Here is a 287739-nt window from a genome sequence, read left to right on the forward strand (position 1 = left end):
CAAATGCTGCCTTAGAACAAGTTGTTGGTGACCAGCCCAGCCATACCCTACCAGTTACAGTGTCCCTTTCCCCTCACTTCTTCCTGTGAAAGTTGTTCTTGGTGCCAGGAGCCTTAATGTTGTCCAAGAGCTGCCTGGCTTCCTGGCTGTATTCCTTCTCCTGTGCTGTGCAGTGGTCTCTGAACAACTTTTTCCTTCATCTCAGTCCCTTTTCCCACCATGTGGTTCAGTCTGGCGGTCAAACTGGATTCACACAAATGTACAAAGCTACTACAAGTCTGCTCCTCCAGCTTTGGCTGGCTGGTTTTAGTTTGTGGGAGGAGTTACTGAGCACTCCAGTGTGTATCTGATTACACACTGGAACATTGATAAGGAATAATAGGCTTTGAAAGGAGAGACCCATCCCCTCGTTGCTTCTTGGAGAGCATGCAGGTTGACCCCTTGAAGTATAGTCTGGTCAGTTTGGCATCTGTAGCGGGTAAAAACAGCAATGGGGAAGTAGAAAGTCCAACAGTAAATGAAAAACTTACAACACAGTAGAAATTTTGATTTGACTTTCTAATCAAATTAAGGTAATTGTGCTTTGTCAGTTCTCTGTAATGTATTTGGACTCAATGCTCACCTACAATGCCTGAATATTGAGTCCTGGAATAGATAGAGATGTTGTTCTTCTCAGTGGGTTATGGTAGCTTGGGATGAGGTGCTTGAGAAAGCCTCTGGGACCACTGTATCAGGCCAGTATCAGGCTGCCGGTGAGAAGGTGAACACAACCACCAGTTTGTATAAGGAAACAGCAGGAGAGAGGGATTCTTGCTCCTTGATTTATGAACATACGTGGTACAGCCATCTATCCTCTATGTGCAGCTCCCAGCATACAAAAGGGATGCTCTGAGATGGTTGGTCAGTGACACAGCTCATGAAATGAAGCCCAGAAATGGGTTTTACTATCCCTGTTCAGGTAGAAAAGTGTGTGGGGGGAAATTGTGAATAACAGAGGAGTATTTCCAGGTTTGGAGAAACTTCCTTGTAGGGACAAACTTGAGGTGCACAACCTGCCATCTACAGAGAGGTGACTTGATATTGATATGAATGTTTTATCAATGTGTTAGCGGAGGGCTGCTCGCTAGTAAGAGAAAGGAGAACAACATCCAGTGGTGGATGCAAAAACTCCAATCCATAAGGTGGACGTTTTATGAATCAGCATAATTAATCTCCCCAATCCATACCCAGGGAAGGCCTTAACCTGAGGCTGGGCTTCCCCGGGAACCTCAATATCTGTGGGTGCTGTGGGCTCGGCTTGGTTTCTCCTTTTGGGGGGCGAGCAGGGCTCTATCCCCCACCCGAGCGGGGCACTTTACGGGGTCCCCCTCCCCACCTGCGCGAACTAAACCAACACCGTTCCCGGGGCTGCTGCTTCCCAACCCCACCGGGCGTGCGGGGAAGGGGCCGGTCGGGAATTGGGGGCGCATCCCCCGGCGGCGGGGGGCTCTCCCCGGTCCCCCTCCACCCCCCCGGGCGCTGCCGCGGTGCGGGCGGCGGAGGCGGGCGGCGGGCGGGGCGCGCATGCGGGCGGCCCCCGGCAGCGCGGCGGGCGGCGGAGCCTTTCGCCCCCGCAGCGGCAGCGCCAGCACCGCTCCGCCACGGACAGCGCCCGCCCGGCGCCCAGGTAACGCGCAGCGCCCCGCAGCCCGGCCTCCCGGCCTTCCTCTTTCTTCTCCTCCTCCTCCTCCTCCTCATCATCCTCCCTCCCCTCCACCTCCACCTCCTCCTCCTCCTCCTCCCGCTGCTTGCTTGCTTGCAGCTCCCAGGCTGTGACGGCGCCGTCGTCCCCACCGCGGAGCAGGCTCCGGGCTGCGGGGTGAGGAAGGGAGAGCGGCCACCGGAGACTGCCCCCCATCCCCGGGACGCTTCGCAGCAGGGCTCCGAGATGGAAGGCAAAGGTGGGTGCCGGGGAAGGGGAGGGCGGTGGGGAGAGGAGAGCACCGCAGGGGCCGGGCTCCGGGCGCGGAGCGGGGCTGGGAGCTGCCGGGAGCCGTGCCGAGCCGTGCCACTGCAGCAGCGCTGGGCAAGGGGGCCCGGGGAAGGCGCCGTGTCACCCCCCCGAGGGGTGTCGGTGCCTGCCGAGGTGGGGCGGCACGTTGAAGGGCGCCTTTTGCTCTCGGTTTCTTTGCGCGGAGGGCGAGCCAGCTGGTAGTTGGCGATTTGTTTTCTTAATGCCGGGGATTTGCATAATAAACAGGAGGTCTGTCCCGTGTTTCGTGCTCGGGCAGCGGCGGGGATGTTTTTAAGAGATGAAGAGCGTTTCGTAATTAGGATGGTTTTCAAAAATACCCCAGGTTTTTTCTTTTTTTTTTTTTTTTTTTTTTTTTGGAGATGGGAAGAGTGGGGCTATAGAGCTCTGCCCTCATTACGCTGCATATTTAACACATCAGAACATCCTGATAGATCGGAAGAAATGCACCGAGTCCTGTGCTATTGAACTGTCCACCTTAGGAAGAGGGAATCGTTAAATATCGCCTGCCGAGCTTTGTGTTTGCGTGCAGAGACATGGATCCAACCCAGGCGTATATGCCCCACATGAAAGGATGTATATTTTCTGCACGTAGCTATGTAGTCCTGCACGTTTATTTACCTACCTACCTCTACAATTGCATCAGACATCACATGTTCAACTGGTATGTGAACTCAAAATCTGTAAATGTTAATTGCCGATGAAATATTGATGGTAAGTCAGTCCACGCAGTGACAAGGCCAGCTGCCATTCCCACCTAACCCTAGCTGCCCGCCCTCCTCTATAACTCAACTCCGGTAGCTGCTTAATTGATAGATATCAAGGCAGCGGGGGAATATGGGCTATATTAATTCAAGGAAAATGATGGTAGACTTGTATAACACAATAGTACATACCTTCCAGGGAGCTGAGCAAGCTATATTTAAACCTCAGGTTTATTTTTGTAACTATCTTGTCAATCAGGGCTATAGTTCTCCTGTGTGGGAATATCTGATTATATGCTGATTAAGGAAAGCTATTTCAATCATATGGAGGCAGCATGTCCTACAAAGTACAGTTTCTTGTGGGCAGTAATCAATGGAATTAGTAGGGCTTAAGGACAGGTAAGTTTTTTTTTATTTTAAATGAACCAGCAAAGACTTGATTTAGATCAAAAGCTCATAGCAGCCTAGTCTTGATTTCTTTTTTGGCTGCCGACACTCTTTTCACAGTTAACCTGAGATGGGACACCTTTAGCTTTTTGCGTGTCCTGCTGGTACATGCCTTGATGCGAAGCGAGTTGACTGTGACTTCAAAATAGCACGTTATGTGCCCTGTCATGCATGCACATGCAGGGAAAAAGCTCTCTGGAACTTCTGATAGAGCTCACACAACCAGGGGAGTTGTGCAGGGGACAGAAAGGTAACATCTGCAATGAAATCCAAGGAAAAGGATCCAGCTAGCTGGTGGCGAAAGCAGCACCTGGTAGAGAGCCACCAGATTCCCATCTTGTGCAAACAGATCTGTTATGATGCAGTTGTTGCCTGAGCTGGGAACAAGCAGCTGGGCAAGGCAGCCTTTCAGGCTGCTGGTACTGGTGTTGATTGGTTCCAAAACAGGCTCCATGGTGCTCTGCTCCTGGGCTTTTGGCTTTGGTGGAAGGGCTGCTGGTGGGAGACTATGCCAAGAGTCATCCTGTTATGGTTTTTAAAACATCTCAGCAGTTTGCACTTACTAGAGGTTTTCTGTGTTGGGGTAGAGGTGGGCAACATCCTCTGTGGGTTTGATTTATCTAGGCAGAGAAAAGGGCTCTTCAGAGCAACCCCGGCAGAAATCATGCCACCAGAATGGGACAGGTCCAAAGCAGAGATGGCTTTAAAGGAAGTATGCCAGCAACTTTGGCATCTCAATAGAAAAATGAGAAGGCAGATAGCTTGGTTGTGATAGGGGTCCAGTTGTACTGACACCGAAGTAATTCTTGAAACTCCCTTCATGGCAGAGCAGCACAGGAAGGCCTGTGGTGCGCAGATCTAAGGGGCTGAAGTTGTGTTCTTGCGTAGTGAGGCTCAATGCAGGTTGCCTCCCCGGAGGGAAGGTACAAGCCAGCCCAGCCCCTTCACATCCTGAGCTTTTGTGACTGACCTGCAACTGTATTGCCTTACTAGGGACTTGTTTAAGTTTCATGTACATTATTAAGCAAGCCTCTGCATTGCAAGTCTTGTTAGGACACTGCTGCTTGTGTACTCTCTGATATGGCCTTTCTCTGGAGTCATCTCATGCTTTTAAATGTTTTCTCCTGCGGCCCTCTCCTACCCCATCAGCCCTCCCCACTGCAAGTCTTAGAACATCCAAATTCAGTTTTGTGCAGGTACTGGCGAAGAGCATGTTCTACATTAAGCAATAGGAAGCCTGTTAAAACCAACACCTCCCTTCTGGGCCCTGAATTCAGCTGTGCCGAGTGATTTTTGTAGATGTTCCCACCTGGGATTTGCGATCCCAGGACAACTTGGCTGCCTGGATGTGGCTGGTGCTTTGTAAAAAAAAAAAAAAAAAAAAAAAAAAAGACCTCAGTAAAAAGGGGGCTGGAGGCTCATCTCTGGAGCTGCTCAGAGTTGCTGGAGCTGATTGTAGTGGTTGGGAATGAGGGGAGATGGATGCACCCTGGGGTTTGTGCAGTGGGGGCAGGACTAAGGACTTTGCAGTCTCTTGGGCTGTTGCAGTAAGAGTGCAAGCAAGGGGGTCCTGCTGTGGGCTGTAGAGGGAGGTGTTGGAGCAGCCTGTGCCTCTGTCTAATAGTTAAACCCAGGGACAAACATTTTGACCTCCCCCAGTGTCCAGAAAGATAAATAATTGTTGCCCTCTATGAATCTGCAATGCTACCAACACATCCGAGTGGCCTGGAAGTAACGCTTGGCCTCGTCTAACTTAGAGCTTCTGTTAACGTGCTCAGTTCTGCTCATTGAGTCCCCAAACCTTGTCCAGCAGAGAGGAGCTTAAAGGAGTTGTAGCTGCTCCTGAAGCTCCGTAGCTGATGGGGGAGGGAGGACGCTGTGGGTGAGCGCTGTGTTTGTGCATCTGCTACCTGATCCCTGTTCCCTGAATCTCGCCGCTACAGCAGTTCCTGCGGGCTGCAGCAGTAAGCGATACCGCTCGCGGCATCCCGGGAGCTGGGCTTTGCCAAAGCTAACAATAGTTAATGTGGAGGTTAAAGAATACTTGGTCCCTTGCCAGGTTCTTCAGTCAGTCAGAAAGATGCATAGCAGGGAGGGGAATGTCATACAGAGCTGCTTGGACTCAGAGGCTGGGGAAGAAATCAGCCAAACAAGAGTTGAGCTGCACAGCCCTGGGCTTCGGGACGGAGCGGGGAGGGACTGCAGGAGCCTTGCTGCAGGGAGCGCTCCCTTCATCCAAAGCTGCTTCATCTGAAGCTCCTCTACCCTTTTCTCTAGTGCTGAAGATATAAGGAAATCCCTTTCCTGCAGCAAGGGAGAGAAGTCAACCCTTGGACCTTGTCTGAGGTGGGGATGGGGACTCTTGTGTGCCACACAGGGAGCAGGGGCACACTGCCCTCCTTCTGCCAGGGCCCAGCCAGCTTTTGGTGCTCTCCTGTCCTGTGGAGAGGAGTTGTGCAGGGCAGGCTGCTGGCAGCACTGGATGTGTGCTGGTGGCTGGGAAGTGTAGAAAGACTCATTCTTGTCAGCTGTGTGGCTGGTCTGCAGGGACAGCAAAGACTGCTGACTCCCCCCGGCATCTGGGAGTGCTCCTGTCAGTCTTCTGAGATGTGGTCCCGCCCTGTTGGTTGTAGTGTCAGGTTGGAGATGTATCCCTGGTGCAATAGGTCTTCTTTCCCTCAGGAAGAGCAGCCTCCTGCCCAGAAGGTTGGGTGGTAGGAGACAGGATCTGGCCTTACAGCTCTCTTCTGCTGGAGAGTCCCAGAGCAGCAGGGCTTTGAGGTTTCTGCAGAGGACATCTCTGCAGAGTGACTGTCCCAGGCAGGTGCTGTCTAAGTCATGTTTTCTTTCTAGCTACAAAGACTAGGAAAAAGCTTTTTGCTTTTGCAGGGAAGCCACAATGTTGCTGCTCATAGATATGTAATGTTTAGGCTTTTAAATGAGGTTTGTAAAACACTAGTAAGGTCTGGTTTACCCAAGGGCATGGAATTGCCCTTTCTGGGACTGGCAAAGAGTTGAGGTCTCTGCATCCTGCTCTTCTGCAGATACGTGAATGGGCAGGGTGGTTTGATCGATCTACACCCCCTGAAGCCTCCTTAGCCAGCATCGTGGGCCAGCTTTCTCTGCGCAGCTATCTGCATCCTGTGCCCCCAAAAGGACAGCGTTGTCACCTTGAAGAATTTGTGATCAAAACTTAACAGAGCCGGTGAGCGTCAGGATTGCAGACAGGCTTTGTGGACAAGGGGAGAGAGAGGGCAGCGAGTGAGAACAGGCGGTTCTGGAGATTGCTGTGTGCTCTTCCCACCTTCGTGGCTTTCTTTTGGTGATCAAAGAAAAGATCTTGGTGAGCCCAGCAGTAGCTTGTGGCCTGGAGCTGTTCGGGGTGCTGACGTCAAATGTACTTTATCATGGAAAATGTACTACATCATCTGGAGGTGTCCTGGTTATCGTGGGCCTGCAGCACGTACTTCAACACAAATGTTTGTAAATAGGTTGTAAGGTGGGTGGCTTTGGTGGAGACTGGGGTCATATCTGTTGTCTTGGTTTATTCTGTGCAACAGAATAAACCAAGCAGTGGTGCAGTTGCTTTTGTTATGAAACTGTTCCTTTCTTAGGGAACACCTGAACCTCCATCAGGCTGGTCAGAAGCTTCCCCACGTGGCTCCCTTTCCATTAGGAAAGGCGCTGTGTACACACTCTGCCTTTCACAGTGACGTGCTGTGTGGTGCAGGATGTGTTACTGATGCCAACGCTTTTCAAACCACCTGCTTGAAGTTTGACACGGGGAAGCATGTTAAGGGATGGGGATAAATGGCCTGATGTATTTTATCCACCCCCCTGTCCCAGGCTGTGCTTTTGCACAGGGGAACCAGCTTTGTGTGTAGCAGGGGAGCACTTTGGTTGCCTGATCTTAACACCCACATTTGGAGAGAGAGGTACTTGTGTCTCTGAGGCTGGGTTTCCACCTCAGCTGGAGTGGGGTGTCGTGACGGTTTTGTTCCTCTGCCTCACTCTGTACCCGCTGGAAGATGCTGCAGGAGCGTAAGGTGCTAAGCCACAACTGCATGTGTGCTGTTTTCTAATGGATTTTAGAGAGCAAGTGAAATAAATGTCTGTTCCTTTCACAGGCATTAGAAATCACATTAAATGCAATGCAAATATGGCCATGTCCTGGGAGAGCTCCGTGATGGCAAGAGCTCGGGTTGCTCTGTGGGACTGGCAAATGTTTTAGTGAGCAAACCTTGCCTATGTGCTGCCACCTAGAAGAGCTGATAACTGGGTCTGTAGTGCCTTTATTAACCATCCACAGGGAGCTGCTGAAACCCTTTGGGAAGGCCTGGGCAGCTTCTGGATGAGAGGATGGTCTGAGCCCAGCTGATGCTGGGGGCAGTGGGGATGGTACCCCAGAAAGCAGCCATGCTCCAACGCACCTGATAGTGAGGAAGAAGTGGCTGTGCTCCTATTCCTTCATATCTGCAGCCTGCCGTGTTACCAAAACAAAGTGGAAAGAGGACCCTAGAAATAGGCTTAAATATTATAAAATTGGGAGGAGGACTTAGTCATCTGGCTATTATTAAAATACCTAAGAAGCAGACAGATTCCTCCACCCCACTTCCCTGAGTTACGTGGGAGCTGTGGAAGTTGCATTTAGCTTGAATGAAATGCTGGAGTACTTTAATTTTTATTTGTTTTTAATGCGTGAAGTTGTTCTGATACCATTTACATGTGCAGTGGCTGGAAGCCTAATCTGTGGATACTTTGAGTATTGACCTGCATGCAACTGTTTCATTCTTAGTTCATTTAGAGTCCTGAAAAAAAAAAAAAAGAAAAAAAAACTTTTTAAAAGCCTTTTTTCAAAAGGCTTAGCTTACTGCAAGATTTTTCTTATCTGCTCTTATCTTTCCCTCTCTATCTACTCAGCTGTTCAAATCCTGTTTGAATTGCATTCATTTCTAATACGCCATAAAACTTGATATGCAAAATCTAGTTATTTAGGAGAATTGCAGAAACTATTTTAGTCTGTGTCTTTTGACCTGTAAATGAGATAACATGATTAATTTTTACATGCAAAGTTTGGTGTTTATTAGCATGGTAAAAGGCAAACTGACAATGAAAAATATTCCTGATGGGTGTAATAATTAATGCTTTCACTCAAAGTATAAAGATTTTAATAATGCTGTTATGCTAAGATGACTGAAGAAAGCATTTACTATTTTTCTGTCAGTGATAAACAGATGTTTCCTTTTTTTATTAGCTCCTATATCCCTCCTTGCTTTTTCTAAGTGTTCTTTGTACTCAATAAGAGTAGAAATCATTGAGCTAATTCATTGAGTTTCTGCTCCTGGGTACCAGGTTTGGATGAACCTTATGATTTGATATTTATGCGGTATACACACTGAAAGCTCCAGCTTTTTCTTGAGATTAAATTAAACTCTTTACAGTGTCGTCATGTTTCAGAAGAGATCTTGTGGCTTGAGATGATGGCTGTTTGCTCAATAGCGTGGAGGCCTGGGAGCAATATTGCAGTGTCTTGTGCATGTATCAGGATGTGTACTTCCAGAAGTAAGGCATTTTGTTCATTATTTTTAATAGCATGTGCAAAACAGATCAGGAAAGTATGGAATAGTATTTCTAACCTGGAAATCTGTTTCTCTTAAGCCAGGCAGCTTTTTTCATCCCTTTGTTGAAACGTGATACAGATGGACTTTATTTGCCATCAGTCTTGAATAGGTAAGGTTAGTTCGCTGAGAATGGTTGCTTGGGAGATTTATGAAGAAAAGTCAGAAGTGCTGAATGATTTATTGGCATAATGAGGGAAAGTCCTTGCTTCTCAGTCACTAAGAATATATTATTAATGCAAAAACACTTTCAATTAATTTAACAGTATCTGTAAAGAGGCTGACAAGCAAGAATGCTTCATCAGGAAGAATGAAGCATTTCTGGTTATTAAGTTTCTTACGCCATGCATGCTCCAGTGTGAAGTACCATTGCTGATTTTCTTTTTCTCCAAGTTCAGCAAGTCAAGGGTTATTGGTAGGATGGGTGTGCTCAAGACCCATGATAATCATTCCTCAGGCATACATTAAACTAGAGACCTTCTTGAGGTCTCTTCCAGCTGATGCTGATTTCTGACATGATCCTTCTGAGGAGTTTGAACCTCAACTCTGGTTCTGAATTCATCGTCCACTCAGCTACTTATCCATATCCTCGTTTCATAGCCGAGTGTTTATCACTGCCTGGACATTGAAGATCTGGCTCCAGGCATTGCAGCTGCAACTTGGCTGTGATCTATACACTGGGGGGAAAATTACAGGTGGATATGTCAAATCTTACATGAAATTCAGCAGGAGAATAATCTTCTGCCTTGAAGGACAGCCCTCAGAACTTCCTTCTTTACTGATGGGCAGTCCTGAATGTGTATTTTGGGAGAGGAGAGAGCTTCAGCGGGTGTGAAACTTGCCTGACCTTCAGTTAGGAACATGTCACAGCTGTGGCTTTAGAATGCCAAGAAACAAACACAAAACATCAAATATTGCAAATGGCCAGAATTACTCAGTTTCATCTCAGGTAATCTTTGAGGCTCAGTTTGGTTTTCTGAAACTTTGCCTAGAAAAAGCCGTGTGGTATGAACTTATTCTTGAGAACCCTTTCTATAATGCGGAAGTGTGCACTTTGTTGCTGCTTTAGAGTAGTCTTGTGTTCAGTTTCCTAAACTTTAGTGGTTCCAATACACCGTAAACTAGAGAAAAGTAGCAAACATATCAATAAAACCACGAAAAAAAGGGCAGAATCCAGCACCTTCTAGTGTATGGAGGGGGGGGGGGAAACTTATGTAAAAGTTATGTAAAAGAAAACTTGATTTCCTAATTTGATACTAACAAGCCATGCAGCTTAACTGGGTTGACAGCAGAATAAGCTTCCTCAGCAAGACCTGCTTTCTGTAACACTTTGAGCATATTTGATCTCTTTTGAAGGCTGAAGCTGAGCTTTTCAGATATCTTCTGGCCTTCAATTCGTATTTCCTTTTATTATCAACCAGTGAGCCTGGTGTTCTGACATTGTCTATTAACCAACGCCATACATTCCCAAATAATTGCACTGACAAAGTCAGCTGTTAATTTTTAAACTTTTTCTTCCCATCAGTGTCTCCCGGTGGAGAAATTGCATACTGTAAATCGTAGCCATTTTGTTGCCATATGAGAAGTGAGGGAGAAATCAGTGGAGAAGTTTTAAAAATTACTGTCCTGAGTCTTTTCCAGTCAAGCTTTTAAATAAAGTCCATGTGGAGCTACCCGGAGCTTGCGCTTGGAGAAGTGAATGAGCAATTTGGTCAGTAGGCAAGGGCCAGGTCTCTGCTGCCTTACCTAACTGAGAAGACAATGGAGCTAATTGCATGATTATGGGCTGGAAGACATAGTTAAATGACTTGAGCCCTTAATTATTAACTAATTAGGTAGGTTTGGAGGAAACTTTTTTTCATAGTGTTTCAAGGGAATGTTAAAATACAAAGCAGCTGATTTACTTCTGATTTCCTTCCTGCTGCTTTGAGGGCAAATAGTTTGCCTTATTGGTTGAAATTATATTGCTTTGAGGATTTTGTTAGCAACTGCTATTAAAATCACTATGTGCTGTCTTCAGAAGTCAGAATATTCACCCCATCTTAGAAATGACTATGAAGTACACCTATAACAAGTGGCTATGTACTGAGACACCTCTTTCCCATGCTTCTGAACATAGCACCAGGTATCCAGATCTACCTGCCAATTTCACTTACACGATTCATCTCTCAGTAACATGAGTTTGAGGCTTTCCTACCTAAACTGTATTTATGGTGTGTTTTCCCAAAAATAAAATAAAATGCAGCATCCAGTAATAGCAAGACTTGTACCAAAAACAGCTAAGATTAAACTTTCCACCCCCTTTGATTAAAAGGTTCCCAGAAATAGTGAGGACAGGTCTGACATACTGCAGCAATGCAAGAATGCAGCCGTGGGAAGTATGCAAGGACAGAACAGACTGTTTAAAAACCTAATTGTTATTTATAGTAAGAAAATACTGATTTTGGTGAAGTTGCCCCTTCTGTGCACACTCTGAGGACGGTGACAGCAGAATGAAGTGCAGAATTTAGCCTCGTGTTGTACTGCCTGTGAAATGGGGAGCAGGGAACTGGGGCTGAAGCTGAGCTTTGCATGCCCAAGGGTCTTCTAGTGCAAGTAATGCTTTGAGCTGTGCAAGTCAAACGGTGGCAATTTTTAGATTGATGGGCTGTTACAGCTGTACTTCTATACATATACAACCATACAGGGTTCCTCTTTTATTTAAAGGTTTTCAGGAATAATCTGGAAGGGTCTTGCTGAATCCCAGCACTGTTAAAGCTGGCATCACCACCACTGAAACAAGTTTATGCTCACCTGGACATTGGGTTTATACTCCAGTAACCTCAAATACAAGGCTGGTGTTGGGCTGTTTTACTGCTCTTCCTGAAGTCATTGTTATTACCCAGAAGCTGCACAGCTGTTTAGTCATCCAGGGCAAATAGAGCACGTTCTTAGTGCAGCTTTCCATCTGAACCTGGAAGTGGTTGTGGTGGGCTGTAGGCTTGGAGAAGGTCGAAAGGAACTGCCCCCCCCCCCCCCCCCCCCCAAAAAAAAAAATCAGATTTTCCAGCCTGCAGAAAACCCTCTGCTATTACTGATGGATCCTGCCTTGGACCCTATCGGTGTGTGCCAGTGCCTGAGGTGGTACGAACAAAACAACTGGTTTTCAGCCAGACACTTTCACTGGTAAGGAGGTACCATGGTAACTCTTGCTGATCTCGTGCAGGCACTGTGGATTTCATGCATTGCTTTTAAGGCCTTTCCAGGTAGAGGTACATATGGATTGTAAAGCACTATAATTAGTTTCAGTTATTTCCATAATCAGCCTTGTAGCTCTTCTATCCATTGAAGTACAGGTGTTAAGTTGTTGGGAGAAACAGTTGCTTCCAGCTATCCATTTAAGCTACCTTTTGTAAAAGTAAACAGCGGTGTTTGGGAAAGTAGGGTCATGCAGGAAATCCTGTATTTTCGTTTTCAAGTGTCTTTCAGTCCCAAATACTATGCTTTAGTTTGAATGTGTTTTGAAATTGCTTTATTAAGAAAAGGACAAGGCCCACTTAAAACAGAACAAACAAATGTTTCACTTAAAATTTAAATAATTTTTCCCTGTACAATTCCCCAGGACAGTTCAAAAGAAGTGGTTATGAGATTTTAAGTATTATAATTGACTATATCAGGTATTTCCATGCATACCTCAGCTACAAATGTTCTGCCAGCACTCTGTCAGTGGTTACTGGCTCAAACGCTTATCGAGGCCCCGTGAAACCGGTTAGCTCCATGAAGATGGCTGCTCTGGCCTTACCTGGATGGATTATTTTGTAGCTTTATGAAGAAGTATCACTCAAAACAGATCACTGTCTTGATCTGCGAGCCACATGCCTTTTGCCCCCATGTCCTGGAATAGCCCCAGTTGGCACCAGTAGCTATGAGCTCTGTGTATGTGTAGTGGTGTTGCGGGGTCCCAGAACCAGTGACCATGGTGGCTATCAGCCAGTGGCTGCTGAACGTCACGAGTCTAAGGAATTGCAGCTTGTGCATCTCCTAGAGGAAAAATGCAATCAAATTGTCTCTAATTATGCCCCCAGATGATGACAGAGCAATACAGAAATAGAAGAGTATGGACAGTGAACTCGGTTCTTGCTGTAAGACAAACCTGGATGGGTCTGGTGTCGGACAGTTCATTTTGCTGAAAGACACGTTGGGCTGCCCGCTCTGTTCCTGGAGGGGCTGGTTGCAACTGCACAAGGCAATAAATCAGTTGCTGCTCCTCCAGGAAAGAAACCCCTTGGCTCTCAGCTCAGCCCCTGCTGGCAAAAAAGTGTGGAGATTGGGAGCCAGGCTTCCACCCAGCTGTGCCAAGTCCTGGACACCAGCTTGTAAATCACCTGGGTTCAGCCCCTGATGTCAGTGCTCTGCAGGAGGGAGAAAGGCCACTAAACCACTGGTTTACAGAAGTTTTTGTGTGTGGGGACAGAATGCATGGTGTGTCAGTCTGGGTTTGTAATAAATGGGATGTCGGTGCCTGGGCAGTACTGTTTGGGCATGCTTTAGGGCATGTCTTCAGTACCTATGCAGAACTTTATATTAGGAAGCTAGTGTGGTTTTTAGCACTTTACCCTGCTGATCTGAGACCTCACTTGGGTGGGATGTGCCATTGGGCACTGGTTGGATCCAGATCCTGATGTGGTGGTGTTGGCCAGAGGGCTTGGGGACTTTGGAAAGGGGATTTGGGGCTGGTATGGGAGTAGAAGGTATGAAGCAGTAGGACTCCAGGCTTGAATCCTCCCTCTGAATTTTCATGTTGCATTGACATCACTTTTAAACCCTGTCTGGTTTGCTGCTGAGAAATCACTGGGGTAACAGCATGGTCTGGGAGTATGAATGGCTGTATCCACACTGGGCTGGTCCTCAGGAGAGTGGAAGTTCATTAGATTCAGGGGTCAGCTGATGCTTGCACCTGAGAATGAGAGTGATGAGATGTCCAAAAGCAAATTGCCTGATGTGGTGAAGGCAGGAAAGTGGCGGGGGTGGATGTACGCAAGTGGAGCTGTTTGGGAGTATGAGCAGACTGCTGGAAGCTGGGACTGAGATCTTGTTTTCTGCTGGTTGTCCTAAAGGTTTGGAGGTGTTTCACCACTAGAACATGCTTTTGCCTGGGCTGCTGGTGCTGTCAGCTCCTCCCTCTTGTTCTGACTTCATGGCTCAGCAATGCCCTGAGACAGCCGAGGTTACAGGATGCATCCCACACCAGCTGCTCTCATGGCTAGCAGTTAGTGTGGCAGTTCTCTGTTCTGTGGATATGGGTCTGTTTTTCAGCAGTTCAGCAACGAATAGAGGAGTGGTGTTTAATAACAGAAGGTAAAAGCATAGTGTCAGGCCCAGCGATATACAGGACATACACACTTGTGCTGCAGCATCCTAAATGGTGGTCAAAGATTGTAGAAGGATCAGAGCCCCCCTGACCTGCTTGGTAGGACAGGCAAGGATGACAGGAAACCTCTGTTCTGTTATCTATTCAAGGTGATTGTTGTAACATGTTCTGTTCTCATTTTTTCCTCTGAGTTGTTGTCATGCCTGTACCTTGAAGGCAGGCAGGTTGTGGTAATGTCTCTCCTGTGCCTCAGACAAAGCACCGATCTTGCCCTTAGTAAAGATGGTGTTGCAGAAGGCACTGTAAAAAAAAATTCAGGTCTAGAACTGCTTCTTTAACAGTGGGCTGTAACCCAAAGACAGACATCCTTATGGAAATAAAGATGAACAGACCTAAGTAGTGGTCCAAGTAATTCTCATGTTTTTGTTATAATTGCTAATCAGCTGGCACGTCATAACATCTTTCTCCTCCTATGCTGTCAACTCCAATAACTGCTTTACAATCTTATATTTATTGTGGTGGCAGAAGTTGGGGATTCCATAACTATGGCTGATTTGCCACAAGACCTGGTTGGATGGATGTTACCTTGAACAGTAAATGAAGTTGTATGTGTGATCTAATGCCAGTGTGCATCACTGCCCGCTTCATGTCTTACACTGAATGGTGTGATATTTCTATGAGCTCTAATTGCAAGACTGTTCCACTTGCGTTTGCATCATTTTGCAGGATACAACAGACTTCTGTCTGAAAGATAATCCCGGTTTTCCTTCTGATAAGGCCTGCTTCATATGCACTTTCTGGTGGAAACTAAATCCTTCAGTATAAGAGAGATTTTGCTTCTGTAATACACTTCATATTTTAAAATACAAGAGCATATTTATAGAGCTACAAAAATGTTATTAATCTTGCATATAATCTGCTGTTTAATTTTAAAATGTACAAATGTTGTATAGAATTATTACAGTAACCTTGTTTTATGAAGTTTAAAAGTGTAGTTAGCTTGAAGTAATAATCTGTAAAGTTTCCATGCACAGTAAATCTCACTCTTCATGCAGGAAAAGATCTTCAAAGACAAATATTTGCAGTAATGGAAAAGGCAACAAGGAGGAATAGTGTCAAAGAACATTGTTCTTTATATAATTGTTTCTATTCTTTTCCTTACGGATCTTCACTCAAGGTGAATGCCCAGGGATGTGTGTGAATGCGTGCTTCAGCTGTCTGGTCCCGATCACCTTTTTATGATGGAAGGGATTGGGAACTTTGAATGACAGAATTTAGAAGAGTTTGAGATCTCAGGTAGTAGCTTGCTTGGTTTTGTTGGTGCCAGATGCATTTGGGACTGCTCCAGGGAGATCAGCAAGTCTGTCTCATTGGACCCTGCCAGGGGCACGCCACTTGGGTCTTGGTTTCATCCTGTGCAGAAGGAGTGAGAACTACTGCTGAACCAGAGCGTGACAAGTTTTGCTTCTCAAAGATGTGTTCTGTGTGTCCCATAGGCAAAAAGGGGACTCAGTGGCTCTAGTCCCAGTCTTTTTTCTTTGTCTGGAAGCAGGAGATGCTTTTGTAATATCTGACCTTGATCCAACCTTTCTCAGCAGCTGCTGCTGAACTCAGGGTGAAGGTACCTATATGCTGCTGGCTTCTGGGTAGCTGTGCATGTGGGAGGGTGTTGTGACAGCGTGGGACTGGTGGCATTTCAATCCCTAGTTAGAGATACTCATGGAAAAGCTTGCATCCACCACTGAAGAAGCCCAAGTCAATAAGCATCTGTATCAGTGAGTGCTTATTTGGTCCCTGTCACTATTTCTTTCCCTATTTGTACATTTGTATTTACATCGCTGGTACTTAAACGCACCCATAGTGCTGTAAAGTTGCTATTGCCTGTTCAAATAATGCAGCCATTTCACTTTCTCTGAAATTGTTCCATGTTGTTCTTTTGCAATGCCCAGCCAGGAGCCATCAGTGGCAGCTCCTTGTGGTGACAGAAAGCTTTTGGAGTAACGAGGCTCATCTTGTGTACAGCAAGGGACCCAGCAGCCAGTTAGAAACATTAGGCTACTTAAAGCCAAGGCCTTTCAAACCTGGTTTGGACTTGAGTGACGTTCAGAATATCCATCTTCCGGGAAGTTTGTGTTCCAACATCTTTTTTGCTGAGACAAAAAAAGAACGTGGAAAATTCATGGGACATAAAAGAATCAGTTCAGCAGCATTGAATTATTTTGTTTTGATGTGTCTGTTCAAAATGAGCTCAACATCTAAAGCATGTTCAGGTGATGTATGATAATATGAAAGTTATTTTTTGCCAAAAGAACCGAAATGCTTCACTTTCATCGACATCAGTATTTTCTCATAGTGACGTATGGTTTCAGGAGCTGAGTCTGGCAGCTGGGCTCCCCTCTTTCCTCCCATCAAGCTGGTCCAGCAGATGAAAAACTCCAGCACTTCATAACCTGCAGCACTAGGTTGGGTATCGGTGCCACAAACCAGAAGCCCTGAGCATTGCTGGTGTTACAGAGGGAAATGAGGCGCTGGGCAGGAGCAGCTTGCTAAAGGTCACCCGCCAAAGTGAAAGGATGAGTTCTAACAACTTGCAATGAAACACCTTCTCAGGTGTTACATGAGGAAATTCATATGCTTAATGAAAGGCAGACTGCATTGCTTTGTGGAATTTGTAATTCTCCAGGGATTTTCACTCAGAGCAGAGGCATGAGACACATTTTTTCCTTGAAGCAGTGTGCTAGTAGGGGAAGGCAGCTGGATTTATTGAAGATCTTTTTCAAATATTTTGGGTCAGTTCAACATGGCAGAGTGCTCTTAGTGGCCCCATGTCAGATACCTCACTGCAGTTACCCTGGTGAGACTGTCTCAGTGTTGAAAATGCAGATTTTTAGAATTTTTCCCCATTATGCAGAGAAAAAAAAAAAAACACAAAACAATTCTCAATGGTGGTAATGAAGGAAGCCTGGGGGTTTGAGGAAGCATCTGTGGACCTGGTTCACAAGGAGATGATTTCTCTCAGAGTACTATGTTGTTGCCCTCCTTTGGCATAGAGAAACAGTGGGAAGGTCAGCTTAGAGCAGCAGTAAGTGACGCAGTATTTATGCCCACTTCCAGTGCTTATTACTCCTGGGGTTTGAGGAGCTTTGAGGAAATTAAATGCTTTTCGCTATTGACCCAGGTATGTAAATATCCTAGTGTATGTATAGACAGATATTAGAGGTATCAGTTCTCATCTTACATGAAGATTTTTTGCAGAGTTAAGAGAAAGCTGGGTCTCGCAGGTGTACGCTTCCTTCCTCCACCTGCCAGCATCCTATTTGTCCTCAGAGAATACTATGGTCCTAATAAATAGGTACTGTGGTCCTAATAAATAGGAGCTGAATGCCTTGCTGCAGGGCTGTTGGCTGCCTCGTGCCATCAGCCTGCCCAAAGGAGTACCACTGACACAGAAGAGGAGTGTGCTGAGGACAGTGCTGCCCTTGTTTGGGGTGGCGAGGGACGGGAGTTGTGTTCTGAGGCATAACCAAACCTTCAAAGCCAGCCTTTGAATTCCAACTTCAAAAAAAGTTACCGGCAGGAAAACCAGGGAGTCCAGAGGAACAGTTGCATAACTCACTCAAATGTGTATTTTTCCTAGAGGTGGTTGTGAGCTGTGCAGTGGTTTAGAGGTGTGTGCGTGTTCTTGTGGATGGGTTTTTCATGTTATAGGAGCTGGGGTACCAAGCAGTTACTGGAAATGGAAGTGTGCAGAAGTATTTCAGTGTAAGTGACATCACTACATCACTGTTTGTAATAGGGAAAGATATATAAGTACCTAGTGGTTATCTCTGGCCTTACCTGTATAGCGATACACTTTGTAAAAAGAAAAGAAGCTGGGGGATCAGGAAAGCAGTATTATGAAGCAGAGTAACTTAATACTTCTTGAGAAAGCCATTCTGAAAATAAGATACATCTGGGCAGTGTTGGGTTTTGTTTTTATTCTAAACTCAGAATGCTTGCTCTCAGTGTTTCAATGTCTCATGGTTGATTGCTCTGTATGGAAGGTGGATATTTTTCAAAGATGTCTGCTTAGTGTTCACTGTATCAGGGAAGGTCTAATCACTGCTTGGATAATACTGAAAAGCAGCAAATGAGAAAACACTTCTCAACAGTTGGAGGAAAAGAATCAAGATAAAGACCTCTATAGTGCATCCTTCTCCAAGAAGCAGTGTGTTGCAGAAGAAATTCACTAAGTTTGCGAAAATCTGTCCCTCTGGCTGATTTTCTTGAAGCAATGCACCCAGCTGACAGGCTGTTTCTTACTTAAGTCCAAAAATTTGGGAAGGCTACATTATATGTGGAAACTAGTCAGAAATCAAAGGTGGGCATGAGAACACTAGTACATTTTTTTCCTTGTATGAACCACAGCTTGGTAGGTCAGCAGGTATTAATTTAAGCTCTGTATGATTGCCCTTGTGGTGGTATCTTAAAACCAAAGGGCAGCACTCCACTTTGAGCGTGGATGGCGGCCCCTTCTCCAGAGGAATGGATGGAAACAACCCCAAGATAAACATGCTTCAGGCTGAACTACATGAGGCAGGATGATCCTGGTGCTGCAGAGCTCACTGTGCTAGCCACCCCCAGCAGGGGTGGGAGCACTGGGTTGTCTCCGAGGTGCTGGAACAGCTCCAGCTGCTGCCTCTCCAGCAGAAGTGAGTTGTGGTGCAGATGGAGGCTGAGATGCTGGATGGCTTTTAGAGTCACACCAGTGTTACAGCTTAGCTTGCTTTTGCACTTCATTCTCATGCTTGGTCTTGCATATGAAACATTACATGTAGCTATTCATATGTTCGCCAGGCCTTCTCTGAAGCTCAGCCAACAAGATATTAATGGATATTTGTCATTGATAAATCCCTTCCTCTGGTTACTTGGGTTTATTGATTTATTTTGAACCACTGCATATTAGCGTATTACATGGCAGAATTCTATTGAGAGGTTTCTGATAGATGTGAAGGTTCCCTCTGTTCGATTCATTGTCACTGGAGGTGTCACTTGGTTATCCCTATCTCTGTGTAGTCTACAGAGGTTTCTTCCCAACTCTGGCTTTATCAAGCTGTGGGAACAGCCTGGCTTGCTTTGGGACAGTCACCCCTTTGGATGTTCCAAGCAGACCTGAAAGTTCCTGACCCAAACCAAACTGAGTTGAGGTTTATGACCAGTGGAAGGGACACTTTCTTTCCTCTCAGGGCAGCAGTGCTCATAAGGTTTTTATGCATGTAGCCTTTTCTCTAAGAAAAGTAAACCCTATCTGAATGTCCTGTGGATTTTTTGGGGTGTTTCTGTTAAAAAGTGCTTGGGTTTGACTGCAGAGGGGGCATCAATGCTTGGTTGCAAGGGACAGAAGTGACTGCAGAGATCAGAGTGTGGCAAGGTCAGGCAGACCAGGCTTAATGGCACACAAGTTGTTGCAGCTAACAGAAGGCTGGACAAACCACAAGATGTGAATGTGGTGCTGTGCAGCTCAGCAGCTGCCCTCGAATGGGTTTGGTCAGCAGTGTTTTAGCAATGATTTTCTGGACATTCTTAAGGTAACTGGGGAAAGAGCAAGGTCAAAACCTTGCTTTGGGTCTACATTATCTGTAAGTCTTGTATGCACTCATCTTGAATCCTTAGATTCTTTAGGGAACCCAGATGAATACCTTAAGGAGAGTGGGGCTAATCATTTAGGAGGAGCCCTAGCTAAGGCAAACATGTATTTTAAGGAGTGCATAAAATGTCTGCTGCAGCAAGGAGCTTGCCCAAGACACCCCGATGGGTGCTGAGTTCCAGTAATTTTCACATGGATCTGATGAGATTGCTTGGGTTAGCTGCAGGATGCAGTAGGATGCAATCAAAGAAATTACCAAATCATTGTCCTACAGAATATGAATCTATGAAAGCCTGTTCTCCAACTAAGCACTTTGGAGAAGTTTTAATGTGGATCTGAACACCGTCTTGGCACTGTGTGCATGTTTATGCTTTTGCACCCCACGGATTCTCATTTGCCAAATAAATTAGTCTCCCACAGATGACTCTTTGGAAAATGCAGTCATCCATGAGCGGTCAGAACCAGCCAAAGATGCCCTGAAATAGGAGAAATCTGTCCTCGTTGTTCTTGGACTCCTCTGAGCTTCTCCTCAAACTTTGTCCTGTGCTGGGGAGTCCCAAGGACTGGGGTGTAGCATTATTGGTGGTGAAAGGTTGGCATCAAAGGTAATAATCTTTTAATTGAGTTATTAATTGCAGATCAGGCTCAGACACTATGGAAGAGTAATTGGCTTACCTTGATCTGATCCCATAGCAGTCTGTGTTCCTGCATTCGTTACTGCTGGTGCCCAACCAGACAGTGGGTTGGGTAATGAAGGGAGCTGGGATGGGTGAGCAGCACCCAGGGGCAGTGCCTACTGACTTCAGTCTTGGGTGCTGCTGCTCAGCCAGGCTTTGCCAGCACAGGATTAATGTGTTTAGAGGCGTTGGATTGCCAGGTGTAGCTGTTGGTGAGCCTGTGCAGCTCTGGTTTAGCCAATGGATGTCAGGACAGGCAGTCCCCGTGTAGCTGCAGGGAGGGATATAGGAGGAGGCTAGGGAAATGTGATCAGCCAGTGTGCAAGCTGCTGATTCCCTGGTCTGAGCTCCCAAAATAAGCCTGAAGTCTATTTTTTCTGCTCTGAAAGAATAAATTTCCCTGGAAATTAACATGGTTCTGCTGCTATTCCAGCACCTCAAGTGGGATGGAGGCTGTGATGTTCCATGCCCTGGAGAGCCGTTACTTCAGCAATGTGCTGGGACCCTGCAGTTACGCTTTTCCCCTTTGTATCAGCAGCCTCTGCCTCAGCCGTGTTTCAGTTCGAAGCAGTGAGGCTTTGATGGCAAACAGCTCTGCTTTCAGGGCAGTGTGAGAGAAGGGAACTGCATTGTGCTTTGGCTGGAGGAGGGGAGGGCAGGACTGGGGCTCTGTGTGTCTGTATTTTCACAGCACCGAGCCCAAATGTAACTTAATGGGACAGATTTGCAAATTCACACCTGCAAATCCTGCCTTCCTGGGGTTTTCATGCGCAAGCATTTTATCCGGGCCCCAGAGAGCAGCCTGCACCTGTTCCATCTCGTGGTGAGACGGGCAGCTCAGATCCCTTGGCAGCTTGATCTCAGTGGCAAGGAACACCTTACCCTGCAGCACCGGCCTCTTTTAGGGGTGGGGAGGCTCGCCCAGGTGAGCAGGGGCCAAAGCACAGCCATGCCCCTCTGTGCTCACTGCTAATGCTGTCACAGCACAAGAGCAATAGAATATGTATGTAGCACCGCTGTAGCCTAAGCCCACAGATCTCCAGGCAGTCAAGAAAAGCCTTTTTTGCTGGTGCCTTCATGAAAAATGTTGAGGAGCTGTGCTGCTCGCTGCCCACGAATCTGGCCTTGTTTCTGCTCTTTCCTACCCGCAGTTCGTGCGTTGCATTTTTCCTGAGACAAGAAGCTCAGGCTCCCATAACCATGGAAACCTGGTTTGTCTTCCCTAATAGCTTCAGATGTACTTAACATCTGTCCACTCGGGAAAAGGAAGGCTGCAAGCTACAGGTTAGTTGTCTGCACCTTTGGGGATGCTGAAGGCAAAACCCCTGAGCCCCCTGAGCATGCTCCTGGCCCACCAGAATTGAAGCAGCAGTGCGGAGGTGATGCCTGTGGGGCTTATGAAGTTCTGTCAGACAGGAGGGGAAAGTGGGGAGCGAAGGAAGGCTCTCTGGAGAAGCAGGAAGGTGCTATGAACTGAGTAAGGAAATGGTGCATTTTGGTTGTCTTGTTCTGTGTGTGTTGGCTTGGCATGCTGGGCACGCGGAGCTTTGTTGTGATTTTTAGTTAATGCTTTAAAATAAAACAGCTATTTTCCATTTTGGGTTAGCAACCCTTTAAATAGCTTGTAGTAGGGGAAGAAATCTGGATAGAAGCCTGTGAGCATCAAATAAGCTTTGGGATGGGCCTCTCTTGCTTTGACAACTGCGTGTGTCTCCGTACAGCTCCGTGCTTAGTACTGAAAGAGCGATTGCTGATAACTGTGTCCCAGGGCTGGAACCTGGTGTCAGACCTGTTAATGGGGGGGGAAATGTCTTAGGCTTTAAAAACTGATTCAGGAGGGCTCTTTCTGCTGTGTTTTGGTGTAGATGTGCACACATCTCCTCTATGGGCTGACTTAAACTTTCCTCTTTGCTGTTCAAAGCTAGGTACGTCAAACAGAAGCTGAGCACAGTCACACCACTGAGCTCCATGCTTGCAGGAGAAGCCCTTGGGCATCACAGGGGCTGCTCAAGGCTTTATCCCCTTCCTGAGTCAGGTGTGGTGCAAGCTTTGGGCAATGCGTGGGGAAGCAGTGCCTTCCCTCACCAGGGCAGAGTTTGGTGCAGTGGCCTGTGCCAAGGTGTTTGCGAACTGGGGCAGAAGCAGAACCAGAAGCAGCCTTGGCCGCGGGCAAATCCCAGCCTCTGTTTGTGAAACGGAAGTGCCAATGTTTCCCTGTGGATGCTGTAAAGCTTACTGTTCATGAAATGTTCTGGACTTTGGGCTGGTACCTGCTGTATATGGCGCTTATAAAAGTCCCAAAATGCCTTCATTGGCACAGCAGGTGCGTGGAAGCACCAGCATCTTCACAATGTGAGGTATGCAGAGATGCTGGAAATGCTCACAAGTAAAAATCAGAATGTTTCTAAACCAAGCCTCTAATACTCATCCAACATCTATCATGTGGAGGTGTTCTGAGTATGAAGAGAAGGAAAATGATAGCAGGTAAAACCCAGGGTTAAGGTTAGTGCCTGGAGAAGAAAAGCCGTTTTGGAAACGCTCCTTACTTCTGCTTAATATAGCTGTTGACATTCTGCCTCTGAGCAGAGAGCCACCCGTCTGTGTGATGGGTCCAATTTTTTGTGGACATGACAAGCATAAATCTCTGCTTTCTCCATAGCAGCCTGGAAGGAAGGGTTTTCGTGCCAGTTGCTGCAGTGTTAGAAGAAGATTGGACTAAAGCAGGGAACCATACTCCAAACTCGCCCTCTCAGTAGGAATCCTGGCCAGCACAGCCATGCAAGATGTAGCCTTACAGTAACAATATGCTTCACAGAAACAGTTCTTAGTTTTCTAGCTTCTTGAGTGGTTGGTGAGCAGAGAAACAAATGCTTGGTTCTTTGCTGTGCAAAATCCAAGTAAGGATCTGAGGAATTCGTCCTGCCTGTGTGCATCCACGTACACAGCAACTGCAGTAGGTTATTTTACTAGCAGTTAAAATCAATGTGTTTTTTTTTCTCCCCACAATTTTCTGGTATTAGATGTTTTTCTGTTCCTTCTTTACACAGACTGAAATCATCTTTGGATAGCTGGGACACAGGTATCCTGATCAGAGTCCCAGTCTCTATTTCCAACTGGGACCTGAGGAACACGTTTCTCATGTAAATTTAATCAAGGTTGCTCCTTCTAACTCAATCACAATTGAAAGGCATTTCATAACAACAACAAAATTAATACAAAAATAGTAATACAAAGGAGCCAGCTGGGAGGACTCTTTCCCATAGGGGCTTCTGGGAGCCAGCAGTTCCAGCTGTTGGCTGTGCCGGGGTGTCAGCGCACTGGGCTGTTTCAGTGCTTGACCCCGTGGTTAGAAGGCACCTTGAATGGCTCCAGGTTTGCAGCTTTGTCCTTTTTGCATCAGGGATTGCTCAGGTATTACCAAATGGCAGCTGTATTTGCCCAGTGACTATGGACTTAATTATATGTACTGTTTTATTTCTACATACCCCCCCCACACACAATGCCCATTTTTATTAATTTTGCTGCCACAGCAGCCATTTACCACACTCTGCAGCCAGTGGGGTACGCTGATGGCAAATGGTACCTGAACTATCTTTAGTAGCAAATCAGCATAATTGCAATGGTAATGCAAGTGGTGCCTCTTAGTTACCTCTGGTATTTACATTGCTACACTGCTAAGCTCATGGCTAATCGCTGCATCAATACCTAAGAGTTGAGACTGCAGCTCTGACAATATTTGCTTGATCTGGCATAAACCTTTGTGCATGTACGAGAGACACTTCTGCCCGGACGTGTACGCAGAGATGGACCTCCTCTGAGCTGTTCTGGGAGGTTTCTGTTCTTCTGAGATTCTGCTTGCACACATGGAGATAAGTGGAAGTGCTTTTGTGATGGCCAAGTCAGGATCAGGAATTGGGCAGGCCATGCTTGCAGATCCATTGATTTGGAGTTGCCAGGGTCACTTTGGTTTGCTGGGGCTGGTGATAGGTGCTGGTGCTGTTCGCTGAATTGCACTTTCCTGGTGACCTGCTTCTTGCCAACCCGGTCTATTTATGGATCAAATGGCGAATGAGTGACTGCTGTTTGGGCTGTGTGTGTGGAGCTGAAGAGCCTAAGTGAATGTGAATGCAGAAGTGACAAATCATCCCCTAGCTGCTGCTGAGGAGAATATCTGATGATGACTGCAGTTGTGGTGCAGATCCCACGTACTATTAATGTTTTTGCATCTGCAATGAAGCTATAGCTAAGGGTCAAGATAGGTGGCCTGGTGACTGGTCAGGGAAGGAGAAGAACAAGCTGCTGGTGTGGTTTCCAGACACTTGGGTAATAACATGGCCTCTCCGTGGGCTTGCTCCGAGACCTTGGTCAATCCTCATCCCTCTCTGTTTTTGATGTGCAGCCTGCTTTTTTTGATTTACCTGTTGAGGTTAAATGCTTGGTGACAGGCCTTATCTCTTGTTGTGTCTGTATACGACGCTTGGTGCTTTTGGTCCTGATTCCAGTCATTCCTTTGAAGTATTACTGAGCTGAAAATAATCTAGTAGTGGTTATAAAGCATAAAGGAGCTGAATGTGAACATTTAGGCAAGCTATTCCCCACTTCCCCCACCCTATCCTTCAGGGGACGTGTCTTTTGAGAATCTGTTAATGGTTTACACATCTCTAACATCTAGTAACAAGTTCCCTATAGCTGTGTGAAACCTAGAAGCAGTGGGTTGATCTTATTAAGGCACAACGGAAAAGGAAGAATGGAAAACAACAAGGAACTGGGCAAAACTGGACATTTTTGGCTATTTGTCTTCCAGACTGGATTATAATCTAGTCTCAATTGCAAAAGATCCAGTGACAGTTCAGCTTGTACAACATGCAAGGAAGGGAGAAAAATGTGAATACTTTATTTAGTTTTGCTCTTGGCTTTCGTTTTCCCCTCCTGGAGGTGAGATGCCCATGCCAGGCTGTTCACAGCAGTCAGGGTGGTGGCTCCTGGCTCTGACAGCGTGGCCAGCCCGAGTGTGCCAGGGGCCTGTGCTGAGCAGGAGCAGAAAGCTGCTCCTCTGAGCAGAGGAGCTCAGGAAGGGAGCTGAAGGCATCCGAGCTGTAATCCCAGCTGTTCTGAGACTTGAATATTGGGTTGGGTCCCAAATGTGGAGGTCCTTTTTTAAGGAAGCAAGTCCTAACTACCCTGTTCTCAAAGCTGCTGTGCGTGTCTCCATAGGGCAACTTCTGTCATTGCTGTGCTGTGATGCCTGGGTGTGAAAATGTATAGTAAAAAGGTGGTGGGGTGTGGGCAGGGATCTCCTAGTGGTCTGGGACTGTGGTGCCTCTTAGAGATGAGTTGGAGATGTATTGAAAGGTAACAGACTTGATAAATTGTTGCACATTATCTTAAATGCAATTAAAAGCCATCTGAAGAGTCTCAGTTTAGGGCATCCTCAATCACCAGTCACTTCTGGAAAACAAGCAATGCTTCATGTTGTTCGCAGTGCATACAGATGGAGCAAGAGCTGTATGACAGTCTGGAGAGGGACATGGCACCAATTTCCATATTGTTCCCTCCCTACAGAGAAAGAAAAACACAAGAAAGTGTCTCTAAAACATTCCTCAGCTGGCCAGTTGCTTGCGTTTTCTTTGGAACAGATTCTTGCCATCCCTTCCCCTGCCAGCTCTCACTTCGTGCTGTCAGTGCCTCCCTTACTTTCCTCTCTCCGAGATGCCTGTGCTTGATGTTGGAGAACCCAAACTCCAGTTCCTACTTGAAAAGCTTCGCGTATCAGCTACAGTTAGTAAAAGTGAAGGGGAGAAGCTAAACCCAAAGATCTTCCACAGCTGGATAGAAGTCCGGGGTTGATGATTTATGGAGTATATTTTGTGCATGTGGTTTGGGCTCCTGGTAGGTGTATACACAAAGCAAGGCAGACCCTGAAAGCCCTGGGTTTACATGGCCGTGTGTAGGTTTCTGCTCAGAGCATCATCGTGTGGAGGTGGCAAACAGTAGGGGATGCTTCATGCTGTGTCCAGCCCTATGGTGTGTGCTAAATGGTGCTGCAGGCCTGGTAGATCTGAATGAGGTAGGCACTGGACTGCAGCTCTGCTGACTGAGAGCATCACATATTTAGTCATTTCTTCAGGTTGGGCTAGGAGGTGGTGGTTACCTCAAAACACATGGAAAAGCTCAGTTTTCCTCTTCCACAAAGAGCTGAGGGCTGTGCCTCTTCAGGTGACTACCAGGCTCCCATGGACTGACTGCAGGAGCTGAAGCCCATGTCGGCGTCTGCTGAGGATGCTCTGGTTCTGTTTTGAGTCACTTCTGTGTACTCGTGCTTGCAAAATGTCTTCGTGGGTATCAGCTGCTGTGGAGCCATATCAAGGAGACAGCTTTTACAGCTTTTTTTGCTTAAGCCTAAAAATTCAAGGGTTCTAGGGACTGAAGTCAGCCTCTGAGGGAAATGCAGTTTTTCTTACTTAAAATAACTTTATAATGTCCTTTTCTCTCCAAGGTCTCTTTCAAGGCTCTGCCTGGGTTGCGTTTGGACTTGTGCAGAGCAAGTCTGCCTGAGGAAGGAGGGCCGGGAAATTTGGGGAGGGCAGTTTGGGGTGAGGAGGGAAGGGGAAATGCTGATAAGGGTGACAAACGCTTTCACCTTCAGGAGTGGCGAGCTGTGGGAGAGCTGGCTGCAATGAGGGCCTGGCACAGCTTCAGCTTGCGCACGTGGGGATGGATCAGCTGAGAGAAATGACTGCATTTATTCAATGAATTTACATGAGGTGCCTGCGCTGCCAGAAGGGGCTGGGCTCCCTCTTTCCCTCCCTGACATCAGTGGCTCCATGCAGGAGTGGCAGGACCTGGCCAGGGGTGTCAGCAAAGCTTTCGGAGCACAAGGTGAGAGAACTGGGGCTGGAAGCTGGAGCCCCAAGGCACCTCCTGCATCCTCTGGGCTCCCCCAGAGTATCCCACATGCCCCAAAACAATCTCTGCTTGCTTCTGCTCTTATTCCTGGCTCTGAGCAGATGTCCTGCCAGAGACCTGGGGCACAGCAATCTCAGCTCTTTATTAAGAGGTTAAATTACTCATTTCTGAACTCTGTGGTGTTATTTCCCCAGGTGACTGTTAAATATGCTGCCCAGGCCTGCGATTAGGGAGTGTTTATCCTGAAGCCCCCCCAGGGGCTGTGACTAACCCCTGCACAACCTCCTGAGCCAGAAATAAGTGGCTCAAGGGGGGAACTTGAGGGTTCTGCAGCTGGTGCTCTGCTCCCTCAGCTTCCTGAGCTGAAAAACATTTGAAGGAAAGTCACCTCCCCCATCCTTCTAAAAAATTAATACACAATATTTAAGCCAAAAATGGGGTTTCTTAAAATAAGGACTTTTGTTCCTGGTTATAGGACTGAAGGATCTGCAGCATCAGACCTGAGCTGAAGCTCCATGGGGTTGGGGCTCCAGGTGAATCCCCATGTCCTACCCCAGCAGTCATGTTTTGTGGGAGAAGCTAAGGGGTGAGGTGTTGACTTAAACACCAGCTTCAGGAGGAATGCTGGCCAGCCCATGAGATAGCAGCGATGCTTCAGGCTTAAACTTTTGACTCCTGAGAGCTGCCAGAGTGACAGCCTGTCCCCAGTGGCACATCGCAGTCCCACCTCGGTGCACCGCTCCTGCTGCAGGGGCCTCGTGGGACGCACAGAGCTGCTCATGCAAAGCCTGTGCTGTGAAAATCCCCTGGCAGCCCTGGATGATTCCCTGCTTTAGCTAGAAAGCTGCATCTGAGGAATGAAAAAAATATACCCTGATTTTAATATGTGGTGCAGGATCCACGACAGCCCTCACTGCTATGGATTCAGCCTGGTGGGTATTGGTACTGATAACACTATCAACATCATGGCGAGCTGATGAGCCAGCTGTCATAAACACGCATTGCTTTGGGCATGTTTGTCCAGTTCTGTGCTGCCTCTTGTTAGACTGGATTTGCTAAAGGACAGAGCTCTTTGATCACGCTTCTGTTCTTACGTCGGTACTTGCAAACTGTGATCAGATCGTCCTGTTAACCTTCCCCTTCGTTCAAGGGAACAGATGGTGCTTCTGGAGCCTTTCTCCAAGCTGAGCTTTTGGTTCTTTAATCATTCTCTTGGTAGCTCTTTGCTCTGGATCCAGTTTTTGTTCAGTATCTTTCCCAAATTGCAAACGTTGAAACTTATTGTAATGTTGATTGTACAGATGTCAAACACCACATTAATTTTTCATTTGACATCACCCATCCAAAGTCTCTGAGCTCTCTTGACCTCAGGACTGTTCCAGCACAGTTTGCTCGGCTGTTGTTGTTCAATGTTGTTATTCAATGTTGACCAGCAAATTCCTGCCAAAATCAGTGGCTTTACAGGATGCTGCTGCCATCATTTACATTGCTGCATGTGGCAGAGCAAAGTCTGTACTATATTCTTTGGTGCTGCTTATTTAGCAAGGCAGATTTGTTGGTTATGTCTCAGTTGTCAACTGTTTGTCATATTCAGACTTAATTAGTAATGATTTTAGGTCCTTCCACTCGTTAACATGTGTTAACACAGGCTCAAAGACCAGCCTCTGTCAAGTCCTCAGTAGGAACATACATGTGTACCTGCAGCTACTTAGACATCACTATGTGAAATGCTTTTTTGTACACCGATACATGTCAGATTAATTTTTTATCTTAATCAAATCATGTAGTGTGAGCATAAATTCTGCATGGAAAATCAGCAGTGTCACTTTATCGACAAAGTTAAGAGTAAAAGCAAGGTAAGCAAGGGTATAAAAGAACAAAGTTAATGTTAGGTACTGCTGATTCTGAAGAAATTCCATTTTATACAGTTTAATTTTATCACTTTTAGTTTGCTGGGGATCATTCTTAGAATTTTCTATTTGCCTTTTAGAATACTCAACACATCAGCTGGTTTTGTTCCAGCCACCCCAAATTCCACGTGACCAAGACATTTAAAACTGGTAGCAATAATAGAGGGTTTCAGGATGTTCTTTTAAAACTGGTGCAAGCCATCCAATCTTGCTGAATTCACGTTCTGCTTAATTAGCTGTAGTCCAAGGTTCTGCTTAGTCGGTAGTAGAGAAAGGAGCACAGAGGTGGTGATGTAACACACATGCACCGCCTAACTACTGTCCTCGTGCAAGGAAAAGCGTTAATCTGAGGTTTTTTGTGTGCTCCCTCCTCACCACCAAGTGGAAGTGAACAAAATAGCACTGAAATAATCATTAATATCTTAAAAACCCAATCTATATGGCTCTTAATTTTACTAGCTAGCTTCACCTCTGCACCCTTCTTTATTTATAAATGTACAGCTCCTTGCTTTTGGCTCCTTGCCATCACCTTCCCCTTTCTCCAGGGTGATGTGTTTAATCCTGGGCTTCGAAGTGGCTCAGTGTTGGACACAGCACTTTCGAGTTCTTACATTGTCATCCGGACGGTGGTGTTAACGTCTGGAGGGCGTTTGGTAACAGCCGTGTGGCTCTAGTTTTTCCTTGCTGAAATCCACTGCAGCAGCACAGTTTTTATTCTCACCATTCCTGATGATACTTGAGGAATAAGGGTAAAATCTCTGTTTTATCCTTTCCCTGAAAAAAAGGGAAAGGAAGTTCTCCTTTTGAGAGTTTGCTCCATTTTTTTCCCCTTCCGTACTTATTGTTCCTAAATAGGACTAGTACTGACTTCCCCATATTCCTGGTGTGGGACTGTCTGCCCAGATTCAGTGTTGCTGAGTAGTAGCAGAGCTCTCAGAAATGAGCAGTGCTGGCTCCTCTCTGCTAGTCCTGCCTCAGCTGTGCAGACAGATAAAGCAAATTAACCTAATAGGAGCCACGCGGAGCAGAAACAAATCCTGAGGTTCATTTGCTTCAGTTTTTTCCTCAAGCATCCGTGTTTCACTGCTGACTTCTCGCTTGTCAAACCCAGAAGAGTGTCTTTCTTTAAGACACCTCCTTCTAGCGCTTGGAAGAGCACTGTAGCATGTCAGCTTCCTCTGTGCCCCACGGGGTTGCTTGGTTGGGCACTTCTGAGCTGAGAGAGCTGCTATGGAGGAGCAGCGAGGGGTTCTCTTCCCATTAATTCCTCAAATGTGTCTGTATGCTGTTAGTCCCTTGGGATATTTGCCAGCCAACTTCAGAAGCCCTGAAACACGCATCTTGTCTTGGATCTGGGAGGACAGCAGGCCATACTGCTCTTCTCTTGCCTCCCTGAAGAGCACATCCTCTTTCTATTCAAGGTTCGAAAGGTAGAAGGCTTGTGGGATGAGAATCCACCAAAACCCATCCTAATGAAAGGACCATTCAAAGTAGCCAAAATGGATTATTTTTTTTTTAGTGCTTTCTCAGGGACAGTGGTGCATTCACCCCACAACTCATGGCTTGAGCTGGCCTGTGTGCGTAAGCTATTGCATGGTACCAAGAATAAATCATAACATCTACCAAGTACACAGCCTTTGGGTGCAGAAGAGCAAACCCAGCCCAACACAGGCAAACTCAGCTTTCCTTTACTGAGAGCCAAGCTGATTCAAGTTATCTCTCGTTGGGTTTGAGCTCAGGGTTTCCTCAGCAGTGTGTAAAAAGGGTTTCTTGATCATCTTGCTGCCTTGTTTGTCTCAGTCTTATTCTTTGAGAAGAGGGAGAATTCTTTGATGGTTTGCGTGGCACTCAATTAATGGGATTTTTATAATAATCAGCTGATTTAAAAAAAAAAAAAGGCAAATAGAAAAATATTTTTAAAAGGCTTCCTTTGAAAAAGTAGTGTCTGAGTGTTATGAATGACCTTGATATCAAAACAACAAACACATCACACAGCTTATAAGTTAGCCTTTCTGAAATCTCATCCTAGTCTGCATTTGAAGTAGTTCTTTTAAGGATTATCTCCTCTACCCTCAGCCTCTCCCCATCATAATTGAAAGTTTATCCAGCAGTTGTGATTTCGATGCGGGGAGCCAGCAAATGTGATATCTTAAATTTCCTGTTACTGCTGCAATGTGGTGGGAACGAAGATGTGTTGGTACACCAGGTAGTAGCTGTGCAAAGGTGGAAGCTGTGCAAAATGTGAAATGGGTTAGCTGTAAGCCCACGTGGCCCAGGCTAGGAAGTTTGAGCACTTGCCTGTGGCAACTGGCAGGTCTCTGTGGGCTGGTTTCTGTACTATTGGTATGCGTGCTTTTGACCTGTGCTCTGCTTTAAGGTAGCTTTTAATCAGTAAATATATATGGAATTAAATATGGCCCTTGTCAAGGCTGCTGGTTAGGTGCACTCTTAAGTCACAACCCTTGAGAGTAGCTGCAGGTGCTGTGAGGCACGCGCTGTTCCTGTGAAAGGGAGGATGTCCTTTGGAGAAGTCTCAGGTTATGGGTAGTTAGATTAATTTAAAGCATCAGTTCCTAACACAGGTGGGAGTCACAAAGCACATTTTTCTTTCCTTTTACGTTTTTATACTGTTTTTTTTTGTTGTTGTTGTTGTTTTGTTTTGTTTTTTGCTTCACCTACACATGCTCTAAACATTTAAATTGGTAATGGAGGGTGTAGCTACAGCTGTGCTGTCTCCTAGCCACAGACCCGAGGCACCCAGTCCTTATTAATTAGAGTAGCGTGGCGGGACTTCTGCCTCTCCCTGAGCAGCAGCGTGCACAGTAGTATGCAGTTGGATTCCTTTCTTCTACCAAAGAAATAGCTGCAAGCTTTAAACTTAATGGAGCAAACCCAGGGCTTTAAAGATGCCTGAGAGCTCTCCTTTGTTTTTGAAGTTGATGACCAGTGCATGATGACTTTTGAGAGATGAGTAGTCTGTGAGAGATGAATAGTCTGCTTTGGAGAAATGACCCTGTGCCCATCAGCAAGTCTGTCTGTTAGCAGTGGGCTGGGAACTTGTGGGCTAAGTGGTATTTGAGTCATCTCAGAAACAACTTCAGCTAAATGGTCTTGACACCAGATTGCCTTCAAGAGCTGTATTTTTGGCAGGCATAATGGCATGTTTGGGATCAGATTTTTAGGATGCGGCCAGGGAACTTTACTCCTGCATTCCCTGTCCCACAGTGCTACTAAATCATCAGTACTATGGGAGCTGAGGTCCTGGTCTGGGATTGCTCTGGGGAATGGCTCAGGAAAGAAATCCAGGTGCAGCCCTGAGGTCCTCATGGAGGGGTTTGGGTTCAACCCCAGGAGCTGATGTGTCAGCTGTGCTTGGCAAGGAATTGCAGGTGGGGTTAATGAACATCTAGGTCCCTGAATTCCTGGGGGGCAGTTAAACAGAAACCCTGAGAAATAGCAAATGATCACTGAATAGGAGAACACTGTGGCAAGTAGTTAATATTCATGGTGTGTACCTAGATGCTTTTGCTGGGACTGTCTGCAAATGCTCTGGAGGAGGTGGGGTACTGGGCTGTGCAGTCCATCTTTCTGTTGAGGGTGGAGAAATCTAAACAAATACGAGTTATTTGTGACAATTCATGCTTCAACTTCATGTTGCTTGTGTGGTAATCATCACATTGAATGCAATGATGCTCTGTGTTTAAGTATCCTAGTACCTCAGTTCCTTCTTAGTGCCTCTCCCCATTTATTCAAGACAGTTCTTGGCATAAAAGATTGAATGTATTTGCTCTTGTTAGCGAACACCCAGGTACGTTCAGTGGCAGGACGATGAATGAGTGCAGCAGCACACCGAGTGCTGAGGCCCCTTCTCAGATACACGGTGCTGCAGCCCACTGAAGGCCACATACAAATGCCTCAGGGGGGAGGGGGGCGGGTGTTATTGTTTTCTGCTGTCCAGCTCAGTGAAAATTAATTACAGAAGATGGTAAAAGGAACTTTTTTTTTTTTTTGCAAGCTACACATGCTGTGAGCAGAGATGAATGGAAAAAGGATTTTTGAAAATACCTGTGTCATCATTATGGAAAAGGTGGAAAAATGATGTTGGTTAATTCATCCCTGGTGAGATTCTGCTGTTAGAGATGATCACAAGACAGATTTGTCCTTACAGGATGGTGTTTCTGTAACAAACTTGCTTGTTTGCTGGACAGAAAGGGGTTTACAGAGGTGAGAACCAACCTGACTATTCTGAGAGACATACTAATGTGATTTCAGTCTGAAATGGTCCCAGGCATTGACCATGTTCCTTGAAAATACTTTAACACTTTGAAACAGTGATGATCAATTTCTGTTTTTATGATTTGGGAGGAGAAAGTGCTGTTCTTTTACCTAAGGCTCCCCTTTCTTTCCTTTATTCACTTTACTTGAATTAGGCTGTAGAAGAAGTTAAACTTTTTCTTTAATTGTCAGAGGCAAATATCTATTTTTCCATTTCGTAATGGACTTCTTGTTACTTGGAGTAATTGCATACATTTATTTTTGTGTCTAGGCTAAGAGCATTCTCCTGCCATGACTTCTGTAGGTGAACCTAGGTCCTGGAGTCTGCTCCTTCCCCAGGGACAGAGTTTATCCTCAACAGGGCTTTCTTTCACTGTGTGACTTTTGCCCAAACACATGGCAGTGGCATCCAGCCCACCCCCCTTGTAAGCGGGACCTTTGCTCTTCCCAGAGAAGGATCTAGAGAATTGCTTATAGCAGGGAAATGAATTCAGCACGGGGTTTCACATCTGATTTTCTCTTCAACTGTGCAAATTGTTATCCTAGGAAAATTGAAGTGAATATAATCTGTCCTTAAAAACAATTACTTTAATTATTTTTTGCTATGCTGCACTCTGGCGTATGTGGCCGGTGGGACTTACTTTAAATATGTATGCCCTTAATATCAGCGCAAAAAGAAAGATAGCTCGGCTGGAAAAAAATAGTGTGATGGAGAAAAGTAGATTTTTTCCAACTGACTTTGCTTCTGTTTAGTTAGCTCTGCTGAATTTGATGTTGAAATTTACAAATTAATAATTGTAGCTGCTTGAGTAAAGTCGAGGCAGGGAACAATTATCAACAGCAAACAAATCTCTGCTGTGCCTTGCCCTCAGTCGAAGTGCAGTGTCTGCAGCACGGCAGTACTCGTACACACAGTGGCTCACGTTCCTAATAACTAATGCAAACTAATTACGTTCTATGGGCTGCTCCCTGCTGAAGGAGGGTTTGCCAGTGTGTGGCGTGGCTGCGGTGCGCAGAGTGCATTTACACGGCACCATTGTGATGTCAGGGCCTCTTTATTTTCTCAGAGTCGCCTCTGCTGGCAGCAGCAGTCTGGCCCAAGCAGTGCAGCGGGCAGGTTGGGGCTTTGCAGGCTGTGCTGTGTTTGAGCCTGCCCTGGCTGTCCTGCTCTCCATCCTGGAGCTCGTTGCCCTAAAGGTAGCGTGTCTCACTGTGCCATGCCGTCAGTGCCATGCGTGTTCCTGCTGTGGCCGTGCTGAGTGACACCAGCCCTGCGCCATCCTCAGAGGTGAGTGCCATCCTCATCGGCTTCTCGACTCACCTACAGCAGGCTAAGTTTGGCAAGTACTTCAGTATCTTCTGGATTCAGGAATATCGTCTGTAAAAATGATCTGGTTTGTAGGAGTAAGTCATTGAGCTCTTAGAGCTGCTAGCAGGCTGTGGCTGAGCTTTGCCCTGGGTACCGTGTAGCTCATGTCTAGGGCTGAAGCCCAGAGCTATCGCAGTTACTGCGGCTGCACACGAGGCCATGAAGGTGAAGCTGTACGGCTCGCACAGCTGACTGCACGTGGCTGTAGCTGTGACTTCCTGAGGGTGCTGCTGCAGGCAGACCTTGCGGAGCGCAGCCAGCTTGCAGAGAACGCGCTGTTCTTGGAAACTCAACCTGAAATTGGCGTTGCCGTCAGGATTGTGGTAGAACATCCTGTTACAGCTTAGCTACCTGAGTTTTGGACTTGGAAGAGCTCTTAATCATCTTACAAATCTAATCAGTGCTGTAATTTTCTGAGAAGCTGGGACTCAGTTTGGAGCTGAATCCAAGTGTTCTTGGAAAAGCTCTGAATCTGTTGGGGAAGGCAGACCCTGGAGCTACAAGGGTGATGTGGAGGAGAGCTGTCCTCACTGGCACTGACAGGCACTGGAGGGCTGTACCCCATGCCAAGCTGCTGTCACTTTGCATCTGTGGGGTTTGAGGGTGCTTTGAACCCTGGGCACCAGATGAAAAGCATGATTGAGAAATTAGATGTTTAGTTATTGCATCTTTAGATGTACAGACCTGCTGTACAGAGCCTCCCTTCCCTGCCCTCAAAGCCATTTCTAAAGCTCAAACCTTTAAATACCAGGGTACTCTGTCTGCTTAGGGCCAAAAATGAAAGACCAGCTGATCAGCCCCTGCATAACTTCCAGCGAGCTTCTTGGTTGTTGAGGCTAGTGGAGTTTGAGAGCTGCCTTAGTGCTCTGGCCAAGTAAGAGTAAAACCTCCCTCCAATGAAGGGAGTGATGGGGTTGTGAAGACATAGTTACAAATACAGTGGTGAGTGAGCACTGATGAAATGTGCTTTGCTTGGGAGTGCCCCAGCTAGTTACCAAACACATTGCCTTCTAAAAGACAAGCTAATGTCATCATAAAAGGGACTTGGTGAGTCTCAACTGGTGCTGTGTTACGTGCTGGAAGGATTTCTATTTTACAATCCAGCGATAAATCCAGCTAACCACCCCACCAGTTGAGTAGAAGGGAGTTAAAGCAGTAAATTTGAGATAAATTAAAATTTTTGCCTGCTCCGTTGTTCCAGGATCTGGATATTGCCATATGCCCGGTAGTTCTGCTGGTTCCTGTTCGTGCCAGCACATGGTGGATTTTACGTGTGGTTTTGCATCACATCATGTCCTATTATATATAACGTGACCTTCCCTCTACTCAGTCCTATCACTGACTTCATCACTTATTTTTCATGTGCGTGTGAATAACTCAGTGTGGAGGAAGTCTGGGAGACTGGGACAAAACCTCGGTGGAGGAAAGCCCCTTCTCCCCAGCTGCTGCCAGCCAAGCCGTTGGAGGAGCTGTGAGCACTTTTATTTGCAGCAGTGATGCCCAGCATTTCCCACTACAATGCCAGCCCTCACCCTCTAAGTCATTTTGTAGCTGAGGTTTTGCTGGGCTTGTATCCACACTTCTAACCGTCTTGAGTCCCTCTTTTTGGAAACAGCTGCCTTTGGGTAAGGGAGAAGGACATGCAATTTTCACAGGGTTCGAGTTTGTGCTTTCTGCTTGTGCTGTGGCCATCTTCGAGTGCAGTAAATTTTCTGTAGCCTGGTTTGTATATCTGTCCTAATCCATACGCATCCCTGTAGAGGCAAACTGCAGTTTTAAACCTCTGGGCTTGGGGTTGGTGCCCAACTTCTTTGTTCGGGCCTTGCCTGTGCTGCCTCAGTGCCCTGATCCCTGTGCAGTGCGTGCAGCCCCCCCCCCCCCCCCCCCCCCCCCCCCCCGCCTGCGCTTTGCCTGGTGCTGGTGGCTGTGCAGAGTTTGGGGGCTGTGCAAGTGACCCAGCTGTGATGCTGGAGGTGGGTACGGGTGCTGGCATGTTGCTTGTGGGAGAATATGAAAGGGTGATGTCAGCCCTGAGCATCATGGGGCTGTGCTCCCTTGGAGGATTGCTCGTAGTCCTGCACTGCCCACCTTGCTCATCCAAAATGGGCCTGGGCATGGGCAGCAGGAGCTCATGGCTGGGTCCATGCAAGGGTGGACAGAAGCGAGCTTGGGCAGGCAATTTGGGTGGAAGTCCCAGAAGTGCTCACAGGGCAGTGTATGTAACTATCTTCACCCTTCCTCCAGGAAACACGAAAAAATACTCGGTATTCGCTTTGACCTATTCAAAGGGTGTTTCTTGTCAAAGAGACAGATGTGTGAAAAACATCACTGCTCTGGTCAGAGGTCCTGTATCACATGCCATCAGGAGATAACGCTGCCGATGGGGATCAGATCCCATCTCTGCCGGGAGCTGCTCTGTCCTCAGGTCTCCACCATACCCCCCTGTGTCTGTAGCTTCCACAATGCCAGCAGAAGCAGGACCTGCAGGATGCAGATGCTTGTGTTGGCAGCCTGGTAAAACACTTGAGTAAACACTTGTTCCTTCGCATGGTCCAGGAGAATCTCTAATTTAAATGCTGGTGGCTGCAGAAAAGATGCTAATGAAGCGAGCCTAGCAGCCTCATTTACCCATATGAAATCATTACCAGGAGATAATTCATTCTCCTGGAAAATACAATAATAGTAATGTAACACGCAGAACACAATACTACCCTCTAATAAGTCTGACAGGCAGATTGCAGTGTCTATTTAGGCTGTATTAGCCAGCCAGCAATTTCAGATGCTTTTATGTGCAGACCCTTGTTCCTCAACTCTGCTCTTTGCTGGTTAAGCTAAACTAATTAAAGAAAAATGTATTGCAGCTAGGAAGTCCAAGAGAAAGCTAAAAACATGCCTTCTGAACAAAACAACCCTTCCTTTCAGTTGTTCTTGCAGGAACTGAAGTCGCTTTGTTTTTTGGAGGAGTGGATGGGGCAGTTACACTGGGCTTAATTTTGCTCCGTGTCTTGGGTTCCTAAACACTGTCATTGCAAGCACGGAACAAGACTTGCATAACTGGGCTCTCCTGCTCCTTAGAGCAGGAGGTGACAGCTCTGGTGAGACAAACGCTGCTGGCCATTTAGCGCATGATATATGGCCTGTAGCCTCTCATCACCTGCTGATGTGCTTAAGGCTCATTCTGGCTGAGGCTTGCAGTGCCTGGGGCTGCCTCGACACACTCCCGGGGGCAGGTAGTGTGCAGAGGACTCGCCTGCTGCTCCTGCCACGTGCTGCCAAATGCTGCCCCTCTGCTCAGCCTGATGTTCCTCGCCAGGCAGAGGACAGCCACATCCCCCGGCAGGAGCAGGAACACGTCCTGCTTCAGGAGCTGGCGTGCTGCTCAGGGGCTGCTTTGCTCCAGGCTGGCAGAAATGTAAGGGTTTTGTGGGGAGTGTGATGCTTGTAAAAGCTAACAGCAGTTTGTTGGAGAGCTGTGCTTATGGACTGCCCATCAGCTGAAGCTCTTATGACTATGTGAGGTTATTAATCTTGATTATGGTTGAGTAAGGCAGCTGAGTACATACTTTGCCTGTAAAGAAGTGTGTGGTTTTTTTCTCTCAGCATTTCTGAGGCAGAGTTTTGTCTTCCTGATGCTTGTCCCCATCTGGTTCCTATCCTGACTGAGGAAGAGGGATGGAGATCTTTCACCCTCCCCGCTAGTGGGGGTAATAGGACAGGGAACAGGACTGGAGAGGAGGGAGCAGAAGTAGAGAATTCCCTTCTGGAGCCCCTACCCTGGCATAGGGGTGGAGACGTGCAGCCCCTGTGGATGTCCCCTCCTCACCTGCACAACTTGCCCAGATGTGAGCATGGGTTGGGCTGGGGGCTGTGCCCCAAGCTGCACAGCAGAAGCAGCATCCTGATTATCAGCCAGTCTGGGACAGGGCTGGTCTCACTGGGGCACCAGCACCCTCAGAGGAGTCCTTTCTGCACCCTGTCCCGGCCCATAGGTCAGCAGAGAAGCCAAAAATCCTCATCTCATCTATTTTTCACATGAAGGGTAGAGTTTCTATTCTAGCTCTCTTGCTCTGAAGTGCAGTTTCTCTTTCTGGAGCAGTGAACTTGTGCCTTTGCCTCTCAGACTGCAGACGCTGCACATCACCAGGACTGTCCTGACGTGCTCGCTGCTCCTCTGAGTTCAGCCTCACAGAGCCTCGGGCAGGCTCAGCCCTTCCCTCGCTCTCTTCTCATCTGACTCGAGTGATCCGTTCTGATCGTGGTGAAAATTCATCCAGAGCAGAAAACTTATCCCTCTGTCACCGCAGACTGCTGCTGGCTATCTTGAGCAGCGGTCAGAGCTGAATTTCAGAGGGCGCAGCATGCGGCGGGTTTGCTCTGCAGCCCGTGCCGGAGAGGTGCGCACCACTCGGGCGTTCGAAGAAAAATTGGCACCGTGTGCTGTTGAATGCCGGCCCACTTCAATTACTGACTGAAAGATAAAACACGTTTTGCTCTTGGCTGGCTTCCTTGCTTGCTGATGCTAATAACGTCAGGAGCTCAGCATTTCAGGGGTCATCTTGAAAGAAGCAGAAACCTGACCTCCCGCTCCTGCCTCCCTGCTGCCGTTACTGGGCTGGCGACCAGTGTTTGGCTCTCCCTTTGCCAAAGCACAGATGACTGCAAGGCATGCTCCAAGGCAGGATGGTTTGGTTCTTTCCCTTTCCCCTGGCGCAGGCTTCTCCGTGTACATCTTTTATTTTGTGCCTGTGTGAAGGTCGGCCTGAGAACCTGCAGAGCTGCAGCTTTGACAGCCCCGCTGCACACCTTTATAGGGCGCAGGGCTGAGGGCCACCTGGTTGTGTGCGTGCATCTTTCTCACCCTCTAGAAAGTTTTGTAGTCTTTTTTTTTTTTTTTTTTTTTTTTTTTAAACACTCCAGGGTGCTTCTCGGTCTCTGCCAATTAATTTACTGCAGTTATTTTAATTGTGTTCACAACCTGCTTGAGAGAAGTTCTTTAAAGCGAGGTTTTTCACATGGAGGAAGGAAAAACCTGAAGCCAGGCTGGATCACCAGTAACAACAGGAGACATAACGCTCAGCCACAAAGAACTGCAGGCATGCCTATAAGCTGATGCATGGAAAACTTGACTGCTTCCTCAGCTGCCTGCCACTGCAAATGATAAAGATGATAGAAATGAACTTAACTTGTTCATTAGTGTGAAAATCAAACAACTGCAAGGCCAGCTCTTGCTATTCCTATACCACGAGCAGTTCTGCTACAACTATTTAATGCCATTTTTTTCTCCAAGAGTCCTTGTCTTGTGTGAAAAGGCAAGAACTTTTTTTCTCCCATGTGTTAGTGGGAACTTGTGCTGTTAGCTCTGATGAAGTGTTAGGTTTTGCTCAGGAATTTAATGTGGGTGTTGCTTCCAGCTGCTGTTGACCCAGCTGCGGGAGCCCACAGGTCCTGGGAAGCCTGGGCCAAGAGCTGCTGTGCGGCCAGCAGGGCCCAGGTACTCGGTGAGGCTGTTCCATCCCTCCTACTGTCAGGAAGGCTTTGACTCATGGATCTTAATTAACCTAAAATTGTTTTTTTGGCCTCCTATATGGAATTTCTTTCTCAGCACTTAAGCTGCTGTGTGGAGTTGGTCTGTTTATTCTGCATCCCCAAGAGCAGTGAGCTTTAATTCTGTAAGCACCAAATATCTCTTTTTTTTTTTTCTCCCCTCCATACAGCCTTTCATTATTGTGCTGCTGTAGGTCAGTAATTAGTTATGCAAATGATGTTTGCAATGATATTTTCTGCCTGGGGAGGGTACAGTAGGCACAGGATGGTGGTGATTCAGGCAGTCCATATACAAACATACATCGGCAGCCCTGCTCTGTCTCTTGGCAGCTTCCTTTAAGGGTGCTGCGTAATCGCTCTGCTGGAAACATTTCCATTACTAGAGGAATTGAACTTTCTGATCTGCTATTAACTAGATTTTCTTCTTTTGGGTTGACACTTACTGTGGTGGTTCATGAGGCTCTTTGGATGCACACATGTAACTGTGCACACGAGTTGGTCGTGTCAGTCGAGGTTGTGACTCCCAGCGCCCTCGGTGAACTTCTTCAGCTGACCTGAGGCAATCAGACCCTGAAAATCCAATATTTATAAAAATAAAAATAAAAAATCACCTTGTATGCTTGATTTTGAATGTCTTTTTTTTTTTTTTTTTTTTAAAAAAAAAAAAAAAAAAAGCTGCTCTGGGAAAAGGTGGGTGTCCTGTGCCTCAGTTTCCTCTAGCAATGACAGCCCAGCCCATGAAATAAGTTGGGTCCTCTTGGGGTTTTGATGCTTCTAGCTTGTCCTAGCAGGTGGTAATTGTACATTTCCAAGGGTTTACTTGCATACAAAGATCTCCTAGGTGGTCTCCCACCAAGAAAAGTCAGCTCAATAACGCCTTCCCTTGCAGATGTGAGGAGCAGTGCAGGTGACCTGTGTGTACAAGGGACCTTGTGTCCCATCCAGCATCGGTAGGGGACTCTCCATGTGCCATCACAGCTGCTTAGCTCGTGCTCCTGAGGGTGCTGCTGTTTCTAACTGAAGACTGGCATTTACTTTTACCAGAAAAGGGGTTTTGTTTAAAAGTTTTTCAAATGTACACAGACTTATTTTCCTTCTCCTGGTTATGAATTAAGGTAGTGCTTTCAAGACTTTAATTTTGGCTGCAACAAGCCACGAGGTAGCTGGCAGTGATGAATAAAGGGTTTGGCTGGAGCATATGTTAATGCACAGAAAACAATGACACTTAAAATAAATGCCCCTAAAGTGCTGGATCTGGCAGCGGCTTCGGGAGACGTGTACTAAATGATGCAGTGCTGCTGCTGTGCTTACGAGGGACAACAGCAGCCGCTGGCTAGTGCAAGGGTTTAATTCTGCTGAGCTCCCCCAGCAGCCGTGTGGGCAGCGACCTGCAATGGGTGCCTCGAAGCCAGGGTTTTAAAAGCAGCCCTGATTTGAGCTGTGTATGAGAGGTTTGGTGCCAGCTGCAACTCTCCCTGCTGAAGGCTGGGAGTGAGGCAGCTCTAGCATCAGCTGCACAGTATGTGGGGGCTCCGTACCTCCATGGGATTGAAACCTGGGCTGGAATTTGAGCATTTCTTAGAAAAGGCTTCTGGGCTGAGCACAGTGAAGGGACTGCGCATCTACAGCTGGAATACAGCTCCCCTCTCTGCCTGTTGCAGGGAACCACCTACCAAACAGTGTCCCCATGTATCCATTTGCACGTGTTGCACAGCTTTAATCAGTAGGTAGAGGAGCGAAGTGCTGCTTGCACTCAGGTGCAGCTGTTTCAGGAGGCCGGTGCTTGTACCACAAGCAGTTACTTAAGCACAGCAAATGACTCTTGCAAGATTGCTCTCTTTCCTCTTTTCCTCTTTTTCTTTAAGTCATGGCTAAAACAACCAAAAGACATTCATGTCCTGCAAGGGTTTTGGAAGCAGCAGGATGGTGGCCCTGGAAAGGCAAATGTAATGAAAAGCTTTGGGGGGGACTAGAGGGGGAATGCATGTTTTTTGATTAGTTAAAGACTTATTTCTTGCCTGTGGGCACAAAAGCTTTGTTGCATATCAACAGGCAACACTCATTAACCAGCTTAAAGCCAACAAAGTTTGCTAGCAAGCATGGTGGTGCTCTGAAATAAAATGGGAGGTAGGGGGCAAGGATGACTGATTTGTCATGCAGCAGCAGCCTGGAAACCTCACCAGGAGTTCTGTACCTCCCAGTGCTGCATCCTTTTTGGGGAATGAGGGGGGGAAAAAAAGTGTAGGTCAAGTTGCTATCTCACTTTTCCAAGGAAGGGATCAATGGAGGGGATGGGGCAGCTGAAGGTACCGTGGGGCTGGTTCAGGTGTTGAGGAGGGGTCACCTCCTGCTCCGAGGGGCAGCAGGCTCACAGCATGTGGGCTCCAGTGCTGCGGGGCTGGAAGCTGAGCAGGATGAGGGGCTGTGCCACGTGTCCCCAGGGGTCTGTTGTGTAACTGTCTGCATGCACAGCGTTGCTGAGGCGCGTGTGAGGCTGGACACAGCTCTGCCCTGGTGCTGGAGCTACTCCAGCACGCCCATGGGCAGTGGCATATGGGGCAGCATGTTGGTGGATGCTGTGCCACACAGGGAGCTGCGGCTGGGCTGGGGTCCCATCCCCGCAGGAGAACAAACATTGCAAAGCACGTGCTGTGCCTCAAACCACCCTGCGCTTGCTGCCATGTTCCTGCTCTAAGCAGGCTGGGCAGGGGCATGTGTGGTGGTGCTGAGAGCCAGCCCCTTGTAGCAACAGCAAAATGTGTGGCAGTATTTTTTTTGTTCTCTGACAAAGCAGGGTGGTCACAGGTAAGACAAGATCAGTGTCAAAACAGCTTGCAGCACCCCCCTTGCCACAGCTAGAAGTGGGCTGGGGAAAGATGCACATCTGTGCTGAGGAAGGAGCCCTCTTACAGGTGTTGAGTGATTTTTATTTTTATTTTTTTACCTGAAATGACAGCATGTGTAAACTTACTCAGGTGCAGAAAATGTTTGTCATTACCCTAGAGAACTGCTGTGCTGCTGTAGGTACTGTGGCAATTCAGGATACTGAATAATAGAAAAAATAAATTCTGGCTAGTAGATGGATTTCTATCTCCAAACACTGGTTGGGTATCTTTGCAGGGTATCTTTGCACCATGTTTTTTGTAGATCCCTAATCTGGGCAGATTTACTAAGCCAGCACAGTGCTGCAGATCTACCAAATCAGATCTTCCTGGCCTTGTTAACTCAGGCCAAAAGTCATGGTGGAGGTGACAAATCCTGCCTGACCTGCACTGGCCTCAGGATCAATCTGAGGTGCTGTTGCCTTTTACTTGGGATCCTGCCCATGGCAGCGGCTGGGTGTCTCCAGCACAGCTCTACAGACACCAAGGAGCTAGAAGAGAGGCTGCTGCTTAAGGTATAGAAAAAGATGCTTTCCTCCCCCTTTTCTGAAAATAGATGTTCCCTAAACCAGCTCTCAGTGCTTTAGAGCATCTGACAACCCGCCTGGCTATTGCAGCACACCGGGATTTAATGCTGAGTAAAGGCTTGGTTTGCTTTCTGTAGCTGTTCCTTTAATAGGAACAACTTTAATAGGGGTTGTGCTAGGGAAATGCATCATCAGTTCAACAGGGAGGAAAATTAAACTGTTAATCCTGTGGGATTTTTTTTCCATTTTTTACCCCCAAATTCTTGCTTTATTAGTGAAATAAAAAAGAGGTGATTTCCGATTTTTTTTTTTTTTTTTTTTTTTTTTTACAGAAACACTGATGAAATGAGCTTGTAACAGCTTTTGTTTTGAATGAAGGACTGATACGAATTAACCAAAATATGTTTTGTTGTCTTGATACCTGTTACCTGTCTCAAGACCAGAAACCTGAGCAGGAAAACCACCTCTAGGACAAAACTAATTTGTTCCCTGAGATGCAGCTTCTGACCCAGTGAGACAAGAGCAGAAGCACAAGTAGATGTGTAGTTGCCCACCCCGTTGCCTCTCACCTGCTCCCAGGCCAGTTGCAGTGAGCTAAGATCTCTGCTTTTCCACGTGCTGCTTCTAGCACGTAGCTCTAAGCAGGTGTCGCTCACAACATTAAAAGTTCTTGCTGTAAATTATCATTCATTGTGTTAATTGGCAAAATTCCTTGGTTCTTGCTAGTATTTCATTGAGCTTAGGCTGCGTGAGAAGGCAATAAATATCACTGGCTGGTGTAGGACAGCGGGACTTTGTGAGTTTGCAGTTGAACTGAGACCTCCCTTGGGACTGGCTTACAGGCAGAAAAAGTCCTACAGACTGCATATTAAACTTCCTATTTTTAACTCTGTCAGCTTGAGAGAGCATAGCAAGACAACCCGATTTTCCCCTGAGGATTGAGTAGAAATATCAGGCTGTCATTTCAGTTCACTACTTGGGGATAATTAATTACTGCTGAGGACAATTAATCATTTTAAAGAATTTTTGTTTCTTGCAGGGGGTAGGGACAAATACAAGATAAAAGCCTCCAGCTGACCAAATAAGAGGCCAGGCCCTGTACTATACTGACTATAGCAGTTATTTGCTGCTCAGGGCTTTGGTAGTGTTCAGGCTCTGTGGCCATGTCCTCATTGGTGATCCCATATCCCAGCTAGGACGGATGAATCCTGAGCAGTTTGTTCGATAACAGTTCATGGTTTGAGGTGGCCTCATTCCCCTGGCTCTATTCTGCACCCAGGCCAGCGCTGTGAGTCTGTCTGGGAGGTGTGAAATCAGCCGTGTCTGGGCTCAAAGTGTCACTGGCTCTGCTTAGACCCGATACCAACTGCTGCTGTCCTACCAGTTATCCCATCCCATACCGACCAGTAGGCACTTGGCGTGTTGTGGAGCCAGCCTTCTGGTGACATGCTAAAATTGGAGCTTGATGTGAGCTGCTTTTCCCAAAGTTCAGCCGTGTTCTCTCTGTGGGCTTGGCAGGCTTCATGGGATGGATGTTTCATCTCCAGCTTTATGAAAACAAAAGAGATGAGTGACTTTTCCCAGGGGGTCTCAGCCATGCTGTAGGTTTTCTTCTGGGATGGAGATGTTGCATTGTGGGAAACCACACAAGTTTTTCTGAGCACTGCCAATATCCCACACCTGTTTTGTAAGTGAATAGAAAACAGTGCTGTTAGCAAGTACAACTTAGTAGTTGCCTTAAAACACCTTGCCTAGCACCAAGGGCTGGGGCTGTGCAAGGAGTTGTAAAGGAACCTGAGGCTTGGCAGCTTTAGAGGTAACATCCTTGACAACAAATGATCTGAGAAAGAAAGCAGGAATAAAGAGAGGACCTGGAATGTGTTAGAAGCTTGCTGTGAGGTGTGCTGAGGGTCCCACAGTGAGGATCTGGTGTTCGGGATGTCTGTGGACAACCTGGAAAAGGTAGGGAACAAGATTTAGGCCTGCTAGACTGAAGCATCATCACAGTTGGTCACTGGTCTCATCCAGTATCTGCATCTACAGCATTTCAGTGCCTGGCCCAGCCCATTGCTCTCAGGCAGCTGTGTTGTGAGCTCATCCTAGCTCTTCTAGTAAAAATAAATTAATAAATCATCTCTAAGTTGGAGAAACTGGGGGCTGGTGCTACTTAACCCCTGTCTCTGTCACACCCATGGTAGCTTCTCTTTCCCCCTGCAGACTGTGCTGCAGGTGTCAAGGTAAAATCATGAAGCTGAGCGTGATAACAGGATTTCCGGAGGTGTGTGCAGGGCAATTATTAAATGTATCGATTTCCAATAAAAAGATGCTTAAGAGCTAAGTGGAACATATTTTGGAAGCATGCCGGATCAAGTATGCTTTATAAATAAACCATAGCTGTGATGTGTGGCACGAGGCTGTCTTATGAATAAATTAAACTGTCTGGGGTCAAGCACACTTTTCTTAGGTCATCAGAAACGTGACAGAAAATAAGTCAGTTCTGTCCATACTGCAACTTGCCCAGGAAAACAGGGAAGGCTCCACGGTGAGAAAGAGCACAAGCAAGTTGCTACCAGGAAGGGAAATAGATAATGTCCTGATGTTTTTCGGAGAAATTTCTCTGTGGACTGAACAGGCAATACTGCAGTTTCTCAGCAAGTCCCCCAGGCTATGTCAGTGGGCACATAAACTTAATTCTCTGTTCGCTCTGTCCCCAGTTAACCTGGCTTTGTCCTGCTCTGGCTTCTCTTAGGAAAATCAGGACGGAGCTGTCTGATTTAAGTGCTCTCCACAGGCGCAGTCAGTTGTGCAGTGATATTGATTGCAGTGGATATTTGGGAATTTGGGATCCAGGTGTTTGGAATTGTTTCTTGAGGAAACAACAGAGAAGAAACGTAGCGTGCAAGCATGTCTCCAAGCAGAAGATCTTTCATCTCACATCACTTAAGTAGAAAATCTGACTGCCTGTGTGCTCAGACGCCTGTCACACCGTGCAGCTGGTACCTTGTCTCTCCTGGGGAGTCCCTGGTAGACCAAAGCAGTGCTTTAGCATCTGACCTGAGTTAGGGGTGAAGTGCTCTATGGACAAGGACGGTGCTGTGGCTGGGATTTGTTTCATTCATGCAGCAGAAGGGTGGTGCAGCCCTTCTTACTGCAGATGGCTTCCTTAGCCGTGGCTGTTCTGCTGCTGGCTGTCTGAGCCTGTGCATGCTGCTAGCTGATGCAGAGGCAGGTTTTTTCACTGCACAGGGTTGAAGACAGCTGAGCTTTTACGTAAGTAAAGTTTACTCCTACATGCATGCACGCAAGCCCCAGTGCTGGCTCTTATTTGAAGCTGGCAGGTTTTGTCCCTAGCCTTGCGGTGATCAAATCACTGAGTTCCTCGTTTGTTCTTCCTCCTGACAAACCTCTGCTGAGCTGAGCAGGCATTTAGCAAGAGTAAAGTCTGTAAGAAATGCTAATAGAGAGCAGCTGTTATCTCATGAGAGAAACATTAGTGTGAATTTTCCCTCTTGGTCTTTGTGTTTCAAAGCTGAAAGACAATGTTTAGGCATCAGCTGGCCTGCAGGTGGAAACTGAAACATGTTTGGAGAGGTGGGACTGACCAAAATCCCCTTCCAACATAACCTGCTGCTGTACTGGATAAGGAGGGGCAGAGACCTGGGCCACTTGGCCTGCTTTCCTCCCCCATTGCTGAACGTGTATGTTGCATTCGTGAACTTCAAGTGCCCTCTTAAAAACACTGTTCCTGCTGGGAAACTGTTTCAGAGCCTCCCTGCGCCCATCAAACCCTTCCGATTTCTAGGTTACGTGTATTCCTGGCCATATTTATCTGTACTGGCTCCAGTACGGAGGTTGTCCTATAAATACCTCCGGGATGATCATATTCCCTCTTGTGTTTGGTTTTGCTAGGCTTAAATGGGCCAAGCTGTTTTAGTCTTTGTCACATGCGGCTCTGTTCGGCGGCCGATCCTACTGACCCTGCTCTGCTCCAGATGGACTTCATCTCACTCGGGTGCTGTAACGCAAGCGAGCCATTTTCCTGAAATATAAAAAGTCTTTCAGGTTGACAAGCTTAAAGATCAACATCTTGTCTGGCATAAGGCTGGAGTCTGCAAATTCAGCATTTGGACTTAAATAGTTTTTCATTTTTCACACATTTTTTAAAATTGCAGTATACACACTAAACAGATGATGCTCAGCAGGGCACTGCATAAGCTGCTTTCAGTTGTGTGCTGCTCTCAGTGACGGATGAAATTAGGCTTCAAGAGTTACTGGCAACCTTTTTTCTGGATGTTGTGTATCCAGATCTGTGTCAGGAGACGTTTTTTGGTGATTTCACTTTCAACTTTTTTGCCAGCACTTAGCTCTGCCAGCCTCCAGAGAGGCTGGGGAATGTAGATGCATTTGGATCCAAATAGTTTGGAGGGTTTAGGACGTTGAGATCCAGCTATGAGTCTGACAACTGCCAACTAATGGAAATTATCACAGTCGCTGAGATTTATGGTTGGTTTTGCCCATTGTTATTTCCCTGACAGCATCCAGGGGCCAGTGCTTTTCAGAGACCTCTCGCAGAGCAGCAGCAGATCGATGCTTCTGTAGGAAAAGCCTCTTCCAACATCCACATTTTGGCTTGTTCCCTAAAGCAGGAATAAAATGTGTCATCTAGTGAAATATAAAAATAGATGATCCTTTTCAGATTTGTGCCAGCCTCTTCCAAAATAAGATACCGTTACTGTGAGTTTCAAAGGTGGTTGCAGCTGAATTGCGAGAGGCCAAAATATGGGGAATGTTGCAAGTGCTGGGATCCAGCTACAAGTCAGGTTTCTTTGCGCTTCTGAGTTGCGCAGAAAACAGCTGTTCAGCACAGTGAGGACTGAGATTTGATAAGTTTTTCCCTTGTTCTCCTAATAGAAGGTAAGAATTACATGAATTTATTAAGGATGCTATTAACGTCCTTAGTTCCACTTTGTTGCTGGGCCTTAAATTAAGCTCAAGTAATAGAATAAAATATTGCCTGTAACATGGGATTTAAATGATTTCTGACGCATCCTTTTGGAAAAAGTGTGGATGTGAATGGAGCGGCAGTTGTGAGGCGACTGGTTCCTGAAGCTGGTGTAAGCGTGCTGTTAATTAACATTTTTGCAGCACTTTGAAAATGTAAATTGCTCAAGGAATGTTAAGTATTATTATTACGGCAGTCTTGAAAAGTAATAACTTAATCTATGAAGTTAGGAGTCTGTTCAGAATTACAAGTGGGACCCTGTGGCGGCTGCCAGTGTAGCAAACTGCACTGTAGCTCTGGATTCAGGGCTTGGGGTTTTTTAGTGGGGTCTGTCAGTGGCTGGCTCATGGATGTTGAGTACTTGATAAGTGACCTCAAAAAGGGGTAGAGATGAGGACAGATCATTCAGAGTTGTCGAGCTGGTGAACTGGAAGCAAGTCACATGTAAAGTGTTGCTTGTAAGAGCAGGCATTTGGGCACAGAGGGCTTCAGGGGTGAGCTGTTTCCAAAAAGCAGCCAGTCTGAAAAGGTGCAGGGCCACTGCTGAGTTGGCTGAACCAGAGCAGCAGGACACAACCTGAGCTCTCCCCGTCCCCATCTGCCCTGGCTGTGCTTACGGGTGCTGCAGGGGTGCAATTGCTTCCCTGGAAGGTGAGATTTGCACGGGGTGCCCCTGGCTGGTAACTGGGCACAGGCAAATGCCCTCTGTGGCTGGGCACCTGCTGAAATTCGGAGCAGCAGGAAGGTAATTCAGTTTTCTCTGTAACTGGCACTGGTGCGATCTCATGTAAAATACCCGAGGCTGTTTCTCATACCTGTAACCAAAAAAAGGACACCAGGGGGAAAAATACCAGAATTATGACCTATAATGAGAGGCTAGAGGAATGTGATTAACTCAATTTATCAAAGTGTGATTTGATCTGTCTGTATCTAGATGGGGAACAGCTCTTTAATGTACAGCAAGATCCAGTGGCTAGAAATAAAAGGTAGGCACATTCTGACCAGGAATAAATTGAAGTTTAACTGTGAAGGTAATTAGGGACAGGAGCAGTGTAACTGATACTGAGGATTACGGTGAACTCTCCATTGCTAGAAATGCTGAAATCGAGACTGAATGGTTTTCTGCTCCAGCTTTCACGGGAATTGATTCAGGACTATCTCTTGGCCTGTTATGCATAATACCTGTACCAATGGCATTTATTAATTCACCGTGTGGCTTTGGGCAGGTTTAATGAGGACAGCCCGATTTTAAGTACTGTCAGTGAAGTCCTGGCTCCAGTGGAGTTCAAAGGCAATTTTACAAGTGAATTTGTCAAGGCCAACATTTCTCCTGTGCTGACTTTGAAGAGCGTTGAACACTCTGAATCCTTTACATTTCAATTGGAGTTTACTCAGCAGCTGTGGAAAATACAGCAGTCAGCTGTGAAAATCAGCATTTCCAGAGGTACATCTCCAATTTGCGCCTTATTATTGTGGTGGAGATGAGGTGAGCTTCCTGTGAAACAGGAGTTAATGCTGCCGACGAGTTCCAAGGGCATTATGTGACCTAGGGAGCGTTTGCAGCTCGCGTTGCGGAGAGGTGCACACAGACCTGTCCCCCAGCGCTGCCAGGAGGCTGACACTCCCCGGGCTGCCTGACGCAGTGGCGAGCTGACCTGCTGTCTGGCCATGAAACACGAGGTCTGTCTTGGAGAAAAAAAAAAAAAAAAAAGTGTGGATTTGGTGTATCTTGCCTGTATCTGGAACTTTTCAGTCTCTTGTGTAAAACCCCAAGGAGAGGGTGTGCAAGCACTGCTCCAGGCTGGGTGGTGCAGGACGATGAATGGGCAATGCTGCAGAAGGGAGCTTGTGCATCAGCACCTCTCCCTGCTTTGCTGTTGTTGATTCTTTTTTTTTTTTTTTTTTTTTTTTTTTTTTTTGTATTTGTATATATATTTAACTGTAAGCTTCATTTCTAACAGTAATTCCATTGAAACAGTTCAGTTGGATGAGCTGGTATTCTCCAACAGTGGCTTTTTAACCTGTGAGATGCTAAGCAGCACTTGATAACAGCAGAAGGGTCCTTGGCCAAGGAAGACCCTCTGATGTGTGCTGCATCGTCACACGGCAAGGGATGGCTTGGGGCAGGTCAGTGGGGTGGTTGTTCCTTACATTAGTGTGTGTATTCCCCAGTTTAGTTTGCCTGAACTCATCTGTCATCAGGATACGTGCTAAGTGAGGGACATTGGCATTACAGCTCACTGCTGGGGTACAGCAGGCAGAGCTAGCTGTCACCAGAAGATGCCACTTTTAAAGCAAAATGTTTATATTTGCATGCTAACTGCCTAACCTGGTATTAATGGATGCATCTTGTTCTCATATATGGGCAGCGTAAGCGTGGTCAGTCACTCCAAATGAGCAGGCATCAAAATTTGACCTATCCAAAGTCACACGTTGAAGCCGAAAGCAAAAGCCAGGAATAGATTCAGGGTCCTGAACTTCCCCAACCTCTCGAATGGGAGCCAAATTTCATCTCTCATTTGTAATTATGGTCAAAGCCTGGGCTGGAAATAAGCAGCACTGATTTCTTTTTCTGCTCTGCAGTAGATTTTCTGTGTGACCTTGGAGGAAAAGATGTGTCCTTCTGTGTCTCAGTTTACCTCCCCACTAATGGAGATAATTGTACTAGTACACAGCAAGCTTTAATGGACTCTGTTCCTGCACCTACTGAATTATTGGCTCTCTTTGCAGTGGGAAGGAGACCAGCTGCACTATTTGTAGAGCATCTGGATAAAAGGATGTTGCAGAAGTGACAGATATTATTTGTTTTAACATATGGCCCAGATAATACTCACATAAGATTGAATCGATCCCTTACACGGGTAGTAAGGGATACCACTGCAGTCCTGAGAGCAGCAGCTGCCTTGACCCTCCTCCTGCTACCACTGTGTGTGCGTGGTCTCACCTGGTGCTGCTGGAGCTCAAAATGGTTCTGGGGGGGGATTTGTAGGAAATTTTGGACCCTAATCTGGCTGTAATTCACGGAGCCAGGTGAGTGCTACAAGTAGATGCTAGTGGGTGACTATGGTGAATAAAAGCAGTGTGGAGAGTTCCCAGCTGAGCAAGGCTCTGCCTTGTGCATCACCTTCCTCATCACAAAAATCAGCCCATGCATTCCTCCAAGCATGGGGGCTGCAGCTCTGCTAGTCTGCTAAGCTGTCCCATTTCTGGGACAACTGCATGGGAAAATGAAGCAGCCTGTGACTCACTGTGGCTCATAGTGCTGAGCTAGAGAAGTTAGCAGCCCCAGCACTGTGGAAATGAGCGCAGCATCACTTGTCGCTCCGCGTTCCTTCCTGAGCATTGCAGTGGTCTCGGTGGCTCTTCCAAAGAACTAAGCTAATGTTGCAAAGCAGATGTGATTTGCTTCCTGGTAACTGGTGTCACCGAGTGGAATATTCCTGGCAAGTGTTTTTTTCTCTCTGCTATTCCGTTAGATGAGGTGCAAGCGTTACTGTTAGTTTATACCTTTTGTGCTGATTCCTCATTTCCTAGGCCAAGGGGAAATAAATCATTGTGCGATCTGCTGACCATCCAAAAGTCTGTTCAAGTAAATTATCCCACAAAGACACTTTCTGAGCATTTTACTTTGGAGATTTTCAGAACCCGAATAAGAAGTCCCTCTTTTGAAGTATCTAGATGGGTAAGGTTTGTGTGTTACTGCGTCCCGGGTACTAGCAATGGGGATCCCCAGAGCAAACACATTCATATTGACGGACGCTTGGTTTCCTCACTCAGTTGTGAGACTGTGGCTGACTGATGGAGGCATGTGGCTACCTCCAGACCTGTCTCATTGCTCTCGTTTGGCAGCTGCTGCAGTAGGTTTCCTTGAGATTTGACTGGGTGAAGAAATGCACACTAAAAGACTGCCCTCATTGCAAAAACTAATAATTTGGAGAAGATGAAGGGAGCTTTAAATCCCCAGAGTTTGTGTCAGTTTGCACAGGAAGGCTCTTCATCCTTCCTATCCAGGGAGGAAGGTCAGGGTTTTTATTTGCTTGCCATTATGAAGCTTTATGCATACACCCTCCCCTCACCACCTCTTTATTTGAATCTAAAAAGATTTTCTCATAAAATTGCCCTTGATCTCCAACCTGAGATTCTGATGCATATTTATAACCCTTTCTTTGTACTTTTTTTGTCACTTGACTCGTCACCAAACCCCAGTCCTTGTCTGAGTGGATGACAATACAAAGCACAAGCTGCAGCCCAAGTGGGGATGAAGCTGGAAGGACTTTCTTGCCCTGTCTTTGCCCTACTTCAAGCTCCAGATGAGTGAAGGGGGCATCATTTCACTGCCTGCTGCTGAAGACATCCAGTGGGATGTGATCCCGTGTTTAGCCAAATCTCCCCAGCCCTTGGAGTCCCGGCTGGCTCAGTGCACAGGTAGCTGAAGTCCTCCGTGGGCAAATGAGAAGTGGTAAAATCGCCAAGAGTCCTCCTGCCCCCAGATGGTTTCCAGAGGCACATCCCCACAGCACTGCGAATGCAGAGCCAGCTCTTAGCTGGTGCTGGTTGTCACAGCTCCCTCACCTGACTCAGTTTTAACTCACAAATGACTCAGGCCCTACTGCTCAGCAGCAGCCAAGAGAAAATGGGATTTCTCAGAGCTTCCAGTGTCTGGAGCCACGCTGGAGAAGTGGGGCATCAGGCACCTTCCACCTGAGGTCGTGTGAAGCCACATCACAGCCACGGCATCTCTGCAGCTCAGCCGTGAGGCTGCTGGCAGCCTGCAGCCGCCTTGCTCTGAGCAGCTCCCTCTCCTCCCGAGAAGCAGAGCACGAAGCAGGACGGCATTGCATCGCCGAGCCCTGGCGGTTGTAAGTCAGCAATTCAGCTCACCCTGCGCCGTAACCCCGGGGCCTATTAAAACGGGGCAGCAAGCTGGGAGAGGCTGTTGGGAAGAGCTGTAAAATGGCAGCAGATTTTACACTGTCCTTGGCTGTGAGTCATGGAGATCTCCGTCTGCTGAGGGTAATGAGCATTTGTATTCAGATGGCTTCTCAAGCTGCATGTTGTTGAATCCTGGGGAAGAAAAAGTGTTTACTGTTGTTTTACCAGGCAGGGACAAAGTGCAAGGTGCTTTATCGAGCTGCTTTCTGAAAGCTGTTCTCAGAGATGGGTTTGGGCTCTTTGCTTGCTCTCTCCTTGTGCAGAGACAGCGGGGGCTTTGGGTGCCTCCTTTCACCCCCTGTTGGTGTTAGACAAAATAGGAGTCTGCACAGATCTCAGCAAATGACCTGGTTGTGGTTGGGCAGGAGGGTTCCTACCTGCTGGCCTTCATTGCCTGGGTGCTGCTGGTGTCCATTAGCTATGACTAACACCACCTGCCTGCAAGAGTTTGGTGGTGGTGGTGGTTTGGTGTCTTTTATTTTTTAACAGGAAAATAGAGATTTCCTGTAACTTGGAGAAGATGCCTTGCCCAAAGCTAACTGGCCCATCAGTGCCAGGGCCTAGCCGTCCCATCTTCTGGGGACAAAAGGAAATGGGCTCCATGAATAGCACTGCACAGCTGTCAGCAAGAGTCTCTGCACAGGTGTCCTCTCCTCCATTTAACGTTGCACTGTGATGGTGGCCCGGCAGAGCTCTCCTCCAGCTAAGCCTTCTCAGGAGGTGCTGGCAGAGCGGGGAAGTCTCTGAAGACCCTTTGGTGTTGCAGGCCTTGTCCATTGCCGCAGCACCTTCCGATGCAGTGACAAACCAGGTCTGGTGCTGACTGGGGCCCTGCAGTTGGTGCCGTGGATCAGCTGTTGAGCACTGCCTGCGAGCACAAAAAGGCCACCCCACCAAACTCACCAGCTGCCAGTGAAGTAACCACGTTTTTCATCAGAAGCCGCTGCTCTCTGAGAGCCACAGAAGACACCATCTCCCCTGGGAAGACTATTTTTGAGCTGCTCCTGCAGAGCAGGTGTGAATGTGTAAGAAGTGGGGTCATCTTCAGTTAAGTGCCCTCGCCATCAATCAGCTCCCAATATTTCAGCTCCCTTCCCTGGTGTCTTTGGAGGCATCCGACATCCATCAAATAAAGCAGCCTCCAGATGGCCCCAACATATGGTCCATGTCTCGGAATAGCTGAAATCTAAATGCTCGCCTCCTTGGGAAGCTGCAGCCCCTTGCTGAGTCTCGGCATCCAAGGGAGATGCCTGCTGCTTTAATCAATGTGTGTTCTGTTTTTTTCTGCTTTGTCATAGTCATAATATTAAGCAAGTCTCGCTTTGGCATCCCTAGCTGCAAGAACCTCTCTGTGCTTGAAATACTAAGTGCCTGTTAGTCCCTTCCTTCCCTCTTGTCTTTTCCTTGTCACTAGGGCCCTACTGATCTTCCTGCTCCTGACAGCACTAATTACCCTTTTCTTCCCTCCCACTATTTGTGCCTTTCCTTCTTTCTTTTAATCTCTTGTTTGTGTGAATTACCAAGGGTGAAGGGAGAGTAAATATCAATAAACCCATTCGAGCTCCAGGTGATGTTTTTGCCCGAGCTCCTACCTGGGGAGCAGCAATTAGCGATGGCACTTATTGGTCTGCCCCACTTTGGGCCAGAGTTTATCTCCCTCTGACATCTCCTTGGTCTTTTGTCCTCAACCTGCTTAGCATGGTTAAATGGCAAAGCAATCCTGGGGTTATTCCTCAAACCTTGTGCTTGCTTGAGTCCTCTGCCTGCTGCTGGTGCCACGCTCCTACAGTGCCCAGGAGTGCTGGGAGCTGGGCAGAGCCCAAGGAGAAGTCTCCCAGCTTGGGGTCACCATTTCCTTCTGTATAGGAGATAGTCCCTGAGCAAAAACTTCAGATGGAAACTAACGCTTCTGTATGTAAATTTATAATACAAAAATATTAAATTGCCTTTAAAAATGGGGGATGAGACTGAGACTGTGTTGCTACATTTAGGATATGTGAGTAGTTATGATTCCTACCGCTTTTGTGTGCTTATGACTTCGGACCCAGACCTTGCCTGTATCAAAATTTCAATTAAATTTCCCATTGATGGAAAAGCCTGGCTCTGCAAATACAAAGACGCTGAAAAGGAGTTGTTACTGCAGTGGTAAATCTGTCATTCACGTACAGCTCACAAAGTTTGCCCTGTGAGCGAAGTAACTGTGCTGCAGGTGTCAGAGGCTGAGCGATTTGCCCAGCTCCAGCATCCAGGTCCATAGCAGCTGTGCCCCACTGAACTCTGCCCAGGAGCATCACTGCAGGGCTGCATTCAGACACCTTCCGGACTGAGATTGTCATTCAAACGGTGCAATCCACTGCCACGAGATCTCGCCTTGTGTACTCATCTGTGTAATACGCAGCTCAATCAGTTTAGCCTGTGGCAGCCACTCGCAGGGACCATCACGCTTTATCTAGCTTGGCGGTAGCTCTCTGCGTTATTTGAAAATCATGGCAGATGCTCCCCAGACTGTAGCTTTTATTTTAAGTTCTTGAAACCGGAGCTGGGGATGAGGTTCTGCGATAAGGGAAGGACAGCACAGTATTTTCTCTTTCACTGGTAAATTTGGTGGAATACAGAAGTAGAGGGTTTGGGGTTTTTTAAACACTGAAAATGTGTTGTGCTGTGGAATAAAGTATTTTGGCTTCGTAGCTACCTTGGGGTGTTCACCTGGTTTTGGAAATACTTGATGTGAAAAATGCCAGAGTCTTTTGGTTTTAAAGGACTGAGCATCTTCATTTAAAGACATGCCATAAAATAAGATGGGCCGTAAATCCTTCCTTTCTTCCCCTTTAAAAGGGAGCAAGGGGGAATTGACCCTAAATTTCATCTTTGACCTTTCTATTACTGTGATGGGCTGACCCCCACAGGGCTGTGAACCTTCACACGTTGTCGAGCCCAAAATACAAAGAACAGTCTGACATTCTCCAGCCTAAGCCATTCTTGGCTACGAGGAGGTGTGGATTGACAGTCATTGTTGGTGTCCCGGTGCTGCTGCACAGACTGACAGCAGGTGATGTCCTGTGCCCGGGCCATCTCTTGGGATGAGACCTTTTGTTGTTCTTCTGTTTGCTGGTGCCTGGTCTCTGCTGTGCCTGCCAGCAGGGATTCCTGTTAGCACCCACTGCAGATAGCTTGATTAAATCCGAGCTATCAAATTTATGTTGGTTTAAGTCACCAAAGAGCCATCGCGTAGCAACAGCTTCCCAGTGACCTTACAGCTGCCCCTTCCTCGTCCTCCCCTTCCCCAGGGATGGCAACGTGCACACATGTACTGCAGAGCAGCTCCTTTGTGTGCAGATGGCAGCACATTCCTGTCTCTTGTAAACGATTTACAAATCTTGATGTTTATGTGCAGGATGTGTAGGGCCCTGTATTGTGCCACTACTGGAATTACATCCATAAACTTAGGCTGGAAGTTGGAAGGAAGATTTATGACTAGCAAAGGGACAAATTTCTCAAGCAGCCTCCTGTAGGAGTAACAACCTGTTTGGATCTTTTCTTAATGTTTTCTTTTAAGCTTTTATGGTGAATGTTTAAAGTGTTGAACCACGCTAGTTACGGATGGATGGATGGGGCAGGGCAGTTGATGTTTTGGAGCAACAGCAGTCATCCGTGGGCCTCAAGATAGCACTTGCAGTGGCTTCCCTTGTTTTTTTCCTGAAATGAGACATTGTGGGAGTGTCCCCATGCTGCCTTCGTGCTGTGGACACCTGGGCAAGTTTGGCTTATGGTGACCCCCAGGGCAGCAGGGCTGCTGCTGAAGCAGGTCAGGAAGGTGCCTGTGTGCTGGCTGGGGTCTGGGGTGCTGCTGTACTATGCCCCTGCCCAAACCCCTATTTCCCATTCTCTTTCCCCTGCTGCTGTTGCTGACCTAAAGTATCTTTGGAAACACTGATGAGGGCAGTTCCTAAATACCCCATCGCTTCCCTTTCCTGCTTCTACAGCTCAGCAACTTCCCTGCCCTGTGCCATGCTGCCGGCAGCAGTTCCGTAAGTAGCTCTGAAAGGTGTCGGTGCCTTCTCGTCAGTGAACCCGTGGGAGCTGCCGTAAGCACAGGCAGCCTGGAGCCTTCCTTACACCTTATCGTGCCGGTTTCAGTTCTGTCACTGCAGGCAGATGCCTTTTATAATTGGTGCTGATAATGGTCATAAGACGTCGCTTATGGAGTGCGAGGTGGTAGGTAGCTGAGGGAGAGAAAAATCTTTCTAACCAGATGGTTGGATCAGCAACAGCGTGGTGCCAGGGTTGGCTCGTGGTTGAATTGGGATCCCACTTTGCATGCTTACGTCTGCTAGAGGGAAAAAAAGTTTGAGCTGGGGCTGTAAAATTAACACTTCTTGTCATGGTGTCATTGCTTCATTGTCTCCTTGTACACGCAGGGCGTACAGCGTTAGCAACATACAGCATAAAGACATTTCTAGGTATGGTGTTCTGGTGTTGTGGTTCTGTGCTGAGATGAGTCAATTCATTCTGTGTCTGCTGAGAGGTGGAAAGAAAATCTCCGTGGCTGTTGTGCTCCATCAGCTTTCCTAATCACTTCAAACACCTTCTTCTGAAGGTGGTTGTTCCCTCAAAGGCCCGATAACTTGTACCATGTTTAAGAGCACTGATGGTGTGCAGATAGGTGTGTGCTGTCTCTCTGGAAGGTTTCAAGGGTGGCAAGCTCCTTGTTTCTGGGGTTATTTGTGTATTTATAGGTAGGTGGATAGGAAGGAATAAAAGCCTGTGCTTTTTCATTGAGACTTTGTTGGGTGATGAGGATGACGCACTGAAAGCAAGCAGTTTTTGTTCTTCTGAATTCATCCTTGAATATGAAAACACAACAAAGCTCTTGCCCCTACAAGCTGATACTGGGAAAAACATTCAGTGTTCTGGGAAACCTCAAAGTAAAATGGGACCTCAGGGTGATGGGGAGGTGTGGAGAGACTTATTGATATAGGTTTGGGGTCTGGGAGTGACTTCCCTGTGAGTACTCTGCAACAAGGAGCTGCTTTTCCCTGGAAGCTCTGGGGTGTTGTGTTGTGTGGTGTGGTGTGCCATGGCAGGCGCAGTGTTCCTGGGTTAAACTCTGAAACTCATCCTTTAAGGGAGGCAGAGCCTTTTGCCCATAGATGTCAGGAGGTGCTTTAGTGTTTGGCACCATATCAAGCTGTCGGTACGGATGTAGCCAGGGTGTTTTGTCTGCAAATTGTAGATCTCTTTTTCTGCTCAACTTTCTCTTTAAAAGCTTCGGGTACAGAACTCCCTATCATAGCTTTTACTAGTTGCAAGGCTAGGTTGAAATCTTCTGGAAAAAGAAGAAACTGTGAACTCTGAGCACATCTGAGATGGGACGTGCTAGGGATACCGATCAATTTACGGCAAAAAGGTTTTAATGCCTTAGAAGAACCCTTTGGGTGCGATCCACCTCAGCCTGTGGCTTCTCCACTGCATCATGTTTTGAATGCAAGGAGGGCTACACTGAAAGCACACTCACACAGCCTGGATTCACTGCACACTAAACTCAATCCATAGGTAAAATTGCAAATCGGATTATTCTTCCCATGATGTTCTATATCTTCATTAAAAATACACGTATGCATAAGAGCCCTAAATGGCAAATACGTGAATCAGAAGCTTACAGATATCCTATTTTGAGGATATTCCATCTCTTATGAAGCAATTAATCTGAAATACTGTGAGAAAATCTGTATTATCTGCTTCCTGGGAATTTGCAAGTAGGGCTTTGAACCAAAATAGAGCTGTAGTGGAGGCAAGTAACAGTTCTTCAGGTAATCTGGCGATCCTTTCCTGTTACGCCACATGCTTTGCAAATGCTAGTTTCCCACACATTTTTCTTAGTGGAAGATGTGAACTTTTTCCCTAGTCAGCCCAACCACAATACTTCTTCAAAACTGGGGGGGGGGAAAGTCACAATGGTATTTTTTTCTTGAAAATGTCATTTAAAAAAAAAAACCTGGGGGAGAAACATTCAAGCTGCACTTGCGAACATGCATGGCGGAGCGCAGACCGAGTGTGTGAGATGGGCAATGTGTTTCTGAGGTGCTTAGGGCACTTGGAGATGGTCTTAAAGATGTTTGGGGCTGGGCTAAGGACTGATGCAGCAATTTACCGTTCAGCCCTGACACAAGGCTTTTAGCAGGAGCAGAAGCATTTGCTGACAATTCTGGCAAACCGCTCACGTTGCGCGTCATCTGACTTGAGGTGAAAACAGAATTGTCTGGAAAGTCTTTGTGGGTGAGCCCGTTTCTGAGTACGAGTGTCTAGCGCCACTTCAGCCTCCTCAGGAAGCCTGAGATACGGGCAGGAGCGTGGGCAGATGGACCCTGGGACCTTCAGGAGCTGCAGTCCTCTGGAGTGCATGGGCCTAGGCAGGACACCCTACAAATCCTTTAGCTGGGGAAACACAGCTCAGCTATTGAACAGATCAGGCAGAAATCTGTAAGCTGTGGTTAGATGAGAGCACCTTCTGGTGTGGAGCCCATCAGCAGCATCTGCACAGAAGCCAGAGGGACCAAACCTAGTGGAAAAGCAGGAGTGGTGGGAGGTGGTGGTCGTTCATCTGAGTTGGAGAGGCAGGAACAAAGGGGTAAAACCCCACTGAGCTGGGTAAACGCTGTGCTTTGTGCTTATTTACCAACCTCTTCCCCAAAAGCTCTGTCAGCCCTACACGGCATTACCCAGCCTTTTGACGTACTCCCAGGGTTACAGTACGCAGTCCCCAAAGCAGGGTGCAGAGCAGCTCTCTGCAGACACCAGCAATGAACTACAAATACCTGCAGGAGGGGAGGGCACTTGCCCAGCCTCAGCTCCCCGCTAATCTCTGCACCACAGCTCTAATTAGGAGATGAGAAGCCAGCCCTGTCTTTCCTGGGTAGTGCTCTGGAGCCAAATTTCTAATGAGCTGACGCTCATTGAAACCACATGTGCTCTGTTTTTTCCTTGAGCTATAATTGAGTCTGAGCTGCTGTTCTTGGCTTTTTTGTTAACCTGAGCCTGCAAGAACATGTGTCAGAGCTGAACCTAGAACTGCAGTGAGGTGTGGGCTCACAAACAAGGGTATTCACAGCTGGGGGGTGAGAGCTGGAGAGTTTTTGTTAGTACAGGGATGCAAGTACGCAAAGCCTGAAAGCTGTTGTCCTGCTGTGTCTTTTGTCTGTTTCCCTGGTAAGATAACTTCTGCTACAATGGGATTTCAGGAGTTTCACGGGAGAGGATTTGTGTCTTCCCAGAGAGCTCACAGTGCAAAGCTCTAGCCCTCGTACCTTGCCCACACCTGGTCCATGGGGGAAGAGCGGCTCCACCTCAGGTTTTAGCTCTGTGTCGCCTCTTCCAGGATGGGGTTTAATGGCAGGTGCAATATGATGTGCAGGCAACCATCACTTTCTGTAGACTAAGGCTTCTCCTAAACCCAATTATTACATACTTTTTGTTTAAAATCTTGCAGTCTGAGCCACCCATGTAGGCTCTATGTGAACGCATGCAGTCTCACCACCGTTAGTAAGCTTCTGCTTTTATTAGCCTCAGGTCCAGATTTTGTACAGTTCTCACATATTCTAAACCTGAAAACAAATGCCTTTGTCTTCCCACAGCATTTCTGTGCTTCTTCTCCCTATGTAAACTTGGCTTTAACTCCTCTTTTTCTGTTGATTTGATCATCTTCCCTCACGCTGCCCTGTCTGTGTCCACCTGCTATTGAAACACCACTTTGGCTACAGGACTAAAAAGTTTAGGGAAAAAGGCTCTTGGTGGATGCTCCTTGAGTGAGAAGCCAGAGCTGACAGTTTTTATCAGGACAACAACAACAACAGGCTCTTGGCTCTCTATGGAACAGAAGTGTTTTGCTGGGGAAGGCACCTGCTGGGCAGGAAAGACTTACTCATATGCAAGCACCTTGTGGCCTCCATCCCTGCCCTCGAGGCTTGACACGGTGTCCCGCAGAAGCCAGAAGTAGCACAACTGGGCTCTGGGCCTCCTGACCAGGTTTCTTGTTCCCTGGGCTAATCGCCTGTCAGGCTCCTTTCCATCCGCGCTGTAATTCCATGTGTGCGCAGACATGTCAGTGGGGGGAAGGTCGTTCCCTTAATTGCTTTCAGTCATTACATAAAGGCTGTCAGTGAGGAGCTGGAGCTACTCAGAAGTTTTAATTCTGGCCTGACATGGTGGCATTGTCCTGGCCCTCACACGTCTGTGGGTGTCCCTCTGCAGGAGGTGGCTTTTGTCGCTCCAGGCTGACTCCTCCTCCTAAGAAGTTGTTCTCCCCATCAAGGTGACATTGAGGAACGATGGTGAGACACGTCACTGAGGAGGAGAAGCACTCAGTGAGGAACTGTGACTCGGGTGTGCTGTTATCCCATAGCACCAGGGTCTTTTCCCAAAGGGGTATTAGTGACCCTCCAGATTTACCCATGGCCTCATCCCCTTAGTCCTGTGGGGAAGTCACTTTCTCTGAAGCAGCAGCAGCCAGAAAAATTGGTGATGTGCAGCTTTTGTTGCAGGCGTGGTACCAACCAACAGCTTCTAGAGCCCAGGGAGACTGAGCTGCATAGATGCAGGGCCAGACCCCAAAGAGGGTGGGCGAGGGGGCTGAGATAAGCACATGGAGCCTTGTGCTGTGGTTAGCAGGTCACCACGCTCTGTCCTTTCCCCCTCACCAAACAGAGGTCTTAATCGGATCTGCTGGAGATGCTGCGTAGTACCTGCACTTATCACATCTTGAACTCCCCAGTTTCTCAGGTGCTATAAATTGAGTCATTCTTCCCAGAAGTTGCATAGAGCTGCTCTCTGTATGCACACAATAGCTTCAATGGAGCTCTTCAGGGGGTTGGAAGTAGAGGGTTTAGATGCAGGTCGAACCCCTGAAGTTGTGACGTTGGCAGGACTATTACAGACCATGCAGTGGCAAGGCAGAAGCCAGAAGAGGACTTTGAGGGCTGCCCATCACCCTCTTTGCCAGTTTTTCAGCAGAGGAAGATTCTTCTTTGTGCTTTTTGCAAGAGAGTGGAGAGAGTTGTCTTGTGAAGGTGTGTACTTAATTTGGTGTAGCAAAAATTAATTGTAGCTTCCCACTGAAGGGGGCAGCTAGTGAGATTGTTAGAGTGCGACTGTCATGCGAATGCATAGCAATGAAATGCAGCCCTCCTATTAAAAAAGGCAGCCTGTTTTGCCAGGTACTTGCTCTGTTTTGGACGTTGGCAACAGCTTTCTTTTGTGTTGTGAAACACAAAGATTACTGGGGCAAAAATGATGGAAAGGAGGGGTTTGTATTTGGAAATGCACATACCACACAGTCTGAGGAAGGGGTTCAAGCTCACAATCTTGTCTTCTGGAGTGTGGCACTGGAGGTTGGGGGAACTTGATGGAGTCATTTCTAATAACATTTATATTAAACATCCAGACGTGTTGGGGGACAGTGGGGACCATCTTGAACTGAGACGCCCGTGCCCTGACTATTCTAGCAGGGATGCTCAGTGCTTCCAAAATATCTCATCCTCCTGAGGTGTGCTAACCTCAGCTACAAGAATGTGAAGACACCCTTAAATATTGGATACTTTCTTTAAAAAGACATCTAAATGGACCTTGCCCAGAACGTGTTCTTGTGCTGAGTGTGTTCTGCTTCACATTTGTCATTCATGCAGAAGATGTAATGGAGGAGTGAGCTGCTGGACTGGATTTAGATGATGCTAGAAATTTTTCATGAATCTACAAGAAGATAGTGCTTCTGAGGTCTTTAGCTTTGATAGTGCCTTTTCAGGGAGCTCGTGAGTAAATGCCTCATCTCAGCTATTGATGGGGCAAGGCTGGCAGTTAAGTTCTCTACAAGGGCAGTTGTTTTACCCAAAAATTGGAGGTCAGTGATAGCCTTTCCTTTACCTCCCATTGCCTTCTGACATTGTGACAAAGCACTGATCATTAGATCTGGCAAAGCACCTCGGCAGAACAAGGATGATGCTTCAGTCTGGGGTATAATTTGCATAAAATAGGTTTAATGACTTCCATCTCTCTAATATGCACTGAAAGCAGCTGCACTGGACAGATATAACCCGACAATCAGTACAACATGTCAGCTGCACTACAGCATTAGCCTGCTTGGTGAGACATACCTGTATTTAACAAATAGGATGGCCAAAGGAAGGCTAATTTGTGTATTATTTTTTTTTAGCAATGAGCAGATATGAAAGAACTTCTGATTGAGAGGCTTGATGGAGTCTTTGAGCTTAGGTCTAAGCGAACGGAAATTTTCAACTCGGCAAATGCAGCTGGATGAATAATTTGTAGTGAATAATCTACCCGATGGCTCTCACCGCATTTAGGATTGACAGCAAACACATCACAATTTTAATTATTGGGAATGATTTGCTGAAATATTCAGGAGCTATTTTTGGTTCCTGCAGACTGTGCATGGAAAAGTTAGCTATTTAAAAGCCAGACTCCTTTTTTGCCGAGCTCCTGGCTGGTCTCCTGGTTCCATGCAGAGCGTCTGCAAACAGGACAGCGGGATTGCTTGCATCCCGACTTGAATCATCCTGGTGACAATTTCACACGTGGCAGCCTTAAAAATAATAATAAAAACATCGTGCAAGACTTCCTACCCAAACACTCAGCAGAAAAGGTGCGAGAAGATCTGGGGCAGTGCTGATTTGTTGGCTCCGGGGGCACTCATCTTGCTGAGGGGTTTCCATGCAACCAGGACAGGAATCTGCAAGGTAGAGAATGGAGGCTTTTGGAGAGGTGGGGAAGGCTTTACAAAAATGAACATTCCTCTCTCTCCTGTACTTTTCCCAGCTTTGAGAAGGTCAGAACCACGGGACTGGCCATCAGCACGTCAGGCAGGGCGTTTGATGTTTGAGTTATGCATGAGTGAGGCCATGCAGTAATCCCGTGGCTCCTGCTATAGGGACTTTACCAACAGGGCTGGTTCACCCAACCTGCTGGACACGGCTTTTTGCCCTCTGGACCCTCGTCCCCGCTCTCTCCTCCCCATGGTGTGGTACCACCGCTACACAGCCCCTCTGTCCCGCTAGGAGGCTGTGCGCTGCCCATGGCTGCAGGGGAGAGTTGGCCTGGGGGCCATGCAGGCACCGCGGGGAAAATCAGGGAGAGGCAAGCCTCTTCCCGAGGGGCAGGGTGAGAGTAACACGAAATATGAGTTTCCCTTCTCACCTGCAAAGAAATCGAGGTGGAATCTCTGAGAAAGGAATGGACAGGGGTGAGTAAAAATGTGGCTTTCCTGAAACAGCGAGAGGAAGGTAAGGAGAGCTGCAGGTGCAGATCAGGCTGCTCTGTCTGGGCTCCGGTTAGCTGCTCTCTAAAATGTTTTGCTACCCTCTGGTGGCTTTCCGAGGACTTGTGTGGTACAGTTTTCATTCCTTGTTCAGTCCCCTGCCAACTTTTTATAGGAAATGCATTGAGAAACCCAGATCTGACGGGGGAGGTTATTTTTGCTGATTCCAAAGCACTGGTACAAAAATAATGGGAAGGCAGCTTTGGTTTGTTCTTCTTTTTCCTTTTGTTTATATCCAGTCTCTTTTAGCCTAGCATTACAGTTGCAAAGACGGCTTGGCCAGGGAGCTAAAATGAAAGAAGAGCTTCGTGCCTAGGCTGGCTGTGCGGTGGGACCGTTCAGTGTTTGGGACCGACACTGGCTTTGTGACCCTGAAGAAAGCAAACCTGTGTCCTTTGCAGCTGAGCAAAGGACACAAACTGAGTACTGGTGATGTCAGTAACAGCAAAACTCCCGTGATCCGTGAGCCCAGAATAGGTCCTATTCAGCCTGGTGCAGGGCAGTGCTCACAGCTCCATCTTCCTGTCGCCGTGCCTTGGTCTTTGTTGTTCAGTGACTTCTTGTTTATTTTCCCTTTTCCATCTTCCCCGCTCTCTAATTGATTCTGTGTCACAGCCTCGTGGCAGAGGAGTCATAGGTAGGGATTTAAAGGGCAGTGGTTTGGCAGATTTTACAAGAAGCTTCTCCCAGGCACTAATTCCTGGGTTATGGGGTCAGAGAGGCTCTTGTGATCTTCTCAGGCTGAGCTCCTGCAGAGAGCAAGCGGCAGGACTGCCCTCGATTGACTCCTGCTTGAAGTGCAGCATCAAACAGAGAAAACATCGCATCTCGATTTAAAATTGTCCAGCGGTGGAAGATTCACCTTGTTGAATTGTTCCAGTGCTTTATCACCTTCACTCTTCTTGTTTCTTAGCTCCTAGAGCTGCTAGCCTTGGGTTTTCTTGTTTCTTTGTGAGCTTCAAAAGCCACCTGTTGCCAAAACTCTGCCCTGTGTAGGGAGGACTCATGGGTTCGGTCATGTTGTCAGCCAAGCAGAGCTCTGAAAGGCACCTTGGTTGTAAGAAGCAAAAAGTTGTTAACTAAAAAGGTCCAGGGTGTGAGGCTGGCGTGTGATGGCACAAACTCATTGCACAGAAGGCACAAAAAATAAAAATAAAGGCACTGCTGGGAAGTACGTGCGCTTTTCCCTAATGCATATCTGCACTGGGTGTTTCTATAGTTCCCGTATTTGAAACATGCAGGGAGGATTTATAAGGGCTTTCTGAGGAGATCTAACTGCAAGAGCATTGCAGAGACTGGGTTTGACAAGAAATGCCGTGAAATATAAGAGCATTTGTTGTTTTGAGTGTTTTTTGTAAATCAGCTGTGCTGAGGTCCTTTGGGATGCAGGCTGCCACGTTGAGCAGCAGGATTGTTGGTAGCTTCTTGCACTGCTGCAAATCACCGTACGTTTAAAACCTGCTCCATCCATCTCCCAGCCTGGCAGAGCTTCGGGGTGGAGAGCAGCCAGCGCCTGTTGTGCTAGTAGCAGGATTTAGCCTACAAAAACCCTGAGGCAGAGGAAGACCAGAAGCCTGATGGGGCAGTAAACACAGCGAGAAGGCCACCTTAAAGGGAAAAAAGTGGTGGTGTTTTTTTTTTCAGTCCTGCCGCAATACCTCTGCTCGAGAAGAGGGGACAGAAGTGCCAACCTCAGCGTCTCTGTACAAGATTTGTTGGCCTTGTACGCAGCTGCCGTGGGAACAGCTCTGCTGCTGGTGTTCAACATCCCCAATACATCCCCAATCTATCTTCTGGTGTTGATGCTTTCCAAAACCGATGACACATCCTGAGTTAATGCCAGTAGTCATAGGTACGTCTTACACCATTTTTGCAGCAAGATGCAAGCTTGTTTGGGCTGTGTTTTGGGCTGGTTGGACTCAGTCTGGTTCAAGACTGCAGGCTGTGTAATTGCTCGGGTGTCGGAGTTGCTCCAGTCTCCCAGCAGCCCTAAACTAAGTGCAGCGCTCTGCTGATATGGCTGCGAGGAATTTCTGGTAGGAAACATTTCACATCCATCCCACTCAGGGAAACTTCTTCCTTGGATTTTTTTTTGTCTGGATTTTTCTGCAGTTGGATCAGCAGGAAAATGCTTTTTCAGCTGTGGTCACAGAGGTTCCTGGAAGATTCTTTTTGTGCAAACCTCTTCCCTAGCTTCTTGTATAAGAGGACATTAGAAATGGAGATCTGAAAAAAAACACACACACAAAACAACAGAGAAAGTGTTGCATCACCTATCAAAAGGAAAAGAAATCAGATGATGAAAAGGAAAAGAGGTCTCTGTCCTTAACAGTCTTTCCATCGCATTTGGAAACAAAGCTGGCAATGGTTAGGAAAGAACAACCCCATCCAAAAGCTTCATCAGCTGGGTTTGGATCCTGAGAACTGGGAGGGAAAACACACCCCCGAAGCTCCGCTCCTCCCTGTTTTCCAGGGCACTGCACCCTCGGCTGACTTTCCCAAAAGGCACTTTGGGGATGTAGCCTACATCTCTGGAAGGAACAGAATGGGGAACATGTCTCTGCTAATGAAGGCTGCAGCCAGAAATAAGAGTTCTGGAAGAGGAAAAGTAGGTTAAAAGCAGCCAGCAACGGAAAGCAGCTGAAGCTGGAGTGGGCTAAAGAGCTCTTGAGCATCAGACAGCGAATGGCTTTGCCTCCCTCTGAGTTCCCAGGTAGTGCAGCCCTGGCAGACTGACAGGGCTTCTGGGGTGACTTGTCACAAGATGTTCAGCTTGTTGTTTTTTCTCCCCTTAGCTTTTTATTTTTAGTTGAGTTCTCCCACTTACCACACGCTGCAGTGACCCCTACTGCTGCCAGCAGCGAAGGGCCCATCTCCATGCAATTATTACGCTCAGGGAAAGTACTCCGTGTAGGTTTATAAACAGCATCCCTTCTACTGGACAAGCCAGTGTGTACTCATCTTCATCGATTCTAAGTCAATGTGAGCACCCCTGAGGGAAATGCAAACTGGCCTCGGCAAGAATCCCACATCAAACATCCCTTGGTAAGAACAATATTAAGGAAGAAATCGCAGGGTACCACAGGCGTGAGCCAAGAGTTTCTACAAGGTGAGGACCTATGTGAGGAAGCAAGATGGCAGGACTAGAAGGAAGAAATTTTAAAATGAGATTATCCAAGCACGGCTGTCTCCATCCCCGACAGCCCAGTGCTTTCCCAGTGACTTGTTGCCAGGAATGGGCCTGTTCTAGTTTTGGCTGCTCAGGGGCTGTCCCGCAGGCTGGAGCAGACGTCAGCTCAGAGGTTGCTCTTGATTATTAATTTACTCTGCCTTAATGGAGGCCCATTACCAGGTGCCTCCCTGATGGTGTGCAAGTAAAGCTGGCATCTCTGCTGAGAAATGTCCCCTCTTCTTTTGGTTCAGGTGAGAGGGCAAAGAGGCAGCTCTGGAGCCCTCCTGTCTGAGCCTGGAGATGTTTCTCCAGGAGGCAGGGTGCAGCTTGCCAGAGGCTCAGACCCCTTTTAGCAGCTTCTTCAATAGGTCCTTTGGGCAGTCTGTCCCACGAGAGCTTCATCCTGAGAAGGATCCTTCTCCTTTCACCCTCTTTGCCCTGCACAGAGCGCTGTTGGCACTAACCTTGGACACTCGTGGTCCTGCCTGACCGCTCTCGCTGAGACCGGGAGAGTGGCTGAGGGAGCAGGGAGAGGAGCACAGCTCTTCTCCACCGTGCCTCGCTCCTGCTCGCTGCAGAAGTAGTGAAGCAAATAAAATGGGGAGCCTGATCTCTCGGTATCAGTCTCTTCCCTTCCCTGCAGCACTGCGTGCTGTGCCATTCAGCCGTGCAGGGCTGGACCAGAGCACTTCTGTGCGATGCTGAGCGATGCTGAGTTGCTTATGGCTTCGTTACGGCTTGATGCTGAGCGCAAGGGAATGAAAAGCAGCTGCTGTGGCTGTGACCCCTGCTGTAACTCAGCAGGGGGAAGGAAAGAAAGCCTCCTGGGAGTTGCCCTTTCCATTCCTCACACCCTCAAATGCCATGTGCTGCCTGGCACTGCGCTGAGCTCCTGGCTCTGCCGTCCTGAGCAATGAAGAGCGAAGCTCTTTTACAACGAGCTGCTCCAGCGGGCCTTGAGCCAGGATGAGCTGGGACAGAGGGAAGCTGTGGCTTGGGTGGGACGTCTCCTGCTGCATGCTTGTTTTCCTCACAAACCTCCCATTGCTGCTCTCCCTGGCACAGGAGCCCCACTCAGCCCCCTGAGGACCTCCTGGGGACATGCAGTGATTGCTCCACAGCCGGGAGCGCTGAGCTGGCACCCTGCTAGATTTGGTGGTGGTCCACAGGTTTATATGTGATGTGAGAGCAAGTTCAGAACATTTTTGCTTTCACTGGACGTTTTCCCCCATTTATGCTACTGAACATGTAGGACACAGCTGCGGGAACAGGGAGCGGTGGCTGTGGTGCCCCTTGCTCCTGGAAAGAAGTAGTGCATGGAGCTGGGCAGCACTGGGGAGGGCTGAGGTCTGCACTTCTGGTTTTTGATCCTGCAGGGGCTTCCTTATCTCAGGGTTGCAAGGCACTGGACAGGATTCCTAAAATGTAGTACTGCCATCGCGTGGCACTTGTTTGGACAATATCTATGGCTCTTCTGGTGTGGGCAGGCACAAGGCTAACGCAGGGCTGGCTGGAGGTCAGGTAGCTCCAGCTGCTGAGGAAAGAAGGATTTTTACCTTCCCATAGGGGAGCAGGGCTTCCCAGGGGCTGATAATCAGTCTGAGCAGCGGCAGAGCAAGGCCATTACCGAGCATGTCACAAGGCAGCAGTGGCTCCTGGCCCTGGGAGCTGGCGATGTTACCTGTCACTGGCATGATTACTGCAAAGCAGCGTTGCGAACTTTCAGCAGATTTGGGGCCTTTCTTAAATCCCCAAGCCGTTACGTAAGAATCACAACCTGACATAATTATTTTCTGGTTCGAACGGCTGCACAGAAACGCTAACAACAGCAACCTTAAAAGACCTGAGGCAAAGGCAGGGAAGAACCCCAAAGATGTTACCTGGCTTTGTTTCTATCACCACAGCAGAGGATGGAGGAGGTGGCTCTGCCTCGTGGCTGGCAGTGTCCGGGGTGGCTAACATCGACGGTTTGTCCTGAAACCACGAGCAGCCCAACCTCTCCTCGTTCCTGCACGCTTGTGAAATGTTGTGTGAGAAACTTGCAGGAACGTTTTGCTTTGATAAGGTCAAAGTCTCTCACCGAGACTTTTTCATCATGTTGTCAACCGAAGTATTTCGGCAAAGTTGAAATAATTTAGAAAATGTCACTTTAAGGAAAAGCGAGTGTTGATTTTTGGACCTTTTCAGAGCATCTGCCCCAAACAAAAGCAGTGGCGGTCCCTGAGAGAGGAGGTTCTGAGGATCTTTCTCTCTTGCACTCTGGTGAGAATGGCACTACATGAGAGATGTTTTCCAAAAGGAATTTTCCCAGCCACAAAATCCTCTAAACTAAGCTCATGGAAAAAACATGCAATGGGAAGCCAAGATTTTCAAGGTTGGCTTTTCTAAAGGTCTCGTAAATCCAGTCTTCAATTCTCTCGATACATGAACTTTCCAGTACATGTATAGGTGCATTATAACTACTCTGTAATATTATTATTTAATGCCCAGCTTCTGTCATTTCTTTGCCATGAGGACAAGCAGGGACAACCTGCATGTGGGTCTGGCGAAGCCCCCACAGCCGTAGCGATGCTGCACTGCAGGAGCTGGGAGCTGTGGGCTCCAGAGGAGGGGTCTTGCCAGTGCAATCGAGGTTTTAAATGTGTCTTTAGCTGCAGTGACCAGCTAATGAGCAAGGGTCTGAGCTGTTGTGCCCTGGTAGCAACTTCACTGAGGTCTAAAGAGCTGTGAACTGGAGCAGAAAGCGTTTCTTGTACCGTTGCTCCCAAGGCGGGGAGTTGGGCAAGTACTTGTCCAGATGAGACTGTGCTACACGTACACGTGTCCTGTCGGTGTGCCTGAATAAACAGCACCAGAGCTCGGAGTGTCACTGGAATCAGGCAGATGGGCAGGCTCGTAATGCCTGACCCCAGGGGCACGCCAACATCACAGGGGGGTTGCTGCCGGGCAGGGGGAGCTGGCTCCTCACAGAGGTGGTCTGCCACACTCACCCTGAGAAAATCTCCTTTATGAAGCCTGACAGCCTTTCCCTGTGAGAGGGATGGATTAGCTGTGTGCTCTTAAATGAGGAAAGGGGCCTGCCAGTTGCTCACATGTCACGCAGCAGGTCGGGGATGAACCAAGAGCGTGTCCTGGTTGAACTTAGAAGATGCACCAACGCTGAAGTAGAAGTTCCAGCATTGGCTTCGTATCAGCAGTCACCTGCTCAAGGTGTCCCAAGCCCCGCCAGCTGGGGAGTTGCCTGCCTCGGGGCCCCTTGGCACAGCGGCGAGCTGTTGCCCTCTAAGCATGGGTCATGTCTCAGGCAAAGCTGTCGCTGCCTGTTATGGATTAATAACCTTAATTACCGGGGTGCCGTGGGTCAGAACTTCCCAGCGCTTGCTGTATTATGGCTCTTTAATCTGCTTTTCTCTCTCATGATCTCCGAGCCCGGAGGGATCAGCAGACGGGGAGATCTCCTGCCTTCCTGCTCGCTTTTCCCTCGTGAGAGGCTGCAGAGACTGGTCGGATGGGAAGCAGAGCTGGCAGAAATCACACCCAGCAAGGAGGGCACCTCTGGAAGCTGCTTCTGCAACTGTCGGGTGTGAAGCACAATGGGGCAATGCCTGGGGATTGTGCTGGAATTCAGCCACCTGCAGGAAATCAGAGCCCCTCGCCCCATGGGGGGCTGGCAGTCAGGTGCGATCGGCTAGGGAAGGGCCGGGGGGATCCTGCCTTCTGAGTTCTCTCATCTGGGTAAAGGTGACCCAGCTGAAGTCATGAACTTGGATTTTGAAGATGTTCCCCCCACTGAGGGGATCCTTCAAAGAAAACGGGTCAGATCTGATGAGTGGGGAAACTACCAGAGGAGGGAGAGATGTCTGCGGTCCAGCATGGTCCTAACTGCTCTTAAAGAGCAAGGGGATGGAGAGGAGGCAGATTGCCAAGCAGAACAAAATCACTTGGAGGAAGGAAAGCAGAATTGAGCAGGAAAGAGTTGTAGAAGGATCTCCTGATACTGAATGTCTGGTGAGCTAACAGCAGCATAAAGTCAGGGGTGCAGGGTAAAGCACCCAAGGGTGAAACAAATCTATTCATGGTCATTAATGGTAGGGGTTGCTACTGGGGTTGTTTCATCTTTGGTAGAAGACCTCAGAGAAGCTGTGGATCTGTCTGAAAGTGTTAGCTCAGCAGAAGCAAGCAGGAATTACCGGGAAAGGTACAGAGCAAATGGGAGCTCTCATTGCACTACACCAGACATCCCTGGTGTGCTCGCACCTCGAATACTGCGTACAGCTCTAGTTCTCCTCCTCAAACAAACAACAAATGAAAGGGAACAGAACCAGGAAAGATGCAGGGAACAGTGACAAGGTCAGCAGAGCATATGGAAGAGCTGCTGCCCGGGGAGAGATGAAACAGATTAGGCATTTTCAGCATCTTCAGAAATGAAACAATTGAGAAGGGAAATACGGCAGAGGCGTCTAAAGCCATGACTGTCACGGAGAACATGAAATTACCATTTCACAGTGTAACTACTAAGGTGAGCATTAAATGGAGCTTCTGAGAAGCGGTTTTAAACTAATGAAAGCTTCTCCCGGTGCATGATTAACCTGTAGAGCTTCTTGCCAAAAGACAGGGAGGAGACCAACAGTATTACTGGCTTCAAAAACCAATTATAAAAATTTGTTGCGGAGAAATCGATCAAGGGTTTTTAAATGCATTGTGAGACATCCCATGGATGAGGAAATCACAGAGCTGCAGGGCACTGGCAGTGGGAGGACAGAACAATGTATGGCTGCCCCTTTCTTGCTCTGTTTTCCAGAGCATCTGTTCGAAGCCAGTGGCATTACTACCAAAGTATGCCTGGAGAAGTCTTAGAAGTTCCAGCTTCTGAAGTGTCACTGTGCTGAAAAATATCCTGAACAACCACTTTTCACTAACTCTGATTCAAGTTATTTGATACATACAACACTAGATTTCTTTCTAATGTCTGGAAATGTAACTACTACCTTGAGCTTTTTGTATATCTGAGGATAAACCTATTGAATGATGGAGCGTATGGGACATCTTTATTTATCTGAATTTGCTTTGGTGAGCTGAGAGGGGGCTGAGGTTTCACCAGGCGAGTTTCCCCACCAGCAGCTGGAGTAATTGGGTTGTTCCCATGCATTCATGTGAGCTTTGTTGCTTTCTGAGCATGGAAAGGCAACTAAGAAATTGGTCTTTCTCATCTGATGTACGAAATCGAGCTGTCTTTTTTTTTTCTCCTCATTTTCCATTTGCTGTCAGAAGGTGTGTGTGTGATATACTTTTTCCCTGGTAGTTTCCAGCAGAAAATAGCTTCAATCTTTGCCTTATAATGGGCACAATTTTTTACTGGTCAGGAAGAGGCTAATCCTCTCCCTGAATCACCAGACCGAGCAATGACAGGAGATTCCTTACTTACACAAATCGTTGTCGTGTGGCCTTTGGCACCCCCTTGAACTCTTGCCGCAGTTCCCCACCGGCTCCACACCTCGCTGGAGCTGGGTGAGAAGAAGCTGCGTGTGGTTAGCACGGCTCTACAGCAAGCACTGCTCTTCTGCTACTGCCCTGCCTCACAAAGGGGGGACAAAGGAAGGCACGGATACTCAGAGCATTATGATGACAGCAGGATAAGCTCTTGCACTGTAAAGGGGTGTAATTTTTTAGCCTGTTCCTGAGCAGGCTTTGCTCAAATGGCTCCTGCAAAGAAAGATGCTGGGAAGAAGTGGTTATGGCTTTGCTGAGGAACATACCCTCAATGATCACAGATGGATCCATGGGGTGAAGGTCGGGAAATGAGCCCCGGGTGCTCCCAGGGAGATGTGTAGGTTTACGAAGGGGGGCAAGGTCTGAGGGCAGTACTGGTGCCAGCCTGAACAAAGCTGCCGGGGCTCATGGACCATTTCCAACCACATCCACCTGCACTTGGCCAGGAAATGTAATGAGGGCAAAGACTCGCAAAAATGACCTACTTGTGCAGGCTGTTTATCTGCGAACCAGGCACGGTGTTCAAAGGCCTGCAGGTGGTCAATGTAGGTGAAAACAGAAACAGAAGGGACCCAGCACCTTGAAAGATCAGCACCAGCCTTTCTGTGAATACAAGGGGATTGCATTTCCTGCCTGGTCTCTTCTGAGCTTTTGTTGACTTTCTTTTTGGGGCTTTGCTAACTGATAACTCCTGCACATTATGCTATTTTAATACCTAGCAAAGAGCCTTGTCTGCTAAATCACCTTATTTTTCTCTGATCGGAGCACAGTGTATTCCTCTTTTTAGTAGAAGGTATTAATTTAAATTCCATAATCCCAAACATATTTTTGTTTCTGTTCTGTGCTTCAGAAGGCCAATGGCATTTTAATTTAATAAGGGAGAAACACACATGACACTGTGTTCCCTGCAACTGTCTTCTGACCTCAATGAGTCTTTCCCAGCTTTCTTTATGTTCCAGCAAATGCAATCCCTGCTTTTATTGAAGAAGTATTGTTCCTAATACCCAGCTTCTACCTGGCAAAACTTAAATATCTGTAACGTTTTCACAGTAACTTTTTAGACGTTATTTGCATTACTATCTAGTAATACAAGTTTATCGGTGGAGCCTTAGAGAGATTTATGTCCCACTAAAAAATCATCTGAACATATGCTGGCCTTTTGCAGAGAAATAAATTTTATTTTGGTTTGCTTTGGTTTTGGATTAAAATGAGTTAACTTATCTAGCACTATCTTGATTTATGTCAGCTCCCTTTGTCTTTCCAAGTTCCATAAGATTTGTTTACTGGGAGAACACTTACCTAATTGGGTACATGGTATTACTGAGTGTTTGTGGCATGTACACACTTGAGTCATGCATCACGGTTCCTAAAGAATCATCCTTTGCCATTTTTATGCTTCCATTTTGCTGTTGAAGCTTACTTAAACCTACTCAGTTTTGAAAGAACGTGTGCTTGTTGCAGTCCTCGTGCCCCTCCTTTAGAAATGCCAAGGAACACTCACTCGCTCTTCTCACCGGTTTGATTCTGCTCCTCTTTGCTCTTGTAAGGCAGGATCTGACCCTTTTGGAGCCAGCCTCACGCACAAGTGCTGGCAGATCACAACCTATCAAGCCTGGCTCATCGTTCTGGCTCGATGATGATGGAAACCCCTCAAGGAAATAGGGGTTATTTTATTGGTAGTTTTGTGGATTTTTTTCTGAGTAGTTTTTCCGAGAAGTGTTATTTTAATGAACAGAGGTCTCAAACTTCAGCTGCCTGTTGCATTCTAATTTGTTCTTCTTACAGACTTCTGTAGCTTGTCTAATGCACATCTTTGCATGTCCGAGCGGTAGCACCTACCTCTTCCTACACTGCCTTAACACAGATAACACCTCAGTGCACCTCTGTCCTGGTACCTGGTGCTGCACTTCAGCGTTGGCATCTCTAAATCAGAGCCCCCTCATTTACGGCTCCACACTGGCTGCTAAGCAAGGAGGGCACCTTGACTTCAGATCTCGCTGTGCTGTCCTTGATCTGCCAGATCCAGAATTGTTCTCATCTCAAACACGCTGCTGGGGCACTTGCAGAGACAGGGCTGTTGCTTTTTGTGCCATTACAGAAGTACCCCAGAACCACCGGTTGTGATTTAGGGCTTCACTGAGCAAACTACTTCTGGCCTTGTTTCAGAGGGGCTACAATTTTCCTCACCGATCAGGTACAGCAGAGAAACGAAAGCCATGGGTGGTGGGGAGAGGTAACAGCTGCAATCCCAGTTTGGTGTCAGCCCTGCTAGGGCCTGGTAGTGCTCCCCAAATGCTGTAAAGCACGGATTGCTGAGGGCTTCGGCTGGAGCAAAGGTCCTGGATAAGTGGGGACGTGCAGAGAGAAGGGCGGTTCTCTTTGGCTTTGTTCTGTGACTTGGTGAGTTTGCCAGGTCCTGTGTAATATTGTTTATTAATAACTAATCCCTGGCATCTATGCTACTTTGCATCCTTTTAATGGTGCTGAGCTCTATGCTACTGGCTCTGCTTCTAGCTAAGTGCTGTTTTCGGTGTACTAAGTAGGACGGACTGGAAAATAAGAGCTTCCATTTCATGAAACATTTAGCATTTTCATTTTTTGTTTTGTTTTCTTCGTGTTTGAGAGGAAAACTGAAACTGTGGGGGTGTTTACTAAGGGCATGAAAGACTGTGGTGCTCTCACAAACACTGGTTTTGCCACAAATCCTCAATAGCCTCTCACAGAACAACGTTTTTGTTGCTATCCCTGGTTGATGTGCCTTGGTGCTCCGATCTCCAAGTGTTTATAGCTTTTACTTTTCCATCTTAGTGGGGTTCCCAGTGCTGCAGCCCAGGTGCTGCCTGTGCCTCACTTTTTTTTGAGCTGAGGGGCATCCTGCCACGAGTTAACAATGCAGCCTCTGTCCCCATGTGCACACAGAGCGTGATGTGCTAACTGCAGCCCCCAGAAAAAACTTCAGTTTTTCTTTTGAATTGTGCTGTATTCGGGTGGAAGAGTTCATGGGAGAGGTTGTTGTTGTGTACTAATACTATTTCCCCTTTCCATGGAGGAAGCTTCCCCTGCAGGCTGTGTGGGGTGGGTTTTGTGCTGAGTAGTTCCATAATTCAGCTCTGGGGAGAGCATCTTTCCCCAGGTGCCTGGTTGTGCCCGGGTCTTGGGCTGTGCAGCTCAAACATTGAGCTTGGAGTAAACCTGGCTGTGATGGGTTAAAAGCAGGAAAAAGAGACCAAAGGCTGAGATTGGGCAGAGAGCCCTCAGCCCCGCGCTGTCGCTGTAGCATCTGCGGGTGGAAGCAAGATGCGTAAGTGGGAAAAAAAGCTCCAGAAGTGGAAACAAGGACCCGTAAGCGACAGGAGGCAGGCCCTGCCTGCAGGCACGGCTCCTAGTGGTGCCCGAAGCCGAGAGGTGTGTCCTGGGCCACCGTGCGGGTCCCGTGCCCGGCGCCGAGCGGGGAGCCCCTGCCCGGCGCTGCCCGAGCCCAGCCCGGGGGCTCCCGGCGCGTCCCCGCTGCCGGCGGGGCCGGGGGGCGCCCCCCGTTCCCGGGGGAGATCCCGAGGGACTTCGGCAGGGAGGAAGAGGAGGGGAAGGGGGGGGGTCCCGGCGGGGGCCGTGCCGGCAGGGGGCAGGGCTGGGAGCCGGCCGCTCGCGTTTCTAGGGCTTGACGTCCTTCCAGCTAGCCCGACCCCCTTCCCGGCGCAGCCTGCCCTTCCCCGGCGGAGAAGTCCCGAGAAGTGGCGGCGGGCCCCCAACCCCCCTTCTCCCCCTTCTTCATCCCCCTCTTCATCCTCCCCCGGTCCCCGGCCGCGGCGATGGGCCGGGAAGTTTGGGGCCGAGGGGGGCTCCCGGCGCCTCGCCGCTGAGTGCCGGCCGCTCCGGGGCCGGTCCCTTTTCCGAGCAGCGGGAGGGCGCCACAAAGTGAAATCCATGAGGATTCTCGGGCTTCTCCTGGAGAAAGGCTCGCATATGCTGCAGTGTCTCTGTGGAAGGCGCCTGAGATCCAGCAACAGCCCAGGTGGGGAGCGCGCGTCCTTGTCCCCGCCGCCCTCGGCTCCCAGCCCGGGCGCCGCTCGGCCTGGGCTGGCCCCGTTTCCTCGCCCTCCTCATCCCCTTCCTCCTCCTCCCTTTCCTCCTCCTCCTCCTCCTCCTCCTCCTTCTCCCACAGGTGCCCGGGCTCTGTCCGTGGTGCTGACCCCAAAGCTTCGGCCCGGTGCCTTCCCCACCTTCCCCTCCTGACCTGAGTCTCCCATCCCACCGGCAGCCCCCTCTCGGGTCTCGTTCCTCCCCACAGAGCCCTCTCCTCATGAGCAGTCCCTCATGTGTGTGTCCCCCACCCCATCTGGGACCCCCACCCTAAGCGTTAACCCCTGGTCAGCTTAGGGCTGAGCTTCCCCAGGGTGCTCCCAGCCCCACAAGACTCAGGTGTGGGGCTGGGCGCGCTGTGAGAGCTCCCCATCCCCTTTGTTTGCAGTACCAGTGTTTGCTTGGAGGGTGTTGAACATCTTCTAGAGTGGGGATGCCCTGAGGAGCAAAGGGAACCCCCTGGCTGCTTCCGATGGGGGGTGGGAGGCTCCCAGCCTGCTGGGGAAGGAGCATGGCTGGAGGCTGTATGAGGATGTGGCGCTCAGTGGGGTGAAGGGCTGGAAGATGTGCTTGATCCCGAGTTGTAGTAAAGTGGCGTTTGAAGAGGGGATGAAGTATATGAGCGCCTTGGGTTGGTATGGTACCGCTCCTGAGTTTTAGGGTGATCTTACAGAAGTCCTATAAGTGGTGTCTCTGCAGCTTCCTTTGTGCTGTGCATGTTTCAAGAGTCTGCCTTTCCCTTTCTACAACACTGGGTAAACAGTAATGGAAAGAAACTCCGTGTTGTTGTTATTATTCAAGATTTGTAGAAGTTATAAAGCTCAGCCTGCTGCTTTGAGCTTGACTGGGTTTCAGTGCCTAGTTGGCTTTCTGCTGGATCTGCCTATTGAACCCTGACCATTGCAATCTTTGGGCACCGGATGCTTGCAAGGATGTCTTTATAGTATCATTTTGTAATGCTGATGTTGTTTCCTTGTGAGAGATGTCAGCCTCGTGAGAGAGAATTTTCCACACCTCCCGCGTAAGCACTCGCTGTTACTCAGGGAAGAGACGGGCAGTGTTTGGGGAGCTGCTGCTGAGGCGGCCTGGCTTCCTTCAGGCCTTGCTAAGGAGCATCTGTGGCAGCCTCTGACTTCAGTGCACCAGGAGCTGGTTGTAGTGCCCTGGTAGTTACCCTCTTGCGCTGGTTTGGCTTTTCTGATGGATGCCGTGCTAAGTCATGATCGATGGATATGTAGTGACCGAATCTTTCCTCATTTCTTCTGCAAAGAGTGATACTGGACAGCGTATAGTCTGTGTTTCATGATGCTGTGCTACAAAGAGGCCTATAAAACCCCACGGGAACGCTCTCCTGTCATTATGTCCAGCTGGCCCTGTTCTCCAGGTACTGGGCCCGAACCACCACAAGGCCACCAAGAAACCACTCCAGCTGTGGCGCATTGCTTTGAATCAGGCTGCTCAAATATGTTTCATCTTCATGGCTGCATTTGTTGCCTTTCCATTGGGGTTGGACTTGAATTTTTTAAAAATATGAAAATTTGGGGGGAAAAAAAAAAAAGAAAGCTGCTGCCTATGAGGAGGTCACTGTCTGGGCCTGCTGGAGGAGAGAGCTCCTTGCTACTGCTTCGAAAAGTCAGCATGCCTCAGGAAATAGGTACATGCGCCTGCAACAGCCCTTGAACATGTGGCATTGTGCCTAGTGGGACTACGCCCGTCAGAGATGTAAACCACCATAAGAATGATAAATTACAGGAGAGGAAGGACCACAGAATCACAGACTACAACAGCAACGGTGTGAAGCGCTGTGAGCTACTTCCATGCCCTTGATCATCTTGTCTGGGGAGTTGTACTGATAGTTTGGCACAACCACCTGGCTATTCGGCCTTTTGTGTACTCAGGTTACCCAAGAGATTGATCAAGACCTTCAGCCTCCTCCTACCTTCATTTTCTTTCATGAAAACAAGTCATAAGGATATAAACGCGTGCTTAAAGTCAGATTCATACTTGTGTGTGGTGCTGACTCAGAGCCCTCGACCACTCCTGAGTGACAGCAACTAAGGCATAATACTTCAAAGAAAAACAGCGAAACACTGAAGGTGGTTGTAGAGTGCTGTGCAGCTCTGTTGTGATGCTAGCAAAAATTTTAGCAAGATTTTTGTTAGCACTCTGCTGAGACACCCCACCTCCACTCGTAGCTGTCTCTAGCCTGCTGTTTTCTTATGCTTCACTTCTGAGGTCTGCTGCCACCCGTCTCAGCCTGTGCAGGGGCAGACTTCTCTGGTTGTTGGAGCAGCACCTTGCAAAATGTGGCTTAATGGGTCCCTAAGGTACCACAGCAGTGCAAGTAATTCATAGCAGTACGGAACAAGAGATTTATTTCTAATCCCTTGTGGATTTCTTTGCAAGTATTTTGGCACAGTGATGTCCTGTCTCATCTTCCATGCACATCACTTGTTATCTCACTTTCACAACTCGTGAGCTGACTGATTGTATTGCACGTGCAGAGTTATTTCCCTTCTGGATGATATCATAATTAATTTTGTTAAATCTTTATTTCTTGGCTAATTTATTTTCTCTGCTAATAAATTTCCCCATTTGCTTGGGATGTGCAGTTTGCCAGAATCACTTTTGCTTTTAGCTTCTAAGTCAACATAATGAAATAGATTGCTACAATGCTAGGCTTGAGATAAACATCCGATAGCCACTAAGTCAGAGATATAACTGTGACTGTAGTTACGAAAAAACATTGCAGATGACCAGTACCTGGTTTGCAGGGACTTGATGTAAAAAAAAAAAAAAAAAAAGTACTAATTACACTAGTAGGAGCATGAAAACTTCTCCTGGTGAGTATTTCAGCCCTCGTCTGTAAGACCTAGTGTTTAGCTGTTCAAGGGGTTCTGTCTTTTGCCTGTTCTGCCCTAGGCTCCTCTACAGACTCCCCTCTGGGTGCATTATTGCTAAAACCACAGATATTTCTCATGTTGTCTCATCAACTGGAATGAAAGCACCTAGCAGCAACATTTTCAGCTTTGTTTTCAGCACTAGAGGCCTGGCTGTGTTCAGAGACCGATCTATTTTCAAACCTCTGGGTAAAAAGTACCTCTCGGTTTAAATCCCCATTCTGCAAATCGATGCCTCCAGTAGAAATTAAGATCATATTGAAAGTAACCCCTGAACTTGGCCTCACTGGGACTCTAACACTGGTAAAATTTGGAGATGCTCCTGGAAATATGCTGATTGATGCTGGCTTTATGGCAGATTAAAATGCTATCTGGCACAGAGCGTCTTTATATTTCTCCATGCATCACAACACTAAGCCTGATATTTGGGGCAGTAGCAATGAGCATTCTGTCTAGGTAGGCAAGGTCAGCTTGTGGCTCTGCTATTAGCCTGTCTGTTACTCCCCATACACATCTCTGCATTTGTCCTGAGACTATCTGGGGCACTGCCATAATGTGCCTGCACTTGCAGATGCAAAAGGACTCACACACGTAGGATGTAAAATTGCATGTTCAGGATTAACGTTGGGTTTACAAGCAAAACTGACGGGCCTTGTTTTGCTTGGCGTTCCTTGTTGGGCTTGTGAAGTGATCTGTGTGTGTGTGTGTAGGCTTTACTTATGTACACCAGTTCTGGAAAGTGATGCTGTTGCACTGGGGATCATCGGCATCTTTCCATTCCTGCCACAGCTCCCTTACCTGCCGCTGTTCAAAGTGTGTCAGTGTCCCTGTGTGCATTCTGCTCAGGCTCCCCCATCCCGTTGTGTGTCTTTGTAAAGTTAAATGCTTACTGACCGGTGGAAATGAAGTGCATGTGCTGTTGCAGGGTAATTCCTATTGTTGACACTCATGTGCTAGCTGGAATAATACCTTTGTCTGATTTAGTTTAATTCATCCGGGAGATGAATTAAGCAAAACTATGAAAATTCTTTTTTATTTTGTAATAGGAGCACTCCTCTAGGGTATTATTCAAGAATAGCTATAGCATTTTAAATCCCCGCTTTCCTTTATTCTGAAGTAACCTTCCCATGTAGACATATGCTGAGTATCTCTCCTGGAAGCTGTGGTGCTGGGGTACCTCTGGCCTGTCTGAGCTACAAACGATGGCTTTGGTAGAGTTCTTACTTGGTGAAATTGCTTGGCATACAGAAGTTCAGAGATACAGTTTGCAATGATTTTAAAGATTATACGTCTAACTTTTTCTAAGCGTTCATAGCCAGGTAAGTGTAGCTATGTGAAGGAAAGTCTTTAGTTTCACGCGGGGCTTTACATTTCACTTTGCGATAACATTTTTCAGAAATCTTCAAAGGCAAAGGTGGGGCTGGAGGCTTCCTGGGTGTGAGGTGTGTGGCTGGCGGCCAGGTGGCTGGACTCCAGAGCTGGGAGTCAAGAGCCTTCAGCGACTCTTCTGGGTCTGAAACTTCTCTGGGTCCTACCAGAGCACCACTGACACTGAATATTTGTTAAATGCTTTCTTTTGGTGAACGAACAGCTTCAGGCAAAGTAAGCGTCATCTGAGTTTTCTTAGGAAGCTGGAATCAGGGTGAGAGGCAATTCTCTGAAGTGAAGGTAGGCTGCTTTGTGGCACTTGTCATTGAGAGTTTTACACGGTTTTGCAAAGGAGGGAAGTTTAACTCTTTTTCACCTCCCAAACTAAACTAAGGCAGAGGAAGAATTTGAGTTTAAACACTATGGGCAATTGTAACACACTACAAACTCTAAGTCTGTGTGGGAAATGCTAACCAAAAAGTTTGAGAAAGATTTTTTCTACTTTTCCACTGGTTTTCCTGAATAACTGTGTACACAAATTCTGTCTTGTGTTACTGTTTTTCCAATGTGAAAGTAACAAAATAATCCACGCTCATAAGCAGATGCTTAAAACAGCTGACTTTCAGAGCAAAAGCTTTCAACGTAAGAGCTGTGTGAAGATCCTTAGGTCACGTCCACTCCAAGACCAAGGAGTTTTTCCAGACCTGGGTCTCAGTTCAGCGAACTGTTTAAGTGCACTCTTAACTCTACGCATGCACCTACTCCCATTTTAAGATAATCTTGTGCTTAGCAGAGTCATTGCTTTAGGTGAGTGGCTTTCAACCTTTTCTAACAAGCATCATCCCCTAAATTTCTTCCTGTTTATCCAACTAATTTGATATCACTGATGGTAGGCTTGTCTTTCCTGTTTTCCTTTCCTTTCCTTTCCTTTCCTTTCCTTTCCTTTCCTTTCCTTTCCTTTCCTTTCCTTTCCTTTCCTTTCCTTTCCTTTCCTTTCCTTTCCTTTCCTTTCCTTTCCTTTCCTTTTTCCTTTCCTTTCCTTTCCTTTCCTTTCCTTTCCTTTCCTTTCCTTTCCTTTCCTTTCCTTTCCTTTCCTTTCCTTTCCTTTCCTTTCCTTTCCTTTCCTTTCCTTTCCTTTCCTTTCCTTTCCTTTCCTTTCCTTTCCTTTCCTTTCCTTTCCTTTCCTTTCCTTTCCCTGGAGGTATTCACAACTAGTTGCAAAGCACTGTTCACTAAAAAAACAAATCCCGTGGCTTTGTTTGTGAGAACGACCTGCTGCTCATTTACTTATTTTGTTCCCAAATCAGTTCACTTCTCACCCAGCCCCTGCTGTTGCTTACCAGAAGGAAACTATTCCTTTTTTACTGGCCAAACTGCTGCTTGTCGTATACGTTTACAGCCAGGTGGTAGAGATATCATCAACAGTTCAGCAGGCTTTGAGAGCGAAATGAGATTGCTTATGAGATGGTAGTACACAGGGCTTTCAATTGTATGAAGAGATGTTTGCCTAAAAGGCCTCTAAATAGATTCTGCCCCTCGGAGGAAAAAAGATGCGTAACATTTAATAATAAAAATAGCATTTCTTCCCTTAGCCTGAAACGGCATGGAAGGAGGTAATCATGTTTTGTACGGCGAAGCATTTTTCTAAATGGCACGGTTGTGCCTTTCGAGTATTGTGGCTGCGATTGGCTGCCGGGCCCATTTGCATGTGCTCAATTGCGGTCCTGGAGATCTGTGACAGCGAGGCAGCAAAGCCAGGCTCAGCTGGGAGCATGGAAGCTGCTGCTAATTTAGTGATGAGCCACCCACGGGCCCAGCGTGAGTCATTAGCATTGTTTTGTTTCCCAGCTTCGGCACTGAATGCTTCCAGGATCCAAGCTGGGGATTATCTCTGGAGTTGTATTTATTCCCTCAAAGCTTTGTTTGTTTCAGATAAGAGGGAAAAATTCCATTCTGCAACCCATGCAATAATTAATTGTTCCCTTATTAGAGTCCCCTTCCTGCTTTAATGTGCATTCACAACCCTTTGGTCACTTGAAAGCTCACTCATGCGTGGCACCGTGATTGCGCTGCTCCATCCTCGTACACCGAGGAGACGGCGGGCAGCAGCAAGCACGGTGAGGAGAAGTGGCTCAGCTCCATCAGAGCTGAGCTGGGCAGTTACTGCTCTCGGTTCTTTTTATGTGCCCCAGTACTTTCCCAGCAAGTCTCTTTAAGTCACAGCTGTGCATGGGAGCAGCTGGGGCATCCCGTTTGTTCCAGGTCAGTAGTCTGAGCTAAGGCCCTATCCCCAGGTGGCACGCCTGGTCCCCTCTTGCTGAGATTGCTCGTGCTCCTGGAGAAAGAACAAGAAAATCCCCTGCCCCATGCTGCTATCATGGCAAATCCAATCAGTTTGGTCCCAGATTTTAGCCCGTCTTCCACACTGCCTTCTCAAACAGGCTTCTGCGGTGTGCCAGGGACCAGGCAAGTGTGCCTGGGACAGTTGGGCAGGATACAGAGGAAGTGTCCAGGAGCAGGAAAATTGGCTCTTTGTGGGCATATTGTGCTGTCTTTGTGGGTAAGTGCCCAACTTTCTGCCTTAGTCTAGGGATTTTCAGGGTGAGTGAGTGTGCTGGGGAGACGCCAGGTGTGCAAGAAGGGAGGGACAGGCCTCATCAGCCTGCCCTATGGGGTGTGGGGTGGAGCTGGCCATGCTTAAACAGAGCTTTTGAACTGGAAAAGAAAAAGGACCAGAAGGGACTCTCTGGTCTCTCCCAGGGGCGTGCAGGCCACCGTCCTTTAGGAGCAACATCCAGTAGCAGCCGGAGCGTGGTTAAGTGCACCTGGCTCTCTGCAGAATTGCAGCGGTGAAATCCACGTGCAGACCCTGGGGTTTTGGAGGCACCCCCCATGTCCCAGCACACTGTGCTTCCTTACCTGCTTCCTGAGGTTATAGGCAGCTCCCCAGCATCGCAGTCGGTGTGGTGCTAGGGCTGGAGGCCCTCTTACACGCTGCTTTTGAAGGGCTGATTTCCCCTGGCATTTTTGTTCTGTGTAAGCAGGGTGTAATCTTTGTAAATATTTGGTTGGCTGATCAGACAAATTCGTATATAAATATTCAGGCATGGCTCGACTTCCTGCTGCTGGGCTCCGGCGTTCCTCTCGGATGACTGGGGTTTATCTTTTATGGATAAGACAAACTCGGTGTGCTTCTTCCTCTGTTTCAGAATTGCTGGCGTTTGTGTGATGAATCCTTTCTGTTCTTACCCTTAACCTCGAGAGGCAGTTCTGGGGACAGGATTCGTGTCTCTCAGCTGCTGGCAGGCTGCTCAGCAAGGGAAATTGCTCCTTCCCTTCCTCCACCTAGCCTGGTAAATGGCTGACACACATCCTGCAGCATCTTCGGGGAGATCTGTTACTGCCCTGCAGCTCATTCACAGCACCTCACCCAAGAGGTGACATGACTTGTTTATTTTTCAGGGTTGGCTTGTTGGTGGTTTCTTCTTTTTTTCTTTTTTTCTTTTTTTCTTTTTTTTTCTCTCCCCTTTGTTTGAGGTTAGGAAAGGTGAGTTAGAACAATCGGATTCCTTCAGATGACATGTCAAGCGTGACTAAAAAGTACGGTTAAGTGGGAGCATGTCCTTTTCTGGTGAAACGCTTCCGTGAATTAATTTCGTTCCTGTTGGGCATTCCTGGATGCTGAGAGCCTCCCTTCTGTGCACGCACAGCCATTGTCCTTTGGGCTGACGCTTCCCTGTCTAGCACACTGGCTGACAAGCCCCCAGGGAGGGATCCTCCAGCCTCCTGGAGAAGGCCAGGAAACATGGGTTTGATGATAGAAGTACAAAGAGAGAAATGCCAAGCTCGAAGCATGCTGGAAAGGCAGGCACTTGTCTGCCTCCCATCCAGAAGAGGGAAGGCTGCATACAACCCCCTTGCACCTGGAGGTGCCACCTCTGTTTCTCTCCTGCCCCCCTACTCACTCGGCTGAGCTCCACCTCTGGTGCCAATTTAAACTTGGTGCCAATTTCAGCCACCAGCCTTCGCTGCTTTGCTGCTCCCAGGCTGTGGAAGGGGAAACCAGCACAGAACTGGGAAGGAGAGCAAGGTAGTGTGCCTCTATTATTTATGGAAACGTTCACTTGGCTGGTAAAACATTGCTGGGTTTAAGCACTGCAAGGATGTGCTTGCTACCAAATAAGCACATTGCACTACTCGCTGCCAAGGGACGGTCTTCTGTTGTAGCACTTCTGTAATCTCTCTTTAAGCCTTGAGACTAGGAGCAAGCATGTCCTATTCCCTGTTTCGGCTTTGCTTTATCCACAGCACTGTTGTGTTATAGTACTGGATCGTCACTGGGTTTGATACAGGCTGGGAAGCATTATTTGGCAAAAAAAAGGAGGAGTCTCTTTGAAAAAAGCCAGCAAAAAAACTATATGGAGCCAGCATCAATTAACAGAAAAACATGAGAGCAATTAAAATGGGCCAGAATAAAGTGTCCATCTTCCCCAGTAGTGTTCTTTCTTCATCCACATTAAACAGAAAAAAAAAAGAAGTGAGAAAACAGCAACAGGGCACGTCCCCCAAATGTTCTCCCAGCTGCTATTTTCAGCTTAGGAAGTTTTCTGAGCCAGTCATGGTTCAGTGTACTTAGAGCTTGTCAGTGGATTTCTCTTCTGTGTGCTTGACCAGGCTCCCCTTGAGTTCACATACATTTTTAACATCCTAATGTCCTGTGGAAAGGGTTTCCCCAGCTCTGCTACCTGACGCACACAGACGGCCCTCCCTTCCCTCGTTTTGCACGTGGCTCCTCCTGGCTTGGTTCGACGCCTCCCTGAGACCAGGCACTGAGCGAGCTGGTGCAGAACTGGTCCTGTCCTCTCTCTTCTTGTGGCACTTGAGATTTCACGGAGCTGAGACACATCCCTCCTGAGCTGTCTGTCTTGCAGTCTGAGGAGTCCTTGCTGCCTTTCTTTGAACCGTTTCCAGTTCTAGTAAGTGTTCATTGCAATGGAAGGAGCACAACGGGGTGCACAAACCGTAGCTTGAGCAGTGTGGAGGTAAAGGGGGAAAAATGAACTGAAACCTCCTTCTGTGCTTCTTTCTGGCGAGCTGTGGTGAAGGTGGGCTGTCATGGCCCAGAGCAGCAGCTGATGGGAGAGGAGTAACAGGGAGCTGCTGCCTCTCCTGCCCTCCCCGGTGCAGATCTCTGCAGCCAACCTGGGCTTCCCCCACAGCCAGGGTGAGCAACCAGAGCATCTGGGCACAACCGAGCTCCTGTGGCCCACATCTCCTGCATGGTGAGACGAGCTGCAGCTTAGCTCCTGATGGTATCAGTGAGATCTCCGGGGAAGGCAGGGAGATGTGCTCAGCCTGACGTTTAGGCTGTGGGTGTCCGCGTGTAACCACCCCCGGTGGCAGCACACCTCCTTCTGTCTGTCCCGTCTGTGCAGCACAGACAGTAATGCCCTCTGCAAGGCGGCTGTGGGACCAGCTCACAACCTGTACGGGCCTCTGCAAAACTCCAGATTTCAAAGTGGTTTGATGGTACTCCGAGTCTGGACGTTGGAACTGGGGAAATGTCTTTGGATTTTAAGTATTTAGCAGAAAACGCAGTGTGAGAATTTTAGAGTACGGATGCGATTCCTCATTCATGCTTGGAAACTCATTTGAGACCCCAACCATTCACTAAGCTCCCATTAAAGGCCCATGCATTATAAATTGCTCGCAGACAAGTATTTAAGGCTCAGTAGGAATGCAGCTTACCAGGGAGAGCACATTGGCCGCCTGCTCAGAGGAACGGATGCAGCCAGTTGCTTTCCAGGGGTTAAGCGTGAGCATGGTGAGAAGGTGGCCAGCCCGTGGCTGGGGTCATGCAGCGATGGCTGTGTGGGTGTCTTGTCCTCTCCAAAAATGTCTTGCTCAGGGAAGGTGTCTGACACTGCATCCACAACAGCACTTGTTTTGAAGTCCTCAGTTATATTTTCTGCGTGAAGGCAGAGTCATTCCTGGCACTACATATTAACAGAAGTGTTTCAGGAGGTAGATTTCATAGAAAACAGGGCTTGGGTTGGGACTTGTTAATCCTTTCTGCATCACCTGCAGCAGTGTGCGAGTGCATGGGTGAAGCGGGCTGTGACCTCCATCAGCTGGTTCATTGTAAACCCGTGCTTAAGTCATTTGCCAGAACCGTGCTTATTCAGAGAAGGGAAGCTGGCTGTGTTTTCCTTGCTCCAGCTAGGTGAATTACAACATGATTTTAATGATAAAAGGGGAAATTACGTTTTTAAACAATACTTTAAATTTCCATAAAGAATATCAGTAGCAGTCAGGGTGTCAGATGGCAGATAGTTGTGTTTGTACGTGGGTAACAGCCCCTTCAAAGTTACTCGAGACATTCTTTTGTGCATTTACATTTTTCTCTCTGATTTTTTAAGACGAGAGGAGCTCATTAAACCCAAGTCATTTTACGGCTCGTGTCAATAGAAAACGTTCTGTGAGATGTTCCGAAGGAATTGGTTACAGAAGCGTGGGGAAGATGGGGAAGAGATTGTTTTCCTGGCGTGTTCCCGGTATTCTTCGTCCTCTTGCTTTTTGATGACTAAACTGTTCTGTATTTGAAATTAAGAACTGTTGATTGGAAACTCTTGCAAAAGTGAGACAAATGAGGCTTGATTTTGAAAAATGCATTCCTAATTGTTTGCCTAATCCGTGTGTGCAATTAGCATGATTGCCACTGGAAGTGGCCATCTGAGAGCAGTTTGGGAGATTTCTCTCTTTTTCTGCTGTTTTCTCTGTCTCCTCCTTAAGGTGCCAGCTTCTGTGATGTCTAGATATTACCCGTGGAAGTTTAACGTGGTAACACGTTTATTGATCTCCTTTCATCTCTTACCTCTCAACTTTCAGGCATTTGTTGAAAGCCTGGAGCTGATTATTCCCTTCTGCTTCCTTCTCAAGTCCATTCCATGCGACGTAAGACAGGTTCTTTCATCTAAGGGGGTGATCTTGCAGTTCAGAGACCCAGATCCCATTGGAGTCTATGGATTCTTAAATGGCAGGAGTAATAGTTAAGCACTCTTCAGGCACGCATAAAGGATTACGACACTCATCAGTCAAATCTCTTGCTCCCTCCTGAGGAGATCTGTGCATGCAGGGGACATTTACCGGTGTCAAGGTGGCATTTCTGTTTTGTTTTGTCTGAAATGTGATCAATTAAAAAAGAAAGATGAATCTCCTGAGCATTCTCTTCAGAGAGGCTGAGAAACCTGGTTCAGGTTAGGGATTTGTAGGATGTGTTCAGTCTTTGGACGGGCCTGGAGGCTGTTCTCATGGGAGCACGGTACTGTGCTCCCAACACCTGTGATGTATGGGTGTGTACTCTTGTTTCCTCCCTCTGCTAATGCTACTCTTGGGTGACAAGCTAGAGCAGGAAACTAACCTTTTCTCTTTATTTTTAATCATTTTTCTTAAGGTTAGTTTTCAGTCAAATCAGTTATTTTAGCTGAGTCAACATGGGGCTGCACAGGTGCACAGGTGCTGCTGCTGTGGGGAGGGAAGGGGCAGGAAAGGTGCAGAGGAGCCGGTCGTATGGCCCCCAGCAGCGGGATACGCACCCCTCCTGGGAACATTCACGTTGTGATCACTGCTCCTGACACGTTCTCCATCCAGAGACACAACGAAGTCCCAGCTGAAGGCTCGGTGCCTCTCCTCTTGTGGGATGTGACTCAGAGCGCGAGGTGCAGAGGTGGGAGAGCCACGGTCGGCAGCGCTGCGGGAGACAAACATCCCCTGGCTCATTAATCACGGGGTGGAGAACACGCTGCCTGATTGCTTATTGGCTGTGGCCTTTCATTAAGCGTAAACTTAATTTTCCCATATTGACAGCTGCCTGATGGAGGGGCCGTGCTGTGTGGCAGGCACTGAAGTGCTGAAGGCAAACCCCCAGATACAGCCTCATGGCAGGAGTTACACCAGCAGTGCCCTTCCTTCTTTCCTTCTCCTCCACGCTCTCTCTCCTTGCTGAGAAGAAACAATTGCTGTGGATGAGGTGTTAGACCTGCCAGTCGTGGCTGGTTAGGAACTGGGGATGTTAATGTGCTTCAAGTGGGACAGCTGCTTCTTGCTGCTCCTTGCTCATTCCTGGCCTAGGTTGGGACTGATTTAATTAGAGAAATGTGTTACCACTGCCAAAGAGTCCTCTGAGCCAAACAAAACCTTTGTTTTCTTCCTGCCCAGTCCTTCTGATCCATCCCAAAGCACCCACGTTTATTGCTATATGAGGAAAAACATTGGAAAGAATCGGGCAGAGCAGATTTGGAGGGGAGCATCCGTTCCTGCTGGCCCCAGCAGCGCTCTTCCCACGCCCCGGCCTCTCCATCAGCACAGCTCCCTCGAGCATCTCCCCTGCTCTTTCTGCGAGCTGCTCCAGCCCCTTCCAAACATATAATTATACACATGAAAAAATAAACTTGTTCTTATTCGGCACCTGATAAAATGGTGACTCAGGCATTTTCATTTCACATTGGAAATGCAAGTCCTCTGGCACTGAGTACTCACCAGCACGCAGCCTGAATCTTAAAAGGAGCTGTGTCTGCCCACTGGGAGGGCAGATACAGAGGGGACGAATGCAAAAGGCCACGCAGGAGCTTTCATAAGTAACTTCATTTGACCCCAGGACTAAGCAAACCGAGGCCACGTACCTGCCTCTGCACTTGCCCTTGCTATGTAGTTACCTCAGCAAGACCCTGACCTACACACAGCACTGGGCTGTGGAGATTGGTCTTCATTTATCCATTCCTGATAGGTAGGATAAATATCCTGCCCTTGATATCAGGCAGCCCACAAAGGGTTTTGGCAGCCAGGCCCTGCTGAGGGGTCTGTGTTCTGCCAGCTGTGCAGGAGAGCAAAGCACCAGGGGTCATGCAGGGGAGCGCAGCAAACGCTGCCACTCTCAGCCTTCGTTTCACCCACCGGGCAGCTCTTGTGCAGTGCCACAGCCTTGGCGGGAGGTGGCACAGCCCAAGGTATGGGAGAGCTGCTGAGCTTCCACAGTCCTGGGGCATCTCCCGAGCGGTGGGACTCCACTCAGTCCTGGCACCACAAGCTGGTGCAGCACGGAGAGATGCCACAGAAAGCAGAAGAGCAGCAGGGAGAGGTCTCGGAGCAGGCAGTTTCTGGAGTTCAAGGCACACAGTGGAGCAAGGACGCCTGGTTGGGTTTGGGATGGCCCTTGTGAACGTGGTGCTGACCTCCTGTTCCTATTACAGAGATATTTCTGTGCTGTGCCAGGAGATGGCTGCTGTGCAGGCTGGAAGCAAGGTGCTTGCTGAAAGGCATAAATCTTCCTAACCAGTTTCAATTGAGTTATTTTTAAGCTCAGGGCAGGCAGTGCTATGAATCCCATCCCATTAGGGCTGGAGGACAGGCAGCCAGCTAGACAGGCTCTCTGGAGCACAAGTCCCCCCCTTCCTCCCATCCTTGTGCCGAGCAAAGAAATTCTCTGGGCTGTGACTAGTGCCAGGGTGACGGGGGCTGCCACCAAAGCAGTGCTGCCCTGTCCCTGCCAGGCTTTGTGAGGGGGACTTAAAAGTCCTTCCAGGAAGCTGGGTACATACAGCATGTTGTGTGATTTTGGTTTAGAATTAAGAATTCAGAATTAATTTAGAATGACTTAGACACTGTTTTGTTGTACGTGCCTAGAGCTGTAGCAGTATTTATATGGAACAGGTGCTGCATTAAGAAAGGAGGCGACAGATGTACAGATCTATGGTTCTGCCCTTGCTTTTAGCTGTAGGCCCCTGAGAACTTTACCAAAATCAACTATTTGTTATATCTGCTCACATAATTCAGGAACCAGAGGCAGCAGGAGGCAAAACCAAAGTCTTCCTGCTTCTCCTCCTTGTGCCCACCCTGGCCCCAAGCCCAGCACCTCCTGGCAGCTCTTCCCAGGAACGCACCGAGGCAAACCCAGACCCGGGGCTCATCCCTCCAAGCATTTACCCTGACATCAAATGCTGATGGAGCTGAGTAAACAGGGACCCCTCAGGGGAAGGACTGTAACATCTCTGACTGTGAGCCAGAATCCTTTAATCATAAGGACATAATCCACTGGGTAATTTGAGGCCAGCGGTCTGCAGGGCGTGGGGGCTGCCTTCTGGCTTTGCTCCTAAGGAGTCAAAAAGTTCTCTGGAAACTGCTACCCTGGTGAAGGAAACAGAGGGGAAAGCTGCTAGAAAAAGACAATTGGATTTGGGCTTTTAGTTTTCCCCACAAGATCGTAACTTGCCCAGTAAAATAAAAATAAAAACCTTGGTTTGGTCTCTCTTTTAAGGCTATTAGGGAAAAAGTCATTCCACGTTGTAACGCCTCACGATGATGGTTTTGTCTGTGCTGTAATATTCATAGAGTGAAGCAAAATGAGGAACTGGGAAGAGCATTTTTATGTAATTTGTGATACCTGCTAAGGCACTTTGCATGCTTATCTCAATGAAGCACTTGTGCAGGGCTCCGTGCTGTTTCTGCTTCTCGTGGCACCATGCAAATAGCTGCGTAATGGTCGGAGCGAAATAAAGCAAATGAAATTTTGGGAGCAGAGATGCTGATGGGGGGTATCCACTGTGAATTCCCAAGGGTTGGGGAGCAGGAGCCCATCGAGCCTGCTTGGAAGAGCAGGACTGAACCCAAGCGTGTCCTGGTACGTTTCCGTAGGGGAGCAGGGTATTGTGCCACGAGGCCGCCTCATCGACCGCCTGTCCGCGGCTCGCCCCAGGCCCCTGCTGCTGCTGCTGCGCTCCTCCTGGCTGTGATTGGGGTGGGAGCAGCCAGGGCTTTGAAATGTTCAGTGCGGTATGTTATAGGGCTGCTTGTGCTCAGAGCTCCCCAGCCTTAACTGTGGGTGTGCTGCCACAAATGGAGCACGCATCCAAAGGATGCGAGACTTCTCTCTGCTTTCCAAAGCACTCACCGCTCTTCCTACCTCCTTAATTTTCCATCACCTGCACATTACTGGTGCTCTCTAAAGGCCAGGAAAAATAAGCCCACCTTCCAGTTGCTCTCTGCTGTGCCTGCTGGCACCGCACCGGCCTCCTGTGGGCATTGCTGTGAATGTCACCGCTGTGGCCACCCGGCAGCTGCTGGCAGGGGGAGCTGCTTGCTGTGGAAGCAGGGAAGCACCAGGGCTGCTCGGTGCCCAGATGCTCTCCAGGAGCTTACGTTTAACCAAGAGTGGGTATCCAGGCTCTTTTCAGGCAGGTGCTGGGTGTTTGGGCTTTCTGAGAGGTCTGCGAGTGCTGCTGGCTGTGTTTGTGCAGCTGCGCTTTAAACACCATGCATCAGGTCCTGTTAGTGTGCAGAGCTGCCAGCTTCATTAAGTTAATTATGCCCAGGGCCCTTCCTTCACCTGGTATAATGAGGAGTCACAGCATCCTCTGGATGCCTCCCCGTGGCTGCTGAGCTGGGGAGCTGCAGGGGATTGTCCTCTGCCCCCGCAGCCAGCAGGGCTGGGGAGGGGGCTGTTGCCCTCACCTGCAGAGCCAAATTCCAGGAAGGTGAAGTTGAGCTCATGAGAGCACGTTTTGGTGCTCAGACAAGTCGGGTTTTAAGCTGTAGGGACAGGAACTGCTCCTCGGCCTTCCCAAACCTTCCTCCCTCCGTCAGCAGCCAAATCCCCGGAGCAGCAGCAGCCCTGGCTGGGATAAAAGGGCCACATGCTCTGCAGCACGTTGGTGACACGGTGGCAGGGACAGATTAACCCTCAGCGGCACAACCAGGATAGTGATAGCAGCTGGTGGGCAGCTGAGAGCCCACTCCCTTGGGGCGACAGCCTGAAAATGGGCACGTGGCCCTGGGAGCTCCAAACAGCCCTGCTTAGAAGTCCCTTAACCCAGCGTCCACCAAGCCCAGCCTGCTTCACTTCTCTCCGCTCCTCTCTTTGGACCCAGCACAGGAAGGCCTTTTCCACGGGGATCGGAAAATGAAAGCGCTTCTGAGCCCGCTTTGTGATGCATGTGACATCTTCAGTGAAAATGAACATTTTTCCTGCAGCATTTGCAGACGTCTGGGTCCCAAGTGTAGTTAACAGGAGGTTTCAGCCCAGCAGCTCTCACTGAGGAGCTTGGGAAGCACCTGCAGAAATGCACCTCTGTGCCCCGCTCCCAGAGCCGTGCCCCCATGTCCAGCAGGTTTCCTCTTCATTCATTAACAACGTTCCAGGGTAATGATGATTAGTTATTCACGAGGAGTCATTTTGGCTTTTCGTGGGCTGCCAGAAGGTGCCTGTGGGACCACAAGGGGCAGCCAGGGAGGCAAGACCCGGGATCGCTCCATGCCAGCTCTGTGCTGGGTCGGAGCCTGAGCCAGGGCCCTGCTGGAGCACAAGGGGCTGCGCTGCCGTCTGGTCACACCACTGTTACAGGCATTAGTGAGCACCAGGAAAGCCAGAAGAACCCTATAAAATGCAACTGTCCCATAGAGCCCCTAACTACTTCCTCTGGCGTAAAAGCTAACGAGGTGCAGCGCTGTGCTCTCCGGCCATTTTATTCCCAATAAAGTTAATGCTGAAAACAAAATCTGCTGGAAAAATTGCCAGGAGGCAGGCACAGCACCGGCCCGCTGAGGCCTTGCAGCATCCTGCCCCTACTTGTTAATTGCTGTGATCAATGGCACTGCAAAGGCCACGTCCCAGGGTAGGAAACACCTAATTGTGCAAACAGGCTATGCTGGGATGGCAAATAGCACCCGGGAGAGAAAGTGGAGGTGCGTTAGAAATAATGGGCTCTGGGGGTGATTTTACTGGGCAAGGTAAACTCAAAGATTTATGTAAATAGGCCAGAGATGCGAGGGGCTGCTCCGTCATCCCTTTGTAATGTATGTGCTAGTCGGAGAGCAGCTGGCAGCGAAGTCCCAGCTTTTTCCAGCGTGAGTTCATTTCAGCTGTGGCTCTGCAGTACTTGTTCCGTGCGAGCTAAAGCGATGTCCAGCAGAGACTGTGGAGAGAAATGGGCGGTCAGGCAGGAATTTCTGCTTCTGTGTCTCTGTTCTGTTTGTTTTCTGCAAATTTTGAAGATCTCCTCAGGAATAAATATCAGGTAAACCTGTTTCCAGAGAAGAAATACAGAAGCTTTGCCCCCATGATCTGATCTCAGTTGTTGCTGCAGTCGGGATGTGGGACCAAGCCTGTGGAAATTTCCTTTTCCCGAGCGAGCTACTGGCTGGTGCAGCACAAACTGATTTTTATTCCATTAAAATGGAATATAGCGCTGGATATTAATGCTGTGGTGGAAAGCTGTACGCAGCCTTTTTCCTACGTTAATTTCCTATTTTACAGGACAAATTACAAACATCGGGCTTGCATGACTGGCAGAGCAAGGACTGCTGGAGGCAACATAAACAAATAGTGCTGAATAACAGCGAGCGGGGACTTGCACAGCTCGCAGACAAATGAACAAGCAATGCAGCAAAGGCCAAGCTAGTTAGCTAATGTTTTCCTTTGCAATCTGTGCGTCTACACTGCCCTGCGGGTTGTGATACCCAGCACCGATGGGGCAGCGCTGCCTGGTGTCCTCTGCTGCTGGCTGATGTGCCCAGGGGTGCTCGCCACGTTTCCCTGGGTGTGTATCCTGACAGCGGGGCTCTGAAGCTAAGCTTTGCTGTTCGGGTAGGATGACTACGGTAAAAATGGGTGGTGAAGGAGCAGAAACGGTGAGGAGTGCAGGGGATGCATGGGCAGCTTGAACTAGTGCTGCACAACAGGGCTGGGCTGTCATGCAGTGCCGAACAGGGCGGAGGGATAAAGTGCAAACTCTTGATCTGAAACTCCAACAGAAAGAAATGCTTTACTTCTGACTTGTTGAAAATACATTGAATAAAGTGCACTGAATAAAAGAACAGCCAGGCATTAGACTTATACAGAAAAACTCCTTTCCCCTAGGAAATGGCATCTGGGGGCTCATCTCACAGCCCTGGGGGAGCTCTTGAGGGGTGCAGCTGTGCTGCGTGCGTGCTGGCCAGCAGCAGGTGGCAGTGAGCTGCTGGCTGTCGCAGGGGATGTCGCAGGGGCAGCTGGTCTCTGGTCCCCCCTGCATCCTCACTGTGGGGACACAGGACAAAATATGGCCTGAGAAATGGCCTGTCTTTCCTGGGGAAGTCCCTGAGCCCTCTCCTCGGAAGGCGCGGATCATCTCTCTCTCCTGTCACTGATTTCAAGGGCAGGCATATTTTCTAAATTCGAGTTGAAATGGTTTGCTTGAAGTTTCTGTTCAACCGAAAACTTCCAGGTGTTTCAGGGTTTGGGTCAGGAAAGTTTATTTGGGGTGTGGTGAAGGTGCTGATTTGCTGCACACAGCCAACAGGGCTGCAATGGTTGCTGTTGGGAAGCAGGGTGGTGAGCTGTCCTGCTTTGCTCTGCTAGCCTGAGGGCTGGAGTTTACCCCTCATTTTCCTCACTGCTCTTGAGCCCAGGCATTGAGAGGAGGATTTCCTGGCTGCCAGCAGCCCCGTGTTCCTTTGGCTGACCCTACAGCAAGTCCTGGCCCATGGCAAAACCTCCTGCGATGCTCTGCCCTCGCTGCCAGTGTGACCTGAGCAGTGAGACTGCAGCTCCAGCAGGGGCTGGGAGGGAGGATCTCCATCCCGAGAAGCCAGAGGATGACTCCTGTTCAGGATGCTGCACCAGGTGCTGGGGTGGGGTGAGCCCAGGCAAGAAGGAGCAAGGCAAAAGCTGCCCAGCTCTGGGGACTGTCACAATCACCGAGTGGCTGAGGGTGGCAGGGACCTCTGGGGGTCACCTGGTCCAAGCCCCCGCTCAGGCAGGGCCTCCTGGAGCAGATCTCACAGGCAGCCTTTGGGTATCTCTGAGGATGGAGACTCCACAACCTCTCTGTGCAGCCTGCACAACCAGCCGGTGCTTCCCGATGCTCAGAGGGAACCTCCTGGGCCTCAGTTTGTGCCCACTGCCTTTCGTCCTGTCCCTGGGCACCCCAGGAACAAGCCTGGCTCTGTCCCCGCACCCAGGATACCAGGACCCTTTTGCAGCAAGGGCACCTTGCCGACCCACGCTCCCCGGCATCCACAGGGACCCCAAACTCCTTTTCTGCCCCCCTGCTCTCCACCTTCACCCCCCATCACGTGCTGATGCAAAGGGCTCTTGCAAATTTGGCTTCGGGGAGGGGTTTCTGCAAGGGTTTTTTTGCCTCGGAGTCGGGGGGCGGCGGCGCGGCTGTGCCAAGCAGCGAGCGGCCGCTGGGGGGCAGCGGCACTCCGCCGGCAAGCGGGGATGCTGCTCCCAAAAAGTGCCCGCAGGAGGGAGGGGTGAGCCTCCCGGTGAGCCTTGTTTGGAAATTATGGAGCAAATCCCCTCCGGAGCAGCCCCCCGAGCTCATTTTTGGGTGCTGGGAAGCCCCAAGGCTCGGCATCGCCCCGGCAGCTGGTGCCAGGTTTGTGCAAAAGGGCCCAAAACGCGCCCCAGCCCTCTGCCAACGGTGCCGCAAGAAGAACTGAAAGTGTAGAAAAACGTGCCAATATAAAAATAGTGCTTTTTGGTAATCGGTCTGTCTTCTAAAAGCATTTGCAGACGTTAATAGCGATGGTGCTAAAGGAAGAGAATGAGTTACCCTTCCAAAGGATGCAGTGTAACATAAATTGTTAGTGGAGCCCTTCCTGTGAGCACGGGGTGCGTGCACCTCCCCGGACTGATGTCAGTAGGTGCTGATTTTATCCTTGTTTTCTTAAATCCACGTGGGTGTGACTGGGGGCTGCCTACGCCTCTTACAGCATAAGGAGCTGTACAGGGGCCTCATTATGAAAGCCTTGCCCTTCCCGAGCAGCCACTAGGTGTGTGTCAAGGCCCCGCTTCCCAAGATGTGGCTGAGCATCACTTGCTGATAGGAAGCAAAGACCAATTGTTTTCTCCTTTTGCTTCTTCTATGTGGCCTTTGCTTTTTTTTTTTTTTTTTTTTTTTTTTTTTTTTTTTTTAAATTCTTTTTCCCTTTACTTAAACTGCTCCTTATCTTAAGCCACGAGCCTCTTTTCATCCTATTTTTCCCCCTGTTCTTTTGAGGCTGCTGTCCGTGTGCAGCCACCACAAGAGCGCAGGGTACGGGACTGGGCTGCTGCCAGAGACGCTGTAGCAGCAGGTTTGTGTCTCCTGGTCCACTGGAGGTCTGTGGTAGCTGGTCAGCCACAAGGGAAAGTTTTGTAGTTTGGGTAAAAGAAAGTCAGGGTTGTTTTTTTTTCCTCATTTGGTTGGCAAGTCTTGTATATCTGCTCGGTTTATGCAGCAAAGCTGGTGTGGGCAGTTCCCCTTGTGGCAGGCTCTCTCCCTTTCCAGACCCCGTATCTGGCTAGCGTCCTCCTCTGTTGCATATCACTCCATGGATCTTCCCACCCTGGGACTGTCCAACTTCATTACAAAAAGGATGAATTGGGCCACTTCCAATCCCCGTTCAATACCTTATCAGGACTATTCCTTGTGGAAAAAGCAAAAACTGTGTTTGTTATAAATTATAGACCACTAGAAACAAAACTGGGAAAGCTTTGGCTCAGATGTGCAGGGGTGACCAGGGTGCCCCTCAAAACCAAAAACAATGTTGGATTTAGAGGCAAAATGAGTTCTGATCACTGTTTTTGAAAAAATACCTGAATTTGTAATCTGAGGTGTCCTATGCTGTTCCAAACAATTCTGTAATTGTGCTTGGGAGACAAATCAAGTTCTGGGATACTTTGCAATCCCCCTCCCCCCAAAAATACAGTGGAAGTTTTAAAAATTTGGGTTTTTCACCAAATTAATCTTTTAAGGGTTAAATAACCTGGAAAAGAAACAAGATTAAGCAAAACAAAGCCTTGCTTGGCACCTCTATCATCCTCCCCGCTTTGGGGCTGCCGAGCTCTCGCATCTTTGTTCTGCTTGCAGAGGGACCGTGGTGCTAAACATTGAAGTCCTGGTGGAGCAAGGTGGCAACCTTGTCATTTCTAGCAGTGCCACCGACATCCTGCGAGCTGTAAATCTGCTGAAACAGGCAGCAAGGGGATGAGTGTGGCTGGGGGGGGGGGCGAGGCTGCTCTGCAGCAGCAGGGCCAGGCGCTCTCTTTACAGCCTCGCAGGGGGAGGTAAAATACGAGGGGGTCACAACTCGTGGAGCAGAGGAGCTGAGCTGGCAGGCAGAGACGTGTCAGCAGAGGGGTGTGCTGGTCCTTTACAATGGGGGGGCCCTTCCTGACACCTCCAGGAACGTTTCTTTGTGAGTTTTCCTGTGGTGAAGGCTCACAAAAGCATTATCATCACCCTCGGTTATGGATGGGAGGAACTGGAAGCGTGGGCAGGAGGAGCACCAGTGGTCACTGAGGGGCGGTGGTGGACCTGGGTGCAGCACCGAGCCTGCTGCCGTGGTGCTTTGCCCTTGGCATTGAGGATGGTCTGCAATGGTCGTGTCCCAAATGCTTCAGTGCCGTGCTAGTGAATCAGGCAGAAAGCCTGCTCTAAGATCAGCCAGTCTGGGTTTAGAGCTGGCGTAATCATAATTCCTGTGCCACCAGAAGCGGGGGGGAAGGGAGCAGATAAGAATCAGAAAATTAGAATTTATTACAATAAAAGCCAAAGTGCTAGAAGCCAAAACTGTCATTGTAATGCGAACTCCATTTTGATAGTGTCCTATTACACTGTGTAAGAGGTTGAACACGCGTACGAATATCTCGGCTGGTAATTATCTGATTTGTGATATGTAGCTAATGTGTATTTGTTGTTCTGCCCTACATTATGCAGCAGCAATTCATTTCTAAACAGCATTAGCTGGCGATGTAGCACTTGGGTGCAGAAATTACAGGCATAAGCATAAGTTTTCCTTAGGCTGAGTAGTGGGGAAGAGGGGAGACAGCGGCCCTGGCAGGTCACCAGGGCTCTTGCTGTGAGCTGTCCATGAACGCAGCTCACCTGCTCCTTTAGCCCATGCAGCCCTGCGTGTCACACAGATAAAGGGGACCACCTAATGCAGAAGGTGACACTGCCCGGCTTTGCAAGGGGCTGATGGAGCTGTTGTGGCTTTCAGAGGAACGAGGGACCCCGTGCAGACAGTCCCTGGAGCAGCGCTTGCAACTGAAGTGGTGGAGGAAAAATCACATTTGGGCTCTGGGCAGGCTGCTGCCTGAGGCTGGAGGCTCCACCAGCTCTCCGAGGGCACAGTTTATATCCCTGAGGCTATTTCTCTCCTTGAGCCACCCAGTCCAGCAGAACACCCCCTGCCCCAGCTGACACTGGATGCCCAGGGTGCCCAGCACGCAGAGCAGACATTCAGACAGGAGGGTCCTGCCTGGCATCCTCCCCATCCTGGGGTGAGCTGGTGGCAAGCGGCAGCCCTGCAGCCAGCGCCGATCGATAGCAAAGATCCGCAGGAGTGGCTTTCAAATTAGATAAGCTTTTGAGCCGCTGTCTGAATGATAGTAACGATATAAACACTTGACTGAGTACCCTCCTGTCACTGCATCCCTAACAACGCTTGCATAACATCGGTTGTGTTTTATGGGATCTTATTTTCCTGCGCTTTGTTTAATGACACCACTAAATAAAAACGCTCAATAATTGCCGTCGCTTATTTTAATTCATCAGTTAAATGAGAAAGACCATTAGGACAGATATATTTTAAGATGGAACAATTAGCAAAGGTTAAGGGGACAGTGCTCGTTTAAAAAACATATTGAGCATATATCAAATGGCTCCCTGCTCTTAGAGCCTTAAAAAGGGGCTTGGTAAAGACCAAAGCTATTGTTGCTGCAGATGAGAGGAAGGGTCTCCTGGCTTCTGGTATTGCAGGCTGTGCCTTGTCATCTTTCCACAAATGTGTGCAAAAACAAGGGGGCAGGATGAGAGTGGAGATGTGCCCACGAGTCCTCTTGGAAGTGCCTTATTCCTCTGATAGCTAGAAACCACGTCTAATTTCTAGTCTAAATTTATTCTTGGCCAGTTTCTGCCCGTTTGCTCTTGTGCCAGCATTGTCCTTCAGTTTATCTGTCCTCTGGCTGCTGTAATTTATGCCCTGTTTACATTTCCTTCTGCCTGGGCAATGAAGATCTATGAAACATGTCCATTCTACTTTAGTTTGTAGCCAGTTTCACTTTCTTAATTGCTCTGGTGCCAGGGCTTCAAGCAACACAAGGGAACATCCTTTGTTTTAAAAAGAAAAGCTTTCATTCAAGCTGTGTAACGTTACGGGCATGTTTTCTGTTTGATTGAAGGGTTATAAATGCTCAATTTTTTTCACAAAATTGAGAAGCTAGGCCAAATTTGAGCTGACAGAGTCCGTGCGAAATAGTTTAGATAAATAGCAACAGAAAGAAGACTTTTCAGACCCACTGTGGTGCCAGGGGTCAAGAAAGAAAAGCGAGAGGCGTGCATCAGTTGCTGGAGGTATAAAATAACAAGGCAGGGAGTAGCGTGTGTCTTTCTCTAGAATGATTGCCTGGTGCCCGCCTCCTCGTGCTGGCTGGTTTTTGAAGGGGAACATTGCAGCAGTCTGTCTGGCATGTCTAATTGGGGTGAGAGCTGGTGCCTGCAGCACTGGGGTGTCTCGCATGCCCCAAGTTCATGGAGCTTTGGTAGCACACAGGGCTGGGAGTAGATCCCTCAGCTCGCAGAGGGATCCCTGGAGCATCGTCAGGTCTGGAAGCCGTCTTCATGCTGTCAGTTTTGATCATCCCAGCCTGCGGTTTTTGGCTTGTGACAGTTGAGACTTGCTAGAGAATAAGCAAGGACCTGAAAGTTGTTGAAGGTAATGAAGTGTCTATGAAATATGCTCCGTCACAAGGACATGTTTGTGTTGCATATGTTCCTTTTGCTGCTCCCGTCTTTGAGCTTCTTTACCTGCATCGTTAATGAGGAGGCAGACACTGTCCTGGTAGCTCCAGATCTTCAGACTTAATTTCCTAAGTGCCTGAGGAAGTTGCTGCAGGGTTAGAGGTGTCTCTGTTGCTCAGTCACTTCACTGTCACATCTGCCTTTTTATACGAGGGCACCTTTTTTTGAACCCCACAGTTGGCAGCGTTTGAGGTGGGCTGGAGAGGTATCAGACGCGCCAGTTTCTGGAAGCACCTGCCGTAGCAGGGTGAAGAAACAATGTGCTTCTCCCAGCACTAAGAAGGGAGCACATATTTTGGACATTCTTTAAAAAACAGGAAAATCCCCAAAGCCAAGCAAATGGGAGACAAAGCCTGTGTGAGGCTTTAGAAAACAAGCCAGAGAGAGAGCAGCCTTGGAGCCAGTCTCACACCTGACTTGCTCATGCTGCTGATGGAGGCATAAGCCAACCATCCTCAAGGCTGGAATGAGCCAGCATGTTCTGCCTCAGCTCCCTTGGATGGGGAGGTTTTCCAGGGATTCAGGGCCCCTGGAGCTGCTGTAGACAGAGGCAGCAGCAGGATCCACACCTGCTGAGGAACAGGGGCCTCGGGAGTTAGGGAGCCTTATAAAAAACACGTTGTGCATCCCTGGTGGAGAGGATCTGAGTATGAAACTAGCAGTTCCCTTTCTCTGTTGCCCTGGCCCTCTTTCAACTCTGAAGGATGCTCTTTGGGCAGGAAATCCCTGCACATCTGTGTGGTTAATGGGTAGCTGGTCAGCCCTGCATGGGGTGCTGCTGATGTCAGCTGCCATATTGCCACCTGTACCCAGCCCAAAGCCATGTTCTCCTTAATTACTGAAAAAATGTCTCTTCAGAAGCCTCCCAATAATTACTCAAGCACCCACTTAAGTGGCTTTTAATTTAGACTCCCCACCCCCACACTCATACAATTTCCAATCACAAGCACAGCTAATCTTGTGGAGAAGCTTTTGCAGGAAGAAACACAAATAACTTGCCCCCTGGTTCATACCACCTTGCGTGAACTTTGGTGAGCCCACAGCATCCCAGAAGACGACATTTCCAACAGGCCAGAGCAGACGCCTTCAATCATAATGAAAGATGAAAGCTCTTGTTGTGAGTTTCCCTGAATCTGACAACACTTGGCAGCGCTACAGCACCTTTAGTTGGAGTGCTGCTGGCTGCCTTGCCAGCTCGTCACATCCCTAGAGGCTGCCCAGTGCCCTTGCTGCCCCTCCAGTGCCCACAGGCTCCTCCAAATGCCCTGGGGCCAGCCCCAAGGATGGGTCATGGTCACTGTGCTGGGTGCCATGAGGGGGGCAGCTGACAGTGCCTGGGGCGGTGGGGAAGGAGAATGGGGGAGGACGGCTGGGGAAAAGAGAGCTCCCAATTTTGCAACCCTCTTTGTGGTGTTAGAAAGGGAAACTCAGGGGTTCCTGTGCTCTCATCCCAGCTGTTTTCAAGAGGGAAAGCTTTAGGACAGGACTTTGGTGGGTAAGCAGGACCCATCGCCTGTTCGTCCATGCGTGGTAGAAGGGCATTGGTCTCTCCAGTTATTTCTGCTGTTTCATGGGGGTAGTCTCTGCACCCCAAATTCAATCAATGGCTTGTCTGTATGAGGGCTCTAACAGCCCTTTAACTGAATAATGTGTTTTGTGTTACTCAGTGGAATAAGACTAAAGAAACCCTAGCTCTTTCCCTGAAGTGAGAAAAGAAACGTACACACAGAGGGAAGACAGGCAAGCAAGAACAGATAGCCAAACAGAGAGGAGGAAAGAAATTGCACAGTATGGGAAATCCTTGCCCAAGGTGAGCTGTAGAGATGGTACAAATAAAGGAAGCAAGGGAACAGGGTCGCTTCTGCTCCAAGTACTTCTGGAGTTCAGCAGTCAGAGGGCAGAAAAGGCCAAGGATTCAATTCATGGGAGGGCGACACGTGTGAGTGCTATAGGTTGAGAGGCCGTGACGGATGGCTGTAGAAGGAGCAGCCAAACAACTGGTAATGGAGCTTTTTTTCCCTTCAAAAATGCCACTTTATCAAAACTGTGGGAGGGAGAAAGGAAATAGTAATTTAAAAAATAATAATAATCCATTGCACAGGGATTTAAAGACTTGGTTTCATGGCACTGCTCTGCCTTGTGCAGAAGCAGAGACGTGAGTCCTGGTCTTGAGGGTGGTGTGACCACCAGCTCCCCTGCAGCACTGTGCTTTCTCGTTCCTCTGGCATTTCACATTGAGCTCTGGAAGGTCTCATTTTCATTCCTTGTGGGGAACAGACATAGCTTTGAAACCTCAAGGTTTTCTGCAAAGTGGCTTTCTGTTCATATTAGTTCTGGCACTAGGCGAGTCCCAGAGGTCAGGCGGAAAGGACTATTTGTGGTTGCACAGCCTGGTCTCCTGCATTACTCGAGTCCAGACTGCACAGAGCAAGCCCAGGAAGTCCTCTGTGACAGGAATATCAATAGGGCAAGAAACTTCTAGAGAAGTGAGATCTGGATGAGAGGTTAGGAAGAGCCGTTCCTGGCTGAGGGTGGTGCAGAGCCACGTTCCCAAGGGAGCTGTGGGATTTCCACTGCTGCAGGTCCCTCAGCAGGGCTCAGACCAACCTTGTCAGCGGTGATGAAGGCGCTGCTGGCACGGTGCAGGGGTGACCTCTCCAGGGTCCTTTGTACCTTGTGTGCTATGATATCAGCTCATCTATTTTTGAAAGAGGTTGACTCTTAGGATAAAACGATAGAGAATCCATCACAACTCTTGCCATATCATTCTCTTGATGAATTACCTTTGCTATTAACAATAAATACGAGCCTTGCCTTGACTTATAGCCTCCGGATCTCATCCTGACTTTGCTGGATTGAAGAGTCCCTTGTTTTCAAAATGTTCTTACTGAGAGGTGAGAGATTTATCAGTCAGGGCCAAGTCCTCTTTGTCATTCTTTTGGATGCAGAGCGCCTCAAACATTTTCCTCCCATGGCCAGTCTTTCAGCAACAGCAAACTATCAGTGGCCACAGTATCACCAGACTGAGTACAGCAGATCAACAAGAACCAGCTGGCCACCAGACTTTGTGTCTTCTGCCTTAAGGGTGTTTGCAGAATTGGGTACAACTGGAACAGCATTTCTGCTTCTGCTCCACATTGCTCTGCTGGGGCACCCCAGGGTGGCTTGGGCTCTCTCAGCTGCAGTCCTGCAGAGAGAGCTCCTGCTCAGTCATATATCTCTCACGGCTCCCACTTCCAGAGCCACTGCCTTCTGGAAAAGTGTGCCCAGTTTTGAAGTAATACAGCCTGCACTCTTTGTCCCCAGTGGTTTGTTCTGTCTGCATTAAAATGAAACTTGTTTGAATGCACTCTGTTTCCCGGTCACTTCGGGTTCGTCCCTTCACCAGACCTGCTGCGATCATTAATTACAGCTGCATTAGTCTTTGCATCCTTGGCAAACTTAGATTTGCTTCCAGGCTATTGATATCTTTATTGTGTCTGGATTGCAATAACTGTTTGTGAGACTCAGGGGAGAGAAGATATGGGATTTCATTTTACTGGGGAGATGGAAAAGTTGATTTACTGCTGGGGAGGGAAATAAATGGCAAAACAAATAGCAAGAGGTGTGTTTTGAGGCAGGGAGGTATGTGGGGGAAGCGATGTGTTCACCTAGGTCGTCATTACGTGGCATTTTAGGACACCAGGGAATGTGGGAGTCTTCAAGCCTCGTCCTGTCTGTATGACAATTGTAATCTATTATTTACATGTAGTGCTGAGCATGCCCTTGCAGGATGTGGGAGAAATAAGCAGGTTTGGTTAAATAAGATGCAATCTGAATGCGTGTAACTTCAGAGGCATCCTGTGGGCAGGATTAATGGCCCAGCACTCCTGCTCTGCAGAGCTCGATGGCAGTGGGAGTACCAGGGTTTGTCTGAGCCGCTGCATCTCCCGTGAGCTCTCTGAGCTGCAAGGAGTCTTTGCTGAGTGTCAGAGCAGGCGGCTGCCCCTTTGAAGCACAGCTCTCCCAACGCAGCAGGATTAGAGATCCCACCTAGCTTAGGCTGTGAGACAAGCCAAGTTTGGGGTCAGGGAACTTTCCAAGGCTTCTTTCGATCTGTCAGAATCCATTACGTGCGGATAGAGAGATTTATGGGGCTGGAGAGAGTTTGTTAGTTCTCCTTGACAGCTTTGCTCCCTTCCTCCCCATCTTGGCCTATGCCAGTGCCACACACGCATTAACGAGGTTGATGCCACCAAGCCTTGACTTGCTGGGGAGCAGATGGTCCCACAGCACTGCTGGAGGAATGCAATGGGGGTTTTGTTCTCCCTCCCTTCTTTTTATCATTCTCAATCGCATCATCGGGCTGTTTTGCCTCAGCCAAGATCTAATCAGGGAGGCTCTGTTTGACTTTCAGCAAAGTCAGCTTCACAAAAACTTTGAATTGAAAGGCTTTTCCCCAACTGTTTTGAGAACAGTTTTGGTTGGAGGAGGTGTTTGGCTGCATGGTTACAAGGTGAGGAGGTTTCATGGTGTGAGCAGCTCTTCTTCCCCACAGGGAGGGGAGAAACGTGAGCAGCACCTTAGCCTTGGGCCTGAAACTGGGCCGCGGGGCCACGGTCCCCTCCCCAGCCACAGCACAGCACCTCAGGGAAGCGGGCACCTCTCACGGTGTGGAAAGTGTGGGTTGAAATGGGCTGCAGCCTGTAGGTTGTCCTCAATAGGATTCAAAGAGCACGATGGGGAAGGCTGGAGAAGTTTTCTATTCATGAAAGTGCCGCTGCCCTGCGGCCCAAGGCCTTGGCCTCTGTTCAGGCAGAGAAGAGGACTCTGTGCAATCTCAGGCTCACGACCAGGGTGGTTCTGTGGTGGTTCAGCATCTAAATCATATTCTGCATTAAGCACAAGGTGCGTGGTCTCTTCCTCTTTCTCTCGTGCTGTGAATACAGATGCAGGACCTGGGGTGAAACTTGAAGTCCCCACGCTCCTTCCCCCTGCAGCTCCTGGCAGTCTGCTGTGGCTTAGGGCTGTCAGCGGGTGGCTGCAGGTGAAAAAGTCCCCAAGGGGGCAGATGGAGGAGTTGCTGGGTGGTGCAGGGAGCCTGCTGAGGAAGAGGAGGCAGGGGGAGGAAGGAAGGGAGGCCGTGGTCTGTCCTGTCTTTCAAATGCAGCAGCTGTGGTACAGGCAAGGCAACGCTTGGGTCTTCTTCCCACAGCCTGAGGTGTGTGCCCCTAAGCCTAGAGCAGCTAGTTGCCTCTGTGTCCCTTGTGTGGGATGAGGGGCTCTGCCCTGCACAAGGTTATCTGCAAGTGCAGTTCCTATCCTTTCACTGCTCCTTGACTGCAGACCCTTCAGTGAGGCTCTCTCCCGATGTGGGAGCAGTTTCAGATGCCTCCCCTGCTGCTAATCCCTTTGAGTCCGTCTGGTGGAGACCGCCTTTGCAGCAGGATGCAGGCAGCAGAAGCACCCCTAGATGATCTCATTCCCTGCCACTTTCAGCAGGTGCTTCCAGAACCTGGGAGACAAAGAATATTCAGCTTCTTGAAGGAAAATGCACCAAGACATTTCCATTCCTAGACAGCCACAGTCGCCTTCAGTGAAGTAAACCTTTCTTGCATTCCCTGCCTCCACCTGGTGTAGGCAACAAGTCACTGAGGAGAAATAAAGCCTTCTTTGTTAAGCAGAAATCCTCTCTTAGAAAGCAAAACCATATATACGAACATATAAAACCCAAGCAGAACTATTTTCTTTCCTGGGCTCCACTTGGCTTTGCTGTGTCGCTGCTGCTTGTGGCCCAGTTTTTGCAGCAGTGGTCTCATTCTGCAATCTGCGTAACCGCTTACCTGCCACTGGCTCTAAGACACAGCCAAGCCCAACTTCTCCCCGGGCTGGAGTTGTTTCTAAAGGCACTGCGTGAGCTAATGAATACTCTCATGATGAGTTGCAAATTTGGTTTTAATTGAATCTTTGAAGCCAAAAAAAGGGGGTGAGGGGCCCATTAAATAAATTATTTTAATATAGCAGTCAGATGATGCAGGCTCTTCTGTGCTTATTAAAAGGCCTAGTCAGCTCACAACTCAGCTGTGCGAGAAAAGACCAGAAAGCCAGCCAGTTTCCCTGCTCTGCCGCTGTTTTAGGGCCAGATCTCTCTCCCAGAACAGCAGATTTTTAAGGGGCCGTGTGAATTCTTATTAGGCATCCAAACATAGATATAAAGCCATGCATTGTAAACGGAATTACCCTGAGCATAAAACAAGCAAAATACTGTAAGATCTTTTCTTTTCCTTATCAGGTTACCCAGGCATGTTTTTTCTTTTTTATAAAAAGTCCACCCACGCAGAGAGACTGGGGAATGCCAAAGCTGCATGAATTTTAATTATGCTAGACACGCAGCGAAGGGCTACCTTGTAAAGAATAAAGTTAATAAAACATGGATATGGGCTTAATTCCACTTAATAAGCAGACCTGACAAAGCACATATTTTAGATGTAATTTACCCAGTGTGGAAATTGGGTACAATTCTTAAAAGGTGGCTGCATGCAGACTTTCAAACCGAGCGGCGCTTTCCTATTGGAAGAGCTTTGTTGCTATGCTGCTCTGAAATGGTGAATTAGGCCATTCAGAATTACTGGCCAGGCATGGGTGTCATTCTTTTCCCCATTCAGCTACAGAAACGCACTTATACATTTTAAAGTAGCATTAAATTTAAATCTCTTCCTTAACTTTCGTGCATGCATTTTCAGTAGCTATGCAGAAAAAAAAAAGAGAGGGGAAAAAAAAAAAAAAAGCATACATTTCTATCTGTAGTTAGCTCCCTGTGTACAGAATTAGTAAAACAGAGATCTGTCTAATGACTGAATCTACAGAACGTAACCCATGGCTTTTGAAGGCTCTATGAAAAATAAACAGGATATTCTGTTAGCAGCCCTGCGGGAATTATTGCACTTCGCTGAGGAAAGATGCCAGTAACCTCCGTTTTGACCTAGATAGATCATTCTGTTTAGGAAGGTAAGGGAAGGCAATTCTAGATCTCTTCTCTGCTCAAGCCACCAAAGCCCTGACATTCATCTAGGTCTTCATTTTAAACCTCAGTACTGAGGAGAGAAGAGTTTATTTATCCAGTGAGCAAAACCTCAGAGATGACAGTGAAATGTTGAAATGTTTATGTTGGCCTCCTTCCACAGCCCATGCCTAATGCCTAGCCTCCTTTGAGCTCAGGGTGCAGAATTACTGGTGTTTAATAAGTGCTGGCGGTCTGCTTCTCCAGCAGCGTGGGCAGCCTGACCCTCTGCTTGCTCCTGTGTGCGGGATGGGGCCTTTCTCCACAAACTGTAGGAGTATTGGGGTCTCTCTCCACTGTGATCAAAACATGATCTTGCTTGTTCATTTTATGAATGGGCACTGTTCTCTCCTTCCCTCTTCAGAGCGCAGGCTGCGCGGCTTCCTGGGCTGGGACTGGAAGTGAGGAGGGAGCCCAGGGGAGAAGAGGCAGGGGAGAGGAACTGCCTTAATAATTACATAATACGGGATATTAATATTCTATTAGTGTTTTTATAGAGAGATAAAAGGATGTGGACAGAGAGATATATAAAAAACGATGTGCCTTAAGGAAAAATGCCCCATTGGCCCAGTTTGCTCAAACAATTCAAGCTCCACTGGCAGCAGGGAGGGACGCAGCCCCTGCCTTCGGCACTGGCTCGTGGAGCAGTGAGTGCTGCACCACCCTCAAAGCTGCTGCAGGTGGAGATGGATGGAGATGGTTGCAGCTCCGTTCACCCAACTGGAAGTTGGAGGAGAGAACTTCTGCTGGCAGGGTACAAGGCATGAGAGGCTTGTCTGTTTTGCTTGGCAGCCCACCCAAGATAACACATTTCACCTGCAAGAATGACAGTGCAGGGACATGATGAGATTGGCCTTCGGTTCTCTGGCTCGAGACCGCTCTGGGCTTGCTCCATCTTTGTGAAAGCATGGGCTGCTCAGCAAATGTTGTGAAGCTGGGGCGGGATCCAGAGTGGTGCAGAGCAGATGCGCATGCCAGTAATGTCACCAGGAGTTCATGGCGCCGTGCCTGCACTGAGAACCAAACCCTGTGGACTACTTGGCCATCTATAAATAAAGACAGACCTGTGTGTTAGCAAATGCAATACTATATTCAGTTTCACAAGCTGGACTTTAATTTAATTCCATCACTGCAGAGGCAGAGAGACCTGGGAGAAGCATTTCTTCTCAGGGTTGCAGCAGCTCTCTTTTCAGACCCACAAATCACCAGGAGAACCTGTGACCAGCTTTGTCGCTGATTAGGATCATTTTTAAGTGCAGAGCTGCTGCTTTTCGTTTGCAGCTACACGAGAAAACAAATGAGTCGCATGACAAAGTAAGTGAAACTTATCTAATACAGCAGGGGATAAAACGGCATTCTTTTACCAGAGATTTGAAGACTACAGGCAGAAAGTATCTTCGTATAGAGATGGAAAACCTCTTTCTTGGGAAGATATCAGATTTGCTCACATCCTTTGAAGATGAAGCTTTGGATAATTCACTGGCAGTTCAGGCAGTGATTCTCTGATTGCAAACAGCTTTCTTTAGGCCATGCCTGTACCTTGTACTGCAACACTCTTTGATGTCAAGTGAAATAATCCAGCAGAGAAAATTAAAATATGAAGCATTTTAGTTACAGGAAAGGGAAGAAAAATCTTTATTGATTGGGACAGTGAAATCTGCTCCAAAAAGTTGGCAGCGGTTAAAAGGAGATCAACAGCCAGACATTTATATCTCCCAAATGGTTTTGAATATCTTCCTCCCCTGTTCTCCCTGGGAGAACCCGATTCCACCTCGTGTTGGCATGCGCACGAATAAGAGTGAAAATCAGGAATTAATGCTAGAGTTTGGCTAATCTTTGTGGTCACAATGGGTGGAGGTTTCGCTTGCCTTTTTTCCCCATGTATTACAATAGTTTAGAGCTGACGTTCTTGTCGCCAAGTAGTGACACAGATTATTTTGCTGAAGTTGGTAATTCCCAGGGGGTGTCCTCAGTTGGTTTAAAGTGCCCTCTTCCACCAGATAAGTGCTTCACCCCACGGCTTCTGGTTTGGGTGTGCACCTGGGGCAGCTGAGATCCCCTCTCCGTGCTCCCCCAAGTGTCTTCCAGCTTCCAGGTGCCTTCTGCACGTAGCCGTGCTAGCTGATACTCGGACCTGAAATCTGGTGAGCCACCATCCTTGTGGCAGCCACAGCAGTCACTGGCGTGGATGACCAGGGGCTTCCGCACCTTCGGTTTAGTTCGGTGCAGCCTACAGGCTGCAGACAGGGGCTGGGGGTGCCCCGAGCAGCGCAGCTCCTGCTCCAAAGCTGCGCTCTGCCTTGGGACCCCTGGCGGCAGAGGCAGCCCCGGGGAGCCGGGGGCTGCTGCCGCTCTCCGCCTGCCCGGAGAAAGCGGGGAAAGCCGCGGAGCTGCTCGGGGCTGGGCTCTCGGGAGCCTTCGGCAGCGGCCGAGGAGATGCTGGGGGTGGCCGCACGCCGCTGGCTGCTCGGGGGAAGCCCGGCGGGGGCGGCCGGGGGGTGGGGGGCTCCCGGGGGCTGCCCGGCCGGAGGGGCAGAGGCAGCGCGGAGCTGCAGTCTGCTCGCTCTGCCTGCGAGCTTTTTTTTCTCATCCGAACCTCGATCACGTAGGATTGCGTAGAGGAGGAGGAGGAGGAGGAGGGCGAGCGGGAGCAGCTGCAATTCTCCCCCAGCCCCCGGTCGGTACCGATCCCCCCCCCCCACTCCACCTTCAGCCGCCGCGGGGCTGCGGAGCTCCCCGCCGCTTTGGCAGCGGCCCCGCTCGGCGTGGGCGTCCGGGGGGGGCTTCCCCGGCCCCTCCTTCCCCTCTCTCCTCTCCTCCCCCCGGCTCCCCCCTCCCCGTTATTCCTCGCTGCCGGACCGAAGGATGCGGGCGAGCGGCGAGCACGGCGCGGCTCCTCCTCGCCCCGCCGCCGTCGGGCGGCCCCGCGGAGCATCCTGAGCCCCGCGCGGAGCGGCAGCCGCACCCCCCGCCCTCCTTCTCCTCCTCCTCCTCTTCCTCCTCCTCCTCCTCATCGTCCTCGCATCGCTCCTCCTGCCGCTGCAGCCGGGCCCGGGGCCGCCCCGGTGCCGAGCGGCCGCAGCCCCCCGCCGGGCCGGACGATGCGGGGCGCTGGCGGCGGGGACAGCCCCGCTGCCCGGGCACAGGCGGCGAGCAGGGCCGGGGGAGCTACGCCAGCCATGGCGGTGTGAGCCCGGGCCGCCGAGCTGCGGCGATGTGAGCCCGCACCCGCCAACCGGGACGCTTTTTTTTTTTTTAAATTAATTTGATTGCATTGCCTTCTTTTTTTTTTTATTATTATATTATTATTTATTTCTACGCCGGCCTGGTGCTTCTTCTTTATTTTTATTTTTTTTTTAATTTTTCCTTTGGGGCTGCTTTTCCTTCCCCTCTCCGCCAGCGGAGTGGGGAGGGGGGAAAAAAAAAAAAAAAAAAAGAAGAGGAAGAGGAGGAGTGCGAGCAGAGATGCAGCGCGGCTCGCCCTGAGCCCGGGAGCGGAGCCGCGGCCATGTGCACGCCCGGGAGCCGCCGCGCTGGGGCCGGGGCCGGCCGCGGGCCGGGGGGGCTCTGACTTTTCCTCCCAACCCTTGGGATCCTCCGCGCCCCCCCCCCTCGCTCCCCCGATTCGGCCCCAGCTGCCTCCGACGGACCTTTGCAAGCGGGGCGGCCGCCTCCCGGATTTCCAAGGCGCGGGGGCGCTGCTTGCCCGCCCGCCTCACCCGGGGGGGCTTCGCCGCCGACCCTCCCGCAGCGGGCTTTGCGCTCTCCGGGGACAGCAACCCCATGGGCGGCGGGGTCCGGCGGCCGGCCATGGTTGTTAGCCCGGGCTCCCTGCTCCGCCTGGCCGGCTGAGCCCTCCCCGCTGCCGGGACTCGGCGCCGCAGCGCGTTAAGCGGGGCGCCCCCGGTCCCCTTTCCCCCTCCCCGGGGGCGAGGGGCGCAGCGCGCCCGGCCAGCCCCGGCGGCGCCCCCCCGGAGCGGAGCGGCTTTGGCGAGGCGCGGGGGGCCCATGAGCGGCGATGGCAGCGGCTATCGCCAGCTCGTTGATCCGGCAGAAGCGGCAGGCGAGGGAGTCCAACAGCGACCGGGTGTCCGCCTCCAAGCGCCGCTCCAGCCCCAGCAAGGACGGGCGCTCCCTCTGCGAGAGGCACGTCCTGGGGGTCTTCAGCAAAGTGCGCTTCTGCAGCGGCAGGAAAAGGCCGGTGAGGAGGAGACCGGGTGAGTACAGAGGGTCGGGGCCCTGGGGACCCGCTCCGAGGCGGGGGGCAGCCCCCGGAGCCGGCAGCTCCCGGGGTGGGGGCTCTCACCTCTCCGGCTGGGGACGGGCTCGCTCCGCGCCCAACTTTCGCCCGGGTCCTGGCGCATCTCCTCCCCGAGCCCCTGCGAGCACCCCTCCGAGCATCCCTCCGAGCATCCCTCCGCCTCTGCCCCGACTGCGAGCGCCGGGGGTCCTCCGGCAAGACAGAGCCGGTGGCTGGGTCGGGGTGGCCTCTCCCAGGACTGGATTTTTCCACCTCCCCGTAGGTGCGCTTTTTCAACAGCCTGCTCTTAATTTCTGCATAGTGACAAGGAAATCGATGAGCTGAGGATCAATTAGAATCGTGGCCATTTGATAACTAGATCCATCAAGTGCTACTTCTTGAGCGGAGTTGCATAGGGAATTTCATTAGCTCGGAAAGCTTTCCAGATGGCAGCTGCATGATTGTTGTACCTAATACTGAGCTTGTGAGGACCTAGAAATGCATTTTGGGGTCGTCTTTTCTTCCTTGCTTTCCTTTATCCTTCTGTGCGTGTGTGTGTGCGTGGTTGATCTCGGTTCCTTGTGGAGAACTTCAGCCCTGGTGTACGTGTTGCTCACATTTCCATGATGAAGTCCCACCACCACCCACAGTTTCGGTTCCGAGCGCTGCTCTGTGCTCTCAGGTGTCCTTGGTAGGCGTAAGAACTCAGTAGCTGGAAGGAGAAGGCCCTTCGTGGTTTCTCAGTGGGATTATTATTTACTTCTTCCTCTATTTTTCTGCTACTATAAACCACCGCTAAGGTAAAGAAACAAAACCAACACAGATTGGTTTGAGAAGCTGCTTCGAACAGGTACTTTTCTCAGGTGTTTGTTAGCATCGTGATTAAAAGGTGGTGATGCTTGTTTACTCATCTCTTACGGGCTGTGCCATCAGCTTGTGCAATCCTTCCATGCTTCCCCTATACATTAATATTTTGTTGATTAATCTGTTCATGAAGTCTCGTTTCCATATCTGAAGTCTTTCAGCCACGACTGCAGCAAGGTGTCAGAGCTAGCTGATGGCTGCTCTTCTGGTCTGTGGATTGAGGTATTTGACCTGCACGCAAGGGAGGAATAAAAACAGGGGGAAAGCCTCTCACCGTGGAAGGTCGCTTACTCTTGCTGTTGTCAGTAAAGAGGAAAGAAAATTATGGTGTTGCATTGCTGTCAGCATCCCTGGTGCACAGGCGGTGGGGCAGGGATTGCATTTAGCTAGCCAAATGCTTCAAGACTTGCAATGGGCTATGCTATGAAAATCAGACTCTTTTAGCAGTCTGTTTTAAAGCAATTACCAAAAGAGGCTGTAAAATATCTGAAATGTTGTGTGGCTTGACGTATTCAAAGGGAAAAAAACGCGTTGCCTTTTTTTTCCCTCATATTATGGTGAGTGGTGGCCTGCTGGGCCATCCTCTATATTAATTACCCTGTGAGTCCAGACCAAAAAATGGCTCTTGCCCAAAAAGTGGTGTCATTTTGTCTCAGGAATCACTCTTTATAGGATCAAGACTGGGACCTGGGAGTCTCGCTGATGAAATATTTTCTCGTTCCTCTCCATCTCCATTTGCTATTGAGTGATGTCTCTCAGGCCAAGGAGTGAGCAGATGGGAAGTCCAGACCTGCTTCCTAGATACCAAGGTGCTTTGTCACATTACAGTTTGAGTGACTTTTGCAGTAGGATGTGGGTGCTGAGTCTTTTTATGGGTCCTACCACAGTGCTCCCAGCTGCACGGGTCCAATTCTACTTCCCTTGGATCCACTGAATGCCTGCAAAGAATTGCTGAAATCTAAGAACTCCCTCGACTTGCATGGACTGTCTTGCTAAGGAAGGTGTTTAGTAAGTTACACACCAGAGTGTTTTAAAAAAGACTTTTTATTGACTCAGAAGAAGGATCAATGCTAGTCAGTGCTGTAAAAATAGAGCTGTTCGGTCTTCAGGCTGTCAGTCAATCACTTGTAACCAGCACTGTATTCATCTGATAAAATTTAAAATGAAGAGAAATTAATTTGCTTTAAAATGTCAACTGGCTTTTAATAAGCTATCGACAATTCCTACTTTAGTTCCCTCTATCAGCCTTTTAAGCTGAGGTTTGTTTCAGCGTTCCACCTTGCTCCTGCACTCAGGTGTGCTGCCCAGGAGGCAGCGTGCCGCCGGGTTTGCTGCTGCTCAGATTGTTTATTCAGGGAGTGTATTGTGCCGATTACTTATTCATTGCAGAGTCACTCTTGTGCATAGAAAATGACATGCAAATGAATAGGAACGGGTTTAAGGGATGTGCATACATTGTGCAGTGACCCACAACCCCAGTGATTATGTGTGCTTAATGATATGCTGGCTCAGTACTTCCGAAGAGTGAGAGGAACGTGAGAACCATGCGCGTTCACAAGGGCTAAAATCCCGTTTGGAAGTGGTACACTGCGAGGGGAGCTGTTGGTGCCTTTTGAAACGTGACCTTGCTTTACAGCTGGAGGGAGTAACCGACCAAATCCGTAGCTTTCACAAAGTGGTTTACATCTATAGTACCCAACGGGCTCTACCAAATGGAGAGCGTTCTCCCCATTTTACAGGTGGTGAAACCAAGGCACGGGGCAGTTCCCTGACACAGAGACCTAATTCCCGATGCTCCTTCCAGCACGCCACGCTTTGGGCAACCCACTGCTCATGAGATGGCGATGGAGTGGGCAGCAGCAACATGCACCACTGGAGAAATGGAATCTGGCGGGGCTCGTGTCCCCTCTGCTCTTTGCTTTTGTGGAAGTAGTGCTGGGAGCTTACATCGGTTAAATGTTTGTGATGTGCAGCTCGGTGCCCTAACCAAAACACTCCGTAAGGATGGGTGCGAGCAGAGCTGACACCCTGTGCTCCGCTTCACAGCGCGTGCAAAGAGAGGATGAAATTCTCCCGCTCCGGTACGGGAAGGGAGAGCTGGCATCTGGGAGAAGCTCAGGGTGGGCATGAGTAATCATGGGCTTTGGGAAGCTGTGGGGGAGCAGGTCCATGCAGGGACATCTTGTATAACCAAAGCTATCCACGCCTAGGGAAAACAGGCTGCAGAGGCACCTCGTTTGTCAGCCGTGCTGTAAAACCAGCACATGGATGATCTGCCTTTTTGATGGGCAAAGGCAGCTCTCTTGCGCATGATCTCCCTCTCTTTCTTATGTTCTTCCTCTCTTTTATGTGTTTGGCTCAAAGGTGCCAGGCCAAACAAGGACACTGAGTCTGATGGATGCGGCTGGAAATTTGGACACCTAGGCTTAATTCCACCATTGGGAATTAACACAGGCTGCTGGCAGCAGCGGTGCAGATGTCGAGCAAAATACGTGTGTGTTGAAGACCACTGGCACAATTATATGTATAAAGTACATCCAGAAAAGATTAAAGAATATATTTTGTTTTGACTGTGGTAACTTGATAGAGGTTCAAAGGAAATCAGTGTATGGCATGGCTTTTTGGTGCAGGCTCAAGAGATGGAGAGATTCTCTTAATCAGAGAGTGATAGATCTAAGAGCTGAATGCAGAAGACAACACAAAGGAGCCCTGTGCGGCTTCTCAGCCAACAAATGGTTGAACAAAGTAGTTGCATCCTCTTTAGGGCTGAATTAAAGCATCCGGACGTGCTTCCTCCTTGGCTCATTTGTAGTTCTGCTGCTGGAAGCCCTGGGCTGGTGGGTGCAGCCTGCTGACAAAAGCTGAGGCTGTTGCTTCATGGCTCATCTTCTGAGGGCACCCCGGGGAGCTGGGCTGGGCTTGTCCTCTCAGCACAGCCTGGCTGCAGAGCAGTTCATCGAGGAGTTTGGGAGCCTTGCAGGGGAGGGAAGCAGGCTGGGGCAGCGGGCACAGCGTCCGTGATGGGTGGCGGCAGGTCTGTCCGGGCAGAGCCCGGTGAAGGGCTGCCCTTCCTCGGGGAGGTGATGTCTGAATTCAGTCACCTTTGGGTCAGGCAGCAGCAGGCATTGCAGAGCATCGTCTCTGTCTCTTCGGGCATCGTTTCTGTAGGAGGGTTTCCAGCTCAGAATGCAGAGCTTAGAGTCAAACAGGTTTTTTCCCCCAGGAAGAAGAAGAACAGCAACAACAACCTGTTTTTTTGTTCCTTCTTTTTTTTTTTTTTCTGCTTGATATATATTTTGTGTTCCTTGAGGAGAAGGATGCTTTTCCTTAAAGAGATCTAAAGGTTTCTTCCAAACTGAAAGAAATGGCTCACGCATAGGAAAAAAAAAAAAGCAGTAACTTAAACCATGTTTTCCCTTTGCGGTATTTCTCAGTTTGAATAATACATGGCGATTTGGAATTTAAAGTATATATATGTAGATATTTTTGCAGCAGTATAAGTAAAATATGAGCAACTTTAGCTGAAGGACACAGAAGGACCTTGTTCATTCAGAGATTCATTTAAAACATTTGAGAAGTCTGTCATCTCTGTAAGCTGTTAAATTCCCCGAGTTAAATCCTGAAGCCCTTTCTGATTTCGTGTAGGGTGGAAATGATGATTGAAGCTTGTGGCAAAAGCACTTTTTTAGTTCTCCATCAAATTTGTCCTAGTCCTTGCCTGCTTTTGTAGCCGTGGATCTCAGAAGAGCTGCCATAGCTGGCAAACCTGTGGAATTTGTCCCCTCTGGTGTCCGAATTAACTCAGCAGGTAGCTGCTGCCCGCGGGATGGTTCAGGATCCCAGTGCTGCCCTACACAGTGTGTCTGAGTGTGCACCCAGCCGAGGGTGGCCCAGCACCTTCTTCTGCCTGGTGCTCTGCAGAATTTGGCATTGTCTGCCTCTGCTGTCCTGCATCCGAGGAGCTGGGGGCAATAGAAATGGCTGGAAATGCCGGCATCGCCTTGCTTGCAGAGCCCTCACCACACTAGCTGGACGAGTGTGTGTACAGCAAGTGGCCGGCCAAACGCCAGCCTGTGTTGGGGAAGGGGCACAGGCTGTGGGACACGCGTCCTCCTTGCTTGGGGCAGCCTCTCACCAGCAAGGTCCTCCTGTGCCCCATGGTGCTAATGAGTGCCAAAATAATCAGGAGTGGGGAAAAAAGGCTCCCTCCCGGTCGTGACAGCTCGGCAAATAGGCTTAATTTTCTCCGATCAAGCCCCGGGGGTGGCATCGCTCACATTCGTGACTCCCAAATGTGGGGACTGTCACGGCGTGCGTCTGCGCTCAGGTGCAGCAGGGAGGTCGGGGAGCACCCCCGGGCTCTGCGGCTCTGACATGGGGGAGGAAGAGGAGGCTGCGGGGTTATCCTGAGCACGGAGAGCTGAGCTTCCAGCCCGCCTCGCAGCACGGGCTGCAGGGCAGCGTGGCACTCAGCTACCTCTGGGCTGGGTGCTGCCGATGCCAAGGCAATCTGTGGAGGCTGTCCAAGCTGCTGGAGGGATGGGTATCTTTTCTCCCCAACGGCCTCGGGGGTAGCTGTGCTTGTGGGAGCGGTGAGAATGAGTTGCCAGCAGGGGAGGTTCCCCATTAGAGCAGTGCGAATGAATGATTCCTCCGTCGCCAGCCAAATGGAAAAGTCAGGGGGAAAAGAGGTCCACGAGCCATTATTTTTGCTCCCCACAGAACAAAAGATCCATATAAATCCTTTTATCATTGACAGATCTATCTGTTTTTTGGGGAAAAAAAAGGCTCAATTCCATTTGGAGAATTGTATACGTGCATTTTTCTTTAATTTTCAGGTATACTTTTAAACAAAATGCTGTTATGAAATTAAAAAAAAATGAAAGCTTGAGTTCCAAAAATATAAAACGAAGACAAGATTTTCTTCCTTCCTTCCTTCCTTCCTTGCTTTGCTGAATTCAGCATGAACTTAGAATAATTTCGGCAGACCAGATACTGCATATTTTAACAGATAAGAGATCTATTACAACAAAATTCAACAGCTTGACTCGGGCAGTGTGGAGCGCAGAGCTGCCCCGGGAGCTGAGCAGGCTGCAGGAATCTCACTCCTGTGAGAGACAAACGTGATAATGAGCCTCACTGTGGTGAGGAGCAAGTGCAAACCCACTTGGGCTTATCTGCTTTCCTTCTTTCCCCTTCCAAAACGTGCACACCAGGAGCTGGCAGATCGCACGGTGGCCAGGTAGGCATTTGTTCTGCCCCTCTGGCACTTGTGCTGTTAGACCTGTCCCTCCGACCGGCCAGGTGCGTATCATTGCTGGGACTTCTCTACTGCACAGTCGAAGCCAAGCTGTGATTTGTTATTATTAAAATCAAAGAAAGGGTTTTAACAAACACAACACGTGAGGGGTTGACATCCCTTTCATATTTGCAAGCTGCATGGCTTGGCAGGAGAAGGTGACCAAGAAGAGAGCAGCTCAGGGAAAGCAGCCCCTTAAATGCATGCACATCTCCGTGTTCTGCTGGCAGAAGGGCTGCACGTTTGCATTTCCTCCAGCTCCGGGTCAGCATCACTGCCGTGGCTGCGTTATCATTGTACCTTAGCCTTGGAAGTGTCCTGTGAGGAACCCTGCATCAAAATGCTTGCTCTGTACCTGGGCTGCACGCGTTGCAGTCCGTCGGGAAGCTATCTTTGTTCTCTCCTCTCCAGTTTAATAGGGGATTTGTCTCTCTTGCCTAGCTTACATGGAATTCTTTGCATTCATACATTATCCGTGAGCATGAGGCAAACTGCTGCATCCATTGTTTAACTTCTACTCTGCTCTGACACACAGCAGAATCCTGAAATAGCTGGGCCTTTCTGGAGGCTGGTTTTACTCTGCATCTGGGTTAAAAGCTGCTTTGTGCCCCGCACCCAGCGAACAACACTAGCAGGGACTCCAGGAATAAATTATTTTTAAAGGGGGATTTGTGGTTCGAGAGGAGCTGGGGTTTGGCGTGGCTTGGTGTCCCTGCAAGGAGATGCCTTAGGGCTCGTGCTGCTCCTGGGACCGCTCAGAGCTTGGAGGATGTGGAGCTGTGCCGCAGCCCCTGGCTGGGGTCAGGGTGGCAGGCAGGAATTGCAGCTCCCTTCCCAGCTGCATGTGCCTCTTTTGTACAGGGGAAAAAGGGGGGATTTTGTCCAGGTGATGCTGCCTTCAGAGCAGGCAGCAGTGTTTATGTTGGGAGAGCTTGGCTCCTTTGGTAGACCTCAGAAAAGGGGAGATGTGAGATGGCTGGATGCATCCAGGGGCTGGGTGTGAGGATGAAGATCCCAGGCTCAATACAGCCACCGTGGTGGGTGCAGCACAGAGCTGCTTCCCCATGCCCCAGCACCGTCCTGAGGCACTCCTTCCCCTCCTGCAGCATGCTCTGTGTAGAGGATGTGTGACCAGTGACCAGCTACCTGCTGTGAACGGGCAGAGCATGCACTGAGAGGCAACATAATTCTGTTACTTGCTCCTCTTTCCCAGCTGAAAGCTGATTGTGGTCAGGAAAAAAGATACATTTTTTAAAAATGTTCCTTTCTTGGGAAAAGAAAACTTGAAATATTTAAGCATTTTTGATGGAAAGGAGGGAAGAAAAGAGCCAAGCCTTGGGGTTAATCGAACGTGCTCACTTAATTGATATTTACCTAGAACGGTGCCGTTTGGTTTCCCCTCCCCTTGCTGGCTGCACAGATAGTTTCTTAGCAGTTGCCACCCATCTCGCCAGACCTGCCAAATGAATACATTCTCTTCATTCCCCAAAGCAAAACCGTTTGCAAAAGGTCAAGTTGTATGGGACTGCTGCAAGCGAAGCCAGGCTGCCAAAAGCCAGTCCACGTCTTCTGGAAAATTGAGAAACAGGGAGAAATTAGCAAGAAGGCACAGCAGTGTTGGATCCCCGGGGACCTGAGACCCTACAGGAGATGCAAGAGTTGCACACATCGGACCATCCACCCCGCCCTGGGCTGCTCCTTTCCCTGGCACGGCTCCTGTACCCAGCTCTGGGTCTGAATTGCTGGCTGCAGGCACCTCGCGTCTCAGTTATCGATCTCCAGCCGCTCGTGCATGCGTCCTCCGGGGACCAACATCATGCTCCAGTGGGGATTTCCCGTGACAGTGGCTAAAAGGGCTGGCAGAGCTCGCTGTACAGCTGCTGGTGCTCTGCTGGCTTCTCGTAGCTTGGTTGTCTGCTCTTCAGGACAGGATCTGCCTGCCGGCTGACACGCAGCATCGTCATTTACAACTCATAAACATTTATTTTGGCTTTTATTTCATTTCCTTCTGTGCCTTCTCCGCTTCCTTAAACATTTCATCTGTTAGTTTTATTTCTTCATTTTGACAAAAATACATCTCTGCTTCCCGTGAAATAAATCCTAGATTTTACAACTAGAGTCTGCTGGCAGCTCCTGAGCGATGAGGAACCCCCAGCCGAAGTTTGGGATGCTCGATCCAAGTTCCCATGTGGTGAGAGGCTCCTGGGCAGCTGGAGAAGCAGGAGCTGCAGCCAGAGACCTGTTGGACACGCAGGATTTCTTTTTTTGCTTTGTGTGTATTGTGTCATCCTCAGCACGTGCATCCCCAGGGAGCGAGCTCCGTGCTTACAGCTCTCTCCCGAGCCAGCAGCGGGGCGGGCAGTGAACTTGGCAGTCTCGCTGGGACCCTTGGGATTGCCCAACATGGGGAGCGAGGTGTCTGCAGCAAGGCACAAACCTCAGAGCACCACTCAGCAGCTCCCTATGTAAAACAGAGCTTTAGATGGAGAGAAGTGGGTGGTAGCTTTCCAAAACCACAAGCAGTTTTGGTAGGTAAATTAAATTTTTGTGCAGGTAAACAAAGCGTACTTTCACAAAGCAGAAGGAAGGAAAGAGGACTTGGCATTGCACGGCAGGCTTTGCATGGTTTTAGCATTATCTTGCTCTTTGAAGTGTAATCTTGTTTCAAGCCAGACTGTCGCAAGCAGCACATTTTCTGTATGCACATTTTGGTGTTGTGTAATATTTGCCGAAATTTAGTAACATCATAATTTTGGGTCAAAAAAAACCGCTTGCAAACTGCTACAGGAAGGCTTAATCTGCATTAGTGCGGTGGAGCAAAAAAAAAAAAAAATCTCAAAACACAGCCTGACTGGTTCTAGCTTTGATTTTTCTACATGCCAGGCTCATTACCTGTTAAATAAAGAAGTCTAACGCCTCTCATCCCTTTGGAGAAACGCTGAGGCAGCGCGGGAGGAACTGTGCATCGACAGGAGATGTTAAAGCCTGCTGGTACTGTGTGCCTGCACCGTGACTTCGGGACCCTGAGCTGCCACCCAGGGACCACCCAGGGCTCATCGAGGGATTTCTTTCTGCTCAGCCCTTGCTCAGAGCGCGTTCTGTCCATTTTCTCTTTTAATGAATTTACTTTCCTGCGCTGGTGGAGCCGAGGGGAGGAGCGACGTGGGCGTTTCCAGAGTGTGTTTTGGTTGCGTGAGGGGCTTCTTGGCATTTCTGCGGTATTTCAGGCCCGTCGGGTGGCTGGAGGAAGCGGAGAGCTTTGGCAGCTGAGAATAGCACAGATCACGGCGCCGTGGCAGGCGCGAACAGCAGGGATGGCTTCTGCTCGGCTCGGGCTAGGGCTGTTAGCGATGGGGGTCTCGTGGGGGGCACTTCATGGTGAGGGGAGCAGGGGACTGTAGCATGGAGCCCTCTGACAAACTTGGGGCGCAGAGGTGTGATAATGTCACCGGACAAAGGGACCCCAAGTTTGGCTAGTCCAGCTGTAGCCCTGCACTGATACCAGGCATGCATCCCCCAGGCAGGTGTTTCTTTATCCTGTTTTTTAACCCATGGAGCAGATTTTAGGTCCTACCCTGGTAGCATTGGTAGAAACATTTCCTGATACCAATGTAAATCTTTGTAGGAAACCAGGAAGAAGTCTGACAAATTCACAGCGAAGAAGTTTTGCGTTGCACATTGGCGTAAACACGCCAAAACACAGCCTTTCCAACACAAGCAGCAAAGCGCTGCCACAGAATTGCCCAGGATTTGTGACCTTAGGACGAGGTCTCACAGAGTCACACATGGCCCTGTAGGAGCCCCTTTCCCCCTCCATCCCCATTTGTAGGGTAAGAGGCGCTGCAAGCATGGAGCAGGCAGAGCTGCTCTTCTTTTCCTCCCTCCTTCAGCTCCAGGCAGCAAAGCCCAGCAGTGTGCAGACAGCAGCATCTCGGGCATCACCGTCTGAGCCTCCACACTTTAGGGACAACATAGCTGGGGTGACGCCTGTTTGCTAAATCTCATTTCAGCACAGGAGCATGGATTTTGCTCCTGCTGTTTCTTGGTGTGAGCTGCTCAGGAGCCAGCGCCGACGAACTCAGGCTGGGGAGAAGCTGCTGTGGAGGGGCTCACGTGTGGCTGCTTCCTGGGGTCACGTCTGTGCCCCAATGAAATGCACTCGCTGGCTGTGGGCTCACACGTAATGTTTATGCTATCCTGTTTCACTCTGGGTGAATATGCTGTAATTTTGGCTAATTACACAATATGTCAGGAGTAATTGCAGGGTTTTCCTCCAAATAAATAATATCTCTTGTGCTCTGCTGTCCATGCTTATGAGCTTGCCTTAGCCTTTAGTGGCCAAGGCATCAGCTGTGCTGGAAAATAACAGCTTAGGAGCTTTAGCTACAACTTCTTGTCCATTAAAATTCTCATTTTTTTTTTTTAATTCTTTACTTAAGAAAGCTCACCCTGCCTAACTCCTGGAACATCCCTACATCTCTTCATGCTTTCGGTTCCTATCAGGCGTTGGCTTTCTCCTCATCAGAGCTGGAGTCAATATAGGAGCAGATTGCACTTTAAAGGGAAAGGTTTTGAAAGTTTGACTGCTGTTGAAACGCACTGGATCAACAGCAACACAAACCATGTCCTGGGGGAGAGGAGAACAAACCCAGGAGTGCAGCTGTATGAAGAATTGATTTTTTAGCTCTGTAGTCAAATATAAGATGTTTGTGGGGAGGAGGGGATTCAGATCCAATGCAATATTTCATTCTTCTTAAAATGAAACTTTGGCTTTCATCTCCAACTCTTAAAATCTTTTTTTTTTTCATCGCATTTCCAAAGAAAACATTGTCTCAAAAGAAAAAAAAATCAAAACGTTTCCCCTTTTCAGATCTTTCTTTCCCCATTAATGAGATGGAGTTTGTGTATAGCTTCAGCTGCTCTTACTCAAAGTTTTTGAACAATTAAAATATTCAGCTGAATAATTTCACCCAGAGGCAGTCAGCAAATCTGTGCCAAAATAACTGGTGGCAGCGAGGCCGTCAGCCCTTTTTCTCTCGGCATCGCATTGCTTTCAGCTGTGGTGGCCTTTGGGGACGTTTTTCGGGCCTTTAGTGCTGGGGTGGCTGTGCCATCCCTAGCTTGTGGGCTGGGACTGCTCAGAGGGGTAGCTTGTGTGTCCTGTACACTAGTTTGGCTTTTGCCTTCTAGGAGAACTGATCCAAGACTTGGGACCTCTTTATCCTTGAGCCCTGGACCTGAGGTGGCTGTCACACGGGGTCAGGACCCAGGGTGTGAGTGAGCGGCGGGGTGGATGCCGCCTCCATCTGGTGCCCTTGGGCTCCTAGGAAGAGTTGGGCTGGGAGAGGTGTGCAGCAGCATCCCCGTGGCTGCACCCCTCGTTTCCAGTGCTTTCTGTGACTCCTTTTCTCTGCCCATTGCCTCGTGCTTGTGTTAATATCCCTGTAAAGCTGATTCCCGGGATATGGGAGGGCTTGCGTGGACACCAGTGTGGTGCAAACACAGCCTCTCCACCTCCTCTGTGAGGGAGCAGTAGCCTTCCCTCGAGGCTTGAGGATCTGTAGCAGCGAGCAGGCATCGTGCAGGGCTTTGTACGTGTCTGCTCCTTGGTAGAGGGGTGTGGGCAGGCAGCTGTGCTCAGTGCCAGAGGGCTAATTACTATTCCTCCTTGCAGACATCAGCACAGGAAAGGAAATCACTTCCCTGGATGCTCTTTTTGCTTACAAGGTGCCATTCTGCTCTAGTGACTCACTGACAGTGACAAGAGGTGATTGCTTTGATGGGTGCTGTCATCAACGCGAGCCCATCATCCTTCTGAGGTAGGGAAATGTCATTTTCGGAAGCTTGTCCTTCAGCTGCAGAGGCCATCCCTGCCAGCACAGCCTGTTATTTTATGTCATGCATCCTGGAAACACCAGTTGGCTCTCCGTAGTTATTAGCCCTGGGTGGAGATTTACACTTCAGATGAGTAAATACACACGTGCCGTGCAGCCCTATTGTCCCCGAGTCATTTTCTTCTCAAAACAAATTCCCTGTAATTGGAGTGTGGCTCTAACCCTGTAATCACGGTGGACTGGAGCTAGACACGGCCTTCGTTCTGCGTCACCAGGAAAGGATCAGCTGTCTGGTGCCCCCAGCATCACCGTCCACGGGAATAAATGTCTTAGCATCAGTCAGTCCCTGGTTACACCTCTCCATCCTCCTTGTGGGCTGGGTGAGGTGCCCTGTGTTAAGCCAAGTGGCTGTATCTAAACCAAAGTGGTTTGGGGCAGCTCTGCATGGCGAGGCTGGATGCCTTGCTTTGCTGTGGAGCCTCCCGGTGCTGGGGCAGCCCCCTTGTTCTGCACTACACATGCACTTTTTCCCCTGCCAGCCTGGAGCTCAAGGTGGTAGGGGCTGCACTGCCCAGTCCCTTCAGGACCTGCTGGTGGTCAAGTTCATTCCTCTGCTCAGAACGATTTTGCTGTGATATTTTGCTATGGGTGAACATTTTATAGGGCTGGGAAGCGCCCTTCTTGCCTCCTCCTGCTGCTTTTTCATTCTCGGTGACTCCCATGGGAGCCAAAAACGCTCAGCGCTTTGCAGCATCGTGCCCTATTTGCAGAGAAAGGGTTTCCTACGTCTGCACCTGAGTGACACGGCTGGAGTGTCCTCCAGGAGCCCCACGTATGGCTCAGGAGGCTCTGACCTGCCTGGTGCACGGCTTGCTGCAGGTGCAGGCCCAGACACCGGTGCGCAGCACCTGCTAAACGCTCCTGCTCCACCGTGGTCGCAGCTCGTGTCGCGAGGCACCCCTGCTCTGCAAGGGCAGCGGCTCCTGGCACAGCTGCCAGCACTTATCCCTCAGCTCCCCAATTTGGGTGGGTTCAGTGAATCATTGTAGCGAGCCGAGCCATTAAACTTCTGCCGACAGCGATGCGTTTAATTGGAGAAAACCACTTACTTCATCCTAGCTCCCAGCACCCCAGAGAACCCAGCAGCTCCTGGGTGGGAAAAAAAAAAAAAAAACAACACGTTTTTCTCCTGCAGCTTTTCATCTCCTTTTTCTCCCTGAGTTCTGTGCCGATGCCTGTCACCATAGTAATCTGCGTGGAGCTCGCTGATGCGTTTTCGTGCCGAGTTAGTACGAGCCTTCATTAACACCGTGCTTCTGAAGGGGGATTTCGGTGCCCTTCCGTGTCAGCGTGTGTTTGCAGCATTTGGCTTATTCGGTATTCTGGACGCCGTCCTTTTCAGGGGAGGGAAGCTGCAGTTCCCGTGGTGGCACTTGAAATGCGGAGTTAATCTAAGGAAATTAGAAGCAGTTTGCATCCCGACCCCAATGCTGGTTTCGGTGCGGGTTTGAGCGCAGGCAGTGAGTCATAAATCAGCCTCCCGTTATGACAGCCGCAGCCTGAACAGAGGAAAATGAGAATAATGGAATGTGTAAATTCCAGCCTATAACGCCTAATTGCAATAAACAAATGTTTAAATTACACTTAGGTGAAATACGCTCTGAGATGCATCCCAGGTCCCCTTTTTACAGTCCCATCCTCAGCAAAACTGTTGCAGGGGTACCAGGACAGTCAGTGGGACGCCCAGCCGAGGCTCAGGTGGGCACAGGAGGAGCTCTCCTTCGGCAGAGCGATGTCCTCTGCTGGGCAGCGGGTGCTGGCCAGCTTTGGGAGCCTGCAGCTGGAGCCTCAGCCAGCCTTGCTGTGCTGGGAGCAAGCGGGGCGTTGAGTCGGAGCCTGTCCTGCTGCAGAAAGAGAGCAAACAAATCGGTGAGTCTCGGAGTTACTCAGTAGGTGCCTTCCTTCTGCCTCGTTGTAGGTCTCTGGCTGTCAAATGGCTGCTTGGTGTGAGCTAGAGGGCAGTGACAGCCGGTTGTGTGGAGAACAGTAACCCCAGAGGTTCAGAGTGTAAGCCATACCAGCACAGAGGACTTCTGGCACTTGTGGGGTGAATTTAAAAGCAGTTCTGCACCAGCAGCCTCCAGCAGAGGCCTGCCTGCCAACCAGGGCATCGCTGCAAATTGCAGGAGTCCTCGGAGCCAGTGGCTCCAATCCCTGAGAGGTCACTAAGCCCTTCATCTTCTCAAGAGGTTATTAAACCCCTCGAAGATCCCTGCCATTAACTCCGAGCTGAGATTAAGGTGGCTCCTGTGAACGGGGTCTTGCTGAGTCCTGCCAGGTTTCCTAGCCCAAAGCCTCGGATATGCACAGCAGCAGTGAGAGGGGTCCTGGGAACTGCAAGAAACATGGTCGTGGCAGGCTGCCTCCCACAACGAAGTCTGGGCTGGAAATCAAAGCCGTGCCCTATTCCTTGGTCTTTCCAAGCTCAGGGACTACATTGGATTGAACCCCCCTGCAGCACATGATAGGGGAGATCTATCTTGTTTGTGTGTTTTCCGTTTTGCAGTTATGGGGGCGAGCTCTGTGTTCACCTTACATAGCAGAAATTAAAGAAGAGGTCATTAAAAAGAAGGTGATGGTTTTGATAAAAAGCTTTTCTCCCAGTGACTCTGCAGAGCTTGTACTCTCTTTCCTAGGGGACTCAGCAAATACCTTTGGCAGTGCCTGTGTTTGGGAGTGAGGGATGTGATTTGGATAGCTGATTTCAATCCCCTGGCCTTTTGCAAGGCACATGCCTGGAGAGCAAACAAGATCGGTGTGAGCACCCTGTGCTCCTCCTATCCCTTGGGAAGCCCCAGGGGATGCGAGTTGCCATACAATTCAGTGGCAGGAAGCACAGCAGCCCGTGCTGGATGGAGATGGCTTTAAGCCCCAGCAGCAGGACAGCTGAACTGCATAACGCCAGCCTCGCATTACCGTCTAAGTAGTGACAAGGAGATTAGCAATCAGATCATGACTTAGTTGCCCTCAGCTGTATCAAACGGGCCAGGAAGTTAAAAGCAAGGCATGCAGGGCTGGGGAGCTTGGCCTGGGGAAATAGGAACAAGAAAGATGCTGGTTAGGGGAGGTGCAATAAGTTGGTTAGTGGGGGGCTGGTTTAAGAAGGACCAGCAGCTGAGGGCTGTGTCTTTACCCAGCCTGACAGATGCCGCAGATCAGGAACAGAGCCATGGCTTAGCTCTTGCTCTCTGGTACTCTCCTTGGTCTGCTCTGCCCCCTGGGGATGTTTCTGGGGGGAAATCTCCCCCTGTGCCCTCAGGGAGTGCCACATTTGGGGGATCCGAGTGCGCTGCCTTGGTGTACAGAGTGGATCTGCTGTGTTTTCTCTGCTATGCCCCAGCCCTGAAGGGCTGTGTATGAATGGCCAGAACAGGGTCTTTAATGTGAGTGTTCTAAAGCTTAATGGTATGTCTTATAAAATAAGGACAAAAACATTCCTTTATCTATCCCCTGGAGATCCTAATAGCATGGGGCTGCGCTGGGAGTACGTGCTGCATGGAAGTCTCTTGTGCTCAGTCTGTGCTTTGAGATCAAGGCAGTCATAACTTTTTCCTTAAACCCATTCTGAAATACTTGGCTGCGTCTTCGGGGAGCCACTAAGTTGCAGCTGAAGTCTTGTCCATGTTAGTTTAGTTCCATTTCTGTAGGGAAAGCTACAGCAGAACAGACGAATGTACGGAGGAGCCTGAGTGGGAGGAATGGGTTTAAGCTCAAGTGTGTTATGCCATATTGCTCCTTTAAAAGCAAGATCTGAGTTCCCATTGCTACATGACGATGAGGTTAAAGAATAGATTAGAGTTTAATTCCTGGTGAATACAGTGGGTTATAGAATGGAAGTGGTCAAGGAGAGGTTCGTGCTTGGCTGTGCTGCATTTTTTTTCCTCCTTTTTATGGTTTGTTTCTGTTTCCTATTTATTACAGCCTGGGGCAGTATCACCAGGGGGATTTCAGACAGTCTCAGGGTTGTCTTCTCCCGCAGTGTTTATTGAAGGACTGCTCTCTTATGGCTTTTGTTGCTAAAGGTGGAAAGCTCTCAGCCTATTTTATTGTCTTTCTGCCTTCTGCTGTGACTTACCAGGCTGTGCCACCATCCTGAAGTGACCAGGAGACCTGCTGTTTGTGGTATAAAAAAAAAAAAGAAAAGGTAGTGTAGAAACCTCTATTGCTGTAGCATGAGGTGTAGCAATGCTGGAAGACTGATAAAATTGTCATTCTTTGCCGCTGGAAAGAAGTGATGCTAAAATATATGACAACAGTAGAGACACTCCTAAAAGCCACCTGCCGAATTTTGCCTCAGGGCTAGCAGGAAAAACCCTCCCTTGTGATTACGTGCCCCTCCGCGAGTAATAACTGCAGTGAGCTTTGGGAGGAAGATGGGTGCATCCTTGTTCCTAGTTGAATGCAAGCTTCACCTAAAATTTTGTCTGTAGGTCTCCCAGGCACGTTGCTTCCTGCACAAGTGACAAGTCCCAGTGCCCCACTTCATGCCCAGGCGTCAGGCAGGAGGTGCCCGGGGGTAAAGCAGCCCCTGGGCTGCCACCAGCACAGCTGCTCCTGCTTGCGTTGGTCCCTTTGCAATCAATGGGGAAATACGGGCTGCTTCAGCACCCTGTGGGGCTGGCATCCTGTGGGTTTGGGATGCAAAGGGACTCCTGCTCAGGTGTTGAGCCTGTGCTGTGGAGCAGCCTGTGCTAGGCAAGATGAATCCCTCATCGCCCAGACAGCTCCTTCGCCCTCCTGGGCTGTGCTCTGCCTAGAGGAGAGGGCTCGGTGCTGGCTGCACACAGCTCTGTGCTGCTTTTATCTGTTCAGGAGGGAACCCAAAGGTGCAGCTGCTCGCCAGTGCTTCTCCTCACCTGTAGAAAGAGACACAAGGAAACGCAGACACCAGAGGAGCTGAGACCTGTGTGTCTGACGAGTGCTTTCTGACCAGTTGGTGTCTGGAAAAGACTTTTGATTGCTGGTGCTGTAGGGCTTCAGGAACAGGGATGCTCCTGCAGAGAAGGCTCTGTGCAGCTCGGAGACGGGAACATTGCTGCTGTCAGACCGCAGTAGGGATGGGAGGAGCATGGTGGTTTTGTACATGGCATAGAGCTCCCTTCCACTCCCCTTGAGCTTATGGTGAGCTTGGGAGTGAGCCTCAAACTTCAGCAAAACCAGGGCAGGAAAAAAAGTGCATGTGAGATCAGATTTCTCTTCCAACCCATCCCTTGGCAGGCATTGACTGAGAAAAGCCCAGGATTATGAAGAAGGTGGTTGTTGAAGCTTGAGTCAGACCTTGGCTGAGTGTTTGTCAGATCCGTGATGAAAGAGGGATGCTGGGGCTTCACCCCATGTCTTCCTGTGGTGACACTCAGCCTTCTGGTATGGTGCTGCTTTCATCTACAGCACAGATGCAGGGGGGCCCTACGGGACCTCGGGTGCTGTTTTGATAAGCTCCAAGATGATAGGAAGCTACTAACAATGAGATCTGCTTTGTATTTTACTCAGTAGGCTACTTAGTGTCAGTGAGAGAGGTTTGTAACTTCTTCCAAAATGATTTGCATGATCAAAGTACAGCTTGGGCCATGAAAGAAAGAGGCCTTCTGTCCTGTATCTAAATTGTCTTCCCTACAAAGGAGGAAGGGTCAGGCCTGGTTTTTATCTCTGCTCTTATCCTTGAGGGGCTTCAAGACGAGGTCTTTCCCCTTCCCCAGTACACAGAGCTTCAGGCTGCAGGAGTGTCTTTAAATCCATCCTGCTGGGAGCTCTTCCATTTTGTGCAAAGTACTTGCACATTAAAATTTAACCAGCGAGTAAAAATGAGGCTGAGACTCATTCGGGGACTTAAACACAGGTCTCATACCAGAGAATGCCTGTTAGCACCCTTACTATTGTGGGGTTAGATAAAGGGGGAAGAGGCCAGGCTTGAGGAGGGCAGTGCAGTTGGCTGTGCCTGAGGATGCAGCTTTGCATTTCCTTCCACTTTGACATCTTTGTTAGAAAAGCATTTAAATCAAGTTCCTACATCCAACAAAACAGATCTTTCATTTTGGAAAGAACAAAGCAAAGCAGATTTGGCATATTTTGGCACGATTGACACCATCTCTTAGTAGATGGCCACTGTGTACTTATTGTCCTGGAGCTGGGATGTTTTCTGGGAAAAACCCTGTCTGCAGCCTACAACAGTTGGGCTGCGATGAAATCACTTGTTTAAGCCAGTAGAGAAACCAGCTGACACTGATTTATTTGGCGGCAAGCATATGCTTCTGTAGATGGGAAATAGGACCTGATTCTCCTCCCGGTGGAGGGGTTGCTGGAGCTGAAACCTTTTGCACTTTCGGCCTGTTCACATCCGCTGTCCCTGCCCGTGGTGGGGGATTTGGGCAGTGGAGAGGTGCGGGATGGGGGCTCCATCCTTGCACGGAGGTGGGACAGCTCACTGCAAAAGCTCTCGAGATGGGGGCTCCTAATGGGAGCACTTAGCTCACAGCATGAGCAGGGTTGCATAACGACCAGGGCTTATTGAACAGCCTCATGAGAGGCAGGAAGGACAGCAGGCTGACTTTTGGTAAGCTACACTGGATTTTTTTTCTCTCCATTGAGCCAGCAGTAAGGAGCTCCCATTTACTTGTGGTGGGTGGTCACAGAGCAGCAAACTCCCATCACAGGAGGAGAATCTCTGTCATCCAGCCAGCGTGGCTGCCCCTCCGCGTGTAGCTGGCTAGTTTGCCTCACGGAAGCAATGTCTTTGACAAATTGTAAGCCTCACATGGTAAAATTGAATTTATCCTGAATTTTTGGCCACTTAATTTGTGTGTTGATCAGTGGGACGGCAGGGAGACTGCAGAGCTCTGTCAGGTGAAGTTATCTCATAGCCAAATTGTTTCTGCTTTTCCCTCGTGTTTCCCTTTTCTTCCTCAGCATGGCTGTAAAATATTGCTGGGGTGGTAGGGGAGCTCCTACCCCATGGCTGCCTGCTGGTATATGGGGCTGGGAAAGGACCCTGCTGAAGACAAGGAGTGATTCTCACCCACCAGAGTGTATGGCACATGTTTTGGAAGGGAGGAACATACGGGATTTAAAACAGAGGCGTTTTCAGGTGCCTGTAAATGCTTCAGAGGTCGTTTTTGGAGGTGTCTTGCATCTGTTCCTTTTAGGAATTTTGCTCCCCGAATCCCACACAGTTGGACTCGCATAGCCTGATTCAGCGCTCAGTTGCTTTGGTTTTACACCACTGTAATACCAGCAGTTTAAATAGATCTTCATCGGCATAAGACTGGGACTAGATAATAGTGGATCAAATATAGAAACCAGGGTAGTTGGCTTTACAGGCAGGATAAGAAACGAGCAAATTCTTTGCAACATTGCTAGCAAATTTTCTTCCAAATGAGTGGCATATCCAGAATACATAAAGTGTCTAAAGACTTGAATTTGGCAGGTAACTTCCAGTGAAGCGGTGTTGCATAAATCTGGTACTTTATGCTGCACCAACTATGCGTTGCATTTTACCTCCTCATCTGATCTCCATTTTATTTGCCTGTATGTCTATATGAATATTTTACAACCACTCTTGAAAGGAATCACAGAAAGCTGTCTGATCTGCCAAGCACTTTTTTCTATTTACTCAGGGTTTAATGGGGACCATACAAATTGGGTCTCTTGCTCCTTGCTGCATGTTTGGTATATCTAATAGTAATTATTATTTTCTTTGCAGAACCCCAGCTGAAAGGAATTGTGACAAGGTTATTCAGCCAGCAGGAATACTTCCTGCAGATGCACCCAGATGGTACAATTGATGGGACCAAGGACGAAAACAGCGACTACAGTAAGAAAAATTAGCCTGTTTTGCAACCCAATTACAATCAAATGCATCACCTAGTGGGTCTTGCTTGTGAAGCTTCATTTTTGAAAAGATCAAATTAGGAAGGAGCCAGCTGTTTTCTGCACATTTTTTCCTATCTATACTTCCCCTTTAAATCTTGCCTGTATAATTTCATATGTTTCCTCTCCCATCTTGTTCCCTCCCGCCCCGATTCTGTAACTGCCATCTGGGTGGGGTGGAGAATAAAACCCATGATTTGAACTACTGCCAAAAGAGAAAGGAGATTATATTTATACACATGCCACGTGGGCAAAGGATACGGGGAATTCTCTTTCCAAGGAGAAGAAGAGATGATTGTTTTCACTATTTTATCCTGAAAAATTCAGCAAGCATCAGGAATTTCCAGGCTGGAGAAAACCAGCTGTTCACCCAAATTCTGTGCTTTCAGGCTACTTTTAAGGCTGAGGGTATTGAATGACCTTTCCAAATGAGGTCTTCTTCTAAAACCCTATTCAAAGGGATTAGATTCATGTTGTCCATCAAAGATTACCAAAGTGCAGCAGAGCCACATAGGTTTAAATGTGATGCTCATGTGCAGGAGCCATATTGTTTTAAATAAACACAAACGAATGTCCATTTGGAAAATACATAGCTTTCTCGATACCAAAACTCACTGAAAGGCTACAAAAAACAAAAAAGCAAGGTGTTTCCTACAGCATCTCTTCATTTTACAGGTGTCAGATTGCTGCTTTTAAAGGCACCAATACTCAGATCTTTGGTGCCACAAATTACATCAACAGATTAGGACTCAAGTCTTGATTTGGTTTATCCTATGTTGGTCTGAAGCTCTCTGTGCCACTGGTGAAGATACAGAACATCTTGCCTGCTCACCGTGGAGGGTGTCTTCCCAGTTGTTAGTAGGGATGAAGAAAAGTTGATGTATGTGGTAGAATTGATGGAGGCAAGCTTCATGTACTTTGTGGAAGGAAGAACCTACTTAATTTGGGAACAAATCATGCTGTTCTGTTTTATGGAAGCTCCTAGGTAGATTGAAGGCATTGCTCCTTCAGGAGGGCAGGCTCTGGGCTGCAGGTGAGGGCTGTCTGCAGTGATGCAGCCCATGTAGCGAGGTGTTGACATTGTCCTGTGAAGGTGCCCTGGAACAGGGGTGTAAGGTAGATGCAGCCCCATGTCTGTGGGGCTTGCCCCAGCCCCAAGGAGCTGGTGGGGTGCCATGGTGGGGACAATGCGTGGTTGCATGGTGAGGACAGTGGCTGCAGCCTGCTCAGGGCTGGGGACTACATGCAGAGGAGCTCTGAGAAAGCAGTGACTGAAACGGTGAGGGGCTGGCAAAGCCCTCGTGAAATGACCCAAAAGACTGCGTTCAGCAGGAACCTGGCCTGAAGCATACTGTGTCCAGTCTTAGTCCCACAGTTCACATGCTGGTGCTTAACAAACAAAAGGCCACAAATTGCAATCACAACTCTTAACTCCTGTTGGAGCAGGAGAACCTGCAGCCAGCTCCACGTTCCCCCTGCACGCACACCTCTGTGAAGGACTGAGCGGGCTTCTTCCTCCAAGAAGTCTGGCCTTGTGCTCTTGTCAGGCAGGCACCGACACGTGATGAGCTCAGTGGGCTTTAGCGGGTGAGTAATGACCCAGTGCTGGGTGGTATTAGCTGCTTTTTAAAAGGAAGAAGACATAGGATGTTCTCAATCTGCAGAAAATCCCATTGGAGGCCTATTTGTCAACGACATGCAAAGAGCTGCTGGAGATGACAGGGATTCATTACCCTCATCTATCAGTGAGGACCGAACAACAAAGTAATGGGCTTAAATGGAAGCAGAGATGAATTTAGGTAAACAGCAGAGGAAAATAAAACGTAAGGACAGTTCTGTAATATTTCAGGCTGGCAGGGGAGCCAAGGGAAGCTGCTTCTGGCTGCACCTCGGTGGGTGCAGGAGGAACCTCTGGAGTCTGAGATTGGCACCAAATCACCCAAACGGCTCTTATTTATGTCAAATGTCAGAGATCAGGTCGGCGAGGTGCTGAGAACTTGGGAGCTGCTTCCCCCCTGTCTCCTTAATTGGAAATAGATGGGCTGAAGGGCACTTCTAGAGCATAAATCCTCCTGGTGAGGTGGCAGCCCTGCCTTGGCAGCTTGGTGGGACAGGAGGCATCTAGCTGAAACGTGCCAAGCCAGTCACTCAAAGTCATGGGCTATGCTGGAGAGTTTGGTGCGTATACAGGGGACTGAAGTCTTTGAGAGAAGATAAAGGACAAATGTTTCCCCATCCCCTGACCTTAGGGAATATCAGAAGAGAAAAAAATCCAACCTGATTATATTTGGCTCCTGAAAATGAAATTAAGAATGTGTTTTATTTAACTTCTGATCGCTCACTCTCCTTTATAAATCTTCAGTTTAAGTCAATGTTTTATATTATATGAAGCTTCCTGTTACAGCTTCAAAACAAAATCACATTTTTCACTTTGGAAAGACCAAAAAGGCATGCCATTTTTTTCTTTCTTTCCATTCCTCTACACTTTCAATTTCTGACCAGAGAAAAAAAAAAAGTCAAAGCATACTCATCCAAGTAAACAGCTGCAGATTTCACTGATATTTTTTGTTTTAAAATATTTATCCAGAGGATCCCTGGCCAGCCATTCACAAGTCTGTGCAGTGTTTCTGTGGAAGGGCAAAACTCACCAAAAAGTGGGTATTTCCCTGTCCATGGAGAGGGGTGGGTTGATTTACATCCAGAGTCAGAAGGACACTCTTGATGTCTACAACAGGGTCCTTGCCACCCTGCATGGCTATCCATGTGTTCTTCCCTCAGGAGGGAACACAGGTATGTGCCCGGTGAGCACTGTTCCATGCATCAGCTCTGCATGCTGAATCCACCCCCTGACTATTCAAACTAGCATTATGAAAGGAATCAGTCTTCGTGGAATGCATTAGGTTGGTTTACTCTGGCAAAATAAACATTTAAAGTGAGACGTGACATGTCCCTTAGATACATCTGATGAAATTAAAAGTTCTAATAAAAACCCAATTATTGATATAAGAGGGACTGCTAATATTTAAGCAATTTCAAAATGAATTATCTTTCTGGTGCCCATTCTGTGTGTGTTCTTGAGAAGCTGATGACATTTATTTTCCACTTCTTCTCTCTTAAAGAAAAGAGGGGGGGGACAGGAGCCAAGTTCTAATGGCATTTGAATGGGCATCCAGCCAGCTTCCCGCGAAACAGCTCTTGGGACATCTGTTCCTTCTACCATGTGGCTCAAGGCACGCCATCTTAATATAAGCATGAAGACAGCTTCTCTTCCTACTAGCATTGGGATATATGAAGAATTTTCTTTTAATCCAAGCAGTTTCGGGGGAGTAAAAGGCCATTGTTGGGTATAAATTAGTTTAGCTCCTCTGACTGATTTATATCAGCTGAGCACATGGACCACATCTTCTGTATGGCAGTTCTTGCCCTAGTCTTCCAGTTCTGTAATAAGTTAGCTCGGATCCCTAGCCAAGTAAGCTTTCAGAGTTTAGAAATGTGATGCATCTGATAAATGGCCATAACATAACGATGAACAACATAATTCGTGGCTACAGGGTTTAGAAATGGAGTATGGTAAAAGTAGTATCATCAGTGAGCAGGAGGAGGTGTAAGTCTAGGAACGGGTGGAGATGGGAAAATGTAATGAAGGCAAATTGGCAGATATCAAACATCGTAATTCTTCTGTCTTCTACATGAGAAATGAAGGAGCACGTCTGCCTTGTGTGGTTATATATGGCATAGAAAATCTACTATTTGCAACAGAAAGATTTAAAAGCATTAGATAATTTTTATTTTTATTTTTTTTAACATCACACCCTGTGGACAGTCTTACCCTACCACAGCTAGTCCTCTTCCCCATCCCTAATTCTGGTATTTCAGGATTAGCAGAATTTTCAAAGCTTATAAGCTTTGAAATCTGCTCCAAAACAAGATGAAATATCCGTTTAAAAGCATGACAACAGAGGCTTTAACTTATTCAAAGATATTTCCCATTTGGAGTGCAGAAACAGTTCTGAGAGTTTGCAAAATTTTGATTGACCCCCAAATGCTTTTAATAGAAGAAAACATTTGCTTCCTAAAACGACTTTGGCTGCCAGTTACCTATGTCAGATGCGTGCCCTTCTGTTTGCCTGCCTACCCACTCGCTCCCCTGCTCTGCAGCATGTTGCAGAGATGCTCTGCCATGCCTAAAAGCCATGACTGGGGCTGCTGCTGCCATGGTCTGCAGGAGGCTCCAAGGGAGCTTGGGAACCAGCAGTGGTCCTGCTCCTGTAATGCAGAGCACAACAGGGTTGTTGCTGTGCTCCCTTGGCATGCAAAAAAGAGAGGTTTGGAGAGGTGGGTGCTTCCGAGTGGAACTTCTCACCCCCTAGTTCTGGGAATTATCACCCCGCTGCCTAATGAATGCGTTGAGGGGTCTGTCGCAAGTTTTCTGTGCAAGACAAATTGGCTGTAGAGAATGAATGATGATGCCCATTCTGTTTCATTATTTGCAGTAATATGCTCCATTTTTCAGTGGGGGGTGGGGGTGCAATGAGGGAAGGGGAATTACTTATAAATAGACTTGTTAATTACAGAGGGTTTCAGACCTTCATGGTAGTGAGAGCTGATAGAAATATAAGCCTGCCTTGTTTAGGGAGCTGCTCAACAGCAGAACTGTGCTGTAACACAGCTCTGTAAAGTCAGGTAGCTACGCTGGGGAGTGTTTATCTCCTCCTGGGACAGGGTCAGAGCGTTGCCATCCTTGACTCCAGCAGTTCACAGACCAGTACCCACACTGGACTTTGCCATATACTGCTGAAGTCCTCTCTCCTCCCATGAAATCACAGAAATGTAGGCACTGGGTTTTGTGAGACTTAAGCACACACTGATATTGCACTGAATGTGGTGCTTAAAGGCAAGGTGTCTGGGGGTAGGGCTGGTTTCACCAGACTTGGTGTGCCTCCCTTCCAGGGAGCTGCCTGAGGGGAGTCTTCTAGCCTTCCTCAAGGAAGGATAGAAAAGAAGGAGTGTTCAACTGAAACCAGAACTCATGAATCCCTTTTTGGAGATAACCCTAAAACCAGCTTAGCCAGAGCACCTGACAGATATTTCAAGCAACACTGCTTTCTGTTCCTTATGTGTTGTTTTTTTCAGGTTTTTCTTCTGAAAAGGTATCCGTCTGTAACCTGTAAGCAAATCCACTGTTCCATGGTAATCAGGTTCCCATTACACTACCCACACCCTTTGAGCTCTTTTTCCTTATAAATCGTGCAGTTCCTCAGACGTTGATGAAGCTCTTGTAGCCTGCACCACTGTCTGCAAGGAGCCAAGCACAATATCCCGAGCTCCTGGGACAGCATCCAGTTACCTCTCCACAAGCTGAAGCACCAAGGCTCCTGCCACATCTGGATTTTCTTGTCCTACAGTTCTCAGTGGAAACAAACTAATGTCTGAGTGTGTAGGCTATCGACGCTCTCAGTCCTTTCCCTGTGAAGCTCGTTGTGTTAGAAATGCACCAAAGCCTGACCGAACATTAATGTGTTTGCTCACGGGAAAGGTCTCTCACTGAGACACGGGGTCTGTTTGGAATCCAGCAATGAGCTAAATAATTGAGAGGAAGTGGTTGCAATGCTTTAATCAATAAGATTGCAGTAAAATTGAGTATTGAAAGGTCTTGTCTTCTTCTGTCCTGCCTAGTGCTGCTTCTGAATGAGGAGCAGAGCTCAGGACCAGGGCGGTATCTCTTCCTGAGAGCCTTTAGTCCTTTGATAGCAGGGATCGCAGGGGTAGGCACACAGATGAGTTACGGTGCCTCATTCTGGCCACGGTCCCTGCCTATATACTCTTTTATTTTATGGTAAATCCAAGAAAGTGTGGCTAGGCTTAAATCTGTGTCAGGATAAACTAAACTAAGTTGTGTTGATCATTTGCCACAGGCAAAGATGTGCACGCCTGCATTACCACAGCTCAGCTGGCCCACAGAAAGCTGTTAAGATACGCTAGCCTGAGCACGTGTACGAGCCCTTGGCATTGCAAAGGCAGTGATCAGACATCCTGATGGGTATATTTAGGCTTCTGGGAGGCAAGCAAGCTCAGTACTTTTTAAAATCTGCTTTCAACATTGACCCTGTGGCTGCAGGTCTTTCCTGTAGCTGGAAGCAAGCTGTTTGTTTCCAGTTCGATACGGTTTGTACGGGCTGGCCGTGGGGCAAGCAGCAGCGGCAGCCCCGCGGGGTGATGTCTGCCTAACCTTTGCTTTTCTTTTCCTTCCGCAGCCCTTTTCAATCTAATTCCTGTGGGTCTTCGTGTGGTGGCAATCCAAGGGGTGAAGGCAGGTCTGTACGTTGCCATGAACGCTGAGGGATATCTCTACAGCTCAGTGAGTACCTGGCACCTTTGGGCTCCTGGGATGGTTTGGTTTTGTAGGGGGAGGGAGGAGACCCCGCTGGGACTTGGAGACAGCTTTTGTGAAAATGGTCACGTATCGGAAAGCCTTTAAAAGCAGGAGTGGTGGGAGCTGCTGCAAAGCCATGCAATATTCACTTTCAAGTGTCTCCACGGAGTTTCGTGGTAATATTTCCTGACCTGTGAAGATATACTTTGTGCTCCTTTGAGGAGTTACCTAATGTAGGTCACGTTGTAGAGGAGGCTATACAGCTTGCTGGTTATATTCTGGTTTCCCATTTGTGAAATGGGATGGAGTGATTGCAATTGCTTCTGAATTGCACCCGGAAAACTGTTGGGGGTGGTGCCCCAATGGGTCATACTCTGCTTTTGACTGCAGTGTAAATGCACAGCAATACACTGACTTCATTAAAATGGTTCTGGACTATTCTGTTGGCAGAGTGCTTCAGCAGAGCAGAATTACCCTGTATTTGTGTGGTCTTTTTAATGCACATAAAAGATAAGTGAGGCATTTTTTACTGACTAATTCCCCTATAACTTTCTTAGATGGCATGAAAGGGCATGAGGTTATTCATAAGATTCTCATTTGAAGTAAGTAATTGATTTTCACAGTGAATAATTGATTCAGTGATTTATTAAATATGGCAGCCCTTTGCCAGAATTTTTATGCTTCAAATAACTTTGCTCTAGTTCTACATAGTAAGAAGTGATAGTTAATAATACTCTGCTCATTTCTGTGGTTATGATATCTTTAAAGCATATAGGCAAGATTTTAATCTCATCTCCATTTGTGTAAATTTACAGTACAATGATTCTGCTCTTGTCTCGGCATTTGCTGCGCTTTAAAAGCGTACGTGAGATCGGAGATAGGACCACCAAAAGGGTGACTGTGTAGCGTGGGGCAGAGGTGTCCATTTCCCTAACTTGTCTGCTGTGTGCCTTCCTATATACCTCTGGACCCAAGGAGATGCTGTACCATGTACTCAGCCAAAGCTGATGCTTGTGCTAGCTCCTACAGTAAGAGGAGGCTGCTGGCTCACAGTACAAGCAGTGTTGGGTTGTCTTTTGTCATTACAATTGCAGTAAGCGCAACATACTGTCACAGTTGCTGTTGTCACTGTCACATAAGATGTAGCTTGAAAAAGGCACACCACTTCATAGCTTGTAGAGTAGCAAAATGGTACCACCAAAACGTGTTACCACAGGATATGCATAAGCACACCAGGATAGATCCACTGCTCTAGCTTTGATTTATGTTTTATATGATTTATGTTTATATGTTATCTAGTTTTGATTTATGTTTATATGATTTATGATAGCTGTCAATTAATTTTGCTTTAGGTTTCCTTGTGGGTATTCTGTGCAGCAAGCTCTTGGTGGCTGTATTTTGGGGTACTTCTCCTGCAAGGTCACTGACAAGGGATCAAAATCTTTGCTACCATCATGATCCAAGTAGCTTGAGATAAAAAAGGCTGAGTTGCACCTGTGTTTCCTGACCCGTATCATTCATCTGCATTCCTGGTCAGTTTTAAACCTTTCACATGGCTGGGATTTCCCCCTTTCCCATGAGAGGTAACAAAGCTCGCTCTCCCCAGCAGCTCAGGGTAGAAAATGGCAAGTCAACGTGTTAGTATGCCTGGCGAGGTAGGTCTCAAAACTGGCTGCTTGTCAAAAAGAGACAGAGAGATCAATCTGGATCTCTGTGGATGCCAGACGCTTCCTGTTCTTTCATAGCCCAGTAAACATAAACGACTGCCTCTAAATAAATTACATTGGTTTACTAACAATGAAAATCTCCTTTTTTTGTAAAGCTATCAAGTGCTAAAGGTAGGTAGATCGAGGTAATACCAAGTGTGGTGTGGTGCTGCATTATCAGGCGGGCTTCCCACTAGACACAGTGTCACAGGGGTCAGGACTGAAGTTTTGCCCTGTACCTGTGCAGTGCTGGGAACAGAGGGGTCCTGGCCCAGAGCTGGGGCTCCTCGTGCCCCCAGTGCCCCTTACCTAGGAAAGCAGCGTGTGGCATTAGAGCCACAGCCAGCTGGGGTGGGTCTTTGTGGAGCATTTTCTGAACAAATATTGCAAAGGAGAGAAGAGTGTGGGGCTCAGGCAAAAGAAGAAATGGAGAGTTGGAAGCGTGATGTTTGACATCTGAGACAATGCGGAGGAAAAGCTAGCTAGCACACTGCTAGCAGGTAGTGAGGCAATGAAGAGGGTAGGAGGGACATACCAAGAGATTTTGTTAGCGGGAGGACCACATATCCAGGGAAGATATCTGCTATTTATATGAATTGTCCTAAAAGGCATCAAATCATACGTGTATTGAAATGAAGGTGGTTTAATGGAGCCTGCTTATTCCCAGCAAATGTGCCTGACTTAAATGGAAGAGATAATAAGGGATGTACCAAGATTGCTAGTGTGGTTACTGAAGTCGACCTCGTTGCATGCTATGGTTTGATGGCATTCAGCTCTGTCTGAACTAATAAGAGAGTAAAGCTGTTAATTTCATAAACATGATTTCAGGCTTCTGTTTGTAGTAGATGGATGCTACTGGCCCATCTCTGCTCCAGGGGGATGGAGCTTCCTGCGCTGGTTTTTCTTCTTGTTTTGACCGGTGGCTCTGTCTCTGTCTTACAACAGGAAATCGATAAATTCACTCTGCTTTGGAGCAGACCCCAAGGCAAGAAAGAAGAAAACTTGTGGATAAAGCCTGTTAGGTACAGGGAGCAAAGGTCAAATCCCTCATAGCACCAAAGATGAGATTAGACCAGGGTCCTATAAAACAACTGGATGTGTCTCAGAAGGTCTCAGCCTATCCAAGCAGTCTCTTTTGGATGCTGCAGCTTTCCTTGTGGAGCCGGAATCCCACTCCAAGCAAACATTTGGCCTGGCTGTGTCAGTCTCGAAGGCTGTGCCGGGGAATTGCTTTGGCAGGACTGGACAGCCTGCTCCTCTCTGGGGCAAGCAGGCCCCCAGCCATGCTGCCTGGACCCGACTGCTGCTCACCCCGAAGGAGAAGGGGAACATTGTCCCCATTCCCTTGCTTAGCAGACCCTGAACTACAGCTTTGCTCTGTCTCGGGCCATTTTCCTTTGCTGTTGTGCTTGTACCTGTTCTGTCCCCAGCCTCTTCTGAGGGATTTTTTGAAAAATGGGTCAATATTCCCCATAGCTACTGTTCACTCGCGCAGATCCACTGATAAATGAACTTTTTCTGCTGCTTGGCTGCCTCGCCTGCTGTCTGTCCCAGACTAGCCCAGCTAGGACTTGCTGTAACACCCTCAAGCCTGGGACTGCTTTCAGATAAAATGCAGCTGTCCAGGGAAATGGTTCTTTTTTTATTTTTTTTCCTCCTTTTGAGCCCAGATTGTCTGTGTCTGTAGCTGAACACACCATCGCTGTAGGGTTTGGGTTTTTTTGGTGGTGTTTAATCTGCGTGTGCCAGCTGAGACCTTGGCTGACATCCTCTGCCCTGGATCAAACCAGAAGCTATTATCAGCCTGGTCTTGGAGATGGTTTGTGCCAGCTCCTTCTGAGTTTGGGCCAATGTGCTCTTGAACGAATGCATTTAGAATAAGCAGCCCTTGGAAAAAGCCTTCCCAGTGCCAATCAGCACAAAAGCAGAGCTGAGTGGGGTCTTGAAAGCCAGACTCAGCGAAAAAGCTCATTGCAGAAACATGCAGTACCCTCCTAGCCCAATGTGCTTTGCCACATCGATACCTTTAACAGCAAGTTTCTTCATTTATTTTGTGCCGTTAGAAATGGGCAGGGACGGTGTGGGGTTGGTTTGTTGCCTGAAGCCAACCCTAGATCCCCAGGCAGCTTTACAGGCCGAAATGCATTAGATGCCAAAGTTTGTTTGCTTGGGAAGCAGCTGTTTATGACTTCTGTGGGTTGTTTACTTACACTCGAGACCTGAGGTTTTTTCCAGACTAGCTTGCTTCTGACTCTGAGGTCTGCTGGGGAATTAGGTGCTGAGTAGGCAAGAAAACCATGTCTGGGTCTGAGGCACCTGGCTTTGCAGACAGCGGGATGCAAAAACACCGTCCTCACTGCAAGCTTGCAGAGTCATTGGTGATTTCCCATGGAGGTTTGTTGTGGTATGGGGTGGCTGTAAATTCCCTGATGGTGCACAAAGGTTTTTATCAGTGCCTGCTTTCAGGAGCTAAGCAGCTCTCTTGAGGATCCCCTGTTAGCATTTGACACCAAAGCAGCAACATACAGAATGAATGAAGGGCAGGGCGTTACGTGTACTGCCTCAGCTCTTGGGAAGCCGAGACCAAAGGCTGGTTGTTGCAGAGGACAGGGAAACACAGAATAAAGAGGTACGTCCTGCTCCAGTGACTTTACAGTCTGATCGTAACAGGAGCCACAGAACATGCTCTCCTGTCTACCTGTCTGGAGTTAATATCTTCCCTACCAAATTAATTCCTGCTTTGGTGTAACCTTTCTCCGTGGAGTTGAAGCCGTCCCTTTGCTCCTGGCTCTCAGCTTTCCAGCTCGGCTCTCCATCACCCCTGTTGCATCTCACAGGAGTGTAGGGAAAGGATCTCATGAAAAATATTTTGTCTGAGGCACAAGCCTAGTTCTCTTGGAGCAGATGCACATCACGGGCTTGTAGAGCCTCCCCAGACCCACCCAATCACTCCAAGTACGCCCAAATTGCAGCTCTCTGTACAGTATGTATAATTCAGTGGCGCTGCAGCTGGGATGGGATTTGCCCCAAGTGCCTAACGCTTCTCTTCTAAAATGTATTGCTTGCACATATTCCTTGTTGTTTAACTCTGAGTTCTAATTATTTTTGAAACGGCAAATCGTGATACATAATTTATTGGAAAGGCTGAGAAAACCTTAGCAGAGATATGGAATACAGAGGGAAAAAAATGGGTCGCTTACAAGAGCTCAGTATGGTTTTACAGTATAAACCTGCGAGTTTGAAATGCTGAAATTAGAGCTTGAATCACTTCAAAGATTCCTGCTAATAAGGGAATGATTATGCACAATAAAAAAAAAATCTAAACAGCACTGAAAAAAAAACAAGTCATGTTAAGAGCTCAGTGTGTCTTTTCATTTTCCCTTTCTCTGCTTTTTTATTCTGCTCTATCATTTTGCATAATAAACATGTCTTGCATAATAATAAACAAGCATCTGGAGAAGTATGTATATTAACTGTATTTTTTAATCTGCTTGTGATGCTGTAACTATTTCACTACAACTCCTCTAGGGTTGCTGCACTCTTATTTACATCGTTTCAAGGTCAGGGCCTGGAATCAAAAACGCTGCATTCTCTCCCCTAATAGGCTTGGGTTGTTAAACTGCTTCTACCGATGCCATTTCTTTAATTCCTGGTTGACCTCCAGTCCTGCTTAGCTGATGGAGTCAGAAGTGCAGGTATGGCAGGCAGGTATCCTGCCTATCTCCTTTGTGCAGACTTTGCGAGCGAGCAGGCTTGCTGGGGGGATTCCCTGGTTTCCATGCCTCATTAGGGAGCCAGGTCAGCAGAGACAGAGAAACGTCTCCAAAGGCAAAGCACAGCGAGAGCCCAATTTAATGTACTTTTAATTTCCCTCCAGAGCATCCACTCTTCTTCACTGGTGGTTTAAGGGGGCTCGCTGAACGGAGGCATTAACTGGGAAAGCTCCTCCTGTCCCCAGGCTTCATTATAAGAATGGAGGGAGCGAAATGGAGTCATGGGGCAAGCTATTGTGCTGAGGAGAGCCAGCCCCTGGGAGCAGATTCCTGCCTTGCATTGACTGTTCCTAAAATACAGCTGATAAGTGCCCTGGCACACCACCCTGGTAGCTTGGAGACTTATAAACACAGCTATCAATAGCAAAGTGGTCACTTTTCCCCCTTTAGGTGCTTCCATCCTCATTGTCTGGCTGCCCTCCTCTCCCCGAAGCTCTCCTTGGGCCCTGGCAGTACGAGCTCCCTGCCCCCTGTGTGAGTGGTGGGCGCAGGGGTTGTTTAGGATGTTACAAGAGCAAGCATGGCAGAGTGATTGACATGTGCCAGAATCGGGCCTGACCTCACTTGGCAGGACCTCCTGGGCTGCTCGTCAGACCCAGAGGGCCAGCAGGAGAGCTGGGGTGCTGTGATGCTGGGGCTCTGTGGGCACGTTTCCCACTTGGTGCCTTCCTGAGGGACCTGCGACCCCAGGACATCCCTAGCACAGCACCACGGTGAGGCTCCCAGCGGGACGGTGCGGCTCTGCTCCTTGTCAGCATCACAGGTGGATTGGGTCAGCCCTTGTGTCTGTTCAAGCCCGAGACTGTTGGGAGACCAAAATGAGTAACAGCAGGACGTTATCCCTTGTTTTTTGCTAGCTTATGTAAGAACAGTGCAAATTATAAAGAATGAGCGTGCTCCAATAACAAGTGCCTTCCCTAAGCCTGGGTTGTGCAGGATATTTAGAAATGTGTTATGCTCCATGTAATGCCATCCAGAGGAGAGTGAATGGGGCATTGCCCCTTGTAAGCAGTGGTCTGTCAGTATTGGGACGCATTACGAGCTTTTGCTGAAATTTCATTTTGGAAGAAAATCGGGGAAAAACACTCCAGTGGTGCTGACTCATCTCATTTTGACACTTCCCCAAAGAAATGTTACAGATTCCCATTTTGAAAGAACTTCAGAGTGTTTTATATTGCTTTACCGTTCCTAATAAAATCAGAACAAAATGTTGAGATTTTGGTGGAGCATTTTGATCCCACATGACTTCCTGCAAGCGTGAAAGGGGGAGGAGGGTAAAGTGCTGGTGAAGGGGATTGCTCCAAACTGTAAGGGAGGCAAGATGAGGAATCTCAGAGAGAAATCACACTCATGGCTACCATCTTCTGCACAACCTTCTTGCTGCTGATTTCCTTGAGTCCAAGCTTTAAGCTTTGATCAGTAGGCAGGCAAGTCTTGGGAACAGGTCCCCAGCAGCGGTAGGATTGCACGCAGCCTGCCCATTTTTCTCCCGTGCATGGTGTGTGATCAATTAACCACTGCAGGGGAAACAACGAGGTTGAAGCAGAACAGAATGGTCGATGCAATCCAATCTTCAAGTCGGATTTTGGAAGGGAATTCTAGAAAACGTCTGAACGGAGAGTAGGGTGGCGTGCAGGGAAGCCCTAGTTAGCAGAGGGGACGTGAGCAGAGCAGACTGGAGCAGCTCCTCCAGCTGCAGTGTGCAGGGGATAATGCTGCCACGGATGGGGACCGCTGGTGGCGGGGACGTCCACATTGCTCTTGCAGATAACTGAGTCCTATAAAGATGAACCTGGGTAACTGGGGTTTTTGAGTTGTGTTTTGAGAAAGGATATTTCTCTCTGGATGGGCCAGGTAATGTTTTCCTCTGTAGGCAGACAGCATTTATTAGAAATCATGGGCCCAGGCTGCGGCTGGTGTTCCACCTCGCTGTGGAGTTGGTGTGACAGAACATCTCCAAGGATTGCTTGGGGTTACGCTGTATTTGCTTCTTGTGTTGTATTTTCAGTATCCACTCATGAGAGATGCTTTTATGTGCCTGTGGCACAGGCACTAGCCTACAAGAAACTAAGCTGAGAACTGCCAGACTCATTACATTCAGACCAACCCACCCTGTCAGGAGCGAGGGGTCCACAAAACCAACAGCTGTCTGCTTTACGATGCGTCAAAATGCAACGGTGTCAGGCCTGGTAAATGGAGCTGGCAGGTCACGGGAAGAGCTGCCTGGCTTTCTGTCTCCTCGTGGGCAGCCCTGAAGCTGCAGGGGCTGAGCTGGGCAGGTAAGTGCTCAGGCCCACTGTGGCTTCAATGGCAGGTCTGGGTTTTGTTGGTGCTGGCACATTTCTCCAGCCCCCATGGTCGCTCTGGAGAGGTGGTGGCAGCACAATTCCCTCTCCTTACCTTCACTTTGCATCCTGCTGGCTGGGCGATGCAGGAGCAGCCAGGATCTGAGCCCTTCTCCCTGGGCTATTAATTTGCTTTGCCTCAAACTCGCCAGCTTGCTCGGCTTTTTTAATGCCATTTATCCTGTGTCTGTTCTGCCCATAAATAGGGACATTGTCTCTTTTCCACAAGCGAAATCTCGACAAATCTCCAGCGTGTCAAAGGTGGCAGTGGGATTATTAACATTTTATTTTGTGGTGGAGGGAGGATAAATATTGTCCTTCCTGGCAGGTTTTGAGCGAGGACGTGTTTGGCTGAGGTCAGGCGTGTGTTAATGAACTGATTCGGATCTCCTTTCTGATAGCTCCAAAGTCAAATATAGAATGGATAAAACTAGTGAATGGCATGCCTCTGCCAAACAGTGACTAATGGCTCTGGAGGCGAAGGCAGGAGATACGACAGTCATAGGCAGGCTGAAAAACCCAAGAAGAAACCTTCCTGACTGTGTGCATGTAATTAGAACTGGGAGCCAAGCGACAGCAAACTTTTTAGGTGGAGAACATGGTTGGATTGTAATGTGATTTTCCAGGGGAAAGGAAGAGAAGTGCAAAATACTTGGGCTGGTTGGATCAGTGGGGAATGTAGCGTGCTGCAGCAGAAAGGGTGGGGTGGGAGCCTGGCTGTGCTGTGAAAACATACCGGCATGACTTGCAAGGCAGAAATAACGTTCCTGAAGTCGGTGGAAGTGTGGAAGCGGTGGAAGTGTGCCTGGGTGCTTGGCTGAAGCTGTGCTCCCGGTTCTCCCTTGCAGCAGGGATGTGGGCTCTGGGGATCGCCCTCTGCTTTCGGCTGCATCTTCTGGCACCTCTTGAAAGCGCCAGAAAGGAAAGCCCCCATCCACCCGCCTTCTCTCTAAGCCAATTCCTCCATGAAGCCAGGAGCGGGGTGGATCTGTGTGTGCTGTGTGGCACGGGGCGCCTTGCCCTCAGCACTGCCCAGGGGCATCCCAGCAGCAGGCAGGATGAGACCCGTTCCCGTCCCTCCTGAACCATGCCCGGTCCATGCATCTGGCCTCGGGGTGCATGGTGCACCAAAGAAACCCTGCAAGGGCTTTTCTGGACGTGCTGGTGATGGCTGAGCCCAGATCTGACCCTGTGGCAGTGCTCAGGAGAACAGCAGCAAGCACCAAAGGCAGAGCCCGTCCTCTCCCACCCGCTGGATATGCTGGCACAGGGTCTGACTGCTTCATAAATATTTCTGACCCTTGTGGAAGGCTCAAAATGTAAGCCCTGAGTGGAGGGGGTTTGTTTGTTTTGTTTTGCTTTTAGATTTGTTGGTTGTGTATTCCCGGAGTATTTAATTATATTATCCAACTTGTAAATTTTGAGGGGATGAATAATCTAAGTAGAATCTGGACTTAAAATAGCTTTTTAAAAATACTCTGCTGCAAAGCCTTTTCTTGTTATTTTTTTTTTCTCTGCAATGGTACAGGAGACTTGAGATCGGGGCAGACGGAATGTTGAGACATAGGATTAGGAGAAAATGAGAGATTTTGAAAATTCCAGTAGTAAAAGGCAAGCCATGGCCTATTTTGTGTCAAAAACAGGAGGAGAAAATCATGGCTTTGCTGAACACAGCCCAGACAAGATGGTTCAGAGCAGAGTTAGGAATCTGGAATCCTGGCTTGGTCCTTATGTTCCAAGCTAAAATGAAGTTTCTCTGCTGCACCAGCAGTCATCTGTAGACTTCCCAGGACTAGAAAACCAAGTAATCGCGGTTGGAATCATTCCCATTAGTCCCTGTATGGTGTATTATTCCCCTTTCTGCCTGCAATTAGGCTATGTGTTTGATCTTTTATTTTCGTGACTAATTTCACTTACCTACGGTTTTTCTGTTCTTTAGTTACATCATCCAAAGGCTTCTGCTGCTCACCTTGTTGCCTTCTTCTTTTTCCTCTTCCTTAACCACTTTTCACTAATCTTATACTGTGTGGTTTTGGACTACGTACTGAAAAGTTTCGTCTTGGTGGGTGGACACTTGTAAGCTTCCCCTACAGCTTTTGCAGGACTAAAAAGGGGATCTTTTTCCCCACTGACGCACTACTGATCCCATCCTGTGATGAATGGAGGGAGCTACACTCTGTGGAAAAACCCAACAAGCCTTAAAACTTTTAAATTAAATTAATTATCCCTCTCTGACATTGATAAATATCCCTCTACATGAATATTGGGTTAATTTGGTGTTTTGACACCTGAGCCGTCAAGAAGGCAGTCAAGAGACTATGAGAGTGTCCTGCCACCTCTGGCATACCGACGGTGTCTGAGGTGCAAGGAGTTGTGCCTGGGGAGCAATAATAGGGTTTCATGCTGCTCTTTTTTTTTGTAAATTATCTGAATCCCAGGAAGCTGGAAGTATGTTGGTATTCAGAGCAATGTACTCTCTAATCCCCCAAATACATACCTAGGCACCAGCCCCATGCTAAAAGCTTTCCAAAATATGAATGCCCTCTTGACATAAATAAGACGTGGCATGAAGATGGTGAGTCTTCGTATCTCCTCACCACTTTCCTCCTGGGAAGGCTGAAGGGTTGACTTGTCTTTATAAGAAGCTTCCTTGGTCGGCTGCACTGAAGGCTGCACATCGAATGCATTATTGATACCCGCGCGTGGGAGTTGCATGCACACATGCACACATTACAGCCTCCCAGATGCTGTCTGGAGCACTGCAGAGGAATTACTGCAGCTGGGCAGAGATTGTCTGCTTCTCTCTAAAGCCTTGAAGATAGAAATCAGCATGAATCTCCTGCATAGCCTTTTCTCTTTCCACCATTAAATCATTGTAAGTGTGAAATAGAAGAGGGAGGAAAATACAGCCTCGGGGATTTTGAACAAGTCTGCTAGGTGAGGAGGCACTGAGAGAAGTGATGTCCAACTTTCTAGACACGTGCAAAACGAGCTGAGCAGCTGGCTTCAGGGTAATTGTGCCATTCCCACAAGCACAGTCGCTGTGCTGGGCGATCTCTTTCCCCAGCAGGAATCTCTCCTAAGCAGGAGTTGAGAAGGGCAATTCTCTGCATCCCTGCCGCAGTGTTCAAGCCCCACGTACTCATGCCAGGCATCTTTAAAATGACTGTTTCCCCTTCCTGGTTGGTGGAGGAGCTGAACGGCAAGCTCTGATGGGCAGCCAGGTCAGAGGTGCAGTGCCACTTCAGTATGATGGGAGCACCACTCAGTGCTGTCAGCATAACGCAGGGCCCAGCCTGTGGCTCTCCCATACCAGTTAGAGTCCTTAAAATGCAGTTCTTTTGCCTAAAGAAAATCCCATGATTGGCCTTCAGGATAAGGCAGGTCTGAGGGTGTCTGGGTCATCTGGATCATGGGCAGTGGGAGGAATTAAGTCAGCTGGGGTTGCAGAGGCCCCAGAATGAATCTGTTATCATTTTCCTCGGCGTCGCTCCGGGGCTCTCCCACAATCTCAGATAATTCTCCACTTCATTGCATAGCTAAGGAAACCGAGCGAAGGGGAGTGGTGTGACATGCTCAAGGTCATGCGTGGAGGCTGGATTAGTCCTTTTCTTCTTCCTGATCCTAATTCTTTGCCTTGATCAGAAGCTCTCTTTTGTATCACTGTGGTTATTCAGGGAACTGGTGCAGCAGCAGCAGCACAACTTATGTAGTATCTTGAGTCTGAGCAAATCAGTCTGCTTTGAAGGCTGTGTAGGCAGGGCTCGCTTCTTCCTTTCTGTCTTCCCATTTTAATTCTTTTCTTGCTCCTCAGCGTTTATGTCCCTAGCAATCTTCATTGAGGATAATGGGAGCAGGCAAAAGAACCACAAGAGAGCCGTACTCTGCCAGCCATCTTCCCTTGCACATCTTAATACCATATGTCAAGTGCAGTTGCTCAGAGCTCCACAGATCTCTCTTTTTCAGCCGCCCAAGGAGCTGGGGCTGTTTACGGTGTCAGCTTCACAAGATGGCAGGCGGAGAACTGGAGCCAGCTCCTGAGGAGCTCCGGATTGCAGCCGTGCTCCAGAAAGAAGCACTTGTGCTGCGGTGGTGCCCCAGGAGCTGAGCAGCCAGGTCTCACAAGGAAACTTTGCAGTAACAAAATCAGTCTGTTTTTTTCCAGACGTTTTAAAGACCACGTATCAGAGGTGTTGGGCACCCAGTGAATAAGTGGTTATCTCATAGGAATAAACGGGTTTGCAAATTGGAAATTATGCCTTTTGTGAAGTCACAGCAAGACCTACTTTTCTACCAGAAACCTCAAACCAACTTCCACCAAAGGAGATTATCCAGTTTCTTAGAATAAGAAAACTGAAGTGTAGAACCTTTTCTACCTTTTCTCCTTGCAAGACGCCTGTTGGTCACACTTCTCTTTGGTTTGTAACTCTTTGGTTGCAAAGCAGGCACAGGATCCCAGAGGCCCAGGTTTTTTGCATGATCCTGGCTAATTCAAAGTGTTTTTTTTAATTTTCCTGCAGCCCTGTGAAAATGTTGGCCACTGGATACCAAGTGCAAGTGTCTCAAACGTCTTACTTTGCAACAATCTATTTTTGGAAAGAGCTCCAAGTCATAATTTCTTAGAGTATTTTAATTACAGTTTTTTATATCTCCAGGAGTTTCTTCCAAAGAACTTCTTTGTGAAGGTTTATTATTCAAATTTGGAAGGGCAGAAGGAAATCAATTTCCTCCTTCAAAACTACCTTTTTTCACCTACTCTACTTGCTTATCACTCTTTGCCTTGCCAGGATTATTCTAATCAGATTTCACATATGGAAAAAAAAAAGACAAAAAGAATTCCTCTCTTTCAAGTATTCAGTAGGCTTAAGTAAATTAAGACATTGCTCAGATTCTGCTCACTGCTGTAGTTGTGAATACAATGGAGGGTACCTAGTGTGGTTGGGGGAAGAATGGTGTCTGATGTGTGGTTTTTGTCCCAGGAGACAGACCAGAAGGCAGGACTGAAACCAGCCTCATCCTTGGAGGTATTTTGGTTAACCCTGTGTTTCTGGGCTGCAGACCTACCTGCCAGGCATGTAGACACAGCCCAAACCAGCAGGGGCGAATGGTAGCGAGCAGATGCTTGTGTTACTGCGGGTAGCACTGCAGGAAGATGTTCTGGAAGCCAGGCAACCAGGCCTGCCAGCCTGGTGCTTCACCACCACCTCTTTCACTGAGCTGATCCAAAGGGGAACCAAACGTCTGAACTGCTTGAGTGGTTTTGCAAATCTGTCCTCAGCCTAATGCACCAAATAACAGCTTGCAGCAAGGCCAGCACAGCTTCTCTGCATACAGCTTATTTCTGATTTGGCAGCTGTTTAAGAACTTTATTTGCTGTACATGTCAAGACTGATAGCACTCCTATGGGGGCTCTGACCTTGACCATCCTCCTGTTCTTCCTCAGTGAGCTCATTACAAGCTCCTAAATTGTTGAGAAGGTTTTGCCATGAGCTACAATGAAAGTGCCTTTCTGTAAATGCTGCTACAAGGAGGTAGGCTCACACTTCAGCGTGAGGTCTGGGCTTATGTACGTGGTAAAAGAGGGCTACTCTGATACTATTTCTGTTCCTTTGTATGACAACCTGAGTATTTCTATTGAGTTGGACAGAAATTAGATCCGTATTCTGTAGGGGGGTTTCTTCTTGAGTGTGACTGCAAAATGGTTGTGCTCATAGCCAGAAAAAGGACAGTGCACAGGCTACCAACAACCACAGGTTACTTTGGAGGTGCAGGGCACAGGAAACTTGTCTTTAGAAATAATACAGACCTGCAATCAAAATGTTAAAAAAAAAAAAAAAAGTGTCCCTGTTTTGCAGACGGAAGCAGTTCTTGTCCTTAGGGTGCTAGTGGGGCAGTTTGTAAGGTCCAGCTCCTTGCTCTGCCACAAACACCTTGCCTTCCTCAGGCCCAGTCACACAGGATTCAGTGGAGCTGCCTAAACCTAGATATTTATCTCCCTCCGCGATGAGCCAGCATATTCTGCCTGTCCCCAAGAAAACTGTGGTTCTCCCATAGGTCTCGTGTCCTACCTGCCAGCCCTGTGCATGTCTTGCATGCCCCAAGACATCTCAAATAATACTAGAAACTTACATTTAGGTAACCAAATCAAGCCCTTAATTTCTCTGCCTCAGCCGCTCATCTATACGGTGAAGATAAGATTTCTTTCCTACTCCCACAGAGACAGTGTGGAGATAAGTGTGCTAGAGATTGACAGGCACTCGGATGCTACGTTGAGGGCACTGTGTAAGAGCTTGAACAGATAAGAGAGCGACTACATGACAGCATGAGGGTGTTGGGTTTTTTTTTGCTTTGTTTTTTACCTCAAAAGATTTTCTCCTTCACATGTCCTTTTTCTATCAAGATGCTAGTGCTGTGAAACAGCAATGAGCTCACACGAGCCTCTCACACCTGAAGCCTTCCTGGTTGACATTGCTCCAGATTTAGCTGTGTTTCCATCTGAATTCAGCCATCGTGGCCCTGCTTGCCCCAAGTTAGTCAGCCACAGAAGTGTGCGTATGCCTCAGCAGCACTTGGAGGGAGCTTTCATTTGGGGTATCTCTATTATTCGTTAAAAATGAAAAAACGAAAAGAGGCTCTTGGTTTTTAGGTCTGCCAAGTTGGAATGGTGCAGTGAAGTAGGGGAAATCATTGTTTGACTTAAAAATGGAATAAATTGACCTGGCACCACCTAAGAGAATCAGCCGGGAACCCAGCTATCTTACTTTTCAGCTAAATCACTGCTCTGGCACCTAGTTACTTCATTGCCAGTGGTGCTGTAAATACTTGCTCCCTGTGGTTTCAGCGGGATTTCAAAGTAATCACCATCCCTGCAGTTCTTTCCCCTTTTATTTACAGACTTCAAAAGCTCAGTTTCATGCTCATCATATAGGACTCTGTTTCCTAACATCCATTTGGAGACTGTCCGAAAGAAATTTTATACAGCCCACAATCTTTTCAAATCTGCTTACCAGAAGTCTGCAGAACGTGAGACCTAAATAGCACAGCCACTTTGGAGAGTCACAGCTATAGACGTCACTGAAACCTAGGGCAGGGTGTTAGGTAATCTCCTTCCTCAGGTCTCCCCTGAAAATTTAAACCGTTATTATTTACAATAAAGTACTCCTGTGTGCAGTGGGAGAGGTGGAGAAGAACAGGAGTCTGGCAAGACGTCCATGCTTACCAGCTCAAGATTAGGCACACAACTGAGTAACAATGTACATTTTTTCTAAAGACTTTGAGAGAGAGACTACAGCACTCACTCTTTAGGTGATTATGTCCTTTTATTTATATTCTCTTTCACGGTGTCCCCTTTGTCCGTGCCAGCAGTCATCAATCATACGTTCAAATACTTGGGTATAATCTGTTCTCAGTAGTGTCAGTTCAACTTGTAAAATTCTTTATGGTTAGCAGTGTTTCCATTTCTGTGAACAGTCCATTGATATTATTATCAACAAATATTTCCCCTCCTGCAACTCTTGAATCTCTAGGCATTGAAACACCCTGAACCTGAGTACAAGCCAACAAGAGGCCATCTAAGTGCATTTATAAGTCACTGGCATTGCCTGGATTCTCCACTCACTTTATCTGTTGTGTTTTTTTACTGAGAACACTCTGAGAGAAGGCACTGCTGTAATTCCTCCCATACACTGCTAGCCGTTGGAATCAGGATCCCTTCACGTACACCCAACTCTTGTTGAGTATTTCTCTGGCCAGTTCAGTACCCTTATACAATGGCTAACTCATTGAGGACCTGAGCACATCCTCAATTTAACGGGAAAATTCTTGTGCCTCCAGTTACTCCTCTGCTCAAATACTTGGCCAAACTGAGGAACTATTTTCCTCTTGAAGATCCTAGGGGAAGTACTAGGTTGTGATCTAGACCTCAGGGCATCTCTTGTGCCCTGCAAAATTTGGTAACATCCATCTGGTGAAAATATTCCACTCTGCTTCTTTCTAACTCATCTCTCTGTAGGAGCCATCTGTCTGTCTAATCTTCCCAGGCACTAACGGATGGCTGTGCTGAAGAGTCTGACCATCCAAGTAGAGTCCTCTAGTGATGAAACCAATGGTGCAATGACTGCTAGTACATGGTGAGCACTGTGCCACCAATCCTACAGCCACCTGCTTGTTTTCTGTCACCACTCAAATACACTGCAGTGTATTTTTTAAAATGAACATCCCAGGTGTCCCTAATCTCTTGATAATAATGTGAATATTGACCGTATTTCCTCTGAAAAATTAATGGAGGAAAGATGGAGGAATGCCTCAGTGGACTACATTGTTAGATATACAAAGCTAAATCCACATGTACTAGGATAAAGATTAATTTACATACTCAGAATAGGTAGTTGCAAAGTGAAGAACACTGCACGCTAGATAGCTGAATTATAACATTCTGAGGCTGTTGTAATGCTAAAGTTGAGGGGAAAAACGAGATTTACATGTTTGAAAAAGTAGGCTTACTTATGCTTCCTGTTCGTTTAGATAAATCGGCTAATGTATTAGCTTAATACATAGCGGACTCAATAGTGTGACCCCTCAAATACACATATTCAGAGAAAAATAAAGATTGAGAAACAATTCTTCCAGTAAATAGGAGGATTATCCACAAATCCAATAAAGTACTGCAGTTTTTATTTCCCTGTTATGGTATTTTCTGGCTTGAAAACATTTAAAATGATGCTTTTTCCTGATTACGTGCCTCTTTAGAATTCCCTATTAACCGTTTTGCTTTTTTTATTTTCCGAGCCTTTTCTTTCTGATAGATAGTAAAATAAAAACTATTGAATAGCTCTTTAATGCGTGAGCGTGGAGTCAGCAGAAAATAACAGTCCAGACTGCAAAGAAGAGCTGATTTAACATGGTTTTTAGATTGTGTTGAATAAATGAAAAGGAGAAATGTGTTCCTGAATGTTTTCACTCTTCACCAATTCAGTAACTGTGCCCTTTTCAACCTTAACAGACTGAATTATGTGCATCTAAGGAAGTTCTGCCATTAAGTTGTTTTCATGTTTGGATATTTTATTTTTTAAAAGAAGATGTTCATTGCACACAACAATAGTAATTCTGTTAGGCCATCCTTTTTCTGCGTAGGACATCCATCACTTTTAGTGGTGGGATACCTGCAGATTTCTGAGAGGGGCTGAGAAAGTATTTGCAAGGTAAAAAGTGTGATTAAACTTGTCTTTCTATGGGAAGTAGGTTGTGAGGCCTCTCTCAAACTTGGTTGAATCATTTTTACCTGGAGCAATATTTTAATGAAGCAACAGGGCCAGGACTAGAGGGTTTTCATCTCTCCTTTAAGGAGAGTGAGTGACTGGCTGTGCTCTCACAGCAGTTTTGAAGGTGCCTGGAAAGCTTCATGTGATGTGACAGAGCAGAGCAAATAGTGGACTAATTAGATATATGCAGACACTGAGGCAAAGCAGGTCCTCTAGTCAGTAAAAATGTCATATATGTTTGTGAGCAGGAAGGAGAAGGAGATAGACTCAAGCCTGGAGGTGAGTCTTGGAAACGGACTCACTGAGGGTTTCAGAGGAGGGTGAGCCTCATTCTCTGAGCATCCCTGCCAGCGTTGGCCAGGAAGACATTAGCAAGTTTAAAGCAGAGTAGAAGCTTCTTCACATAATGTGTGAGGGCTGATAAAGACAAGGATACCACAGATTGCTGGAGACTGAGGCCTGTAGGTGATGTTTCTCCGCTCTTCACCAGTATATCCAGTGCCAGTCCCTGCCAGCAACAAACCACTCAGCTAGGTGGGCCCCTGGCCTAAGGGAGCCTGTCTCTGAGAGGGCCTAGGAGCTAAGGGGAAGACAAGCACGCACTGAAGGAATCTTCACTTTTCTGTAACCTCTAAGCAGCCCTCAAAACTAGCAAGGGATGTATCAGCGTGGCCATTTCTGACAAAAAGGCTGACTAGGCCCGTTTGATGAGAGGACAGCAGAGCTGTAGGACATTCATGCAAGTCTATCAATGGCACAGAAGACCTGGGTGTTTACTTAGAGTCATGACGAAAATTCATTAGTCTCTTGCCGTAACTCTTGGGCTTGTTTTCCTCCCTTTCACTCGTGATGTTTCATACAGTCTTCTCTCTCACAGCCTTGTGTGCTGAGTGCATTATCCTGCAAGCCTGGGAAGCTATGGGGTATGCTAAGGCAGAGCTGGATTTTTCAGCTGGCTCCAAGAGTGAGAAAGTAAATGTCTTTCATCTCCACACTCTCCCTCTTTAATGAGCACTGCTGGAGAATAAAAGAAATAATAAGGATTCAGTTCAGTGCTAAATGCTTCTATGATATCAAAAATTGGCGACTTCAAGGTTCTTTCTTTTTTCCCCTCACCACCTCACATGCCTTGTGATTATAATGATCTTTGCAAAGAATCATGACAAGTGTTTGGAACACAGAAGTTGTTGGGGAATAGCAAGGAGGTGTGACCTCAAAGAGCCGGGAAGTCTTTACAAGTAAAGCATTCGCACAAACCTAAAGGAGCAGTGAAGTCAGCAGAACTGGACGGTTTTGAGTACTAATAGCTGGATACTGTGAAATACCCGACCAGAATGTAGCTGAAGAAAGAAATCCTATTTCCTTCATCAACTATGCAAAATGAATTTGCAGTTTCAGTTTGGTCATCAGTGTTTTGAGAGTAGCCATTTAATTTCGGTTTGCATATTTGACTGAAAAAAGGAAAAAGAGATGGCCTACTTTTCTCAAGTAGCAGTTACCTCAAGTTGGTTTTTGCCTGGCAGCATGGAGGATTGCGGGCTGCAGAGCTCTTCATTCCATGGTGCTCATCAAAACGCCTGTTTCTTTTTCTTTTCAAAGAACAAAGTAAAAAACAAAAATCCAATTTACCCAAGAACCACATGGTATTGGTATTTACATGTATATGTACCACTTTGGTTTCTCTTGTTTATTCATTTTCTTCTTTAGCTAAGAATGTTTGGTTATACTCTGATGAGGTCTTCTATACATGAAAGTTACCAAATTTCCCTTTCTTTTCTTCTGACATTTACGGCTAGGTTTTCCACAGTATTTCCCATCAGTAAATTTGACCTCGGAGTCACAGAATAGAATAAAGCTAGGGAACATATTTAGATGACTTTAAAGTTCAAATGCAAATACATTGCCAAGATTAGACCCACAGAAACATGCAGCAGCAGAGTAACCTGCTGCAGTAAGCTCATACATAAATATCCCAGCAGAGGGGTTCAGAGCCATCTGCAGAGGCCACTAAAACTTACTCAGTAAGCCAGAAATCAAAGAGACAGGTAATAATCAGTCTTCAATGTCTCAGAAGCATACGGACCTTTTTCTGCATTATGCTACGTGAATGTCTTCTGTATTGCAGTATCAGCTTTTAGGTGATAAAAAAGAGGGGAGGCACAGCAGTGTTAATAGCTCAGATGTAGACTGAAGCTATTAACTTTCAGAAAGTCCCGGTTATTTTGAAGGAACAATCTGGTTACCATTAAAAATGCAACAATACAAAGGTCTCCCTCCAAAAAAGTTTGCATATTTGCATCCTTATTCATAGTTTTTTTTTTTTTTTTTTCTGCTCCATAAAATGTCTTTTTTTACAAGAGGTAAGAAAAAACAGTGACAGGAAAGACACTTTGAAAGGAAAGGTAGAGACTTGGGTGAGGGAAATTGGGTGGTGGAGGATATTTGTTACGTGATGTTATCATCTTCCATGTCCACATTCCTCTCTGTCCAACTCAATACCACCCTAATAAATCTCCACCTCTTGGCTAGTGTCTGCATCCAGGGCATATCACTGGTCACTGGTGACAATTACTGTGAGTTGTTATAACCAGGACAGAAAATCAGTCTGGATAGACTGGCTGGGACTGGGAAGAAATTAGTTTCTCAGTCTGGGCTTGATGATATGCTGTCTGGGGGCTGGTATGGCTGATCGTCGTCCAACTCTGCATTTCCATTCTTGGACAATAGCTTCTGTTCTTGCGTTAGCAAGTTTTAATGAGCAGTGCATTCATAAATGCATTGCTTCCCTTTCAGTGCACCATCCCTACTCCCAGGCACTCCAGAAACTCAGATGATCCTGCAATCATCAGTAATAAAAGTGTTGCCACTTAATTTGCACTCTCATTTCTGAACGAGAAGATAACGTTCCCCCTGATCTGCCTTTAAAGGGAGCTCATTTGTTGCTATTACTCCGAGAGAATCCAGGGAGATTATCTTGCTGGGTTTGGAAACTGCGGTGTTAATTAACAGGTCTCCAGAAACCATCTGTGAGTTTTTATTACAATTCGTGATTTGTTCCCACTGATTCCTAAAGGGGAGGGGGAGAGCAGGGGTTACATGCTGATGGTTTGTAATTGCTTCCACGTTTGTGTATTGATCACTGCAGGGACATTCACTGCAGAAGTTACTAAGGTCAGTAATGTTGTTGTCTCACCATTTTCTCTCTATGGCATTTTCCTCCGGTCACCCAAGTTTCTCTCTGTAAGGATGTTTCCTGCCATTACGTATTTGACATTTCGCTGATTGGGAGTTTATTCAGCAAAATTCCTCCAGACATGCTGTCGTGGATTGTTCAAAGCCACAATCCAACAGGACAGAAGGTGCCTGAGTTAACTTCAGCAGAAGGCATTATTAAAAGTGGATCTTTAGTCCAATAAATCCTCCTTTATGAGTCACAGATTGGAAGGAATTCAGAGAAGGGCGACAGAAACAGTTACGGGGCTGAGTGCTGAGTTAGAGGGGAAGTGGAAAGAGTGAAAATAGCAGCATTTGATAGGAGAGAAAATTGAGCAGATAATGTGCTCTATGGATAAAAATTGGGGTGTTTACAGGAAATGGGGAATGAATAGAAAATACTGCAAGAGTGAGTTAGGAAGTGGTGGTGGGAATGCACCAATTCATGGGTTTTAACTCAACAAAATGGAGGTTTCTGAGTGTGCAGCCAGTATAGGTGCAGGTATGTAATTTTCCTCTTTCCACGGTTAGGAATGTGTTCTTTGATGCAGCCCATAACCAAGGGTAGGCATCACTCCTAGCCTCCCTTTTGGTACCAGTATGCAAGGGACATTTTTGTTCTAACAGAAGAAAAATCCCTCTCATTTGCAAAAGATAACAAGTAATTTGGGAGCTGAAGAAAGCTTTTCTTTTCCAACGATTGTGTGTTAATTAACTGTCTGTCTCACAAATGAACTGTTAGTAGAAGGTGCTTAAGTAAAATGCCCTGAAGCTGCCACTTCTCTTCTTAACCATCATCTCCGGAAAAGACGTTGGGATCTGCTGGGAAGCCCGGTCACAGATCCGAGGAGAGCCTGCAGCAGTCCTCCTGCAAGACGGATGCTGGCAGCATTTCCATCTTAGCTTTTTTAGATCTCTTGGCAGCTTTTCCTTGCAGCGATGACAGCATCCTTTTAACCCACCTGTTATACCTGTTGGGTTTTCCTGGAAGCACCTCTCTGCTATGTGCTGCGTATGTTCTGGGGCTGCTGGATTTGGACTTGTTGTGCATGTGGATCTAGAACAGGTGCATCAGATGGCAAAGCTCTCTCAGAACATCTAGACTCCTGGCTCCGAGCTGATGCTGATCTGTTTTCCCACCTCATCAGGGAAGCTGTATGTGTCATCATCCTGACTTCTGACTTTTGAGCTCCAGTGTGTCAGGAAGGAGGGATCGTATCTGTTTTCCTTCTTTTTGTAGCTGGAGGTCGTCTGTGTTCCCTTACTTACCACCTGCTACTTACCTCCTGTGCTATTTCTTTTCCTGGTGGCTCTGAAAGTTGTGGTGACCCCACAGCTTGCCTTCCCATTGGGATACAGGGCTTCTCTGTTTGGAGTCTGAAAAAAGACAGTGGGGAGATGGGCAAGGATTTGTCCCAGTTTGTCAGCTCCAGTCAGAAGAGATGCAAGCAGTGTTTCAGCCCCGTGCCTCAGCACCTCCTTCCTTCATCTCTCTGGGAAGGCAGAAAGCACAACCCCAGATCTGTTTTCACCAGGGTAAAGTGAGAATTACAGCAACATGGCATGGGTCAGTCTGATTTAGGGCTCGTTATAACATCAGGACAGAAGTGACACCCGAACTGCTTTGCTTACAGCAGGGGGTGGCCTTGCCATGAAGACAGCATTGTGGCCTGGGGCTTCAGCAGTGGGACCAGGCAGGGGTCTGTCACACAGCAAGGGCTAGACACCTCTTTGTGCCCTCTGCTAGGGCACCATGGCTTGCACGACGTAATTATTTTATTTGGAGTTAACAGGAAAAGTACTTCCTTCTTTCAGAAAGGATGTAGAGTGTCAGAATGTTTTCATATGAGCTCTGTTGAAAGCATAGGTACAGAGATACGTAGTCACCCTGCTTTAATGAGATTTGGCTATAATTGTGTGATGAAATTATTTTAGGTTAAAGTAGTTCATAAAAACTCAGTTTCATTATATTAAGGCATGTTTGAGACTCAAAAATCTCATTCATATTATTGGTGAGATAAAAACTAACAGAAATCATGTTATTTTGAGAGATTTCCATTCACCAAATAGACGTTGGAGAATAAATGCTGCTCCTAATGCTGGGCCCGGATTTACCAGGATGTGATAATTCGAGGATTTCTTTTCCAAATAGTTATTGAACTAAGAAAAAGCAATGCAGATTTGCAAAACAGTGAGATTATTACAGAAGACTTAGACATAGAAAGCAACCTTCAGCTGAGAGATCATGAGCTATTTCAATTTAAATTAAATGGTAGGCTAAACATTCGGCTGTAACTAAGATTCATGATTTCATAAAAGTGAAGGAAACTAGTTACAGAGGGAAACTAGGCAGTGGAGCTCAGGGCTTGAATGCAAAAGTAGCTTTGAAATTTTTATTATTATTTTTTTCAGCCAGAGAGGAGAAACTTTAGAATGAATATCCCCGAAAACAGAGACCTGGTCTGGAAAGACACTTAGTCAAACAGATTAAAACAAAACAAAACAAAACAAAAACAAAAACAAAAATACTTGATGCGGACAAGAAGTCCACAAAAATGCAAAATGTAATTCAGCAATTGCTCTCCAGTCAGAAAGCGCAGAGGATAAATGAGAATTACAAATATGAGGAGGAGTTATACCATTAAAAAATATTAACAGTAAAATGCTGCTTGGCTTTTAAAATCAATGGAGGAAAGGAGAAGTGGGCCTGAGGTGCAGTGAGGAGGCAGCAGAGATTGAAGGTGATTTAAAGAGATGACCACATATGTGAACAGCAGGAATGGTGCTCCTCAGTGCTTGGCAGGGAGGTGTTGCCAGAATGGATGGGGAAAGAGAAGGTCTAGGAAGAAGCAGCAGCTGCATCTTAGGAGAAAATAAACATTAAAAACACATACAGGCTTATTATCCTTGTAACTTCAATATTATCCAGAAAAGGGAAGAATCATTCAAAAACATAAATGAGATAAAATGTAAGTTGAGTTTAATAAGGGTGAAGTGTCCAGATTACTCTGTTACCATTCTTTATAAAAACAGCGACTTTCTAGATAGGGCAACTGCAGTAAATGTGATTTATCTGGACTTCAGCAAAGCATTTGCTGTCCTTTCACACATGCCACTGGTCCAGCTGGGAGGGGCAGGGTTAGCAGAGGAGAAAACTGCAGAGGGAGCAAGGAGCCCTGCCGCAGAGATGCCAGCAGGGTGCAACTGGCTGGGCTGCGAAGCTGCTCAAGTTGGGGCTGGCAAAGTGCATGGCGAAGCTGGATGGATCTGGGAGCTGCTGGCACTGCAATAGGCAGCTGGAACACTGAGTCAGAAGAAAAGGTAGCTCTGGGAGACAAGTTACAGAAACATCCATCACACAAAAAGTTGTCATAGTAAGTGGACATTAGAGAATTTTGCCTAATAATAAGAATTCCTGAGCTGTTAAGTTTGCTGGAAACAACAGCTTAAACCTTGGCTGTTCTACATAGATCAGAGAGCTAAGAACCATTAGTGAGATGTAGCTCAGAAAATGCCAAGTGACAGGGCAGGGTGTCACAGGCACAGGTGACCTGCAGAGGGCTAAGGGCATGCTGAAATGCTGAAGAAGCCACTGAGACCCAGTGTAATTCTGCATGCATTTCTGATTAATTGTGTTGAAAAAAGATTGAGCAGAGCAAGTTCAGAGAAGGTCTCTTCATACGATCTGCATTCAACTGATTTGTTTACTCCCCAGCAAAATGGAAGATGGAAATGCATTATAATTACTGTATAAGTTAACACTGGGGGGTAAATACCAGCAATGTTTATGCTGAAGGCCAGAGCTGGCACAAGAACAAATGGTCACTGCCTGGCAGCGAGTACAACCCAATAACTCATTTAGAAGTGAAACTTGATGGACTTATGAAACAGATGATGAGATACTGCCAGGAATTGGACTGTGTAACCCAAGAGGGTACTTTCTAGTATTTTTCTCTGTCTTGAAACAGCTTATATATATATATATGCATATATATATATGGCTTAATAAAAGTCCAATGATGGTGAGTTTTTTTTTTTTTAAGTGGAAGTAATTTATAAATGACATCAAGGAGGAAATTACAAATGGCATACGTAAGCCCTGTAAGTATTGCCTCGGAAAATTGCAAAAAATGGTTGTAAATGCACCTTTGCAGGATGCTGCCAGTGAATTTGATCATATAAAAGGAAGAAAATTATAAAACATGAATCATGGTGCTACAAAGGATCCTGCACTATAAGCTGGTGGAAATGGCCTGAGCTGTTTTCTCATTGCTGAATGTCTGTGTCACTGCCTTTGCCAGGGCAATAGCCACCAGTCTCGGTCCTGGTCAATCTACCGGGTCTGCAAGGTAAAGGTGGGGGGTCCTGCGGCCTCCAGGGCTGCTCTCTGCAGCCTGAACTCAGTCTGTTTCTTAGGGATCCTCAGCAAGAAACCTGCAGGACCTCATGCGTGTGCCTGAGCCTTTGTTCATGTAGTGATGGGGGCTCAGAAGTGGAGATGCTTTAGGCTGGGACCTGCACTGGCAATTCCACCTGAACACTATTTTAGCAAACTTTTACTTTTCCCTGTAGCTAAATGAAGTTAATCACCTGCTCGTCTCTTTGCATTTTCATAGTTCCCTTGCTTTGTGCCGCGAGGTACAGGTGTTTATGATGTTTCCGTCTCACTTGTGGCTCAGTGATTAATATTCTGCACGTTGCGGAGCTCATGGAGACCCGCGATTTCCTGCTCTACTTAAGGTACTTAAGTCAGTCTGGTTTGGTTTTCTTCCTCTTGGTAATATCCACCTGGTGAGTTAATTGTGTAGGAAAACAGCCAGCAGAGGCAGAAAAAAAAAAAGCAGAGAATATGACATCAGGCTCAGCTAGGAGTATTGTGCAGTTCAGGCCTGTGCACAGTAGAGAAGGGAAACTGGCTGGCAAAGGCTGCCCTGTCCGAGGAAGCTGTTTCTGGTGATGGTCCCTTGGTACCATCCTGAACCACAGCAGGAGCTGTGGGCCCTGTCCTGCACCGTCCTGGCTTCCCTGCAGAAAAGAGCATGAATTTTGCTCTCCCCCGCCTTGCTACTCAGAGGTTTGTACAAGGATTGGGTGTGTAACTGAAGGTAAATAGAGAAAATATTAGTTTAATAAATTTGTCCCCCTCTTCTTCAACATCTGTTCTGCATTCCTCCTGGGGAAATTATCCAGTTCATAGAAAGCATTAATAACTGGACTGAGGGGCGGTGGTCTTCTAAGCTGGCACATAGGGTCCTTCCAATGAATGGGACCTGGGGCCCAACCCCTGTATAAGTGAAGGATCAGCTATTCGTATGAGGCAGGGTGTGAGCAGCTAGAGACCCGTTACTCTGCCCTGATGAACTGTGGTTTTTGTCTTTTTGAACACTTGACCTAGAAACATCGGTATTATTCCTAGTCTCAGTGTATCATTTATTTGTGTTGTTTTTTTTGAAGAGTTAAAAAAAAAAGTCATCATTTGGGGTCATGTTCACCCCAGAGACCACCAAGACTGTCTCCAGCACAGACAGATCCTCTGCCTGCCTCACCTCACTTGGCCCCGTGCTTTTCATTTCCAGCCCTGCTTCGTGTTCTGGTTTTCTTAATTCCTAGCAGTTCCTTTACCAACTCCTCTTTCAGCTTACACTCAGAACTTGATACTCCCAGTAGTGCCCTGTATTGATCCCTGCCCACTCGGTCCCAGCTCACCTCTTGCCTGCCTTGTTTCCCACATTTCCCTTTGCGTCTCTTTGTGGCTGCTGGTCCAGCTTTCTCTCATTTGTATTCAAATTGGCCAACGCCTCCATTTTGTCAGGATCCAGCAGAGAAGATAGATGAAAAGAAATCACTCTGCTGTCAATTCAGAGCAGTCCTGGCACAGCCTGTAACCATCCAGAGTTGAAATTGCCAGGAATTTGTTCACTGGAATGCATTCAGTTTGGACAGAATCAGTAGGAAATAACAGCTCTTGAACTATAGCACATCTCCCCTGTACTCATGTGTGAACTGCTCATTTTCACAGATCATCAGCTTAGCTAAAGCCTGGGTGAATATTCTTTACTCTGAAAGGTGAGGATGAAGGATGTTAAGAAAACTTCACGAGAATTAACACATTTCCCTTTTTTTTTTTTTTTTTTTTAACTGGAAATGTATGAGCTGTCATGGCTGAAAGTTTCCAGGTGAATTCATCTTGAAGTAGTTGAAGTTATCAGTCAAACTTAACACTTGACAAAGTTAAAAGCGTCTGAAAGCAGGGGGTTATCATGGGATTTGTCAGACAACCTTAATAATAGTTTTACCTACAACAGCAAAATTCAGTAATGCAACGTAATTCTGAGGCATCAGCACTGCACGGCTGAGCACCGTTAGATAAATGGGGCCTGGAAGTGCAGAACACCACTGCCCTGCCACTTACGGTGGTGCTTTTACCTTTCTATCTGTAAAGCTTGTGAGCATAACAATAAAGGGGAAAAGAGCTTCTTGTTCCTAAAATATGAGTGTAACAGGACCCCCGTGGGTAGTCCCATGCGCTGTCACACCTTGGCATCCCATCTAGTTCTCGGGTCCTGCCTTTCCCCATCGCCCGGCTCAGGTTTGAGAGAGATTTGTGGCAGTGCCAGGCTGACTGATAGCAATCCCATTTTCCGAAGTGCCCTCCCTGACAGCACGGAGTGTGCCAACAAAGCTGACTGAGAAAGTCCAGGAGAGCAACTCCAGGCCATTTATCAATCAAGCTTGAGGCTTGCAAGGTAGAATTTCTAACTTCTCCCCGTGTCAGTACCAGGAGTACAAGACATCCATCCCCAGCAGGTTTCCTCCTTGTGTACTGCTCTTCTCTGCTGCAGTGTAATGAACAGATTCATCCTGGAATCTGTGTGTCAGGTTAGCCCATCTTTGCTGAACAGAATGAAGAGAAAAAGTGTGGGACAAATGGCATATATAGCTTCTGGTTGTTCTCGCCCTTGCCTTTTGTTGCCCACAGTCAGTCCTGTTACAAATGCAATATTGACTTAAGGTGAGTTCAGTTTCTGTGTTCCAACAGGGTCCATCTAAAAATGTGAAAACTGAAATGTGAGAGTGACTTTAGTAAAGAAAAACGACTTTGTGAGTTTTTACTGGGGAAGCTGCCCGTGGCTGTAGGGAGGATATTTTCAACTCTTCTGCAGGTTTGTCAAGTCCAGGCCCTGCTTATGAGCAGAACTAAGAGGGACCTGCTCCATTCCATGTAAAAGATACGATGAAAGTGCCTTGAGCTTTAAGGTGTTCTCTAACTGCTAGAGAGCAGGATGAGACCAAAATAGGATAGGGTACTTCCCTTTCCAGTTACTGTCAGAGACCTTGGACCTGGACAGCTCTCGTATTTTGGACAATGTTGTGCAGGAAGAAGATTCCAAAGTCATCCTGGTCATGGTGGTTTGCTGAGCAGAGCCTGCACACAAGTGTTGGAAGTGCTTTGCTGTGACATTAGCTTAGGATTTTCATCCTGCCGCAGGGAGCCAGAGCTGCAATGGGGTAACGCCAGTGGGAGAGGCAGGGCTGCTTCCACTCGCTCTCCTCATTAAATGGGCTCAGTTGTGCTGCACCATTTGGAGGGTTCAGCCCAGGCTCTCCTTCAGCCGGTCTCCTCTTCAGAAACACTGCTGCCTAGACAACCAGACAGCTTCTGCATATGTCTGATAGCTGGGCAGGCAGGCAGTTGTCATGGTTATGGATGCTGCATAGGAACCAAAATAGATGTATAGAAAGACAGCGAGAGAAGCTGGCGCAGATCCTGTCTTTGCTGGGCTGGAGCTGACAGGAGGCAGCACCGAGGAACCACCTGTGTCCTGGCTCCCTCCCGGCTCTGCCACAGACAAGGACTTGCTTTTGTGCTTGGCCTTGAGCGCCGCAGACAGCAAAAGAAGCTGAGCTGTCTGACAAAGAAGTCATCTCGGTGAAAAATTCTGGGGAGAAAATAGACAGCTGAAGATGTTAATTTGTTAGGAAAAAAACAAAGCATTTCTTGAGTTTTGGATTGCGTCAGTGTCTGTGAGTGTCAGACTTCCTCTCTCCTTCAGTTACTTCTCATCTCCTTGCAGGAAAGTATTTAGGCATAACACTGCCTTTCCTCCTCTCAAACTGCTTGTAAAATACTATTTGTTTTTAGAAATTATTTTTTTACTGTTTCTCATAACCACAAACCACTTCCATGGGCTTTTCTGTACAAACACAACAAAACGGAAAGGCAGGGGGAGTACCACAAAAGACACCGTGAGCTCCTTCTCTCATGATGGCTACTTCAGGTGGGCAGGTGAGCGCAGGCTGGAAGCAGAGCAGCTCCTTGGCTCCTGCTGCACAGGTCCATTAAGCCCTGGAGAAACAAGCCCCTCCTGGGCAGCTACGCCACGCTGTGAGTGATGCATGAACCACTGCGTGCTGTGAACCTCAGTCACAAGCTCCTGAGAAGTGCAGGAGTGGGCAGAGTGGTTTGTCTGCACAGCAGGTTGTCGAGAGGCAGCTGAGAGGTTGCATGGGTCTGTCTTCTCCTCAGGGTTTGCAGTTGCTCCTGGAGAGCAAGAGAAGTTAGAAGACAAAAAGCTGAAGAGGTGGTGGAGGGCTTCAGACAAGAGTGATGCTTCATTTTGGACAGGGCCTTGGTTGGACTCTACCTCAAACCCTTGCAGGCTCCCAAAGAACACTAAGTCTAGTTGAATTCAGGCTACCGGCATCAGGTGCTCTTCCTCAGTCGTCCTTCTGCTGCAAATCCTAAAACATACCTAGACATTTCCTTGTAACAACACAAGATAAAGGGTTAGAGCAGAGTGGTTGTTCTGAATGCTTTTTAACCCGGTTCTCCCTCTTGAAAGCCTCTTATGGGAGGGTTTTAAATTGGTTTAGGGACAGAGCCTGCATGGGAAAGGATGTTAGTTAACACAATGGGATAATCAAGTCACTTTGATTTCTCCCCAGGCAAACTTCTCTGCAGTCTATTAAAATGAAATATGATGCCACAGCCATTTCCCTCAGCTGTAGTCAAGGCGATATTTGTTTTAATTCAGCACAAGATTGCCCCACAGGCTCCGATTTCTACTATCCGTATTGACGTTTGTAATTTATTGCCCTTTTACAATACACACTAAAAGGAAGTTGTATTTGCCAGGCTGCCTTTTGAGGACTTCATCTCCAAATCAGCCTGTGGAGGCTACATCAGAATTGTTCTCTGCCGTTAATGTACTGTGTCGCATGGTATTAACACAGGCTCCCTTCATTTTTCAGGCAGCCTTGGGTTTTGCAAAGGACACGAGCAGAATGTAGCACGGTCACAGAACAGAGTGGTATTATCCTGAGTATGATTGAAACAGAGGGGCCCTGTCCCAGCTTGTGTAAATGTTGGGCATGTTTCTGATTAGCTGGCACCTCACCTTCAAATATAAATGGCCTGGGAAGGGTACAGGGAACCAGACCACAGACGATGGTGTGTATTGCTGTCATGTTTCATTCAGCAGGGATGCGTTTCATTAAAAGGTGTATAATTTATGAGACATGTTGGGACAAAAGATGCTGCAGAAGTGCAAAACCTTGTTTTAAGCTCCCAGTTTTGCGAGCCCATGAGGACTGGAAGCGATCTGAAGGTTACAGGCACTGACGCCACGCAAAGCTGTGCTCGGCACAATCCACAGGTCAGAGTAGGTGATGCAGGCAGCTTCTAACAGTCCTCTGTCTAATGCATTTTGTAGTTGGCAAATCTGAGTTTCAAAAAACTACTTTTTCAAAGGGAGAATGACACCATTGACAAGATATTACAAATTTTCAATTAGATGAATTGAAACAAAAAATTCTGTTTGGCATTGTTATGTCATAACACTGATTTGATTGAAAATGTCCTTTCTGCTCTGAGTGATTCCACTCTCATTTCTCCCTTTCCTGTTTTTTTTTTTTTGTTGTTGTTTTTTTTTTTTTGGATGTTCAATACATCAATATCTTGTCCTGCCTTGAACTGAGAACATTCCAGACAATCCCAGAAAAAAATAACCTTTTCCTAGCAAGGGTGGTGGTTCACTTCTGCTGTCACATACGCAGTTGCTTGGCCTGTGACGTGCGGCCCTGCAGCCTTGCCCTGTGCTGTATTTTGGCTACACATCTCAGTATCTCACCAAGTTGTTTCTTTGAGAGAGCAGAACAGTGGCAAGATTTGGCCCCACTGCACTCTTGGAGCCAAAGTGGTATTGTGACTGAATCTCATGCAGCACTTTACATTTCTTAAGGCTAACGTGTAAAATGAAAGCAAAGTAAAAGCAAAATTACTGGCTGGAAAAGGCGTTGTTAAACCAATTCAGATCAGATTTCCTCTGGGCCATGGCTGAGGATTTAGAGCTAGATCTCATCCTTCTCAGTTTGTTTGAGGTGCACTGATGAAGCATGGGGGAGATGCATCAAATCCCTTCATCTTTTCTATGCATCTCCTCTTGTTCTTGCCAATCTCAAAGACTTGGCTTATTGGAAAAATACAATGAAAGACTAATTGCAAAGAATGGGGAATTTTAATGGCTTCATTTACATATAGAGAATTAGTCTAAAATCAATATTAGGCTGTCAAAGGAGAATTAGCTGGATGTTTTTGCTGGGTTCTCATGTCGAGGAAATGAGTTTCTAAGCAGTGCACTTTGGCATACTCCTTGGGATTACTTTCCTTAGCCGCTCAGCCTCATTCATTTCAAGACCTTTTTTCCAATGAAAGTTCAAGTACAAAGGAAACTTTCAATGTTTTTGTCTTTGTGCACATGGAAAAAAAGCTAGCCAGCTCTACTTGCAGATCAGTTTGTCAGATGGTGGCAGGAAGGGGTAGTGGTTGTGTATGGCCTGGAGACAGGGCTGAGAAGGGAACAGTGAAAAATACATCGGCTCCAGGAGGAACAAGGCATGTCCTGAAGACTGGCCTTTGTAACACTGTCATACCCATTATTTTTCATCACCATGTGAGCAGTACGTGGCTTAGGTTTCCAGACAAAGCACCAGTGGAGTGACCCAATGGTTTACAAAAGTTGCACATTATTTAAAACTCTATTTCTGTGTTTGTTGCAGAAGCTGTTTCAATAGACTTTTATCCCATCAGCGTGGGGCTCTGCCCCCATCTGGGGTAAATCCAAGAGGCAGAGTGAAGCACTGTCCCAGCTGGGCCCCCAGCTCGATGTGCCACACGTGGTGGGGTGGCTGTGCCTTTGGCATGCAGCGAGAGGAGCCCCTCTGGTCACTCAGTTCCTTCCCATCTGCTGGTAACTAAGAATCCCAGTTCTCCATTAAAGCTGCTTTTCCTATTTAAAATACAAGAATAAAAAGAAGTCATAAAAAGCTTAGAACTCCCACTCAGTCAGAGACAGTGGAAATAGGGGTTATTTTATGTAAAACATGAAAGTGAATGGGTGAAATGGAAGGGAAGAAAGCCTCAGTGACCTCGGCTGGGAAACAGAAGTCACTTTGGGTGATCAGTGGTTTGATTTTCTTTCTGAGGCTGATACAGCCCCTGGGTTCAGAGTCTCCTTGTTTGGGAAAACATTCAGAGAAGAGGCAGTGGATCAGACTGTTAGGGACTTTTGGCAGAATGGACAGGAGGAGCCTGTTTCAGTTCAGCTGGTGTATGGAAAAAATATTCCCAAGTACCCAAATGGACTTAATGAGGAGCCACACTCTGTCTTCCTGCTGCCTCTGTTCCATGCTGGAACCAATTCCATGTGTCACATACATTCACTGCCATGTGTCATATCCCATGCAGCATGATGGTGTGGGCACCTCCCCTAGGACTATGGTGAGTCTTTGGCATGGTGCTCCAGGTGGGAAGAGCCTTCCAGCTTCTGCCTACAACATGAGCTTCAGCTACACTTCTGAGAGGTGGGAACTCCCATTGCCAGGGCCACCCTTCCACACCTTCCAAATCTCAAGCAGCCATCCTTCATGCATCCCTCTGTGCTCTTGGATTTGTTTGCATTAGTGCAGAGACTTTTTCTTAAGGGAAAAAAAAAAAAAAAGAGAGAGAGAAAGGAGATTCACGGGAATGCAAAGGCAGTTTTAAAGAGTTGCTGTTTCATTATACTGATATGGATCTAGTCCAACCAGAGAGAGACGCTGTGGTTCTGCAGAGCTGGTGCTTTACTAAACTTGCAGAGCCTTCATCTGTAAACTGTGAACTTGGACCCAGGTGCTGAACCCCCACATTTTTGCAACACTTTGGCCCAACTGGGCAGTGCTTGTTTGTGCAGGTCCTTGTTGCAACCACGGGTGAAGTTCTGTCAATTTGAGACTGCCAGGGTTGATTTAGATTCATCTTGCATTTCAAAAATGTTTTCCAATACGCTCTGGTTTGGTTCTAATTTATCTAAGTTTAAAGACATAAAGAAAAGGAAAAAATGTCTTAAACCCAAAGATACATATTTAATTGTACATTCAGAAGTATAATCTTTCATCCTGCATTAGGATTTCTCCTGATATTTGGATAAGAAAGCTCAGCAAAACAGAACAGTATCTCTTTTCATCTGTGCTAAGGCTGATTCATCACTGACACTAACGTTGTTCCTCTCCTTGCCAAGGGAGGAGATGGCTCAGCTTTTGATCTTCAGAGCGACTGGGGATGGAAAAGCCCTCAGAAGTCCATAATCTTTTTTTCCCAGCCTTATCTGCATTGAGAGAAGGGTCCTTGCAGGCTCTTCTATATCAAACTGCCTGTTAAACTTGGTTGAAGGTTCTGATTTTTGTCCCATTCTTCTAGAGGTCTTCCTACACTGCGGTGAATTCACAGGTAGCTGAACGTGTGTGTTTGGGCTCCACATCAGGAAGAAAATTGGCACGAGTAAACTTTTCAGAAATGCAAACAGCAAGTCTAAGAAGAATCAGTCAATTTCTCTATTTGTCTGCCAACCTGGCCTACAGCTGCAATGGCTGATGGTGCCTGTGGATTGCCCACTAACCACCATAATGGTTTAGCCAGCTAGAAATGAATAACACACCTTGAACATCTAGGAACAGCAGTGTAGTTTATCTGAGTGTTGTGAATACAGGCATAAGGCATTTCAGTATCGCCTCTGATGAGGCATCAGAGTATCCTAGGAACAAACAGTGGGGCAGGATACATACCCTGCTCCTCACGTCTCTTCTTCTACAACTACAGGTATCTATGTCATCTTTTATTAGGTACAGATTCACAGAATATCCACCCCGAGTCCCACAAAATGCTTCTCTAAAAAGATCAAACTTAAAGGGCATAATAGAAAATGCTGAAGACCACAGTAACAGTGTTAATTTTACAACCACAGAGGATAGAAAAGAGGCACAAACTTTTCATAAAGAAACCATACTTTTATATAAACACAAAGCAAAGCTCAGAACATTTTGACCGAATATTATTTAGTGGCTCTTGTTCTCTCCCAAACAGTATGTTCCGATCACAGAAAGATCCTTTATCTAGCAGAATATACCCATCAGAGAATCCACTTGCTTGCCTCTTCTGTGCATAAACTATATAACACCTCAGTCATCATTCACACGTACTATTTCCTTGGCTGTAGGGGGATGAAAATGGTTCCATTCGAGCAAACTTGAGAGGAGGAATCAAGGATATGCATGTGTGGGGGAGCAGAACTGAGTTCACAGAGTGAGCCATAAACCAAGCCAATACCCCGAATTTTCTAGCAATACAGCTGAACTGTGTATAGTGGACCAAGATGATGCAAATGGTTTAGTTAATTAAACCATCGCCAGCCTCCTGTTGTTATAATACCTCTTAATCCCTAATATGAACATAGCTGAATATACCTAGACACTGCAAACAGCTTTATGAATTGTGAATTCATTAATACTCCACTTGCCCTATATAGCTACAGATAAATTCTCACTTTATTCTGTATAACTGGGGTTCTGAGTCCTGGGCCTCTCCATGGTCAGTGGTCAGCACAGCATTCAGTGCCGACAGGTTGATGAATACAGCATGAAAGCATAGGTAAAAGGGGTATGGTTTGTTCTGGGAAAGCCTCTGCTGTTATTTCCAGCATTGGTTTGTGAGATGGGGAAAAAATAATAAAGGAGCAGTGACTAAAAATATCTTCTTAACTGTGAGTCTGTGTTGAACAGGAGCTGAGTGGTGCATGGGGACAGTGCTTGTCATTGACTGATGTCCAGTTTTGAGTCTCGTGGTCAGGGCTGTTGTTTCTGCTTTTCTTGCTTCATCTTCCAGTCAACAGGTCAGGTTAAGTCTTTGCCTAGAGCACCTCCGCTATCCCAAACCTCCTCCTTGTGTAGCCTCTTCAAGCCACTTTCCAGGCCTCAATAAGCAGAGCGATGAGGGGCAGCTGGAAATGGCTCTGTTCCAGGGAGCACACTGTGCCCTGCAAAGATGAGAGCTGGGGAGCAGGGAGAGGATGAGGTGGGGGTGCTGCTCTCCGCTGGAGCACCCAAACCCACACCTCCCTTGCGCAAGGCACTGATATTTTTATTCTGGTGAAGCACTTCTCAATGGATGAAGTTTCTCTTAAGCTTTTGGGGTTGATAGCCAGTGCTATGCGTTGCTAATTTTTCATTCATTAGCTCTGCTGAACAGCCTGAGAATCGCATCCCAGACGTACTTTGGGAATCCCGTAGCCAGTCACACAAACCCATCTGGGGCAGGTAGTGCTGTGGCTGTGCCAGGGATGGGGATGGGGACGGGAGGCTGGCAACACAGGCATGGGTTTGCCCTGTGCAGCCTCCCTCCTTGCTGCCCGTGCTGTCTGCAAGCTGGACAGTTCGCCTGGGGAGCTGCCCCATGGCCAGTCCTCAGCTGCGGGTGGAAAGACTGAGAAGGGAGGGAGCATCCTCCTCACAAAGCCCCAGTGCAACTCCAGGGAGAGGGTTGAAGGCACGAGAAGGAGGGAGGTGCCCTGCCAGCACCCATGGGTGCTCCCCTGGGAGCACTTCGGAAGGTTTCCCATAGGTAAGAAGCAGCCAGCTGTGCGGGCTGCGGCTCTCGAACCTTTCTCATCAGCCCTCAGCCGGGAGAGATCGCAGCCAGTTCGTTTGATGTGTGATCCAAATGAAGCTACGATTAATAAAGCAAATCCAGGGAGCGTCGCAGGCCCCCTTCTGCTGCTGCTGCTGCCTGTGGGTTTGTTGTCAAGGTTGTTTAACAACCTTGACAAATGTTCTTAATAAGTGACAGGCTGCCTTGGCAGGGTTTCCGTGCACATCAAACGTGCTTCTGGAGGTTAATCCAGCCGTCCCGCTCCCGCTCAGCAGAGATGGGAGAGAGTCCTCAGACAGAGCCTCGTGTCTTGTGGGACCAGGTCCACCCTCTGCTGGGGATGTCCACATGGAGCCACCATAGTCACGGCCCCACAGACACAAAAATCAGGGTCTGATGGAGTGGTAACGTTTCTTTGCTTATTTTTTGCATTTTTTTTTTATCCTTGCAGCTGCAATGTGTCTGGGCAGACCTGCCTGTGTCATTTTCCGTCCTTGGTCAGTGTGTGACATTTTTTATGATAGCCCTTTATAGGCCACATTACCTTCCCTCCTATTACTTAAAAATCTATTACCTTTTTATGCATCAGTTCAATCTTCTCTTCTGCAATGAGCTGCGTTGGGGTAGGACGTGGAGGTTCAGGGATGCTGCGGCTGTGGATTTGGCTTCCCCAGGAGCTGAGGAATTGATGCAGTGACTTTTCATTTAAGCCAACCTTTAAGTTTTAAGGGTACAGAGGGAATTTTCCTTGAGGCAAATTATGCCATTACTGCCATGATGGGAGCCCTTGCACGCTCCCTGGAGCAGCTGGTGCTGCTCAGAGAGGGGATGTTTTATCGGGCAGTCCCCAATCTCTTCCAATGTGACGGCTTCTGCGTATAGTAAGAGAACTTACATGCAAGAAATAAAATCTGGGGCCAGAATTGTTTGTCCAACACAGATACTACCCAGGACTCACTGATGACAGGTAAAAATGGAGAAATGCAAGCTGAAAAAAGCCTTAGTGGTTTTGACAGTTAAACCTTTTCGGACATGAAAAAGATTTTCTCATGTGTCAGGATCATTTATTGAGCTGAGCTCTGCACGAGTCGCACCGTCCTTCATTAGCACAGCACCCAGAGGCAGTTATTGGAAATGATCACATCAGTAGATCTTTGCAAATATTTCTTCCTTCTTCCCCTGCCCTTGGTTCAGTAGCCAGTCTCCCCTTGCTCTCAGCAGAGCCCAAATATTAGTTGCAGGTAATGGTAAAATCATCAGAAGCTCACAGGGCTCATTTTTCCTTTGAGTCTGCCCTGCCAGGCGGTGTCAGGCGTTAGACACTTGTCCCACCCGGGGACTGAGACTGCTGGGGCTGAGAAGCAGGATCTGTGTCTCCTCCCTGACTGCAGGGCTCTCAGCCTGCAGCTCCTCGCTATTATCTGTAATAGGGTGATTTATCTACCAGTTCAATCGGTAGGACTTAGGCTGAACAGAGGTATTGCTGCATATATTTGCCTGTACAACTGTGCATTTTCATGCACCTACAGGTTAAATTTTAGCTGTTTGAATTCGTTCAATCATTTCATTGGATTTACAGCTCCCGTGACCAGTAGATAGCTGTCACCCTGTGTCCCCCTGTGTAGCACGTGTGTGTCCATATGTGTCTCCTTGGCTCGCTCGGAGCCTGTCCACTCACGCCAGTGATGGTTTCTATTTTGATCTCAAGCAAGAATTCAGCAGCCGTGGCAGAGTGGCAGCGAGGATTCCTGGTACTGAGAATTAAATTACTTTTCACAATAAGCTGCAGTGGAATGGTCCCCAGCACCCCGTGAAGCGGCAGCATGCATAATTAAAAACCAAACTACTCATGACAAGGAAATGAGCAGAGCATGTCTTGTCAGCTTCCTCCTTTGCTTTTGCTTTGAAGTTTGCAAAACTCAGTCATTTGGGGTGCCTCTTACATCATTAGTATGGTGAACACAGCAAGAGTCATCCTTTCTTGTGATAACCATAAAACAAAGTACCAGACTAGGTCAGTCCTGTAGTCCCAGCTAATCCGGCCCATTCCAAGCAGGCAAAAAAAAACCCTCTGGCAAATAGGACTGAGATAATCTGCCAAGCCTTCCCCATCCTTCCTGCTGGTTTGGGTAACAGTCTTTAAGATAGGACATCTGATTTAAACCAGAATCAGTCTTAAAAAGTATGTTTTGTCATTACCGACATCAATTCTTGATATCCCTGTAATTACTCGGTGTCTTCCAGAAGCTCAGTCTCATTTGTCATCTCACCTTGCTCTTGCAGGAGGAGTCACAGACTTGTGGGAGGCTGTGGTCTTCTACATGGTTCCCAGTGCCAGTACCTGTGCTGGACATCACATCCTCACCTGGTTAATTCATGTTTATTACTGGATTCTGAGCTTCCAGTTCATGCTTTCCCTTATATATATATATTACTGCTTAAAATAATCAAAAACTAGGGACTACTCAGTGGGTGCTTGACTTCCATATCCTGAGAGATTTCGGTTTCTAATTCCCTTCCATTTCTGCTAAATTCCTGTTTCTTAAGGAAAATCCCTGCCCACAGTTCCAGAAACTAGATTTGGGGGCAAGAGAGTACCCGCAGTGAGACTTGGGCTGCAGCCTGGGGAGTCTGCTCCCATTATCAGCAGCTCTAGCATAACCCAGCGTAGCAGGGGGTGGTGGATGCAGTCCCTGCAGGAACTGGGAGCCCCGTGGGAACATAATGGGGTGCTGGGGGAGGAAAGAGCAGCAATTAGCAAATCGACAGCCATGGCCTGCAGCAGCAGGAGGTGCAGGCTCCTCACTCTCACTAGGTCACGTGCTGCCTTGTTTGCAGTTATAAGAAAAATTCATCTTAGCACATTTTTGTACTGTCAGGTGATTTCTCTCTCCATTGTGCTCCCTGGCCCAGTTTCCCTGGTATTCACCCTGAAAGGATGGCAGCTTGATCCCAAGCTCTTTTTTTGGAGAGAACCGCCTGGTTCCCCCTGTAGCCCAGAAGGGAGTGTGGAGGAGAAAGCAGGCTAGCTTTGATTTCTTCCAGTCCTTCTGTGGTCCTCCAAAACTGTCCTAGCAGGTCTTACATCCTTTAACATCCCCAAGAGCTATAACCCAGGACAGGCAATGCTTTGCTCTGAAAACATCACTGCTGGCCTCTCATTTCCAGGACTGTGAACTGAAGAAGCTCTCAGCAGGTCCTGATGGTGTTGCAGAGCCACAGGAGCACCGTGTACTCGTGTACAGCCCCAAGTAGAGGACTGGGTGCTGTGCAGGGGCAGCAGCGAGCCTTTGTAGGGCTTGTCATGCCAACTGGGATGTGAGCCCATCGTTTCCAGTCTGGGAGCACTGTGCCCGTACCCTGGGCTGTGAACGCTCCCCCAGATTGGTGTTACACAGCTCTCTAGGACGTGGCATTTCTCTCCTTCTCCTTGCCATGTGCATGTCTTCAGCCCTGGCAGAAGTTGAAACCTGAATCCCTGGGAGAGCAAAATGAGGCATCTTAGTTGCTGGGTGGGGAAAATCCATACTTATTCGCAGTCCAGCATCTCTGCTAAAATTGCTCAGAATCTAGCAGAAATCTCTCTTATCCTGAAAATCAATAAAAGCCAATTAACTAGAGACTAGGAAGGGTCCTTGCTGATAAGCCAAACAGACACTTGGCTTCTTCTCTTCACCTGCCAGGCTCATTAACAAAACCTGAACCAGTTCCAGAGACCTGCTTGCTTCTTCCCCTCAGGGCTTGCCCTTCCTCCCAGCTGTCCTAGCCCACCTCTGTCAAACCGAGCACTTGCAGCAAATCACTTAGCTAGGCAGCTTTCAAATAGCCAGGAGAGCTCGGTTGGGAAGAATTCACTGAAGATAGGTTAAAAAAAAAAGCGAGGACACAGAGGGGCTGTTCCAAGGGGAAATAGTTATTAAGCAGCTGGAGAATACAGCAAAGAAAGCTCTGTAGAAAGAATTAGCTGCATGAAAGTCCATCCACTTTTTATAGACTTACCTTGATTTTTTTCACACTTCAGTGCCGTTATTAACTACCTGAACCCATATTTCTGAACAGAAAAGATTTATGTATCTAAAAAGCATCTAAGTTTGAAAAACCCAGGCTTTATTCTGCTCTCAGTCCCATTGCATCTACTCATTGACTTCTGTTGGGATGCAGGGTGATGAGCCCTGCTCGTGTCTTCCAAGACTCAGATCTTGCATTAGAATAAAGCACAAAATGCTGCAACAGACCATTTCAAACCAATTCAGCTGCCTTCTGTGGTAGAGCAGCTAACAGACCTAACAGGTGACAGGGAAGGAGGGGGGATACTATGCATATTGCTATTAGTAAGCCTTTCTGAGAGCTCTCCACGAGGAACTCCTGTCTGCAAAACAGGCAAAAATGGGTCAGATTAATGGAAGGTGGGAGGACACAAACTTGCAAAAATTGACCTCAGTGCACAGCGGTGTGTTGGTTAAATGGGGAACATGCTCTGAGGAGTCTGGCACAGTCAGTCTTGAGTCTGGCTCAAGCCAACGTTTTCATTAGCGGTGCTAGTGATAGGAGACCTACTCCTAGGAGAGTGTGTGGATTGTACCAAATTGGGATTCACTTTGAAGGATAAGGTCAGAATTCAAGTATTACCGTGATACATTGGAGCAGTAGTGAAAATCAATAGAGTAAAGTTCAGTGAAGATGAGTTTCTCATGAGCTACACTCCAGAAAGAAAACTTAAGTGCACAGATAGAGAATGAAAAATAGCAAAGGCAGCAAGGCTGCAGGAAAGGAACAGGAGCTTACAGCAGACCACAAATTGAACATGAGTCAAGAATGAAGAGGAAGCTTATAGAAAAGGCACCCTTCATTCTGGCTCTGAATGGGTACCATAGCGAATGCGTTGTCACTGCGCTCCTTGGGTGGAGGCTGGAGCCAGTTCTGGGCACTGTGCTTCATGAGAATCACAGAACTGGAAGAAAGACAGCAAGGAAAAAAGAAGTCCAGAGGAAAATAGTAAGTTACAAGGTTTAGAGGGAAATATTGGAAGGGTGGAGAGTGTTTCTTTTGGGTTTTAGTTTGTTAGTCTGATTGTTTGTTTTTTTAAAGAAGATCAAGTATGACACTGAGGCATGAAGATGGACAGATGGGCATGAGATCAACATTAACAGACACAGAAATTATTCTTAGGATGGTTGTAAGCAATTGTTCTGCATGTCCATCACGGGAAGGGCAAAAAGCAACAGGTTTAACTCAGCAACAAAGGACAGAAGAACTTCTCTAGCTAGCAAAGCTCTGGTCTAAGTAGTTAGGTGTACTGTGGTCATTTAAGACTATGTTAGGCTAATACCCATCAGCATTGGTTCTGGTGTATTTGCTCATGCCTCGGAGCAGACAGATTTGAGTTCTCTAGAGATACTTCCTGGCCCTGAAGTCAGTGATTTATATGACAGCAGCATTTTCTCATTATGATTATGCTTGACTACTTGAGAGCGTCTTCTAAGCAAAGACATTTGGAATCATGTTCTGTCCTCATCTGTACACCTGCAGTCACTGAATTAATTGCTGCGTATACATAGCGGGCTGTAGGCACAGGCACATCGTTGACCTGGGAAGGTGAGCTGTAGGTAGGCTGTATATTTTAACTCAATTCGTCTTCTTCCACTTTTTGAGACCTTTTTGATTATCGGTGACACTACAAGTCATTGAGCACTGCTAATAACCCCAGCTAATCACAGCAGTGCATTTCCCCTTGAAAGAGTTCAAACAATGAAAGCGAGCCCAGCCAAGTGCAATGCCCCCGCTGCAGAGATGCTGTGCTCCCAGCCCTGGCTGCCGGGCTTTGCTGCCAGGCAAAAAAAAAAAAAAAGGACAAAAAAGAGCTGCAAACACTCAGTACCTCTGCAAGATGGCTGTTCTGTGGTCTGCTGAGATCAGGCTAAAGATTTTTGGATGCTTTTGGACTAGGATAACAATCCTGACTAGCTCTGCATGCAGAACTTTGTTTACTGTCTATTTTTGGAGCATTAAAATGTGTCCTGTATCCTGTTGTTATTAAGGAGTCCTGTGTGTATAATATACCATAGCCACTTCTAAGTCTCCAATAGCACTAATAGTTAGGTTACTTACAGTTCTTTATCAGTCTTCTACTTATCTACTTTTCAACACAGATTTTCAGTAGTATTTGGATGTGGAAAGATGCTTACAGAAGCTTTGTGGGATTTACAGATGTGCTTAAATGACTTAGGTGCCTAATTCCCTTTGACGCTCAGCTAGAGCTAAGGTGCCAAAGCTGTTTGATAGCCTTAGTGAGTACATGAACTACACGTCAAAACTGCTAAATATCTGCCTTGGGAGATGGGCATCCAAGCATGTACTGTTCCTGGGTACAGTCTGTCTATGGCTCTAATTAAAAAAGGAAGGACTGATGGTTTCAGGTCCAGAAACCCAGGGCCAGATTTCCGCTTGTGGCCATCCACTGTGATATTACATACACAGATCTGAAACCATTAAACCTGAGGCTTATTACAGAGCTGATGACAAAATTCAGGGAACCATTCAAAATCAATTAATTTTAATGCCATGGGCCTCTGACCCTCGAACCTGAAACCACACCTGACACGGAAAATGGCAGGAGTTGGTTCCAGGCCAGAGCTGGGTACGAGCTGCTCTGCAAAGTAGCTGCAGAGCAAAAGAAGGGAAATATGATGTAAAAACCAAGATGATTGATATTCTTGCAGGTGCTAGGGAGTGACATTTTGATTCCCTAACACCAGTATTAGCATTTTGCTTTTTGTCAGCAAACCTGAATTGATTTTTGGCTCAGTTTTACCCTTTGAGGTAAATCCATGGTAATAAAGTTGTACTTTCACAGCTTACTGAGTGTGCGTGCATGCGTTGGAAAAGGGTGGCCATTTCGATGTAAAATGAAAGTCTGTATAAAAAGTAATGTAGCACAAAGTCTTTTAGGTATAACCATTTCTGTTAGCCTCTGGTTTGTATTTTCATGGTGCCTGGGGCCAGGAACATGCAGCAGGAAGAAAAGTCCATCTCCCCAAATTCAGATGGAAACTCCAACATGTAGAGACCATAGAAAGCAGCTGGAAAGATCAGTTCAGAAGTCCCTGGAATAGTTACTTGGGATTCACAGCTGTGGGAGGCTATTTGCCCTGCTGTTGAGGTTATTTGTCTTGGTTTAAAGAGCTGCGTGGTGATTGTATCATTATTGGCAAAAGAGCTCAGAAGAAGGAGTACCTAGCTGTGCGGCTGAGCGCTCACTGCCTGCTGATCAGTTGCAGGACCTTTCCGCTCTGATTAGAAGCTGAGTGTTACACTTTTTGTTTTCAGAAACTCCCAATTTAAATTAATCAAGCACAGAAGCACGCTCCGGCTGGCAGGACACTCAGGAAATCAGCTGGGAGCCGGGATGATATCTCCAGCTCTCATCTTGTTTCACTCTTATTGCCATTGCTTGGTGACTCCTGATATGAAAAATATTGGCTTAGCAGAAATGGGCTTGTCACCTGTCCAAATAGCCGATCTCTGACATTATGAATGTCTGAAGGATTTTCACTAGGCATGACTGAAGGGTTCATCAATAATATAGAAACAGCAGTTAAAATACTGAGGAAAGTTTTGTCGAGGGATCTTCAAGGTCAGGAAAGATCAGAAAAGTTTTACCCATCTGAAGGTAGTGCATTTGTCTTTGAAGGCATGGAAACTTGCAGTTAATTATTGTATTGACAGAGCAGCAGGGCAATCCTGCTGCCAGCCACAACCTATCCTGTCCCTGGCAGAAGTAGAGACCTTCCAGGAATGACCCCCGGTGCCTTCACCTGACACCACAATGGTTGCTGCTCCACTCAGACGCCATCAGACCAAGGAGGACATTCAGAATTGGATGAGCTTTTTGGTATTTCCTTCCAAGGTAGAGACAGTCAGTGAGGGTACCCAGCGTTAGTTTAATGCACGTTAATGTTTTTTCCAGTCCCCACACAGCTGATAAAATATTCAGACTTTGAGACTCATTGCCCTAAATACTCACTCACTCACTCACAGCAGAGACTACTCTGGAGTTGCAGATTCCCTGGAGAACCTGGTCCCTGGCTTGTGTGCCCCAAAGGGATGAGGAAATGCACACTGCAATGAATTCCTTGCAGGAGGACCAAACTGCAGCATGACTTTTTCATTTTCTCCAGGAGTATATGAATTTGCACAAAATCAAACCTAAAAAGCACAAACCATATAACATGCTGGCACTAAACTTGCTGTCTGTGCAGAGAGCCTCTATTTAAAATGTGCCTCTGCCCTGGAGCTGTCAGGTCCCCTGCTCTGTCACAGAGCTGTCCCAGGGTGTCAGGATGTGGAGGCTGTGGCTCTGCCAGCCACTCTCCTTCCTGTGTCACCCTTCCCATCCATAGCAGGTCCTGCTCAAATCATTTTCGGAGATTAAGGTGGGAATGGACAGGCAGGAGTTACTGAAATTCCCTCTGGTGATGCGCTCTTGAATACAGGGATAAACAGAAGAGGTGAGATGCCTCAGCCTGCCTGCAGTGGTCCAGGCATGTTTTCCATTATCATTCTGTATTTTTAGGTTAAAAACATGATGAACTCAATAGATGGGGAGTTGATTATACAAAAGAAATTTCCTACTAAGAGAAAAAAAATGGTTTGTGTGCAAGTGTTGGGGGAAAGTGGATATACCTGCACGCTGCCAAATCAGTGGCGTTATCTTGGAGAGGAGGAGGGATGGGTTTTGAGATGGATTTGTGTTTTACTCTATGATTGCCTTTTCCATGTGAGAATGGGGCTGCCCGTGGTGCAAGCCCAGCTCTACCACTTCCATCAGTGTGGTTAGTGCCTGGGCTGCTGCAGAGGGAAGAAGCCAGGCACCAGCACGAGGGTTTTTTCTGTTCTCCTGCTCTTCCCTTTCCCTGCAAGAGCACTGGCAGCCTCCTTGCAGTGTGCCCATTACATGCAAGGCCCATTCAGTCCCAACAAATACACCCAGGGTCTGAACTTCTGAGGGTGGTGGCTCCTGACCATCGATCAATTCTTTTCTTCCTTTTCTTCCTTATATCTGCTGCTGAGGCTCTGTGTTGAGAGGAGATGCTGGCAGTGACCTTGGTCCTGTTACTTTCTTGCCACATCATGCCCAAGAAGTTTCCCATGGGAGAACAGCACTTTCCTTTCTTACTATGCTCAAAAAAAACTTTTCCTGCCTCACATTTCTGTGCGTTGTCGCTCATGGTGGAAGTGGCCAGAGTTCTCTTACGGTCTGTTGAAGTTGAGACAGAGATGTTGAGACAGAGATGAAGTTGAGACAGAGTGTTTTAGAAAGTCAGCCTGTAAATAACTTATGAGCATAAGCATTTGCACTGGATCCAGTAGGACTGTAAGGAACAGTGATATATTCTGTGATTCTGTTATTGTGTATGGATGTTTTTGGAGTGTGGCACAGTGTGACCTCAGCCTGAAGGACCCAGAAGAGCAGCTGCAGTTCGGGGCAGTCCCGTTTGTGTAAAACTGTGGCTCCGGAAGAAACAGAAGCTCACTGTGCTAAAATAAAGTGCCAGGGAATAGAGAAGAAAGAATCAGAAGTGGACAAAAGATAATGTAAGTTAGGAGTGGAAGGAAAGGGAAAAAAGTTGCTGTGATGTGGCACTCAAAAGAGACAAGTGGTTTAGGGGCAGATTTCAGAGCAAAGTGGTGTCCTGAAAAGCACAGGAGGGAGCACATCCCTTTCCCAGTCCAGACAGTCCTGAGAAGCAACACCCTGCAGGGTTGTTCCCAAAAAGGCTCTTGTCAGATATGATGAAGATGAGATCGCTGTGCTTCCCTGCTGTCCCCAGCACATTTCTTCCGAAAGTGCAGGCAGTGCAGTTGTTATGCATGAGCTGTGAATGCAGACACATCTCCCCGGTGCCCTGTCCTGAGTGCACACCTTCAGCTTTCAAATGGCTTCTGGAGCTGAGGGATTGCCTGCCACACCTCAGGTGTCCCCGGCTGCTCTGTGGTGGTCAAATTTCATAAACTGTCTCGTTTCAGCACTTCCCCTTGTAAGCACTCCTGAGTATCTGACCACAAATTTTCCTAACCCTGCTGTATTCTAGTCACTGCCTGCCCAGCCTCATCCTTTGTCCCAGCATCTCATAGGCATGTGGAGCAGCTAACACGGGGGGAATTTGCTTTATGAGTGATTCAGGTTGGGATGGTAGCCAAAAAGACCTTCATCCTATTCAGCTCAAAACGAACAGCGTGAAACAGCACAATGAGAACTGGGACGAGAAGGGACCCTTGAAGCACTGCGGCCATCCCATATTGCCTGTCATCTCTTTCTCCTCTTCGTGCTGAGCCGCGGGACGTGGCAGCACCCCGTCTCGGGGCCTTTTGAGGAGCCACAGCTCGGGGGGGTGTGCTGGTGAAGCTGAGAGCTGCATCCAGCTCCGTTTTGGCATTGGATGACTGGGAGCTGCCTGCGTTGAAGTGCGGCAGCAAGACTGACAGCGTGCCTCGTTCCCTTGCCTGCAGGGACAATAGCCCCCTGCTTGAAGCTCGTGGTGTTCAGGAGCTTGCCACATTGATTAAGGGAAGGCATATCAGGCTCTGACAAGTTACACTGGAGGCTGAACGTTGTCAGCTGTAGAGTACATGCCAGCACGTAGACTGCATACATAACAAGCTATTTATCTTTGCCCAGGGAGAAGCTGCTGCTGACGATAGGGAATTCATTTCCATGGACTTTCTGGGGCTTTTTGACGTGTCTGTGCTTGGTATCACTGCTTGACAGCTTCATGTTTCCCAGACAGGGATGCTCTTTCTGCTGCAGTCAGAGAGAAGGGATGGGCCACAGCAATGCTGTGACTCGGTGCCGGTATTCCAGTGCCTTCCTAGTCTATCCTGTAACCTTTTATATGCTGAAAGCATTGGGCTGAGATTAAGAAAATCCATGTTCTGACTCGGACACAGCCTTTCCAAGGATCTTACGCAACCAGCCTCATTCCCCCTGCCCTTTCCCTGCCCACTGAGGTGGGCTTCCTGCAGCCCTCACGGGACTGCTGTGTGAGCAAGGTAGCTGGGCATACTCAAGTGCTCTGCTAATGGCATCATTTGGTTATGCAGAGAAACAAATCCCCCTGTACTTTACTGTGGTTTGAAGGGATTGATCCTGCTTCTGTGGAACTGCCTGTGTGAGGATAGCATGACCCAGCCAAATAACACAGTGGTCAAAGCTGGCAACTTCTTTTCTCCCTAAAATATCAGTTTCTCTTTTGCCATTTCCTTTCACCCACCCCAAAATCTACAAACTGTCCACGGGCTGAGACCTGACAGGTCTGGCCTGGAGCCAGGCAGCAAGGTGCAGTGCTGGAGCTGCTCTTCCAAACCCAGCCCGACCAGGAACCCTCGGTCCCATCACACTTCCCCAAAGCCTCTCCAGGCTCAGACCCCTCTCACCTCTCCCAGGGAGCTCCACCAGCTCCTGTGCTGGGTTAGGTGGGTGTCCACAGGAGCAGCTCAGCATGCCAGTCGTGAGCACACATCCCCTGCATCGTGCCTGGTAATGGGTAACCAGGGCTGCTTTGGCCTTTCGCAATAATTGCCCTTTTTATCGCCCTCTTCAAAGGTGGCTTTGTGTGCAAGACCAAGAGCAAAGCCATAGCTCGTTACTTGATTGCATAATTACATGCTACTACAGCATAATTTTGTTAGAGAGGTATTTAAATGGATCAAGGTCAGCAGTGGTGCTCAGGACACAAGCGTGGGGGGAAAAAAGGGGGAGAATGCTTTAGGGCAAAGTACCACCTCATTGGCATCTTTTGCAGCTTAGGTTAGTTTCTGTGACCCTGCTGCTTGTTCCTCTGGCCTCACAGGCAAGATTTGAGGGCTGTTTGGTAATTTTTTTTCAGTAGAGGAAGGAGAGTACACCCAGAAACAACCTGCAGCAGCGGGCTTCTGAAAAAGCCTTGCAGTATGAATTGTCGGGAAAAGAAATCAGAGGGTTATAGATATTGTGGAGCTTTGGTGAGAATCGGTGGGCCCTGGCAAGGACTGGATCAAATAATTCAGGGAGCCCTTGCACACTGCCTGCTCATTCCGGCTGCGCTGGAGGCATCAGCAGATCCCAAGCCTTGTGAAAATGAAGGTATGTCCCTCAGATCAGTAACTGACAGGAAGGCACGCAGCAGAGTTTATGAGAGTTGAGCCCTTCAGAACAACCTAGACATCCTACAGGCTTCCAGAGCCTGATATGAATAAATAATTTAATGGCTATTAATGCGAATGCTGCTGATTATGAATCTCAGTTCCTATCACATTAAACCCTGCAGCCAGCTCTGCCCTTAAGGAACAGTCTTTCTGCAATGGCTTTGTATCCATGCAAATGTTATCTGCGCTCTCTGAAGAGTCTAAAGCTAAAAAATGGCTTTTGAAAATGTGTAGCACCAGGATTATCGCGCCTCGTTTTTTTTATCAAGTTTACGCTAACGAAAAAGAAAAAAAAAAAAAAAGGACAAAACACAAGACTTCTCAATATCAAAGTTAAATTTAGCAAGCAGACTTCTTAAAGCATCCTTGTCAGTTGAAAGGTTATATTTTATGGCTTAAAAAGTAAAATTTCACAGCTCTCATTATTTTGCTTTTGTGCCTCACATGCCTCTTATTTTTTTTTTACTGCCCTCTTATAAGTAAAACGATCCCAATGGTGCTGTTGCTTTCTTTGCATTCCTCCAAGTGCACGGGCTTTCTGTATGTATTTCTGAGCATATTAGCAGCACGTTAATACGCTTCAGTTAGGTCAGTAGAGATGCAATAGTGCAAAACCAGTAAATAAAGTCCAACGATTCTGTAAGCATTCTCCCACTTGCTTGAGAATCTCCCAATTTCTGCTTCACAGGTTTTCACCTTCCCATTGCTTGCATGTTGTGAAATATGCTGACAGTGGTTTGTGGCTACGCTGTTCATTGCCCTGGGTGACAGTTTTGAACAGGGTGGCACACCGTGTGCCTGTTGCTGAGCCCAGCACCAGTCTATAGGGACACAAGTGACTGTCCAGGTCCATTAGTACAAATAAGCCATCACACAATAAGGTTTTCCTAAATCATTTTGCTTGCCTGAAGTCCCAGCCTTCGGATGAGTTAAGTCAGACACTTCGGGACTTGAGGTTATCTTGGTGTCTTTTGCTCCAAGCACCAGCAGTTATGTTCCCACAGGACTTCTAATCTTCTCCTTCATTTCCCTTGTTATGAAAGTGATCATATCCATTTTAATTGAAACATTTGTGAGTCAGTGTTTATTCCTTGAACAGAATGTGTAGTCCAGCTGTAGTGATTCGTAGAGGATCTGATTCTGCTCTTGTTGCTGCATTAATGATTCAGGATTTAGTGTCAATGAAAACATACGAAAACTATGAAATATTGTGGATATTGAGACAGGGCTGTTATGTCAATGAGCAAAAGATTTCTCCTTCGTGGCTTTTTTTTTCTCCTGTTCTGGGCTAGCACACAAAAAAACAACCAAAGCAGGTAAGGATACATTTCTCTCCAGTGATATGGTCAGGACAGCCCTGAGCATTTCTTCCTCTTCCTAACCTGTTTGTTAGAACAGATCAACTAGATTTTTTTTTAAACTTATTGTGACAAAAAGAGTATTTTCAGACCTCTGAAGGACCCAGCTGTGACATGCAGTCAGCTTCTAGCTTCCTGCAAGCAGTGTACTGGGATTGAAATAGGCAGGCTCAACAAACGACCTTTCTGTTATTACTGCTAATGGGGCTATTTCTTGTAGTGGATGTTGGTGGCAAGTGCTTTTTTGGAAGGCTTCTTGTTCTTACCCCCAGTGAGGCATTTCAGATGACAAAGGAACAACTTGAAGTGCAAACCCCACACTGCAGGAGAAGGGGACCTTGTGTGCAACCACCACCTAGCTTGCCGCACACTCCTTACTTCCCTGTTTTCCCAGTGGGCACACAGGGCCCCCAGCTCCTCTAAAGGACATACGGTGTGCAAGAGGTGTGCTGACATTTCACATCCATCACATGCCCACTATATTATACCCTGTTGCAGTAAGGCAACCATCCCAGCCTTCTCTGGGATCAGTGTTTTAGTTAGATCAGGAGTGCACTTCTGGAGCAAATCTCCGAATTGCACTCACATGCTGCTCTGTGGTTCGTGTCACAGAGTGATCTGAGGCTGTGCAAACTTGGCTTCTTTCAGATGCAGGCAAACTGAAGGGTAACCCCCCAGGACAGCCTCTAATGTGCCCAATGTTTATGCCATGGGACTAGGTGGCAGATGAGCAACTGAACCCATCCTGAAACATGCACAGGGCGATATGTTGGGTCCTCGCCACCAGCACTTTCACTCTACCCATTTGGTCCTGCATTGTAAACACGGAGCCCGTAAACTTAAATGAAATGTTCACAGAGCTGATGGCAAACCCTAGATCTCACTGAGAGTGTGCTGCAGTAAGGAGCTACAAATAGGAGATAACCAATTTTTAATACTGGATTGCTTTGTTGATGTGTTTTGGGTCATATAATTTAAAGACAGTTGCAGAGTCTTCTATATATTAGTAACACAGTAAAATGATCTCCTGCTTTACCGTGCATTGTGCCAAATAGAGTTGCTGTATTATATTACTCTCTCTAGAGTGACTATATTATCTTAGATTGGAAGTTGCAGTCATTAGTTGGCTTCTGAACAGGATCAGATGCCAAAGCTAATCTGAGTTCTCTAGCAAAGTGTGCAACAGAGTGAAAAATTTCACTATAGCCACTGCTACAAAATCCCTAATGATACACTTCCATCTGTCTGATTCCTGGGAAGCAAAGAGTCGGCTACAATGGGTCACTTGGCTGCCTGCACTGAACAGTCAGATCTAAGCTGTGCCATAGTTTGGGTCCATTCAAAATGTTTGTGCATTGTCCACAAGTTAATTCACATCAAAATGAAAGTAACAGAAAAAATAATAATAATAACTCAGGCTGTCAGCACGTACGTATCATGGAAATCCATTCAAGGTATAAATAGGCCTGGTCTTCTCTGTAAAGTTGTTCTGGGCTGTGGAATTTGTCAGCTCTTTCAGGCTAAGCAGAGATACCATGGTCAATCTGTGGATGGGATTTCTATCACAGCAGAGTTGGCTGATTTTCTGACTTCCCAGGAAATAGATGAACAAAGGGCTGTCTGCATTTCATGCCAAACACTTTCTTTCTCGTCTCATTCTCTCTCTCCCAAATATGTTCTGAGGAGCTGGAGTCTCATTCATTCCTCGGGCTGAATATGCTTCTATTGTATGCAGCCAGAGACAGGCTTTTCATACACAATGAGCAACCTAAAGAATTTTAGATGAGGCGGTAGCCCAAAGCGTCTGGCTCAAGGACACAGAGTCTGGAGGACTCAGGAGCAGCAGAGGAGTCTGCTGTCAGAAATTGAAGTCCAGTGCCTCAGTTAAAGGATAAATGCTCACCAGCAAACTTCCTCCACTGGCTGTAAATGATGCTCAGGACCAGCAGAAATGAACCTGCAGCCCCTCTTCACAATCTGCCTTTGTAGCATGTATCCACCTTCACTGGTGCTCTGGATGATGAGCAGAGGGATTTGAAGCGTTGGGCACGTGGTTTGCTTGGCTGCAACCAGAGCAGCCTCAGCAGAGACAGGGCAGAGACCTTAGGGTAATCCTGACAGGTTTTAGGGAAGCACTATTTACTTTTTTTTTTTCCTTTTTTCTGGCTTGGTTATCAGAAACCATGCGGAGGTGTAGGCTTTGAGGCGGAGATCTTGGTGGGTTCCCTTCGGCCCTCCTGGTGGGCAGCAGAGCTGGCCTCCTCCCAAGAACACGCCACGAACCTTTCCTTTTCTCTGCGTAGGCGCTGCAGCAGCTGTAACGAGGGGGAGGCAAAAGCCACATGAATATTCACACTTCATAACATTTCTTCTTGGCTGGGAGATCCAGCCTGTCCAACACCAGCTCACCCCAACCTCAGCTGATGCTTCAGACCGCGGGGCCCGTGGTTAATTGGCCGGGTGTAGCCACCCTGTCAGGAAGCTGTCAAAATATTCATAATCTAGCACCTCTCATTTTCAGGATGGAAGTTTTAGCGGCAAAGAAATTGAATTTCCAGCCCTGGTTGTGACAGCTCTGAAATTGGTTTAATGCAGGAGAGATCTTCCCAGCACTGGAGCAGACAGGGAGCGTGTCGGTGTGCTGTGTTTCCACCCGGCCTTGCGGTTGGAGTGTAGGAGTCAAAGCCGGGAGGCTATCTCAGTGTGTCACCAGCTTACACTTGTCATAGGCCCGGCGAGCTCCTCGGCAAGTCTCTTATCTGCTGCCCACGTGACGTGTTACTCCAAAAAGCGAACTGCACAGAAAATTGGGCCTTTGGTTTTTTCTTTGGACCTGTGCTCGGTGTGCCATGGGGGCAAGGGCAGGCTGGGCTCTGTCGGCATGCTGAAGCGCTGTCCACAGGAGACTGTCTTACAAGGCCGGGGGCTTGCTCGTGGTCCCGTTCTCCCCGATGTTGTTATAGCTGTATTACTTCATTTATACAAGAAAGAGAGGACCTTTGCCTAAGAAAATGAACTGGAACCCAGGGGAAATAAGTTTCTCCGCTAGCTCTGCCACCTCTGGTTTTACAGAGCACTCAGCAAACTGCCTGGTCTTTTGGTGCTTGGGATCTCTGCACAAAAAATGTAGGAAATAAATGGGCTTCCCTTCCTCTTGTTATGGCAAGGGTGTTTTTATTAAATGCCCAAAGTGCTCCTGCTGTGGTTTGAGCCTCTGAGGATAATTTAAATATCAATAACAATATGATAAATCTAATACTTACTGCTAGTTTTCCAATCAGAGGTTCCTTTTGTATATCAGAACAAAATGGCGTCATGTTTAAAAATACGTAATCATTATTTTAGTTTATATGTTGTTGTTATTACTGTCAACAGAAATAAACATAGCAATATTGCAAAAGTGACCAAAGGCCACAAGTCAATTCATTGTGCCCTGCACTCTGGCTGAAATGAATGCCAAGAAACTCTCTGTGGCCCTATGGAGAGATGACAGGTCCAAAGCAGCCCATCTGGCCGTGCTTCTGGGGTTCTTACATTATTATTTTTCTTCATGGTTATTTCAGGCTTTAGTAGATGAGGCAGTGTGATGCTAAATTAGGAAGTCTGTTTTTCTTGTATGCAACTAACATATCTTCATCTTGTCCCATCTTGTCTCATGATCATTATCTCTGAATGCAAAGATGTATTTCTGGGTACTGCTTTGGAGGAAGCAGAGCCGATAGCAGCGTTACCAATTCCAGACTCTTTGTTGGGAAAACAGAATGTAGAGAAGACAATAGATAATGTGGGATTCCTAGATTATAAATGATCCTGGGGTTTCACCAGATCTCCAAGCTGCCAGGAGTGCGATACCAGAGACAGTGCTGTCAGAAAACCCCTCTGGTAGGAAGCAGTTGCTTTTCTAGAAGAGTGGTGCTGGACTGGATGGGCCAGGTGCCATGTGAATGAGCCATGTATGCTGTGATCACTGCTCCAGTTCTTACCAGCTCCACAGTTTGAAAGACTTCACAATTCCACTTTGAAATGAGATCCAAAATTAAAGGGAAAAAAAAAAAAATCCAAATGTACCTAATGTTTTAAAAAGAAAGGATGAAAATTTATTCCATCCAACCACAAATTTGATTTTGGGGTCCATCAATAACAAAAAGTGGAACAACAGACAAAATATGTGACTTTTCTATGTGTGTCCCATCTGCGAGTTGCTCAGCGTGCAGCCTTTCCTGGATTAAACTGCACACAGACCAGGTCTGCCTCCCGGAACCTGTGTTCTCCCCCAGCCTACCCAGGCTCTCCAGGGAGGCATGGAAGCGAGCAGCCCAACTTGAAGAGCAGTCCCGAGCTATGTTCTTGTCAGCACTCATTAAACTGAAAGCTGTGTTCCTATCAGGTTTGCATGAGCAGCTGCCAAAGGCCAGTGCAGTGAATCCAGGCATTTTTAACTTTATAAAGTGTTTAGAAGAAATGTGTCTGTGTGGTGAGCAGGCCAAGAGCTGAAAGAAGAACACAATCCTGAGGTACAGTGGGATGGATGGGTCCGAGTTTGGATCTCAAAAACTCAGAGGGTTCACATGCTTTGCAGCCTGATGCTAGGCCATGGCACATGTGGATCCATACGAACTCATTTCAGTTTAGTCAACCAGCTAGCCGGGGCAGAATGGAGCTCGGCATCTCTTGCAGAACCTCAGTGGGTTTTGGTCAATCCCCAGCCACGTGCCCAGGCAGATGCTCCTTGCTGCTCTGCTGCAGGGTTACCACGGACACATCCCCATGAGCTGCAATCACACCTTTGTCTCCATTCCTTTGCCAAGGAATGCTGGGGCAGTTCCTGAGACTTAGCAGACCTGCGCTCCACCACAGGCTTTGCTGTTTTATAATGAAGCCAACACACCAAGTATGTACCCTGGGCACAGACAGTTCCTGCAAAAGTGAGAGCAAATAACCTCATCGTTACATTTTCCAGGGGCGGTAAGTTGGATTGCTAGTTAATGCTGCTTCCCGGCTCGCTGGGGACTGGACCTGCCACGGATGGTGATTTATTTGAAAATGTGTTCCCTCCAACCCACAGATGGCTCAGGCAGAGTCAAAATACTCGGAGATAACCATATTGTCTCATCAAGTGAGTCTGTGCTCTGCAGCAGGGCTGTGCGCTCCCATGTAGCAGCTTGTTATTTTAAAACATATCTGCTCTCTCCTACTTGTAAAAGGCCACCAGGAAGACTTGTCACCAATCTCTCATGGAGCTAGAAGGGGGAGGAAAAGTGGAGTGTGAACAGTAGAATATCACCTGCCATCTGGACAAAGATGTGATGAGATGTACAGTTTGGATGCAGTTTTGCGGTTCCTGATCACGTGCCAGGAGAGCTCAGCTACAATTATTTCCAAGCATTTCCAGACAGATGCAGCCCTGGGCCATGGAGGAAGCTACACTGAGCAGGAGGACGCTGAGCTCAGCCAGCGGGCTCTACGCAGGGCATCAGTGCCTGGGGGGTGCTGCTGTGGGCTGCAGGGGGCTTAGCCTGTGCATGAGACCTACATGGAGAAAGCCCTGTCCTAGGAACAAGGCCAGCAACAGGCACTTTGGGATGAGGTTTGTGGGCACTTACATTTTCCTCTGGCAGCCCACGGGTCTCTGAGAAGCCAGTGTCTTTATCCACACAGATCTATGGGCATCGGTACAGACGGTGAACTTCTCAGTGCTGTTGGCATCGAAGGGATGCAGATTAAACCCTGCTCTGGTTGCTGACATCTGTCATCGTATTTATGATTCCCTATTTACTAGGAGCTCCTTAATACGTTTTAATTGACTTGCTGAACTCCTACCTGTTACCACTAGCACCGGTAAATACCCCGAGCCTCATTCTCTGGGAGGGAGCTGCTGCCGTGCCAGGGGCTCTGGTGCCGTTCGCTGCTTTTATCCCATCGGAAGATCCGGCTCAGTAATTGTGCAGAACATAAAAGAGAAACCCGTAAGTGCTGTAAACAAAGAAAAACTGTTACTCTGGGAGTATGTTAGTTAGATATTTCAACGCTCATAATTAACATCCCTTCCCTAAACTGTGGCACAAACTACTTGCAGAATAGGCTTTTTCTTTTATTGCCGCTCGTTTCAGTGACTAAATTTATTAAGTCATTAGGTTTGCGTGTGGATGTGTATATTTGCTGTTCTCCTTTGGGTTATAATAAAAGGACATCTTCAGGAAAAAAATATATATATATAAAAAGATCTTTATTTATTTATTTGGCAATTTTGAGGATGTTTGTAGAGAAATGACAGGCCATACAAACAAGTGGCTCAGTCCTGGGGGATGCTGAGAGCGCAGCTGGGTTTGGGTACGACAGCCAGTGACAGCCTTCCTGCTGCCTGTCACCATTCCTGCCATGCTCTGGGGACAGCAGGGCTTTGCTGCTCGGGGTTTGGCCCAAACAAAGCAAGGGGCAAGTGCATACCGGGGGGCCCTGTATGCACTCCCAGCTGAGGACGCTCAGGGTGCCAGCAGAGGCGATGCCCCCAGCCTGATATGGGCAGGGGCCAGCACTTTGCTTGCTTGGAGCAGCTCCAGGGCTGTGACTCCATTGGACTGGCATTTTTTTAAAGGAGCAAAGATGTCCAAGGGTGGCTGAGCATCCCTGGAATGCCCTGTGCCTCCTGAAGCATCGTGTCCAAGGGTCTGACAGCAATGTTTCTCCACCAGTGTCTTGTGGAGCTTCTCCGTCTTCACAGACGTGCAAAGGAGAGTCCAACCGAGCTTGTTTTGCTCAAAGCTAAGCTGGGATAGACTTACCAGACCACAGCAGGTGAAAGCTGAGTTAGATTAGAAAAAGTGTGTCCTTCACAGATCCCCCCAGCCCATGTCAGGATTGGGGACAGAGGCGGCGAGCTGCTCCTGACACCTCCCCGAAGGACCAGACTGGCTCACATGATACAGAAGATGGCTCAGGCCTGGAAATCCCAACCACATTTCCATATGCAAATGGCAGGAGACACTACAGGGATCAAGGAAAATTAAACATCTTGCTTTTCTAAAATAGAAATAGCTTTTGGGGCAAACCATGGTACCTTACACCCTCCCTGAGCAGGTCTGATGCACCGGAAAAAACCACAACAAAATGCCAGTTACATCCATTTGGCTCCCTTCTTCGATTCAAAATGCCATTGAATGTAGTCTCTGATTTTCTGTGTGATAGCTGCCATTTGACTTTGTTTTTTTCCTAAACTGTGCCATTTCCGATTTCCAATAAAACTGGAGTTGGCACAGAGCAGCCCCGTGTTTGTTTCTGAAAGCAAATCTCATTACTGTGCCGTACCGGAACGGCCTTTTGTTCAAGGGGTTGTGTTGAGATACTGAAAACAAGTTGGAGGCAGATGCTAATCATTTGGCATGTAAATGGCTAACATCTCTTTTACAAGTATTTCACACAAGTTTTTAGTTTAACAATTAAAAAAAAAAAAGATCTGCTTTTTCAAATCATTTTCAGTAACATCTAGAGACATTTAACAAAACGCCTCAAGCTCTAAATCCATATAGTGAACAAATAAATGTATTTATTTTCTTTCTATCCAAAGATAATTTATTCAAAAAATACATATTTGGCATGAAGATAAAACAGACAAATGGATTTATTTTTTCTCCAAGTCACAACCCCACTCTTTGATGAGGAGAACTGACAGCTCTCCTGAGTGAGCCGGGTTCAGGATGGTGCTGCCAAGGGTTGAAGAGCGCTGTGGAGCTGGTACAGGAAACAGAGGCACGATTTATTTCTGTGTTTAAAGACTGCAAAAGGCTGATGATTAAAAGATGAAGCCATCTGTACCTGGTCGTGTTATTTCTATCAAGTAGGGAGTTGGGAAAATAATTGAGTGGGGTTTGCAATCAGCCTGTTTTGAAAGGTCCCTGCGCCAAGCGAGAGAGCGAAGTGGGTGCTGCTGACCCCAGGGCTCATCACAGCATTAATTGTGGAGGAGGATGTCCTTATGGCTTGTCAGAGGCATGTGGGGGACACAGCCTGAGGGTCCTTCTGCTGTTTTTACCCACCCTGTGTCTGTGTGATGCCGAGAAAATATTGCATTGCGGGTCTTCCCATCTAGCACATTTCATCAACACTGAGATCAGTTTAAAAAGCAAAACAACCAGCAGAGATTTGGCTAATAACTCAGTGGTTTTCCACAAACACCTTCAGGTGTCTCTGATTTCAGCCTGTGCAGCAGTTGCTGCTCGGAGCTTGGTTAGCATGCAGCCTGATCTGCCCACCTGCGCTCTGCTCTTCCTTCCCAGTTCTCAGCACAAGACAACTGACAGCGTGTCCCACCTGGCCTGGCATCTTTGCCACAACGAATTTTGACAGCAAAGCTTGTAGAGAGGTTCCACCATTCATATCCCAATAGCCTTCTGTTATGAGATGCCACAGAGCAAGAGACATGGGCGGGAACCAAGTGACGTGACAGCTGGGCCTGGTAAGCTTGGAAGGCTTGACATGGGCCACCAAGAAGATATTGAAGAAAACCATAAGGGTTTTCATGGTAAATAGGTTTAGAGGACACACCAAATATCCCCAGTGCTTGGAAGAGTGCTCCGTGTCCTGCTTGTCTGTCTCCTCTCTTGTCTGTGACCTGCTTTTCCATCGCCATCCCCTTGGGTTTTGTGTCAGGTCCTCACACGGCAGTTGCTGTGCCGAAGATTTCTGGAGCTGGAACCTGCACAGAGCCCAGGGACTGCTGATTTGGCAGTAGGAGGAATTGTGCTGGGGGGCAGTGGGAACTAGTTGTTGCTACTGGTGTGGTATGTGTAATAAGAAAGATAATAATAGCGCATAAAATTGCATTATTTTACTAGAACTTAGCTGTCAAATCTATGGGTTTTCTAAAGCTGCCTAATTTAGAGAGCTGGAAAGCTTTTGGTGATGGTGCCGTGGTTAGTGTCTGTAGCTATCTGTCAGGTGAATTGGGGGGGACGAGGAACTGACCAGGGAACTCACAGAAACAGGTGGACAGGTACTATTTTTGCTTTATTTTTTATATCTTCAATAAATTGATGCCTTTAAATAAATCTGCTTTAAAATAACATCATTATGCTGCTTGTTTTGGGCGAGTTTTGGTAGCCACCCCTCCCCGGAGAAAAACTTTTCAGACCTCCTAAGGGGAATTTTATTGAGACGTTTCTGTTGGTAGAGTACCCACGGCTTGGGAAAAGGGACTGAGGTGTCCACTCTGCTTGTAGAGATGCTCCCACCATGGGCTTTGCTGCTGGGCAGAGCAGGGAGGACTTGGGCTGCAAACTGCCTGAGCCACCTCTTCCGAGGCCAGGCGAAGCCTGGAGATAAGGAGTGGGTTTAAGGAGTGCTCAAACACTGATCTTTGGGGAAGCTACTTCAAACACCACTTCCTAGTGCTCTAAGTCATCCGGTTCTCTCTCAACTTGCTTCACTCCCTCAGCCTAAAATATTTATTCCTCCAGCGAGGAAGGCTCCCAGGGATATGGCAAAATGACCCATTGGGCTGAAAGAGGTTTTATCCGCGTGGTGCTGATGGATGCAAGCTTCATGTGTGCAGCCCAGCTCTGCGCTTTCTGCTGCGCTTTATCTGCTGTGGTTTCAAGCCCGCCTGGCTGCGCAGGTCTGCTGCACACGGGATTTATTGTCGGACCAGCAGCACTTTATATAACCCCCGGGGCACGGGGGAATACACGCCTGAGGGTTGCTGAGTGTTCAAAATGCTCACTCTTCAAATGAGGTCTGCGGTAAATACGTGGCATTACTCCAGGTGCTTCGCTCAGACATTGGTCTTGGGTTTTCCATTAGGAAGGGTGCAGGAACCTGAGTGGTGAGGGGTTGGGAACGCATCGCGTGCCTGTAGCAGCGCCCGCCTGCACGCACGGGGCTCTGAGACGCCTTGTCTGGCTCCTGCAGAATGAGATTTTGATTGATAAAACAGGTTTTTTCTTGAGAAATGCTTATTCATTGTGGTTTGAGGTTTTTTTCTTTCTCTTTTTTATTTTTTCTCAATAATATCATCATTTTAAGGAACCCAGTGGAAGCATTCGTTTGGACAGGAAGAATTTTCATTGAAGTCTGGGAAAGAAACGTCTCAGACCAATAACTGTGTCTGACTGTGAAGGGCTGGGAGCCCATTGCCGGAGCCCCCTGGCCAGCCAGCTCTTTTCAAAGAGTCTTAATATTATTTCCCCGTTTTTAAAATCTGGAGAAGTTTGTGAGAGACGGCAAGTTTTCCTCCCCAGCTGGGCACAGCCACCCCCAGGCAGCAGGCTCAGGAGGCAGCTGGGACAGCCCCTGTGGTCTGCTCCTGGGCAGGTCAGAGACCAGTTCTCTGTACGTGAAGAAATCCTTCGATATTGAGTATGTTTGAAATGACTTCTCTGTTGGTCTTTGATTGTTATCATTATTCTTTATCTTTATTGAAAGATGTGCGGGTGTTGTGCCAGTATCTCCTCCTGCCCCTTTTGAAAATAACTAAGTTGGTTACTTGGTTTTGTTCTCCAAATCCACTTAAATGCCCCTGGTAAGCTGCTTTTTGCCCATAAGTATATGAAGAAGCCTCAGTGTTTCAGACAATGACCATTGCACATTTCTTATCCATCACAGGGAAGGTAAGAGCGAAGCTGGGGGTGGCACTAGGAGTAGCAGTGAGCAGCAGGGCTGTGTCTTTGCTTCTCATCTCTCGTGTTTTTTGCTTACTATTTCAGCCGAAATCCCTGTTGATGAGACCTGGGAGAACATAAACACTTCACAATACCTCACACAAACGAGGGCATTGCTCTGACAGGGTTTGCATGCTCACCGGGACACAAATTCCTGACTTCCTGCACATTTTTCAAGCCCATTCACTTTTGTTTTGTTTTGGTATACCACAGCTCTGCCTTGTCAGGGAAATAAAGCCTTCCCTTTCAGTGGGGAGTGTTCTGGGTGAGGATCGTTGCTGGGAGCTGGTGTTGCTGATGCCTGTTGTTTTCTATTGTCAAGTTAACTGCAATGCGTGACCGCCATGTATCACTCAGCGATGCCTAATTTAGGAGATCAGTGATTAATTCTTGCCATTGCTTTTTCTTCTCTCTCTCCCTCTCTCTCTCTCTCGCTGCAGGATGTTTTCACACCAGAGTGCAAATTTAAAGAATCTGTCTTTGAAAACTACTACGTTATTTATTCTTCCACGCTGTACCGGCAGCAAGAATCCGGACGAGCGTGGTTCCTGGGACTCAATAAAGAAGGTCAAATTATGAAGGGAAACCGGGTGAAAAAAACCAAACCCTCATCACATTTTGTACCCAAACCCATTGAAGGTATGGAACCTCTCCCTCCATCGTTGTGGTGTGGAGGGTGGTTGAGTTTGCAGATGCAGATTTGGGGCTGTGTGGATGGGGGTGTTGGGGAGCAAGACCAGAAAGCAAGGGTGATGGTTGTAAAGTTTCGGAGGGGTGCTGGGCTGCACTGTTAGTGCTTCATCTGCTTTCTTTCCTGTATGAATGAACTCCACACATCATCCCATAAAAGCTTCTCAGCTTTGGCTTGCTAAAGGATGAGTTTAAAAACCCAGCTATATGAGAAGTTACTGGGAAGGGAAAGCTGCCCTTGCTCACTCAGAAGTTTAAAAGGAATCCAACTTCTCCAACAAAGGAATCCAGTGACCCTAATGCATCTAGTCTAAGATGGTTTCAACCCACAGGTGCTCATGTTTTTTCCTGTATGTAAAGACAGCCTAGTACGTCACAGGGGGTAGAGAAAACTTTATCATAGATGTCCAAAGTTGGATGAAATGCTCTCACACCACGTCTTCCTCACATCATCAGGCTTCAGTGGAAATAGTGGAGCTGATTTTTAGCCCTCCTGCTACTGCTGACTGTACACTACTGAAGCGTGCCACAGGCTCCTGCCATTACCTTTTTTAATGGGCTGGGAACTGGCAAATGGGGAGAAGTAGTGCGGTGAGCCTAGTCCTTAACGGGTATTAACTTGATTTTTGAAACAAGCAAACATCCTTTTCCTGTTGCTCGGAAATTCAAGAGAAATGGAGCTCAGCATTCACAGGGTATCTTTGTGCAGCCTTTGTGCAGAAGATGGAGGTGGTGGAAGAACAGAGAGTGGCACAAGCATGCTTTTCCTGGGCTGGTGCTCATTATTTTTTCTGCAGCCAGGAGCCTTTTCTTGTTTATCTGAGGCACCAGGGAGACTCACTCCCTAAGCCCACTTGGAGTTTTGCTGAGGAACAGGACCTGTTTCAAACATGAGGTTGGTCACCAGCTTCTCTTCCGTCTCCTCCTCTCCTGCCTTGGGCGGGAGGAGAGGCTTCTGCAAGTGCTAGCTTTCCCAGCTGGGTTTCTCCTTCTCCTTCTGGTATTTCTTTGCTGCCTGGCTGGGTGTTGGCACCGATCAGTGGGTTCCTTTGAATCCAGATTTCTTTTTTGATGCAGCGTGCATCAGTCTGTTGAATGGCTCAATAGTTGTCTTCTGCATGCATTAAATTAGGCCATTCCTGGGGCTCTCCGTGCAGGAAGACTTGCCATAATAGAGGTGCTTGACCCGCAGCGGAGTTCTCATTGCAGCAAATGCCTCTCCGGCTTTCATTTTGAAAAACCCAGCCCAGCCCGAGAGCTTCCCTTTCCTGCAGTTGCCTCCTCCCACGCTCGCTTCAATCACAGCTGTCACATAACCTCCCGAGCGAGCGAGCGCTTTGGAAGTTGGCAGCCAAATTAAGGGCTCCTCCACCCCTTCCCTCCTCCACACGCTTTGCAGGCAGCCTCTGCGAGCGCTGCTGCATCAAAGAGCTGGCAGCCGCCCAAGCTGAGGCACGTGTCAGCTTCCCAAAGCATTCAGCTGTCTGGGGCTGTGACTCCAGCAGGAGGACTCTGTTCCCAAGCCCAAGATTCATTGTAGGTAGCAGAGGGTTGTGGGGAGGGCTGGAGTAAAGCTCAGCTCCACGTGACTCGGCGGTGCCGCATCCATCAAAGTCTCCGTGAGCAGAGCTTGCAAGCAGAGATGTTACAGAACGGGGGCAATTCCTTCCCTGCTTTAGCAGCATCTTTCTCTTTGACGTGACTTGAAGGAAGCATTTGAAGCACTCCCCTGCTGTATGTGCACATCCCTTTTGCTGAGCGCTGTGGCGTGTCCCAGCGTGTGAGCTCTGCTGCTTATTCAGGCCAGCACTTCCCAGCCTGGACCCGCAGCACGCACCCGGGTTTGGGTTCGCATTAATACTGCACCGTGGTGGCTGGCAGGGTAACTGTGCCTGGGGATCGTGTCCCTCGGGAAAGAGAGGTGCGTGCACTGCCAGGAATCGCTTCACCCACCACTCCAGTGGCAATCATCTCCAAGCTGAAACTTCCCAGTCGTTCACCACGTGCAGAAAAAATACACAGCAGCTCAGGGAAGGGAACCTTTGCAGGAAATGGAAACAAGAAAGGCCGGAGTGCTCACGGAGCTCACTTGAAGCCTGTTGCTCCGTACTGCTTTCTGAATTCAGAGTCCTTCCCTCAGAATTGCAAATGGTCAATAAACTAATAAATATAACTGTGGAATATCCTCCCAGGTAACTTCTAAGGACCACATTTATGTATGTGCATATGTATACATGCAGCAGTACCTGTGTGTGTTACCTATCCCAGCCACAGCTTTATGCTGTGCTAATCCCACAGGTCGCTTTGTCTCCAGTAGATTGTCAGGATGCTGGAGCTGCTCTGAGCAAAAGCGACTAGAAAGGTTTTTGTGCTTGGTCGGTAGGAGGGGTTGCTTTTGGTTTAGTGTAGGTAGGATTTGCTTGTTTGTTTTTGAGAGTCGCACCAAGCTTAATCAATATAAAAGCACAAAAAAACTTCCTAAGTAACAACAGGGGAAGCGTTAAGTTCCTCTCCCATCTGTGCACAGGCAAAGCCAAGGCAAACAGCCTGGCAGGCAGCAGTTAATGTACTGTGTGGGGCCACTTTTGGTTAAAAACATACATACGCAACACATTTCTTTTGATATTTTTATTTCTGATCACTGATCATTCGAGCTAAATGAGCCTTTAAAGTGCAGACATATAGATTGAACCAGACTGCACAAGAAATTAGCTTGAGTATAATTGTCACTTGGACACCAAGTAATCTTTTAAAGCAATTTCAATCTCTTTAAGTGTCTGTAGTGATTAGTGCTGGACAAACACTTCTATCCATGGTGCCTCTTGTTCATTTCTGTATCTAAGCCCACCTCAAATAATGGGAGGCTTTTCCAGTCGTTCGAGTAAGAATTTGATCAGATGCTTATTGTGGATGTGCTCTGCTGTTTTTATTTAATTTCCTTGAAGACATCACTTCCAGCCTGTTCTCTCAAAAGAGCTACGTGTCAGTTCATCTCTCACCTGGCCCAAAGCAGGATATACCTGGGGTGGCAAATCTGGCCACAGAAAGCAGAAGATGACTCGTACTCCCTCTGAGTCAGCAGAGCTGCCCCGAAATCCAAATTCACGGTGCCTCAGCCCTTGTGACTTGGACAGGTATCAGGAAGGTGACCTGGTAGTGACTAATCTGAGCCATCTACTGCCACTGATGGATATCGACACACAAAGAACAGCTGCCAGATCCTTCCTGGTGTGTTTTCTGCGGAGACAACATCCCAGTTCTGGTAAAGTGGAGTCTTCAGGTGTTGCAAAGAAGTGCAAGACACTGCTGAGTAGGAAGATGCTGTAGGCCTAACAAAAACACTTTAAAGAGATCACACCTTAATCTACACAAAATCCTAGAAGTGCTCTTTTTTTTTTTTTTAATTAAAAAAAAAAAAAGGAAAGACACCACAACACTCACTGTGCTAAACACAGCTCCTCTTCTGGGTCTGCCTCTCAGGCAGACAGGCTGTGGTATGTTTTCTGTCCCACACTAGCTCATTTGTTCATCTGTCAAACTTCTAATCATCTTATTAGAGGGCAAAGGCAATGTATTTTACCCACGCTTTTGCTTGGCTTTTTGTCATCCTGTGCCGTGCTCCTTACCTGAACAAACCGACTCCATCTGGCAGCACCCTGCACGTTTAGCAGCTGGGGAGCCGCAAGCTCAAACGCCTCTGAAATGCATCAGCTGGGCCTGGGTTTGGAACACGGTAATTAGAGGCAGAAAACGAGGGTGCATAATCACCTGCTCCCTCCTGCCCCTAGCTGTTGCTCAGACAATTAATTCCCTCCACCGGAGCAGTAGCTAATGCGGCCGCCGTGGCCTCCTGCTGCTGCAGAGTGACACCCGGGGCGGTGGCAGCCACCGAGGGGAAGAGGCCGGGCTGCTGAGGATGCCACGGGGCCAGGCTGTGATCCCACAGGGCTGCCCACCCGCCTGCTGAGTGGCAATGTAGAAAAATCAGCTCCTCCCAGCTCCCTAGGGCTTGGGTACCTCCCTAACGCAGCCAGCCCCTGATGCCCAGGGAGACCACACGGGGTGAATTCAGTTTCACCATGTGGGTGCTGTGCCAGTGCCAGGCTTGGGAAGCAGAAATGAGGCTGGGATCCTGTGCCAGCATGTAGATGAGGGATTTGTGTGTTCCAGGATGACAGGCAGCCCCTGCATGCCTTGACCTTTGGGAAGGATGCTCCTCGCCTTCCCCTTCTCCCTTGCTTGTACCCGCAGCCCCCTTCCTGCCGAACTGCTTGCAGAATTATTTCCTGGGCATGCCAAAGGCAGGCACTGCTGGGCCCCGGGGAGGCAGGGAACCGAGAGCTGCAAGCAGCAGCCGGGGGCACGGCCCCGCTCTCCCCCTGCCATTTACACCCGTGGCTGTGCCGCGGATCAGGCTCGTGGCGCTTTCCAGTTACAGCATGAATATGGATGTGTTGATTAGAATCTGGGACATAGGAGCTGATTATCTGATTGAAGCTCCAAAGCATTAGCTTGGTTTCCAGACATTAAGGGCTGTATTTGGCTTGGTGTGTGGGTGTGGGTGGGTGGGAGAAGCAAGGCAAAGCAGGGAGGGGAGCCTTGTTCTAGCCTAATTGCTCATCCTGCCAGAGCTGCCTGGCGCTCTGCAGAGCCACAGCCCTCCCCGGCGTCCCGGCATGCCACCTGCCACGCTGCTGCTGCTTCACCTCGATGCAGGGGACGGGGGCAGCGTGTCCCTACACACACACAGGGACCCCAAACTCACCCGTCAGTGAGGGCTGGTGGTCCTGAACCACAAGGATTTAGTTTGAAGCTGGGAAAATCTGGGCATGCACGGCAGGCCATTTGCAAACATATCCCCTCCCGGGTCGGTGCCGAACAGCTATGCGTGTGAGTCACGCTCGAGCTTTCCCAGCACAGGGAGTAACAAACTGCAGGCCAAGAGCTCGTGTTGCACAATGTGTCACCCCGGCCTCAAAGCCCCGCAGGCAACCGTCCGCGTGCATCCCCTCCTGGGGCCGTACGCACACCGGGCTGCTGCCGTGCACACAGGTTTGCAGTCACCGTGGAGTAGAAGCTGCAGCTCAGCGTGTGTGCAGAAGCCTTTTGAGACTGTCCAGGCAATATTTGGTAGGTGAGGCCATACAAATGCTGCGTAACCTCATACCATAGGGGTAGCTAAATGCTGACAACACGCCAGTCCCGTGCTGCTGTGGATTTCCTGGCGTGGCCTGTTGGCACAGCCTGTCTTGTGCTGAGGCTTTGACAGCGCTGGCTGGAAAGCACAGTGTGAGCAGCCTCCAGCCAGGACCCTTGTCAGCACTTGTATCACCTGCTAGACGGGAAGATAAATATCGAATTCCTGCCTTATTTGCTTGCTAGGTACAGGGTTTCTTTATTTTTCTGTTGCACATGTTGTTTACTTCTGCAGCCTGAGTTGTGGGCCAGTGTAGATGCAAAATCCCAAACTGTGGCTTGAATTTCTGTGTGATTCTTTGGGCATGTGGGGGAACTGGGACTGCGAAGACAAGTTCCATTCGAGAAACTGCTTGGGAGAAAGCTCACCCAGGTGCCTCAAGCTCCAGCCTGGGACCAGAGAGGTCAGGGTGAAGCCAACACTGGACTCGAGGCACAACTTTGTGTGTGGGACAGCTCTGGAGCAACACCAGCACAAAAACCCAGCCCCCTTGGGCAAGCATCACGTCACAGCCGAACGTCAGGCTCAGAGGGGATGTGCATCCTCAGTGTCATCAAAAAACCATACCACGTGGGCTAAGAAACCACAAGGGAACACGAGCACAGGTTTTTCTCAGTCGTTAACTTTTTCCCCGTTGTTCCTTAAGCTCTTACTGCCCAGTGCTAGGCCACTGGAGCAGCAGTTCGGGCAGCCATAAGGTCAGCGCTTTGCACAACAGGAAAGTCGCTGCCACAGGGTTGGCGAAGGACACGTGCCAAGGTGTGTGGGACAGCTCAGCTGCCGAAAGAGGACATGAGCTCACTTCTGTTCTGCTGGCAGGCTGCTGACAGGCTCCGCGCTGTCCCTGCAGCACTCAGACCGCACGGTCCCACCGGGCAGCTGATGGCGGTGCTGGCATTGCTCATTCTGGCCCCGACACATGGGCTGAGTTGTTCGTGTTCTCCTTTTTCTCGTTTTCGTCAAATAATGATGCTGCAATAACAGTCTGCAGCGCAGCCCCTGCCTCCCAGCCTTGTTGGGAGGCCCAGCTAGCGCTTAAACTGCTTTGAAAGCTTTGTGTTAAAGATGCTCTACGGGAAAAGCCGTATTTTTTCACTGCTCATATATTCAGTGCAATATCCCGCCTATTAATACACAGTTGACTGCACTTTATCTCTGTCCTGTATTGTTGCACACTGCTATAACTGTTTATCTAGCTAGGAGTAAAATGCAGAGCAATAATGTCATTTGCAGCCTGCCTCTAATTGCCAGGATTTATTTGCAAATCGGGGGAGGTTATAAATATAAACGCTTACATCGCTTTTCTATATGTGGCATATTTGTTTCATTTCTTCAGATAATTTTTGAAATTTTGTTCTTGTTGATTACCCGGAACCAAACCTGATGGGCTCTATCCCCGTGTTCGAGCTCCGGGCAGTTGTTTGTGCTGTGACAGCGTTACAAAATGAAGGAGGAGGCAATCAGTTCTTTCATTCCCAATTTTTGCAAAGATCCAGACGTGAGATTTAAAGTCTGGACCCATCTCAAGTTCTCCACTCCAAAGTGCCTGCCCTTGAAACGCCTCGGTATTTGCAATGAGCTCATCAGAGCTGCTCCTCTCGGTGTGAGCACCTGCCCCTGGTCTGGCACAGCTCGCGTGGCACGAGGACAGCCACTAGGACATAGTCCCAGTGGTGAGCTAGACAAATGCTTGATGCCGCACAGGGCACGGGGATGTGCCACGACCTGGGCAGACGCTGCCTAGGCTCCAGCAGGTTCGTGTTTGGAGGCACACGTCTGGAGAGAAGGTGCCCTCCAGCCACTGCGTTCTCAGGCGCTGCCAGGTGACCGTGCAGAGCTGGGAAGGTTCCTGGCTTGCCGTCACTGAACGCATCCCCACGTGTCTGCTCACAGCGTTTGCCTTGGCTGACTGTTGATTTAGAGAGAAAAAAATAACAAGTGCTGAGAGCAAACCTCAGGGCTTGGCTGAAGGCACCAAAATGGGCTTCAGTCACCACTTCCACATCCAGAGCTTAACACCCAGGAAACCCGGATGGCCCAGATGAAGGTGGGATTTTGATTCAAGACACCAGTTACGTTGTGTTGGAGATTAAGGACTGGGCACCAGGTAATTCTTGGACCTGTCATTAAATGGTATTAGCATCCTGAGATGCTGGCTGATGCTGGGAACTGGAATGTTTATTTTATGTATGTGAATCTAATACTAAAAATCAGTAAAGCACATGAAACCTAGAAAGATTTAACTGCGAGAAAGCAGAAATCCCTTGTTTCTGTCTGTGCCATTGGAAGAATCCAGATAAGGAGGGAGGATCTGGCGTGGCAGCAAAGGCAGGTAACAGGTCTTGCTTGAGAACAGGATCTACTGCTGGGTCACTGGGGTTTTCCTAAGTCTGTGTGTGTTTGTATTGGGTTGAAAATTTCAGTTCCACATACAAAGAACTAATTCATTCTGGTCAGTGACATTTGTGACTTCAGGCTGTTAACGGGTGTCTTTTCTGTTTGCAGTGTGCATGTACAGAGAGCCATCGCTGCATGAAATTGGAGAAAAACAAGGACGCTCTAGAAAAAGTTCAGGGACACCAACCATGAATGGAGGCAAAGTTGTTAACCAAGACTCGACATAGCTGACAAACACCCTCCCTACCTCCAGCTCCTCCCCTCCCACCCACCTTCCCACCCCACCTGGCGAAACCACACTGAGACGACGACAGCTGAGCAAGGCAGGACCTACCGGTAGTGGCTAGGAGTCCGAACTCAAGAAGCTTTCTTTGTGTAGGACGAGGAAACCGAACCCCAGATCTTGCCTGTTGCAACGTTTTAAACAAAACAAAACGAAAAACACACACACACACACAAAAAAAAGTGAAGAAAAAATGTTTTAAATCAGGACTCCATTAACATTTTCAAAAGCAAACTGTTTGCTCTGTGATCAAAGGGGGAAAAAAAATCTCATCTCTGCATAATATTAATAATAACAACTAATAAATATAATAATAATAATAAAGATGTTACCTTTAAAAATAAAACAAAGCTTTTGGAAAATTGAACTTAGCATATGATGTGCAAGAAACACACACCAGGGCGGTGCTTTCTGTCTTATCCTTTCACCTCACGTTCACACCACTGCCGTTGCCGTTCCCGTTTCCCTGGGGATGGATGGGATTTTTCACACAGCAGGAACGGTGGGGATGGATTATGGCTATGCTCGCTCTGCTATCAATAAAATATGGCCTGCCCGAATTAGGAGTCTGACAGTTACAGGCAACAACCTAGCAGCTCTGCATTCAGCCTTTTCCATCGACATTCAAGCACTGTGCAGTTATTTGTTGCTCGTGTCACTATGCGAGTACGTTTGACCCACGTCTGCCCTTTTATGCCTTTTTATCATAATTATTTATATTTATAGGCTTGTTTTACTGTCTTAGTTGCCAGGGGAGTTTCAGAAATGGGTTTTTCAGGTTTTGCAGGATGAAATGATCACATTTATTAGGGGCGAGTTAGAGCAAAGGGGAAGGAGGGATGGAGTGAGCAGCCATGCACAGCGTGGGGGGGGGCAGGGGCTGCAACACCAGGACAAAGGTGTGGGTGGGTACAGGGCAGCGTGGGGGCGAGGAGCTGCTGCCCTTTCTGCCAGTGTGCAGAGGCTCCACACATCTCATTTTACACCCATAGCCTAGGCTACACCCCTCTAACACAAAGCCTCACGCCAGCCAAGCCTGTTACAGGAAGGGAAGCTCCAAGATGCTGTGGCAGCCCGGGTACAAGTATGGTCTCACGCTTCAAAACACAGAGGAAGGCATGAGCTGCCATCTTCCCTTCTGAGTCAGGCTCAGGTACCAAGAATAAACCCCCCTTGGCTTCATAATGAGGGCTCGGAGGCATTGCTTCAGCCCACATCAGCTGCGGTGTGAGCAGGGCACCGCAGGGCTCTCCCTCTTGCTTGCTCTCCTTGTAGTTTGGGGTTGACAGTGAACCATTCTGCACCCAGGAGCCGCAGGACAGACCAGCAGAGTATTGATGTGCTGGAGATGCTTTTGCAAATGCATGCGCTGTCCTGGCTGGGGGAGGTTTTGGTGTTCAGGCCATGGTCGTCTCCAGGATGCTGTGGCTGACCCAGGCGCTGAGCGGCCCTCGGCAGCACCGGCACCTGGCAGGGCTGGGCACTGGGAGGGGAAGGCAAGGAGACAGCCAAATCTCAAGGTTATGGAAGACTCCCAGGACCAGCATGAAGGAACGCATTTCAAGCACGGCCTTTTGTGGCTGGAAAAGCTGAAAGCATGAAGTAAAGAGCCTCGTGTTGTGGCCGTGCTGCACCCACCTCCAGGCAGCACGCCTGTGCTGTAGGGACAGTGAGGGACTGGTGCCTGTGGGCTGCCAGCACAGCACCAACACCAGCCCAACGTTAGCTTCAAAGGACACACACTGGGAGCTGGCAGGGAAGCTTTCTGGGGTGAGTTATAACCCACTGGAGTGAGTTATGCCTTCCTCCTCAGAACACACAGTCCCACAACACTGGGGCAAGGTCATGGACACAGATTTACCTTGGGAGCATCCCCCCAGCCCAGCCTTACCTGATACAGCTCATGGTCTACATTTCAGCTTCCTCACAGACTATAGATAAACCGCAAACTAAGGCGGTGGGGGTGTGGGGAGACAACAGCTGCATACTCAGTGGTGAGATGTACAAAGATCTGGAGCCTCAAGAGCAACGCACTGAGCCAGCAGGGCCCTGCACTAAGCACCCAGGGCACGGGTTGGGTGTTTGTAACCCAGCCCTGGAGGTCACAGTTCACACAGTGGTGCAGAACTTGCTGTGGTTGCTGCTTCTGTGGTAGGTCCTGGGGGGAAAAGAGTTGAATTTCAGGTTGTCTGACAGCTGGGAGCCCCTCACCTCACACCAGTCCTGGCTGACCCGCCAGGGAAGGGTCTTTCTTCCACGTTCAATAAACATCTTGGAGCTACACAGTGGGGCTCTGCTTGCTTTCCCAGCATTTTCCCCAGGGAATGGCTCAGCGCCATGCAGGGCATGAACTTCCCTGGCTGCTCTCCTGGGTGGAAAGCCCAGCACCAGCCACAGAGAGCAGCCACAGCACCCCTCGGTATCACACGCCTCTTCAGGCCCAGCCCTGGGCAACCTGATAACATCCCTGATGGCATCTCCAGCTCGTGAGACCAAAGATTGATGTGCCCATGTGTGCAGGACCCCTTTGCCAGACCCCCAGCAAACAGCAGCTCCAGCAGGACCCTGTGCTGGTTTTTCTGTTGTGCATCTCCCTTCGCTTCCCACATCGAGCCTCTGCCTCGCCAATTTTATTTTGCCAACTCACTGCTACAGCCCCTGGAAGTGCCATGTTCAGGCCCAAATGTCAAAATAATCTGCCGTTTGGGTCCATTGTGTTTGAGTTAATCAGCTCCATGTGACACTCACTGTTGGCCCACAATGGGAGCTGATCAGCCCTGGTCACACCTGGGGCCTGAATGGCCTTGACGGGTGTGGAGAGCAGCTCCCTGCCAGGCCTTGGCAAACACTGGTGGCATGTAACCACAATGAAACCCTCTCACACACCTTAGGAAACACCCACGTACCTCCTGACCTGTAAGGAAGCTGGAAAAATCAGCTCAAGAGGTGATGCAGGTGAAGCAGGACAGCCTCACAGCCCAGCTCCATGCTGTGTCTGGCTGCAGCAGCCCTTGCCCAGGAGCTGCTGGGCTCCAGGAGCTCCAGGGCTCTCCATGTCCCCGGGGAAACCCGCAGCTTGCAGGCACCACGTAGGGCTCCATGCATTTTTTGACTCAGGAGCCTCGCAGGCTTTCCTTCCAGGCCCCCTCTCAACGAGGCCGTATGGGTTTTGTCAATTATCCATCAAGGAAAAGGAAAGTCAACAGATTTTTTTTTTCCTGCTGTGAGCACCCACAGTCTCTTCATTGTTTCTCACTGATATTTCCCAGTGTCAAAGTCCTGATGAGTGATTTTTTTTTTTCTTTCTCTGTCCATACATGCCACCATCATTTCAGGCGCTCTGTGAATCAGTTTAATGTTACAGCAGCTACAAGCCTTGCCTAGCCTGTGTGTGGTACTAGGAGGACAAATTCTCTTCCCAGCTCTGGTTGCATGGCACTGGGAGTATATCTAGTACAGAAAATGGCCCAAAAATGTGCATCATAAAGGTAAGATGTTTTCATCTCACCTAGCCCCCGGCAACTGTTAGCTCTGCTAAGCCCGCAGCAAACCTTTGCTCTCAAAGTAACAGATGCTGCTATGACTTTTGAATGAATGGAAGAATTCAGCCATTGTAAGCCCAGCAGCAGAAAGCTCTTCCTCACACAGAAATACATTTAATTTAAAGGAATCGTTATGTTCCACCCTTGACTGTCTTTTAGTTGTGATAGCTGCACTGCTCTGCCAGCACATGCTGTACAAAAAAAAAGCTCTCACTTACGCATCAAGAGCAAAACTTGATAATACGGCTCCAGTTTGTGCCATCAGGGATTTACTGGGGAAAAAAAAAATGCAGAAAAAGCTACGAGCACAAAAGATGTGCCAGCAAGTCATGCCACAAGTGTCAGCACTGCCGTATGATGATGTGCTGTAAAGTGAAGCTAACACTCAACAAAGCAACTTACGAATGTTGTCTGTCAACACCGTTCCTTTAAATTTGTGCTCAGAGAGGGTCTGGCTGATAGAGCCCACACAATCCTTCAAGCTGTCACCGGCCTTACTTTGCACCTTTATGCCTTAAAGTGCACCGGTTGTGCAGCACGAGTGTGGACTCCCCAGGAGGATGCGATGTCCACGTCCCCTCAGCAAAGCTGACATGAGAGCAGTGCAAGCTCCCCGGGCTGATTGCAGCGAGCAGGAAATGAAAAGTGCCATCTTGCCTGGTTTCATGCCAGCAAAGCTGAAACACAGACGTGTGGCAAACATTAAAAAACTGTCTTTTTGAGAGCTACAGTTCCTAAAAGAGAAGGCTCTGAATTGTCCTCAGTTAAGCAAACAAAACCAAGCTTTCCTAACGGGCATAAACTGAAATATATTAGTTTTAATGCTGGACTCCAGCAATGAGGGAGGCTTTAGTCACAAAATATGGCCAACACTAGAGCTCCAGCAACTTTGGCATAGGCCCAGTCCTAAATGTTTGCATGTCAAGTTCCATCAAGAAAAACAAAGACAATGAGAAAAGTCATGAGTGTCTGCAGGGCCAGGTTCCTCTCCCCAAACTGGAACTAGGTGTTCAGTTGCTGCTATGGGATGACCCCCTGCAAGCACCTATGAGTAAAATCAGAAGAAGCACCACGACACTGCCTCAGTGAAGCAGAATGGTTTCCATGGCATTCACGTCTTCCCTCTCCCACAGCCAATGCTTCAGCCTTCAGGCTGATTGAAGGCTGTTTCCAGGGAGTAAAAGGCACTAAAAAGCCTACCTCCTCCTCAGCAGCATGGAGCAAGCCTTGACTGCTCTGCTTCTGCTGCTGAAGCATTATCGTGGCACCAGAAAATCTTGTGATGGTCTTCTTGGACACCCTGACTAAGGACAATGAAAGTCCATAAGCCAGCTGATACATTTTCAGCATTGTGTCTGAGCACATGAGCATCCCAAATCTGCTCAAACCATCGTGACCACAAAGTTAAAGCTGAGTAAGCACCAATTCCTCACAGAGCATTTCAACTCATGATACATGGATCACTAACTGCTGCATGCACTCAAAGCTTTGGGCAAAGGACTTTGGGCAGAAGAGGTCTTGGTCACCATGGCTCCAGGGCTCATCTCACCAGTGCAAACATGAGGGAACGCTGCGATGTCATAAGGAGCTCGCAAAAGCTCCAGAGCATCCCCACCTGAGGCAGTTGGAGGATTTGACCTTTCAGAGCCTTCTGGAAAGGGCAGGAACTCTAGTGAAGCAGCTGCTTTGAAAGAGGGAAGATATATAGGTTGTTTCATTTACATTGTGCTCTGGTGCAGGCATGGAGATAATTCATCTTTGGGAAATGCCATTAATGTTTACTGAGCAATACAAATGGATCTGAGCTCTCCAGAGGGGAAAAAAAAATGCATTACCAATTAAAAAAATAAAAAGTGTCTGGTTATGGAATCTGAGGAGAAGCAGAGGATAACCCTCCCAAGAGTCTATTAAGAATGGGTTATATATTGTTCCATTTTCCATGCTCATTACAATCACTGCCCCAATAATAGCTACATGCTGTGCCTTTTTCTATTCTCGTACTATTTTCCCCATGGGAACTAAATATCTCAGTTTAAATACTGAGCAGAGCCGGTAGAAGAAAGCAGCGTGTTTGTGCTGTGCTAACCTCGTGTGTTAAGCTGCATCTTAGGGAGCTGCTGACTGCCCCTCGTGCCCATTGCTTGATACAAAGACGAAGGAGCAGCACGGAGGAGGAAGAATCTGTTGGCCAGGCAGCCCAACTAAATGGCATTGTGAAGGTCGAAGCAGGTCAGACGATGTCTTCTAGATATACTTGGGTGAATTTAATTTCTTTAGCTCTGAGACCAATTGCAAGGAGGAAAGCCATCAGTGACTCCATCTTAGTGCCAGTCCCTAACCTGGGAGTTTGGTGACATTTAAGTCTCACCCAGCTCCTCCTGGCTTGGCTGGTAAATGCAGTGCTGCTTTGCTTTCTTAGGGGTTGGATTCCTGGAAGCTTGTGCTTGCTGTGTCCTCAGGACACCCTCATCCAGACGGGGCAGAGCAGTTCCTGCACAGGCAGCAGTGGGATCTCAAGGGCCCTGGTTTGTGCAGACCCCACAGCCAGCACCCCAAACTCCATGACACGGAGATGTCGGCACCCCTGTGCTGATGTCCCTGCTCGGTGCTCGTGGTGCACGAGGTCTCCACCCACTGGCAAGCAGCCCTGCTGCAGGGCTGGGACAAGGATGACAAGGTTTTGGCTTATGAGGTAGTCTGCTGTGATATGATAACAGGATATGATAACTGTGATAACGGGACCCTGGAAAGGCAAAGAGCTTCCACTTTGACTGTGCCTCACAGAGGTCACTTACCAGCTCAGATGCTGACACTCCTTCTTATTAATTCTGCTTTCCAACTTACTGCACAAGCTGGCAAATGAAATAATTCTGCAGAATTCACCGTTCAACAAAGAGGCAAGCCAGTGCAATTTGAAGATCAAAACGAGGTGTATTTCACTCTGTGTTATCTTCATGTTTAATTTCCGCTATTTGCTGTGCTCCCTGCACATCAGACAGAACAGACAGCAGAAGCAATAGGGAGCAACCCCCTGGGAAGACATTGATTTCTGGCATGGATGCAGGAACCACTCACTGTCTCACCAATAAATGGCTACACAAGTAATTCCCATCTCAGCCATAAATCTACAGAAGTTTTCCTCTGAGCTTCAGAAGGGTGGTTTTCACGCAGTTTTGTAATGAACTTTCACAAGGTCGCACTCAGGGCACTGCAAGGCTTGCCCTTCACTAGCAAGGTTTGGGAGATTGTCCCAGCAGGGTCACTCGGCTGCAGTGTAGGACATAAATCTGAATTCACGCTGTACAGTCACTATGTGGCACCACAGCTAACCATGCAGACCCAGAGGCACAAATTTGCCATGGAAGAAGCTTAAGTTCAAGTTCTCCATCTTCAGATTTTCTTTCCCCTATAGAACAGAAGCCAACTTTAAAATTCCCTGCTTGCCTCTTTTTTCTTTAATCTCCAAATACACACACTGCACTAGTTCAGCTGGTGGAATAGGCCTCATAAAGCGATGGCATTTCAAACATCACAGAGATTAAGAATGGGATATATCTGACTGTCAAGGATCACGACAACCTCGCTCTAGACCTGCACAAAGTTTGGAGTCCACATCCATATAGAAATCAAGCTTCAACTGTTGCAGCTTAAGCCCATCTATTATTAATTCAATAAAACCATTTTTCTGTTCAAAAATACATTCCCTGGGAGAAGCTTCTGCAAACACATCAGCAGGCGGTGGCTTCAAAGAGGCAGAATGGATGCACTCTGGAGAGTCAAAGCTGGAGCAACTTGGAATGGAAAGACAGGCTCATCAATGAAGTGAAATCTTTCCAAAGGCAGCATGAGCTTGTTTAAGGTGAAGGCTTACTTTTTCTTTGTCAGACAGTGGTCTGCTACTGCAAATCTGCAGGAATAAGTTTTAAACCACAGTAGCTTGTACTAAAACAATTGGCAAGAACAAACAAACAAAAAAAAAAACAACAACAAGAGAACAAAACCCCACATCAGTTCCATACTGCCACCCACCTCGATTTTACTTTGTTTTGGAAACTCTCAGGGATTCAGAATCAAGCTCACCCTTAGGGCATCTCCAATGAAATCAGTGTGCAACCCTGGGAATTAATCTTGCCCAAGCCTCATTTTCTCTTTAACTGCAGGAGCCAAGGTCATTTTCCCATCTGGATTTTGCAGATGCTTCTGCACATACTGATGAGCTATACCTTTTGTCAAATCTTGACCATCATTTTCAGAGCTACAAAATGACTGCACAATGTCAGAGGATCACAGGAAATAACATAAAGTCTCTCGGTGTTAAAATCCAGACCTTGTATTTGCTGTGTGACAATTCTCCTGTGTCACCCAAAGCCATATACAGTATCTTTCCAAAGGGCAGTACAGGACTTTGTCCTCCTTCATTTTCAAAACCTCTCCCTTAATGCCAGATGATGCCCCTCATTCTTGATTTTAACTTAGGAGAAGCTCCTCTTTTCCGCATCTGCTGGATTTTATCTAACAGTGTTTATCTAACAGGGCTGGGAAGGACAAGCAGACCATAAGCATAACTTTATTTTGGAGAGCAAGCATGTCAGTCTATGCATGACTATAGCCTCGTGCCCTTCTTATCTCCCCAGTAACACTCCTTGTACCAGGACATGTGAAGTCTGGATGGATCTGACAATGCAGGAGCATGTGAAGATAACTTAGACCGTGACTAGGTCAGCAACCTAAAAAATGTTTTTGAGTAGCTGAGGGCAAAGATGTACTGCAAGCATGTCATTAGGGCAATAATTCCCAGGTCCAAAAGAGCAGATGGGCTGAAAAACGAGGCAGCAATTGATGCAGACCCCCTCTCCTTCACAAAGAGGTCTGTGCCAGACATGCTGGCCAAGCCTCTACCTGACATGTCCAACAGTACCTACCCCACGGACATGCCATTCAAACACAGCAGTGATTATAAGTCGATGTATTGGAGAGGAAGGGAAAGGGCTGCAAAAGCAATGCAAAGCTTGGGAGCAGGCTGCACAAGGTTCTCTCATGCACCGCCTTTTACCGTAGTGTGAGCACATCACCTCCTCAGTCCATAGACTTCCTACAGTCTATAGATCAAGCTGCTCCTCAGTTTGTGGTCCCCCAGTGCTAACACACACAGATGTCAGCTACAAGGCAATAACACGGGGAAATTTGTGGTTTGTGATATTTTAATATCCCAGGCAGAGAATTATTTGCTGTTTAGTGTGCTTTAAAATGGTCTCCTTCTGGACGATTGATGGCTTTACTGCTCCCGGACAGAATAACAAACAGCCGTGTTGTTAAAATAAGAGAGAGCTTTCGGATCATCTCAGGGCAGCATCTTAGCAATCCTGGAGCTGTGGTGGGTCACAGAAAGGCTGAGGGCTTGTGGGGCAGATTTGCCACCCGGTGCAGGCACTTGCAGCTGTTTAAAGTTGATGTAAAGCAGATCTCACCACTGATTATTTAGGCCAGAAAGGACAGATGTAATTCATAGCCCTGCCACCTGTGTAGCAGACCCTTGTGATGTATGACCAGAAGTCACAGATGAGCTTGGCCAGAGGTGCGCAGCGGGGTGATGGAAGGGCTGCTGCATTTCGCTGGAATTTGACGTGCCAAAGTTGTATTTACATGATGCAGCAGTGAGTTCATCAAGAGGCTGGAGACCAGGTAATCAGATTCTATACGTGTTTACTTCCTGATTGTTTATTCAGTAAGGAACGCATCGAAACCCCACTGGAGGCAGTGAGAGAGTCCTGGTGACTTTGCAGCAGCCCGAATCAGGCCCGACGCATTTGCAGTTCAGGCAGTGTTGTATTTTGCACAACTGGACTTTGGTGCTCGTGCTTTCAGCAGTCTGCATCAAATTAGGAGCTCACTTTTGAATAACGGGTTCATCACACATCTAAACCAGTCCCAGGGTAACCTTTTTATGACGTGGTCCACACGGCTGTCCTTCCTGGACCCACACCTCCCCAGCAGAGCCATGACCCAGGCTCACCCACTAACCCCCTTCATGCAGGAACAGGAGGAAAGCAATACTGGTGAGGATGGCAGAAAAGATGGAGCTGCAGCCTAACAGAATTGGTGAATTCTGAGGTGAGACCTTTCTGCTTCCAGCTCCACACAAGCCAAATAAAGATGTGAGCCCTGGCAGCTGGCAACATTTGCTATGTGTAAAGGCACCAAAGGGAATGATCTGTCAAAGCCAGGCCACGTCAGATGTGGAGTCAGAGCTGGTTTTATTGTCTGTTGATTGCTTGATAATGAAGATCCTTTGTCTGGTCTACGGAAGATTGAAAATCTAAGTAATATTTTTGGTGCAACAGTATTCCTCCAGTGAGAAGAAATACAGTCTCTGACTTGTATTCCTCTGACTTGAAATCATTCATTTTAAATGACTGTTTGTTCTACTAATTTACAATCTGGGCAGGCATGGAAACAATTTATTTTGGTCGGTGAAAGGAGCTGAACTTGAGCTCGTTAAGCGCATGTACACTTAGTTGCTTTGGGATGCAGCACGACTCCCTGCTAGACGGAGATTGCTTGAGTGGCAGGAGCTCCACAGTGAGCTCCACGATGGTCTCCTCAGCAAGGGACTGGTTCTTCACCTTCACAGGGCTTTGGAGCAGACCCACTGATAGCTGTATTAGTAAGTCAGATAAACAGGAGGGCACAGTCAGTGCCAAAGTGACCTTTACAACCATCCCCACACAATGCAACCCAGACACTGAATCGGTATTCCCATAGGAATGCCATCCAACACAGACCTTCAGGATGAACGCTTCCCAAACGGGGACCATGGGACCACTTGGCTCCGAACCCCGATGTGAGCCCTCCTGTCTGCTGCAGCATAGAGTCCCTGTGCTTCTCCCAGCCTCGTCAGAAACTCACAGACTCACTGCTGGAAACATGGAAACTCTTCCAAAAATCCTACCAGTACAGATAAAATAAAACGTTGACATCTCTAACGATGCTACTATCCCAGTAGATAAATTATCAGTATTCAGTGCTAATCATTTTTGCTATACCCGTGTCTGCCTTGCAGCAAACTCCCCAAGACAGAATTTTGATGTCTGTTAACTTCATTTTCCCTAATGTATAAGCAAACTTTTTTTTTTTTTTTTTTAAATGCTTGCTATTAGTTGAAACAGACAAGGAATTGGTACTGAACAAACGCTGTATAATGTTGTCTTTCGTGATACACTGAGCAATGACTTGGACTACAACAACGTTACATGAAGCAAGGATTTGTTTAAACAGCTTTCATTCCGGTTTTCCACTGAACCTCAATACTAGTGTATTAAATACATGTAGTTGGGTACCCCAGCACAGACATTTTGTTCTGTAACTCAGAACGTTTCATCTTACCACTCTGAGGATTCCTGCCAGTTGGCAGCTTTGCACATGTGCTAAATTGCTAAATTTTCAGCATTTACCCACTTATCTAGTTGGACACAGCATGCCTGCACGAGGCAGAGGGATTTGGACCTGAGATACAGGCACTGACTTCCAGGGTTACAGCCACTTAAATGGGCACACTGCAGTCAGATAGCACAGCAGCAGGCCCCTTGCAATTAAACTGATAAACAGCAAAATGTGTCGGGAGCTGGATGAATTGAGACCGTAGCCACCGAGCAGCAGGGTGATTTGCAAGAGAGCGCACCGTGAGGAGGAGCCACACACAAAGCCCCTCTGGTTCTCTGCAGACAGATCATCTCCTTCGAAACCGAAAAGTGAATTCATGCCATGCTTTGCACCAGCTATCGGTGGGTTTGACGTCAGGTTTGGTGCCAGACCAGAAAAGCAGCCAGCTCTGCGTCTTGGGCCCAGCTAGGCCGGAGCAGCCATTACCTGCTGCCAGAGCTGGGGCTGCCCTTCATGCTCACGCTGCCGTTCACCTGCCCCCTCTTTGGGGTCATTTGAAAGCACTAACCCAGAAGAAAATGACTTGCTGGTGTAGCCCCTGACCAAACTCACCCCAGAGGCAGCCAAGAACAGGCACTGGCAGATGGGATGGGACACAAGCTCTTGTCCAACAGTGAGGAAGAACCTGGCAGCAGGCCTGTGGCTGTGGGCAGCCCATCGGTCACCTCATCCATGGTGTCAAACCACATCCCCAGCACCTGCTGCCCTCACCCCAGGCAGAACAGATCAGGAGACTGTGGGAGATTTCTAGCCACCACCAGATCAACGAGAGACCCAAGGCCCTCTGTTGGCTTTTGCATTGAACCAAACCAGGCTTTTCTTCCTCTGCTGGCTGCTGTCAGACATGAGAGTCAACAACAGCCCATGGACACAAGCACATTAAAGCCATGCAGTTACAACGGGTGCACAGAGACAAGGTCATCTCAGCACAGATGGCTGCTTGGAGTATTTCTAGCAGTGTTTGTAACCAACCAGCCCAGAGCCAGCCAGGGCCACCATGGACCCCCAGGTCCCCCCTGCAATGTGTCCACAGGCAGTCTGCAGGGAGTGATGCATGACGGCAGCCTGCTGACAGCCTGCTCGGCCTTCCTGGAAGCAAATAAATGGCCTGGACTTCATAGCAGCACTGTGCCAGGCTGCCAGCTGTGCTCTGCTCCGCTCTGGGTGCACCAGGGACACGGCTTCAAGCGTGCCCATGCTGCCAGCCTGGCCTCAGAGCTAGGAGCAAATCTGGTTCTGGTTTAAAAAAAAAAAAATAATAATAATAATAAAAAAAAATATATATATATAAGCAAGCAAGCAAACAAACCCCAACCAACCAACAACAAAAAAACACCTTTTTATTCAAAAATGAAAGAGGCTTGTGGCTAAAATTTTCCCTTTTGCAGCATTTCAGAGAGCTCCAGTCTTTGTTCCAGACTGAAACTCCAGCCCAATTGGCACAAATACTGTGGGTTTCAGGGCACCTTTGATTCCCTTCTCCAGCTTACACTGCTGAAAGCACTGGCGTAGGGAAGGTGAACAGCTTCTAAGAGATGGGCTCGAGCCAGCCCCAGCCTCCCTTATCACTGTTTTCCAGGGCTTTTGGTGCAAGTGGCCAGCAACTAGCTAGCAGGGGAGGGCACCCACAGTAGAAGCAAAGAGCTGAGGACTGCTGGAGACAACAGCCCCTGGAACAGCCTTGGCTGAGGCGTGCAGTAACATCACAGTGAGACTGCCCATAAGATGCTCTGGGAAGGAGTTAACTACACTTCTACTGAGCTCTTCACCTTCATGATAACCTGAGATAGTGTGTTCCAAAGGACTAGTTGTCCTCCATGCAAAGCAGCAGTGCTGTGTCTCCCCATGGTAAATAACAGCACCTTACCAAAATTGAATGAAATAGCACTTCTTTTGTTGGGTCAAGCTCCTGAGCTGTACAAGGGGAAAACTAACAAATAAAACAAACAAAAAATGCACATTGTTAATAAATCTGCTGTTTTGAGCCTTCCCAACCTGCAAAGGTTCAGATGCTGTACTAGATGTCAGCTGGCTCTGATAACCTGCTCCCAGCCTGCCCGCCCTTGCCAACCCCAAGGAGAGCAATTTGGCCGCAGAGAAAGGCGAGCTGGGCCCTGCTCTCAGCCCTCCCTCTGCTTCGTGGTGCTGTGCAGCTCAGAGCCCTTCTCTGAGCCTCAGCTTACCTACCTGTACTGAAAGAACAAGCCACCGGTCTCTTTGCAAAGCTCCAGGCACGCAGTGCGGCAGCAGGGAGAGGGAAGGATGAGGACTCTCCTCGCTGCTGCTCTATGTGCAACAGCCTGAGTTTGAGGGATGCCAAAAAACATGCTCAGGCCACCTCCAGGTCTGGGTTTGGATGCAAACACCCTCTTTGCTGAGGATGTACAAATCTAAATCTCCTTCCTCCTGTACTGCTGCTTGTTTTTCTACAGTGCCAGTGAAAAATGACATTTTTTTTTCATTTGAAAACAAAAGTGCTTAGCTGGCAAGAAAAGCTTCATTAAAAAGGCAATGGAAGCTGTCACATCTGTACCGCCTGAACACCATCTGTCTCCCAAGTTTATTCTGAAAGAAAACAAATCCCATCCAGTTCTCATGCCATATATCAGTAAAATGCTTAGCGGTGGCACTAGGAGAGGGAACGAACACATTTCAATTAGACAATGGCATCATAAACCACCAGCTCAGTAAATAAAAACCTGGAGGTTAACATTTGTAGAGATTAAGTAGTCTGTTAAGTAAAGTTTACCATGGCATGTTAGGCTTTTTGTAATACATAGTTGTGTACATGTAGCATCCAAAACAGGCTTCTTGGCTTTCCTATCAGGCTGTTATTTTTCCTTTAGAAATCTGTGACTGACTCTGAAGTGTTACCTGAGACTTGTTTAGAGCTGCAGCCACCTGCAGAACAGAGATGTCTCTGTAGCAAAGGGAAAGACAGCAGAGTGATGGAAGAGGAAGGCAAAAAGGCAAATCTTATCTCTGCTCGAGTGGCTGGTGACTGATGCTGGAAACAGAGGGTAGCTGCTGCAAGTGGGCTAGTGGCCTTTCACAAAATCCTGATTGCCAGGACAGATGGAAGCAAATGTCAGGGTAACATCTTGCTGAGAGAGTCCTGAAGTATATGCATTGCCACTCATTTCCAAAACTGTGTAACCACTACAGATATGAGATCATAACTTCCTTCTGTCCCAAAAATCTCAAACTGGCCTCACGGATATTCTGTCCTGGCAGAATTGAGGGGCAGCCAAATACCTGACAAGCCTACACTAAGGGCAGAACCACCGAGCCCTGGCTGGTTGCACAGACAGCATTTACAACTAAAGCTGAGTGAGTCTGGGCAGGATTCAACTTCTTCCCAACTCAGCTAAATGATTTTGATTAAGATAAAGCAGTACAGTCAAGAAAGCTACTTCTGCAGAGTTCTCCCAGGGGAGCAGGTCCCTGTGTACACAGGCAGGTCTCACACTGCTTCCGAGAGACGTAGTGTCCTCTGCCAGCTTCAAGTGGCTGCTCAGAGCTATTGTCACTGTGACCCTTGGCTGTCTTTATGAACAAACTTTGGGACAGATTTTTTTCAAAGCACCTCAGGAATCTTCAGCATGAAAGCCACCAGCACATTCATGCTGCAGTGGATGGGGCATCACAAACAACCTCTAGGGAGAGCCAGAAACATCGATCCCATCTTGTGTTTTAGGAAACAAGCCTCAAACAAATGCAGTTTCACAAAAATGGAACTTCCACAAGCCTCCAGAAACAACCAGTTCAAATCCTCTTGGTGCAAGCACTCCCAAAGAGCTGCTGAAATCTCCCAGCTGCTGAAATACCCCGGCACTGCCACACTCTTGCTCCTGTACCTCCAGTTCTGCTTCCTCATTTCCCCTGCTTTTGCATCACTTTCCCCCCCACGTGAGCTGAGAGATTATCTCAATTATTCCAGCTGTTGTGCTGCACCCTGCACTGTGGTGAACATAATCAAAGCTAACAAAGCATGCTTTGCTGGCTCCATTGTAATCTGGCACTGAAAGCGGAAGATCCTAAATGAGCAGTGCTTCAGATGATGTCATACACAAGGGAGTTTGGTGGAGAGAGAGGAGGGAAGAAAAAAGAAGCAGAGATGTAGATTTTACACGGCTGCTTTTTTTAAATCATTAAAAAAACTTCAGAGAAGTATTGATAGGACGGGCTGGGAAGAAGTTATGATTCTGGGAGTGCATCAGTCTTGGTACCTTTTTGATACGCAGCATTCTTAGAGAAACATCCCGCAGGACACCTCAGATTATGAATACAGATTTACCTGGCACTGTGCTCACACAAAACCCTGGATAGCCCTGCAAATTAATTCCCTTATACTGACACAGGTAAGATACAGTCTTCCACTTTAAACACAAAGATTAATACGGTGGCACCTCGAAGGCATCAATTTAAAACAAGATGAAGGGAAAAGAATTAAAAGTCTGTAGAGAAGACCTCACATTATACACACTCCCAGGTTATTTCCTCAAGCAGAGAATCCACCAGCTCCAGGTGGGCATAAATGCATAGTGCTGGCTACAGCCCTAGGCATAAAGTCCCTCTGCCCACCCTGCTCCACCCAGGCCTGCTGCAGTCAGTGCACAAAGGAGCTCGCAGGAGCTCACCACCGAGTGGGGAAGAGGAATGGAAACTTCTCCCAGATGCTGCAGAGGCCAGAAACTTTGCAAGTTTTCCTGCCACACCTTTTCAGCAGGCTGAGAAATATTTCTCGGCTTCTCACAGTTTATGTTGACCACAGCAAACTCTTCTCCATTACCATCCTCTAGTACTGCACCTGGAGATGTACCTTCCAGGGACACTGAGAGCCTTACAAGTGCAGAATAATCTCCCAAAATCTAGGTACAAATTGCCCAGAATGAAAAGGAAAGCCCCTCTGCATGCTGTAGAGCTATGGCATGCAGCTGAAGAGGCCAATCTCCCTCTCATACAGAGCAGCATTAAACGTACAGTCAGAGAAATTTGGGGCAAAATTTGTGCACCCCTCTGCAAGACATCATGCGAAGGTGATACCCACGTGAGCCCATGGATCTCTCACCCAGCACCTCAGGGGTTAATGCGCCACAGCAAACACGAGGTAATCTCTGAAATGAGGACAGGCCTCCAAGAACAGATTGATCCGGGGTTGCCCTTTGGTTCCCAAATGCTGACAGACAGCAGATTGATCACTGTGGGGTTTGAATTTCTCTCCCGACAATTCAAGCAGGCGAGGGCCGGGAGCTCTGCAAACGCATAATCTGTGTCTGGCACTCGCTCGCTCCACACACGATAAAACCTTTGGAGCAAGCTGCTTCTCCTCTGGTCAGTTAGCATTCATGTCCAGCTGAGCTCCTGGGGCGATAAGTACAGCAGCCTTCCTCCTCTGAGGCAGATAAGTGAGACATACTGTAAAGAAAAGCACAGGGTATCTGCACATCTCTCCCAAAGGGGCTGCCAGCAGCTGAGTGCCGCAGTCCCTGTGAACTGAACATGAGGAATGAGGGGAATTTTTTTTCCAGGGAGCCTCTGCTCCCTCTCTGCCAGCCTCACTAGTAACTGATCCATTTTTTGTTCCTCCTTCCCTCTGGCTCGGTGTCCAAAGAGCCGTGCCCCGACGCAGGCCCCAGCAGCATCTTTGCTAATTCTCAAAGTGCCACCTACAGTTTGTGCGAGTGCATGCGTATGAGCACATGCATTCAGAGGCAGAGACGTGCTATAAATATATATATATATTTATATGAGTAGTGAGGAATGAGCGAACCAGCCCGCAGCTCACATATGAGAGGGTAGAAATCCTCTTGGAATTGCTTCTGCACTTCTGGGGAGGGCAGCAGCGGGTCCTGTAACTACTGGAGAGACTGGGCATGAGATTGGTGGCTCTGGCTGCAGCGGGTATGCTTTGTGAGTGGGCCTCAATCCCTAGCTCAGCAAGCACAGGGAAAGGGAGCTGGTAGCTCTTTTCCTCCCTGACCAAGTACAGCGGTGGATGTGGCAGTACCAGCTCCCCCGAGGCACCATGCAAATGTTGGCAAGTGGGAGCAAGAGCTAGCGGGGAGCAGTGTGACAGCTTCCAGAGTTGCAGTGATTTAGCAATGACCACCAGCACCTCGCCCCATGTCCCCACTAACCAAGTGAAACAGAAGAGCCCTGCAGGATGGAGAAGGCTTTTCAGAGAGCAAGGCAAAGGACATGAATGCAACAGCTGAGACGCTTGGGATTTAACCAGAACTGGCTTTCTACTGCTTTCCTTCTTCACTTATTTTCAAGGAAAAATATCCAGATTTATAGGAAATATAAAAAGGTTTTCAAACAAAGCAAAACAAAGCAAAACAAAACAAGCCTGTTCTGTACTCCCTAAATATGATTGAAATATATATATATATTAAATAATTTTCTTACAGAGGTACTTTAAGAGAAATAAAAGAGGGCTTGACAGGTCATGTGTTCTACAGCTGTCAGGTTAGTTGGGATGCTCACAAGTGCCATCCCTAGATCCATGGGAAAAATAACAAGCAAACGCTCTCAGGCAAAGGCTTTCCTTGAAGATATTCCTCCTGCTTCATCTGGGTATTTCCACTCACAGTTTTCCTTTTCCTTGGGGTTTCATCCATCCCAGAGAAGACTCTGACGAACTGACACCATCGATGAAAAGCACTGGCCAGATGTCGATCAGTGTAAGAGCAGACACCAAACAGCCCCCTCTGCTTGCTGGTCCTAGCAGGAAAACCACCTGCAGGATGGAGCAGATGCTCACAGGATATCCTGGAGAGGCTCGAGTGCTCTGCTCTGGAGCTGCTCTTCCTCTTTGCTCCCTGCTCCAACCAACCCAAGAAAAAAAACACCACCATGCTCTGTTTTGACATGGACACACTTGAAAATGGTTATTTACAACAATTTCACCCTGAGTGACAAGAAAACAGGAGCACAGAATGGCTTTTAAATGCACCCTGTGGCTAAAACCCAAAAGCAGCTGGCCTCTGGCCAGGCTATGAGGATGAACAACGATATTTTGGGGCAGAAGCGGCTGCGAGCCCAGCTTCTTCCTGCCATTATTTGACTCTTTGAAATGTACTTAAATGGAGAGGTTGTTAACTAATTGGATGTCTTTCAGTCTGACTCTTTGCTTTGGCTCATGATCCAATAGATATACAAACAGTGCATCCCTGATACCCACTTCAGCCATCAGTTATTGCTCTCACCAGCCAGTTGTTTTTGTTTGTTTGTTTAGGTATTTCTTTTCTTTTAGTTTAGGCCTTTTGTGGGAAAGGGAAGATGGAAGACATTTCTTCCTTTCTGTGCGTGAGAAACATTTTACTCTTGCCTTTTCAAGAAGTAAACAAAACATTAAAAAGTCAAAATCAAAGATGAAGTATTGAGGTTGCCCCAACTCCTCATTATTTTTCCAAATCTGATTTTAATTTCTGTTCCAAAACCCCAAGCATCATTTACAAATCCGCAAAACTATCACAGAAAAAAAAAAAAAAAAAAAAAAAAAAGAAAAAGAAAAACAACATTTGCACAGAGCCATCTGGAAAACTACCGTGTCTGCTCCAGCTCTGAATTCGGTGGCTCAGACCTGGCCTCCCCACCCGTGGAGGCAGGAGCCAGCTCCGTCCTGCAGATGATGGGACCACATTGACCCCATCCCCCAGCAGAAGGCCTTGTTCCTGCAGGGCATGTGGCCACGGTGGCCTGGGACTTGTCCTACACCACCCCATGCTGACCATGCACAGGGCACTGAGGGCTGACCCAACACTGCCAAGAAGGGCAAGGAAAGCTCTCTCAGGGTGGGCCTGGCAGGATTTGGGCCTGAGAATTTAAATGGTTTCTTCTAGGATAGGCTCTCAGCACTGCTGAGCAATACAGGGATAACTAATCAGGCCTTTGATTTATTGTTTTTTATCTGCAGGTGGTTGTGTATCTGGCAGATCTTTGCCAGGCACTCTGCTCTCCTGGTCTTTTCCTGCTAGAGAGAGACATTTGGTGGGGGTGGAGAGAAGCAAATTGAAAATGCAAAAGGAAAATTTGACCAGACTACTCCCACTCTTCGAAAACCCAAAATACATGCATGTATGAGTGAGCTGGCTAGATGGGAGCTTAAATCCCAGATGTAGGTAGAGTCATGCAGCAACATCCTTATTTATACCCTGCCTCCTTCCCTCCCCCTGCCTCTCAGTTTGGAGCCTCACGGCCACCCACCAGGCTGGTAGGAGCTCCAGAGAAATGGGGCAGCCCTTGGCCAGGGAACTGGCAGAGGATGATCCCCCAGACTCACCACCACGTGCCTGTCTGAAGGAACTGCCATCCTCTGCTCGCAGGAGCTGAGCCAGCCTGTCCTGGGAGCTGCCGCAGGTGAAGCCACGCACGTGTAGCTGAAGGGCCCGCAAAAGGGTGGGGAGAACTTGCTCAGCCCAATTGGTGCTGCAGAGCTGAAAGGCAGAAAAAATAGATTTCTGGAAGGCTTAGCTGCCCTGTTTCTGATGAAAATGTGGCTTTTACAGTCATGCTGCAGTGCTGTAGGTTTTTGCTGAAGCCTTCTTTCAGCAGTCTGTTGGAGTGGGTGAGGACAGGAGGTAAGGGAGTTCCTATCGGTTTTCTGAGATCAGGTATCTGAGTACAGGAGACCACAAAAGCCCTTCAAACAGGGGACAGACTGCAGAGATGTCACGGAAGGGACAGAGAGAGCCACATGAAGCTCTGACAACACAAAAAGCCTTTTGTTCTTAGAGATCACAGTCAGCTAACCACGGCAAACAAGCCCAGAGGAAGTCAGACTTCATTAACTCCAACTCTCACGCGGGGACCGTGCTACACTTTGTGAGACACCCCAGCAAAAAAAAGCTGGGTGAGAAGGTAGGCTGGAGCTCAGGAATAAGGTAAAAGACCACCTGCAACAGCTTGACTGAAAGGAAATCTGTGGTCCAGTGCATTTGGTGGCCTGGATCCATACTCTGGAGTGGCCATGGAGCTGCTGCATGTTCTTGTACAAACCCCTCACTCAGAGACAGGAGAACAGGGTCACGGTTCCAGGGCAAATTTTGCATCAGAAGGAGCAGTCTCCATCCGCTGCCTGCTCAGAACCGATGGGCTGTGTGAGCTGGTGTTCTCCAGCAGAGATCAGTCTCCTGATCTGCCCCACTCATGGAAAGGGCTCTCTGGTTCCCTGCATCTGAGCTGGATTGGGATCTTCCCTTTGCCTCTTTAGACACCCAGCAAAAATGCTGTGATACAAACAATGCATGAAAACGTATGTAGGGAGGAGTGTGCAAGGCTGAATACACAGGGGGGGAAGAAAGGAGAACATGAGAAGCCAGGCATCTAACAAAAGAGGAGGAAAAATGATCAGGCAAAGCAGCGAGATGAGAGAGAAATGTTATTAGAGGCACCAAGTGAAAAGAGGCAAATTAAACACTGGTTCAAACCGCAGTAAAAATAGCACAGGAGGAAAAGGAAAAAGAAAACACCTGCAAAGGAACAAGCCCGGTGCTTTGCAGGAGGTGCTGTCACACTCACACACCCGCTCTGCCAGCTCCTTGTGGAGCACAACCTGGAAATTCACTGCAGGGCAGGGGGGTCCCAGGGCTGCCCCCCCTGCCAAGCCCCCAGGCCCTCTGGTGGCTGCAGCTGGACCAAGATATCGAACCTGGGGGCTGGTTCTCGGTCACTGCGCTTTGTTATTTGCAGCAAGTATTGAACTGAAAACAAAACCAAACCAAACCTTGGCAGATTAACTCTTTGGTTGATTTCTGAGACATCGTTACCTCCCCTCATCCACAGAAGGGAGTGGGGCTTAGGCCACTGTGACTAAATCCAGCTGAAAGCAAAAATTAAATCCAGAGACATGATTAATTAGTCTAGAATTCTTCATGTAACGGTCTCAGGCAGGAACATCTCTAGTTGAACATCTCAGCAGGTTGTTTAAGATGGATTCAAGCCCCACATACTTATATTTCATTCACATCCTGGTCACAGAAATAAGTTTTGGAATAAGAGCAAAATACAAACTTCACCTTGGGACAGATGCAGGTCTGCCTCATGTCCAGCTGGATTCCCAAGAACAGACTGCATTCAGCCCTGGGGACAGCAAAGAGCATCGGAAGCAAAGGAAAGTAGGAATTTATGTGTAAGTAAAAACCATATGATACAGGGTGCAAAGCAATGATAACATGCTAGTGCAAAAATCACAGCTGGTTAGGTGCATCCTGGGGTTGTCTCCCCAGACAATTTAAGTTGGAGATGGAAGCATCTACTAAACATTTCTGTGTTGTGGTTTTATAGCTAGCACTCACACTCTGGGCTTCCTAAGGAGCACCACTTTTACCCCTACCCCAGCCTGCTCTCCTCCTGCCACTGCAGGCTGTGTTGCTGCTCTGCCTCGCGAGCTCAGTAGCGACGTATTTACTGATTCAGCTGGCAGCTGGGGAAGGTTGAGCTGACCTTGCTGTGTGCACGCTGTCTGGGTAGGGAGCCTTCTGGGGCCTGTGTGTGTCTGGCTAGCACGGCCTCCCCACGCGGTAAGCCTGCCACTCGCTGGAGTTAATATTCACACCCACTCGGTGCAGAGCTTGCAGATACCCGAGGAACAATTAACCTGCCACGAGCGCTTGTTTCATCATTTCTTATTCAAGGTGTTGACAGGAAAAATTGCATTTTCTCTTAGTTGGCTTAGAAGAAGAAGCACTGAAGTCTACAGGTTTAGCAATTAAATGCTTCCTAAAAGAAATTCTCTGACAATGAGTCCTGCGAACAGCCTCTCCTCACCCTGTGCTTTTCATGCAGGGAGGAATTTAAATTTCCCGTGACTTATACCTGCGAGGGAAATGCCCTTTTAAAACCTACTGATGCCTAGTGAGTGATGGAGCTGCTTTGCAGCAAGAAAGAAACAGTTAAAAGCAATGCATTAAATCCCATGACAGAGCCAGACCTGCTGTCTCGATTCCTTTGAGTCAATCAGCACATTGCTGCTGCTGTAAATCAAAGGCAATTCTGCAGTATGACACCATGTTATTTAGCAGGTACTGCCCTGCAAAGGTAGATGCACCTGAGCAATAACTGTAAGAATTAATTCATCCTTTATAATCTCCCAATGCTTTCTGTATAGTCTAATTAGTCACACACATTATTTTAACTGACATACATAAGCTAAGTACCAAAGACACGTATGTATGGACGTACGCTGTACATATGTAGATATACCACACATACATATTTATTGCAGTGCATAAGATGATGGAATCACTGTTATAGCTCAAATAAGGCTGGACGCTGCTTTCTGTATCATGCTAATGTCTGTTTGAAAACTACAGGATATTAGCCTCAGATATTCTGAATATATTCTCAGCTCTTGAGGAGCTGGAAGAAAGCAACTTATATTCAAGTTAAAACCGCTCCTCGGGAAATATGCACATTCTGAATAATGGGATTTTTTCAGGCCAATGTAGCTGAAAAAATGTGGAGCAGAAGAAATACATATGCAAAATAAAAGACTGGAGAGCACCCTGAGAATACTTGTATTGTTAATTACCAGATAGGAATGAAGTATTAGTGTATGTTATCATCATTGTATGCTTCAATATCATATCAGAAATGAAACAAGGCTTACATTTGTAGAAGGTTTTTTTTTTTCCTTTTTCTTTTTTTTTCTTTTTTTTTTTTTTTTTCTCCTACAAACCCACAGCTTACTGTGAATTTGCCTGCTGTGGTTTTTGCTCTTTCACTAGATGCTCAGCAGCAGAAGCATGGCTTTACTGGAAAGCCGGAGCATGGCTGCAAAACCCTTTCTGGTTTAGGATTCCAAGTCTTTTCAAGAACTAGGTCCAACCCAGCCGCATTGCTCCCTTTTCTGCAGTACAGGCTTGTGAGTGCTTTAGCTCCAGTATGTATGCTCTGAGCATCAGGAACCACAGAAATGCCTTGCAAAACCCCGCAGTGAGCACAAGATGCCTTACTCTCAGTGAAAGTGGGATCAACTGCAGCTTTCCTCATGCAACAGTGTAATCCACACTCCACATGAACTGGCAATGTTATCACCTACCTGATCCTTTACGTATTGAAGACCAGAAATAAGCATAGCTATAGAAATGCTGTGATCAAGAGGCGGCTCGCAGAGCACCTTTCCCTGAAGTCTGGATAAAGCAGTGGATTTCAGCTACTGAAGCCAAAGACTTATGGCTCAAAGAAAAAGAAAGCAAGTTTTGTTTTGTTTTGTTCTCCTTTTGCCAACTTTACCTTCAATCAGTGCCTTAGGTATTGCACCAATTTCTTAGACCCCTGACAGGAAGCATCGTGAATGCTGTGGGAGCTGAGCTAGCAATAAATCTTTGATCCAGTGGCTGTCTGAGGCAATTGGCAAGTTTGTAAGTACTAATGCTTACGTATCTGTGCTCTGTGCAACTCCACCATGTATGCACGTGAGCAGCAAATTCCAGGTTAGAGCTTTATGTAGTTATATACACCTTATATAAACACACAGACCCAGAAGATGTATTTTGCAACATAACCCACAGCCATTCCATATGACCTAGATAATTCAAGGGCAGGAAAGCTACATAACACAGTATCTTTGCTGATAACAAAGCAATAATCCCCTTTCTGAGAGGAAATGACAGGTTTGAAATTGCCTTGTGTTCCCAGGCTTTAAACTTGGCAGCATGTCGGTTCTTGTAAATGTTTCACTCCAGAAGAGCCTGGCTATCCATTATTAGCAGCTAATTCACTGTCAAGCACGTGGGCAACACTGGAACACAGGCAATGAGGCACCAGCTGTTAGGCTGCTGCAGCTCCTCACATGTTAAAGATCAGGGGTTTTCTGGCACAGGAATTTACTCCATGTATCATGGGTCACTACTCTGATGAGAACAGGAGTTTGAGCAAATGCTGAGCCTTGCACACAATCTCTTATCTCTTCAAGGTAATGTCCCACTGTCCCCTGTACCACAGCCAGTGGGAAAAGAGGTTATTTTACAGTAAAAAAACATGGGGAGGGGAGAAATGTGAGTGCTTGAAATTCATGCCAGCCAGAAAAAATAGTGTTGCACTGCTTAAAAGTAAATGTGCCTGCTACCTTGACAATCTTCCCTAGCTGCTGACTTGATGTTAGTTTCTCATAAGCATACAGTTCAATTCTTCCATAAAAATTTTCCAAGCTTTTCCTTTTTTTTTTTTTTGGTAACCAAATAATTATCACTAATGAACAATTACAAATAACCTTATAAATATCAGCATGCTCTTAAAAAGGAAATGAATAAGTTCATCGTACAGCCTAACTGCCACAAAAAGATTCAGTCACTTCTTCTATTTATAATGGCATCTGGCTTAACTAATTAGCAGCGCTAACATTTGAAGGCTGTTCTCCAGTAGGATCCAAAGACCTGGATCCTGGTCTGGCCTGATTAGTTTAGATCATACTTGTCTCATAAGGTCTTTCTTCTGATTATGTCCTCTGTAAATCAAGGTTACCTCATCTTTTGACCACATCCTTTTCCCACTGCCAATAGGAAATTGGTAATTACTCTGCCCTGCAGTCATATCTGGATATACACCTGGCCCAATGACACACAGCACCAAAATTCTGGCCAAATTCACCACCATTGCAAGTGCTCAGTCCTTGTGGCTCCAATTGCTCTGCAGAGCCATCATAGACATCTCGAATGTTCCCGGAGGCACAATGTTAGATCTTTGCCTGTGTCAGAGTGATAGACAGAAAAGAAATATCTTTACAGAATAGATGGGGAAAGCCAAATTATTCCAAGCAAGAGCAAGGCTGCTGCTTCAAAAAGAGATTTTGATATTAGGCTGAAGCAAAAGGAGGGAGTGAGGAGGAATAAGTCCCCAAATATTTCCCTTTGCTGGGTTGTCTCCCTTCTAGGAAGTAAGGTACTGAGGTTCATCGGGAAACAGACTGTGAGGGCAAAAGCTGTGGAGCAAGGGAGGTCTGCTTGGGGAGAGATCAGAAACTGTGTGGAGCTGGCAGCAGTGCAGTAAAAGAGAGGAGGAAATCCTGTCCCAGGATTGACACTCCCAGAGCTGCAAAACTGCACGGAATAGATGTCAGGCAGCAATTCAAAACTGGGTGGGGAAATCCAGCAAAGATACAGGCTGTGCTGGTGGTTGCTTATAAAGGTAGGACCTCAGAGAAGAGGGCTGTAGCATTTGTGCTGCCAGAAAGTAGGCAGAAAGCACTGCACTGTGCTCAGGCTATTTACATGGTGATTTTCCTGGCTTCAGGAAGTGTTCACGCTGTCCCTCTGAGAAGCTCATTTTGTATTTATAAGGCTTTATGAATTTGCAAAATCTTTCAGAATTTCTGATCTGTGCATAATTTCCAGTGCTTTTCTTCAAATGCTTTTCCTCTCCATAAAAATGTGTTATTAACTTCTGAAATTTTACCGCATGACTTAAATTCAGGGGAGGCTTCAGAGTGCCGAGTCAAAATTTTGGAAACTGGTCCATTGGAGCTAAAGGACAAAGATGTTCTGGGAGACAAGAGAGGGCAGGAGGATTATAAACATTTTGCGTATGAAGAGAAGAAGGTTGGAATTGTTTAACAAAGCAAGCAGACAGCCTTGTGTTCTTTCCTCACAAGAGCAAGGTACAGTGAAGCCAAAGATCAAAAAGGGAGAAGAAGCCAACTTTTGGCAGTTTCTGAATCATTTTCCATATTTCAAGCTGGCTATGGCAAAGCTCACTAATGCACATTCTCTGGGTGCATTTTTCATGACCAATATTTAATCTGCATCCAAGCCAATGCACACAAGCATCCAAACTTTCCCCAGGAGGTCACTTGGTTCCTAGTGATAATATCTGTCACACACCATAAGCCACAGCCCACAAGGCCATTACCCCGCCTTCACAGGTTTCAGAGATTTGTGGATGCCAGAGGCAGAACAGAGTATTTGTACTCTCTTGTGTAATGCAGACCAGAGGATACCACTTGGCACATCTTACACCTGGCAAACAATTCCGATTAGCACCAGCTTATCACAAGGAACATCATCCAACTGCAAGAAAAAGATCACAAACAATGGTGAATCTACTCTGTCTCTCATCTGTGTGTTCCAGTAGTGGTTGCCTTTTTGCTGGAGATTTGAACTCTGCCTTCAGATCAGTTTTTGCTAGCTTTGGAAATTGTAGAGCTGCCTGGTTGAACACAGGAGTTGCCTTTAAGAAAGGAAAGAGTTGAGACCTGCTACTTATTTCTAGCTTGAACATCTCTGCATCTCTGAAAATGCTACCACTTTTGACAGGTTTTCAGTACTTTGGTCCACCTACAAAGCTCTGTCACTTTACTTGCTGAAGCAAACTAAGGAGAGATTTCCTTTGGCTCGAGAGAGGCCTGAGTAGTGGCAAAGGCTCTTCTTCCTCAGGCATCCCAGCCAGCAGGGACAGGGACTGGGACTCCACAGGCTGTTACACTGAGTCAGTGGCCAGAAGCAATTAGAGAGCTCAGCTAGGTGTTTTGTCAGCCTGCATCCCTCAGACAGCCCGGCTATCACTGGTGGTCAGAGGCAGAACAGTCTCATTACCAAACCTCACCCTCTTCTCCCCTGACACGATCTTATCGCTGGATGAGATCCAGATAACCTCATGTTATGGAAGGGACGGGAGCACTAATAAAGGTTGGAACCAGTCACATAAGCCCATCTCCAGCTGCTCCACCAGTGCCCATAGCACACAAGCTGCCAGCCAAGCCACGGCCTGCTCCCAGCACCGCTCCCCTCGCTCGGTGGCCTTCTCCAGAGCAGCACCTTCCCCACCAAGGGGCACCTCCTCACCAGCACAGCCCAGTTCCACACGTGTCTGGCTGCAACACTCGCTCTTTAAAGACGTTCAGCAGTGGCTGCAAGGAAGGAAGTGGTGGAGCTCTCTGCAGTCATTGCAAAATTTGGAGCAAGTGCTTTGTGCAAAGCCCCTCCTGGGGCAGGAGGCCCAGGGGAAGGGCTGGGGACTGGCCTGGAGGGCTCCAACAGTGAGCTGCAACCCATCACCTCCTGCTGCACCCTCTGCCACTTGTTGCACTGTGTGTTTGCAGGCTCCTACAGCTCAAGATAAACTCCTACCTCCATCCCCACACTGGATCCTACCATGCTCTCCTGCATGGACTTTGTCACTCACCTTAAAACCAGCAACACTGGGGCTATTTGGTCTTTGTGACACTACCAATGGAAAAGGGGAGAAACCTCAGCACTGACCTGACCTGGTCCCTTTATCAGGAGCCCTGATGAAGGCACTTTCCCCAGGTCCCCAGGGTGCCACACAGCCAGCTCTGGGCACCTCACGCACCAGGGAGGAACAAAGCAGGGAGGGCTGATTTTCGCTCTTCCTTCCTGCAGCATGGAAAGATAAGGGCTGGAAAGTAATCGGTATTTTAAATCAGTTGGTGAAATTTTCCTCTCTGGAAGTCACAGCCAGTCAGATAAATTTGGAATAGGCATTAGAAAAAGATGGATGTGGCAGGTCTGATTAATCCAGGTGCTTTTCTTGAATAACGATAATTGGGGTTTAGCATGGCTATACGTACAAAATCAAATTTAATCAGCAGATGGACTGCCTCCAAACTTACTGCCAACCCACCCTCACATTTTTCTAGGGCTACTGCTATAATTTCAATGAAATTGGATTTTTCACCCTGAAAAATTATTTTTTTCCAGTACCATTTTCATCCTTTCCTTCGCAGAATCCAGATTTGGAGTTTCACTCAAAGAAGTGAGGGCACAAAAGGTCAGTGAACTAAGCCTCACCTGCGGCTACAAGCCTCTCCTAATCCACAGCTTAGGAAGAGAAAATGGCAGGGCAATGCACTGACCCTCAGCTAGGTCTGCTAATGGGAAAACACACCCGAAGGAATTGACTACAGCAGCTCAAGGGGCAGCCCTGCCCTGGTAACTGCAGTTGGCCTTGTACACCAATGGCTTACTCAATCACAGCAGATGCAATATGGCTCGTTAGGACTGCAGCACATAGGTGTAAGTGCAATTGCTGTTATTACTCATCTCAGCTACCCTAAGCAGGAACACCCGAGCACTATCCCTTTGGACAGCCAGAGGTCCTCAGGAGGACGCCTGGAATGGGTCCTGCTCTTACAGTGGCATGGAAAGATCAACAGAGCTTCTCCGGGTGGTTGCGAGGCACCTTCAAGGCACTCACTTAATATTACCTTGCTATTTGTTTACCTGATGTATGAGCTGTTGTGGTTTAATATGAGGCTGCAGCCCCAACAAATCAGTGCAAGACAAACTGTGCTCCAAGAGAAGAATAAATCCAGCATACTAGCTCAAACCTCCCTGGCCAACAGTTGGTAGCTCTGACTTGCCTCTAGCCCCAGGATCTGCTACAAGACCTGTGGCATCCCAGCGTGCTTGCAGACCCCAGACACAGCTCCTGACCTCCAGACAAGCTCTGGTTAAGGGACTGGATCGCCTGTCTGGGAGCCAGGGGGCTTGAGCCAGGACCCCTTGAGAAAGCTCCCCTCAGCTGGCAAGGTGTAAATCAGGGAGCTGCTCCCAAACATTGCTGCAAGGGTGAGATAAGGAGGCCTGTGGGGAGATAAAACAATCACATAGGAGGTCTTGAAAAATATCCACACCCTTATATTCATAAATTTGTAATCCTGAACAAAATTATGGGGAAAAATATAGGTCAATGTACATATATACATTCCTCTTTATGTAACTGTCGTGCAGTGTCTATTGCAGAATTCCCAGCTCTTGCTGTCCACAAAGAAGTACCTTAAAATTTCTATTCTGAATATCTTCCTGCATCTATTTCACAGCACCATTCCCACAGATTTGGATGTTTTTTTGAGGATTGTTGAGGTTTGCCTGAGAGTGGGCTGCTGTGGCATGACCCCGAGCCCTGGGACCTGCCAGCACTCTGGAAGGAAGCCAGTCCTGCCATTTTCTGTCTAGGCATTTCCTCTGGGTTTGCATCTCTGTTCTCCATGGGTATTTTGTAATTAATTGGTAATTTATAGCTTTACGAGGAGGTTTGCAAGTGTTTTGTTATAACAAGATGGGCAAAAGCCAACTCTGGGGTAATAGCTCAGGAATCTCCTTGTACTTGTATATGGGAGAAATTTTCTGCTGGAGTTTCTTGGATGATTAAGCCCTTAATTTACAGGCAATTCTTGTTCATAAATATTAAATGACCATCCAAATAACAAACTTCCCTGTGATGATTTGGTTCTTAATTTAAATAAGCCACTAACTCCTATATCAATAAATCTAATCCAGTGTCTTAAAACAAAAACCCCTTACCTCACAGAAAGCATCCTCAAAGATTTATCTGGGTCCCTTTTAACATCTGATATTTACTTGCTCTGCTCTGCAGAAGCTATTGAACTTGGCTGTATTCATACCGGCGGCTGAGTCAGCTCTTTCCTTACTCAAGACACAGTTGGTCTCCTTTACCACCAGCTAACCTGGCTGCCATCATCAGGAGGGTTGTTTCAGAGGACCTTTTTGGCTCTCCACAAGAATTTTCTAATTCCTGTCTGCCAAGGGAAATGCCTATAGTTGTCCACGTATATGCCTAAACATGTACAGGCTGCTCCTCTTAGCTTGCACGAAGCACTAACTGGGTCTGTGGTTAAACGATGGGGAGGGTGGTGGATGCAGGAGGAAAAATTAATAAGGAGGCCTGGAGTGGTGTCCTAGGCTCCACCCCTTCTCTGTGGGCTCTGCTGCGGTGAGGGCTTGGCACAGATGCTCAGCAAGCCCCGAGTCCAGCCCCAAAAGGCTGAAGGAAGCACTTCTGCTTCCAGACCCCTGGGACCGCTCCGCCTCTCTGACACCAGCCTGCGGTGGCTGGCACAGGGCAGAGCGGAGTGCTCACTGCCTGGCAAGGAGATGTGGTTTTGAAAAGCCATCTGTAAAAGAATGCAAACAGAGCTGCAGGGAACACAGGCTATGCATGGCAGACACGAGTGCTGGTATCTGGGGGCTGGCCAGAGAACCAGGCAGACTGACACGGACCACGAAGAGAGCCCTGGCACAATGTCAACAAGGAGAGGGCCCAGGAGATTCAGAGGCAGACCTGCCTTAAGTATTCCCAGAATCAAAGAGAACAAAATTGCTTTGAGACGTCAAGCCCTCAGGCCGGATGGTACTCCCAAATGTTTGCACATCAAAAATGCTAATGAAAACAGACTTTTCCATGGATAAAACTTTTTTTGCAATGCAACACGGGAGCAGACCTGCAGCAGGTACAGTTGGAGGGCAGCTGTGCACAGCATGGTAACGTGCACTGACATAGCACAGCTCTGCAGTGGGGTTGACTCAGGAAGAACTTGGTCCAAGCCAGATCTTCTATCCTTAACCAGAAATAATCTCTCTGCTGGGAATTCCCCCACTCATCTGACCAGGATATAAACCTACTCCCCATCTGGAATGGGGAAATAATTAAAAAAAAAGCATGTTGTTGTTCCTCAGGGTCACTGGAGACTAGCTGCTTGAATCAAGCACAGGCTGAATGCCCTTCCCCAGTGCCTGCAATATCCATTTCCTTCTTGTTGTTTTTCAAACTGCCCCGTGTAATAATGTTAAAGATCAAACCACAAGATCTGCATCGCCCCTTAAGCAAATTACCTTGCAATTCAGGGGCAGGAGAGGAGAGGAGAGCTGGCAGCACTAGATGGCTGTATCACTCCCGATGCTTCTGCTGGGAGCTGCACAGCATTTACCGCTGGCTGTGTTGAAAAAGATTAATTTGTGCTGACAACACCCTACTGGGGCGAAGTGCTAGAAGCCTGTGCTCTCCAGAGGTCTGAAATGCTAGAGGTGTCCTTTATCATCTGCACTTGGGGAAAAATTCTTTATAAGGTGCTTCAGGGTCTGGGGAAACCATGTGAGCGCAGAGCTCACGTGCAGGCAGGGCTGACACACTTAGGGCTGGTTTTGGCAACCCACAGTTGCACCTCTCAAAGCGAGGAGCTTTTATCTCCTATGAGAGGTTTGTGTGGACACAGCTGGTGCCAGCGGTGTAATCTCACCTCTGTGTGCTGGGCATGTGCCTGTGCTTCAACACCAAAGGGCAGTGCTTGACTTAGTCCATGGCATTTGGAGTTCAGGATGAAGCCCATAAGATTAAATTTAAATATAATACTTACAAAGGCATCTGGAAATCACACAAGTGGATCCTGACCAACAGCTAGGAGAAACCAGGCCCAAATGGTTTTGCTTTGGTTACCAGGACAAGCTGGTCCTGCCCGTGACCAGCACAATACAGCAGTACCGCTCAACACTAGTGTTAACTTTCTGAACTTGAGCTATAACTGGAGAAATAGTCAAAGGAAGGAGGCACAAAGTTAAGCGATGTGTGTTCAGGTGATAAGGAGCATCACAGAAGGCAGCAGGCATTTCTCTCTATCAAAATGCCAGTCCATTTAGATGGAAGAAATTCCTAAAACCACACATAACAGCATTGCTGAAAGGCTCCCCAAAAGCCATAAAATGAAGCTGAAATTTGCCATGATACATGGAGCTCAGACCACCTCTCCTTCCAAATGGCTCTGCACCACCTCTCGTTTATTAATGGCTGGAGATGCTGCATTACTTTTTCTTTAAAAAATATTATTTAAATCCTTGCAATATTGGGATATTTGTGATTACAGCAAGAAGTGTGCACCCCAGCAAAGATGTCTGTGTAACACAGAGGACCAGAGGACCACTGTACACAGAAGGACCACGTAAACCTACTCAGTGTCACAAAGGGCTGCCGGCAAAGAGGCGTGCTTGCAGTGTATGGCCTCTTTCCTCCGAGCAAATACACCAAGACCGAGAGAAAAATCTCATACCCTGAAATTCATCTCTGAAGTTCACTTACAATAACTAATTACCTGCTTTAAATTAGAACACTTGAAATGATCTAGCATTATAAGCCTCCCTCAACCTGAGAATAAATATTCATCTTTCCAAGATCGACAGATCACTCCTCCAAGGATGCCATCCCTGTCTTTCATCTGAAACTGCTGCAGAACACAGAACGTTTATTTTCTATTAAAACAATGCAGATTTTTGTAAAGGATAAATACTTTCTTCCTCAAACCCAAACCAAAACTCTCATGGGCTCAAGAAATCTTCTCCAGGCCTCCTTTAATTGTAGGCCCGGACTTGTACAAATCTTATTAATTCCACAGTGGTAAGGGATATGTGATTATGCCATCTTTATTTGATTATATTAGTTTGCTCTTCAGTGCCACGACGCTTAACCATTACACAAACAGACAGAGATAAGTTATAATTAATGACTTTGGGAATGTTCTGACGATCACTTGTAATTGGCAGCAACAACAAATAAACTCTGATTCACTTAATTAGGCATTTGATGGATATTATGACTTGTAAAATGTAGCTAAGCTTATTGATAAGGAGCATTTATGAAAAGCAGCTTCTATTTACTAAAGGAGAGGTAGCACTATAAACTCACTGTTAGATCTGTGAGTTTCTCATTAGGATCCGTGCAGTGGAGAGAAAGTTTTCTTTTATTCCTCATAGCAGAACGAACTCTAGGGGGCTGGGCTGTACACCAGGCTGGAGCTGCTGGTCCTGCCTGTGCTCTACGGCTCCTCAGCCCATGCTGACACGGAGCTGGAGACCCTGCTGCATCCTAGGAGCAGCCATGGGGCATCCCTACCATGGCTGTGCACAGAAGCATCCTCGGAGCCACCTCGCTTTTCGGAGCACAGCAGCCACCAGTGCCCCACACCCCAGGAAGATCTCAAGCTTTCCACGGGAGGAGACAAGCAAAAAAATGTTAACTTGCTTTTTTGCTGTAGTGGTTTAGAGGATCTACAGCACGATGGTAAGGATGCCACAGAGTGTCTGCAAAGATTATGGGCTGCTCATACAAGCACTGATGAAAATTAGCTTAAGATCATGTCCAAAAGTGCTGTTTTCAGACCAGTGTCACAATAACACCTGCAACCTGATGAGAGAAATGAATGTTTACAGGCCCTCAGAAGAGGGTTACCGCAAAATGCCAGGTATCATGACCCAAGCGTTTTTATTTCAGGTTACTGAAAAATTATCATTTGCACAAGGTCTGGAAACTGGTCTCCCACTGTGCTTTTAATGACAAGGGAATATCATGATTTGGCAATCTAAGCAACTCGTCAGGAGGCTGGGCTCTTAAATGATGTTTAAATTGAATGGTGGGTAAGATGTTCTCCAGAGCATCCTCTATCAGCTTTATGTTTTGAGTTTTGTCAAGCTCAGGATAAAAACTATAATTAATTTCTCCTTCTCAAACCTTTAAATTATAATTAAAGACAACACACATAATAAGAAAGTTTTCTCCTGATATTACATGCAATGTTGGAGTTAATTATTATAATTTTAACTCGGGGTTTTTATCATTCAGCATTTTAATCTCCCAGTTACCCTGAGTGATTGAGGAAAACTGGGAAAAACCTTTATTTGCTTTTTCTCCCCCAAAATGCTTCTATGCACAACTTGAACGCAGCACGCAACTAATTTTAACCAATTTCTTTAATAGGCTACGACTGCAAAATAAACTTTGGTCTGGTTCTCAGGAGGTTTGCTCCCTGTAAGAACTACTCTTGGCAATTTTGGAAAGGTGAAAGACTTTCATACACAAATTGCACGTGCTCATTAGGTGGGGTGCTGTGCAGCCTCCACAGGATGTAGCTTTGCTGGACCCTGCTCAGGAGAGCCCTGCATCCCAACTGCAGTGTTGGGACATCAGTGGAACAACCGCTGCGCCTTGCCAGGGTCTGGGTGTGCTGTGTGCACAGGTTTTAGCCCCAGCAGCTGATGTCCACAAGCAGCAGCTCTCCCTCAGCAGCTCTGTACAAGAGAATATCCTGCTGAGGTCAGGGAGACCACCCAGGGGCTCACATAAAATACCTTCTCAGACTTTGCAGGGTCAAGGTCCAAGTTTCTCCATAAGAGCCACTGAGTCAGTGCCATGCTGCACTGCGCATTTATTGCCTGTACCAGTTTTGATTGCTTTGAAAGCTATTTGGTGGCATGTTGCTGGCATCCTGGCAGTGCCTGCCTCACCAATAAAAGCGACAGCCTTTATTGTTGTGCTATCAAGCAGCTCAGTGGGGTTTGTAGTGCCACAGGCTTTCGACAGCTTATTGTGGGCTTGGATCAAAGGGCTTGGATTCAGATCTTGACTCTGTCATCAAGTCGATGCGCAGCCACAAAAAGCTGCTGAATGTAAGTCACCCAGCCTACTGGCTTCCCTTCTTCCTGCAAAAATAACCCATACTTTGGTGCCGCAGGGGAGAGCTGGACTCGTTAGAGCATCCACAGCTCAGCCTGGCTAACCCAGGTAATGGCAGTGGCTCAAGAGCAGCAGCCCTGCCATTGCCCTGCCTGAGTCCCTAAGAATTTTTAGTGCCTGCATTTTGCTCTCAGTTTCTGTGGTTGTGACAGATCCAGCTGCAGTGCTGGTGGAGCTGGAGGGGAGATGAAATAGCCTTGCTCTGGCTCTGCATCAGGAACACAAGTGCTACACAGGGCAGGTGTGGAAAAAATATTTTTCTCCCCTATAAGCTCGTAGATATCACTGATTGACCTCAATTTGCTCAGCCTCCACAAGAGAGCCATGAACACACACTGACTCAGATTGGGCTCTGCGATAACATTCCCTAAAGCCAAAATTGCAGCCTTCCCATCCAACCCGCTGAAGCACACGAGCAATTTCAGGGTCCTCGTGCCTTCCTCCATCTCCCAGGATGGCAAAGTCCTCCCTGCTTAGTCTTTGTTTACCCTGTCCTTTGTCAGACGTCCCTCTGCAGACAGGAGGGGAGATGTTTCAGCCCACAGCCCCGTCTTTCTCTGAGCTGAGGTCTCCACCTCCAAGCGCAGCACTTCTGAAGCACCCAGGTTTCCCTGTCAGAGAAATGGTGCTTGATGCAGTGCCTCCGAAGCGAGTGATTTGTCAAGGTAACTGCAACGGGAGGACATAGCATTGCTAGAAGCTAATGTATTACTGTCCTGATAGATTCGTGCTGTTAAATTGATGGCTGACATTGCCGGACCTCTCGGTGGAGAAACTGCCTGGGCCATCGAAAATGCCATGGTAAAAATACCGGTATTTATTGCTTACAGGGTGCTTTGTAGCCTCGGAGCTATTTACAAAAATTAACCAGCAGTCCTCCTCCAGTTTCCTTGGTGGCTAGTCTGCATAACTAACATCACCCTCATCTCACAGATGGTGAAATTTGGAGACTTGATGAACTTAATTTGTAGCACTAGCTGAGCACCCACAGAATGAGCTGAACACACTAAGAGTAACAAGAAACATGCATCTGAGCCATAAACCTATAAACACTAGGCTACGAGAAGAAGATTGGTCAAAACCAAAACTGATTTATGAATATTTAAGAATGTAGAAATATACCTTATTTGTCTATTTTTAAGCCATGATACCATATTGCTACATTAGAAACAAAGAACGATATTTGAACTGCTGAGGTTTCACTTGGTGTCATACCCCAAATCCCATTTCTGATGTCCCAATGACATCTTTGCTCATTAATATCAGATATCATAGAAATTCAGTCAGCTTCTCAGTGGGTGAAAACACAAGCAACACAGTCTTTGGATGATATTTTAAGTTCGCATTTTTTGGGTGACTTTTGAATCAGTTCTAGAACTTTATATCAGACCATGTGAGACAATCCCTTCCTCCAGAAATGTCCCCATCGGTGTCACATTTGCAAATAACAAATCTATTTTGAGAAGAGATCACAAACAAACATCCTGGCAAAGCACAGCCTCACTTGGCTGCCCAGTAACTCCTTCTATGTATTAAAAAAAATTAATAAAATGGAGTTCTCCCTCTTGTCTCCCAGAACAGCAGCGCAAGGCTGTTTGTCAGCGTTCCTCTCCAATGCCACACTGCAAACTGTGCCGTGCTCCTGGGAACTCCCACACACCAATACAAGTGCTCTTTGTATTATTTAGAAAAATAAGGATGTAATTTCTCCTTCTTGCCCTTCCAGCTGTCAGTACGGCACACTCCAACCACAGAGGCCATTCCCTCCTGCCCTGCGGTGTTCCTTGCCATTAGCAGGTGCTACTGAAACAGCTCTGGGAGCTGCAGTTATCACTGCCTGGCATTTTTCTCTGCTGGTTTGCATTTTCGAATTGCTGTATTCCTAATAAAGGTGAGGCTTTCAAAGCACGCGAAGGGAACACTGTATTCTTCTCCAAGAGATCTTTAAAACAGAAATTGAGTACCTAAAATTCCAGCTGGGCTTTTGCTAAACCTCTGCTCCCCAGGTGAAAGTAAGCAACACAGCATTTTTAACATCTGCAAAGCAAACTACTGGATGGTCCAACCTTCCCTACCTTTAATATTAAATACTGACTTCCCTTAGTCCCCACTCTTGAAAAATGCATCAGGCATATGTCTCTGTTTGCAGAGGACAAAACCCAACCCAGTCAGCCCAGAATAGCTTTGATCTTATTTATTGAAGTTGTCTTTGTGAAATATGTTCCTTTTAAAAGTCAGTTATTAGAAGTTCAGAATAATGAGACCATTAAAATAACTCAGCACAGGCTGGGATCAATTAAAATAAATGGGGAGGAATAAGGACCTGAAGAACAAGTTGCTTCATCAGGGAATTCAGCACTCAGCTGTGCCTACCTTGGCTTCAGCATATACAGCACGTATATTCCTACTGCCTCAACTCAGAGTTGTATATAGCTGAATGTCATGGGTATTGAATCAACTAAAACATAGTATATAACTTTTTTAAGGTAGAAAGATTGTTTTTAAAAAGCACAGTGTGTTCCATTACACTGACAAGGAATTTAATGGTCTCTTTCTTTTACAGCCAGATATAATTGTTGCATCAGCTCTCCAGGTATATAAGCACATGCTGAAGTTTATTTTGATCCAGTAAATCAGGTATTTAAGGCTAGACTATTCACAGGGCTGAACATCTTTCAGTGGGATTTGGGGAATTTAACCTCCTTTTGTTGAAAATTGCAGCCAAAGTACTTAACTGGATAGGGATGAACAAGCTTAACTAGAATTTTTTAAGCTCACCAAATCTGCTTTCTTCCCAAAGTAGAACTAAATATAAAGAAGGGGAGTCGTTGCTGAATAGCTTACATAGGGAGATTTTTATTTATTTTTTTTTTTCTGCGGAGACACAAACCAACAAAGCAATTATCAGCATGAAGAAGAGATCCAGAAAGAAACACAGCAGCAAGAGAATAAAACTTGGAGGAGCAAATCAGACGCACAGTGTCCCTTGTGGCTTGAAAGTAGGTGGGAGTCCTTTCTTGTTTACATTCCAAATAGAATAACTTTGCAACATTGCTTCAAGATCCAAATCATACTTTCAAAGCTAAGATGCAGCATATCTTTCCAATCTAGAAAAGCAACTGAGAAAACCGTGGTTGAAGCACTCGACAAGGACTCAGAGTCCTGGAGCTGCATACAGGAGAAAGTAAAAGGAGAAAAGACAAGTGGGAGGGCAAGAGCTGCCGGGAGTAGGGAAAAACTAGAAAAACGATGGGACGTGGCATTTTCTTGTGCATTTTTAAGAAGGAATGTTTACTTTTACCACACTTCAGCTTAATCTGAGAAAGTCACTGCTCTCCAGCTGTCCATCTACACCAGGTTTAGGTGAAAGGGCTGCCAGCTTTATTAGTTTTCCTTCAGATTGATTTTTGGTACCTCTGTCTACACACGAACGTCACCTAAGCAGGGACTCTGCATCATGAGAAATTGCATCTCAATAAAAGGCTTCCAGCGAGCAGCAGTTCTCCAAGGCAGGGAGTTATTAATATATTTGAGCAAGCTAGTTAAGCAAGGTAATTAATATATCTCTGCACATTAGGTATGCATGGCCAACTCTGATAGCTGTCAGCAAAACATAATCTAGGTAATTTCTAGCATATAAATTGAATGTATTCTTGAAAAACAATTTCTAATTATGAAGAATAATTAATTTTGGGGAAAAGCTTGCTTTTGTTTAACTGGAACAATAAATTTAATTATGATAGCAAACACCCGGTGGACAAACAGTTCTGAAGAACATCATCTCTGTCCACAAATAATCAGTTTTCTTTTATTTAAAACCTGATCCCGTTATGTTACCAAGAAAAAAATAACTGCTCGTTGCAAACATGAACATGATGATTTCCTGTTATATTTAGGGACACATCTGGCATTAAATACACTTGTGATGGTGCCAACTGAATGCACACCACAACCTGCCTGATGCTCCGAAGTGTGGGCGAGACATTCGGTACCACAGGAAATTGATAAAAAACAAGTAGCTGGAACAGAAGGTGGTTTATTTAGTTATTTTTGTATTTTATTTATTTATTTATTTTTATTATCAGCTTCCAGCAGCCTGATTAGCAAATAGAAAGTAGTGGAACAAAATAGGAAAAAAAAAAAAAAAAAAAAAGTTGAGCTGTGCCAGGCTTTCTCTTTTTCTCCTCAAGACAGCAGTCCCCCTTGAAAGCCAGCAAGGTGCAAGTCCCTATCTCTCCATGTCCCCATTACTCCCACTGGTGTCCTTGGCCAGAGGAACCTTCCCAGTGCTGGGGCAAGGTGGGTATTAGGGTGACCCCAGTGCCAGCCCTTGGGCAGATGTGGCCTCAGTGGCATTGGGCAGAGGTGGCCAGGGTCCCACCTCACCAGCTCCACCAGCCCACTCTGATTTTTGCTGCTCCAGAGATGACGGTGATGGCCACGAGGCAGTTTACAAAAACCCAATATGCTCCTTCTGCCCAGTGCAGAAGGCTGTTTTTATTTTCTCAAGCGTTACACTCCGCCCTAACTCACATGGGACTTGAGATCAGAGAGGGGAGTTCAAGCAGCCAGCTAAAATTGCTGGGATCTGGAGAGGGAGCAGCACGGAAAGCCTGCATTCCCCTGAAGCAGGACAACAACCCTTTGAAGTCTTTTTCCTTTGCTCAGCCGCCTGACTCGTGTGCAATTCATGGCCCCTAGGGTGGAGATTTGCATCCCAAAGGAAAGGACTTGAAAAGTAGCTGGTTCACAGCGCTCACACGTACAAACCAGAGACTTCTCTGACTTCACGGGGAACTGCGGCGCTTTCCTCCGAGGCCTCCGTGACCTTGGTGCTAAGGAGCTGCTCCTGTCGGATACCCTGCGTGCAGCTGAGTCAGGTGAAACACAGGCAGGGAGGTGGCAAGCTTGCTTACTCCTGTTTTTCTTCATGATCATTGCTTTCCCTTGCTGAGTACCTGGCTTATCAGGGCGAGCTCTTTGCGAAGGAGTGCTTCAGCAATGAGACGTGCTTGGATGACACGGGAAAGGCCGCAGGACTAAAAGGGAAAGAGGAAAGGGGACTTGGGGCTGCTGAATCACTGCCAAAGGAAGCACGTAAGGGCATAGGATGAAATACAGCTCTAACTTTGAAGTATGGTGTACATGAACTAAAGATCATCCTGATGGAAAGGCAAACACATCCTTCTGCACTCACAAGCTCTTTCTTTTCACGTTTGTAATTTTACGTCCTGCTACTTTAACCTCATCACAGCTGGAGGTTTCTCAGCTGCACTCCCAGGAGGCACCACCTGAGAACTGCTGGCTCTGCTGTCCTCACACTCAGCTCCAGCAGGTGGGGAGAAATAGGGACAGGATTTGGGGATTGCCCACAACTGTTTCAGGCTCGCATTTGGCTGCTGCCAAGGCACCAGAGATGGTTCTTTCAAAAGTCTCCCAGAGACTTCGGAGCCCAGTTAAAATAAAGAAGTGAGATGGAACTGAACCAGCCAAGCAAAGCTTGTCTGGGAAAGAGAAGGGGACCAGGAACACACATCAAATCCAGCCTGGGTAGGTCTGCTCCACTGTGGGGCTTCTGAAACCTTGACAAGTGAGCCTGGGAGGACAGGCTGGGCAGGTTGGGAGAGAGATGCGAAAAGACACCCGACATCACAGAGCAGCCCCCTTGTCTGACACATCAGAGCACAGATAATTGCAGCATAAAGCCACATCTAACAACAAGCAATGCATTTGGAAAGAACTGAGAGCTAAAGGGAAGATAATAAGAAAAAATCTGCAAATGTTAAGCACAAAACATCAACCTGATAGCGCACAGCAGGAGCAAGCAAGATTTCTGTCACTCTGCAGAAAGCGCCCTGCAGGTACCAGCACTTCTCGTGGGAGAAGGGAATCCTTGCAGAGGCACAAACAGCAGCATCTGGCTCTGGGTGGAGTCCCAAGGTCACTCGTAAGCAGGGCAGGGATTCAGAGGCTGCTGAGCCTGGAGTAGCTGCACGAAGTGTTGGACTGGCAGAGGCAGGTGGGAGAGGTCCACGCAGACCACTGCAAGGAGCAGCAGTGCGAGGGGAGGCACGTGCCACATCCACGTAACCCCCTTCCTTCTCCTCCCTGAAGCATCGTGGCACTTTAAGCAATGACCCTCTTCATCCAGGCAAGCACCCAAGAACACACCAGGAGGTGGAAACAGGTGAAGTTTTTATAATTAAAGCTGCATTTCCATTTGATTATTTCCCATTATAAGCAAAGCAACTGGCTCCCAGGTCGTCCGCCCTGCAGAGGAGCTGCTGCACAAGGAGTGCCAAAACTTGGCTGCTTTTGATGAACGGTCCCTGCAATTGCAGGATTCCTGGAGAATGTCTGATTTCAAGAAAGCAGCTTTTTTTTTTTTCCTGGTTGGGAGCACACCGAAGGGCAATTCCAGCCAGCTGTAAAGGTGATCCCCTTTCCGTACAGCAGAAAGGCAAGGCAAGGGAGGTGATCTTCACTACAGCATCCACAGCTAAGCAAGGTGCAGAAGGAGAATCCTGACTGCAGTGTTTGCTTCAGGTACACAAGGGCAACTCTCATTAGCAAGAAAGTCATTATTTAACACAATCTTTACCTTCTCCTTGAAGAGACAATTGTTATATGACTGAAGGCTTTGTTCACCACCCACCAGCCTGCCCCCAGACAAAGCCATCTTAAATTTTCTCATTAGCATTTCTGCAGGACTCTCCTACTATGCAATTTGGATGCTTCATAAAAATTAATGAATTCATTTTGCCAGCAGGTCCGTGATATCACGAAGTATTACCTCCCACTTTACAGACTTTAAGCACACAGGCAACACTGCACACTTGTTTTGGAGGCCAAGGTTGAGACATGTAAGCCTCAGGAGCATTCAGGGTGCGTGATATCTTTATCCTCCAGAACAGCTCCCAGAGAATTCAGTTAAAGAAGTGACCAGGAAGCACTGGGAAAAGAGAAAAAGATAATACGGTTTATCCTCATCCCACCCTACTTCAGGCACTCCAGACAAGTCAAATTGGGGTTTTATTTGCTCTGGTCTTCCTCTGTCATTTCAGGAGAAATAAAGCATCTTTTATCCACATGGCTCTCCAATACCTTCCTTAGGTTTTCCTCCATCTGTCTTGCTCTTGGGGGTGGCATGCATTTCCTCAAATGTAATAATGAGCATATTTCCAACAGCTTTTGTGGTTCAGCTTCCTCTAGCTCAGCACTACTTCGTTGTCCTTATGGGGTCGACAGCGCTTCCAATCGGACCAGCTGCAATGCAGCAGTCCCCAGGATTGTCATGGTGCACTTGTACACCCTTGCTCTTGATGCTGCACAAGCCTACAATAAAATGCCAGTCTGCTCCAAGAGACTGATAATTACAAAGGATCTACTTATCCTTCTAATAAAAGGGTGATTAAGGTATTCAGAGGGACCAGCCTGTGATACTGACCATTTATCACAAAGATGTTAATTAAATTTCATTACATCGTCAAAGGCTCCAGCTATTTGCAAAGGAGTGCTGTCACCGTGCCTGGCCACGATCAAGGTGTGGTCTCAGCAAGGCGGCAGGAGTACTTCTTCCTTCCTGAACGTGCATCATTTTCAGCCACTAGATGTGCATGTGCCAAGCTTTGGTTTGCAAAAGCACACGAGGGCAGCAAGCGCCTGTGTGACTGGAATCATTATCCAGGTTGTGGACACAAAAAAGCTCAGCACGCAAAATAAGCACAGCTAGCAGTCCTCCCGTCTTCCTTAGAAAGAAAGGCCCAAGGACCACCCTGTAAATATGTTCTTGGATCGTGAGCTGCTGTTGCAGCTGCAGTCTGCAGACTGAGGCTTTCAAAATGCAATAAAAGTATAATTTGAACAAGAGGGAAAGAGCGTGATATGTACTTTAAAGCTAAATAATTAAAATGAATTGAAAGGACTGAAATATTCATAGCTTTAAATATTTATAAATTAATTTTAAAAGTCATTATACAGTATTGAATTATCTTTAAAAGTCTGCCAATCGAGGAACTCTCAGTTTCATCCCCGCTTGTTATTACAGTTATTAATGTTCCAAAAATGACAGGTGTTTGGCAAGAGAGACGAAACAACTTCCAAAACAACAACGGGAGCTAACATTTCTGCACTGGTGCAGGATCAGCTGCTGTGCCTGGAAGCGCTGGAGGGAACCGAGACTCCTTTACTTCCCTGGCAGTGGATGCACTCAGCTGGCTGAGCTGCTGAACCCCACAAAATACCCAACACCCCCGCTTCTGCCTGTCTGATAATGGGGCAAGTTGCAGCATCCCCCTGCCTGGCATCCTTACTGGGCTGCTTAGCAGAGGTAGTAGAGGATGGTCAGTGAGAGCAAGAAATGAGGCCAGCTTGGCAAAGGGCTCCATTCGCCGAAGTTGGTTTTGATTCCTCCATGTCCCCAAAATACTCTGCACGTTTTAGCAGGATTTTCACCTTTGATGTCCTAAGATAAATTAAAAATATGAATGATATGGTCAGTGGTCTTCCCCTCCAGTCCCACATTACTGTGCAAGAGGAGAGCAATGCCTACACTCCTGACATCAGTGCCATACAACATGCACTACGAAACACAAGCAGGTTTTGCTGGCTACGCAAACAGCCACCCAGGCAGCATCTGGCTCACAAATGCCACAGACACCACAGCATCTTCCGTTTCTCTCAAATGCCCCCTTACAAACATGTGAAGGCAATTGTATAAGAACACTGATCCTTTTCCAATATCCCTGCAACATGTGGCTCTTTTGCTCCCATTTGATACTCATTGCTGATAAATACTCTGTATTCACGTAGCAGCAACGGACCATTACTGTTTGATAACTGTCCATTTTCACTGACATTATCTCCAAATTATTCTCATTTGATGTGATCCAGATGGGTTATCTTAAATAGGCTTACATGGCAGTACGCTGAAGAACAACAGAAGATGTCAAACTACTTTTTATGTCAACCACAGAAATCAAATCATTAATAAAAAAATGATTTCAATATTACAAATACGTGACTACCAGGAGCATAAATCTTTCCAGAACAGCGAGATATAAAGGTCAGCTTGTGATTTACAGAAGAAATAGTTCAACAGTTTCACCATTTTTTTAAAATAAGTTGTTTAATCCAGAGCATTGCTTCAATTGTGGCTTGGGACTATACCTCAAAGAGGGCTGGGTGCCACATTAGACCAGACAGCCACATTTATGAACAGAGCACTTCCAAAGTGGGAGAGCATTAAGATATAACCAATAAGTGGAATAGATTTGTGGAACTAATTCTCAAGCCACAAGACCATTTCTGTGAGTGTCACCGTATTTTCCACGAGTTCATTTTCTGTTCTGTTTGGGGAAGGTTTTGTGCTCTTGTTGCACCTGCACCTGAGCCATTCTGGTCCATCACAGCCCCCCCCACAACGGGAGATGAGCTCTCAATAAACTCAGATCACCGTCTGGCTGGTGGTGCAGATTACCTGAACTTCTCTGCTTTTCACTGACATTTTCTGGCGATTTCCTGCCTTGACTTAATCTTTAAAAATCAGCTCATTTAAATAATGAACCTTCTCTGACAGTTGATTGCTTTCTCCAAGTAAGCTGATGTAAATCAAGTAGGAGGCTTGTCATCACACCACAGGAACAACAGAGATGCAACAAACTTTAGCTGGTTACAATTGCTATTTTCAGATCGATTTTTGTCAGCCATTTGATCCTATCTCTGCCGGTTGCTTCTACACTGAGGATTTTTCTTCATGACCATGGATATTACTCAAAGCAATTTTAATACTTCCTCTTCCTTTAGAACTACTGTATTTATGGGATAGCTTATTACACATGCAGGCAGCTGAATAAATCAGAAACAATTTGGAAGGCAAAATGTCTCCTTTTCCAGTTCTGAAAACGTCTGCCATCCTCTCAGACACCCAACACGAAACCATTTGTTACCTTATTTTTAAGAATAACGACAGCCTTGTAGCTTGTTAGTGAGAAGTCTGTAGCAAGGACACAGTATTTGAAGTCTGACCTTTGAATTGGAAACAACAGCTGGAGCAGTTATTCCTTATCTTTGAATAAATTAAAGTAGTCCTTAGAGCTAGGACTTCGCTTTGGATTCTCAAGAGTCTGAAGAGGTCTTTTTGCAAAGCTCTTAAAGGTTTTGCTGCAGCAAGCACTGGTCCAAATAATTGCCTGGAGCTATTTTTTAATGTTGGTTGCAATACAGTTGAATCAGAAACAGGGCAGGCAATTGGTGGCGGGTGGCCTGTATGAGGAGCTGCTATGGCAAGCAGCACTGGGAGGCTGCTCCCAGCACCACGTGCTCCCAGCACGATGCCCCAGCAAACTTCCCTGCCTCCCTTGCCCTCAAAAAGCATTGCTGGGAGGCTGATTTCTTCCTAGACTACAGCTGAAGAAATTTTGATGCAAGAAACAATCAAAAAAGACAGTTTAGATGCTAGGAGGATAATCCCCATCTATATTTACTTCTATTTTTAAAGGTATCTGCTTTAAATCAGAGGCACATGGGTTTATTTGGCTGGGAAGCACCCAAGTACTCCCTGACATGAAGGCAGAGGGAAATAACCTGCAGGGATATTAGCTACAGCCAGGACTGGTGCCATCAACAACCGCACAACCAGCGGAATTACAGCGCAAAACAAGCCCACACTTTAGACCCTCCCTTTCCTTTACAGCATTCCTAAACATCTCTATTTTTACTCTGAGGTCAGAGGACCACAGATCAACGTCAAAAATGTGCAAAATATTACACATAAAATCCTGTATTTCTGCTCACCTAATGCTGCACCCAAGTGTGAGGCTTTCTCTAGCTGTCAAGGAGGAGACAAGGGAATGTCCTTCTAAGCCAAGGCTTTCCAAGTGAGAAATTCAGGCCCTTCCAGCAGTAAACCCATTGAAGGCAAGGCTCTCAATCTTCCTCTCTGTTATCCGGGAAGAAAGAGGAACTAAAGAATTCATATGGGTCAACACCTTTATGGATGCCTGAGATCTCTCCTTCAGGATCTCAAAGGTTTAAAGAGAAACAGTTTATTACCATTTTAAGGGACATGATGCCAAAGCATTCCTACGTTCCACCAAAGTTTTACTCATGCCCTAAACACATGAAGTCCTTACAGGACTTTTGCATCCAACGTCCATTCAGCCCTCATGAAAAGCAGACAGAATATTTATTTACTTATGTAAGATTGTCTCCACTGGGCACTGGGCCCAAGCCTAACAATCAACCTCTATTGAGGAGATGGCTTTGAACCAAGCCATCTTGAGGAAGTATTTCTTGTCGTCTCATTTACAGCTGTGTATCAGCCAAACAACCCAGTTACGAACAGAAACACCAGCAGGAACTGCACAAGTACCCTAGTACTTTGGAAGCGAGGCTTGGTAGAAGAAAAAAAAAAAAAAAAGATCCTTTGTGCGGCTCTTTTGGGCTCTTTAATGGAAACTGATGCTTGATTTCAAACCATGTAACATGCTCATGAATGGCTATTGATAATGCAGACAAGTCAAACTAAACAAGCTAACTAACATTAGAAACAAGAGAAGAAATAAAGATATCCTCGGCTGTGTTGTTTCTTGTTGCTCTAGGCATCTAGGATGAATATCTAATTCATGTCAGATTTGGGAGAAGGATCAATGTGTGTGTAAATATATACATACATATATATTTAACTCTACTATTGCAGCAAAATTATTACTAGAGTGGGACAGAGACATTTTCTAACAACATTTTATGTCAATGCTGTGCACAGAACTTACTGTGCTTGCTAAAAATCCTTTTTTTTTTTCAAAAACATTTAAAGTCTTTAAATTAAATAAAAATATTTATGAAAATCCATGAATTTTTTTCTGTGTGTGTGTGTGTCTACTTCCAAATTGTGTTTTTTTTTTTTTATTTTTTTCCTCACATTTCTGTTCTAGTGAGCAGACACTGACAAAGAGTTCATGGCTTTTTGAAGCTGTTCATGGCTCTCTGCTCATCAGGTTCCTAGGGAACCTCACAGCACACAGCCTGCTGAGACCCCTGAGCACGTCTGAACTCCAGGACCACTTTCCACCCTTGCTGTATTCCGTGTTCTAGTGAGAAGCCCCAAGCACACATCACTGCCTGGGTCAGAGGTGGGGTTTTGTGGGAAGGAAACCAAAAGCAGACCAGTGGGATTACACTGGCCCAGCGAGGTCCCTGATGTGGGCAGGCAGGAAGCCAGTACCGCTGCTCCCCATCACCATCCCAACCCCAAAACCCCTCCAGTTTGTCAGCAGCACAGGTAGCACTGGTGGTGTCACCCATGGTGAGAACATATGCCACTCACCAAGCACTGGTGCCTGATAACACACCTGGGTGCTGAGTTTCTGTGAAATGCAGAGAGAAGGGATTTTAAACTCCCTCATACCTCAAGGACGCAGGTCCACACTCAGAGGTCAGGAGCACCGAAAAGCAATACGGCCCTGATGCAACCAGCTTGAAGAGACACAGAAAGGATTACGGCACGGTGCCTGGCACTGACAGGCAGGGGAGGGGAAGGGCTGGGTAAATGTTTGCTGAGATGAGGCAAACGCAAAATTGATTTTCTTCTTCATTTAACACGTTTTTCACTCTCTTCCCCCCTTCTCCTCCTCTTTATGATTAAATTTAAAAACAACAGAGAGTTCAAGAAGCAAACACACTTAAAAGTTCAGAGTAGAGGCAAAGGGAAAGGAGTTCAGTGGAGGAGAAATCTCTGTACCCAGCACTGCGAGGAAAACTGCATCAGGAAAGGCTTCAACCTTTCCTGGTGCAGGAGTGGTGTGAAAAGGGATTCCCTGGGGAAAGAGAAAGAGGGTGGTCTTGGTTTTCATTGTGCCTCATTGTATCTGAGCACCTGCCTCCTTGGAGAAGAGGGCAGCATGGCCAACAAGTCACAAGGGAAAGTGCTCATGGCTCAGCTTTAACGTGGGCAGTAAAAAAAGCTTCCTCGCGTTCACCTTCCTTCAAATATAACAAATAGAGATGAATTGGAGAACTTCTGCAAGAATAAAAATCCACCGTGGATTTTAAGTGATCTTCAACAGACATTTAAACTGTCTTTCACCTGGCAAAAGGCTAGGAGTGTTTTGAAGATCTGTACTGTTACCCTCATTTACTGCACAGCAGGAGCGTCCTTGGGGGAGGAAATGGGATGTGAATGTTTTACACTGCAGCTGTGAAAGTGTGCTTTTAAACATCACAAAACACTTTCCAACTTTCCTATCTAATTCAATCGTTCAGAGCTGGCCTGGTTTATGAATCAGAATGAGAATAAAAAAGGGGGGTGCATTTCAGGTTTCTAGCTTCACTATTTTTAATTACTTACACAATTACCAGTCAAAACATCTGGAAAAGAGAGGAGGCTGGAAAGCAGCATTCAGCAGTAAGCCTGCAAAGGAGAAACACCTTTCTGCTTTGCATTCAATTATTGCTATACTGGGAACAATCTGTTTAAAGCTTTGCTGAAACAAATATTCCTGATCCCTTTGCCTCCTTTGCTGTAGTTCTGCATCCTCAGCTCTGCCAAAGCTTTCTGTGTGGAGTGGCTCTGGACACCCTGCTCCCAGGGGACGTGAGCCTCTTGGCCTGTGCCAGCAGCACTCGTGGGTGCTGCAGGGCAGCTTCTCGCCACCCCTGGCATCCCCGGGGGTGCTCAGTTTAAACCAGATCAGGTTTTTCCCAGCCATCAAAATCAGCCCCTAGCAGATGTGATGTGGTGCATGTTAGTCACCTAAGCACACACTGCTAGTGCTGTGCGGGAAGTCTTGCCTATAAGGATGGCAAGAAACAATTTAGAGGCAAAGGGAGCCTAAAAAGAAGTAGAGCCTGACCTGCAACTAGGTCCACCTCACAGGCCTGCACAGTTTTTTTCCAAGTTCTGTTTTAAATACCACATGCCACGAAGCCTTCTCACATAGATGTTGTGCACTGCACAAACCGTGGCAGTACATTTGCAAAGCTTGAACCCCACTCTTGACCTGCAGCCTGAGCAAAGATCAGCCCAAGGCTTAGTTATCCTCAGAGGCTTGGCTCTGCCTCAGGACTTTCCTTCAGGACCACACACTCCCTCCTCTTCTCCCTTGAGAGCCTGGGGTAGAAATGAGCCAGCAACCTGCTGCAGTGAGCCAGCAAAATCCAAATACAGTAAGAGGTGTGGGGGGATGTTCCAGGCAAAGCCAAGCCACGCCAAAGCACTCCCCATTATCCCCCCACCAAAAAAGAATTTTGGTGCCCCTCACCTCATCTTGTGCTAATTTATTTCTGCAGCAAGGAGAGGTTTCTACATACTTATTAGCTCTCTCCAGGATGGCTTCAGCAAATTACTCTGCTGCCTCTCTCCTTGCATGCATCCCACTGAAATCTGTATTCCTGTCACCTGCCCCCACCTCTCTCCATGGCAGCTACTCCGTTCAGCTGCTCTTCTACTTCATGTTCCTGTTAGACTTGTAATATCTGCATAATATCTTTGGGGGAAAAAAGCTTTTGAAATACAGCTTTTGTTTTAATGACAGAGCAGCATATGCTGTCACTCCTCCAAGTATTTTCTAAGTGGTGATAACGCTCTCAACTTCTTATTTAAGTACAGTATTTTTCCAGCGAGGCTCTCCATGTAATAATGCTCCCACCTCATTATGTTTCAGCAGTGGTGCTAGCAAACAAGGCTCACAGAAGCCAAAATGATACAGGTTACAACTCAAACAGACAAGAACTGGTTATGGATGGCAACAGACCTGAAAAAACTGGACCCAAAAATAAACCAGGAGAGGCTGACGTGGGAACTCTTTGGAATAGTTACAGGAAAAGACGACAAACTCAGCCTGGGCTTGCTGTCTTTTTGCGTTGTGTGCTCAAGAAATGCCTTTGGTGAAGGATGCCGTTTGCAACAAACCCTTGATGCTGCACAAACATCTATGCCACGTGGTGGCTGGCTATGAAAGTGCCTTTGGATCACGGGCAGGCTCCCATCGCGAGCCTGCCATATGCTTCCTGCCTGGCCACTGCCGAACCACGGTGCTGTGATGTGCAGAGCTCTGTGTGCTGCCTGCCCCTGCTGCCAGCACGTGGAGTTACTTTCAGGAATCGAGCTGAAGAGGTGCCCGCGGGTGAGGTGAGAGGCTGGGAGATCTGCCCACAGCAAGCAAGACCCACGGTTAGCTCTGTACCACAGACACGGGGAGCACAGGCACTCTCTGCCAGCATGCTTGGCACGTGCATGGAGCAGTGCCCAGGACCTGGTCCTGCAACAAGCCAAGTGTAGCACAGAGAGTAAAGGGCAGAGGTTGGTCATGAAATGGAAGAACTAAGAAGCTGCCTCTGCCCTGTCTCCATAAGAGGTTCCCATGGCTCACTTGTGCACCTCTCTCATTCGAGAGCATCTTTCTGCCTCTCCTGGCTGACAGCAACTGTGCCTCCAAATGGTGTCCGCTCCCATGCGAGTCCCACTCAGTGTGCTTGCACACACATCTTGACTTGTTTTGTTTAGATTTGCAGTGTCATCCCTGGCTGGACAAATGCAGAGTGACTTATTGGCAAAGAATTTTGAAAATTATTGAATTATTTACCTACCTTAATACAGATAGGAACCTGCTCATTAGCTTTGATTACTTGTGACCACGGTTGATTTAAATGAAATTTGCCCTTCAAATTCAAAACACAAACAGAAATGACAGCAGCAGCAAACTCAGCAACAATGTCTGTCAGCTCCAGACCTGACCAAAGGAACACAGGACCCAAGTGAACCTTCCTGCAGAGGAAGAGGGATTTCTCAATGCCCTCAACACTGCTTTCCCTCCCCTGTCCACAGGGGATGTTTGTTCATTTCCCCACTGGTTCCAGGAGCAGACATGTAGGGCATGTGCAACAGCTGCAAGAAATCCCACAACAACATACACACAAAAATAGTGGGCATTAGGCAGAAGGATGCTTCTGCATCCCCTTAAAATAAAGTCAAGGAATCCCCACAACCTGCCACGTATGCTTATATTCATGGATTTGTTTCTACATTCAGGAGGAAAGCACCAGTTCCAACGAACTACAGACACCCCGTCTCTGCTCCAGAGTGCAGGTGACACACCTCAGACGGGCAGCTGGCTCTAGGCCTTTCATTTATTTCAGAAAATAGCTGAAATATGAAAGTGAAGACAGGCTGGAAGAGTTCCCCAGGCCTCGAAATGTCACCCTTGTTATTAAACCAAAGAGTACGTAGGGCACTGGCTGAGAAAAGGACAGAGCTTTTTTTTTTTTTTTTTTTAATGAAAGAACTGAATAACTTCTGTTCTCCGGCTGTTGCCTGCAGCTTTGTTGACTCTTCTGCTAATGAAACACCAGGACCATACTGGATGTGCCCCAAAGTAAGCCTGACCACTGGGGAGACAGGGCTTCCTCCAGCTCCTGTCCTGGTAGGGAATCTTTCCCACACAATGCCTGGTTTTGGATGTGCGGCCCACATCAAAGAGGGCTGCTGGGGACAACAGGAGGGGGCACTGGGGTTACCACCCAGGGCTCCCCTTGGCTGGGAACTGTAGGGTGTTGGGGAAGACATACCACACATCCCTCAGGGTGATCAGAGGCAGTTCCTCAGCCTGGAGGAACATCACAGCCAGAAGCAGCAGCGTGACACCAGACACTACTCCCACCTGGGAAGGATTTGGCTCTGCCTGTTGCTAGCAGAGCTGCCAGACCCAGAGACAGAGCGGACAGGCAGCACAGGGGAGCTGGCTGAAAGCAGAATATGCTCTGCCTGTGCACGCTGATAGCATTACTCAAAATTACCTTTTTCCATTCTCCCTGCATGTCCTTCTAGGGCTCATCTTCAGAGCAGTACTTCAGAGCAGGGAAGAGAAGACATCAGGAAATATCACTGCTATATTCATTTTTCCACAGCTATTGCTTCCCACAGGTGAAGAGCAAGCAATCTGCTCTGTCCTCTCACTTCTAGGCTCCAAACTTACCTGAAATGTTCCTCAGAGCTCCCGAGCACTGCCACAGGAGACCAGGGAAGGCTCAAAATGCCTTTTTCCCTTACCAGGGCCTTGGAGGAGCTGCAACACCCGGGCACCTCAGGGGAGAAGGAAAGCTCCTCCAGCTGCTGCTGACTCCCTGCTGGGGATGCAGAGCACCAGCAGGTCCTGGTGATGCCACGGGTCTGCATTAGCTCACTTTGGGGTTTTACAAGACAAAATTAAACAAAATAGGTGAGCCATGGTGGAAGTTAAACTTCCTAGTGGCAGATAGAGTTGGGCTGGAAATGCCTGCAGGTGAGTCCACCAAACTCACATTCAGCTGCCCTGTCTCCAGCCACTCTGGCGAGGACAGAGCTATCTGTGCCTTTAGCCAAATCTCAAAACTGGGTGTGACATAAACACCAAAGAAACTATTTCTCCCATTCATCTCCCATTCATCTCTGCCTCTTAGGTTCCTTCACCTTAGCTGTGTGCTGAAGGTGCCAGCAGGCTGTAGATGAGCTCAGCAGAGCCACAGGAGCAACACCTTGCCAGTGTCGGGGGTAAGGGGCTGACGGGGCCCCAGGCTCTGTGCTAACAAGAGGCATGGGCTTGTGTTCTGCTCAGTGTGATCCTGTTAACTAGGGAAAAGAGGTCGTGTGAGGCACTTGCACTGAGAACGAGTCCCCTCTGTCTGTCCAGCCCCTGGGAAATCACCACCCGTGCAGCTCCTGCTCAGAGCAGGCTTCTTGTTAACTCCCCTCCTTCACGCGGTCCTTGCAGACTCAGAACAAAACCACCCGAATGAGCAGCTGCACATCCCTGCCCAACAGGCAGAAAGATAAATGCCTCTCAACTTGATTTTCTCTCACTTTCTCAGTAGACAAGAGCAGCAATTCCATGTGAAATTACCACGTGGCATTGCAATGAAGGGGATCAGAGGAGCTCCTTCGGGTTTTAAAGTGGTAAAACAGATGCCAGACCTTAACAGCAGATTTTCCCCCTGCACAGACAGGCAAATGAGGCAGGACTGGAGCATGCAGAGGAGCTCAGCACCAGTCCCGCACCATCAGCTAGTCAAACTCCCTGCTCTGCTGGGCTTCTCTGCCCCTCGCTCCTTCCATCCATGGGGAGCTGGGAACTGAACTCTGTGCTCCGGGCAACTTTCATTTAAACATTTAAAGAAGTGAATTAGCCACTTTCCCAAACCACCCCAATCCCCTTTTCCTATGGAGGGGATCTGATCCATTTTTCCAAGCCCTTTCCTTTCCTCCCTCTTACAACCCATGAAAAACCAGGGCATTTATTCAGACAGACAACTGGAGGAACACCAAGTCCCCGCTAGGTTATGTGACAATTTGCCAGGGTCCTGAGGCCCCTAGGAAGCGGCACAGGGATGATGGATGAAGGTGCAGAACAGAATTGTCACTCCACAGCTGAGGCATTAATCAACTGTCAGGGCAGCTGAAGAGCGTGGCAGGCAAGCCTGGGAAGGGGGCACCGCGCTGCCAGCCAGGCCCTGCTTCTGGCACCTCGTGCGGCAGGAAAACACTTTGGGAGTGACTTCAGCTACACGACAGCAGCAGCCAGCAGCCCTGGTAATTCCCTGGGCTGTTAGTCCTGGTGGAAACACACACCCGTTCCTGTATTCAGAGGGAATTTGCTTGCGAGCGCTGCTGCACATCCCAGAGCCCACTGCCAGCCCTGGGGGTGGGAGGGCTCATAAGAAAGCCCAGCACTTGCTCCATGTTAAATGTTTTTATTTCTGGTTTGCTTTAAATGTCATTTTGAGGTTACTAGATTCCTCTTCAAGTTTTTCATATATTTTTTTTTCAAGCGTAGATAATTTTTTAAATAAAAATGTGCATTGCAGCAGAAGTGGCCTTTTTTCCCCTCTTTAAAAATAGAAATTGAATCTTCCACCACTTGAAAAAAAACGCTCCCTTTATTTTGTAGTGAAATTATTCAGCAAGAACAATTTCAAAGACTTTTGATCCTCTATAAAACTCAATTGTTAGCTGAGGTCCCTACACCTCAGAAATACCAGTGCACATAGAGCAAGCCCTGGAGAAGGCGAGCTCAAGACAGCTTCTAGAGCCACGGAGCTGTTTCTGTTTCTTCTTCATCACTCCCTACTTCTCTACTTTTCCTTTCCGTCTTCTCCTCAGGCTCACGTATCTATAAAACTGTGCTCAGAGCAGCTGATGGAGCACTGGCACTGACCCACAGGTTTAGGGTTGGCGGTACATTAAAACAGTGCACTCTGTGACGGATATAATACAATAAACTCTGCTCCCTTGATGTTTACAGGACTTTGATGTGTGGTTTAGCAGGAGCCTGTGACCAGATATCTCTTCCATATTTTTATAACTTTATGCAGACCTCTTTACTGATGCATTAATAACCAGAAATCAAAAGCTGGAAATCACATTGCTGAAGTTCCATGTTTCACAGAACATCTGATATCTCTGAGCTTGACAAACTTGAACATCCCCTCATCCAGTGATATTAAATTTTCCTACTGGGCCTAGAAAGATTTGAAGGATCAGATCACCACAGCTGACAGGTTTAAGTCATAAATAACTGCTGAGCACAGCCCAGAAGGGATAGTGTCAAAAGAGGGAGAGATTAGCAGCATCCCCTGTGCTTTCTGGCCTGGAGTAGTTCTCATTTGGTACAGAAATACTTTGGTCTCAGGCACACTCTGAGGTCTAAATTGTCTTTTTTCTCATGATTGTGTTTCAGGAAAGGGCTAGAGCCCAGCAAACGAGTTTCAGTAGCATGCTGGGAGCCTTAAGGCGCAGCCCTGGCAGGCACAAATGCTCAGTGCACGGTCTGCCTCTTGCTTGTACCATGGTGGTCAGACAGGCCTGAGATTCTGAATAATCTGGAAAATTTTGAAAGACCTTCGTCAGCAGTTTCTGCAGTGTCATTGTCCAGACAAACTTGAAGCCTGAGTGAAAATGCTGCAGGGAAGGCACAAAGGGTGGAAATCCTCCCTCAGAGCTTCAGCGTGGTCTCACAAAACATTCCAAACCCAGGGATCGCATGTCCTGAAGCCCGTCTGAAAAGGCTGGAAGTGAGGGAAGGGTGGTGGATAGCATAAAGGTGCCAGCAAAGCTTTCTGTGAGATATGTAAAACCCAAATTTTAAAAGGCAGAACACAGCAAGTGTGAGGTGCAAATAGCAGCACGTGGGAGTGCCAAGACCTCCCTGCAGGGCATGTAAAATTTGATGGGTATGGCCAGTTCTTTCTACCTCCATCTTCAGCAATTACTTGCATAGCTTTCAGCACAGAGAAATGGTTCTTACTTCTTTATTCACTCCCATTCTTGCTATTAAATACAACTCAAACTCCAGGTTGAGAGGCAGCTGCAACAGGAGAAGTTTCCCTCTCTTAAGCATCTTTTCACACCACACAGAGACAAAGGAAGCGTCTGTCTGAAGGTATTATCACAGCTAGCAAAAAGACTAATGGGGCCATTCATTATCTTTAATTATATTCATCATCTTCTGGTGATTAGAACACAGTCATAAATTAAGACACATTTAAATCTGGTACATTTGAATGAACTGTGTATCCTTAGAATGCCTTACGGGAAGTGAATTTGTTGGAAGTAATGATGCTGTCACCTTGACAGGGCAGAGGGGATGCTGGGGCACATCAGAAGGATTGGAGGTCTTTGTGGTACACTAACAGTGGAACTGGGAGAGGAAGGAACCAGTCTTCCCTTTGGTCTATCAGGGCTGTAGTTCCTGAGAGCTCAATTCCCAGTTTTTGGCAATTTCTTGAGTGCTGACATAAAGAGAACACACAGCACTGTGTGTTTCTGGAATATCTTAATTTTGGTTCTTTGCAACACAGGATCTGCCTGTGCAAGTAGCTCCCCTTGTGTCCAAGGGGTGATGAAAGTGATTGTATACATATATATGTATATACATACATATGCTCATTCACAATGCACATTTGGATGTGTTAATATTTATGCTAGGAAGTAGTTAATGGGTACCAGCATTAAGGTCCAGCCCTTCTAAATCCCCCACATCCCAGTGGCTGCACCATACATTAATCCAGTGGAAAGGACTCTGCAGAAACCCCTACAGATCTTTGCCATCACCTCCTACCAAAGGCTACTGACCTTCTGCTACCCGCAGGAGGAACACACCTGTTCCTCAGATGCCCAGGTTCACTCTCTGGCATCTCAGTGAAAACCTGTATGGATTGAAAAAGCTACCCCACCCCATCTGCCTTGTGAAAGAGCAAGCCTACAGCTCTACCAGCTGTGCACTGCATCTGAAACTTGGCCAAGCGTGAACATTGCTGGGTTTTAGTGTGGACTAAAGCACACTGATAAGGAATGCCAGTTTGTCGCTAACATCAGCTGATCCTCAATGGTACCAGCATGCTTGGTTATTCCTCATGCACGTTGTACTCCCCTGCATTTGCTGTGGGGAAAGAACGTGTGGCCAGAGAGTCCCCATGGCTTGGGCAGACCTCTTTTGGGGAAAAGGAACCTGCTTCTGTCCCACAGGCTCCCCTGATCAAGAACAAGCAGCCACAGGGGGAACTGATGGCCCTACTGTTACTTGTGTACGGATAACATTTTTTGTTGATAAACTCCTGGAGTACCACAGTTCTTTACATCATAAACAGAGCGTACATCAACAAGTCATACACCATTCATCAGCCAGACAAACCATTGCTATTAAGTGATCCACCTCTGCCAACACAAACACCTCATCGTTGGCAGAAAAGAGAGGCCCTCTTTCCAGATCTAGTTTTAGCTACATGAAAAAATTTGTTCATGATCAAATTATTCCAAGTTGCTTTAACCAAGTTTCCAGTTTTATTGAAGAAAAAAAAAAAAAAAGACTAGAAAAGCTCAGCCAGCTTAAAAGTCTATAAGGAAACGGATACCTGTTACATTACTTCTGAGAAGTAAAATATTTGATCTAACATCTATCTGTGAATAGATCTGCAGGGCCAGGATTATTTTGAAATGGGATTTTAGAGAAGAATCTGTACTCAGTCTTAGCAGCTAAGAAAATGTTGAATGTCTTTAGAATTTCCTTTATTCCCACCCTTGTCAAGAGACATCTGGTGTAGGTTGCACACATAAAAGCTGGTAATACAATGAATAGGAGCTGAACAACAGCACTAAACCTGAATCTAAATTATTTCAAACAATTTGAAACAAACAAACAAACAAACAGAGGAATAATCAAAGCCAGCCTGGAGCAGAGGTGAATAAAAAAAATCAATTGAGATCATTCTCACCTGCTGCCCAATAAAATGGAATGCATAAAAATAAAAGAAAAAATGAAGTGAAGTACAACCAGAAGAACATGATCTTAATAAGAAAATGGTTCCAACACATTTCTGAATAAAAGCATTTGTAAGCAATGAATGCTTTCAGAGCAAAACACATATTGCTCTACATGCTGATTTACACGGTGCTTCATCTGACACCTTACTTTGAGGCCCCAGAATTTCAGTGCCAGCCTAAGTGATGCAAGATAGATAAAGAGACTTCAGGTTGTGGCAGATAATGGAGAAAAATAAAAAAAAAAAAAAACAACAACAACAAGATTTTGGTCCTTCAAAATCCCCCTAAGAGGCTGTGTGCTCTGCAGTAGGCCATCCTGTGGTTAACACTGGGCCTGGGTAATAAAGAACATATTTATCTTTAATCCCGCCTAGTTACATCTTTTCTATGTACTTTACATTTACTTATTTAGACTCACACGTTCTGAAGTTTTAACAGCTTCTAAATGAACAATAAAAGTAAATTTTAAGACTTACTGAACCGCTTCTAGAGGAGATTATTTCTTTGTAAATCTACGTGCTTTCCTTACCATAAGTCACAGGGTGGCACCCATTTCATAAATACTTTTAAGTTTAGGCTACACAACAGAAGAAACAATAGCTTGTGGAGAGAGAAATGCCATCTATTTAGCGAATAAGGTACCAGAGCTAATTCCTAGCCCTGACATGGAAATAGCAGCTCTTTTCATTTGTGACCGTTCCGTCAGAAACACTTGGCTACTTGTAGCAATGGAGATTGAGCAGCCAAACCTAAATGTCAATTTTCCTGACAGAAGCCTTTAAAATTCCCCCTTCTCTCCTTCCCCCAAAAGAACTCCCACAGGGAGCAATTACACTGCCATCTAGCCCCTGAGCTCATGTAAGGTGGATTGCTCTCTGTGACTAAATAAGCCCATGAAAATGTGAAAAGCCACCAATAATTGGACAGCTCTAGGTAATGACCTCGTTCGCACCCACAGTGGGAAAACATTTTCAATTCATGCAAGTAATCAAACCAAAACTATGACCCACCAATGTATGAAGACAGAAGTATTCAGCTGATCTGGATAAAAACTTCCTCCATTTCTATTAAGGATGAAAGCACACCTTCCTGTCTTTGTCGTTAGCTATTTGAATAAAGTTTGGGGCTGAAGTTTGGATGTGAACGTGCAATTTGAGATTAACAATGCATTTATATATCCTATTACACATCCCACTTGCATTTAGCCTCTGAACATGATGGCATCCTTAATTTTCTGTTACATCTCATTGTTAGGCTGTTTAAATTCATTTGAAAAAGTCATTAGCTTTACATTAAGGATTGCTGTGGCATCTGGCAGATGATCTATAGATGCAAATTGTGTTCGTGTGGAGTCCCATCACCACTGCTCATAGACTGAGAAGCATTATTTAAGAAAAGGACCAAGCTAATGGTATTTGACACACAAATACACGCCCATGATCATCAATGAATCACACAGCGCATTATCCATGCTAATGTTCATAAGACCCCCATGGAGTAAGTAAGTAGGATTGCTGAGGCTGCCAAGATGGGGAAATGAGGCTTAGATACTTTAGAAAAGAAACTGGGCTACAAATAAATAGCACATTGGAACACACGAACAAAAAGGAGATTAACTCAAGTCTCTATTTCTCCTCTGCCTCTTGAAACACAAACCCGTCCTGCTCACCCCATCTATCTGGCAACTGAAGTGACATGGAAGTTGGGGGGGGGGGTGTCAAACATTTAGGATCCTCCAATGTTTTAGCTCCATTCCATCACCCAACCAGCAAAGCTTTTCAAAATATATCTAACAGCCACCCTGACCGAGGCTGAGGCCAACAGATCTGATTACCCTCCTTCCCCCGGCAGTAAGTCAGGAACCAACTCTGATGGAAAAAGTGTTTCTGACAAGAAGACTATCAGCAGCACTGGACTGATGAGCCTTGCCATCTCCATCCATTACTGCTTTGATCAGGAAACAAAATCTCCATCCTTCAAGCCCACAGGCATACAGAGCGAAAAGATGCAGATGATGGCTGGCAAGAAAACATGCAGTTTTGCATTATGGACAGTTTTAGACATATTTCTTCTAGGAAGGCAATTCCTGAGCATTCCATTCAACCACACTTTTTGTTTGATAAAATAGTTTAAGTCAGCAGATAAAAAATTACAGGGGAAAATGAGAGGGTTTAAATACTCTATATTGCAGAGAACAATAAAAAAAATGTTTTAAGTTCTCAGTTTTTACAAAACATAATGGACCATATCCGCTCCTGAGAACAGCTTAAACACACTGCACCCCACAAGATGTTTTACTTAATCATCCATGTTAAGAGTCTTATTGCTTCAGTAAGGCTTGCAGACACATTTTGCATTAATGCCTGATTTTACCTTCAGTTTGGGAAAGACACAACAGGCATCTTCTAGACTAATGACACTTGTGTTAGCATTGTCACTGTCCCATACACCCAACAAGCTGAAACAGGCCTTCCTTTTAGAAGTATTGCCTAACTTTGTCCCAGAATTTTGTTGTGCAACCCATCTCTAATGACTGAACTCTGTTTCAGCAAAGAGCAACCCCTAGGTTTTCACTGCTACAGAATTACTTCTGCAACAATTCACACTGGGACAGGGTTTTACAGCAAGATGTAAGAACTTGGAGCAAAGGTCAGATCGTAGGGACTTACACACTGCCATGATGTAGGAGATTTGTTTTCTGTAAAACTCCTCTCAGTTTGTTCATCAGCTGGACCTGAGATTCTTAGGAGTTAACATTGATTTCCAAGAAATGCCAGTTCTTGATATAAAGCTCCTACAGGTGAACTGTACTTGTTCACCAAAACAAACAGGAGATAACACCACTCAAATGGACCTTCAGAATTAGTTTCTGCAAAGGAAACCAGCTTCCTCATTTTCACTAATGCATAATGCAAGCAACGAGCTCCTTATGCACTGAAACTTCAGCTTAGTGAGTCTGCAAATATTACTAACCTCACCTAATCTGTCTGAAGACTGACAGCAGCTCTGCACCTCTTCAGGGACCAGTCCTCAAGCTTCTGCTTGAAATTTTAGAGTGCTACAGCTGAGCCTGGAAGCTGTGAGCTCAGCAGATCATTCTGGAAAGGTTGCAAGGCTCTAACCCCAGCTTGACATCACTAGAGGAGACTTGAAAAAGAAGTCAGAGCAAGAGCATTTAGGTGGTCAAACAGCAGACCTCCATGCTTGAAAACAGGGGCAATTAAGAGTGATTGTCAGCATTTGGACCTGGCGGAGTTGTCACACAGATAATATGGAGTCCCATTTGGATTCAGTTCAGCCATGTGGGTTCTTAGGCCAAAGGTACCCAAACCAGATTGCCAAGGGGAACCAGCCCAGGATGAATAATCCCTCTTGACTAACAAGGAGGAATAACAGAGACAAGACCTGATGGAAAGCTATTGATAGCCTGAGGCCTTCTCTTCCCTTAGTGATACAAACACGACAGTGCAAACCTTGGCACTGCGTCAGCATCAGACTGGGCAAAGCACAGTGGGGCTGGTGAGCAAACTCCTAACGACTTCTGGAGAAAGGCAAGAGGAGTTACGCAAGCAATAAGTGATGTTATAAAAATGCAGACACCGTCTTGGTATCAGGACAAACAAAAACACAGAGGACTGGGAAGTAGCTGAGGTAATGAAGGCTTTTTAATCAGTGGCTGAAGGGGGCAATTTATGAGCCTGGCACTAAACCTTATTTGCTGACCATTTGTTGATGGGATTCACATTCAAACACATTGAGTATACAGGGCATACTGCTACCCTTAAAGCTTAACACTGCAGTGTGTCACATTAACCCCATCACTACCTGCTCTATATCCTACAACAACTGTTACCAGCAATCACAGAACTCAAGCAAACATCTGAATTCACATTCTGGATACATAAACTGCACAACCAAGCAATTATTTATAGAGAAGAAGAGGGCAGAACCAATACTTTCACTTTTTCCCTTAGACTTATATTTTAATTAGTTGCATTCACATCATCTTTGTCTCCAAAGAACTTTGTGCAGGACTGACAAGTACCAGTTTCATATTGAAAACAATGTCCTAGGTGAAACTCTGTGCACTAACCGGATAGGAAGGATGCTCTTAACTGCTACTTTTGTAAAGATTTTGAGTTATTTGAGTATTGTTCTTGCTACGAGGCAGAAATAGTTTGCTCCAGCAGCTATTCTGCTGCTGTTCTGTGCCCAAGGAGACAGAGGACAAGTAACACAACAAGAGCAGATATCCGTGAGAGTATCCTTATAACATTGAAACACGGAAGAAGTTTGCTCTCTGTTTTCATCCTTCCACCCCAACTCCTCTGCCTCTTCTCAGTCGTGACTATAAACCTGAGTCTTGCAGGGGCAAAGCTTGTAGAGCAGCCCCTGGTTTAACAGCAGAACTGATCATAGGGGGCACAGAAAAAGAATAGAACAGTTCAGTTGGAAAAGACATTCAAAGATCAAGTCCAACTGCTTGACCTCTTCAGGGCTATCCAAAAGTTAAGGCACATTACGGATGGTGTTTTCCAAATGCTTCTTGAACACTGACAGGCCTGGGGGCATCAATCACCTTGCCAGGAAGCCTTTTCCAATGTTTGACCACACTCATGGGAAAGAATTTTTTCCCCTCAATGTCCAGTCAGTCTGAACCTGCCTTAGGCAACTTTGTGCTATCCCTGTGCATTCTGGAAAGGCTGGATAAGGCTGGATTGCGTATTTAGGGGATTTAAAACAAAGGTAATTTCTAACAAAGTTACTTCTGTAATTCACTGCTGCAAAATACAGGCAAAAGTAAAGTTCTTGGAGGTCCAAGATCTTTGAGATTTTTTTTTATTATTATTATTTTTATTTTTTTTTAAATCACTAACATTGAAGGAAAGAGGATGTTTCAGCCCTGAACTAAAATATTGACTTACACCTGGTGGTTCAGTAACTGGTATTTATGAATCAGAGTGCAACACCAACACACAGGTTGGAGACTGATATTTTCATCACCTCTTCCTTTGCTCTGAGCTTTGCAGAGATTTCATGCACTCTGAGTTTGCCAATTACCTTCCTGAGCTGGGACAGTGTGATTTGTTTTTAATGCACGTACAGCGAGTTTTAATAGCCTGTTTTGTTTGATTTTTTTTTTTTTTTTTTTTCCCATTTGCAATTTCATGGGGACAGATTCAGGGACAAATATACAGGGAAGACCAGGAGTGCACATAGCCTTGCTAAGCATCCACAAAGGCTTCTTGGAGCTTTGTCACACCCCAGCCTGTAACATACCCCACTCCAAACTAGCTCCTAATAGTCCACCTATCACTGCTGCCTTCAGCTTGCAGTCTTTTTGCTTCTGGCATCTGTTCATCTGTCACACAGTTCTGATGCTGTGGATTTTGCCCTTCCGAAGAAAGGAAATGATGCTGAGGGGTGATACAAATACGCTGCAATGCAGAAACCTGTAAATTGCAGGTTGGATTTGGGAAGATATTATCGCAAGTGTTTAGGAGATGAGTGTGCCAAGTCAGTCCAGGAAAAGATGTCTTGACAGAAGGCTATGAATGTAGGATGAGGACTCAGTATGAACCAGGAGGTGTGAGGGCAGCTCTCATGAGACACAGGCTGCTAATTTTATAGTTTGCAGCCTCGGATTTAGGATTTGTGAAGAAGTCAAATAGCCTCTCATCTATAATTCAATCCTCTTTCATTTTGTTCTGGATTCCTAAAGCCCCAATTTTCCCAGAAGATGTGTCCTGCCCGCGGTCATAGGTACCAATAAATTGAAAATGTCACCATTTTGTCATATTTGTCACTTTTGGCAGCAGCAAACTCAAAACAGGAAAAGCAAGTGAATGGATAAGGCCAGAGACCACAGCATGCACTGAGGCTGGTTGGGATGATGAGTACCACTGACTGAAATGGCAATTCCAGAGTCATTGAAACTAGACAGGGTCAGATAGCATAGAAAAAATCTTAAACACACTGTAAAAATACAAAGGACTGATTTCATTATATGAAAACACTATAACGGTTTCATTAATACTCCAAAGGTGGAGTTGTGGTAAACCAGATCAGCCTACACGCTCTGGATTGTGTGGTATGGATGGAAAAGGGAAGAACCTGGTGTGGAAAAAACAGAAAGCGAAATACTTGAGGGAATACACATAAAACTTACTTGTAAATGTGCTGCTGGAACAGCCCAGGCAGAATAAGCTTCAGTTTCAGCTGAAGTGTGAAAGTCAATAATCTTTTCCGTAACCTTTCTAAACTCTTTGCTTTTCTATCACTGATACTGAGGCTGAAGAGAATTAATCTATTCAAGGTATAAGTAAGGATGCAAATATCATATACAGCAGAGAGCTCCTCCAAAGAGAACTAGTTACTCAACAGCCTGTCACATGCTCAGCACTAGTAATATTTAATGTGTCATTTATCTTACTGAAAAATTCACAAAAAGCAGGAACAATACAGTTACCATTATCCTTCCAAAGAATGTGAGGGAGGTGGAAGGTGAAAGATGGTCCAAATTACTCTTTTCCCCTATAAAATATTAGCCTGTAAGGTCTCTTAAAATGGATTTCTCATATGTATTGTATTTCTATAAACCACTTTATAGCTATATGCACTGTACATTAAAAATAAAATTGGGAATATGTCTTTCTAAAAGCTCTTTCTATAAATGCCATACTTACCCCTGCTGTCTTTGTCCTTTACGTTTCTTTGCTGGTAGAAGACGTGCCTGAGCAGAGCAAGCCATCTCATTCTCAGAGGGCTGTGTCTAGTTTCTGGTTGTGTAATTACTTTGGGTAAGTTGTTTTATCCAAAATGAAGAAGTCTGTTGCAGTCCACGGAGGGTGTCTTTCCATCTGGGCATCAATTAATAGATACTCCAGGCTAAAACTTGCAGTTACAGGGCTGCTCTAATTTTTACTTGACAGTAATGAGACTGTCAGAATAATTCTTATCTCAGTAGGAATAATCTCTCTTGATCAGCACTACACAAGAGGGAAGACTGTCACTCACCAAGCCTCTCTCCTAGAATGGCCAAACTGCCAGTGATAAAATCAAACAGAAAATGCCATTAAGGCCAGGTAGCATTGCCCCTGTCAGTGGAGGGCTCTTTCTTACTAAATGGTTTCCAAGCTTTTATTAATTCTTTTGGCTACCCATGACATCAGACACTTCTAGCTCTTCCTGAGAAAGGCTACTTCAGACAGGAGTTTTCCAGGAAGCTAAAAGGGCTGTCAGACCCCTTCTCTCTCTCAATAAACTAATGCTCCGCTATTTAAGACATTCAGGTTGAGCTTAGGAAAACATCGTTGTTAGTTACATGCTAAGATTTATTCCACAACAGAAAACCCCAGTTTAATATCCATTAAAAAAAGAAAAAAAGAAGGTATGGTTTATAGCCAGAAAGAATATTTTTAGAACTGAACCCAAACCTCCTGGCTTTCCAGGTGAAGAAGTGATGAAATTGGGGTTTACTTTTCCAGTGCACTGGAATATTGTGCAGATAAGCTCTTTCACCCTTGTGGAATGCTCAGATATTGTGGTGATGGGACCTACATAAGTTTGAGCTGTGCTTGCCTGTTTTATGTTTATTGCAAATTTTTAATTTTAAATACAGTAGATTTACAATAAGCAATGACTGAAGATGGAGAAGCTCACTGTTGCAGGACAGCACATGCACCCACAAAGCTAGCTGCATCGGCAATAAGTGGGAGGAGAAAGCCACCTCTTACTTAGACATTTATGGCTGGACACTGGAGCATTTGAAGCTACCAACACAATGTGCAGTCAACTCACATCAAGGCTTCAAAGGTTAATCTACTGTTTCTTCTACCATGAGGACAGAAACTGCATGTTACAAAGAAATAAAATAAGCAGGCGTATGACTGGTAATAAATGGAGTCGATTATTTCAGGACTTTCGGGCAGGAAGTGGGGAAGAAACAGCAGGGATAAGTTGACTACTATTGAAAAAAGGCTTTGCACAAGATGCAGTGGTGGCAAATAACCCAGTTTTAGTGGGCTAAGCTATGATATCTAGAGATAAATTAAAAATGCAACTGCATGTGCCACCAGGCTTACAAATTAACAACATCAATAATAGAAGTGACAAAGAGTCCATTGCTTTTTTGTTGACAAGTATGAAAATTCTGCACACGACCATGTTCTTTGAGCCAGCGATTTTAAAAGATCAATACTACAAATGAAACAAAAATAGGGTTTTCCTCCTCACCCAAGGAATCCACATTTACCACTAATAACTCCGATGAATGTTCACATAAACGTAGAAAGTAGAGGACGTCACAGGTGACATACTGACCTAGAAGACTATGACAACAACTGCTTCATTATACTTCTCTGCAGTGCAACAAAACGAAAGAGGCAGCGGAGAAACGCTCCTGAAATCCAAAACATGTCAAGAAATAAACAATTACTTTTCGTCTAAATACGTGAAAACAGAGCATGGGAGTGCCAGGACTGGAGCGCTGCTGGCTTGAATCTAGCTCCCTCCCCGTCCCCCCAAGCTCAAGTATGAAATCTATGCATAAATTATTTTTGACATTTAGAGCCTAATTATCATGAATGAACTTGATAGGAGCCTGTAGCAACTGCATCTGGGTTTGGGATGGACTGGAAAGCAAAAAGCATTTCTGTGCCCAGTGCAGTGTACCTCAGCCCAGCAATGCTGGGGCGTATGCAGCATACGCAGGGGAAGATTGTTTGTGTAGGGTCTATACCCAGTTCTCCACTCTGTAACAGTAATATAATTGCCAATGCCATACCTGTGCCACCCAGCAGACAAAGAACTCAAGGTAACAAGTAAATTTAAAAAGTACCTTGGTAAATTGCTCATCTGGCAATTCTTGATGGGGTTTTGGCTGATTCAGTTTGCTCTGATAAAGAGACAAAATAAAACAAGAAGAGATGGAAAACAATGAAAAACACTTCCCTCAGTTTCTCATCTGACAACTTTCACCCTGTTTCACCGAGTACATTACAGACGATGACACATATTAATTGCACCGTGTACAGGACAACACAAAGCAATTAAGGCTTCTCGTGTGCTTCATGGCTGCTCTCCACGCTGTTTCCAGGGGGAGTTATGATAAGAAGTCTCATGACTAGTATGAAACCAACTGCAGTCATCGCTGAATTTGTATTTCTCCACGTCTGCCTAACACCCTGCTCAGTGCCAGCTGGTCTTTCTCTTATAGGCAATCTGGCAGCCTGGAACAGCAGATCTAATTTCTACAGACATGGCAGGCGACCAAAGTTACCCACGTCTGGCAGAACTGGAGAGCTAAAGGAAACCAGAAAGCATTTGATAACCTACCAGCACAAGGAAGGATTTCCAGTCCTGGTTTTGAACAAATAATCTGATCACTCTCAAACCTGGAATAACCATGCATCTGTCTCCTACCCTTCACTTCTCTGGCCTTGATGTCCTTTGGTTATTGGACCTATTTCTGTATCCACCACACATCCAGCCTGTCCTCTACCAGTGTGTTTAAGTGCACGCATCACTGCTGCATCTCTGTAAAATTTGCTAGAAGTACATGCAGTATCTAACACAATCTCCTAAGCTTCACACAGGCTTACAGCATTAGTGGAATGCAAATAATACAGCAGCATTCTTAGGATGAAAGATATATTCGTGAGTTAAAGCATAAAAACCACAGGGAGTGCTGAGCTCTTCTCAGATCTCCAGATCTGGAGCTCTCAGCTCTACAGACAATTTGATTTTATTAAAGACAATAAATACGGGCACTAAATCACAGCTTTGGGCTGTAACTTGCTTTCAGCAAAATCCCCCACCAGAATCAATTCCAGACTGCAGGAATGACCTTGCTCTCCTGACTAATCTTATCATTGTTGATGTTTGGTTTTCCAAACCTCTTCCCCCGGGCCTACTGTCAGCCTGTTGCTCTTTGCTACCTCCTACTCATCCCTAATGGCCTGGCACTGGGACTGAAGGGTCAAAGAGTCCAGCCAAAGGCAAAAGGGGAGGCCAATTGACTGGCTGAGGGGGCTCACACCATTCATTGTGCCAAGGCCAGCAATGACCAGGCTCTGCTTTTAGCCCTGGGCAGTGTCTGTGTGGTGCTGCCCAAGCTTCTGACTGCACTGCTCTAGTGGTTGCAGATACTCAGTGCACGACGCAGGGAGGGTGAAGTGAGGCATTCCTCACCACTGAGATGTCAGCATCACTGCATGTGTAGGTGTGTTCTTTACTTAGTATCCTCTCTCTGTAGAAAACAAGTTACCGTGGCACTGGGATTACAATTTGGCAAGCCTCACCAATCAGAAGAGGGAACCAAACTCTCGGGGTCCTTTCCTACAGCAATGAATTGCAATTCTGGAAGCTGTAAGAGTTCTGAGTGTTAAAAGCCAGACCTAGAAATGCATCTTTTTGTCTCAGGTTTTGACGCTGTGCTTTGCTGCAAGTTAATTGGCAAATCATTTTATTTGCATATCTCACTAGGCTTTTATAATTCTCTGCACAAAATTTGATTTAGAAAGGAAAGCCTGAGAACCTTTTAAGCTGAGCAGTTGGCAGACACATAGGAGGGTATATAATGTATGCCTATACCATAAAGACATACAGCAGCAGTGGGTGGACTGTATATTTCCCTATGCACTTATTTCTATTTTATGGTATTTTAAAATAGGAAATACCATTTAAAGGAACTGATTGCCTCAGGCTGGCAAGAATTTACAAGGCTCGCTTGAAATGGTTTTGCTTAACACCAGAAAAAAGTATCATGCAGTTGAAAGTTTCAATCATTCCAGTCCTGGTGACCTCTTCAAGGTATTAAGACGCTATTGGCAGACAGGTCTCTTAAAAAGATAAATCTTGGCTTTCCACAGCGGCAGAATAGCATTTGTTTTCATGTCAGGAGTAATGGCATTTCAGAGGGACATATTGATTTCATACAGATTTCAGAGAAAATAACAGCTGGCCAAATACATCAGCGATGCCAGAACACCCAAGCACAAGTGAGTGAGCCTCGGAGCTGTGTCTTGGGTTTGGGGACAGAAGGCACCCTGGATCTGAAGGCCAGAGAGCACTGGGCCGCACCCATGGGGAGTGAAACCAGGAGGTCTTTTGGAGGATAGACTTTGAGGACCACCTGAGCACAGAGCCCTGACACTTACAGCAGGGCTACAAGGTAGTGAGCAGATAGTGAGCAAACAGCTCCATCCCATCCTCCACCCAGGCAGTTTCTCTGCTTTGCAAGGAACAAAAAGGCATGTTTTACCCCTGGGAACATGTGTCAAAGAAATGCTTTCCCAAAGGTGGACTAACAGTTCTAGGAACGCAAAGTCATCCAGCAGGGAAGGCAGAGACTGAGGTCTTCCATCTGTTCTCCTGATGCCTGGTGAATCTTTAAGAAGGAAAACAGAAGCGTCACATCTCCAGGCCAGAGAATGAGCCACTAAAGTAACCACAGGCAGAAGGAAAACCCATTAACTTGACTCTTGAACAATAGTTTAAGCTTTGATTCATAAACAGCTGAGTTCTGTATTAAAAGCAAACCAACCTCAAACTCAAACACCACGCTATGATCCTCCAGGGTTTGGAGGGGCAACCCATAACCTCTTGTTTTCAATACCTGGTGAAGCCAGGTACCTCCCTACCTCACCAAATGATCATGGGTCCTGAGCAGTAGCTGCTGTGGCAGAACAGCAGATCTGCCACTGAGGAAAGAAATCATCCCCATCTGCATACATATACAGAGTGGCTGTGTGATATTAAAACAGATGGGTCTTCCAAGCATGACTGCTTCTTTTGGGGATAATAATGCCATTAATAGCATCCAAGAAGGAGGCACAGCTCGCCAGAATGGAGGGCTCCACTTCAGGATGAAACAGACTTCAAGCAGAAACAACCCCAACCATATCCATAATGTCTCCCCCTGTTCTGGCATCCTCCCCTTCCCAATTCAATTTTATTAACAAATATAATGACTGGGCAAATATTGAAATTAGATACTCAAACCAGCTGGCAAACTATTCTTGAAAACATCTTAATCTTCTGGAAAAGCTCATCATTTCTAATGCAATTGGTGACAGTCTTTTAGAAATTGGTATAATCACTGACTTAAGGGGGTTTTAGTACTGTTCTTTGTTGATTTGGAATCAGAGAAGTAGAATTACTGAGGTTTTTAACATGGCATGCATTTGTTTTTAATAAAATGAAATAGTCTAAAATAGAACAAAAAGGCTAAAGTGTTTATTAATGACTTTTTTTAAAAACAAAAAACAAAAAACAAAAAACAAAAAACAGAAACTCCATTTGCAATCATGACAGAGCATGCACAGCTTTGTTATGTTCTTAATGAAGTCCCCAGCTGGGAGCCCTGTGCCTTGCTTTGAAGGCGGCTTGGTTGGTAAAAGGTATTAATAAATTTGTAACCCTTGGACTGAAAACAAACTTTTGTGACCCAATTTGATGAGATCACATTGCCAATACTACATTCTTATTCACACTTTTACCAAAGCTATTGAATTCCACAGAATTATTGCAGAAAGCAGCCCTTATTTTAAGGAAGAACAGTTTGGGCCTTGGCTGTAGGAGTGTTTTACTGAGCTCAGGTGAGACTAGCCAAGGGAAAAGAGCATCTCAGGGTTTAGCTGTCAGCCTGCACCACGTCTTGCACAGGTCTGAAAGCATTTGCCAAGTCACAGAAGTTTCCAGGGATTTTCTCTGGGGCAAGAAGGGTGAGGACCTCATTTTCCAGGCACTGGGTACAGAAACCATCTCCATCACATCCCTACCCCAGGTCTCAAACAGGAACCAGTCCCCTTCACTCAAGCGAATTTAACTCCTTTTGTCAGCATCCAGAAGAAATGTCAGCTCTCACCGATAGCAATGCAATTTCCAGTTAAGACCTCACCAAGCCCATTCGACAGCTTTAGTTGAGCATGTTTGAGACTGATTTAAAGTAGGTGCAATCTCAAAATAAACACACTGCTGGCCCTTCAGCTCCTGATCTCCTGCAGGACAGAGGTGGCATAAGGAGAGCAATTGCTGTGACCCACGCTTCCCTTGCCACTCTTATCTCCCACACTTGAAACATATCTGCTAGTGACAGGGAAGAGAGCAGAGCTGGCTCAAAATTGTGGTGTTTTTAAAGTCTGTGTGTGTTGGGGGAAGGGGGTGAAAGGAAAAAAGGATTGGCAATGTTTTTTTTCTTGTCATTCATTATAAAGAACATCTGACAAATTTTTAATGAAAGAATCTGATTTTTGAAGCAAAAATAGAAGACCAACTTCCAAAATTATCTGAAAGCAAACATGATAGTTTAAGAAGTAAATAGCATCCCTAACAGAACTTGCATTCTGTATTCAGCCTTGGGGTAACCACACAGTGCAGGTCCCCTGGCACCCCAGAAGAGCTCCCCAGCTTCACCTCAAGCCTCAGTGAAAGCCAAACAGCCCCCAAAATGGCAGATCTTTCACACTACTCTAATGGAAACTGAAATCAAGACAAGCCCCACTGAAATAAAGCACTTTTCAGGAGATCATAGACAGCTCTGAGGCTTCACCCCTCTTTCTGCATCACGTGCAGCCGAAGAGAGCCTCAGGGTGCTCCGGTACCTGGGTGCTCTGGTACTGCTGCATGTCGATACTGAAGTCGTGCTGTGAGAGAGGCTATGTAGAGGAACCCATTTCAGATGAGAGCCAATATAATTTAGCTTTAAATTATGAAGCTAAGATGTTCTCCACTTGTCAAAGAGGAAAAGTATTTGCAGCTTATTAAATAGTCCACAGCTGCCAATCTATATATTACACTAAAAGGCCCAACTTCTTATGTGTGGTGACTGGAAAGGGTGAAGAACCACCTGGTTGCAAACAAAAGACTTCCCTGAAGTGGTAGGGTTATGTTAGGCTGGCGTTTTGCAGGGCAAAGAGGAGGATGCCTAGGGCAAGGAGCTGCAGTTCATTTCTGCTTTTCTGAATTACTGTTGGTAGCACTGAGATTGGACCCAGGAGCCTGACTGTTGATCAGGCTTCACCATGCTTAGCAGTGTGTGAACACAAAATAAAATTGCATTCTCCTAAGAGTCATTTTCATGCTTTTAAATAAAGTCACTAAAGTCATAGCTGGATTCCTCTGAATCTCATTTATAAATCAAAATAATTATTTTAGCAAGTGATGACAGGTAGTAAGTGGCACAGTTTTTTGTCTTTTCCATGGCAGGCTGAGCCACTTCCCCTGGTTGCAGGATGATTGCCCCATCACTCCACCCCACACTCACATTTCCCCCCCCCTCCCCCCACTCTTCCCTCTTCCCACACCCAGAGCTGGGAATTTCAGCTGAGTGCTGGATGAAGAACTCAAAGACAAAGCCTATGTTATCTACAGAGCAGCAAAGGCTCTCCTTGCTGTTTAAACACCAGTAGAAAAGAAATCTCATTCGCCAGCCTTTACAGATATGGCTTAAATATCTGCTTGCACACACTTCACAGCAAGACATCCCACAGCTGAACATGTAGTTCTTGCATTCAAAACCACCCAGGAAGGAGAGAAGTGATTGAATCACTTCGGGGGCTGGCACAGGAGATCTGCACCTTGCTGGTTTCATTACCTTGGAGAACAGCACAGACTCATAAGTCACATTTGAATCACTATTAGACACAGCCAAACCCTGGATGTATAACCCAAATCTTGGATGGGAGTCTGTTTTAACCCAAATTTTGGATAGGAGTCTGTTTTAACCCATTTTTAAGTCTCCCATGTTTTTGGGATACTAAGAACTGAAACCATGGATCTCAAATGAGAGTGGGCTTCATCATCTGAAACAGCAGCAGGGGCTGAGTTAGAGGGATGGTCTAGCCCTGGGAGAAAGAGAGGAGCCCAAACCCTGCATACCAGCATCCAAACCTGAGGACAGAGCTTCCTTGGCACTTAAACCCAGCCTGCATTTTAGGACTCCATTAACACAATGCGTATCTCAACAGCACCAGCTGGCCCACAGAGCTACTAAAGCTGTGCTGATGTAGGGACTGGGCTCTGGCTGATGCTGGAATAAGGCACCTGATGCCATCTACTTTCAGTCTTTTAACAACATACAATACTATTATTTTTTCCCTGTTCCCATTTTTTTTTTATCCTGAGGGATAATTAAATGCAACACATTCCTGTCTGTCACTGGCAGAGAAACAGACTTCAGATTAATCTCAATATCCAAGAAACGATGCCACTGGTCACAACAGCTCTGCAGAGGGGTTGCGGTGGGATATGGGAAGGAGAAAGCACCAGCAGCACAGATACTTGGCATAAAAGAGAGACCCCCCTCACAGCTTGTGAACGGGCTAGAAAAGAAGGTGGCTCCCCAGCAGGAATGCAGACAGGGTTGGTTAGGATGGCTGAGTTAGAAACAGTCTTCCAAGGAGCTTAGAGCTGAGATTTACCTGCATGCTCAACATCAAAGATTGAGCTGCAGTTATTCCTCCAGGCTTCTGGAAGGTATTCACACACACACATAAAACAAGAGAGAAGACAGGTACAAGGCTTGAAGAGGAAGCAGCACTTTCCCAGTGGGGTGAAGGCTCACATCCCTGAGCAGTCCAAGTTTCCGCATCTCTAACTCTTGACCCATCCCACCCCTCAGCAGATGGTACCTGAGACTTTCCTCTCCTGATGGAAAAAGCAGGCACGGGAGGGAGATAGCCTCAAAATGCATGTATGTTATCCATAACACTGATGCTTTTAATACCTGGGAGACACGTTCTCCTCTTGCTCTGGAGCTACTTGTTTCCAGTAAAGCACTGCCACAAAGGCTGCTGCTTGCACCACTTACAAAAAGACAGAAATCCGGTTTCAGCTGCCTGTGTGCTGGTCTAGGAGGAAGGAGTGATGCTGACGAGCTCAGCGGCCATCCTATACAAACCCAGTCATCCCCTGCCTGCCCAGCTCCCCGGGGAAGCCGGCTGCAATTCCTTACAACAACCAGAGGCAGGATATTTCCCCAACTTGTTCCCTCGCTCCCCGTGCAAGACAACAGGGAAAGCAAACAAGATTTAAGGCAGCCATCTCCGCAGCTCAGGGGAATCATTCCAAAGATTAAATCAGCGCTCTGCCATCAGCTGAGCTTAGCACATTGCAGCTGGTGCAGTCATTTAACTCCGTGGCTGCCACAGCCCGGGTGCTGGGATGACAGGCAAACCCCCACCAGCCACCGCCCAGCTCAGCTTGCTGGCAAAACACAGCGCAAAGAGGTAAGAGAAAGGAGCAAGGAAACACAGGGCTGGGCTGGCAACAGGGCACTGAGTGCCTACAAGTGCTGGGGCTCTGCAGGAGTGGCTGGCTGGGCACAGAGGTGGGAGAAAAAAAAAAAAAAAAAGAAAAAAAAAAAAAAAAAGAGGCTCCCTGCCTGCTGCTGCAATCTGCAAGTGGACACTGGAGGCTGCTGCTTATGCCAACAGCCAGGGCAGGGAAACCCACCCAGGAGGAGGTGAGCAGGCTCACAGCTCGGGTGGGAGGCCGTGCAGGTGCAGCAGAGGGCAGCTGGTAGGAGGAAGCACGGCAGTTTAACCAGAATAATTCACAGGACTAACAATCACCAGTTCTGGATGCTATTATGCTACAACAGCAGAGTTCAGATCTTTGCAGTTTTAGCAAAAAAATCTAGGGTGCCTGGGGGTTTTTGCCTTTTTTTTTTTTTTTTTTTTTTTTTTGCTTAACTTCATCCTTCCCATAGCCAAAGGTGTGCAAAACCTCACATAGGCTTTTCTCTCACTGACGTACTCAGAGGTTTGGATGTTTATGCAAAGAATTTCTTGCAAGTTTAGGAAGTTTGTTCTCAAACTGGTTGCTTTTTTTTTTGTTGTTGTTGTTGTTTTTTTTTTTTGTTTTTTGTTTTTTTCCTCCCCAGTCTGAAAAATGATGCAGCAGTCACGGTCATTTTTCACGTACCTTTCTTCCCTACACACATACAAACAAGCCCTTATATAAGGTGATGCACTTCTTTACGGCTCATTTCCTTTACTTTCCAAAAAAGTAAAGAAATCTGCTTTACAATAAGGTTTCCCTCCATCCTCTCTAAAAAAAAAAAAAAAAGTGTTTTTGTTTTAAGTAAGTATGAACTCATTTATTTTTTTTTAATGGTGGCTATTTTTTTTTCCCCCCAAGACAGGGCCATCCACAGAAATTGCACCTTCTACTGAGATTGTAAATACATCTAGATAGAGAAGCAAGGTAGCTCTCCTGGAAAATAATAATATTACAATAATAAAATCTATATACACAAGCAAAGGCAATAGACTGCCAACTGACTTGGAGCATTCATGACCATAAAATTCAAACAAGAAGCATCAAAGAAAGGACAGAAATAATATGCTAGACTGGCCCTGGTGTTGAAGATTATGGCTCCATCTTCCTGTTTTAATGCAGGTTCCTTACAACCTTGAGGAAGTCACCCGTGTCAGTGGCACATCAGTCTTGCTCGGTGAGGAGGACAAAAAACAAGAAAGGCTGCAATATTTCCTTCTACTGTAGGATTCAAAAAGCAAAGTATTTGCAAGGGAGGGCTTGATTTTGCCTTCATGGCAGAAGAATGGATGAGATGGAGCTGGGACGGATTCCCACAAAGCATCTCTTGTTGCTTTGCAGTGAGAACTGTTAGCAGTTCTGCTTTGTCTGCAGATCAGTGAATGAAACGGTTAATAGTTGTGAAGACCATAACACTCAATTTTGGGAATTAAAAGCAATTACAAGATTTAGATGGGAAATGATATAAGCTACCTAAAGCCATGAAACTACTTAACTTAGATGAATAAAATAACCTTTGGACCAAATCAAGTTCAAACCATCCCTCATACAAACACATCATTAAACGTGCATTAAAGAAAAGAATTTCCCTGGGATGCTTGCTCTGGAGCCAGCCTGGAGCCCACAGCTCTGCACACCAGGAGGGCCAGAAGAAGCTGGATCCCTGGTCTAAGCTTGCCCACCAGCTTGCCTTTCCTTCTTATCCTAGCACATGTGGGCAGACCACCAAGCAGCTTTCCATAGCATCGTGTGCCCTGTGGGTGGCAAAGCCCAGGAAACAGCCGGCACAGGGACAAGCACGCCTCTGTGCACAAGGGGTCCCACATCAATGGGATGCATCGTGCTCCATGTCACTACTGGATGTCACTTGTCCTTGTCCCAGCTGCAGCACTGACGGAGCTCCAAACCCAGCATGCAGCACAGCATCTTCGAGGCAATTAACTTCTCCTCGCTGGGCTGCGCGGCCCCTCAATCACTCAGGCAAGTAACTAAAGTGAACAGGAGAGTAGTATCAGTGCAGAAAAAATATGGCTGTCTGGAAACAGCCACTTAGGCTGATTTTATTATGTGGATAAAGAAGAGATCTGGTTAGTAATAAGTCTATTAAAATGTTCTGGGGAAAGAAAAAAAAAAAAACACAAATGCATCAATCTTCAGAGGACATCTGCTCTACAGATTAAGCACTGGTTTGGGACTGCAGAGACTCTGATCCCACCCCCAGCAGCCACTGGGGTCCTGGACAACCTTGGCTGGGTGACCTCACATCTCTGCAGCTTGCCTCCCCTGCATTCAGGCTGCAGGAGGCTATAGGTGAAAAATCCACAGGGAAACATTTTTATGCTTCATTAGGTGTTTATTCAGAACTTAAAGGCAACCTGTTGCCCCCAAGATAACAATAACTTCTGACGTACTCAGAACTGAACCAGCTCAAACAATATTGGGTTAAAAACCTCCTTGAATGTTTTATTCAGATATCACACCTCGCTATCCCCAAGTCACTTCTCTAGCATCAATTGAATTACTCCCAGTTTACACCAGGGAAAAACATTTAAACACTGCTACACACAATTCAATACATCATCATGCAGATGACGACTTTCTTTCAACAAAATGAGGTTAAGGCTTTGCTCTGAACTATCCAGGAACCCTTCCACTTTAATAGGAGCTGAAGACAGTGGGCTCAGAGCCAACATTGCAGTTTTCAGAGCAGGTGTTCACTGTCTCCTTCCCCTGACTTCTCACTAGAAAGACTTCAAATCAATACTTGCAATGCGTTTACCAACAGTCAGGTCCTATTTCATGCATTAAAATAATAAAAAGAGCTCATAGCCCTTTCAAGCTGGAGTTTAATACTGCCTGGAAGAAATGCAAGGGGATGGCATTTCCATTACCAGATCACTGACTGAATGCCTCTTGTACTTGCAGCACATGCTGCATTTGCAGGCACAACCTAATATATTTTTAGTATATAATATGTATATATATATATATGCATATATATACATATATACACACACTGCTTGAGACCTCCCCTCCTTAAGATCAGGAGCTAGGTGCTGATAAGATGAATGAATGCTCAGTGTTTCTTGAGCTCCAACTATAGAAACAAATCCTACAGGCAAGAGATAAATCACCCCACTTAACTCATTGAAAGTTTGCTTAGTACGGAAAAGAGGGAAAACTATGTGCATAAGGGAAAAGGCTGTCACAGGCTGATTAAAAAGCAATCTCAAATCTCTCTGAAGACTTGGGAAATAAAGTATCTCACTTGGCTTCAGTCATTCCATTATTTCTTTCTGAAAATAAACAAGCAATATTGCTTATCCTTTCCATCATCCCTTCTCTCCATAATGCAAATTGCACCTTGTCCTTCACATTCAGTCCTCAGATGCAGAGATCAGCCCCGAGCTCCTGCTTCAGCACAAACCCAGCCATCAGCTCCGGGTGTTCCTGTACAAAGTCCCTCACCTCTCTCCTTTGGGCAAGTCAGAAAGGCTTTGGAGAGATGACAAGCAATGGAGCATCTAATATGTCTTTATGTCAACTATTCTAATACTTGACCCATTAAGAGTCTGCACGTTATTTCTAGTTTAGGTTTAGCTACTGTCAGCTTACAGTCTTTTGACTGAAGAGCCTGGCCTGATCTTCTGCCATCTTCAGTGCCCTTTATACAGGAGTTCATAAACCATGACCCATCTTTAGGCTGCTCTTGAATGAGGAAGGTGCTTTGAAGGTCTTAAATCACTTTTGGAGATTCTTCAGCTTGGGATCACCTGAACACCCCGTTTCTAGATGTCTTCCAGCTTCTCAGTATCATTTTGAAACATGGACACCAGAAACAGAATCAGCCTTACTGTGCCTCTCAGAGGGGCAACCTGGCTCAGCATTCCCAGGACCACACAAGCCGTTTCCCTCTACCACAGCCTCACACTAGAAGCTTACTCGATACCTGATCATAGCCTTAAAGAGATGGTCAGTGGTGCCAGTTTCCAAGGCATTAGCAAACATGACCCACACACCTTTTTCCCAAGCATACCACCTTTCACTAGCCACATTCCAAGCATGCTATTTAGAAGACCACAGTCCTCAAATAACGGGAAATCAAATAGTAGCATTTAATCTATCCACAGTTTTGTTTTTTTCCTTCCAAGGAACTGGGACTTCTTTGACAACAGTTTCAACCATTTGTGATGTATGGTAAGTCATGAAGTCTTCCTCCCCCCCTCACGTTTCTGTAGAAGACTACAAAGTTTTGCTTAGTTTTTACCCTGGGGAATAACAAATAATCAGGAGGCGATGCACTCCTTTGACACATCCCTTGCTTTGCATGCAGATTGGATATCGGCAGGAACAGCAGGCTTCCCCAGAACATATGTGCAAATATTCAAGAATAGCAAACACCAAGGATAAACATAGTTGGACCAAACAGCTTTGCTGAATAGAAGTGAATGTTTGCAAATGCTGCTTTGCAGTATTTGACCTGCACTAATGAGCTCTCTGTATTCAATAACCTGGTCTTTCAGGCAAAGAAAGCTTTCTGATGAAGGGTGCACATTCCTAGTGTCCCCGTGGGGCTTGAAAAAGGGGTTCTGATGGAGCAGCTGAGACCACCGGGTTATTATAGGTGCATAGAATTTACCCAAGCAACCACCTTAAACATATATCCTTGGTGAGATCTGATATTTACTAATTATTGTCATTCAGATGCATCCACTGAGCCTTAAAACTCTGTTTTCATTAGAACTTGACATTGAACTACATGATTTTTAGCTTTTATAATCTGAACTTATCTGACTACTATATAAATTAGCAACGTATCCCAAGGATGATCCACTGGAACCTGTGCCAATTGAAGAACGATATTAATTTTGAGGGGGCTACTTCTATATTTTCCAAAAGTAAGCAAGAAAACTGAATATTCAGATTCCAACAGAAAAAAAAAAAACACCCACACAGTGAGCACTAGAAATTTACCTTTACTAGAAGAATAATAGTATTTATCTGAAGGAGCACTGGCTCAGAATAGATGCTGCCAAGATGAATGATTAATGTATATTAATTGTGGTAAAGAGTTTTCTATTTCCAAGTGTTTTTGAATGAAAAATTGGGGATTGCATAAAAAAAAAAAAATCCACTCTTCTTGTTCAAGTGCCTTTTAAATCTGTTTTTTCACTTTCTGAAAGGAAGAATTTGCATTTAAGGGACATTTTTAGGAAAACACATAGTTCAAACTGGAATCAGCTTCTGACTTTTCAATTGCCAATTTATCCCCATAAAAAGGGGGTGGGTTGGGGAAGGAGATGGAAATGGGAAGGATACAATACAGGAAGAACAGTTTGCAGCCAGCTCCAGCATACTAATAAGCAGATGAAGCAACCCAGAAGGATTTCTCTTTGGTAACGTTGGTTTGAAGAACATTAACAACAGTTGCCAAGGAATGAAAGCAACATCTGGCAGGAGAAGTTTGGAACCTAGTTTCATTCATATTCAGCTTTCAGAAATAAAAAAAAACAGTGCTGGTCAGAAAAGTGTTTTAGCTTGCCTTTTTTTTTTTTTTTTATCTGCATGTATATTTGCAATGGGGGAAGGTATTTTTTTAGTACAGAAAATAAAGTCTGACTACCAAAAATTAGTCATTTTCCCCAAATAAATCCACACTGAATACAAACACAAGCCTCAGTCCTCATGCATCCCACCAGCCACTGGGTACCCCTGGCTACCTGTAGGAATAACCTGGACCAGTTCATCTCTGGTTTGCGAGGCCCATCCCTTCCAGAACAGCCTCGGGCACCAGAGTCCACCTCACACACACGCTGCTCAGTCACAGACCTCCCTGGAAGAGACCATTTACCCAGGCAGCACTCCAACAAGAAACCTGGAGGCATCCTCCTTTCCTACCTTTCAAGAATCCTCTCCAAACTCAGACAGGAAAAAACTGCCTCGTTTATCCATACGCGAGCTGCAATTTTTAATCTCAGCCTCTCCTCTTTGATTTTACTTCAATGAGTCTCTTTTCCGTTAAGTGCCTCATCAGACAACCATAGAAAACGCTGCATAAAAACAACCTACACGCATCTTAGACTTCCTTCAATTTGTCAGCCTCCATTTTAGTTGGAGCTGTTGTTTCTTAACACCCTGCTGAGCTGCAGCTTGCTTAGTTGAGCAGGGGATTCCTCAGTTTTGCCTTGCTCCAAGTGTATTGTGTGGCTGATACTGTTTTTTCCCCTTGGAAGGAGCACTTGCTTCTTGGTTTAGAAGAAAAACAAGTTTCCAGGGAAGCTGGCTGGTGAGTTCGCTCAATGCCCTCCTTTACCTCTGCAAACAAGCACAAGGTCAGAGAAGGTATTTCAGAGAAGATATCTGTGTTTTGATTCAGGCATCAACCCCCTTCACTGAACAGGAGCTGGTGCAGCTCTAAGGGTGATTTAGAGATAATTCATGCTTAAATCCACCCCTGGAATCTGAGGTGAGATCCCACTGTCACGACCCATCTGAACTCCCCCTTCCGTGGAGAGGGGGAACACCGGTGTAACACAAGGTACCAGCTTTACCCGAAATACTTAACATGGAGACAAACACACTGCCACATTCTGCTTCCACAGAGCAAACTTTAGTGAGGAGGACGGCTGATGGCTGTCAGAAGAACCCAGATTTGTTTAATGCCCAATGTTCATCATTTCCCTCATAAAAATATTGCATTCCTAATGGCTTTTATACTGATTCCATCTGTAAAATTCCCCTATCCATTCATTCACAGCGCAGCTGATGAGAACCCAACTGCCTGTATAGAGAGAGCAATAAAGATTCAGGCAAAGGAACAGTCACAACTGCAAGGATCAATCTCCGTGAAGGATGCCAGGTGTCAGCATCCCAACAGCCTCGACAGGACTGCGGGAAGATGGTGTCCCCGCTCCCAGGGCTAAATTTAATCAAGATACAATGCACCATGCAAAGCCTGGCCAAGGATTAGGTGTGTCTGAAACTTGGATTTACTTTCATATCAGTAGCAAGTGTTTCCTGTGCAAGGCACAGAAGCTGAAATTGCCCCAGATTTCCCGGTTTGTTTCCATAGAGACTCTTCACTGCTCTGCACAAACCAGTGTTACTTCCTCAGCACAACCTGGGAAGTAAACAGTTGATCAACATAAAGTAAGGTAGTACCTTGCTTAATTAGCATAAATTGGGAAAACTTCCACTGATAACTGAACTGTAAGGTCCCCAGGCCTGAATTTCATATCTGGAGCAAAAAAAATAAAAAAAAATCAAGTACAGAGCACACAGGGGACAGGAAGCATCAGGAGCCCCACCACCTCAGTAACCTCTACAAAATACTGCAGGGAAAAAGCAAATCAGAAGGAGCAGAAATCTGGTTTGAGGCTGGGAAAGTGAGTCAATACCTACACAG

General features: G+C 47.1%; 1 protein-coding gene across 3 annotated transcripts; it reads left to right on the top strand.

The window, feature by feature from the left end:
• Window positions 1-77722: 77722 nt before the first annotated feature.
• On the top strand, window positions 77723-207468 carry FGF12 (fibroblast growth factor 12; the record flags this gene model as incomplete). Of its 3 annotated transcripts, none has more annotated exons than XM_084292226.1 (5): window positions 77723-77777; window positions 132969-133079; window positions 139390-139493; window positions 199398-199596; window positions 207350-207468. In XM_084292226.1, the coding sequence occupies 5 exons, from the start codon at window positions 77729-77731 to the stop codon at window positions 207466-207468; spliced, it is 582 nt and encodes a 193-aa protein (XP_084148352.1). The 3 variants fall into 3 exon arrangements, with proteins under 3 accessions (XP_084148352.1, XP_084148350.1, XP_084148351.1); XM_084292224.1 differs by lacking the exon at window positions 77723-77777 and adding an exon at window positions 112994-113192 and having other exon boundaries at window positions 132948-133079; XM_084292225.1 differs by lacking the exon at window positions 77723-77777 and adding an exon at window positions 112994-113192.
• Between the last annotated feature and the right edge of the window lie 80271 nt (window positions 207469-287739).

Source organism: Netta rufina, assembly GCF_964035555.1.
Source record: "Netta rufina genome assembly, chromosome: 9".
In the NCBI taxonomy this organism is placed as follows: Eukaryota; Metazoa; Chordata; class Aves; order Anseriformes; family Anatidae; genus Netta; species Netta rufina.